The 205000-nt window shown below is 39.3% G+C and overlaps 1 protein-coding gene across 1 annotated transcript; it reads left to right on the top strand.

The window, feature by feature from the left end:
- Nucleotides 1-22080: 22080 nt before the first annotated feature.
- Nucleotides 22081-181855, top strand: RTTN (rotatin; the record flags this gene model as incomplete). Its single annotated transcript, XM_080714663.1, has 49 exons — nt 22081-22111; nt 22437-22624; nt 25540-25717; nt 28318-28407; nt 31278-31368; nt 32965-33079; nt 34678-34828; nt 38456-38621; nt 42169-42350; nt 45334-45449; nt 53137-53307; nt 59228-59440; nt 61100-61212; nt 62437-62563; nt 70859-70984; nt 71473-71589; nt 73033-73172; nt 77123-77294; nt 78691-78790; nt 81174-81262; nt 81635-81752; nt 86496-86592; nt 87300-87365; nt 90401-90589; nt 93053-93292; nt 99204-99348; nt 104274-104428; nt 109238-109457; nt 114176-114304; nt 114744-114854; nt 117737-117895; nt 119243-119314; nt 123471-123657; nt 125001-125092; nt 132913-133006; nt 135947-136139; nt 139181-139271; nt 148858-149011; nt 152038-152175; nt 154823-155040; nt 160419-160524; nt 161306-161403; nt 162582-162659; nt 164474-164600; nt 167196-167389; nt 171163-171430; nt 178953-179056; nt 180472-180541; nt 181773-181855. The coding sequence occupies 49 exons, from the start codon at nt 22081-22083 to the stop codon at nt 181853-181855; spliced, it is 6672 nt and encodes a 2223-aa protein (XP_080570789.1).
- Nucleotides 181856-205000: the final 23145 nt, after the last annotated feature.

Here is a 205000-nt window from a genome sequence, read left to right on the forward strand (position 1 = left end):
AGGAACCCCAGTACCACCAAAAAAAAAAAAAAAAGGGCCGGGCGTGGTGTGGTGGCGCACGCTTGTAATCCCCGCACTTGGGAGGCAGAGACAGGAGGATCGCGCAGGTTCAAAGCCAGCTGCGCTGGCGTAAGAGACCCTGTTTCAAAAATATAAAATAGGTCTGGGAGTGTAGCCCGGAGGTAGAAGGGCTTCCAGGAACCCCAGTACCACAAAAAAAAAAAAAAAAAGCGGGTTTCCGGTATTAAAGCCTGGAGTTGGAGGGGTTTCCAGGAACCCCAGTACCACCACAAAAAAAAAGTGGGGAGAAAAAAGAGAACATCTGTAGATGACCTGCTCATAGTGGCAGAGAAGAAAGCCCGATGTACAACAAGACAGCAAGGCCAGAGGTGGGGCTTCGGAGGTCAGGATAGGAGCCTGCTGGGTGGCTAGGCCAGTGCTGGAGCCAGTGAGGTCAGGATCGGAGCCTGCCAAGGGGTGAGGCCGGTGTCCGGACCAGCGAGGCTGGGATTGGAGCATGTGTGAGGCAAAGCCGGTGCCGGGGCCAACAAGGCCAGGATTGGAGCCTGCCGAGGGGTGAGGCTGGTGTTGGGGCCAGCGAGGCTGGGATTGGAGCCTGCCATGAGGCAAGGCCAGTGCTGGAGCTTCCGAGGCTGGGACCCAAGACTGCTGAGGGGTAAGGCCAGTGCCGGGGTCAGTGAGGCTGGGATCGAAGCCTGCCATGAGGCAAGGCTGGTGCTGTTGCCTCCAAGGCCGGGATCGGAGCCTGCCGAGGGGTGAGGCTGGTGTCAGGACCAACGAGGCCAGGATTGGAGCCTGCTATGAGGCAAAGCTGGTGCTGGGGCCTCCGAGGCTGGAATCAGAGCCTGCCGAGGGGTGAGGCTGGTGCTGGGGCCAGTGAGGCTGAGATCGGAGTCTGCCATGAGGCAAGGCTGTTGCCAAGGCCTCGGAGGCTGGGATCGGAGCCTGCTGAGGGGGAGGCCAGTGCTGGGGTCAGCAAGGCTGGTATCGGTGCCTTCCATTTGGTGAGGTTGTAGCTGGAGCCAGCGAGACCGAGATAGGAGCTAGCCTAAAGACCAGGCCGGTGCTAGGGCCCTGAGGCTGGGCTTGGAGCCTGACACGAGACAAGGCCAGTACTGGAGTCAGCGAGGCTGGGAGCAGAGTCTACTGGGTGGCCAGCCTGGTGCTGGGGCCTTCAAGAGTGGGACTGGAACTTGCAAAGCGGCATACACAAAGAAGTATCACATAAAATTAAAAAAATAAGATGCTCTCCCTAATATGCAAAACTAGGAAGAAATGGGTAATAGAAGGGAATCTAATGGAAGAAGGGGCCCTATGGAGGAGCAATTAAGGTGACCAATCAGAGGGGATGGGGTGGGGGAAGAGGGAATTTCTTTAAAGCACATGATATACGTAAATAAATATATCAATGTTAAACACTAAATCAAGCATGGGATTGAGGGAGGGGGAGGGAGTGGGATGGGGATTGGATAAAAGTTGATTGGATGATGTGTACTTGGATATCCTAACAAGTCTTGTATTCCTTTGTGATGTTTGACTACAATGCATCAATAAAAATATATTAAAAAATAGTCATATGCCGATTTAGATAGCCAGAGAACCTGTCAGTCTCACTCTTCATGGTGCCTAGGGTGTGTGTGTGTGTGTGTGTGTGTGTGTGTGTGTGTGTGTGTGTGAAACTCTTTACCTTTTACTCCCAGCATGAGGAAACGCAGGGATACAGAAAAACAAGGTATCATACACTTGTTCTTAATTTTAGAGGAAGTCTCTCACAATGATCTTGATTTATTTGGGGGTTAAAATACTCAACTTGGATGACATATCTTTTCCAGAACGTATTGCATGTTTATTTTACGAAGCTAAAAAAAGATGTTACTTTGATGTCAAATTTGACATCAAATTTTTGAGACCTAGGCTAGAGGCTTGCCAGCAAATCAGAACTCACCCCTCTACCCAAAAGTCAAATGGAAAAGCAATGGTAAAGGCAGGAAAGGAACTTGAAGTAACACAGCCATACTGGGAAGAAAGAAGGGACTGGCATTTCAGGCCTTCCAGGTTATGCAGAGGAAGGGAGGAGAAGTTCATCAGTCTGGTCAAATGTGGTCTGCAGGATTATGATCTCAGAATTGGTCAAGCAGCAGTATGGTTGGTAGTGATAAGAAAGTTGCCATTGCCTGGAGGGCGGGGGGTGCTGATCACAAAACATTTATCAATTAGACCTGTTCCTGGAATCCACAGTTGACTCAGAGCAAAAGAAACAGATGGAAAATGGAGGCAGAGGTGCTAAGTTTAATCCTCCTTTAGGTAACTTAGTGGTTATTTGCAGGCCAAGTGAAGAGTCAGATTATTTATTTATTTACATGAGTATTGGGGGTTGAACCTGGGTGCGTTCTACCGAGCTATACTCCCAGCTTTGGTTTTTATTTTTATTTTGAAACAGGGTCTCACTAGGTTGATGAGTCTCACTGCTTACTGAGGCCGTCCTGGGACCTGCAATCCTCCTGTCTCAGCCTTCCAAGTACTAGGAGTATAGGCCTGTGCCACCACACCCAGCTCAGAGTCCGTATATTTAGCAAACGCAGATTTTAAGACCTTGTTACAACACCAGTTAATTGCATAATTTTTTTTTGGGGGGGGAGGTACTGGGGATTGAACCCAGGAGCATTCTACCTCTAAGCTACATTCCCAGCCCTACTTTTAGTTTTAATTTTGAAACAGTCGCACTAGGTTGATGAGAATCTCACTACTTGCTGAAGCTGTCCTTGAACCTGTGATCCTCCTGTCTTAGCCTCTCAAGTACTAGGATTACAGGTGTGTGCTACCATGCCTGGCTAATCTTATTCTTTTCTCAATTTCTAGTGCTAAGAAGCTTGTATAGCATTCATCCATTGGATGCTTATTATAAATAATATCTCCATTCTAATTATTAGATTTTTTGCCATACATCTTTTAATTCCATATTAAAGTTATTCATCCTTTATATATTACTGTAGATAATTTCCAGACAGGTCAATTGTACATGACTTTAATATATCAACAGAAATCTGTGCATCCAACATTGCAGGAAATGATTTTTGTTTTCCAATGGCTTAAACAATTCAAATTCTGCCTGCAACACACAGGTCACTGTCATAACAGTCCAACTGTTATGCCTTGTACCTCCTGATTTCTCATTTTATGAACACAAGACAGAAAAAACCCAGGACCTCTTCCATTTGCTATCCGTGCTACCTGAAAGGGACAGGTTTACAGTTGTGTAAAAGAAAACGAGATGTTTCTGGCATGTTCTGCATCTGTAAAAGTCACCTCTCACCCTCAGGAAGTCCTTTGGTTACCAGAGTTTTAGGGCAAAGGCTTTGGCTCTGGACTAGGCTCAGCCCTGTCCTCATATTCCAGTTAAAGAGACAAGCAGCGGCGGATGGCAGGAAAGGAGTTTTAATCAGTGTGGCCACATTGGGAGGGTTCAGTGGCCTCAGATCTGTCTTTGATAGGGACTTTGGGGTTCTATAGAGATGGGGAATAAAGGCAAGGATGCATGTCAGGGAAAGTAAATAATCTTGGCCATACCATGGTCTGGTGGAACATTATCTCAGGACAGGTTGACGTTGGTTCGGGAGCCCATTTGGTTCCCATTTTAGATGATTACTTCTGGGTTGGGGGGAACCTTAGTTCTTGTGGTCTTCTTGGAGGAAGGGTTCAAGAAGAGAACACAGAGGAATATAAGAGGTTTATTTAGGGAAGTGGGACACCGTGTAAAGAAGGCCGTGATACAAGAGTCACATTCCAGAGGAAGGTCAGGGTCACGTTTTGGCGAAAGGTCCTGCTTTTTAGAGTGGAAATTGGCTGCGAATCTTTCGAACAGTGAGCTTTATTCTGCCTGGAAACCTTCCCCCCTCTTGCACACGCGTTTGGAGAGGTCTCTATCTCTCTTCGTCCTGAGTTACATCTTAGTACATCTGTGCTGCTTTCTCAGTGTTGGAAACTTTTCCATAGGTACCCGAGTGAAATCCAGGGGCACTGTTCAAAGGGGCGATGTAACATATACCCTAACTCCCAGAGGCTCTCTTTGGAAGCACCTTTATCTTCCTCCTGCTGCTGGAGGCAGGGCCAGTTTAACTTTCCCTGGAGTCGGTCCCCAGGCTTGCCCTGACCTTTCTATCTGGCAACCTTACCCTGTCACGGGGCAATCACTCCTGCTCAGGGGTCAGTGTCCTCACGGGATGCTCTACGAGGCTTGCTTTGCTTGCGGGGGGGGGGGGGTTCGTTTCAGTTCCACATCCTACCGATATTTATTGGTCGGACCTATTGTCTTTGGGACCCAAGTTACCTGTACGAGACAGTTTCTTTGGAGAACTCAGAAGGAAAACAAGTTAAAGAGACAAACTGGAGTCCAGGAAGGACAGATGAAGTTAGTTAGGTCGGTGATGTTAAGGAGAGACCAGCTCACATGGCTTCCGATCTGGCAAATGCCCTGGCTCCCCGGCTAGCCCTCTGCTGCCAACTCTTGCTGCATGTTGGAGGACTATGCCTCGCCATTTAATTAGTGGATCATTCTAATCTACTAATTTAATGAGCACTTGCCTGGAGCACTGGGCCACTTGGCACAGCATTTGAGACTGAGCGAACGCGTGCACAGCTTCTGGGCACTTACTGAACCGTCATGGCAGCCCGTCTTTGATTTACCTATTCTGTTCCCTGGTATTGGAAAGTTTTCAGCCAAACCTATTGATGTGTGCTCATTGAGACCAGTTGTCTGTAAAGCACCTGCTTTCCTGTAAAAGGATCTTATTACTAAAACATAGCTAGTTCTTGCCAAGAAAAGGGCTTAAATTTCCCTGGCAGCCTTGATGCTTTATCAGACTGCCTGGTTGGTATTTGTATCTGCTGCGCTCAGCCCCAATTTCTTCTTTCTCTTTTGTTCTGGGAAGGTCCTGCTGTGAATCGCTCCCCATTCTCCCTCTGGGAGGCGAGAGATCATGCTGTGCCCAGCCCTGCATCTGGCTCCTGGTTTGATATAAATACGATGGCTCCACTTCCTGCCTCCTTCTCAGGGGAGTCGTTTAGGTCCAAGGACATCCAGCATTTCAGTCTGCACCTGCCCCTCCACCCTTCCCGTCCCCAGCAGCAAGTCCCTTACCCTATCTCCGCTTGTATTCCAGGTGACCTCCTCCCGCCCTTATTAAAGGACTCCCCCCAGAGTCACTAAAGGCAGAACCAGCAGAGCCAGGGGTTGGTCCAATCTGTTTCTTTGTTCTAAGGACAGCTTGTTCCAGCAGCACTTGGAAAAGGGGATACAGCCACAGGGGAAGTCACCTGAAACTCAAAATACCTTAGAGAGAAGAAGCAGGGCCTACTGTAACTCGCTCTGTGATCTGGGCTTACAGCCATCTCTTCACATTTCAGTTTCCCTGGTGAAAATAAAAAAGGAGAGCGGACAAGTTTTGTTTCTTTGTTGTCTGAGAATTGATAGAATGCTTTGGAAACCCGACAAAATCCTTGGACTTTATCCTTAGGATAGTACACATATATACATATATATGAAAATTATAATCAAGTCGGGGTTTGACTGACACTCTGGAGGTCCATGTCGACTGGGCTAAAATAAAAAAATAAACAAGCAGCCCGGCATGGTAGCATATGCCTGTAATCCCAGTACATGGGATTCTGCAACAGGAGGATTGCAGGTTCAAAATCATCTTCAGCAACTTACTGAGTGAGGCTTTCAGCAACCTAGTGAGACCCTGTTTTGAAATAAAAGATAAAGTAGGGCTGAGGGAATAGCTTAGAGGTGGAAGGCCCCTGGACTCCAGCCCTAGTACCAGAAAAATAAACAAATAAATAAACAAACAAGCAAATTAAAACCATGATCAGAATCTCTAAATCCACTTTGAAGACTCACATTCTGGGATTCCAATGTTTCTGTCAAAGCTCTTGGCCTTGGATGGTCCTCAGCACCCAAGTGTCCCTCAAGTCTCATTTCCATGAAGTTGACAAATGTTTGTTTTTCCCATTAGTTAATTGTAAAGGGTTGATCTTTGGGCAAAATTATAAATATGCAACAAGATAATTCAGGACTCTATCATTAGCCCTTTCTTTTGCCTTCGAAATTTATCTTTTTCTTTCAAGTTGTGGTAAAACAGATATAACAAAGTTTGCCATCTCAACCAATTTTAAGTGTACAGTTAAAAAGCATACTATATATGTGCAACAAAATTCTTTCTTTTCTGCCCAAGAGGATGCAGGATTTCCTCTTATTGGGTTCTTGTAGATGCAATTAAAATTCAACAGACTATAGAAAGTTGGGTATAGATTTAAGTCAAGGAAAGATACAAGACAGAAACAACTTCCTCACACAGGGAGCGGGGATCCCCAGAAGAGAGTAACCCTCAAAGTCCTTGGGAGGCCAGCTTCTATTTCTCTGCTCTTTTGTGATTGGTCAGAATTGGGTCTTGGGGGCCTGTGGCTTTCACCCAGTTTCAATCCTTACTTTGAATTATTTTGTGGGCTCTCATCTTTTGGCGCCACAGCGCACCCCACCCTCATTTATACAGGTTGTCCTTAGGATGTGGCTCACAGAAGGGGCTGAAGCTTTGTTTTGGTGTCCAAAGTCTCTGCCTGGTCTTTTTACCCTTATATCTTATTAATCTTTCCAGTTTCTGGTCTTTATCGAGATGGCATTTGTGTGTGTGTGTGTGTGTGTGTGTGTGTGTGTGTGTGTGTGTTACTGGGGATCAAACCCAATGTCATCCTCGCCCTTTTTATTTTATTTATTATTTATTTTTTGAAACGAGGTCTCACGAAGTTGCCGAGGTCCTCCATAAGTTGCTGAGGCTGGCCTCGAACTAGCAATCCTCCCGTTTCAACCACACACCCTGGCACCCAAATACTGGGGTTATAGGCATGTGCCACCATGCCTGGCTTCGATGGCCTCTCTTGACCCTTCCTGTTTCCAGGTCCTCTCCTTGCCTCACATACCAGCCTCCATATCTAGAATTCTTTTCAGTCTGCAAAATTGAACCTCTGTAAATATTAAGAGCATCAGACCATCCCACCTTCCCCAGCTCCTGGACATCACCATTCTACTTTCAGTCTTTGTAAATTTGACTAAGCATCTCACATACATAAGTGGAATCACACAGCTTTTATCTTTTTGTGACTTAGATAAAGGCAATATACAGTAAACCTACAGCCAAAATCATATTGAGTGGGGAAAATCTATAAGAATTCCCTTGAAAATCAAGAACAAGACAAGTATGACCACTATCATCACTTCTTGTCAATAAAGTACTACAGACTATTGCCAGAGCAATAAGGCAAGAGAAGGAAATCAAAGGAGTACATGTAAGAAAAGAAGAACTGAAACTATCTCCATTTATAGATAACATGATTTTATGCTTAAAAGACCCAGTACACAACCAAAAGACTTTTGGAACTGATTAACAAATTCAGCAAATGTCTGTATACAAAATCAATTTAAAAACCTCAGAAGCTACCTATGAGCTACACTCCCAGCTCTATTTTTTTATTCTTTATTTTTGAAACAGGGTCTTACTGAGTTGCAAAGTGCATTACTAAGTTGCTGAGGCTGTCTGCGAAACACGATCCTCCTGTCTCTGCCTCTCAAATGCTGGGATTACAAACGTGCGCCACCACGCCCGGCTCCCCAGCCCTTTTTAAAATAAAATTTATTTATTTATTTATTTATTTTTGTGTGTGGTATTGAGCATTTAACCCTAGGAAATTCTACCTCCAAACTATATCCTCATACTGTTTGTTTGTTTGTTTGTTTGTTTGTTTGTTTGTTTGTTCATTGGTACTGGGGATTGAACCCAGAGGCATTCTACCTTTGAGCTACACCACCAGCCTGATTTTATTACTTGGAAACAGAGTCTTGCTAGGCTAATGATAGTCTCACTACTTGCTCAGGCTGTCCTTGAACTTGTGATTCTCCTGTCTCAGCTTCCCAAGTACTGGGATTACAGGTGTCCACCACCATACTCAGCTTAAAAACAGTTTATTTTTGGAGCAGGGCATTTGCTAAGTTACTGTGCTGGCCTCAAACCTGGAGTCCTCCTGTCTCAGTGTCCCAAAGGAGATTACTAGAATTACAGGTGCATGCAACTGTACTCAGTTTAAGTTTTCTATGTATCGAAAATAGAAATTCTCTCTCTCTCTCTCTCTCTCTCTCTCTCTCTCTCTCTCTCTCTCTCTCTCTCTCTCTCCTCTCTCGTGTACTGGGGATTGAACCTAGAGACTTTCTACTCCAAGCTACACTCTCAGCCCTATTTATTTTGAAACAGGTCTAATTAGGTTAATGAGAATCTCACTACTTGCTGAGGGTATTTTTGAACCAGAAATCTTCCTGTCTCAGCCTCCCAAACACTGGGATTATAAACTTGCACCAGCGTTTCTGGATTATGGCTTTACTTTATAATGTGGAGTATTTTCATCTTCTTTCTTGCTTAGTAGCTGGGATAGAACTTCTAGTGCGCTGTTGAAGAAACTGTCTCCTCTTCAACTGCCATAATTAAAATCCCTGTATAATAAAAGTGTGAAGAAAGGAGAGCTCACTTCCGTGTTGACCTGCCATTTGAAACAGAATGTGAATGTATCTCATTTCAATCCTTCCACTTTAAAATGGCATAAAATATTCACTAACTTTCTATTTTGGTATTGGGAAGATAAGTTAGAATTTAATGATCCTTTTAAAAATTAAATATTATGTGACTTCATAGCACCGAGTTATGGGGCATGATCAGAAAAAAACATAATTGGGGAATAAAACCTCATGCCTCAACCATTTTTATTCCTTGGAGATCAGCACTGTTAATAAATCATGATCTTTGTTCTTCGATAAGGCAGGCTGGGGTCCAGGTGACTTTGCTGGAAGGCATACAGAATGTAGGGCCACCCTGGGGGCAGCGAATAACTTCCACACATCTGTTGGTTCGAGTTGCTTTTGTTTAGGAATCCTGCTTTATTTCTCTTTTTCATGTGTCACTCTCATAAATAAATTAGGATCCCAATTAATGTGAAAAGTAGGTTGTGAAAGATTTTCGCCCTTGGGCCAATAATTTGTTCCCGATGAAGAATGAGAAAAAGAAGATCATCCACTTATTTTATTTATTTATTTATTTTGTTGGAAATACTGCCTGGGTATGGTTGCACAACAAAGGGCGGTGAGCCTGTGCACACCGTCCTCTACATCTCATCACCGAGGCAGCAGGATGTTTCTGGGACCTAGGATCCCTTTGGTGAAGAGAGCTTCTCCCTTGTAGTTATTCTTGCAGGGAGAGTCCTTGGATGTGGTTTGACATTGCATTTGGTGCCTAGAAAGAGGATGTGTCCCCATGCATGACAGGTGCTATAACAGTTATTATTTCTAGTAGCTAGGAGCCATTAGAGAAGGTCTCCAAATAAACACTTGCTCTAAATTATCTTATTTGGCTTGAAAGTAGTCCTAAAAGCAGTAGATACTGATATTAATTTCATTTTTTACTTGGAATTAGGCTGAGGCTTAGAGGGTCGAGAGACATCAGGAGTCTCCCCAACCCTTCGCCAAAGATGTTTCTCCTTTATTTACCGTTAGTAGCGTCTCTTTTCTTTGTGGAAGCCCTATACCTCAGTCCTTGCAGCTCTGGTAGAATTATAAAAATCTGCCTTGCTATTTGGAGAGTGTGAACAGGTCAGCCAGGATCAGGTAACCCGGTAAGAATTTTGACTGCGTTCTTACTTTGGATTTTATATCCAAATGCTGAGAGGGAAGCTTTCTTTTTCTACTAAAATCATTACATAGAAGGATGATCGTCTAGACCTCAATCCTCTCTTCTCCTACACTGAGAAGAAATCCTTCCTATGAGAGAAGAAGAGAGAAGAACAAATGCATTGGGAGAAGGAAAGCCGGGCGACGAGAGAATTGATTTTCTTTTTTGGCTTGTTTTATTTAATTTAATTTTTATTTTATTTTATTTTGCGGGTTTGGGGATGGAACCCAGGGGCATTTGACCTCTGAGCTACACCCCCTGCCAAACAGGATCTCACTAAGTTGCAGAGGGCCTCATTAAGTAGCTGAGGCTGGCTGCGAACCGCGATCCACCGGTCTCAGCCTCCCGAATGCTGGGATGACAAGCGTGCGCCACCACGCCCGGCTTTTTTTTTTTTTTTTGCTTGTTTTAGACTTTGAAGTTTGGTTCATTTCTAGCTTCAGATAATAAACCCTGATTTTTTTTTTTTTTTGCTTACTTTGAGTTAGAATTTTATCATCTACACCAAGAAAGTTAAATAGCTTGCCTACAATTATGCAATTATTATTATTATTATTATTATTATTAAGGAGGTTGCAAAGCTCCTTCTAAATCCATGTGTGTCGGTCTCCAAAACCAGCACTCCATGAAATATTTTAACTTATAGAGCACAGAGCCAGAGATTTAAAGTTGATCAACCTAAGGTAAATATTACACAATGTATACACGTACTGAATATTACATGATACCGCTCTCTAGGTTAGTTTTCTGTGTCTGTGACAAAATACGTGAGAGAAATCAACAGAGGAACGGCTGGTTTTGGCTCACAGGTTCAGAATTCCCATCCAGGGACACACTTGGCCTGGTTGCTTTTCAGGCTTGGGGAAGGCGGGGCATCATGGAAGAAAAGTGTGGTAGAAAAAAGCTGCATACGTCATTATGGCTAATTAGCAAACGAGGACTCAGTTTTATAACAAAGTCCCTGCCTTCCAACCCATCATGCAGATTTGTAAATGGATTAATACATTCATGAAGTCAGAGCCCCATGACCCAACCACCTTCCAAATTCCCACCTCTGAATACTGCTGCATTGAGACCCAGCCTTCAACACATGGAGTCTGGGGGACATTTAAGAGCCAAACATAACACTCGTTAATATGGACAACGTTTTTCTTTATTTTCCTTCCTTCTTTCCTTCCTTCTCTCCTTTCATTCCTTCCACTTTTCATTCTATCTTTGGTACTAGCCATTGACCTCAAGGGCCTTCTATCTCCCAGCTATACCTCAGCCCCTTTTTATATTTTGTTTAGAAATACGATCCTGCTAGGTTTAAATTGCTGAGAGTTTAAGTTGCTGAGGCTGGTCTTGAACTTGCAATCCTCCTGTCTCAGCTTTTCAACTATTAGGATTATAGATATACGCTACCATGCTTAACCTTTAGTTTTTGTGTATTAGTTAAATATAAAAAAGTTATATTTAAAAAATGAAGCAGCTCATGCTTATAATACCAGTACTTGGGAGGCTGAGACAGGAGAATTTAAGGTTCAGGGACAGCCTCAGCAAGTAGTGAGACTGTCAGCAACCTAGTGAGTCACTGCTTCCAAAGAAAAAATAAAGTCTGGTTGAGAGTGTAGCTTGAAGATAGAATGCCCTCGGGCTCAATCTCTAGTTACACAAATAAATAAATAAATAAATAAATAAATAAATAAATAAAGCTGGTCAATCTAACTAGAAAGAAAAGGCATGGAATCTCTATGATCAAAACTGACATTGTTATGCTATATATACCTTCAATACTAAAACTCATGTCTGCAGTGTGCGGAAGAGCAAAAATGCACATCTTTTCTATGAGAAGAGAAAAGACATATCTATTTTTTTCTTAGAATGAATCCTTTTAGATAGTAATGAGTTGTTATAAGAGTAACAGTTTCATGCAACTTTGGGTATAAATATCTTCATCTAACTTAAGGGATCTAATAGGGTAGACCACGTGCTCTGCATGAATGAGTAAGAAGCAAGAATAATATGATGCAAAATTAGTAGGATGGAGTAGAATTTGGTATTACCATCAGTAGACAGTAAAATATGACATGCATTTCTGGGTCCAAGTGTTCTCCATGATGTGCATGACTTGTGACATCCACAGAAGTCAGCAGAAGACAGCCGTGTCCTTCGCCCCTTTCATTACCAACTGAATGAGCATTATTCACTTGTGTGTAAAATTCACATACATGCTATTGTTTGGATTCAGTGGGTCCCCAAAGACTCATGTACTGAGCTGGGTCACTGATGCAGCCAGGTTAGGGGTGGGGCTTTGAGAAGTCTTTGGATCAGAAGGGTTCTGAGCTCATCAATGGATCAGTCCATTGAAGGAGCCACAACTGGTGGCATTAGCATTGTGAGTTAGTGGGATCTGTAGAAGTTGGGACCAAGTTGGAGGAAGTAGGGCACTAGAGGTGCGGATGGGGAGGGTATTTCTTTATCCCCAGCCCCTTTTCTCTGCTTCCCAGCTGCCATGAGTTAAGCAGTTTTCCTCTGCCATGGCCTTCTTCATGTTCTATCCACCCCAAGCCCAGAACAATGGAGCCAACCCACCATGGACTGAAAACTCTGAAACCGTGAGCCAAAATTAACCTTTCTTCTATGAATTTTCTTAGGCATTTGTCACAGCAATGAAAAGCTGACTAACACACCTTCTCCAATGGATCTCCAGTGAAATAGGAAATTCCAAAATAGCCATTTCAGAATGGTTGATAATAACACTAGTTAGAACATGATAAATCTGACCTCATGATATATGATTAAGGCTTTTCTTCGATGCAAGTACATGGAAATAAAATTCTCTATAACTAAATAAGAATGAAAGTAGAGCAACAAAGCTTATCCTTAAGAAGTAGAAAACAAATTACAAAAGAAAATGAAACAACTGGGAATTAACTGATAATAAGTAAAAGCACAGTGAATACACTGTAATATGTGTATGTGTGTGTTTCAAACAGTAGAATTAATAAATTGAAGGTTAATTCTTCGAGGAGAGATTGCTGGATCAATTATTAGTCTATTAAGAAGATGATAGATAATTTATTTGCTTTGAACGTATTAAGTAGGACTTTATTATTTTTGACAGGTTATAAAAGCAACACAGCATAAACTTACCTAATGCAAATACCTAAAATCCAAAAGGCTCCAAAATCTGAAACTTTTTGAGTACCGACATAATGCCACAAGTAGAGAATTCTTCATTTTGCTCCAAATTATTAAAAGTATTGTGTAAATTACCTGTAGGCTTTATGTACAAGATGTATATGAAATATAACTGAATTAGTGCTGAAACTTGGGTCCCATACACAGGATTCCTCATTATGTATAGGCAAATATTCCAAAATATGTAAATTTCAAAAGTCTAAAACACTTCTGGTCCCAAACACTTAAGGAATAATACTCAACCTATATATATTTTATAGTAACAATAAAAATTATTTGTGTTGACCTCTACTGGAACATAAATAAGAAATTTTCATAGTTCACTCCCATGCTTGTTTCAAATTAGTTTACTTATGTATACCCCATAAAAAGATCACCCCTTGCCTACCACCTCCCCAGCATCTCATCAACCAAGAATGATCATCTTGGAAATAGCCTTAAGAGTTATTTCCATCATTTTTCTGTATATGTATGTATATTTTGATCTTGACACATCAAATCCACAACTAAATCCTCCATGCCTGGATAACTATAGAAGCTTCTGGGCTGGTAATTTTCTCCCTAGTCTCCACACTATCCATCAGGAGCTGTGGTACTAGGGTCAGAAATGCTGCCTCTGTTATAGCTTTGGCAGGGCAAGTTCAGGCTAGTGGAGTTCTGGCTAAATATTCTATGGCTCTTTCCTTCCATGTTTCATTTCCCCACTGGTGTCTCCTATTGCTCAAGCCACATGGATAGGGGACCTGGAAGGCAGGCTTTTTCTCATGTAGGTTAGTTGCTGCTGGGCTGAAAGAGCTGGGAAAAGGGACTGGAGGGCTAAATGGAGAATATACTGCAAGATAGTGACCCCTCTGCCTCTTCCTTCCAGAGGTCAAGTGTCCACACTGAATTCTTCACTGCTTGGATCTGACACATGCCCTCTGAATCCCTTTCTTTGCTTTCAGATTTTTTTTTTTGGGGGGGGGGTCTGGTAGCCATTTTCTTACTCTATTAATTTGGTTGGCAAGTTCCTACTTACTCTTCAAGATCCAACTCAGAAATCATCACTCTCTTTTGTCTACACAATAAAAGGCAGCAATATTCTAATAGTGCGGCAAAGAACACAAGGTTAGGGCTTCACTTTGCTACTTACAGCTGATGTGAACTTGGATGGGGAACTTCTCTGACTTTTATGTTTGCTCTTTTGCAAAATGAGAATAAGCGTGCCTGTCTTGACATCCCTTCCCTAAGGAAATTGAAAAAATCAGTGAGATAAAATGCTCTCTAAAATGCAAATCACTTAATAAATTTAATTTTATTGTGACTGTTCTAACCATTGCATACATGTACATACACACACACACACACACACACACACACACACACTCGCGCGTGCGCACACACACAAACACACACATTTTTTCTCCCTCTATCTGTTAATGTCTATTATAGTGCACAGTAAAAAGAAAATCAACCTTGGTGATTTAAACTAATGTATGCCCCAGCCACTGCCACCTCTGGCCCCGGCACAGCCCCAGCCCAAGCCCGAGCCCACCCAGTCCCAACTGGGCAACCCTAGGGTTGGCCACGAGAGAGCGCATTTCAGCCCAGTTTATGACCCAAAACATAACTCCGGGACTACCACGAAAGAAATCCAGTAACTTTGACCTGCGAGAGTCACCGCAACACACACAAAAGGCACCATATTGAGCCACTGGCCCAAAAAGGATTTGGGGGAACTGCAATCCTGGCAGCCCCAAGAACTGTCTAAGAGTCTGAAAGTGACCATAGAACTCTAACATCTTAATCTTCGAGTTCACCCGAGCACCTGAGCGGCACTGTTGGCGCACCAGAGGAGGCACCCACCAAGACACTGGGAGACCTGCAGGGTCCCTGACCCCGTCCTGCCATATCCCAGGAGAATCAGATATGGAAGAGCTGCCAGCCCTTCAGAGCCCCTGACTGGGCTGCCAGGTAACAACATGAGCTCAGATGAGCCATGGGAGCCAGTGAGCACGCAGTGAGTGCCACTAGACACGGTGACAACTGAGAGTGCCAGTGTGCCCACAGGGGAGCACCTTCAACCCCATTGACACAGCAAGGGCGCTTAAGGTGTGATACCTGCAGAGGGCCACAAGGGGTTGCTCCAAGCAAATACAAGACATTGGCATATACACCGTATATTAGTAAAATAGTAGGACTGTTTCCTTTTCTTTTTTCTTTTTTTTTTTTTTTTTTGCTGATTTATGTGTTATTCTGTTGTTTTGTTTTCTGGGTCTTTTTTTTGGTTTTCAGTTTTTTTGGGGGTTTATTCTTTTTCTTCTTCTTTTTTTACTTTTATTTGGGTTTCTTGTTTGTTTGGATCTTTCACTTCATATCACATGGTTGTTAGTTTGTTTTATTTTACCTTATTTTTATCCTGTTTATTCTCTTAACCCTTTTGTTCTCTCCTGGAGGTCCATTTTTGTTTTGTCAATGCTGCTATTTATATTTGATGTATAATAGTCTTTCTACCTTATTTTGTTACTTTATCCATATGTGTGTGCTCCTTCCTCCCACTCCCTCTACAAAAGTCTACAATTTAGACTATCTACAATCTTCCTTCAAACCTTTCCCCTTGTCCCATAACTGTATCTCTTTAACACACAAAGTTTCTCACATCTTCATACTTAAATATTCTAATAAATATAAGAATCCTACTATCTAACCTTCTCCCATTCTCAACCTGATTCAACCCTATTATACTTAAATTCTTCCACAACCTAATTACATCCTCTACCTTACCTGACTCCAGCACCCATCACCCTAGCTACTCCACCATCATCACTTGAAAAAGTACTGCTTACCTGTTGACTCTTCTAAATCCCTACTACTAAGACTGGACTAAACATAATACCCACAAACAATGGGAAGACATCAGAAAAACAGGCCTGATAACTTTGAAAATATGAGAACCAGGAATAGTGGAGAAATGACAGAAATCATGAATATTGACCTACAAGAAATGCAAGAAGGGGAGTTCCGAATCTTGATCTACAATATGAAGAAAGGATTTAAAACAAGTCTAGAGGAGATGAAAGATGAATTAGAAACACTAAGAAAGAATCAGAAAGAGGTCTGGAATGAAATGAAAGAGTCAATAAATGAAATAAAGAGAACAATAGAAAGAATTTCTGGAAGATTAGATGAAATAGAAAATAGAATATCACTGTTAGAAGACAGTACATCCAAAACTGAAAACACGGTCAACAGTATACAGAAATCATTACAGCAACAAAACCTAAACATCCAGCAAATATGGGATAATATGAAGCATCCTAACTTATGGATAATAGGCATTGAAGAAGGGATAGAGGTACAGACCAAGGGCATCCATAATCTCTTCAGAGAAATAATTTCAGAGAATTTTCCACACATGGAAAGAGACTTGGATCTTCATGTTCAGGAGGCATACAGAACACCATTGAGACAGGACCAAAGAAGGACCTCCCCATGCCACATAATAGCAAAAATGAGCAACATAGAGGCCAAGGAAGGAATCTTAAAAGCAGTGAGAACAAAAGGACGGGTGACATATAGAGGCAAAACAATAAGAATCACCCAGACTATTCAACCCAGGTCATGAATGCTAGGAGAGACTGGTACGACATGATTCAGACCCTGGAAGAAAATAACTTCCAACCCAAACTAATCTATCCAGCAAAACTACTATTCAATATCAACGGGAAAACAAAAGTGTTTCAGGATAAACAGAATCTTAAAAAATTAATGAATTCAAAGCCAACACTAGAGAAAATTCTTAAAGAAATAAACCACAAGGAAGAAAAAAGAAGCAGACTTCAGAATCAGAGAAGGGAGTAAGTTAATAAGTGGGCCATTTAAGTAAAGAAGAAAGACCAAACCACCCAAGAGTAGACAGAACACAAAATGGTAGAAAACAAAAATCATATTTCAATAATATCCCTTAATGTCAAAGGACTTAACTCACCAATCAAAAGACATAGACTGGCAATGTGGACTAAAAAACATAATCCAAATATATGATGTCTGCAAGAAACTCACCTTACAGCCAAAGACATTCACAGACTAAAAGTGAAAGGATGGAAAAAGATATACCATGCTATTGGAGACCAAAAAAAGAGCAGGGGTAGCAACCCTTATATCCAACAAAACAGACTTTAAACTAAAACACATCAGAAGAGACAAATCAGGGCACTTCCTTTTATTAAAAGGAACAATACATCAAGAAGATATAATGATAGTAAATATTTATGCCCCAAATGTGGGTGCAATCACATTTGTAAAACAAATCCTTCTGAACACCAGATCTCAAATAGACCCAAATATAATAATTCTGGGAGACTTTAATATGGCCTCACACACCACTGGCTCGATCTTCAAGGCAAAAGATGAGTAAAGACTCTTTAGAACTAAAGAAAACTGTAAACCAAATGGACCTAATAGACATTTACAGAATATTTCAGCCAGGAACTACAGAATACACTTTCTTCTCAGCAGCCCATGGAACCTTCTCCAAAATAGACCACATACTGGGACACAAAGAAAGCACCAGCAAATTCAAAAAATGTAATATAATTCCTTGCATCTTTTCAGACCATAATGGAATAAAAGTAGAAATCAACAACAGGAAACTCAAAAGAAATTATTCAAATAAATGGAGCTGGAATGATACACCATTGAATGATGAATGGATAAGAACAGAAATAAGGGAAGAAATAAAGAAATTTATGGAAATAAATGAAAACAGAGACATAACTTACCAAAATCTATGGGACACCATGAAGGCAGTATTAAGAGGAAAGTTATTGCATTGAATGCCCACATAAGAAGGACAGAGAATCACCAAGTAAAGAACCTAATGACACAATTCAAGGACCTAGAAAGTCTGCAACAGTCTATTCCCAAAGCCAACAGAAGGCAAGAAATCATTAAAATTAGAGCAGAAATAAATGAAATAGAGAACAACAACAACAACAACAACAACAACAACAAAAACAATTCAAAGAATCAACAAAAGAAAAAGCTGGTTCTTTGAAAAGATTAATAGAATTGATAAACCCCTGGCCAATCTAACCAAAAGAGAAGAGAATCAACTCAAATTATTAAAATTAGAAATGAAAAGGGAGACATCACAGATAGTGAAGAAATTCAAAAGATTATCAGAAACTACTTTAAAAATTTATACTCCAATAGACTAGAAAACATGGATGAAATTGATAGATTTCTAACCAAAGTTAACCTACCTACACTCAGCCAAGAGGACATAGCAAGCCTAAACCAACCAATAACAACCAAAGAAATAGAAATGGCAATAAAAATTCTTCCACCAAAGAAAAGCCCCGGCCCAGATGGGTTTCTGGCTGAATTCTGCAAAACCTTCAGTGAACACTTAATACCAATACTTCATAACTTGTTCCAGGAAATTAAAAGAGATGGAACTCTCCCAAATTCCTTCTATTAGGCCAGTATCCCATTATTCCCCAAACCAAATAAAGATACCTCAAGAAAGGAAAACTACAGACCAATATCCTCAATGAACATAGATGCAAAAATTCTAAACAAAATACTAGCCATACTCATTCAAAACCATATCAAGAGAATAATACACCATGACCAAGTTGGTTTCATCCCAGAGAAACAAGGCTGGTTCAAAATATGCAAAACAATACATGTTATTCACCACATAAATAGAACCAAGAACAAAAACCACATCATCATAGCAAGAGATGCTGAAAAAGCATTTGACAAAATCCAACACCCATTCATGTTAAAAACACTGCAGAATATTGGAATAGAAGGAAAGTACTTCAACATCATTAAGGCAATATACTGTAAACCCAAAGCCAACATTATATTGAATGGGGAAAAACTGCAAGAATTTCCTCTAAAATCAGGAACAAGACAAGGATGCCCACTATCAACGCTCCTTTTCAATATAGTCCTTGAGACTCTTGCCATAGCAATAAGAAAAGAGAAGGAAATCAAAGGAATTCACATAGGAAGAGAGGAATTAAAATTATCCTTATTTGCATGACATGATCCTTTATCTGGAAGACCCAAAGAACTCAACCAAAAGACTTCTGGAGCTGATTGACAAATTCAGCAAATTTTCAGGATACAAAATCAACAAAATCAACCTAAAGAAATCAGTGGCTTTTCTTTTCGCCAACAATCAATCCACAATGAAAGAAATAAAGAAAACAATTCCATTCACTATAACCTCAAAATCAATAAAATACCTAGGAATAAACCTAACCAAAGATGTAAAAGACCTTTACAACAAAAACTATAAAACATTAATGAAAGAAATTGAAGAAGACCTTGGAAGATGAAAAGATCTCCCATGCTCATGGATAGGCAGAATAAATATCATCAAAATGGCTATTATGCCAAAAGTGATCCATAGGTTCAATGCAATTCCAATTAAAATACCAGTGACATTCTTCATAGACCTAGAAAAATCAATCATGAACTTTATATGGAGAAAGAAAAGACCCAGAATAGCCAAAGCAATTCTCAGCAATAAGAACCATGTAGCAGCTGGGTGAGGTGGCGTATGCTTGTAATCCCAGCACTTGGGAAGCTGAGACAGGAGGATCACACAGGTTCAAAGCCAGCCTCAGCTACTTAGTGAGGCACTCAGCAACTTAGTGAGACCCTGTTTCCAAATAAAAAAATTTAACATAGGTCTGGGAGTATAGCCCGAAGGTAGAAAGCCTCTGGGATCCACCCCCAGTAACACACACACACACACACACAAAAAAAAAAAAAAAAAAAAAAAAAAAAAAGAACCATGCAGAAGGCATCACAATCCTGGACTTTAAATTATACCATAGAGCAATAGTAGTAAAAACAGCATGGCACTGGCACAATAACAGGTATACTGACCAGTGGATTAGAATAGAAGAAACAGAAACAAATCCATACACCTTTAGTCAATTAATCTTTGACAAAGGGGCCAAACTCATATGCTGGAGAAAAGACAGCCTTTTCAACAAATGGTGCTGGGAGAACTGGCTATCCATTTGTAGAAAGACGGAACTAAATCCTTACCTCTAAGCATGCACAGGAATCAACTCAAGATGGATCAAAGACTTAGAAATTAGACCTGAGACTGTGAAGTTAGTAGAGGAGAGCATAGGCTCAAGACTACAACATATTGGCACAGGTTGTAACTTTCTCAACAAAACCTCCAAAGCTCAGGAAATTAAAGCAAGAATTATAAGTGGGATGGCATCAAACTAAAAAGTTTCTTCTCATCAAAGGAAACCATCAAGAACCTAAAGAGGAAGCCTACAGAATGGGAGAAGATCTTTACCAGCCACCACTCTGATAGGGGGCGAATATCCAGAATATACAAAGAGCTCAAAAGACTCTACACTAGCAAAACAAACAACCCAATCAAGAAATGGGCAATTAAACTGAATAGACACTTCACAAAAGAAGAGATACAAAGGGCCAATAGACACATGAAAAGATGTTCTTCATCACTGGCCATCAGGGAGATGCAAATCAAAACTACACTGAGATTCCATCTAACCCCAGTCAGAGTGGCAAGCATAAAGAAATCAAATAACAACAAATGCTGGAGAGGATGTGGGGAAAGAGGAACTCTTTTACACTGTTGGTGGGAATGCAAACTAGTTCAGCCATTATGGAGATCTGTGTGAAGATTCCTTAGAAAACCTGGAATAGATCCACCATATGATCCAGCTCTACCACTCCTGGGTATTTTTCCAAACGGGTTGAAATCAGATAACTATAGCAACATATGCATACCTATGTCCATAGCAGCACAATTCGTAATAGTCAAAATATGGAACCAACCCAGGTCTCCATCAACAGATGAATGGATTGCAAAATTATGGGAAATACACACAATGGAATTCTATTCAGCTATAAAGAAGAACAAAATCATATAATTTGCAAGAAGATGGAAAGTCCTGGAGATCATTATGTTAAGTGAGATTAGCCAAGCACAGAAGAAGGGACATATGTTTCCTCTAATATGCCCAAACTAGGAAACATAGGGGATACCAGAGGGACTCCAGATATTGGAGGGGAAATCTCAGCAAAGTTTGAATGGAAGGATAGGAGAGAAGGAAGGCTGAACTTGATTAATGAGGGTCTACATCCGAATATGTGTAAAAGTATGACTATGGCATGGTTAACCTGGACAATCATTGGTTGGGGGGGGGAGGGAAAATGGGGGGTGAGGGCACCAAGTACAGTTTAAATGTATACCATTTATTTTCAATTAAAATTTGTATAAAAATAAAATAATGCACACACTCCCCAGCCTTCCCCCTCCCTCTTTCCTTTGTTTTATACTGAAGATTGGACTCAGGGGTGCTCTACATCTGAGCTACACCCCCAGCCCTTTTATTTTCAAACAGGGTCTGGCTAAGTTGCTTAGGATCTAACTGTGTTGCAAAGCCCCCCTTTCTCTCTTCCATTCACTTATTTCCTTCCCCACACCTCCTTTTTTGTGGCTTGGTTTATACTTGGATTTATGTACCCTGAGACACTGCAAGGATTGGCAGGTGCATTTTACAGTTAGAGTCAATAACAGGCGAAGGGGTGGAGGGAGGGAAGAATCTCCCAAGACAAAAGACTACATTCTAAATTGTAATGTTCAAAGAGCAGAGCATTCGGATGGGCAGGATCTTGAGCAAATTCCTGGCAGAGCAAACTGGGAGGGCCAGGTGGGTTGGGCTTCAGCCAGGGCCTGGCTCCCGCCTAGGAGCCCGCGCTAAAGCAGGATCTCCCGGAGGGAGGGCAAAGGGGCGTGTCCGCAACTGAATGCCGGGAGCTCGGCCGAGGGAGGACTACAACTCCCGACGTGCACAGCGGCCAGAGCTGTTTCTATCCCTCTTTGTTTTACTTCGTACGATGGAGACTGCTGTCTAGGGAACTACATAATAGAGGGAGATTGTACACTTGTTTTGGGACCACCGACCACACTTCACGGAATGCCCCTTAAGAGCCTGGTGGCTAGCGCAGGCGTGGCGGAACCCTTAGTCCCATCGGCCGCGTTTCCGGGGGACGGCTTTTGCGGCCGGACCTTGTGGCGCGGCGGTTTAATTCTCCGGCGGCGGCAGGTTCAGGGGAGATGGTTCTGCCCGGGCTCATCAGGAAACTGGGTAACCGTCTGAGTCGCAGCTCGCTCCAGGAGCCCTCTTTTTGGGGCAGGACATGTCACGTTTCCGTGGCCAGATGTCGCCACGACGGATCTCGCTTTGTGCGGGGTTTTGCCAGGGCAACTCCATGGATGCTTCCCCTACTTTGGGTCAACTCCTTAATTGGCGCCCGAAGGCAGCGGGGGTCTGCCCCTGGAGCCGTCCGTTCTTTCCTTCTTCACTCCGTCCCCGTTTCAGAGTCAACGGCCAAGTTTTAGAATAAGTTCCGGGTGGGAGTCTCTTTGGAGTCCAGACATAAAATCTTTCTGTGCCGTAACTTCTTTGACAGGTCATCAGCTGGCGGAGATCCGGGAACGCGCTCTCAAAAGTATTCTCTGCAAGGTCGAGCACAACTTAATCAGCGATGCCGATCTAATTCAGGAGAGGCTGCTTTTTCTTCACTTGCTGGAATGGTTCAACTTCCCGTTTGTTCCAATGAAAGAGGACGTTTTGAGCCTGTTGAACAGATTGGTTAAGGTAAGATCATTCTCAAACAGAAACCAGGTGCACGAGTTTTAGTCGCCTAATTTTCGCATTGAGGTAAAATGTGTGTGTGTGTGTGTGGGGGGGGGGTAAAGTGGATGGAAGAGACACCTATTTTTTATTTGGAAACAGGGTCTCATTAAGTTGTTCAGAGCCTCTTAAGTTACTGAGGCTGGCTTCGAACCTGCGATCCTCCTGTCTCAGCCTCCCAAGTACTAGGATTACAAAAGTGCACTACCACACCCGGATCCTAAAAGAATTATTTATTTATTTATTTATTTGCAGTACTGAGGATGGAGCCTAGGGGCTTTCAACCTCCAAGCCACACCCCCAGCCCCCCCTTTTTTGGTGGTACTGGGGTTCTCTCTTTTTTTAATTTTTAAAATATTTTTTTTTATTGGTGCATTGTAATCATATATCACATTGGAATACAAGACTTGAGAGGACATACAAGCACACATCATCCAATTAGCCCTCATCCAGCCCGCATTCCATTTCCTCCCCCTCCCTCGATCCCATGCTTGTTTGATGATTAACTTTGACACATTTGTTTATGTACCTCCTGCGTTTTAAAGAGGCTCCATCCTCCCCTATTCCATACCCTCTGATTGATCACCTTAGTTGCTTCACTATAGGGCCCTTTCTATAGCTCGACCTCTTCCTGTTGCCCCTTTCCTCCTACTTTTTGCTGATTAGGGGAAGCATCTGATTTTTATTTTCTGCGATATTTCTCTGTGCATGCCGCGTTGCAAGTGCCGATCCCACTCTTGACGACCCCAGTAGTGGCCTGGCTACCCGGTGGACTGATCCAGACCTTGCTGGTTCAAGCAGCGGCCTTGCCTCATGGGAGGCCCCAAATCTGGTCTCACTGGCCCGGACACCAGCCTAACCCTTCAGTTGGCTCCGACCCAGAGGCCCCAGTAGCAGCCTTGCCTAACAGCAGGTTCCGATGCTGACCATTGGCCCCGACACCGGCCTAACCCCTCAGTAGGCTCCGATCCCGGCCACGGAGGCCCCAGCACTGGCCTTGCCTCACGGCAGGCTCCGATGCCGGCCATTGGCCCCAGCACAGGACTAACTTCGGGTTCTCTTTTTGAAACAAGGTCTCACTGAGTTGCAAAGGGCCTCACTAAGTAGCTGAGGTTTTCCGTGTATGGGGATCCCCTTGTCTCAGCCTCCTGAGTGCTGGGATTACAAGCATGCGCCACCATGCCTGGCTCAAAAAGAATTGTTAAAAAACCACAGATGTTGCCGGACTTGGTGGCCCATGCTTGTAATCCTCTCACCTGGGAGGCTGAGACAGGAGGATCGCGCAGGTTTGAAGCCAGCTGCGCTGGCTTAAGAGACCCTGTTTCCAAATAAAATATAAAATAGGTCTGGTAGTGTAGCCCGGAGGTAGAAGGCCCCCGGCTTCCATCCAGAAATAATCCACAAATGTTGAATTTTAATTCTGGGCATGTATTGCACATCTCCCTTTTCTCTTTTTTGTGACATTGAGTCTCACATTGTATCTTACTGTTTTCTGAAGAAGAGCAGAACTACTTCTGAGTTCTGATATGTTTTAATATCTGGAATTGTCTTTGGAAGTTAATATTTGCATTCTGTTTTTTTTATTTCTGATATTGATGTGTAGTTAAAAACTACATGTGTCTGTATTAAAGAGAACACACTTAAGGCTGGGCATAGTGGTGCACACTTGTAATCCCAGTACTTGGGAGGCTGAGACAGGAGAATCACAGGTTTGTGGCCAGCCTCAGCTACTTAGTGAGGCTCTCAGAAACTTATTGAGATCCTGTTTCAAAATAAGGAATAAAAAATACAGCTGGGGATGTAGCTCAGAGGTAGAATGCCCTTGGGTTCAATCCCCATTACCACAGAATAAAATAAAATAAAATAAAAAATAAAAGAGAACGCACTTAGAAATGATGTTACAGACCATGTTCAATAAATAGCAAGTGTGTTAAGTTGCTTTCCCATCTGTGATTTTTACATTCATGTGCCTGTGTCTACCTTAAAGGTATGTAGTTGTGTCAAGTGTCAAAATATAAGACTAGCCTTTCATTCTTTTAAATTGTTACACTTTTGTAGGGGATTCTTGTTATTTTGGCAATCTGATGATTGGTTGGGGTTAGGAGAGGATAATAAGATAAGTGCCAGTGAAGAAAAGTAGCCCTTAAACAATCAGTAAAAGACTAGGCAATGATAATATACATTTCTTATGTTCAGTGTGTTGGCTGGTTGCCCAAGTGTTATCAAGTGTTTAATGTTTGTCTGTAGCCAGGCGTGGTGGCGCACACTTGTAATCCCCGCGCTTGGGAGGCAGAGACAGGAGGATCGCGCTGGTTTGAAGCCAGCCGCGCTGGCTTAAGAGACCCTGTTTACAAATAGAAAAATATAAAAATAGGTCTAGGAGTGTAACCCGGAGGTAGAAGGGTTTCCAGGAACCCTAGTACCACCAAAAATAAATAAATAAATAAGAAAGAAAGAAAGAAAGAAAGAAAGAAAGAAAGAAATGTATCTATAAATTTATTTTCTAGCCAGGCATGGTGGCACACGCTTGTAATCCCAGCATTCGCGAGGCTGAGACTGAGGGATCATGGTTCATGGGCAGCCTCAGCTACTTAGTGAGGCCCTCCGCAACTTAGGGAGACCCTGTTTCAAAATAAAGAATAAAAAATAAGGCAGGAGGTGTAGCTCAGAGGTCAGATGTCCCTGGGTTCCATCCCCACATCTGCAAAAATATATATATATATATTTTCTATTCATGGAAGTTGTTTGCTGAAATGTGCAGCAGTGTAGGATTTTTTTTTAAATAAAAGGAGTATCTGACGTGAAAAATAATTTTATGATAATGTTAAGAGATTTTAATGTTCTTAGTTATTCTCAAGGCTGCTCTCTTCTTATTTCAGTATCCTGCAGCAGTCCAGTGTTTGGTTGACCTTGGTGCAGTAGAGTTCTTATCTAAGCTTCGCCCTAATGTGGAGCCAACTCTACAGGCTGAAATTGACGGCATTCTGGATGGACTTTTTATTCTTCCTTCAGAAGTTCCTGCACTGCATTTTGCCTCTTACCAAACCAATCAAACGGGTAAGTCTTTGGAGTCAATTTAATGGACTCTGTCAAATATATTTGGTAAATTTATAAATATAAGTGGTAAATTTTAAGGACAAGAGGATTAGAATAAATAAAGTTTTCTGTCTTCCCCAAACTTATTTATTTGCTAACTTACATGAATTTGATCCTCTCCTCTACTGTTATTCAAAAGAGTATACATTTGTATTTATTATTGTACTTTGTGAGACCTGTTTGGCAGATTTTTAACAATAACAATGTACTTTTTTTTTTTTTTTTCAGTGCTGGAGAGCGAACACAGGGCCTCGCACATGCTAGGCAAGGGCTCTACCACTGAGCTACAACCTGTGCTCCACAACACATTCATATAGAGCTCTACCTGTTACACGTCAGGCATTATTTGAAGTGCTGTGCATTTGCATTTTTGGACCTTGTTCTTCATATTGGGGTGTAATGAAATGAGCCTTAGCTCATGGTTTTGTTGTGGGGACTAATTAAAATGATATAATGCAAGTATTGTATGGATTGCGATACATATCAAAGAGACGTGAGCTTGCGGCCTGCTTCTGCTGCTAGTTTTGTGACTGTGGCTTTTTCCAAGCTTCAGTTTTTCTCATCTAAAACCTGGAATAATAAGAAAGCGCCTATTTCTCATTGCTGTGAGGGATAGGGCCTAGTGTATAATGAGCACAACAATATTAGCTGCTACTGTGTCTACATATTGTTACTTAATTTTAGTGCCTCACACATGGAAAGCCTTTGAATGGATCTGAAGAGAGAAGTGTTTATGTGATTCATGGGACTGAGTAGTAGAATCATTTAAAATGTTTTTCACTGTGCAGTAAATACCGGTGTTGCATCAGCCATGGGCACTGCTGTTAGCAATAGTACCAGCTGCCCTTTATTGCATTTCATCATGGGCCTGAGTTGATGTAAAACAGACCCTTTAACTGAGATGTTGTTAGTCTTCATTTATAGATGAGAATAGAAATGTAAAGTCACTCGCCCCAAATAGTCCAGTTTGGCAAAGCCAGGATTCTAAGTTTGCTTTTTCTGGCTCCAAACCCTGATTATTGTTTCTATTATTATTATTACTATTATTATTGGTTTTTTTTTTTTGTTTGTGTGTGTGGATTGAACCTAAAGGCATTCTAACTTTGAGCTACACCTCCAGCCTGATTTTATTTTGTATTTGGGAACAGTCTCGCTAGGTTGACGAGTCTCATTCCCTGTTAAGGATCTCAAACCTGTGATTCTCCTGTCGCACTCTGCCTCCCAAGTGGTGGGATTATAGGTGTGCACCACCACGCCTGGCTCAAACCTGATTATTATTTTACATTTTTTGAGCCATCAGAAATAAAGTGGGATCTTAAGTTGTGAGTTTTTGATCTAAGTCTTGCAGATGAGATTTGAGGAGTGGTCTTGGTCGAGATTTTTGTGTTGTATGTCTGTCTTTCTCTCTCTCTTTCCCTCTCTCTGTATATCTATATATATTTTATATGTGCTCTGGGAATTGAACCCAGGGGCATTCTACTCTGAGCTACACCCTCGGTGTAGAGACACAAGGCCAGCTTCAGCAACCTAGTAAGACCCTGTTTCAAAATAAAAAGGGCTGAGGTGTAGCCTGTAGGTAGGATGTCTCTGACTTCAAACCCTAGTATCACCTAGTATCCACCCCCAAACACCAGAAAAAAAAAACTCAACAAGCAAAATACAGTTGAAATGATTTGGAACTGTAAAATTAGAAGAGGAGAATGGGGTAGACCAAGAACGTAGATGGATAGTTCTTGAATACTTTGTAGCAGACTCCATGTGCATCCTGGATGTTTCCATTCTAACCAGTAATTGTAGTTGCCTGACAGTAAAAGAGAGGAAAAAAAACCCTCCCCATCTTAAATTGTCTGGGTGTGTGTGTGTGTGTGTGTGTGTGTGTGTGTGTGTATGAGTATATATATGTATATACTTTCCTCTTTAAGAAAATAGACTATCCAAAGTAAAACCTAGAGTGTTTTGTTTTGTTTTGTTTTGTTTTGTTGGTTTTTGTTGGCAGTGGTTTCCTGTGGATCGGACCCAGGGCTTTCTGCCTTTGAACTATCCCCCAGCCTTTTTACATTTTTTAAATTTTGAGATAGGGTTTTACTCAGTTGCTGAGGCTGGCTTAGAACCTGTAATCCTCCTTTCTTGGCCTCCCAAGTACTGAAATTACAGGTGTGTACCACCATGCTCCGCTTCTTTTTTTCTTTTTAAGGTTTTAAAATGATTTAAAAACTTAAGAGAAAACATTACTATGTATGTATGTATGTATGTATGTATGTATGTATGTATGTATTTGTTGTAGTACTGGGGATGGAACCCAGGGGCATTCTGCCTTCAACCTTCACCCTCAGCCCTATTTTATTATTCTTTATTTTGAAATAGGGTTTCACTAAGTTGTGGAGGGCCTCACTATGTAGCTGAGGTTGGCCTCAAACCTGTGATCCTCTTGTCTCAGCCTCCCAAGTGCTGGCATTACAAGCATGCACCACCACACCCAGCTAAAACATTACTATTTAGACAGTTTCATTTTTAGCAAATAATGACTCAGTGATACAGTAACATATTTATTTTCTTTTTAGAATTGTCACAACAACCTACAATCTTAACAGGATATTTCCCCCAAGACAAAAGTAATTTCCAACAGGCACAGGTGCCTCCACAAGCAGTAGGTATGTATATATAGTGAAATAAATCCTGGTTTGACCTGGTAAATGAAAACTCATTGTACCTTTCTCATTGCTATGAAGACAGTATTTTAGCACCAAACGAAATGTTTCAGTGGCTTCAAATTTGTTTAGGATATAGAGCCTAACTGGTAACATTTTATATTATTCTGACTGTATTTGAGTGACTAGTAGGTAGATGCTATGGGTGTCCCTAATACTTAGTGCCTTTTGAACACATGTTTTATTGTTGCCTCTTTCTGTTGTCAGTCAATGGTACTGTGCATCCAGTTAGTCTGCCCAGAGTCTAGGAGCATTGTCTTTTTCTGTTATTCATCCAACATCCTATTGATTAAAGATGAACAAGTTCTGATTTAAGAGTGGTCTTGTAGTCAGGCGTGGTGGCACACACTGTAATCCCAGTACATGAGAGTCTGAGACAGGAGTCTTGCAGGTTTAAGGCCAGCTTCAGCAACTTTGCGAGGACCTGAGCCCAGGGACGTTCTACCTCTGAGCTATACCCTCAGCCCTATCTTATTTTTATTCTGAAACAGGGTCTTGCTAGGTTGATGAAAGTCTCACTACTTGCTGAGGCTGTCCTTGCACCTGCGATCTGCCTGTTTCAGATTCCCAGAGTGGGATTACAAGTGTGCACCACCATGCTTGGCTATTTTAAACTATAAAGTAAAATAGGAATGAAGGTGTAGCTCATTGGCAGAATGCCTTTGAGTTTAATACCTAGTAAAACACACACACACACACACACACACACACACACACACACACACACACGAGTGGTTTTTTGTTTTGTTTTGTTTGGTACTGGGGTTCTTGGAAGCCCTTTACCTCCGGGCTATACTCCCAGACCTATTTTATACTTTTTGTTTGGAAACAGGGTCTCTTAAGCCAGCGCGGCTGACTTTGAACCTGGGCAATCCTCCTGTCTCTGCTTCCCAAGCAAGGGGATTACAAGCCTGCACCACCACACCTGGCCACATGAGTGGTTTTGCCATCTTATCTCCACATGTTGGCGTCTGGCAGTGCTTGGTGTGGTCTCCGCTCATGTGCCATATTTCACATAGATTTGCTGATGATTCTACCAGTGATTGCTTTTGGTCCGTGTTTACTTTCCTAACATACCATGTTCTAAAATTATATATTTATAGACTTCTGGTTTTCCTCATTTTAAGCTTAATGATATCTGTGAACACTATTTTATCCCCATTGTCTGAAACAATACCAAAAACATCAGGCACTCAGTGCGCACTGGGGAAGGAATGAGCGAATGAATTCTCAGGGAGTCACAGTGAGATGGTGTCATTAGTATCCCCGTTTTAGACATAAAGACACGGAAGCTTGTAAAGACTAAAAGCTTTGCCCTAGGTGTCACAGAAAGTAGTTAAATCATCCTGTACTTAAAATTTAATTGATTGTGTAGCTGAGATGATAAGGATGTCCAAGAGAATATCTGTTGATATCAAGTATTCAAATAAACTCAAGTAGGAAGGCCTATTATTAAAATGCTTTCATGAAAACGTTCATGAAAACTTACAGGTTGCCTAATAGCACAAGAAAGAACAGAACCTGTTAGGCTGTTAAAACACTTTATCTTTCCTTTCTGGAAAAGTCTTGCTGTACTTGCAAGGAGCTTTGTTCCTGAGGTAAGATGGTGTTTCTCTTGGCCAAGAGTGGGGTGACAGTGAGAGACACCTGAAGGGAGGAAGGAGGCCCAGGCTGGCGAGGTTGGGTGGAGGGAGCGGGTAGAAACAGCGAGGCCAGTGAGGAGCAGGGCACTGTTTCTGTGAGTGCCAGTGTGTCTGGATTGATGGATATATCTTGGTGTGTGTAGTATAAGCATCTCTACCTCTCACTAATTCTTTAGACCGTGAATCTTACTTTTATTTTAACAACTTTTAGAAGAAGCAACTGTGCTGTGTTTGGAATTTAATAATACTGTTATCTGCATTTAATGTTCTTTTCAAAGCATTTGGAAGAAAGCATATTTGCCATTTGGAATGGCTTTGTAATTGCTATTTTTCAGTGTTGCCATTTTAACTTGTATAATGTAAGATCTGTTAAAAATAATCTGAATGGGGTGGTTTAAAACTCTGTTGGTTTTTCAGATTTTTTAAATCTTGCTTGGACACAGATATTTGGTCTCCAACTTTCTGTTTTTCAGGTCATTTTCATAAAGGTTTAAACAGCTAATATCAGATAAGAGCTTAGAATGTGACTGTAGTGTATGGTTATTATAGCATTTAAAATGTCTGTAAATAAAGGTTTCCTTCAAATATCAGCTTCTTTTATGTTTGTTTGATTGCTTATTTGTGGTTCTTGGCATTGAACCCAGGGGCATTCTACCTCCAAGCTATACCCCCAGCCTTATTTTATTTTATTTTTTTTGAAGATTTAAAGAAGTTTATTAGAAAGATAGAAATACAGAAAATAGAAATACAGCCCCATGCCAAAGTGGCATGGGGGGGGTGACTAGAAATGAATACACCCTTATTTTATTTTTATTTTGAAACAGGGTCTCACTGAGTTGTGGAGGGCCTCACTAAGTATCTGAGGCTGTCCGTGAACCGTGATCCTCCGGTCTCAGCCTCCCAAATGCTGGGATTATCAGCGTGTGCCACCACCTGGCTCTCTTCTGATCTTCATTTTAAGGTGTTCCATTTAAGTCATGAAAAGAGAGCTCTGTTATTTATCCCGTGAGAGGACAGATCCGTACTTGACCTTGTTTGAGATATTTTAGGCTGCTGTAAGATGTAACCTTTGTTTTGGGACTCATTTTAGAGGCAGAGCCTCACTCTTTCCATACAAACCTGTCATCTCTTTGTTCTTTAACGTCTTACGTTGTGCCGTTCTGTTAACAGTAAACCAGACTGTGAAGTGTTTGAAGTTTTCTACATTTCCGTGGCTACCCTTGACTACGACAGACAGACACGTTCTCTCCTCTAATGAAAGGTACCGTGCCTGACGTGTTGAGGTTGCTTTTGTTTCTTGGTAGCCACGGAGTCTGATAGCTGTTTCTACATATTTTCAACTGAAAAGGAGATTAAGTGGCATCAAATGAGCATATGTGAGTGATCTTCAACATTTCAAAAAGGAAGGTTGACAATTCTCATTTGCCTTTAATCATTCTCCACATCTAGTTTTATTTCTGTGGTGGGAATCTTGAGTAGTCCTTGGGGATGGAAGTTATTTCTTATTGACCAGGTTCTCTGATTGGCCATTGGTTATATTCTTGATTAATTAAAAAATGGGGAAACTGAATATAAACACATTTTCTTAGTAGAATGTATTTCAAAGTATGGGCTCTTTATTGAGAAGGTTGGAGACCATTACTTTAATTCTACATAATGGCTATTAATTTTTTTAAAGTGGTACTATGGATTGAGCCCAGGGACATTCTGCCCCCCGCACCCCTCTTGTTTTAAAATTTAGTCTCACTAAGTCCACAGGGCCTCACTAAGTTGCTGAGACTGGCTGTGAACCTGTAATCTTCCTGACTCATCCTCGTATGTACTGGGATTACAAGTGTGCACCACCACACCTGGTTTATTTTTTGTTACTCCAAAAAAAATAGATGGCAAATATATAAAAGTCTGCAGCATTTTAATGTCTAGATTAATTTGGTGCACTTTCACTGAATGCCACAAAAATAAGTTGTCTTCCTTCTATGGTAATGAATCTGGAAAATAAGAGAAACAGTAAGAGCTGGGGCTGGAGACATGTGGATGCTACTGCGGGACCTTTGAGGGTGGCACTGCAAAGTTAATTCTTTTGGCACAAAATACTCAAGAGGGAGAGTGGACCGAGGAGAGGGTGGGTCATGATCGATCAGCTCTGAATCTGTCTAAAGAAGAAGTGAGCTTCTGGTGCTCACTGTTGCATAGTAGACTAGATGTGGCCCAGAAGCTTGGTTTCTTGAGGTGAAAGTTGAATCATGGCTATGTCTCCATGTAGGCAGAAGTTGGGGAGTGTTCTCTGTATGGGATAAGAGGAGAAGTCTGTCCTGTTGCATTGAGAGTAGAGAAGATCACTAAGGAATTAATTCTAGAATCCATTTCTATACTTTCTAGCATTTTTTCTTCTTCTTTTAATTTTTTTTTTTTTTTTTTTTTAAGTTCTGGGGATTGATCTCGGGAGCACTCTACACGCATCCCAGACCCTATTTTGAGAGCCTCACTAAGTGGCCCAGGCTGGCCTCCAGTTTCCCTCAGCCTCCTAGACCACTGCATTACACACAGGCCTAGTTTGCTTAGGTTTCATTGAGTCCTGTGACTTCACTGGTCTCATTTTGTTGCATCATGGTAGTCTCTGGGAGTAAAATCGTTACCAAGGTGAAGTTCCCGCTCTTGAGGAGGGCGCTGTGGAGAATACAAAGTCAACAGCAATGATGGTATCGCGAAATACAGGCACGCTAAAGAAATACCTCCTCAGAGTTGCTTATTGACGACAGGAGAGAGCGAGGAAGGTTTTCCAGGTGAAGAGCCGCGTTAGTTGCGACCTTAAGGATTATCGATGAACATTTTTTAAAATTACTACCGTATTTTTTAGCTCTTTAAGAAGCAATAACCACACCGTGATATGGAACACTTGTGAACTCTTGAAGGATGTCATCATGCAAGATTTTCCTGCTGAGATTTTCCTTCAAAGGCCAAAAATTGTCCGGGTGAGCACCTTCTATAATTGTTTTGGATTTTGAAACAGTGAACGTTTTGTAGTAGAATTTGCAGACAATGAGTCCTTGGGAAGGGAATTGGTAATAATGTATTAAAAAGGTATGATTATTATGTTTTTGGTACTGAGAATTGAACCTAGAGGTATTCTACCTCTGAGCTCCACCTCCCTGCCCTTTTAACTTTTTAATTTTGAGACAGCGTCTTGCTAAGTTGGTGAGGCTGTCTTTGAACCTGCTATCCTTCTGTCTCTGCCTCCCAAGTACTGGGCCTATAGGCATGCACCACCATGCCCTGCTTATTTTACTATTTAAACCATTCATTCTTGGACTTCTTGGGATAGTTATAGTTTTTCAAAAAGGTAGAGGTCTCATCTGGCACCCACAGTCCAGTTCAGCTCCCTTGCGTTATTATTTATGGATCACCTGAAGGGGAAGAAAATCTTTGGAAATTCAAGTTGAGCAGCAGTGACCTTTAACAGTGAGAATAGTATAACTCTTTTGAGTGTCTAAAATGTTTATGGTATAATGCTAGATGCTGGAGCAGTACATGAGCAGAGAGGAATATTGATGAGTTCTTTCCTTTGGTCCCTCGCTTTTCTAGTATAGAGATTAATTGACTGATGGCTCCGGGTGGGGGACTGTGTCATATTCACAGCATTAGTACCCAGGACTCTCCCTCCACGCTCATGGGGCTGCCATGGAGTTCAGTGAATGGCAGCTATTGATCCGTACTATCACAACTGCTAAATGATCACAGAGAAAGAGTTTTTCATTGACAGGACGTGGAAAAATGATTCAGATGAAAGCCCCTTTTTTGGTGGTACTGGGGATTGAATCCAAGGGCTTTCCACCTATGAGCTACATCCCCAGCCTCTGTTTTATTTTTTATTTTGAAACAGGGTCTCACTAAGCTGAGGGCCTTGCTAAGGTGCTAAGGCTGGCCTTGAATCCGCAGTCTTCTTGTCTCAGCCTCCCAAGTACTAGGATTACAGGTACTCACATCCCCGGCTGGACTTGCTGTGATTTTTCAATTAGCAATATTGTGCCTCGGATAAATGCCATTGGTTATGATACTGCTATTATGAAAAACTGATTTTTTAAAAGCATTGTGTGTAAACTGGGCATTGTGGTGGATTCTTATAATCTCAGCTACTCAGGAGGCAGAAGGATCACAAGTTCTAGGCCAGCCTTGGGTAAAAGATCCTGTCTAATAATAACTTAAAAAATTAAGAAAAAAAAGGGCAAGAGTTGTAGCTCAGTGTTAGGGTGCTTACATAGCGTGTGCAGGGCCCTGGGTTCTGCAAGGTACCGGGAAAAACGCTTCTGTGTAACGTGAAGTCCTGAATGGTGAATATTTCTCATCTGTTTTTTTCTTAGAATTGGTACTAAATGAAAAGATTTTAGAAATAAGAGTTTTACTATTCTGTTTAAATTTTAATACTATATTTTGATCTTTTTGCTAAGTCATCTCTCCCATGTCTGGTTTCTGTGTCCTATAACTTTGCCACTTATTTTATTCCCTTCAATCTTCCTCTTGGCTCCCTCAAGCCCCACGTGCTCTTATCACTCACGGCTCCTCTTCCTTTCAGAGCCTCTTGTCTCTTTTGAAACTGGCCTGCGTAGGGGACGGAAAGCATCGCCTGGCATTGCAGTCAGTGTCCTGCTTGCAGCAGCTGTGCAGATATTTAAGGAACAGACTTAACTTTCACCGAGATCCACACTTTTTCTCAAATAAACAAGGTATTTGTTTTATTCATTCATTAGATGCTGGTGTTATTTACAGGTTATTCTGAGAACTGCCCATCACACTTACTTTAGGGTTCATGTGTATACATTTTCACAGCATGTATTCCCACTCCTAAGTGTAAGCTAATCTTGAATAGAAGCTGAGTGAATAATAGAACCGTCATGAGCTCATACTCTTTTTTTTTTTTTCTCTCCCCGTCATACTAGGGATTGAATCTAGGGGTGTTCTACCTCTCAGCTACACTCCTAGCCGTATTTTACCTTATGTTATTTTATAATTTATTTTATTTGACAGAGTATCACTAAGTCAACAAGGGTGTTGCTGAGTTGCTGAGGCTAGCCTTGAACCTGCAGTTCTTGTCTCTTGTCTCAGCTTCCCCGGTACTGGAATTACAGGCGTGTGCCACCACACTTGGCCTTTTTTTTTTGGAGACATTTGCAAATTGTTTTTTTTTTCCTCTAGACACAGAGTATTGTTGGGTTTTAGGGACAAGGATCCTGAGTATGGCCATTCATGGAGGACTTTGTGCATGGTAGAAAGTTAGGAATTGTGCTAATAAATTTCTTGGTTTAAAAAACACTGACTTGTATTCTGTCAAAACCACTTTTATGCAACTTGTGATGTCCTTAGAGTATAAGGAGCCAGCGATGTCAGACTTTTCAGGTAAAAAGTGCCACCTAATGGCCGAGCAGAGGAGAGCGGCCTTTGTAAAACAGACCGTGGTTTCTGTGTCCTTGCGCAATATGCCTGGAAACTTGAATATTAATTACAGCCATTTGTCATCATGTCTCACAGTTCATATCTGTTTTGCTGGGAGTTTCACTGATCCTATGCCCCTTGAATATTTATGCTTTACGTTGGCTTGATTACAGATTTGGAGTGCGTGGGGTCCCCTCATTAACTTTCCTGAGGTACTGCGCTCTGTACATCACTGATAACAGAGCTTCTGAGTACCCCGCACCTCAGCAGAAAAGGAGTTTTCATATTGACAGAAATAGCTGATGTCTCCGAAGATTTATTCATGCGTTGAATATTTATTTATGACCTACTGTATTCCTGCTGATATCTAGCCTCTGGGAAGGTGTAACACGGATTGAGTAAAGCCCCATTCTTTATGAACTTGTATTTTAGACAATTGTGGAAAGACAGAAAAGTCAGGTTTGTTTCAGATAAGGAGAAGTTTTCTAAGGAAGAAAAAGGAAAAGAACAAAGAGTGATGTGTCAGGACAGGGCCAGGATACAGAACTTTTCTTGGACAGGATGGCAGGGAGGGCCTTTGATGAGGCGACTGAAGGGCGACAGGGACCCTCCACTTGGGGGCTGTAAGGAGAGCACTCAGGGAAGGCCAGGGCCGCAGGCAGCAAGGTCTGCGTGAGTGGAGAGCGGCAGACTGGGGCGGCAAGGAATGGGTGAGATCAGAGACCTACTTGGGGCCAGAGTCCGTGGGGAGATGTAGGTCTTAGTAAAGATTTTATATTTTCTTTGAGTATAATAAGAAGCTCTTAGGGTTACTTTTTGCCTTACCCTAGACAGAACCACTATAATCATTAAGTAATAATTCCCCATTTTCCCTTTCCCTAAGTCCCCTGGTAATCTCTAGTCTACGTTTTCTCTCTGATTTATTTTGCTTACACTGTTTTACCCACATTGTAACTTGTATCAGAATTTTATTTCTTTTATGGCTGAATAATATTTCATTGTACATAATGCCACATTTTATTTATTTATTCTTGTATCTACCTTGTGGTATTATGAATAGTGCTTCAGTAGATATTGGCGTACAAAAATCTGAGTCCTTTTTTTTTTTTTTATTTTTTGGAACTAGCGATTTAACCCAGAGGCATTCTACCTCTGAGACATAGATCTGGCCCTTTTTATTTTGAACCAAGGCCTCACTATGTTGCTGGGGTTCTTGCTAAGCTGGTAAGACTGACCTTGAACCTGTGATCCTCCTGTCTCAGTCTCACCTTACAGGTGAGGCCCACTGAGCCCAGCTTTGAGTTCTTTTGAGTATTTATCCAGAAGTGATATTGCTGGGTCATGTGGTAGTTCTTGTTAGCTTTTTGAAGAACTATCAAATGGCTTTTCATAGCAGCTGCCCAGCTTTGCATTCTACCAGAAAAGCAGGAGGCAGCCAACGTAGAGCTCTTCTTCACTTACACTTGCTATGTTCTTACCATAACCATTTTAGTAGGTGTGAAGTGGTATGTCACCGTGGTTTTGATTTGGGTTTTCCTAAAGACTAATGATTAATGACTAATGATTCCCTAGTGACTTTTCACATGCTTTTTATCCGTTTGCTTATCTTCCTTGGAGAAGTATTTATTAGTCTTTTGCACAATTCTCAACTGGGTTTTCTCTTTACTGCTGAGTTTTAGGAGTTGTTTATATGGTCTGAATCTTAAACCCTTATGACATGTAAGATATGCATGCATATTTTCCCATTGTATGCATTTGTCTTTACACTTTCTTGATAATATCCTTTGATGCATCAGCGTTTTAATTTTGATGAAGTTAAATGTATTTAATTTTGCTTGGTTGGTTGTGTTTCTGACTACATATCTAAGAATCCATTTCCAAATCCAGGGTCAGGAAAAGTTCATTTATTTTCTGTTTAAGATTATAGATTTTATATGTAGATTATTGACATATTTAAATGTCATTTTTGCATATGGTTTGAGGTAGGGATTCTTGGAGGATTTTTTTTTTTTAAAGGTTTATTTAGAAAAGTGGGGAGTATAGCTTCAAAAAGGCTGCGGTAAAGAGGTAAGTTCCCGAGAAAGGGTCTGGAATGGTCTGTTTCCAGAAGTGGAAAAAGGCTCTTGGAGAGTTTTAAGCCGGGATGTGTATGATCAAGACTTCTCCTTTGTGCTCTCTAATGTGAGTGACTACCACTGGCTGGAAGAGTCCATATAACCAGGTCAGTTAGATTAAAAACCTCTAATTGCCAAGGGATTCCTTTCAGAAAAGGTTGATCTTTACTTTTGTTTTTATGCCCATAGAGGCATTTCTACTGTCCTAATTTTGTTAAAATTTTTAAATTTTTTTGTTGGTGCATTGTAGTCATACATCTTAATGGGAAAAAAAGACTTGTGTAGACACACATGCACACATCACCCGGTTAGCCCTTACCCGATCCCCATCCCATTCCCTCCCCAACCCTTCCCAGGCTTGGCTTAGTGATTGACATGTTTGTTTAAGTACATCATGTGCTTTAGAGAGTTTCCCTCTTCCCCCTCCCATCCCCTCAGTTAGGTCACCTTATTTGCTCCTCTATGGGGTCTCCTTCTTCATCTAGAGTTCCTCCTGTTCCCCATTTCTCCCTAGCTTTCGCATATTAGGGAAAGCATCTGCCTTCTTATTTTTTGTGACTAGCTTCACTAAGCATAATGACCTCCAGTTCCATCCACTTCCCTGTAAATGAGGTAGTTGTGTTTTCTTACAGCTGAGTAAAATTCCATTGTGTGCGTACCCCACAGTTTTGCAGTCCACCCTTCTGTTGATGGGCGTTCCGTAGTTTGGCAGTGGTGCACTGTGCAGCTGTGGAAGAGTGACATAACTACACTATCAGAAGTCTGTTTCTACTGAGGGTAATTTTATTTTTAAATTTATTTTCCTAGACACAATTTCCCAAAATTCTTCCTTGTCTTATTGTCATGAAGCAAGAGGTACTCATCATTCTCAGAATCCATCTCCGGGAAGCAGCAGCCCTCGGCCTTCTGTGGTTGGGCGCACAGGCCAGCGACCCAGAGGAGATGGCCAGGACTGGGATGCGGTGTCTTCCAGGTGACTGGTGCTGTGCCTGTGGAAGTTGAGAGAGTTTAGTTAATGCGTGTGCTTTGATTTCACAGGAAGAGGATGATTATTCTTTGTCTTCTTTTTTGAAACTTGTATAGGCTTGTATGAAGCCACTGGCTTTATGTATATATATCTTTATATATATATATCTATCTATAAATATATCTATTTATATATTTATATGTATAAATATATATATATATATTTACTGTGATCCACTGCAACGTAATAAAATACTATATTGTAACTTTGCATGGAATGTACAAACATATGCTCTTGTTGTAATTGTGTGTGTATATGGGTGTGATTGTGTGTGTGTGTGTGTGTGTGTGTGTGTGTGTGTGTGCGCGTGCACGTGCCCACCTAAACAATGTGTTAAATAGCGTGCTCACGAAATGGTACCTGGAATCTATTCTGTGTTTTACACTTTAAACTATATTTTCTATTTCTATTCTATTTCTTCCTTTTTCCTTCAAAAATGAAAGAGCAGGGCGTGGTTGCACATACCTATAATCACACCTACTGGGGGAGCTGGGGCAAGAGGATTGCAAGAAGATTGCAAGTTCTAGGCCAGCATCAGCATCCCAGTGAGATTCTGTCTTAAAATAAAAAAATAAAGGTTGGGGATGAGCTCAGTGGTAGAGTCCTCTGGGTTCAATCCTTGTATTGAAAGGAAAAAAATGGTGGTTCTGCTCTAAGTTGTTTTTTTTATCAGCTATGAGTAGAATCAGATCTAGTTAAAAAGCATGACCTTAAATGACAGACTCATATTTGATATTTTTAAACAGTTTTATAAGTCTGATCATCATTGAATGCATTAGTGTTTACTAAAAGAATGATTGGAAAATGCTTTTATTAAAAAGGAGTCTTAAAAGTTCTGCTATTTATGGTATCTTGCTTGTTTATATAAATAGACTTTTTCTATATCAAATTTTCCTAAAGGGGTAGGCATGTTGTTTGTATGTTGCCTTATGTTAGGCTCCACACATCTTAAAAACATTAGTCTGAGCCGGGCGTGGTGGCGCACGCTTGTAATCCCAGCATTTGGGAGGCTGAGACTGGGGGATCGCGGTTTGAGGACAGCCTCAGCTACTTAGGCCCTTGGCAACTCAGTGAGACCCTGTTTCAAAATAAAGAATAAAAAATACGTCTGGTGTATATACCATCTCCAGAGTATCCTTGTGTCTCTTTGTTTTTAATGAATTTTAAGTACATGATTCAATATTATTGATTCAGATTCATCATATTTAAAGTGACTTGTAAGCTGGGCATGGTGGTGTACACCTGTCATACCAGTGCTTGGGAGGCTGAGATAGGAGGATCACAGGTTTGAGGACAGCATCAGCAAGTAGTGAGGCTCTCATCAACCTATGGAGACCCTGTTTCAAAATAAAAATAAAATAGGGCTGTGTGTATAGATTGGAGGTGGGATATCCTAGAGTTCAATCCCTAGTATGAATAAATAAATAAAGTGATTTATAATATTAAGTATTAATGAAAAAGTGGGAAGGTGAGCAATCTTATACACCATGAATGTATAAATTGGCACACTTTGGAGTGTTGTGAGTACCTGTTAAAGCTAGAAGTGTGTGCTGCTTATGACACACAAAGCCTATTTTTAGTATTTTATTTTTACAGTACTAGGGATTGAATCCAGGGGTATTCTACCCCCCAGCTACACCCCCAGCTCGCTTTTTAATTCTTTACTTTGAAACGGGGTCTGGATAAGTGGTTGGGGGCCTCACTAAGTAGCTGAGGCTGGTCCTGAACCTGTGACCCTCCTGTCTCAGCTTCCCGAGTACTGGAATTACAAGCGTGCCCTGCCACACCCGGCTGTTAGTTTTCTTTTCTAGTCAAATACTTGTACATTTGCAGAAGAAGTCATTTTGTGGATGTTTATCACTTAAACATTGAATAGTACAATGTTAGAATATTTAAAACACCATCAATAGAGGAAATGTCTAAAAATGTGGTATATTTACATTGAAATATTTGTAGCAATTAAGAGGAATTAACTCATTCTGTACATGTTTACCTGGATAGATTTAAAACATATATATTTTTTTCTTTTTTTAATTTTTTATTGGTGCATTGTATTTATACTTGAAAACGTGTATTGTTAAGTGAAACAAGGAACATTAATGTTAGTACAGTGTAATATAATTTATATAAAATATACATACTGGTAAAAAAAAAATACGTCTGGGAGTGCAGCTTGGATGTAGAATGCGCCTGGGTTCCATCCCTAGTACCACAAAAAACAGTAACAAAAAAAAATTAGTCTTTTAGTGTTATTCTAAAAAAAAATGTTCATGAAGACGAACACGTATCTTCTGGTGTGATTGTTTCCTTGTGATAAGCTGCTACTTCTGCACGCTGACAGATCAGGCTTGCTTCTGCATATGGAGTTAGGCCGCATGTTTTACACACGTGGTCTCCCTTGGTCATCTTAATAACATAATTATTATCATAATTTTACTGAAAAACCTGCATTTTGAGGGAGGCAGAAAGCACTCTATTTAGTCGGTAAAGAGCAGAGCTAGCGTCGCATCACAGGGTGGGAGAACCTGTGCTTTTAGTCCTTATTTTGGAGTTTTGTTTTTTATTTTTGGTGATTGAGCCCTTGGGTGCTCTCTCACCGAGCTACCCACCAGCTCTTTACTTTTTATTCTGAAACAGGGTCTCGCTAAGTTATTGAGTGCTGGCCTTGAACGGTCCTTCCATCGACCACACTTGGCTTCATCCTTATTTTGCAGTTGTTTGGCCATTCATGATTTTCCTCTTTCCCCTTACGAATGCACTCCTGCCCCGTTCCTCACTATCATCCATGATGGTAAGTTTGCATTCTCGAGTGAACAACTTCCCCATGGGGTCTTTTATAACTTCAGAGAAGCCTGGGCCACTCCCATATCTTGGGTGCTTAGACTCTTAAAATCGAAGAAATGGAAAACAGGGTATACTATTTGGGGAGTTTAAAATATCCAATAGTACTTACATACCTTCATGATTTAACTTCATTTGTGGATAACATCAAAAGTCAGAAATTTGAGGACCCGTGGAAAAGACTTTTTAATAAAGAAAATGAAGGAACATGAGATTTTCATTTTTTTGGATGCATTTTCAAAATCTTTATGTGATGTTGAATGTACTAAATAAAGTAATCCAGTTCCCATCATGTTTTTCTGGGAACATTCTCTAGTTGGTAACATTGGCTTATATAGAACATTTGGTGAAAATCACAGAAAAATCTAAGAACTATACAAAATATGTAATTTTGGCTTTGCAAGCTGATTACGTAAGAACTTTTCTGTAAATCTACTTGTTTTCTTTTAGAAACGAAGGATCGTGAGTGCTAATGTTGATTGTTACCACAGCAAAGTCGACATGTCTCAAGATCAGCAATTTGAAAAGCAAGGCACAAACGCAGTTTTGGCTTCGTGTACAGTTTTTAATTTTGTGGTGCTGGGGGTTGAACCCAGAGCCGTGCACTTTCCAGGTTGCCATATTTAAGGCCTATGATTTGTTTATTTTATAGTGGAAGTAGCAGTCATGCTCCTGTGAACTCGAGGGTATCCATCCATTCACCTTTGGATATGGGGCACATAGATCTGCCAGAGCTGGAAACGGAAGACACGTTGGAGCTGCGATTCCAGCAGCTCAGCCTTCCCCAGTTCTGTGTCTCCATCCTGGAGTCAGCGGTTCCTCTCTTAAGAACAGGTTAGCTGTTTTGAAATCCTGGTTCTTAAGCAATTTATGTCTGTTTGATATTTTTTTTCCAGAACTTTTCTTTTTTTCTCTCTTCTGTGTTAGGACTTTTAGAACCTATTTTTTACTTATTTGGGGAGATGCAATTTAAGGCTTTAATAAGGTCTCTTTTTGAAAAGCTTTTATTAGTGCATAATTGTTTATCACCGCGAGACTCAAAGCGCTACAGATGTACCTGGCGTGACGCTTAGCTTGCGTCCTTCTCCACCACCACTCCTCTCCCTCCCGGGCGTGGTGGCGAGGGTGGGAGCAGTAGCTCTTGTGTTGCCCTGGCATTGTTTGAGCTGTTCCCTTTTTCATTCCTCCTTTCCCTTTCCCCACTTTACTCGCCCCCATTCTGTTCCACTCTTCTACTGGTAATAAGATCTCATTTTTTAAATAACTGTGGATGGCATGGAGTGCTACCCAGATGTAATATCCCTTTCCATTTATGATTTTTTTTTTTGTGTGTGTGATGCTGGGGATTGAACCCAGGGGCATTCTACCTTTGAGCTGCACTCCCAGCCCCATTTTTTATTTTTTATTCTTTATTTGGAAACAGATTCTTACTAAGTTGCGGAGCTCCTCACTAATCAGCTGAGGCTGGCTGCCCACCCGGATCCTTCTGTCTCAGCCTCCCAAGTACTGGGATTACAAGCTTGTGCCACCACGCCCAGCTCTATTTATGAAATTTTAATTGGCACAGGTTTCCACTCAGTATTGCTGTTTTGTTTTTCTTTTTCTATTTTTTTATCCTAAACCTCATTTTATTTTTTTTCTGTTTGAATATTCTTTTTTAAATTTTATTTATTTATTTTTATTTATTATTATTATTATTATTATTATTTTTGATGGTACGGGGGTTCCTGGAAACCCTTCTACCTCCGGGCTACACTCCCAGACCGATTTTATAGTTTTTATTTGGAAACAGGGTCTCTTAAGCCAGTGCTGCTGGCTCTGAACCTGCGCGATCCTCCTGTCTCCGCCTCCCAAGCGCGGGGATTACAAGCGTGCGTCACCACGCCTGGCCTTTTTTAAAAAAATTTTTTATAAGTGGAACGTATTGAAAGTGGTGTACATTTAGATTGTGCTTCACGCCCTTCCTCCTCCATTTCCCTTCCCCCCTCCCAATAGAGAGTGTCCAGGTTAACCATGTTGTATTTATGCTATTACACGTATTCTTATGTAGCTCCTGCATTGAACAACCTCAGCTTTCTTCCTCTCCTATCCTTCTATTCAAGCTTTGCTGAGATTTCCCCTCCATCATCTGGAGTCCCTCTGGTATTACCACTACTCCCTAGCTTGGGCATATTAGAGAAAACATATGTCCCTTCTCTTTCTGTTTTGTTTTTCTTAGTAGTACTAGGGATTGAACCCAGGGAGGTCTTCCTCTGAGCTACACACTCAACCCTTTTTATTATTTTGTTTTGAAATAGTGTCTCGCTAGTTTGCTGAGAATCTCCCTATGTTGCTAAGGCTGTTCTTGAACCTTGATCCTCCCGACTCAGCTCCCGAGTCCTGGGATTAAAGGCTTGCGCCACCACTTTGGCCTTGCGATCCTCTGTCTCAGCCTCGCAATACTAGCATTAGAGGTGTACACCACTGCTCCTGGGAGAGTTTTTTTTAATGGAGAACCATATACTCTTAATTCTCACCGAGTGAGTAAGTGCTTCCAGGAGTTGTGAATACATACTGATTTATACATTAATAATGGGAAATGAAGGAATATCTGAACTTTGGGATCACGAAGTGTTTTTGTTTATCTGTCTGGTATGCTAGGGAGAACGGTTTTAAACCTAATGCTTTTGCATTTAACCTTTTGTTAATTTGTTGTAAAAAGTCAGATTGATAATTAAAAGGCTATTATCTTGGTACATAGGTTTTTTAAATGTTCCCTTGCCCTTTTGTGGTAAATTATTGCATACTTTGTAAGTTCAGGATCATAAGAGATTTCTAGGAGAACTTGTTCCAGCTGTTTTAATGAAAAAATTAATGCAGATCCTTATGATCTGGTATTTTGTTTTACTTTTATTCACTAGAAATTAATTGTTCGGATGTGGGATAAGAAAGTCTCACTTGGAAATTCACCTCATATATGATTATGGAAAGTGGGATTTCTCTGTTTTTCTGACTTGGTGAAGAAAGGAGGTGTTCTTTCTGTGGGGTGTTTTCTTTTTTTTTTTTTTCTTGCGGGTCTGGGGATGGAACCCAGGGGCATTTGACCTCCGAGCTACACCCCCTGCCCTATATTTTGTTCTTTATTTTGAAACCGGGTCTCACTGAGTTGCAGAAGGCCTCACTAAGTAGCTGAGGCTGTCCGCGAACCGCGATCCTCTGGTCTCAGCCTCCCGAATGCTGGGATGACAAGCGTGCGCCACCGCGCCCGGCTGGTGTGTGTTTTCCTTGGGTTTTTTTTTTTTTTTTTTTAGTTGAGGATGGGTACAGATGAAATTTCTTGAAGTTTCTTCAGCAAATTCCAGTGTGGATATTTATTTCTTTTCTTGCCTCAGCTCAAAATTAGCTTCTCGGGCAACTGCTGGTTGGAAACATAGTACTCTGTGACAGAGCTTAGGCCTGCTAGTACTCAACTGAAGTTACTGGAATGCATTTTCTGAACTTGCTTGGTGCTTTATCATGTGTTATAGCTAACATGGATGTTCTTTGAACTTCAGAAGTTATCTCACAGTATTGTTAATTAAATTATTGTTAGTCTCTTTTTATCTTTCTCACTTATGAACACATTTGGTTCACTATAGTGAAAAATTATTATGATTAGAACAGAAATCTTTAACGGAGGCTGTTGATTGTGACTTCCCTATTAATCTCTGTTAATTTCTAAAAAAATTAGAGAGGGAGAATGAGAGATTTGGGGCCATGACTAACCTAGAGTATTCAACTGATATTTTGAAAATCAAATAACATTTTCCCCTTAACTTTCTTCTATTTATATTACTAGGTAGCAGACAGATCATAATAAGAGTTTTGGAATTGCTTGCAGAGAATGTGATACTTCTTGGTGAAGCCATTTCAGCTGATATCTGGGATGACAGCAGCCTTTTTGCTATAGATATGGTGAGAATCCTTGTTTCTTTGGGATTGGGTAATCGTTTTTATTTAATTTTTGTTCTTTTAATCTGGTTACCTCATTAGTGTGTGTGTGTGTGTGTGTGTGTGTGTGTGTGTGTGTGTGTGTGTGTGTGCAGATTCTTGAGTTTGAATCCAAGGGTGTTATACTTCTGGGCTATACCCCAGCCCTCTTTTATTTTTTACTTTGAAGCAAATTATCCATCCCTGTGTTGCTGATGGCTTCTCTAAGTTGCTGAGACTGGTCTCACTGGAACCTGCAACCCACTTGTCTCAGCCCCAGTTACCAGGATTGCAGGAGTGGATCACCACGCTGGGCTTTACTAGTCTTCAAAAGCTCTTTTTCTTTCTGACACCATGTACACCAAGCTTATTTGTATACAATTCAGACCAGGTCATTTCCCCAGAGGTTCTGCTTATTTTTAAGGGGAAAAGATCTGTCAAGGCCAGTAACAAGCCTGGGATGTTTATAGCTACTGCAATATCATTCTTCTCTACCAGTAAAGAACTGGGAAATATGTAATTTAAAAAGTCATGAGTTCATATGACTGTTTCTCTGATTTTAAATTTGCATTTTGTGTGCTTTTGCTTGTAAAATTATATCCTAGTAATATAAAAATGGTTGCTTAATAGTTTTGACCTTTAGCATACATAAAATTGTTTCACAATAGCAATATTAATATTACTATGAGCAACTGTAATAAAGCTCAAATTTCCCAGCCTTTCTTTTTGACCTAGACTAAGTCTCAGAATTGATAGTCAAAGTGTTGTACCTTAATGCCACTTGAGAGGATTATTTGTTAGAGTGTTGACCTGCTGTTAGGGTTGTTTCATTTTGTTTCTATTTTGGGGAAGTGTTTTCTGTTCATAAAAATATAGTTCAATGATTTCTGCCTGTCACCCTGTATTTAAGACATTTTCCGTATCGATAGCCATTTCAATTTTATTTTCTGATTTAATCTTTTTTTTTTTTTTGGTGGAACTAGGGATTGAACATGGGGATATTCTGCCTTTGTGCTATGCCATCAGCCCTATTTTATTTTTTATTTTTCAACAGGGTCTCACTGGGTTGCAGAGGGCCTTGCTAAGTTGCTGGGGCTGGCCGCAAAACTTGCAGTCCTCCTGTATCAGCTTCCCCAGAACTAGGATTATAGGCATGTGCACCACTTTTGGCTCCTGTGTATACTTTCTGTTTTTATATGTTTCTTTGCAAATATAAGGAAAATAGAAGTTAGGTTACCTACTTCCTATATCTTATACAACAAAATATTAAGTGTATTTGCTTTTGTAACTTAAAAATACATCATGGAGCCAGCACTGTGGCATATGCCTATACTCCCAGGGCTTGGGGGGCTGAGACAGGACGATTGTGGGTTCAAGACTAGCCTCAGCAACTTATTTCAAAATAAAAAAGGCTGGGGTTATATCTTGGAAGTGGGATACCCTTGGGTTCAGTCCTTAGTACCAGAACAACCTCCATCCCCCCAAAACAGACAGACAAGCAAACCATCATGGGTACGTGGAAGAGCAGGTGTGGAGACAACTCTGTATCTGTATGTGGAGAGCCCTTGCTGTTGTGTTTCGCTGTCTGTCTGTTCACAGTCTCCTAGTGACGGACGTACGTGCCATGTTAATTTTGTGTGATACATAATGTGTTTATGTAATTTCACTTTTGTACAAGTGCGTCTCTACAGCAGAGCTGTCTGTGAGATTGCTCTTTTGAAAAGCACAGGCTTCCAGCTGCAGGTGTGGCTGCCTCCCCTATGGCGGTGCCATTCATTCACCTTCCACGGTGTTAGTGTGTGTCCTCGCCCACGGCCCCCGCCATGGAGGGGGAAGTCAGCCTTCAGATTTCGCCATTGTGATAAATGAGATATTCTATGTCAGTAGAGTATTTGCGTTTCTCTGTGAGTAAAGGTGAGTGTGGTTTTGGCAATTTCGAGAGTCCTTGATTCTTTTTCTTCTGTATACTATTCAGGACTTTATCCATTTTCTCTTGAGTCACTGATTTCTTTTTTCTTTTTCTTGGTTTCTAAGAGCACTTTATATATTAGGACATTAACAGTTTAAAACAATTGCACATTGTTGTTCCTATTTATTTTGTGGTAGTGATGTTGATAGGCTTTTTTTTAAAGTGTTCTTTACTAATAATACTTTTTCTCTCTCTGTAACATCTTTATTTGTTCATTTTTATGTACTTATTCCTAAATATTTAATTTTCTTTTTGTGTGGTACTGGGAATTGAACCCAAAGACATTCTACCACTGAGCTACAACAGTTCTGCTAAGTCGCTAAGGGTTTTGCAAAGTTGCTGAGGTTGGCTGCAGACCTGTGGTCTTCCTGCCTTAGCCGCACAACTACTGGGATTACAGTATGTGCTAACTCACCTAGCTTTTTCTTTTTTAATACCATTGTGAGCAATTTTTAAATAATTTTTTTGATTATTCATTTTAATATGTAGAAATATAATTGTATTTTGTATATTGACCTCATTCTTTGGCTGAGGTTATTAATTCTGGTAGTTTTTATTTGTTTTGGTGGATTCCTTAGAACTTTCTAACTATAGAATCATGTTATGTGTGAATAAAAATAGTTTAGAATTATCCATGAGTAAAGACAGCTTTACTTTTTCTACCCAATATGGATGCTCTGTCAATTGGTCTGTTACCTCGTTGCCCTGGTTAGAACCTGTGCACAGTGTGGGTAGGTGTGACGAAAGCCTCGTTCCTAATCTTAGAGGGGAGGTATCTAGTCTTTAACACAAAATATGACATTAGCTCTAATACTTTGAAGATTCCTGTGTAAAGTTGACTTGATGACTGGTTTATTGAGTGTTTTTAACATGAATTAATGTTGGATTTTGTCATAGAGCTTTCTGTGTCTGCTGAGATGTCTAGTTTTTGAATAACAGAAGTTTTTAATTTTGATGGGTTCCAGTTTCTTGGTTTTTCTTTTATGGATTTTACTATGGATGTGGTATGTGTGAGGTGTTTGCCTAACCCGGGCTACAAAGATTATTTCATATGTTTTCTTTTAGAAGTATTTTTTTTAGGTTTTATATCTATTTTATGATTATTTCCGAGTCACTTGTAACTCAAAAGTTATGTAAGGCTGATCTGTAAGTTTCAGGGACTTCAGTGTACGGTTGGATGCAGTGTAAATTCTGGATCACTAAGAATAGCCATTCATGCTGAGATCAGAGGAGGCCTTGTTCTCTGCTGCCCCCCCCCCCCCAGCAGGGATGATAATGTTGGAAAGTATGGCATTATATTTTTATATTTTATGCAATTTTTTTTTCAAGAAAAGTTGGATAGGTATACTGCTCAGCATTCTCACTTCTATGACCCAAAACAACTGACTGCACAACTTAGAGGAAAGAAGATTTATTTGTTCATAGTTCTGGAGGTTTTAGAGGGTCAGTTCTTGTTAGGTTGGGTGTGCAGAGTTCAGGGCATGGCAGCAGAAAGAGGGTCTTCTCTTACATCATGGAGAGAAAGAGAGAGAGAAAGAAAGAGGGAGGGAGGGAGGGAGGGAGGGAGGGAGAGAGAGAGAGAGAGAGAGAGAGAGAGAGAGAGAGAGAGAAGAACATGTGAGCAGAGGGAGGAGGAACCATATATAATCCCAAGCCCGCACACTGAGCCTTAATCAAGCCCCATGTCCAACATGGCTGCCTGCTCTCCACGAGGTACTGAGGGACAGTATCAATCCAAACCAACTAATCCTGCAGTAAGAGTTTGCATGAGTAACCAGTGCATGCACAGTAGCTTCAGGCATGTTGTATTACAACACTGTATTTAAGAAGTCTATGGAACATTATATTTTGTCTTTATGCAACTGGAGCCCATGTTTTTTGACATTTCTATGTATCATAAATCATTTGTCATTTTGTATCTTTTATTTTGAAATTTCTTCTGGGAGCTTTCTTCCTTTGAAAGATGAATATTTTTCTGTTAATGTAAATATTAATAATGTCTGGTCTCTCCTTCCTACACTTCCTTCCTTTCATTTGGCTTATCTCATCAGGGAAGTAAAATAAAAATTGACTAGTCACAAAAATATGTATCTTTTTTTTTTTTTGGTGGTGGTACTGGGGTTCCTGGAAGCCCTTCTACCTCCGGGATACACTCCCACGGGCTACACTCCCAGACCTATTTTTAAACATTTTTATGTGGAAACAAAGTCTCTTAAGCCAGCGAGGCTGGCTCCGAACCAGCGTGATCCTCCTGTCTCCGCCTCCCAAGCGCGGGGATTACAAGCGTGCGCCACCATGCCCGGCGTATCTTTCTTTATAGTTACCAACTTTCTCTTTGCATTATTTTGATCTTGGTTTGTCTGTGTTTAATAAACTTTGTTGCAGGCTATAGTGGTAATAAAGGTAATACAGATGTTTAGTTGATACCAGTACCCATGTGTATTAGTCCATTTTCTTTCATTTAAGGAAATACATAAAATAATTCACATATAAAGAGAAAAAAAGTTATGTGGCCAGTTCCAGTCCAAGATCAGATACACTCTTAGCTTTGGGCCTCTGCTAGCCATACCTCATAGCAGCAGTGGCCAGTGTGGCATAGAAAACTGCCAGGAAGCAAAAATGGGAGAGGAAGAGGCTGGGCTCCCATAGTCCCCTTCACGGGCCTCCCAGCGACCTTCCACTAGGCCCACACACCTCGCAGAAGCACCGCCTGGGGTCCAAGCCTTTGACTCGTGGGCCTGGGGCAACAGTCAGCATCCAAACTACAGTCCCATGTATGAGAAAACCTAAACTCTTAGTGCTTAATACACAGACTCTTAAAAATAGAAAGAAATCACATATTTTATAATAAAGTGTCAGGCATTTTAAGCCCTTCATTTTCTGATAATAGTTCTTAATCTTGGTTTTTCTTGCGCCTTTAAGGTTATCACACTGTTTTGTAGTACTTTAGGAGATTTTCACATATTGAAAGTTTTCTTCAAGTGAGTTTTTCCTTGGAAGTGTGAGGAACACTTTCTCGGTTGCTTCTTGAATTAACTTGAATTTTCTTGGCCACAACGTTTATCTGTAAAGTTAGTCATCCACTTTCAATTTTTGGCCGCTGATCTTTTATGATTCAATGAATTATTTTTACTTTAAAGGTTAAATCTGCTGTACTAGTGCCAATTAGTATGTTAGAAATGCTAAATTAAACATTACCGCTTGAAATTACATTTGATTTCAGTGTTTAAAAAGAAATATATGTCTCCTTGGGGAAATCTTTTTCCTTTGGCTATATATTAAAAGAAGCGAAGAAGTAAAATGTCTTAACGCCCTTGCTTTTGATAATGCTAAGAAGAAACAAGCATTATTTTTTTTTAGTCACTAAGTGAATAAATAATGTGGTTTTTTTTTTTGTTTTTTGTTTTTTATTTTTTGGTGGCACTAGGGGTGGAATCCTGAGGCTTTCTTCCTCCGGGCTACACTCCCAGACCTATTTTCTATTTTATTTGGAAACAGGGTCTCACTAAGTTGCTGAGACCCTCACTAAGTAGCTGAGGCTGGCTTCGAACCCGTGCGATCCTCCTGTCTCAGCCTCCCAAGCGCGGGGATCGCAAGCGTGCGCCACCACGCTCAGCGGCATAATGTGTTTTTTCAACCCAGAAATTACCTACCTGAGGATATATAATCTAATTTCTAGGTTTTCCCAAATAGTTCAGTCATGTCTGGTACTCTGTAACTCAGTTTGGCTAAGCATAGTAAAATAAGCTTTCTCCCTAAAATAGGATATATTTATTTGCTTAAAGCAAATAAGAGAAAAAATGTTTGTTTTCATCAACATTATTATTTTTGTTTAAACTGGAAATCTTTTAATAAGAACTTGTGAAAATTAGGTTGCCCTAGAATCAGCTTGTCCCCGATATGACATCACATCTGTGGTTTTCCTTATCACGTGTGAGTCAGACTCAGGAGAACCTCGGAGCTTTGCCACATCCAGGCGTGTCCGGATTCCCGTTTGTCCTCTCTTCCACTCTGCACTCCTCTGTGTCCCTCCTGTCACCACTGTGATATTGCAAATGTCTTCTCTCCTTCTTTATGACTCATTGCTCCTCAATTCTCAGCGGACCCGCTGCTAGCTGACCTCTGTTCTTAGTGTACCAGGTGCCTCTCCTTTTTATTTATATGTACCACATTTTTAATGGAAAACTGAGGACATGTTTGTCCTTATTGTTCCACTGGACTGTCTTACCGAGTCTGTCCTGTTACCAGCTCATTTTGGGGGGACATGTCAACACGTCCAGGATATATTTTGGCCTACCTTTTTTGTGTGTGTGTGGTACTGGGGCTCCTGGAAGCCCTTCTACTTCTGGGCTACACTCCCAGACCTATTTTATACTTTTTCTAGTTTTGGAAACAGGGTCTCTTAAGCCAGCGCGGCTGGCTTCTAACCTGCGCGATCCTCCTGTCTCCGCCTCCCACGTGCGGGGATTACAAGCGTGCGCCACCACGCCTGGCTATGGCCTATATTTTTATGATGCATAAGTCATGTCTACTTAAGTTTTACTTTCTTCTTAATATATTATATATACCTTTCAATTTAAAAGGAATAGCTTGTATTTAAGTGATAAGTTATTTAAGAATTTATGATGGCAGACAGTTTTCTACTTGAAACAACTTTATCTGAAGAGAGTTTACATAACATTACATTTAATTGCTTTTTTTTTGCGCTACTGGGGATTGAACCTAGAGGCATTCTACCTCCAAGCCACATCCCTAGTCCTATTTTTTAGTTCTTTATTTTGAAACAGGGTCTCACTGAGTTGCGAAGGATCTCACTAAGTAGCTGAGACTGTCCGTGAACCGCGATCCTCCAGTCTCAGCCTCCCGAATGCTGGGATTACAAGCGTGTGCCACCGCACCTGGCTATTTATTTGCTTTTTAATTATGCAACTGCTCTTGTTTCATTTATCCAGTAACTCTGGGATGAATTTGAGGACAGAGGCCATATCTTCTGTACTGATGCACTTTTTCCCATTATGCTTGCCGCGACGTTAGACACAGTAAGAGCCTGAGTCCTTGGAGGACTCCCTGCTTATGCTCCAAAGTGGAGGCCAAGTACTAAAAGCAAGGCACTTCCCATTCGCTCACTGAGTTTTTGCATCTTCCTAATGTTTTTGTTTATTATTAGTCAGGATCCCTCATATTCAACACTTAAAAATTGTTAGTTTTTCTTAAGAATGTAGATAGGATTATCATTCTTTGGTGCTCTCTTATTGTCTTGGCAGGTAATGGTTCTTTTGTTTTTTGCTATTTCATTAATGTTTTACATTTTTATTGGTGTTTTACAATCATACATCAGAATGTAGCTCAGAGTGGTAGAGACATCCATACCCACAGCCCTAGGTGAGCTTCCCCTCGGCCCCCACGCCGCTCCCTCCCTCCCCTGTGCGTGACATGGAGGTTGTCATGAGAACGTTGTGTGTATGCATCCTATCACAACCTATCAGTTGAAGGCTTCCTGAATCAAATCTCCCTTCCACAAACTCCCTCCGTCACCCCACTGGGGTTCTCCCCCTTGGTTGTTTTCATTGACAGGAATACCTTGTAGTCTTGATTTGCTTTGCTATTTAATGGTAATGTTTTAAACTGTTCTCAAAGGCATTTGCACGCTGACCCCTACGACTGGTTGTTGTTCTCGGTTTCATGTTCTTGAAATGTTTCCAGAAAGAGAAACTGCTGCTGGTGTTTGGGTCCCTTGGAGAAACCGTGTGCTTCCACAAAAGCAGCGCTGGCTTGGATCAACCGGAGGCCATGCTGGTCCAGCACAGGACGGCCTTTGTCAGCATCGCCCTCTTTGCAGTTCGCCTGCTGCAGACGCTTCTCCCGGTGGAAAAGGTGAGGCAGCCACGCTGGGAACTTGCGGTTTCCTGATATCGTAAGTGCTCCGCTGTCGCTGTCTCGAGCATTTCGTGGTGCAGACGTGTTCTGCTTTATGAGGCAGCGGTTGGGACGCACACCTGGAATCCCGGTACTTGGGAGGCTGAGGGTGGAGGACTGCAGGTGTGAATCATCCTTAGCAAACTGTGAGACTTTCAGCAACCTAGGGAGACCTTGTTTCTAAACAACAACAGCAAAAAATAATAAAAATTAAGCTGGGCGTGGTGGGCACGCTTGTAATCCCAGCATTTGGGAGGCGGAGACCGGAGGATTGCGGTTCACGGCCAGCCTCAGCTACTTAGTGAGACCCTCTGCAACTCAGTGAGACCCTGTTTCAAAATAAAGAATAAAAAATTGGGCAGGGGGTGTAGCTTGGAGGTCAAATGCCCCTGGGTTCCATCCCCAGACCCGCAAAAAAAAAAAAAAAATTAATTAATTAAAATTAAAAGGGCTAAGGGTGTAACTCAGAGGTAGAATACCCCTGGATTTAGTCCCTAGTAGTGCAGAAAAGAAAAGACAAAGGTGTTCTGCTTTAGACCGTTTTCACAGTAAGAATATATAAAACAGTGATTTTAAATGTAGAAATTGAGAAATGGGTACTATTTTGAACAGGTTTGACAGATCACCTAATAGAAAATTATTTTTAATCTAGCAATTGTTTTTATTGCATATGTTTTGTTTTAATTTTCATGTGTGTTTATTCCTTCCCTTTTCACAGTGAATATTTAATTGAGTGCTCATAGTGGGCTCGCAGTAATAGATACTGAGAATAAAACTGAGCGAGTTAGAACTGGTCCTGTAGAACGTAGGCACTTGTACGCTTGCTCTTCTCTAATCTATACACGTGTATGTTTCGCTTACCTAGTTTCATTTCCTTCATACCGTTGGAATTACACGGGGGGCTGGGATCCTGTGTCCTATACTAATACACTGTTCCCTATTATGCCTACCTCTGTTCAGCACATAGTATGATATATATGTGTGTGTGTGTGTATATATATGAGAGAAACACGCCACATATGCATACGCACACATATATCGTTGATGTACTTGGTGCTTCTTTAATTGATTGGAAGCCATTGAGGGATTGCCGAGCTCATTTCTAGGGAGTGTCAGGTCAGCTGCTTCTCCACAGGTGGGTGGGGCTCTTTACTCATCCACCGCTGTCCATGTTGTTGACACAGTACTGGGACTCGAGCTTGCAGCTGTGCAGGAGGTCGTGTGCTCGGCAGCATTGCTAACGCCATGGTCTCGCTTGCTTCATCAGCTCAGACAGCATCAGCAGTGCTTTGGCTTCTACGCGTTGACCAAGTCAGCCTCTTAGGACGGTCCCATCTCATGTATTCGTCGTATTTTATATTTGTAGTATACTCGGTATTTTATTTTATGTTTCTGATACTGGGGGTCGAACCCAGAGGCATTCTACCTCTGAACTGCACCCCCAGCCCTATTTTATTTTTTGTTTAGAAACAAGGTCTCACTAAGTTTCAGAGGGCCTCACTAAGTTGCTGAGACTGGCCTCAAATCTGTTATCTTCCTGTGTCAGCCTCTCAAGTACTGGAATTAGAAGTGTGCACCACCACATGTGACTGACTATATATTAATAACTCAGGTGATTTTTTTTCACTTGATGGCATGTATTTCTTTTGAAGGCTTCCTTTATCGTCTTTCTCCCCGCAGCTTAATTGATATATATATATATATATTAAATATATATATAAAAATATATATATTTTGTAGTACTGGGGATGGAAACCTTCTACCTACAGGCTACACTCCCAGACCTATTTTTTATTTATTTGGAAACAAGGGTCTCTTAAGCCAGCAAGGCTGGCTTCGAACCTACGCGATCCTCCTGTCTCCACCCCCCCCCCCCAAGCGCTGGGATTACAAGCGTGTGCCACCATGCCCGGCCTTAATTGCTTAATATTTTTATTTTGGAAACTTGCCAAAAGAATTTCAGGAAATATATACTTGATAATATTAAATATCATAATATTTTTCAGATTCATCTATTTATAGTTGATATTTAATAATTTCTCATAATGTCCAAACTATATGCATAGTTTCAATTATATGAACTCACATTTTGATATGTCTTTGGGTTCCTTTGGTTATCTGCTTTTTTGCCCTTGGGAACAATAACAATTTTTTTAAATTTTAAACTTGTATTACAAAAATGAAATCTTCATTTAGAAAAACATTTTAATATACAAAGAAGAATAAAAATCACATCATAATTTCTTTTTTTTCTTTGTGGTACTGGGGATGGAACCCAGGGGCATTCTACCTCTGAGCTACACCCCAGCCCTAATTTTTATTCTTTATTTTGAAGCAAGGTCTCACTGAGTTGCAAAGGGCCTCACTAAGTAGCTGAGGCTGTCCACAAACTGGGATCCTCCTATCTCAGCCTCCCAAACACATGGATTACAAGCATGCACCACCATGTCCAGCTTGTAATTTCAAATTGGCTTTGAGGTCTTTTTTCTTTGAAATAAAATTAAAGGCCTGGAGTAGCTCAGTGGTAGAATGCTTATGTAGTATACCTCAAATCTTGGGTTCAATCCCCAACATTAAAAAAAAAGTCAAATTGTCAGTATCTACAACATTTATAAAAATATTTCTTTAAAAACCAATTATTGGGGTGAATTCATTTGAACCACCTCCCCCCCCCCCCATGCCTGAATGGCATGAGGCTGTAACTATCTTCTGTATTTCTATCTTTTTAATAAAGTTCTTTAAATCTTCAGCAAAAAAACCCACAAAAAATCCAAAAAACCCCAGTTATTATCTAATGAGTTAATGTACATTTTCCATGTATTCAGGCACTTCTAAAAATTTTAGTGGATACTAATATTTTACCATCAAGTTGTTCCAGAATTTGCACAAGCATTCCTAAAAATTAAACATTAGTTTTAAAATAAATAACATGTTGCTAAGTATATGCACATGCATATTTACCCATATTTTGGATTCTTCAGTTCTTAGTAGCATTACTGGATCAGAGATTGAGAATGCCCCGGCCATGGTGAAGCATGTCTGCAATCCCAGGGCTCGGAGAGCTGAGACCAGAGGATCACCGGTTTAGCAATTCAGCTAAAATTGCTAGCTAAACTCAGCAACTTAGACCCTGTTTCACTATAAAAATTTAAAAGGATTGGAGGCATAGCGCGAAGCAGAATGCCCTCGGTTCAGTCCCCAGCATCCCTGCTTCCCCAAGGTGATTTTTATAGGTAGACTTATTTCTTTGAAATCTTATTGGTTGTATTTTAAAATGTGAGGCTATATCTCAGAATTTGAAGGTTTCTGGTAAACTATGTCCATTGAATCTCAAGTGATTCATGTACAAGTGTTTTAGTACACTTATTGCAAAACAAAATGTTTGTCCCCCCCGCAAAATGAAGGTCTAGGAGAAATTATGGCAACTAGAGAATTATTTTCTATGCTTTCTTGCCCTTAGGTTTTAACCATTCACAGTTTCATTCCCTAGAATTGGTAGAACATATAGTCCAATTCTGTTTTCTGGTAGCACTTACATAGAAACTATATTACCAGGTCATACTGGAAAACAAGAATAAAACATACATTTTATTTTATTTTATTTTATTTTATTTTTGTGGTACTGGGGGTGAAACCCAGGAGCTTTACACCTCCAGTCTATACTCTGAGACCCTTTTTTTTTTTTTTAATATGATTTGTTTGGAAACAGGGTCTCACTAAGTCGCTGAGAGCCTCACTCAATAGTTGAGCGTGGCTTCGAACCTGTGCGATCCTCCTGTCTCAGCCTCCGAAGCACTGGGATTGCAAGCGTGCGCCACCACGCCCGGCTAAAACATACATTTTAAATATGGTATTTTGCTTTGTGGCAAATAAATCACTTTTGTTAATTTTAAATTTTATTATTTACTCATTTCTGAAGTTATTTCCTATTTTGAGTGATAACTTTCCAAAGGATAAACATTAAGAGTGGGAGAATCCCAGTTGTATAAGCCCAGAATTACATTTAAAATGTGGGTGTCTTTACATAGAATAATATATAACTGAGAAGTTATTGCTACAACCACTTAATAAGTATTACAGATGATTAATTTATAGGTTGAAGTCTTAATAGAAAACGTATATATCCTACCAAGTGTGTATCACAGTTTATTTATAGACTTTTTAAATTGCATTTGGTTCGTCTGTATGCTTATTTAGTCTGGAATTAATAGAAGTTAGGAATTTATTGTATTTTTATTTGATTTAGTGCTGAGATACTATAAAATTAATTTCTTGTGTTATGTTAGTTTTGAAGTTGGTTAGATATTATTATTATTATTATTATTATTATTTAAAACAAATAAATACCTATAATTTTTGGTATTTAAATAAATTACAACTTGGAATTTCATAAGAACAGTTTTGGTTATTTTAGGAGATTATAGTTAAGATTTTTAAAAATAGATGGTAGTAATACCTTAATTAAGCAAGTACTTTGAAACTGAGATCTAAACAAAAATCTTAGTTTATTGTTCTTGAATTTCTTCAGTTTTATGTAAACATAAGGTTATACTGCCCTCTGCCTGTTGTCAACTCACCAACAATTGAAGTAGAGTTTGAAATTTTTTACCTTTAAAGTATTTTTTTTTCTTTTTGAGTTGCTACTTACTAAATATATAATTGGGCTATTGGAAAAATATGTAATTCATAAGATAAATCATGATCCAGCCTACTTTTAGTAAAGACAGAATTTTCAGTTACAATTGTGAGCATTGTCAATGATCTCTGAACATTGGCTTTACAATTCTTTTAGTGTTTGAATTTTACTGCAGTTCAAAAACATTGAAAATAGTTGTTTTAGTTTTAAATCCATTGATTTAAGTTATAAAATGTTTCTAATCTAATATAGCTGACTTGTGATTAGAACTATTTTAAATATGCTAAATTTTCCCCATAAAAGAAAAAGCCAAAAGTCAGTTTTTGTTCAAATCAATCAGTAGCTACACTTAAATTTCAGTATTATTAGAAAATTTTTGTGTGTGGGTCCCTAGGCATGGAACTTAGTAGGGTCCTGCTTCTGAGCTACACCAGCCCTTTTTATTATTTTTATTCATTTTAATTTTTATTTTGAAACCGGGTCTTGCTAAGTTTTTATATTGGCCCTGTACCTTCGATTCTCCTGTCTCAGTTCCCCAGATACTGGGATTACATGCTTGTGCCATTGTGTTCAGTTTAGTGCTATTCAATTTAATATGTACTTAATATGTATTCCTCTCTTTAAGGGAGAGAGAAATATTCTTGTCCTCAGTATTGAAATGGATTTTTGCGGAAATTTATGTGCAATTACACAGAGATAAAGCCCTCATGCCTTAATTCAGTAGCAGAGGAATGAACAAGGTATTAAGCTGAGGGAGAGTAATTCTGGTTGTTCTTTTGGGGAAGGAAAGAAGAAAGTATTCAATATCCTGGGCTTTTTTTTTTTTTTTTTTTGCAGTACTAGGGATGGAACCCAGGGGCAGTCTACCTCCAGGCTACACCTCCAGCCCTATTTTTTAGTCTTTATTTTGAAACGGGGTCTCACTGAATTGCAAAAGGCCTCACTAAGTACCTGAGGCTGTTCGGGAACTGTGATCCTCCTGTCTCAGCCTCCCCAGTGCTGGGATTACATGTGTCCTGGGTTTTGAGAGAGTTAATATTTGAATTTGAGACATTGTGGACAGAAAAAAAATTGCATTGAGCAACAATGTAGTGTAAGTGGCGTGTTGGAAAATAGGATTTCCTTGGGAAAAATGACTAACAAGGAAGGTGGCCTAGATTAAGATTATAGTCTACCATGTTTTTCTAAAATTTTTTTTTAAAACAAATGAACTAAATCTTACCTTTTTTTTAATTTATCAAGGCAAGCGAGTATTTACCTGAGACGATGTCAGCAGCATTATTTCTTCTCTCTTTGGACATGCCTGTTTCTTTGGAATATCCGAATATTCATGAAGCTGTTGTGGCCTATTTGGAACAACTGAATTCTGAAAACTATAGTATTTATAAACGGACCGCAGAGGCGGTTTATTCAATAGAATGTACCTGTAACTTCTTGGCTGATGTTGAGAAGGAGGTAAGATGTCTTGTCGGTACATCTTTAAATTTTTTTTGTGTGTGGTACTGGAGATTGAACCCAGGGGCATTCTCCCTCCGAGCTACACCCCAGCCCTATTGTATTCCTTATTTTTGAAACAGGGTCTCACGAAGTTTCAGAGGGCCCCGCTAAATAGCTGAAGCTGGCCGCCGACCTTCTATCCTCCTGTCTCAGCCTCTCAAGTACTGGGATTACAAGTGTGCACCACCATGCCCAGCTCAGTACATCTCTTAAATTGTTTTGATGGATGTTTAGAAAATTTAACCTATATATTTCAAATTGGTGGATATAGAACAATTAATTGGATTGCTAGAAATGGGGTACATTATTAATTGTGTGGGTCTATTATATTAAAGATACAGTTTGTATAAAAGTAAAATATAAATTTTTGATTAATGAGTGGTCTATGTTCATATGATCATTGGTTTATGAAAAGCAGTAGTTATTATAAGTGTCTTAACACAATAAGTGAGTACCTTGCATCAAGTGACTTACTGTTTTTTGTTTGTTTGCTTGTTTGTTTTTGTTGGTACTGGGGGTAGAACCCAGAGGCTTTCTACCTCCGGGCTATACTCCCAGACCTATTTTATATATTTTTTTGAAACAGGGTGTCACTAAGTTGCTGAGAGCCTCACTCAGTAGCTGAGGCTGGCTTCGAACCTGTGTGATTCTCCTGTCTCAGCCTCCCAAGCGCAGGGATTACAAGTGTGAGCTACCGTGCCTGGCTGTGATTTACTGTTTTGAACAGAGTGCTACTTCTTATAACCAGAATAATGAGGGCCATCTTACTGTAAACTTGAAGACATATTTTGGCTTTAAACTTTTATAGATACTAACTGAATATTCATACAAAGAACCTTGATTTTTAAATTAATTGCAGTTATGAACTGCATAGTTTGCAAAATAGTGGGATGACTTCGGGTACAACGTTGTAGTGATAATTATATATCTATATTTATCCCTTTAAACTGCAGTTAGGACATTATTTGGCATTTTACCAAAGAAAAGGTTAAGGGTCCTTAGAGATGACATTTATTCCAATGGAGGTTTACCATCTGAGAATACCAAAATGGAACCTGAAGGTGTTTAACAATTAGGGCCAAAATTCTTATTCCTTTTGGACCCTTCTGGGGCCTCTATCTGAACCTCATAATTGTGCTTTATTTGTCCACTATGATTTCTTTCTCTTTAGCTACATTTGAATGAGACTTCTTGATTCCCCTGTGATAGAATTTTAAATTGTGTGTGTCGGTGAAATTATTTCCATAGTATTCTGCCTAGGCATTATGTTTCGAATGTCCTTTATAGTCCTAGGGGAGGTCAGGATGTTAGAAGAGGAGGTGAATAAGATATACTGCCCCTGCCCTTAGTAAGTTATATAAGGCCAAAAACTAGTTAAAAGAACCAGGTAACTCCAAGTTAGATAGTAGAGTCTAATGTGGCGTTTAGCTGGGGGTTTGCCCCGAGTTTTTCTCCTCTGCTGACATTTGTAGGTTTCCTGATGAGAAAGAGGACTTGAGCCACTGTGGCCAATCCCAGGGCTCCTGAATGTTGATTCCTTCAGTCTGCTTAGTTAATTGTTGAAAAATTTTCTGTATTTAAACTTGACATTTATTATCCTATTCTGCTTCTTTTTAGGGAGAGAAGAATCTCTTAGAATTAATGGAGCTGGCAGACCAAGCCTTGCGTGGCTTTTCCTACCATCAGCATTTCCCCCTAGTAAAGGAAATCATCTGCATTTGTTCAAAAATGTAATATTTTCTTTCTTAACATGATTATATTGTTTTAGGATACTGTGCCTGTCTATGTGCATGTGCATGTATAAACTTAGGAAAATGAAGCCAATCTTTACACTTTGTTATTTTTCTTTAGTTAAAATTGCTTCTGTATATGTTTGACCTTTTAATTGTTATCTATAGCTGTGCTAGCATAGTTAGCTGTATTATTCAAGAGTAAACTTAAAAAATATCATGCCTAGGGCTGGGGTGTAGCTCAGTGATAGGGTACTTTCTTTGTGTGTAGGAGGCCTGCGTTTCAGTTCCCAGTACTGCAAAACAAAAACAAGAACAGGTCACAGCTGTATCAAAATGGATAATCCTGGGATTTTTATACATTTGTTTTGGGTTATGAATCCAGACCAGCTATCCAAACATATCTATTTATCGTTAAAGTTTTAGTTGATAGATTAAATTTAGGGCTTCATTTAATAAGTTTAATCGTGTTGTACCTTTTTCTCTCTTTCTTTCTTCTTGGTACTGAGAATTGAGCCCAGGGGCATTGTACCTCTGAGCTACATCCCTAGCCCTTTTTATTTTTCATTTTGAACAGGTTCTTGCAGACTTGCTAAGGGTCTTGCTGTGCTGACCTTGAACCTGCAATCCTCCTGTGTCAGCCTCTTTGAGATTGGGATTATGGGCTTGTGCATCCCCACCCAGATGTACCTTTTTCTTAAATAAATTTTTGGAAAGCATTGATTTATTTATTCTCAAGATATTGGAGCAAATTTCTGCTTAGAAATTATTGTCCTCATTGCCGTTGAAAGAATAAATTCTATAATATGATGAACATTAATTAAGCTTGATTTTTTTTTTTTTTGTGGTACTGGTGTTCCTGGAAACCCTTCTACCTCCGGGCTACACTCCCAGACCTATTTTTTTATACTTTTTTATTTGGAAACAGGGTCTCTTAAGCCAGCACAGCCAGCTTAGAACCTGCGCGATCCTCCTATCTTCGCCTCCTAAGTGCGCGCCACCACGCCCGGCCATGCTTGAGTTTTTAAAAGGCATTTGTTGTTGTTTTGCACTCTCTGAGAGCATTTTCTACCTGCTATGTAGTGCTCAGCTAGTTCTGGCTGGTCTGCTTAGCTAGAGCCCAGTGGGAGGAGTTGGAGTAGCAAGCAGACTTCTCATGGCTTTGCAGTCTGTGGTCTGGTGTCTCACTTGTCCGTTCTATCTTGGATGGTTCACTTTTGCCAGCTGGAAGTCTGCACAGGCCAGTCCGCTGCTGCAAGGAGAGAGTCTGAAGGTGTTACTGCACATGCTGTCTCACCCCCTGCCGCGCGTGAAAGCGGAGACTTACCACTGCTGCCTGGAAGTGGTCAAGGTGCAGTTTTGTCGTCTTCGTTTCGGGAACTAAGAGTGGATTTTCTTATGTCTCTAAAAGTAACTTACTACTTGAGCCTTTGTGTGAGATATAAGAACCATATTCCATAAATTAAAGGGTGATTTCTAGTTAATGCCAGGAAATTTGTATTATTCAGTTGCCTTAAGTCTAGAAACTGAATTATGTCATTGTATTTAAAACTCTCTGAGAATAGCAAATGTTTGTATTTTGCCATTTTTACGTTAATCCACTTTATTTGTGTATTTTGTGGTGCTGGGGACCAGCATGGGGCTTGGGCATGCCGGGCCAGCACGCTGTCCCCGAGCTCTGCCTGCAGCCCTTTTTGATCTGTCTTTATTCACATCAATGAAAATACCAGGGAGGAAGCTTCTTGCCTTTCTCTTCCGTGTCTTACACCACATAACCTAGACACTCTTAGAGTGGGTATGTGTCCTTCTGTCCACATCTTTAAGTATATTTTTACTTTATATGCATATATTTATAAATAATAGTTGTTCATTTTCTATATTTAAAATATGGTTTCATATTGTACATGTTTTTGCCAGTTGTTCCTTTCATTCCATTGGAAGATTTGAGATCCACTTAGTCCATTCATCTTAACTGTTGTTAAGCTAGAATATACTCCCTTTTATTTATTGATATATATTTACACTCTTGTAATCCCAGTACTTGGGAAGCTGAGACAGGAGGATCAGAGGCTCCAGGTCAGCCTCATCAAATGGTGAGACTTTTATCAACCTAGCGAGACCCTGGTTCAAAATAAAAATAAAATAGAGCTGGTGGTGTAGTTCAGGTAGCATGCCCCTGGCTTAAATCCCCTATGCCCAAAAAAAGAAAAAAAAAGAAAGAAAGAAGGAAAGAAAGAAAGAAAAGAAAAGAAGAGGAAAGAAAAGAAAAAGGGAGACTGTGTGTGGATGTTTGGAAATGTCTCGATTTTATCATAGTCTTTCTTGTGTGTGTGTGATATTGAGGATTGAACCCAGGGTCATTCTACTTCCTAGTTATGCCCCCAGCACCGTTTTTATTTTGAGAAAGGGTCTTACAAAGTTGCTGAGAGTTTCGCTACATTGCTGAAGCTGCCCCTGAAACCTGCGATCCTCCTGCCTCAGCCTTCCAAGTACTGGTATTACAGGCAGGTGTCACCACGCCTGACTCCCTGTGCTTTTGAATAACAGTATTGCTGGAATAAACTTAGAGGATTTTCCTTATGTTGCTGGTTTTCCTTAGCACATAGTCAGGTTTTCTTCATTCTCATTCTCTTCATTCTATCATTGTTGAGGAAAATTATAATTTATTTGTATTTTTCTCCTCTAGTTTGTGACCCTTTTATTTTAAAAATCTTGCTTCAAAATGTCTGCCTTCATTTTTGGGTAGTTTTTAGTCATTTTAAGTGTTGCTTCTTCCCTAATTTTGCTATTTTATCTAGATGGAACTCTTATTAGATCTACGTTAGATTTTATTTTAACTTTTGTGTCTTTTAAGACCTCTTCCACATATATATATATATGTGTGTGTGTATGTGTGTGTGTGTGTATACACAATATATAGTATATAAATAAATATAAATATAAATTTAACATATGTAGTATTATACATAGCTGTATATATAACATATACATATATACTTTTATTTGGACAGACCTGCTCAGTCCTGTCATCTCAGTGCGCTGAAGTGTCAGTTATTAATTTTTTTTCTCAGCTGTGACTAATTTACTTAAAAAAAAACTGGCCAAGTGTACATGACCTAGAATTTATCATTGTAACTGTTTTCAAGAATACTGTTCTGTGGCAAAGGCACATCCGCGTTGTGCTGTCAGCACTGTTCCCATTACTAGGACGTTTCCGTCTCCCCAGCCCGAAGCCCTGTCGTTACTAGACAGTATCTGGTTCTCGCCTTCCTCCGGCTCTGGGGGTCGTTCTGTTTAGCCATTGTGGGCGACCCCTGTGGTGGGATCATATGTTATTTATCTTTTAGTAACCAGCGTATTTCATTTACTATCATGTCTGTAAGGTTCTCCCAGTGGTAGCATGTGTCAGAATTTTGTTCCGTTTTGAAGCTTATTAGTGTTCTGTTGTATGTACAGTCCACATTTGCTTTCTCCATCCATTCATTCTTCCATTCATGCTTGTTTCCATCTCTTGTGAACAATGCTGCTACAGATACGGATGCAAGGATATTTCTTTGAAACTCTGCTTTTAGTTCTTTAAATATATACCCAGAAGCAGAATTGCTGGATAACATGTGATTCATTTTTAATTTTTGAGGAAGCATGGGTTTGTGTTCTACCGTGGCTGCACCATTTTTAATGCCTGCAGGAGTGCGCAAGGATTCCAGTCTCTGCATCTTCACCGACTCTTACTTTTTAATGTGATTTTTTTGTCGTAGCCCTCCTATCAGGTGTGAAATGATCATCCATCATGGTAACTTTTAATGTATTCATCAGTTTTGAATATTAACTATTAGTTTTTATTTCTTCACCTTTACTTTTCTTCTGTTATTCTTTTTTACTTGTTTCTCTTCAGTTTTTTCTTCCGTGCTACTGTAAGTCTTACACACACTTTGTAGTCTAGACTCTGTTACGTAGAATGGCTTCGTTGTGGCTGCTGAGCCTCCTGCATGCTGGTGATGTTAGCAGATGCTGTTATTTTTCACTGTCAGGTTGTCTTTGGTGGGTAGTTTTTTCCCCCGGGAGTCTTGTATTCTCAGAATAGTGGTTTTATATTTGCTTCTACTTTGTTTCCTGGGATTTGGCGGGGATGATGGAGCTCGAGAAGTGTCTGTTATGGAGGCATATTTTCATTTGAATAAGTGGAAATGCTCCTCAGAAGGGCTGTTAGCGAGGGAGAGGTTGGAGCCGGAGGGTGGTGAGTGGCCAATTAAAAGAAGCTGACGCCTTTAAAAGTGGAGGCACTGGAAGAGAGCGCGGCTCTGACTGGGAGGAGGTGGGGTTATGCGTGGCAGTAAGCTGAAAGAACCTCCTTTTATTATGTATTTTCTTTGAGATTTAAAGGCAGAAAGTAGAATTTTTAGTGTGTTTATACTGACTGATTATTAATACAGACTCATATGTCAGGCTAGGATTTGTTATTTTATAGTATACACTGAATCCATTAATGATTTTGAAATTTTAAATTCTAATATTTTTTATAATGCGATAGAATATATTTTGTGTAGATAATTTGAACTTAAGTGGAAGGATTTTTTTTTTAAATGTAGCTTGTGTTATCATAATTATAAAATGGTTAAAAATAAAAATATGAGCTGCAATTAAAGTTTTATTTTCTTATTTACTATTTGGAGATTTACATTAGTACTATATGTGTAAAATATGAGGGTAATTTTCTTTTCTCACGAAAATACTCATATGTGTAATACAGTAAGGTGTTTAAAGTGATACATTTTTATAAGTAATTGTAATAATAACTTATGATAATATTTAAGCCAAAGCTCCAACTGATGAGTTTTCTTATTATTAGCCTTATACTGTAATGATATGCTATCTGACTTTAGTAACAAAGGTTTGTATAGGTATTTCACTTAACTAAAAATATTTTACATATCATTCTAGTGTCTTTTGGAACATTTCCTAAGGTTGTATTGGTACAACCCTATATAATTTAAATACAGAAGTGTGACAATATCCTATGGGTTACTTTTTGTGCATTGGCAACTTAGCTTTCTGTAGTAAGACTTACTTGAGGAAGAGATGGGAAAGGGAATAAGAAGAGACTTTATTAAGGGTTGAGTGTATGGTAACTGAGTCTATTATTTGCTTTTGAATTTCACCAACAATATTTGCTGGACACTTACTATATGCTAGGCTTTAGTGATATCATGGTAAAACGTGCAGACATGATTTTGGTGGTCATAGGGCTTGTGATGGTGTCTGTGTGTGTACCACTTGGGAGGCTGAGACAGGAGGATCACAGGGTTGTGGCCAGCCTCAGCAACTTAATGAGGTCCTCAGCACCTAAGCAAGACACTGTTTCAAAATAAAAAATAAAAAGGGTTGGGGAGCTAGTGTAATAGCACGTGTCTATAATTTCAGCTCTTGGGAGGCTGAGACAGGAGGATTGTAGGTTCAAGGCCAGCTTCAGTAGCTTAGCAGGGCTCTCAATGACTTAGTGAGATCCTGTTTTAAAATAAAAATATAAAATAGGGGGCTGGGGTTGTAGAGATTGAATGACCTTGGCCTCACTTCCCAGTATCCCCCTGCCCAACCAATAAATATGTGTGTGTGTGTGTGTGTGTGTGTGTGTGTGTGTGTGTGTGTATATTTGGGATACACACACATTCAGTGTTAAAACAGAAGATAGAGAATAAATAGGATGTGTGGGCTTAAACCTGGATAGGAAGATAGGGAGGGAGAGAATTTCATCTTTTTTTTTTTTTTTTTTTTTTACATTACTGTGGATTGAGCCCAGGGCATTTTATTTTTACATCCAAGTTACATTCTTAGACCTATTTTTTATTCTTTAATTTGAACCAGGGTCTCACCAAGTTGCAGAGGCCTTCACTAAGTAGCTGAGACTGGCTGGCCACAAACCTACGGTCCTCCTGTCTCAGCCTCCCAAGGACTAGAATTGCAAGTGTGTGCCACCACATCCATCTTGGGAGAGAATATCTAAGCAGAGGATACAGCAGGTAAAAAGTGCTTGCTTTTCAAATGAGAATGCAGTAGTATCAAAAATAAGGTCAGTGTAGTTGGTGCATACTAGCAGAATAGAAGGTTGATATCAGACTAAGTTGCAGAGGTAGGTGTGTGTGGGCTGTTCATGCTTCGCCATTTATTGTATGCATCATCATGTTCATGCATCATCATTTATTTATTTTTTTATGGTACTGGGGATAGAGCCCAGGGACATTCTACATCTCATCTACACCCTTATCCCAATTTTATGTTTTATTTTGAAACAGTCTCACTAAGTTGCTGAGGCTGGCCTCGAACCTGTGATTCATTCTCCTTCCTGTCTCAGCCTCTCAAGTACTGGGATGACAGGTATGCACCACTACACCTGGCTTACCAATTGTTACAAAGCTGGGAATTCTTTTTTTTTTTTTTTAAGTACAGCTAGAAGCTATGAATGATTTTAAGCAAGATGATGATTATCTTCCTAAAAAGAGCCCTCTTCTTATTGTGTAAGGTGGACCGTGGGGGGTGGGGGGCTCAGGAGTAGATGCCTGAGGACCTGTCCCATGGCAGCAGCCCTGCTGAGATAGGAGGATGTCCTGGGGATGGAGAGTAGGGAGTGCTCTCAGGGTCTGTTGCGGTTAGAGCCAGTAGCTCTTGATGACGATGGGAGTGGGAAGCTCAGAGTGAACAGGGATCAGTTTTAGTTGAGTCGATAATGTTGTCCCAAATATGGGTCAGAAAGAATTCTCTTATGCTCTAAATTTGACATTTTTTTAAATTTAATTATACTGTTTACATTTTTCCATACATGTGTTTAGACAATTTCCTGTTCAGGCAGAGTTTCTAGACTGATCTGAGTTGTGTCTCGCCTCTCATTTCCAGTGCCCCAGTTCCTGTGTGGGGGAAGGGATGTGGGACACAGCAGTGTGTCCTCTGTCCTTCTGGGGCAGGGGAGGTGGTGTGTGTTTCTCTGTATGCTGTTGCAGGGTTGTGGCTTTCTACTCAATCCTGATCTGTCCCATTTTTACCCTGTCAGCTATACTTCTAATCCCGGAGCTCAGGTCTCCAGTGGCAGGTGAAAGCTTACTTTCTCTTCTCTGCTCTGCAGATGTGTAGACTGGCAGCCATGACTCCCATGGCCCAGACCTGCTTCCGAGTCTGTGTTACAATCTCATTCCTATACCCAAATTGACTCATGACACGGGCATACGATGATCTGATCCAGAGAAAAGTAAACTGAGTCACTGCTGGGTTTTTGGTACTTAAGAAACAAATATACCAAGATCAAGACAAAAAAGAATTAAAAAGATAGAGAGCAAAATGTGGAAAACAAAGTCTAGCTGCAGGAAGTCCTTTCTCTGGTTTAGGAAGTCCAGAGCTGCGGCCCTTCCCCCCTTTCAGTGTCTCCACTGCAGGGTGCTGAGACTTTTACCTGCATCAGCCCAGCTCGGGTTATATGAGCTTATTTTCTGCTCAGATTGCAAATTTGAACAGCTGTGCCTGTTTTTCTTAAGCTTGTCAGGAGAATTTCCCATGGCTGGTTGGATGGGAGCGTCCCCTCCCATCCTGAGCAAGTGCCTGGTGTTCCCACAGTCTGTTCTTCTTAATGCTCAGTCTATTCTAGAAGCCAGTCTTGTGGCTTTCACCTGGTTGATAGTGTTTCCCATAACCTCTTGCCTCAGTCTTCAGTACTGTTGTAACTCAGTCTTAGAGCCGCTGTGATGTTGTGTGTTCTTCTGACTTCCCCCATCTGCCATTTTTTCCAGGGCGTTTGCTCTTTCAGAAGCTTGAAATATGAAGTTGTTTCTTCTGGCATGAAGTTAATAGTTAGAAAAAAAACTCTTTATTTCTCAAATACATATGGATATGTAGATGTGTTGTATAAATTTTTGACCTTTGAATTTTTGACTTTTGATAGTGATAGGAAATAGTCATTTGGTGAAAACGTTATTATAGTTATTCTCTATTCTCATTTTGACCTTCTATAGTGTATTTAAATTCTATTAACATGTATAGTACCTATTTTCCCTCTCACTTTTATTTTTAAAATTTATTTTTTAAATGTGCATAGGCTATTTATCTGTGCTTTGATTTTGGTGCATTATAGTGTCACATCATAATATAAATCATGTTGATGATGACATACATGCACACAGCACTTGGTACCCAACCCCGCTTCCTTCCCCATCCGCCCGTTCCCCATACAGGGTATCGAAGTTGACATTGGTATTCTCACCTATGTACACAAAGGCAATAGTGTTTTTTCCATTAATGAGGATCAGTCTTCCCCCTCTCCTTCCCTTAAACCATCTCCCTGGCTCTACTGAGGTTTTTCCTTCATTGTCTAGAGTTTCTCTGCTATCCCAGTTACTCCCTAGCTTTTGCATATTAGAGAGAAATATGATCCTTCACTTTCTGTGACTAACTGATTTCACTTAACATAATGTTCTCCTGGTCCTTCCATTTTCTTGCCAATGACATAATTTTGTTCCTTTTTGTTGCTGAGTAGAATTTCACCGTGTGTATATCCCATAATTTTGTAATCCATTCATCTATCGATGGCCATTTCAACTGCTCCCATAGTTTGGCGATTATGATTTGTGCTGCTGTGAACACGGGTATGCATATATTCCTGTAGTTCCTTGATTTCAGCCCCCTTGGAGAGATGCCCAGGAGTAGTGTAGCTGGATCAACTGGTGGGTCCATTCCCAGTTTTCTTACAAATCTGCACACTGATCTCCATAGCGGCTGACCTCGTTTGTAATCCCACTAACAGTGTAGAAGAATTCCAGTTTCCCCACATCCTCACCAACATTTATCGTAATTTGACTTCTTGATGATTGCCATTCTGATTGGAGTCAGATGGGATCTCAGTGTAGTTTTGATTTGACTTTCCCTGATGGCTAATAATGTTAAACATTTTTAATGTACTAATTGACCATTTGTATGTCTTCTTTTGTGAATTGTCTATTTAGTCAATTGCCCATTTCTTGATTAGATTTTTTTTAGTGTAAAGTCTTCTAAGTTCTTTGTTATTCTAGGTATTAGTCCTTCATTAGAGAATTAGCTGGCAAAGATCTTGTCCCATTCTGTAGGGTTTCTCTAGACTCTTGATGGTTTCCTTTGATGAGCAGAAACTTTTTAGTGTGATGCCATCCCATTCCCCTCTCACTTTAAATAGCCTCTGACAAAGTATTATTCTCTATCACAATTGAGCAAAGCATTTATGATATTTTTTCTAAGAGATGGCACACAGTATTTATTTGAGTTTCATGTTACTCCTAATAGTTTTGCCTTTTTATCTAAGTTTAGTTTTTCTCAAAACTTAGTAAGTAAAGGGCAAATGTCTTAGGATAAATTCATTATCTTGTTTATATCCTGTATATCTGTCAACTTTTAGGGATTATGATTGTCTTAGCAGTTGATTAATTTATAAAAATTATGTTTGTTGGTAGAAAGCAGTATAATATATATCTCATATAGATTCAAATACTGTTGGGCAGAGAATCTTTTTCTGTCTCAGAAAAAATTTTGATGAATTGAAAACTAAAACTGGAAGTGAAATATAAGCAGGAACAAGAAGACTCTTGGAAAAATCAGTGTCACTAATATTTAAAAACACGTTGTATTAATTTTCTAGGAGTGTCTGGGTGTCCATAATGTCATTAAGCCCGTGTCTTCACTTTGTACTGGAGTTCATTTTCTGCTTCATCCAAAAGTCCTGTATGAAATTTCTGCATTTGGCATTCAGGAACCCAAAAATGAGGTATGATATGTTAAAATTAAATTTGAAAGATTATTTAGCTAAATCAAGGTAGTGTTCTTATAAAACTGAATAATTTAACGAGAAACTAAAAAGTTTCTTTGATACATTGCTTTAGCTGAGATAATATTTATATAAAAGTAAGTGTTGGAATGTGGGAAATGTCAAGAAACTGTAGAAATCAAAATACAGAATGTTGTTGCTCTCGGAGGATTCAGGTCAAACAGTTCATTTGTGGTTTTCGTCTAAGATACAGAGAACTATAGACTAGTTATAGTAAGCAGATTATTTCGTATTTCTGTTCTTATTTTTAGAGGTAGAAAAGTGAAATCATTAAGGGAGAGAAACTGAGAACAGAATGTAAATGATGCTATGGAGATAGCATTTGAAGAGAGAGACGCTAACTTGGCCCTCTCCAGACTGTGTGGCGTGTTGCAGGCGTGTGAGCGCGCGTCTCATTGGCCGGTGACTGTGTCTGTGCTGTCGAGCAGGTGAATGCTGCTGCCAAGGCCATTCTGTTGTATCTGCTCCAGGGACGATTGATGATGACACCACCGACCTGGAACAAGCTTATTGAGTCCCTCTGCCCTGTCATTCCAGTACTGCAGGTACTCTGTGCAGTTCACCTTGTACCACACCATTTATCTTGGGCAGAACATGATTGATTTAAAAGCGTGCCAACGGCAGAGCTGTTATGCTGTGAGAAAAATGAGAAGCCAGGAAGGCACTGTGGATAAGTGGACAGGAAGTGGGTGACTGCCCTGCTTCTGGCAGAAGGTTAAACAGGGATAGCTAATTTGTCCACGTATGCTTTATGCATCGGGTGGGAGTTGAGAAAAGGGAGTTACAGGCACTGAGCAGTGATTGTGGAAAACAGAACTCTACTCTATCTAAAGGCTTTTCCCCAAAGCTAACTGCTTTTTAAGCAGACATTGATCATGTAGTAACTTGCTTCCACCAAGTCTGTTTGCGCATGTGTATGATTAGAGTGACCTTGGTGAACAAGCCCTTAGAAACAGCATTTTTAAGCTGTCTTTCTGAGTGTTGAAAGGCGAAGGAAGCTCAGAGCCATACCTCTCAGCACAGGCACAGTCCTCCCTTACGAGAGCCCTGGACTTGATATTGAACATTTTTTCATGTTTTTATTGGTTGTTTGTATTCTTTTGTGAAGTATCTATTTATTTTAATTGCCTATTTCTTGATTGGGTTTTTTTTTTTTTTTTTTAGTGTTAAGTCTTTAAGTTCTTTGTATATCCTAGATTTCTTTTTTTGTTTTTTTAAGGGACTGGGAATGGAACCCAGGGACATTCTATCTCTGAGCTACACCCCCAGCCCTATTTTTTATTCTTCATTTTGAAACAGGGTCTCATTGAGTTGCAAAGGGCCTCACTAAGTAGTAGCTTAGGCTGTCCTCAATCCTCCTGTCTCAGCCTCCCAAATGCTAGAAATTACAAGCGTGTGCCACCATGCCTAACTATTCTAGATTTTTTTTTTTTTTTTTTTTTTTGGTGGTACTGGGGTTCCTGGAAGCCCTTCTACCTCTGGGCTACACTCCCAGACCTATTTTTATACTTTTTTATTTGAAAACAGGGTCTCTTAAGCCAGCGTGGCTGGCTTCCAACCTGCGCGATCCTCCTGTCTCCGCCTCCCAAGCGTGGGGATTACAAGTGTGCGCCACCACGCCTGGCGCTATTCTAGATATTTTTAAAAATAACTTTTGCCAGGTGTGGTGGCACCTGCTTGCAATCCCCATGCTTGGGAGGCGGAGACAGGAGGATCATGCAGGTTCGAAGCCAGCCTCTCCGGCTTAAGAGACCCTGTTTCCAAATAAAAATATAAAATAGATCTGGGAGTGTAGCCTGCAGGTAGAAGGGTTCCATCCCCAGTACCACAAAAAATAAATAAATAAATAAAAATAAAAATAACTTTTATTTAACTGAATTGAAAGAAATTTATGAGTTACATAATGGGCCATTACAATTGCTATTTTCAAGTCGAAAGTTAACATGTTTAAAAGTGAACAGTAATTTCTCTTTTAAAAAATTTATTAGGGCTATGCTGACCCAGAAGATTCCTTGGGTAACTGCATTCTCCTTCTAAGCAAAGAGAGTTCGGAGGCGGGAGAAGATATTCTACCTTCAACCACCCGGCTAAAATCCATGCTGAGACTTTTGCTTGTGAAAAAGCCATTGTGAGTACAGTGTGATGCTTTGAATCTAAGAGGAAATAAAACACTCTAAGAAAGTATTTTAATTACTAAAATCTAAAGTAGGAAAGAACTACAGAAAGCAAAGAAGATGATTTAGGGGTCACCACTCTAGAAGTCGGTGTTAGTGCTGGACCATGGAGCCATATAGATGAGACAAACTAAAGTCTTAAAGCAACAATCGTTTATTCTGGAGCCGAGAGGATTTTATAGCCTAGAGGGACCCAGGAGGTTATCAGAGGTTACAGACTAGGTGATGGCAACAGACACGTAGCACAGTGGATCACATTCTCAGAAATAGCCACGCCATGGTCTTCCGCAAAAGAATCTGTCTGGTTACAAGTAGTATATGTGTTTCTAGGGCTGTTAGATTAAAACATACTGATGTGGCAGAAAGTAAGAGAGCACAAAGCCAAGGCCATATCTTGGTCCAAGGCACACTGAGTGAGAGACCTTTGTCCTTCTCGGAGCTTTCTCACAGGACTCAATGTGTTTCTTCGTAAGATGTTTCCATTAGCCTGTGTTCTGACAGTGATGCTGCATTATTGATAGAGAAAATTAATGTGAAACCAAGCAGATAGAGGTTCTTCGGGATGCATTCCCAAAGCGTTTCAGCCATCGTGGCTGGCTCTCCCTGCCGGGTCGGTCGGTGGTGAAGTGCTGTCTCTAAGTGCTCTTCAGTAGCACTGCAGGCCAGTTGGAGCGCCGTGGAGCTAGCCTGTCAATCATTATGCATCTCATCTTCATCGTTAGCTTCCTTTTCTAAACATCTGTTCTGTAAATTAAGTTTTCCATAAAAGTACATTGGGTCATTTACCTCTTAGAGCAGAGTTTTGGCATACTTAAAACTCATTTAGTCTGTGCTATGACTTGTGAAGCCAAAAAGGTTGTTTCCTTGTCTGCTATTTTTATTATTATTTTAACTAAATGAAAAGAAGAAGGGTGTTGTTTTCCTTTCCTGTCTGTGAGGACAGCACGAGTCTTCTCTATTGCTCTCTTCAGTTGCAATGGTTAGATTTCCCCTCACTGAACAGAGAAGCAAGTTCAGAGTCAAACGTGATGAAGAGTCAGCTGAAAAGGCTGGAGGAATAAACAGGCAGTCTTTTGACAATGAATAATTAGGACCAAATAGCGGCTAATTTGTAAACAGGTGATCAGACTGAAAAGTAAAAGTAACCTTGCACACTAAGGGATCAGATGGAGTAAAATCAGATGAAGAGTCTCTAAAAATATCTATAGAGTCTCGAGAGTAAAGTTAGGGAAGAAGGAGGCAGATGGAGTTAATGTGCTTCCCAGGAAGAGGCTTCCACACAGGTTTCCAGATCTCAGGGAGCATGTATGTCAGTGTACTAGGGTAATACTCTTCATTTCAACAAACCACCCAGATGGGTGATTTAACACAATGGAGAACAAAGACATTTGTAACAGGCAAGACATCCCCTAGGGCTGAAAGCAAGGCCCAAACTCTCTTTGAGGAAGAAAAGTCTTTGCTACAAACAACTTAAGATAATTTGCATTTTGTATTCATTTTTCTTACTTGATTAATTCTATCCCATCTCATCCAGAAATTCTATGTAGGAAAAAGCCTATTAGCGAGTCATGATATTCTTAGAACTTTGTATTTTATATATAAATATACTCAACAAGTATGTTGAGAGAATTGGATGCCTAGGGAGAACTGGATTTTGGCACTCCATTCTACACCTAAAACTATGCCAAATTTATATGTCAGAGAAGATGAATGAAAATGTGATTCACATTTCCCGTCTCTAGCCATTTTTGCTAGGGGTTGAAACTGTGGCTAAATTTATAATTCCAGATTGTAGTAGCTTGGAACATATCATTAGCTTGGAAGACAGGAACAAATTAAAGCCATCTACTAGGTAGGTGTCTGGTCTGTCTGTCTGTCTTGTCTGTCTGTCTCTTTCATTCTGTCTCTCTCTCTCTCTGACTGGGCCTCATATGCCCCAGGCTTATCTCAAATTTCTGAGCGCAGGCAATCCTGCATCATTCAGCCTCCTGACTTGCTGGAATCACAGGCCGAGGTCACAACTGAAACAACTGAACATCTGGTTTAGATGTCGAGTCTTTCTAAAGTTGTGTGATCTAACTCAACAAATGTGAGGTGAAAGCTTGCCTGATATCTCCTACCATCTTGGAATAAATATTAGTTCTCTAATGCTGATACCTGTTAATAATATTGCAGTAAATATCTGGTTTTTGTTAGATTCAGAAAGTATTTGACTGTCTCTCATTTGCCTACTAGTTATGGTCAGTTGTGGGAGTATCAACACAGACATGATCTCTACCCTTCCAGAATTTGGTCTGAAACTGGGAAGATTGATCTTATTTTTTTATTATAGTTTTTTTCTTTCTTTCTGTTATGCTAGGGATTGAATCCAGGGGTATTTTACCTCTGATCTGCCCCCCACCACACCCTTTTTATTTTTTTGTTTTGAAACAGGGTCTCACTAGGTTGTTGAGAGTCTTGCTGTGTTGTTGAGGTTGGCCAAGAACCTATTATCCTCTTGTCTCAGTCTTCCAAGTACTGGGATTACAGTTATGCATCATTATGCCTGGCTTGATTATAGTTTATTACTAATAGTGATGAAGTGAGATAAATGGTATAATTTAGGGGTCTTCCAGGTGATAGGCTCACATATAGCAGAGCAACCCAAACTAGTCTGTGAGAGAAAGACTATGTTTTACTTGTCTTTTAGGTAGTACATGAAACCTGGCAACTTATACTAGTGCTTAAAAATCTGCCCCTGTTTCTAGGTAGTTGAATCTCTCAGAGGAGTGACAGATAACATGGCCCTCACAATATCATCTACTGCTGGCCTCTGTGCACTTGCTGGTTTTCTGTTTTCTCTTTCACCGTCCAGTGGCATGCAGTATTTCTTTTTTTTTTTTTAAATGTCTCACTTTCTGATTTAATTGACTTTAATCCTAATGCATTCTAGATAACAAATCTTGGTGGGAAGGAAGCAGAGCAAGAAATGAATGTATCACTATTATGACAGTGAGAAAAAAAGAATTTTGGTAGGAATGTTCGTATTTGAGAGGAAAGTGTTTGGCCCTTAATATAAAAACACTTTCGCACACTGCAGTGCTCTTCGTTTTAGTTAGTGACGTACTTGCTCTTCTGGAGGTTCGTTTTAGTTAGTGATGTACTTGCTCTTCTGGAGGTTCATTTTAGTTAGTGATGTACTTGCTCTTCTGGAGGTTCGTTTTAGTTAGTGATGTACTTGCTCTTCTGGAGGTTCGTTTTAGTTAGTGATGTACTTGCTCTTCTGGAGGTCTGGCTTAGTATTTGGGCTCTGATACTTTCGAGCTCGAGCTAGATCACCTGCTCTGAAATCAAGAGTTACCGACTTGATTTGCAAATTGACTGACTTATCAAAATTGAATCTTATTTAGTTTCAGTGAGTCTCATTCGTAAATTTTGATTATTTTTCTTATGTTTGTTTTATAAGTATTCTAAAATGGAATAAATTTAGTTATATTTGAAATATGACATATTTTTAACAGAAAAAGGAAAGTTTCATTTTTGGTAAGAGCAGTATAAATAAGTGTGGCTCATTATTTATATTGTGTTATCTGCCGGGCGTGGTGACGCACGCTTGTAATCCCCACGCTTGGGAGGCGGAGACAGGAGGGTCACACAGGTTCGAAGCCAGCCGCACGCGCTGGTTTAGGAGACCCTGTTTCCAAATAAAAAAGTATAAAAAATAGGTCTGGGAGTAGAAGGGCTTCCAGGAACCCCAGTACCACCAAAAAAAAAAAAAAAAAAAAAAATATATATATATATATATATAGTGTTGTTATATAATAATTCTTGGTATTATGTGCTTTTAATATATATATTAAAATATATAAAATGTATATTATATATATAATTACAGAATGATGATTTAAGTATTTTGTGTTTTTAGGGTCCGTTCACAAGCATTGAAACTTTTAGCTTTGCATCTTACAAGTGAAGAAGGGGCCCATGCGAAGCGCCCTGTGATAGATGCCAGAGTTCTCTCCAGAGTCAATAATTTATTTATTGTGAAAAAACCTATTGATCTCAAGTTGGACGACAGAAGAGAACTCATTATTAAGGTAATTATAACTTTTGAGTTTTACTGTGTGGCTGTTTATTATACTTGTATGCCACATATTTTATGTGGCATTTTTTGGGTTATGCGTGCCCAGGGGAGGGAGAGAAGTGTGATTCACAACTAGTGTGAAATTAGGTTCTGGATCCATCTGGCTTCTGGATAAAATGTGTTTATTGAGTAAACACTTCTTGAATGACTATTATACGTCAAGGATCACAGTAAAAATGCTAAACCTAGAAATACTAAATTTCACTTAGTAGAATGCAAAGTATTTAGAATAGTGTCTTAAATACAAGGTAAAGATAACAAAAAGAAGCTTTGTGATGACTTAAAATTAAGTATCACTGGCATAAAATCTATTTGGAATTTTCATGTTGGAACTGCCTAGAATAGCAAAAAAAAAGAAACATAGGATGCAAAGGCAATTTCTCGTAGATGTTATAATGTTTATTGAGACTTTTTTTGTCAATCTCTTTTCTAAATCCTTTACTTCCCACACATTTTCAGAAGTTAATTATGCTATTTTCTGTCTTGAACCAGGACTGTACTATAGCACAATGGACTGATGTAGAAATTTTGCAAAGAAAGCTATTATCTTAATTGTTTTATTTCTGTGATTTTAATTTCTCATTTCACTTCAACTTTCTTTCATTTCCTATTTAAATTTAGATTAGTTCACCAGTATGCATGGTGGTAGTATTATAGAGCCATGTGTAATGCAATATTCTTTCTTCTTTCTTTCTTCCTATTTAATGGGAAAACACATTGAATTTTCTTCTAACTTGAATGTTAGGGCCATATGTCATCCTTGGCAAAAGGATTGGAGTATCTTCCAGCAGCCACTCACAAGGTCCAGTAGGGGACTCACCACGTACTCAAGGTGTGGATAGTCAGTCACATGTTCCCCTGTGTGTAGTTTGGAGGAAGGTAGGAAGGAAGGGGGCTGTCACTTCACTGGACCTGTCCAGGGTCTCTTAAGAGACAGAGAAGGGAGAGGGCCAGGGCATTTTCCCCCGGTGCCTTCTGGGAGCCAGAGGAAAATCCTCAGTCATAGGTCTGGGTCTGTCAGGTCAGCTGGTATGACTTGTAGAGAAGTTAGGAAACCTAGATGTTTTTTGTGAAGTTTTGCAAGTGTCTAATGGATTAATGGGTTGAGAGTAACTTCCTAGCAAAAATGTACATTAATATGAGAGGCTTATTTGACATCATAGCTCTTTGCTTTAGATTCTAAGCTCTGTTCTGACTTAGGACTTAGCACATATCTGTTGCAAAGTTATAGGTAAATACATCAGTGACTTAAATAAATCGACAATTGAGCTTCTATTCTTTTGGCACGAACTATCAAATTTTATTGGGGAGTTGGAAGCAGGTGAAAAAGGTTTTTTTTTGGTTTATAGTTGGAGACTGTTGAAAAGGTATATGAAATCTTCACTTCAGATGATATTGATCTTGCTTTGAGAAGGTCGGCTGGAGAACAGTTGGCGGTGATTATGCAAGGTAATGTCTTTAATGAAGGCAGTCACTGCACTGCTGAGAATAGAACTTAAAATTCCTGTGTGTGGGAGTGTCAGGGGTTGGCAGACTACAGTTGATGGTTCAGTTTCAGCCTGAGGCCTGTGTTATTCTTTTTTTACAGCCTTCAAGTTATGAATACTTTCTTCATCTCTAGAATTGTTAACAAAAATAAAACCAACACCAGAGACTATGTGACAGACCATATGTAAACAGTAAAGCCTAAAATATTTACTACTTGTTTCTTTACAGAAGAAGTCTTCTGGCCTAGTAGATTATCTTTATTTGACCCATAGAATATCATTGGATAGGATTATCTTCTTCTGAAATATTAATAGAATCCTGACAGTAAAGTTTATAGTCTTTTCTCAATTTACCTAGCATGTGTTGTTTTCAGTTTGTACAACTCTTCAGAGAAATAAATCAGAGAGTACATTTATGGGGAGGTAAAAATAAAAACAATTCACTGTAGCATGTATTTTTAAAGGCTTATTGTTAACTCATAAAATATACTCTTAGCTGTATTTGTATTGTTGTTATTTCCAGCCTTCTATTTTCCTTTAGTTTTTTTTATGCTTTCCTAGGTGTGTGTGTGTGTGTGTGTGTGTGTGTGTGTGTGTGTAGTACTGGGGGTGGAGTCCAGGGCCTTCTATCCAGGGCTATACTCCTAGCCCTGTTTTTTTTTTTTTTTTTTTTTTTTAAGCTGGGTCTCACTAAATTGCTGTGAGCCTCACTAAGTTGCTGAGGCTGACTTGAACCTGCAGCCTTCCTGTCTCAGCCTCCCAAGTCCTGGGCTCACAGGTGTGCGGCACCACGCCCCCTCTAGCCTTCCCTGCCTTTAATGTATGTCCTTTAATATTTGCAAGAAAAGATAACTTTGCACATATACTATAAAAATATTTTTAGAGTGAGCATCCATTATCCTGCCACTAGTAGAGAAAGTACTTTGAAAAGCATATTCATCGTATTTGTAGTTTTTTTAGCTTTAAATTTTTATTGATATATAATTGACTTAAGAAATGGGCTAAAGACCCAAGTAGACATTCCTCAAAGAAGACATACAGACCACCAAGACATCCATGAGGAATGCTCAACATTGTTAACATGGGAATGTGAATCAGAGCGTGGTGAGATGTTACCTCACTCCAGCTAGGATGGCTTTCATAAAAAAAGGAAAAACACTATGGAAAACAATATGAAGGCTGCTCTAGAAATTGAAAAGAGAACTACCTACCCTGTGATAGGGCAGTCCCGCTATTGGTAGATATGCAAAGGAGAAGGCAGCAGACTGAACAGCCTCTGCCTGCCCATGGTGATTGTGGCACTATTCACAGTAACATATTTGGACTAAAGAAAATAAGGCTCTGAAAGTTATAGTCTTGTTTAGAAAAAAGATCAAACCTAGTAAGACATTGTTTTAAATGAAAAATAAAATAAGGCTGGGGGTGTAGCTCAGAGGGTGAATGCCCCTAGGTTCAATCCCCAGTACCAACACACACACACACACACACACACACACACACACACACACACTCAAATAAAACTGAGAAAAGCTCTTTTAAAGAGTATTCCTTTGCTATCATTAATATTTCAAAAACAAAATTTATATATTTGGTATGCACTCTACTGGGAGTAATGGAAATCTTTTTTTTTAAGTAGCAGTTAATAGTTACAGTGATAGCTACCAATTCAGAATCCATGTATATTTGTATTTTTCTCAATGAGAATATAGGAGAAAAAGGTTTTATATACTTACAATGAATCTTTAAATAACTAGAATTTCTGCCTCTAGTAACATCTCTGTCTCTCTCACTCTCTTTAGATATAAGCTCCCATAACACTTTATTACTTTGTTGCAAATATAATATGTGAATATATGTTTATTTAAAGGTCCATATTCTTCAGGAAATATATAAAACACACCAAAATCTTTTATATTTACTATTAATAGTTTGAATATAAGGATCTTTTATTAGTAGAAAAATTTTCATGTTGCAAGCTGTATTTACTTATGAGTTTGTGGAGAGTTCTAAATATTTTGAGTTGAATTTGGAAAAAGGAAATATCAGTAAAACAATATAAGGAAAATACTTTGTCATTCACTGACGAAATGATTCATTTGTACACTTGAAAGTGTAGGACTTTCAGTCTGAACTTGTTCACATAACTATTCTTTTTATAGTTTTATATTTTCATTATAGAAGTGATACCTGTTACTTAAGTGTTTTACATATAAAAAACATAAGAAGGAGAAGTTAGAAGTTTTATCCTCTAATTTCAACCCTACATGGAACTTTTTTAATAGCTTGAAAATTGTGGATACCTGTTCTATATACATGTTTGTTAATTTTTAATATTTTGTTTGTAGATATAAAAATGCATGCTGTGGTGAAAAAATTCTGCTTAATTGACAAGATAATTGAGTATTTAAATGAATGCGTGAGTCAAGATGGCCAGGTACAACTGTTTAGTTTTTTTTATAGGTTGTTATTACTAGTCAGTTCTAAAATTGATTTTAGCTGAAATTAAATGACTATTTGGATTTTAAATCCTAAGTAATACCTAATATCTCATTTATTTAAAAAATCTCTAAAAGAGGGTCTCTATAAAAAGGAAAACTAATCTTAATATTTTCATAAGATATGTAAGGAAGAAGTATGTATACCAAACTTATTTTCAGTGGAAAAGAATTCCTAATACTGCTTTGCATTTGAGTTTCTTGTAACTTTGATGACAAAGCATGAAATTCCAAATAAGATATTCTTATGGTGTGGTTGACCTCGCCTCAGAATTGGTGCCGAGAAGTAACTGTGCTTCCCTCGTGGCCAGGTCCTAGAGTGTCTGATGCAGCCGAGCCTCACGCTGCTGCGGAAGCTTTTATATGCGGACCCAGCCCTGCGCGCCTCCCTCTCCCAGCAGTCTTCTTTCTTGACCCTGCTATTCAGACGTGAGTAGAATGAGCACTGCTGACAAGGAGCCGGGTCCTCAGCTTTAGGCGTTCATTCTTCAGCTTTATGAAACATTTATTCTCCATTTTACCAACAGTGCCGCGTTTCCTAGTGCCCATCACTAGAAATATCTCCTCACAGTGGAGAGCACTTAATACGTTCATGAAATTTCCGTATAGTCCTATTTCTTTGTAATCCTTAGAGCTGAAGAGGAGCTGCAGCCTCGGCTTACTCCGTGTAACAGTGTGTTGACTTTCTAGGCTCGGGCCTAGAAAGAGCTGCAGATGCCTGCTCTCGTTACTTCTCTTTTCTCTCAGCATCTTTTCCTTTTTCTTGTTTTGCTTGTGTTAGTGGATTCGATTTTCTATATCTTCTTGGTTCAATTTAGGTAGGTTGTATGTGTCTAGAAGTTTCTTCCGTGTTTTCCAGTTTATTGGAGTATGTATTTTCAAAATAACTTCTGATTATCCTCTGGATTTCCCCGCTGTCTATGGTAATGTCTCCTTTTTCATTTTTGATTTTAATAATTTGAGTTGCTTTTCTTTCTTTTGGTTAGGTTGGCTAAGAGTTTGTTAATCTTGTTAATCCTTTCAAAGAGCCAATTTTTTTGTTTTGTTGAGTTTTTCTATTTTTTTTTGTGTGTTCTCTACTTCATTAATTTCTGCTTTGATTTTTATTATCTCCTGCTTTCTCCTAACTTTAAAACTAGACTGTTCTAGTTTTTCTAGATCCTTTCAGTGTATCATTAGGTTGTTTATTTGATGACTTTTTGTTTTTCTTATGTAGACAGTAAGTGCAATAAATTTTTCTCTTAAAATCATCTTCACAGCGTCCTTAGATTTTCTGTGCCATATCGCTATTTTTGTTGAATTCTAGGAACTTTTAAATTTTTCCTCTTACTTATTCTGTGATCCAGTTCTCCTTCAAGAGTGTATCATTCAGTCTCATGTAGTTATGTGATTTCTTTTGGTCTTCTTATTATTGATTTCTACTTTCATTCTATTTTGATCCGATAAGATGCAGGGAATTATATTACATTTTTTTAATTTGGTGGTACTTGCTTTGTCACCCAATATACAGTCTGCTTTGGAGTAGGTTTCATGAGTAGCTGTTGTTGGTTAAAATATTCTGTGTATGTCTGCTAGGTTTATTTGGTTTATAGTATTCTTTAGGTCTGAAGAGTCTTTGCCTGGAAGATCCATCTAGTGGTGTGAGTTGTGTGTTCAAGTTTCTCAATATTTTTGTATTTGGGTCTTTTTGAGAATTGATGTTCCAGAGTTTGTTTTATAAAATTGAGGGTACCCACATTTGGGACATAAATGTTTACTATTATTATGTCTTTTTATTGGATTTTTTTCTTTTATTAATAAGAAGTCACCTGAGCTGGGTGTGGTGGCACACGCTTGTAATCCCAGCATTTGGTAGGCTGAGACCGAAGGATTGTGGTTCACGGACAGCCTCAGCTACTTAGTGAGGCCCTCTGCAATTCAGTGAGACCTGGTTTCAAAACAAAGACTAAAAAATAGGATAGGGGGTGTAGCTCGGAGGTTGAATGCCCCTGGGTTCCATCCCCAGATCTGCAAAAAAAAAAAAAAAAAAAAAAAAAAAATCACCTGATTTGTCTCTTCTGATGTATTTTGCTTAAAGTATGGAGTGTTGCTTACCCCTCCTTGTTTTTGGTCTCTAGTTCCATGGTATATCTTTTTTTATTCTTTCACCATTAGTGTATGAATATATTTGGCTGTAAAATGAATTTCTTGCAGGCAACATATAGTTAGATTATGTTCTTCAATCCACATTGCCAGTCTGTCTTTTAATTGGGGAGTTTAAACCCTTGACATTAAATTTTCTTATTGAGACATGATTTTTGTTTCCTGTCATTTTGAGCTCTGTTTAAGTTTCTGCTTGGCTTGGAACATTTTTATTCTTCCATCAATTGATAATGATATATTTTCTGAATACAAGAGTCTTGGTTGGAAGTTATTTTCTTCAAAAGTCTGGAATACATCATACCAGTCCCTCCTGGTATTCATGACTTGGGTTGAAAAGTCTGGAGTGATAATTATGTTTTGTTCCTAAATGTCACCTATTCTTTTGTTCTCATTGCTTTTTAGATTCCTTTCTTGGCCTTTGTGTTACTCATTTTTTATTATTACTTGGTGTGGAGAAGTGCTTTTTTGATTTTTTTTTTTTTTTTTGGTGGTACTTCTACCTCCGGGCTACACACCCAGATCTATTTTATACTTTTTCATTTTTGGAAACAGGGTCTCTTAAGTCAGTGCTGCTGGCTTCGAACTTGTGTGATCTTCCTGTCTCCGCCTCCCAAGCATGGGGATTACAAGCGTGCGCCACCACGCCCGGCCTTCTTGGTGTTTTGAGTATCTCCTCTATGTGGATATCCAAGTGTTTTTCTATGTTTGAGTAATTATCTGAAGAGGGCTCTGATACTCTTGGTTCGTGCTTCTAAACCTTTTCCAATGCCTATTATCCATAAATTAGGTCTTTTCATATTATCTTGTATTTCTTGAATATTCAGGTCATGTTGTATTGTTTTCTCTATATTGTTGACTCTATTTTTAGTTTTGGATGAATGAACTGTCTTGCAAAAGTGATATTCTGTTTTCCATGTGACCTAGCTTGCCAGAGGTGGTTTCTATTGAGATCTTGAATTCATTTATTGACTCCTTCATTTTGCTCACTCACTTTTTGGTTCTTAATTAGGGCCTCAATTTCTCTAACAATATGCTTTCATTTCCTGTATACTTTCTCTGAGGCTTTTAATCATATTGAAAATCAAAATTTAGATTTTTTTTCTGACATTTTCTGCAGGTCAGTATTGGGGATCTCTCGTGTTGAGTTGTGAGAGTTTATTTTTTCCTTACTGTTTTTCATTCTTATGTTTTGTTTTCTTGGCATCTTTTTCCTCTTTGTGTGCGAGTCCTGTGCCTATTTGTTATTCCTTTATAATAAGGTCTATGCTGGGGGTATATATTTGCTTCTACCAATCTGTCTCATATAATAAAACTTTTGGGTTTATTACCCATAGCCGGTTTAACAAGATATTGTTCTTAGTGTAGGCAAACAGGAATATCTGACTGTCTGCTGGCCACCATGCTTTCCAGGACCAAACATTATAGTGTAGAGACTATGATGTTCTATTCGGAGCCTACAGCCTGCTGGTTGGGATTTAATGCCCCATAGCACCACTGGTGCTCTACTGATTACGAACCTGTGAAACTGCAGAGCACTGACTTCCCGTCTCTGTGGCCAGTGGCCTAAGTCTAGCAGGACCAGAGACCACTATGTTCTGAACTTTGGCCTGGCTTGCTGAGCTTTGATGGCTCAGGTACACCACTGCTGCTAGTTCTGATCACATGGAGCACTGTCAGTCACTGGCATACAGGCATGGCAGGCACATGTTCTGGCAGAGAGAGTGTTGAGTTGCCAAGCTTTAGCAGTGATCGTGTGAACCCTTGCTAGGCCCTGGCCTCCCTGCTTCAGGGCTTAAGCTTTGACAAGGAGAGATTGTTACTGGTTTGAGACTGGGGCATGGGTGGCTCACTTATTTATCCCAGGGGACACTGCTACAGCTCTGGGTGTCAGTGATCATATGAGACCTTGTTTGTCTCTGGCCTTGATATCTGTAGTGCCCAAATATGGTCAGCCAGGAGTTTCTAGCTTTCTGAACCTGCAACCTGGTATGCTCATTTATTTCGACCCACTATAATACCATAGTCCTGTGGTGACCGCTGGAGACCCTGCAGAGGTCTCACCTGAAACTGCCGACTTAGGTCCCTCCTGCCCGAATGTCCCTAGGATTTTCTGCTAATTCATGTTTCTGCTCTGCCCTATGATAGCCCTAACCCCCACCTCTACAGGAGTGATTTGCAAACTCACAGACCCCACAGGTGTTCATTGCCACACAAGTCCCTGTGGGTCTTCCTCTGGGACAGCTTGTTAACTCAGTCTTAATGAGTGCCCCTTGGGTCTCTGCAGTCAGACTTCTGGGTAGTTGTGACTTTATCAAGCATGGAAAGAAAAGGGCGACTACTTTTGATGATGGTCTGTAGTCACTGTCTACAAAAGGCTTCGCTGCTTCTTTTCTAGAGTTAGTATCTGGGAGCCATGGTGCCGGCAGCTGGCAGCCATATGCGGACTCACCAAGATGGCGCCATTGCCATTCTGTTCTGAGACAAGGGGCATGGAGCTCCTTTTAGTCCTCAGCTCTCTCTTCTGCCTCCTATTCCACCGTGTTTTCACCGTCCTTGTTCTGTTGAGTTTTGGCTGCTTTTCTTTCCTTTGTGAATCAGCATCCTCTCACTGGTTGAGTTTTGAGTCTTAGAGCACCTGAAACACACTGTCTTTCTCCATTCCACCATCTTTCATCTTTGAGAAAACGTTTTATCTAGAATTAAATGAATCGGCAAAGCCTTCCTAGAGACTAAATCAGCTTGCTTCAGTGATTACCCCAAACCACTGTCTGGAGACTCTGGACCAGCAGTGTCTGCATTCCCTGGAAACTTGCTGGAAATGCAGACTTGTAGGCTCCACCCTAGGCACGCAGAATAGAAACCGTGTCTCACCTACCCTTGAGATGGATCTCACATATTAGACAGCGCTGTCAGTTTTTCTGGGTTAATGCTGCGTTTCCTTGCCATTCTGTTAAGATGTTTTAAATTTGAAATTCCTCCTTTCTGGAAATAAAAATATCTCATAAAGTTATGCTCATTGTTATTTTTCAGTTTCCTTAATATTTTATGAAGATTGTACAGTAGTGACTGAAGTTGGAGCGTTGTTTTGTCTCCTGCTATTTGATGAAGTGTCAAGGATGGATATGTGGTGAGATATAAGGATTTAGAAGGCCTTTTATTCTTATGTGTTTGTCTAAGGTTTCTGACATAGTCTTATATAAACATATGGAAGTTTTTGATTTCAGAGGCTTTTCCTGATAAATATAAATAAATAAACAAACACACACACACACACATATATATACTATATATATATATATATATATATATATATATATAGTATATATATAGTTACTAACTTTTGGTTTAAATAAGCAGTTATTTAAAAGTTGATTGAATCAAAAATTGTCCTGCTTTTGAATTTTGAACATTACTAAGTATAAAATTAAATAATTACTGCAGTGATTTTTGTCTTGAATAGATTTTTAGAATATCCTTAAACGTTTTGTGATTTTCTTTTAACATTTTATGATTTTAAAAATATGAGAAGATATTTAGGATGGTCATATCTAATTAACACTGATCTAGAACAACATTAGTGGGAAAGGCACAGAGTCCCCTCCTAGTAAAACCATCACATCCTGACAATCGAATCATTTATTATATGGAATTTTATAGGAAAATATAATTACTCTTTATAAGCAAAACCAGACAGTAGCACACATGTAACTATACTAAATAATAGACTCAATTGCAATCTTAATTTTATTTTTAATCAGAGAAGGAAAGCAGGTTGTGTTAAATAAACTATGATCTAAGTTGCTTTTTACTGTTTGTTTTGCTTTTTTGAAATAGGTCTGTTAATCCTTCCAGTAAACCTTCGCCATCAGTCTTCAGTTTGCCCCTTTCAATTTTTAGAAGGTAAAGGATTTATTTCTCTGATTTCCTTGAAGGAAAAAATACTGCTACCTAAAGGAAATTGTAAACTGTAATGTGGCACAGTTTCCATTTAGCATTTATTTATTTTTTTAAACAAATGAAAGTTATTTTATTGATGGATTAAAATAACCAATATTGTGAATTTATTTTCATTTACAGTTTAAATCATACAACTTGTAGTGCTTCCATGTTTCCTTCACAGTGGTACTTTGGTGATTTCCATAAGTTTAACTCCCTTCAGCAACATTTTATTTTGATATTGTTTAAATCGACAGAGAAGTTGAAGAGCTAGTGTTTATGCTGGGCTATGGTTTGCTTATACTGGTACATAAAGAGCTGGAACCAACCTAGCCTAGTGGCATTGTGATGAAAAAATATTTTTTTGGGGGGGGAGTGGTACTGGGGTTTCTGGAAGCCCTTCTACCTCCGGGCTACACTCCCAGACCTATTTTATACTTTTTATTTGGAAACAGGGTCTCTTAAGCCAGCGCAGCCAGCTTAGAACCTGCGCGATCCTCTTGCCTCCGTCTCCCAAGTGTGGGAATTATAAGTGTGTGCCACCATGCCTGGCAAAATATTCTTATTTTATACCTAATCTATATTTTTTCTGTTTTCTTTCTTTTTCTTCAGTCTGATTATTTTTCTATTACATATTTTATAGTACTTTTCTGTGGTGACCAATATATTATTAGTCTCGCTGATGAATATTTCTTTCTCTGGTCTATTGGTTTATATCCAGTTATTTATTTATTTATTTATTATTATTATTATTATTATTATTATTTTTTTTTTTTACTGGGGGTATAAGTCAGGGCTTTCTAACCTCCAGGCTATACTCCCAGACCTATTTTATGTTTTATTTAGAAACAGGGTCTCACTAAGATGTTGAGAGCCTTAATAAGTAGCTGAGGCTGGCTTCCTGTCTCAGCCTCCCAAGCACTGGGATTACAAGCGTGCACCACCATGCTTGGCTTCCCAGTTGTTTTTTTTTTAAAGTAATTTTCTATTAGTCAATGTCACATTACTATAATGAAATATCTGAAATCATTAACTTATAAAGGAAAGGATCATTTTGGTTCATGGTTTTGAAGATTCCAGTTCAAGATTGGCGGCCCCATTTGCTTTGGGCCTCTGGTGAGGATATTGTATCATGGCAACTGCGTGTGTTGGAACAAAACCATTTTCATGGGCCAGGGAGCCAAGAGGAAGTGAAGGAAACTAGGATCTCATAATTCCCTGTGAGAGGAAACCCCAGTGACCTAAGGACCTCCCACTAGGCCCCACCTTCTAAAAGTCCACCACCCCCCAGTAGCACCACCATGGGGATCAGACTTTCAGCACATGGACCTTTAAGAAACATTCAGTATTCAAACTAGCACATTTTTTTTTTCTATCCCTGGCAAGCCCAGCAGCCTATAGCAAATGTAAAATTGTATATTATGGTGATGAATTTGACTTGATCAGGGACTGAGCTGAGCTGATTTAGGCTTGGGTTTCATTCTTTGTAAAGGCTGCTCTGTTTTGTGGATTGCTCCTTCTTCTAGAGCACAACCCTTAAGGAATTTAAACAGGTAGGCTGTGCTGTGTACAGTTCCCCAATCCTTGTTCAGTCCTAAACATTAATTTTTTGTATTTTTAGCCTCCCTTTGTATCCATTTCTCCCCTCTACCCTCATCCTAGAGTATTACTATAGTCTTTTCATTTTTTATGCAGATATCATTCCTTATCTTTCCTCTTTTCCCCCTTTGTATTTTAATTGGTGAATTGTAGTTATACACCAGAGTGAGGTTCAAAGTGATAAATACAGCATGCAGCATTCCTTATGTGTTTCCCTTCAGTTCTACCCTGCTTTCCTCTCTCCCCATAGATAGGAGATCTGATGCTGGCAACTATTCAAATAACCCTGTGTTCATACCTGAAGCTCTTCATCTTTTAATGCACAACTTGTTCTCTGTCTCATACAAGTTCTCTTAAATAGTCTCCTGTGTCCATCTGATGGTGGCCCCCTGAATCTTCTAGTATATCTTTGTTTTGCGGCATATGGAGATACTCAAGGTTCTCCTTTGATTTCCTTGTTTCAGGCCATCATTAGCTATTTCTCTAAAAAGTCCTTGTTGCATTTAGTGAAAAATTCCAATTAAAAAGTATTTTTATTTAGCAAATTATGTAGCCTGGATTTGCATATAGAACTATGCTTTAGTCTTTTTATGAAGGGATGCATATTAGCACAATTAAGTATTTATAAGATTATCCAATTGTATTTGCCTACCATTTGGAATATATTTTATTAGTAAAATTATTCCTTAACATTTCTTAAGCATTGCTCTTCTGTTAAATACAGATAAATTAACTTTGATTTAAGAGAGATTGCTATTGAATTTGTTCTTATATCTAAAAATATTTTCAGGTTTTCCTGTTGGATTCTCTTATTGATTAGATAAATGTGTTCTTACAGGAAAATAATTAGTTAAAATTTACTCAGTGAATTCTTTAATCATGGGCAATTTCTGTAGCTTCTTTGAGAAGCTTCATTTTCTTTACTTTTATCGGTACCTGATAGCTTCATATCATAATGTAGTTTATAGCCATAGCGACATACATGCACACTGCACTTGGTGGGAAGCCTCATTTTGGTCCTCTGTAAAGTGAGTCCATGGTGCCTGCCAAGGAAATGTGAATGAATGATTGATCACAAGTGTCCTCTGTCAGACAGTAGGTATCCATGTTCTGAATTCTGTTCAGTCTACTGTCGTCTTGAGACCTGACTTCAATTTGCATCAGTTACCTCTGCAACAACTCTGAAAAACATAGAATATATAAGTCCTCAAGGAAACTTAATGAAACATTCTTGGGAGTTTAGAGGAGGGTGTTCAGTATGGTAATTTTAAAATAAGAATTAAGAGGCACATCATTGCATTACTATGGAATAATACAATTAGTTCTCATTTTTGGCTCATCTTTTTGATTAATGTTTAAAAATTTATAGGTTTTGAATTATTTGTATTTATTTTCTCTAGGTATCACCTACCGGTGTATGTAACTGGCCACCATGTTGTGAGTCCTTACTCAATAGTTTTGCCATTATCTGCTGATTGTTTGACCTTGAAACCTGTGTCAGATATGCTGAGAATCGCTTGGAACCTGTCATGGTATCATGGAACTGATAATCTATTGAAGCAAATTAATTCCGACGCTAAAACTCAAGAGTAAGCTGTTATATTTAGAAAAAAAAAAAACATTCACAGTTAATTGTAACTGGTTAGATTTTGTTTTTTCTTCAGGTCAGATAGCTTTTTTTTTTTATGTGATATTATCATCTGATTCTGATTTTAACTAAAGATTATAATTTTCTTTTTATGTTACAGATTACATGTGTTTGTTTTTAAAGATCTTTCACACATGAACATTAAAATTAAAGAACTTTGTATTTAGTGTTTATTATTTAAAAAAATCTACACATGGGCATTTAAATTAAAAAGCATTATATTTTATGCTGTTTAGAGATTATATAACGTTTGTCTACTTAATAGATGTAAATCACTAGGAATAGTGCTCTAGATTAGAGTAAGACTCAATATATATATGAATAGTTATTATTATAATGATTACTTTTGAATATCTTAATATTCTAATCTGTGTGTCATATATGAACAAAACCTATTTTTAATATTTCTGTAGGGAGGAAAAAGTCAGTATAGACACTTGAAATGTTAATATAAAATTCTAATATTGACAGACATGCATGAGTTTTCTTTTGACTGTAAATCAACCTTAATTGTAAGAAAATGAAGTAAAACAATTTTGGGGAGGGAGTTTATACAACGGACCAGCTCGGTCGGCACTGAAACCACTGGGGCTTAGTTCCTAGAAGATGGGCAAAGGCTTCAGCTGTTTTCTGCAGAGGCTTTTCTGCAGCGATTTTCCCTCTCTTACCAAGTAAAACTCCTTCAAGTCCTAGTTCGGCGCTAAACGTGGGGGTTTATCCCCAAGACTTGGGAGAGAGAAATCTGAAATAATTTGACACGGACAATGGCCTCCAGACAATTGCCTCCTTTCGTGCAATTGACAAAGTTTATTATTTCCCCAAAACCAAAATTTGTACCCTTCCAGTGAGATTCCTAGTAGAAAAATGTAAATACCAAAGAACAATAGTGAAGCATAGAGTGAAGGACATGTAAATTACCAACCATAAACAACAAAAGTAAGGCCTGTGACATCACAGGTCTTTTGTGATTAAGATCATCCCCCTGACCTTGGTGGGTCTTTATGATTAAGATTAGCCCCCTGACCATGCAGGTGGGTCTTAGGGGGCAAATTCCAGAAAAGATAAGAATCACACACAGAGTTTTTTTTTTTAAGAATTTGGCTTTTAGAAACTCCTTTAACCCTTTCCGTTCCTAAGGCTCTGTCCATGTCCTCCTCTATCTAGTAACTTCTTTGAGCTGGATAGGGACGAAATTGGAGGTTTCAGCCTTCATACATGTAGTTGGCATGGGGGAATCTGTGTCGTGTACGTCTATGATGATCCAGAGGATTGTGATGGATGTCTGCCAGATTTTGTCTGCAATACCATCTGATGTCTGAAAGCTTCAAGCCTATGAGACAACACTCACAATACAGTTTAGCAGATAGGGCCGAAAAAGCAACATGAAGTTTTTAAATTTAATTGTCAGATGTACTACTTTAACCTCTACCATCCTCTTTTAATAATCCATCTTCATCACATAGGCATACCACAAACCTTCTGCAACTTTGCTTTTAACCTTCTGTTTTTTATCCTGGTCCTTTCTTTCCCATTTTGGGACAATCTTAGGATAAACTTTACTTCATACAAAATGCTTTCTTATTCTCACAAGATTTCCTTTCTTTATAACCACCAAAACTTTATATCTGCACACTTATTATACCTGTCTTTTATCCTGACATACATATTCCTTAGCCAGGTGGTGCCTCCCTGTCTCCGGGCAGTGCATGTACTAGGTGCAAGGGTCAAGAATCTACCTGGCCCTCGGCTCTATTGTATTGGGCATTATTGACTGCTCATCAACTAGGCTGCTTTGAAGTCACATAAAAAGTTTATCTTTCCTATATCCGGGTCGGATCACAAGGAGAGGAGGTAAACAGAGGCACCGGTTGCCTCTCTTACAGTTTTAGGGCTAATGGCTTCAGCTGACTCCTAAGGCTTTTACTATAGGTTAATGAGTAGAATCAAGGGCAAAGATAGAGAGGAACTCTGCATTGTAATTGCTGCAGCTTGAATGCTTTCACAGCACTTAAGCTTTAACTAGGTTTTATTATAGCTTGGAGCAAGGCAGGAGGAGTCTGAGGGCTCAGACATATATTACCTGAATTTTTATCTTCCATCGACACAGTTTCTCCCATGGTCCTGATTTTTGGGATCCCGTTTTACATCACTGGAGCCATTAGTATAGAATCATTACCAAAAGAACAATAGCTTATAAAAGAACATCTAAGAGCAAGAAGTACTTTGACCAGGGGCAACGCCCCCCTCAGGGCTTCATCTCCTTGAGATTTGATGCCACGTCATGCGTGCAGGGGCACGGCAGACTCCAATCTCAGGACGAATCCATGGCAAGTTTAGAATAGAAATAAATGTGGGATTTTGCTTAAATAGCTTTATGTTGCTCTTTTCTTCTTTCTTTTTGTAGGTTTCTAGATTCATTGAGGTTGTCCACAGAGGACAGCCTTGCTCTGAAGATGACACACACAGCGAGTGGGCTGCAGGACTGCCTGCAGTCCATCGTGCAGGCCTCAGCCCACAGGGATGTTCGGGCTGCTGTCACCAGGATGAGTTTTTATCTTCTGAATGACAGACTGTCTTTACAGGGTGGTATTGGCCCATGCGGGGTTACCTTGAAGTCCTTGGACTGGCACACAGCACTAAACAGGTCAGTTTAAGCTTATCACTTCCAGTTTCAAAGACCTGGGTTGAATTGTATTTGAGTTCATCTCAAAACCTTTGAAAATGTACTCTTAATGTTGCTATCATGAGAGAAGTACTTTCCACAGAAAGAAAAATTCTAGTTTTTTTAAATCTGTAATATATAATAATAATGTGAAAGAAAAAATTTAACGTAGTATATTTTTGAAGGAATTATTAATAAACATAACAATTTTGTTTTTTCTCCTAGCTTAGAAAATTTTATCCCACAAAAGGAAATAATTAGGATAAGATGTGGATGAAAGACATGGCATGTTTATCCCAGTACTTACTATAAATGAGTTGAGATATCACTGCATGATTGATAGGTTTGGTCCACTCACTATAGACTGTTGTGTTTTGTTCTCAAGTAAATTATCATTTTTTAACTTTGAATTTAACAAAATTGATTTCCATGTAGAGGTTTCTTAAGCATTATTGGAGAGAGATTCCAGCTTGTAAATTTAGCACATTTAACTGGTAGCAGATGGCTGCAATGGAAACAAGACCGATACACATCCACTACTAGCAACTTTTCATTTTAGTCTTCATATGTGATTTTAGTGTAAAATGTATAACTTCCTCATTAACCATAAAGTGTACAGCTTTCACAATGCTAGGTTAAATGAGTTTTCAAAATGTGAACCTTGTTTTTATTTACTTTTATAACTGGGATATATAATCAGACCTTTCCAGGAGTGTACTAGAACTCTCTAGGCCTGCCTGGCGAGACCTCTGATGGATACATGATCAGAATGTTTGAAGCCAGGCGTGGTGGCGCACGCTTGTAATCCCTGCGCTTGGGAGGCTGAGACAGGAGGATCGCACAGGTTCGAAGCCAGCCTCAGCTACTTAGTGAGCTACTTAGTGAGCTACTTAGTGAGGCTTTCAGCAACTTAGCGAGACCAGTTTTCAAATAAAATATAAACTAGGTCTGGGAGTATAGCTCGGAGTTAGAAAGCCTCTGGGTTCCACCCCTAGTACCACCAAAAAAAAAAAAAAAAAAAAAAAAAGTTATCATTAAACACAGCTATTCTTTAAAAATTGGGAAATTTTATGAAAAGTAAAGGTATTGAGTTTGGAAGAGTCATCACATTTTAATTGTTTTATATTTTACCATTATCTGCTTGTGAGCTGTTTATATCTACTCTGTGTTTTAGAAGCAGAATGCTACTGTTTATCGCTTCACAACTCCATGTCACTTTGTGGTTTGAAGTTGGCCATAGGGGAGATATTCATAGGATGCAAATTGGAAAACAGCAGATCAGCACCGTGCTCTGGGGCAGTAGTTTAATGTTTACCAGCCCTCTGCTTTGAAACATTCTGAGGATCCTCCAGGCTGTTTTCCAAAGTGATTGCACTAATTTGCAATCCCACCAACAGTATAATAGACTCCCCACTTCTCTACATTTTTTACCAGCATTTGTTGTTTTTTGTGGTGCTGATTCAATCTCTTTGATTGCTATTGGTTGGTTGAAATTTTCTATATCTTCTTGACTCAGTTTAGGAAGGTTATATGTATCTAGAAATTTGTCAATTTCTTTTAGATTTTCCATTTTGTCGGAGTATAGTTTTTCAAGGTAGTTTCTGAAAATATTCTGAATTTCCATGCTGTCAGTGGTAATATCTCCTTTTCCATCTCTTAGTAATTTGGATTGATTCTTTCTTTTGGTTATATTGGCTCTAGTGTTTTATCTATATTTTTTATTTCTTTTGAGAAATCAGCTTTTGGTTTTGTTGATTTTCTGTATCATATAAATGTTGACTATTGTTATTTTCTCTTGCTGTATTGTTCCTTTTACCAGTTTTTTTTTTTTTTTTTTAAAGACCTCTTTGGTCTATTCCAATAAGCTTGGGCTTGAAGTCTAATTTGTTTGATATCATAGTTGCTACTCCTTCTTTGGCATGGATTATCTTGCTTCAGCCCTTCACCTTTATTTGTGACTATCTTTACTTCTAAGGTATTTTTCTTGCAGGTAGCATATTGATGGATTTTGGTTTTTAATCCATTTTGCCACCTTAGGGTTTTTTTTTTTTTTTTTTTTTAATTGGGGAGTTGAGGCCTTTATTTTCAGCACAATTACTGAGAAATGATTTTTAATTCCTAACATTTTGAGTTTTAACTTCTGTTTGAGGTAGTGTTTATTCTTCTTTGCTTAGTTGTTTGTTTGATGGAAACTATTGTTTCTCTAGTTCTGGTGTTTATTACTTATTTCTTCTTTGCAGTTAATCTCTTTGAGTATTTTCTTTAGTGCTGATTTGGAATACATTCTTTCAGCTTCTGGTTGTCATGGAAGATTTTTATTTCTTTAGGGAACTTGAGAGATATATTTTCTGGGTGTACGCTTTTGGTTGCAGGTTGTTTTCTTTCAGAGTTTGGAATATGTTTCTCTTGGCCCTTCTGGCTTTCATGACTTGATTTAAGAAATCTGGAATCGGGCATGGTGGCACATGCTTGTAATCCCAGCATTTGGGAGGTCGAGATAGGAAGGATTGCAGTTTGTGGACAGCCTTAGCTACTACTTAGTGAGGCTTTTTGCAACTCATTGAGACCCTGTCTTTCTTTTTTTTTTTTTGGTGGTACTAGGGGTGGAACCCAGCGGCTTCCTACCTCCGGGCTACACTCCCAGACCTGTTTTATACTTTATTTGGAAACAGGGTCTCACTAAGTTGCTAAGAGCCTCACTAAGTAGCTGAGGCTGGCTTCGAACCTGTGTGATCCTCCTGTCTCCGCCTCCCAAGCGTGGGGATTACAAGCATGTGCCACCATGCCTGGCTTGAGACCCTGTTTCAAAATAAAGAATAAAAAGTAGGGCTGAAGGTGTCACTCAGAGGTAGAATGTCCCCTGGGGTTCCATCTCCAGTACCGCCAAAAAAAAAAAAAAAAAGTCTGGAGTGTCACCTTTAAGATTCTCTCCTTGAGGGGAAACCTCAGTAAAGCTAGAATGGAAGGATAGGAGAGGAAGAAGGCTGAAGTTGATTAATGGAGGATCTGTATCCAAATATGTGTAAAAGTATGAATATAGCATAGTTAACCTGGCCACTCATTGTTGAGAGGTGGGGAAGGGGAAGCAGGGGTGAAGAGAGGGCACCAAGCACAGTCTGAATGTATGCCACTTTCAATATGTACCACATAAAAATAAAAAATAATAAATTGAAAAAAAAAGATTCTCTCCTTGGCCTCTACATTAGTCAGACCGACTGTCTTGTGACGTGATGAATCTTTTCTCTGATCTTGTCTAAAGAGGGTTCTATATGTTTTCTGTACCTGTTTAGCAACCACTTCTTCTATGTTCAAATAATTTTTTGATATTACTTCTTAATGATTGTTGATCCCTTTGGCTTCACTTTCTATTTACTCTCTTATATCTATTATTTTTAGGTTAGCTCTTTTAAAATTGGCCCATATCTCTTCAATGTTCTAAATTATATACTATATGTTCATTTTTGGAGTGGTCATTTTCTAAGAATGAGATTTTATTTTCCACGTGGTCTAGTCTACTGTTTAGTTTGTACTGATGCCTTCACTTCTATGCCTTCACTTCCTTCAAAGCTTCTTTCTGATTCCTGTTAAGAGTATCAGATTCTTTGTTTATTTGTTCCTTTATTTCTTTCAGGCTCTTTCTAAATTCTTTTTAGAAATCCTATATAATTTCTACTCTTAAAATTCTGATTTGAGCCAGGCGTGGTGGCGCACGCTTGTAATCCCTGCACTTGGGAGGTGGAGACAGGAGGATTCCGCAGGTTTGAAGCCAGCCGCGCTGGTTTAAGAGACCCTGTTTCTAAATAATAAAAGTATAAAAATAGGTCTAGGAGTGTAGCCCAGAGGTAGAAGGGTTTCCAGGAACCCCAGTACCACAAAAAAAAAAAAAAAAAAAAAAAAAAAAGATAAAATAAAATTCTGATTTGTCCTTCTGGTGATCTCTGCAATTTTGTGTTGGTGGGTTCTGTTATTGTGGGGTTGTGGGATCTCATTGCTGCCTTGCTATTTCTCCTTTTCATTATTTCAGGTTATTTAAGTTTGTATCTTTGTTGCTTTTGGTAGCTTTTTCTCACTCTGTTCTTGTCAACTGGTATATACAATGTCAAGTTGTATTTTATTCAGTGGTATAGGTTGAGTGAGGAAGAAGGTGCTGAAGTAGTAAAAGCAAGAATAGGGTAAAATAGCAGATGGGATTGGGTAGAATGGGAGCTGAATGTAGTTGGTAATATATAGTAGACATAGATAGTGAATACATAGGAGGATAGGTATTGTTGAGCACTGCTTTGTAACTCTGGAGGATGAAATGGTGAGTTTGGTTGCAACTTCTGAATGTTCTAGCTGGGGTCTGGGAAGTAGGATCTCTGTGGAGCATGGGATGAGGAGTCTACCACTTACAATTTTAATGAGCTGCAGCTGCTTACTTGCTTCAAGGTATTGGCTTTTTTCTTGGGCATCTCTGGAGGCTGGAGTGCCAGCAGTTCTGGTGTGGTTAAGCAACATGATGCTACCCTGGGCCCTTGGCTGCAGCCATCCTCCATGGGGTGCAGTGGGCTACTTTTCTGTCCTCTTTTCTACTTTCTAGTTTTATTTCCACTGCCTTTTAGTCTTTGTTGTTCTGTTCAATTTTATGCTACCTTTTTTTTCTTGTTAAGACACCATTTTCACAGTGATAGAAATCTAATGTCAGCAGAACTGAGAAGTGCCTCTTCCCTCAGTTGTCATCTTCCCAGAAGTCTCTTAAAGAGGGGATTTTTAATAAATAAAACTAAAATAATATTGCAAAAATCATGTAACTATCAAGTATAGCCTAATATAGATAGGCATTAGGTATATGTAGCACTTATGTTCTAACACTCAGCAGTTTTGTGACTATAGAAAAACACTTTGCTTGAGTTTTCTCATTTTAAAATGGAGCTATCACCTTTATGAAGACACAAAGATTGGTGTTCAATAAGTGCTGGATATTACAATTAGTAGTACTATTATTCTATTTTCATGTAGTTTTTTAGGTTTTTCTTAAAAGATAAAGCATTACAGATAAAATTGAATCTTACTATAACTCTGATTGCCTTTATGAAAAACATTTTTCCAAACTACTTCTCTTTTTTGTTACTAATTTTTTTTTGTTTTGTTTAGGTGGTACCTGGGATGAACCCAGGAGGATCCTCTGAACTATATCCATAGCCCTATTTTATTTTTTTTGTTTTGAAACATGGCCTCACTAAGTTTCTGAGCCTGGCCATGAACCTGAGATCCTCCTGTCTCATCCTGACAAGTACTGAGATTACAGGTGTAAGTCATCATTAAAAAAATCATTTGTGTAAAATCTTCTTGCTCTCTTAAACCAGCTTTTTAAGATTCTCAGAAAGTCGGTTTGTATCGTTTTTCTCTGAACTTTCAGGTATTCCTTTCTCGGTCTACCTGCAGAGTTCTTCTTGCCTATTACAAACTCTGATAACATCCTTGCAAGATTTTTTTCTCTCTCACTTGATTACCTTGTTCTTAATTGGTTCCAATTAGTTTGTCATGCTAATTATTCTTATCAGTGAAGGATGGCCCTTCCTTCATGAGTAGGCACTTTTCCTTGGACAGTTGGAGGCAATGTTTATTTTTGTCCACCTTGGCATTTCTTTGCCACTTTTTTGAATTTAGCATTTTTTAATGCTATTGATCACTTTTCTTTTGTCATATTCAGCTGTGTGGGCACATTTTCTCCATTATAGGCTCAGGTTGGTTGAAAGCAGATACCTGGTCCTTAATCTTTGTATTTTCATAGCATCTAGAGCAGCATCTCATAAAATAGCTCACTCCTGAGAAATGGGTTATGTGCATGTGTCCATGATCAACAGTGATAATAAAGAGCTGGAAACCATGATTACTGTCTTCTTGATTATAGGTTTTTACAAGTTCTTCCTGCTTGTAGTGAAGATGAGAAACTGCTAATAGATATCATACATTTTTTAAATAAATTAATAAAGGAACAAAGGAAAAATCCACCAGTAGAACTTCTCAACTGGACTCTAGAATTGCTTCTTCGACATGTAAGTGCTTTTAAATAATTTGGATTTTTGGTTTTGAGGAGTACAGTCTGTATATATCCTGTACTTAGTAAAGTAGTTCTCATCTTATCAGGAGTAGCATTGTTCTGATGGATTGTGCCTCTTGTTTACTAACGTTCTATAGAGTGAATGGGATCTTTAAGCTTGGTGTTTAAAAATAATGTATTCTCTTTGTGACCTTTTAGCTTCAACTATATTTTAAGTGGGGATCTCATATGGAAATGGGGTTTAAATAGGAATGTGGAGAGGTACCCATGACAGAAGGAAGCAGGAGGGGTGTGGTGATAGTGAGACTGGAAAGAGTGAATACAACCGTGCTCAGATTTTAATGAAAGGATGCTGGGATATTTACCCCTGTGGTCTCCACTATTCCCGGATTTTTAGCTCTCACCTAAGAAGCTTACAAGAATCCAGGAAGCTAGCTCATTATCTGTTGTTGGTCTGATTTTCTATACATCTATGCATTTATTTGTAAATACCATGGGAATTAGCAAATATAACCTTTTACACAAATAATCAAGAAAACAATAATCAAGAAAAAATTATACATAAATTAGAAAATAAGTTATAAACTGATTTAGAATATAATAGACCTGACAAGACAAATGTGTTCCAGTAGTACATTTACAAAGCTTGAAGAGATGATTCTTTATAAAAATGCAAAGTGCTACATGTTGAAAATGAGAAATTCTGATCAGTATGAATGTGTGTGTATATTTATATACATATGACCTGTTTAGATGTTTTTTATATTTTCATCTATTAGCAACTGATGAAACTAAAGACTTTTATTTATAATTGTCTACCATCGTCTCCCACAGTGCCTTACAACAAACCGTCAATAAACATTTCTTAACTCAGAGGCATGTGACATTGAGAAAACTATGTAGTTAATTAGAAGAAACACACAGAACCTGACTTTTATAGCTTGTTCAATATAGTACAAAGGAATACCATGAGTATTTTCAAGGTTCTGCATGCGAGTCTGTTTATGGACTAAACACAGATGGAGTGTGTGTGTGTGTGTGTGTGTGTGTGTGTGTGTGTGTGTGTGTGTGTTGTAGGTTTGTAAACAGCTTATTCTGAGTGAGGTAGATATTTTTTATACGAGGACCTTGCGTTCTTTCCTGTGAATTGCCCCTTGTTGTCCTTGTTGGTTCTGCTCCATAACTGGGCTGTTAATTCCTTTTTTTATAATGGAGGAGGAATTCTTAAATGAAGGAGCTTAGCCCTTTGCCTATGATTTGGATTCCAGATGATTTGTGTCGTGATGGTCATTTATGTTCTGCCCATGCTTCCTTGTTTGCACTTAATCATCTTCCGTCTTACCTCGCCTTTCTTCTCCTGGTTTTACTGCAGTTTTGCCCCTTTCATGTTTTGTAGTATTGCCTTTAAGTTCTGACAGGGACCTAGAGTCCAGAGGCGTGTGATTAGCAAGCGGTGCTGCGCTGACCCCGGTTACTGTAGGTCCTCAAGCTTCCACCCAGGCTGCCTGTGCTTTCTAGTCGGCTGCCAGAGTGCTCCTTCACTCAGTGCTCAAGTTCTCCGTGAGCTTGCTCTCACCCATCTTTTCCATAACATTCACTGTAGCCGACAGAGCCCTGCTTGAGCTTGCTTCTGACATGCCAACCTCACTTCTTCCAACCATGCAGCCTTCCAGTTTTTCATACAAGGCGCCAAACTGCAGAGTGCTCTTGGGTGTCTTTTTCTCTTTGGCCAGGATGCTCTTATCCTAAATATCTATCTGCTAATAGCCACACTTAAGTCAGTGTTTGCTTCAGATATTCACCAGAGAGCCTCTTTGACCCTCAGTGTAACGCAGCAGCCCTCTGCACCCCTCTGACACCTGCCACTCTCACCTAGATCTGTTTGCCTTCTGCCCGCCCCCTGCACTTGCACTCCACGAGGTCAGCTTATTTGCTATACTGACTGCCCTATTAGTTGTCAGGTTCTTTATAGTTTCCAAATTATGTATTTTTTTGGAAAGATCTTTTCTATCTCAAGTTTTGAGTAAATATGCCCATGTTTTCTTGTTTAAGGTTTTAATTTTGTTTATATCTTTACTTATTTTGAATTTACTTAGTTACTTATTTTTTGGTGGTACTAGAGGTTGATCTAGAGGCAATCTACCTCTAGGCTATATCCCTAGCCCTATTTTTAAATTTTTCTTTTTTTTTTTTTGCGGGTCTGAGGATGGAACCCAGGGGACTTTGACCTCTGAGCTACAGAATTTTAGGTGATTACACTATAGTTCAAAAACAGTTAAAAGTTATTTTTGGTATTATTAAATTTACTTATTTGGCTTTTTATGATGTCAAGCCTTTGTTTGGAAAGTGTCTACTTTATTTCCTCATTTATTACAGTGTTATAAATAATACTTTTAAGGGTTAGCGAAGTGCACATAGCATCTACCAACCGGAGGTTTTACTCTCTAAGTATCCTGACCAAGATTAAATTAGTAAGTAGTATAAATACCAATGTTTTAGAGTAAAGAAAACCTAAAAGTAAAAAATAATGCCTTTTTAAGTTATTGTTGAAATGGATAAACTAAGTGAGAATTTAAGATGATTAGTAAAATAGAATTGCAGAATTGCTTTGAATGAACAGATATATATAAAATGATACATAAAAGCTATGGCTGTAGAAATTAACAAAGTTAGGCAAGTATGAATTCTGATGTAGGAGAAGAATATAGTAGGAAGTGGAGGGAAAAACCAACTGCCTTCCTGAGGAAAGACTTAGGGACTGCCTCTTGTGCAAACTTTATTTGTGTTCCAGCAGACCACTCATTTATTATAGCCATATTGCAATTCTTGGGCACTTTAGGAAATTATTGGCCCATTATTCTGTATTTTAATGTAATGATACCTTGTTAAGGTAAAAAATAACTGGAGAGTGCTGAAATTGAATGCCATTCTTTCCATTATGAATTCTTAATAGACATTCATAAAAATGGGCTGTAATTATTTCCACTTTGGACGAAGCTACTCAGAGTGATATCCCCGAGCTGCCTCGCCCAGCTGATCGCGCGTGTGCGCTCAGGGTGCATGCAGGGCACTGCACGTCATCTTGGCACAGGCGGCCGAGGGAGTAAAATGGGATGTGATGAGTGGTAACAGTGTGTCCGTGGAGAAAATGAGCCGTCATTATAGAAATTGTTTCCTCTTGGAGGTCAGCAGGGACACAGTGAGAGCTCAAGGAGTTGGTATAAAATCAGGATTGAATGCTAATGTCAAAAGACAAAAACATCAAGTATGATTAAGCACTTGCATCAGTAGGCATCGGCAGAGACATCTATTCTGCCGGCTGTACTCCAGGAATGGTGTTGCTGAGGTTCACTGAATCTTAACGTGAACATGTAAATAAATTGAAGATGCAAAGGGGACAAGGCCAGTAATCTATAAGCAGAAACAAGTTGTTAATAGGATGAGATTCTCTTGAACAATCTGACTTTTAGATATGCGTCTGCTGTATCAGTATATTAATCCATAGCTTCTACTTAGTTTTTATCGATGGACCATAATTAATAATCCCTGATAATTAAACTGTATTTTACCAATGATGTGATTTTTCATCTTGGTACAGAGAGTTTATTCATTTTGTCAGTGTATATGGAAGCTAGAAGGTATGTGAATCAGTATTTTTACTGGTAAAAGGAACAATACAGCAAGAGGAAAATAACAATAGTCAACATTTATATGATACAGAAAATCAACAAAACCAAAAGCTGATTTCTCAAAAAAAATATAGATAAAACATTAGTGCCAATATAGCCAAAAGAGATGGAAAAGGAGATATTACCACTGACAGCATGGAAATCCAGAATATTTTTAGAAACTACCTTGAAAAACTATACTTCAACAAATGGTACTAAGAATACCATATAAAATATATTAATTTTATGATATACTAAACATTCTCCTATTCATGTGTGAAACATAGATTTTTTAGCTAATATTTCATCCTTGGTGTGTGTCACATCATTGTATATATAGCATACAGTAAGAAATAAAATCTAACGGTAACTATTGCTGTTATAAATTCTTTCACATAAAAATTCAAGCCGAGCGTGATGGTACACACTTGTAATCCCAGCATTCGGGAGGCTGAGACCAGAGGATCATAGTTTGTGGACAGCCTCAGCTACTTAGTGAGACCCTGTTTCAAATTAAATAATAAAAAAAATAGGGCAGGGGTTGTAGCTCGGAGGTTGAATGCTCCTGGGTTCCATCCCCAGACCCACAAAAAAAAAACAAAAACAAAAACAAAAAACCTCAATTCAAAACAATTGTCAATAACATTAAATATAACAGAATGGGTTTGTTTGTTTGTTTGTTTGTTTTACAATTCAGTACCAAGGATTGAACCCAAGGACATTTACCTCTGAGCTATACTCCCAGCCCTATTTTTATTCTTTATTTTGAAACAGGATCTCAGTAAGTTATAAAGGACATCACTAAGCAGCTGAGGCTGGCCAAGAACCTGAATCTCCTATCTCAGACTCCCAAGTACTGGGATTACAAGCATGCACTACCATTCCCAGTCAAATGGTTTTATTAATAGTGGATTTAAGAATTTAATGTATAATTAGAATTGTTTATATTTGACTTACAGAAACGAAAGGGTATGTACCAACAGTGTCAGTCTGTTCGTTGGAGTTGTAGGTGCCTTTCTTTTCTTCTTGTGCTTCACTATTTTTCTTTGTTTTCTGTGATACATAAGCTTCTTTTGTTGGCTCGACATACCTTTCGAGTTTAAAACATCTTTGTGAATACTTAAGGCCCAGACCTACTTGTTAAGTAATTAATGCTTGGTTAATCCAGAACACAGCAACAGAAACCTTTAGAGGAAGCTTATGTATAACTCATGATAGAGTAAAAATGTTTTGTATGAATTCCATTTTTTAGAGTCCAAACCCACTCTTAGACCTGCTGGTTCTGACAGAGTCACAGGCTGGAGAAGAGACAGATGACATCCGGACCGCCATTAGGCAGCAGCTTCAGAAGGAACTGACTGCTCTCTTCAACACCTTGCTTCTCAGTTGCACCGCAGCTACAGACAGGTACCCTTCCTATCATGGAGGCCTGGGGACATTTATAGAGAGCCGAGTTTTCCGTGGAATTCCAGAGTTTTACTTCTCACTTCTTTAAAATATAGGGGTAGAAAAGTTAGATACTAATCAGGTTTGCTTGCGTGGTTTTTGTTTCAACTGACTCTCTGGTACTGCCTAATTGTAACTTCTCAGTCTCCTAGAAAACACAGGCACACAGTCACACACGTTCACACACACTGCGTTCATAAAGAAAAATAAAAGCGTCTGTCTTTCCCTTGTTTTCATATCATAGTCAACACAGAAAACATTTGACAGTAGAGGTATGGATTTGGCTTATCAGCAGACCTACAGTACTGCAGCAGCAGACACCAGCTGTGTGCTGTCTAACTCCGCTCACCGTCTTCCTGGAGTTAGCAGCACAATCTCCAGGTTGGGGGCTCAGTACCGACAGAGTCCCATTCACCCCGACTCACGATGCCAATTGCAAGACTCAGGTTGGCTCACTTGCTCTTCTGATTGACCTGACTTCCCACACCCCACTTACTGGGTTTGATTAATTTTTGAGAGTGGCATACAGAAATCTGAGATACAGTTACCTACAGTTTTCTGGGTTATTATAAAGAATATGACTAATACATGCATGAAGAGATGTATAAAGCCAAGTGTGGGAGAACGGGCATGGCCTTCACACTCCTTTCAAGGTCCCTCCACGACTCACCTGTCCACATATGCTACACATAGTCACTGTTCAAATTGTTTCTTCTTTACTCAGCTTTGAGGATTTATTATTTCTGGGATTGTCCATTTCATGTAAATTATCTACTCTTTTGGTGTATAATTATTCTGCATTCTCTGTAGTTCTTTTTATTTCTGTATGTAGGAAGCAATATCTTTACTCTCATTTAGGATTTTAGGGAAACTAAAATCTCAAAATCTTTTTTATTTTAGACTAAAAATTAGTCAGTTTTATTAATGTTTTTCAAAGAGCCACCTTTCAGTTTTATTTTCCTTGTTGTTTTCTATTCTCTGTTTATTTCTGCTCAAAGCTTGATTATATCCTTTCTTCTGTTGTTTTGAATTTAATTTCCTTTTTTATGTCTAGTTCTTTAAGATATAACGTTAGGATATTGATTTTAGATATTTCCTTATTTTGAGGTGCTCGAGATTGCATACAGGGTGTGTACACGCCAGGCAAGTTCTCTACTCCTCAGCTACCTCCCCAGCTTCCCTTTTAGGTCTTTTTGATGTAGGTGTTCACAGACACAATTTCCTTCTGATCACTCCTTTTGTGGCATCCTGTGGATTTTGGTATATTGTGTTTTTTCATTTTTTTCTCCCAAAGTATTTTCTAATTTCCTTAGTGATTTATTCTCTGACACATTGGTTGTGAAAGGCTTTCCTGTTTAGATTATACCCATTATTATTATTATTTTTGGAACTGGGGATTGAACTCAGGGGGCATTCTACTTCTGAGCTTTACCCTCAGTCCTATTTTTTTATTCTTTATTTTGAAATAGGGTCAACTTGGTGTCGTGGCGCACTCTTGTAATCTCTGCACTTGGGAGGCTGAGACAGGAGGATCGCACAGGTTCGAAACCAGCCTCACCTACTTAGTGATGCTCTCAGCAACTTAGCGAGACCCTGTTTCCAAAACATAAAATAAGTCTAGGAGTATAGCTTGGAGGTAGAAAGCCTCTGGGTTCCACCCCTAGTACCACCAAAAAATTAAAAAAAAAAAAAAAAAGAAAGAAAGAAATAGGGTCTCACAATGCTGTTTTAGAGAGCATCAGTAAGTAGCTGAGGCTGGCTGCGAACCTGCAATTCTCCTGTCTCAGCCTCCCAAGTACTGGGATTATAAGCATTTGCCACCATGCCTGGCTGATTATAGATATTTGTGAATTTTACTGTATTTCTTTGCCAATGACATCATAATTTGATTGGATTTTCTCCCAAACCATTACACCTCCAAGGCTTGTCCTTTCAAGCTTTTAGGATAGACTTTTTTGCTCCAGTTCCTACCCAAAAGATCTGCCCTGAAGCCAAATTCTGTGCCTAACAAGAACCCCCTCTGTGAGAAATGATCTTCACGTTCAGTGGCTCCTTCATACAAAATTTGACATTGACTCACAAGTGAAGAGAATTGTGAGGAAGGAAAATGTCTTAGATGATTAAGAGGAAAAGTCATCATAAACAGATTTATAGCTATTGAGTATAATAAGAACTTCAGAGTTGCAATTATAAGGAATAATACAGCTGAGCATGGTGGCACATGCTTGTAATCCCAGTACTTGGGAGGCTGAGACAGATTGATCTTAAGTTTGCAATCAGCCTTAGATACTTTATGAGGCCCTGCACAACTTAGTGAGACCCTGTTTCAAAATAAAGGATAAAAAATAGGGCTGGGTATAGAGCTCTCAGTTATAATGCCCCTGGGTTCCATTGCCAGTACCACACACAAAAAAGTAAACAAAGAATAATACTTTTAAATAAGAGATTAGAGGAAAAGATGAATACAGTAAAGACATAGAGACTACCAAAAACAAAAACAAACGAAAACTCTTTTCTTTCTAACGTTAAGAATTCATTTCGGCCAGGCATGTTGGCACATGTCTGTAATCCCAGTACTTGGGACACTGATACAGAAGGATCTCAGGTTTTAGGACAGCCTTAGCAATGTAGCAAGACTCCCAGCAATCTAACCAGACTCTGTTTCAAAATAAAAAGGGCTGGGTGTGTACCTCAGAGGTAGAATGCCCCTGGATCCAATCCTCAGTAGCACCCAAAAAAAAAAAAAAAAAAAAAAAAAAATTCAGCAGTCTAGACAAAGTAATGTTTTATATTTTGTTATGGTTGGTAGTTGAATTATGTTGTTATTAACCTCATGCAATTATATAAATCTGATTTGTGGATTTTACTGCACACAAATTATACCTCACTAAAGTACTAAATAATTACAATGTGACTCCAAGGATAGTTTGTGTAGTAGAACCAGTGGTTTTCATACTGGAATGTGGATAGAATATTCTGGGAAGCTTGTTCCAGTATTATCAATGCTCAGATATCTCCATGTTGAGTCATTATTTTCATGTTCCAGTATTATCAAGAGTCTACATGTTGAGTAAGCACTGCAGGTGATTCGGTGATTCAGGGTCTCTTACTAAGTTCTTGAAAGACCTTAAAAATAAGTGATTTGGACTATCTGGTCGATGAGTCGTGATGTTAAGGAAAGAAGCTTTGCAACATCTTCATTGACATGTATCAGGCTCAAGCATTTGATTGCGTTAGTTTTAGGAGAGAGGGTACCTGTGCTTACAGGTTGGTGGACCTGTGCCCACAGTTACGGAAAATTAGAATGAGATAGAGTGGTAAGTAAGTAGTAAGTAGAGCGAGGTAGGAAGACAGTGAGAAATCGAGGGAAGGTTAAGGTGTACATTGAAAGAAGCAATAGAATAGGCCGTACAGTAGAAAAGAATATTGAGTAAAAAGATAAAGGTGGGTAAATAGTGTGGAGCAGTGAGAGGAGAAGGATAGTGCGGTGGTTGGTTTCTGATGGCTTTACTTTTGTCTCTGAAGCAACCATTTTCCAAGAGGGGAACTGCCTGGGGTGAGACAGACTCCAAGTCATGGAGCTTGGGGGAAGGTTTGCAAGGACCAAGAGAAGGAACCGGTTAGAGATATGTTAGGGTTTAGCTGAGGTTAGAAGTTAGACATGTGCAATGGGACCTATCCTTCCGAAATAATTAAGGTAAGAGGACCAGAACATGAAAATGATTTGTATGTTAATAAATGTTACATGTTAAACAGTAAGTTTTTTTTTGTACAAGGGATTGAATCCAGAGGCATTCTACCTCTGAGTTACACCCCCAGCCCTATTTTATTTTTTGTTTTGATTCAGGGTCTCTTACTAAGTTGCAGAGGGCCGCGCTAAGTTTCTGAGGCTCACTGCAAACTTGTGATCCTCCTGTCTCAGCCTCCCAAATACTGGGGTTACAGGCATATGTCACCATGCCTGGCTAAAAATATTTCTAATAATATTATATTATTGTATTTTTGACTTGTAACTTTTAGACTTTAGTATAAGTTCTTTGTGTTTTTAAAATACTTTGAAAGCAGCTGTGTGACAGGTATATAATAATTATGATCTTCAAAATCACTTACCTAATGGAATAGGTAATAATATGGTTAATAGTTGTCAGTTTTAGAGCCAAGTGATTTGTAAAATTGAAGAAGTTTCTTATTTTATTCAATGCTTTGTTATATAGGGATGCTATTTTATCTAACAATTACATCTTTGAATTCATGCCTTGCTACTTAATTTTAGGAATTTTGTTTTCTAATAGAAAATGTTCTTTTGCTTTTTCTCTTTCTGACAGTTTTGTTAATTATGTGTCAAACTCATTAAAACTTCTCTTTTTCATGTTCCAGGAAAAAAGCAATGTATTTTAGTCAATTAAAATTAATTTTTTATAAAGTGAACAATTTAAAGTACAGTTTTAATATATGCCATTTAAACTTCAAGAGAGTGTGCATTTAATTTTTTATTTCAACTTTTTATTTTTCTTTTGGGTGACAATACCACTATGTATATGCATATATATTAACATAATTGTTTCTTACATTTTACATCACATACTCTTAGTATTTTTTCTCTGTTTCCCTTGAAAAGCCTTATTTTGAGAAAGAATATTTTCTGCCATTTTGTCTCATTCATACTTTTCTGATATAATTTGCCATTAGAAACATCCTACACTCAATAAGATGGCCTACTGAGCCATTACACTTGCACTGTTGTTGATTTTCCCCTTTTTACACATACAGGAAATGCTTGGAGCTTTTTTACGTTTTCCAAACGCAGCTGGCTCTGAAACTGCTCCAGTGTCTGCGGGTCACAGATGCCCCTCATTTCTACGGCCTGCCCTCCCTGGAGCGGACCTTGCGGGGCATGGCCCGCCTCACTGCACTGCCAGGATGGAGCTCACACTCTCCTCTCATTAAGCCACTCGATATCTGTGTCAAGTATTTGTCAGGTCTTCTGGAGGTATGTAAAAATAATAACCCACCCCAAACAGCTATTTACGCAATTTACTATTTATTGATTGGTTCTGTTATGTGCTAGGCACAAGTGCATTAGATATTACAATATTTAGCCGGGCGTGGTGGCGCACGCTTGTAATCCCTGTGCTTGGGAGGCAGAGACAGGAGGATCGCGCAGGTTCGAAGCCAGCAGCGCGTGCTGGCTTAGGAGACCCTGTATCCAAAAAAAAAAAAAAAAAATTGTAAAAATAGGTCTGGGAGTGTAGCCTGGAGGTAGAAGGGCTTCCAGGAACCCCAGTACCACCAAAAAATAAAAAAAAACAAAAATAAAAAAATACAATATTTAAGGTAGATTATTATACAGCATTTATGTAACTTATAATGGTTAAATGTTTTAATTTTTAACAAGTAAGGTTACTATTACAAATACCATTCGTTTCACGAAAAAGTAAGCTTGCACATTCAAGTTTATGTATAAGAGCAATTTGTTTATTTTTTAACCTTTTTAATTGTCAAATAAAATACACATTCAGAAAATACACAAAACATAAACAAGTAGATGAATTAATTATCACATAGGTAACACCCATGTAATTACCTCCAGACCCAAAGCATAAAATAGCTCGCACTCCAGAATAATTCACGTTCCCTCTGTAGCTCTCCTCAGTCTTCAATGGAATTTACTTTGATTCCTTGGCATTCCACTTCTTGTATTTCTTGGTGCTTTTACCACTGAAGCCTATGTCTGTGTATAAAATGATTTCTGACTTTTAATTTTTGTGTGAATGGAATCATAGTCTGGGCTGGTTTCTTTCCGCATTATGCTTTTGAGATGTATTCATTTTGTGGCCTGCAGGTGGAGTTTAATTTTGCTTTGTACGGCACTCTCTACATTACAGAGTTAAAATGCATTTAGTTTTTCTTTCAGTCAAGGACGATTTTGAATACTGCTGCTATGAACCTTGTCGTTTGGTTAAAATTAGTGCATTATATATACAGTTTAAATTTTATTTTCTAACTCTTGTTGATGTGTGGAAACACTACATTTTTATATATTGACCGTGTAAAGCAGCTTGTGTCTTTAATTTCAAATAAAAGACTCTAATTTTTTACCTACTAGTAGAATTTGCTGTTGAATCAACTCAGACCTAGAGCTTTCTTTGGGGGAAGATTGTACATAATTAAGTTAGTTATTTTTGCATGTGGTACTGGGAATTGAACCCGGGGCATTCTACCTCTGAGCTGCACCCCTAGCCCTATCTTTTCTTCATTTTGTGTAAAAAGGTCTTACTAAGTTGTAGCTGGTGTCATTAAGTAGCTGAGGTTGGCCGGAAACCTGTGATTTTCCCGTGTTGGCCTCCTAAGTTCTGAAATTACAAGTGTGTGCCACCATGCCTGGCTCTGAAATTTTTTTTTCACTAGATTTAGAATTAATTAGACTTTCTAATTTTTATATCACTTGTGTTTTTTTCCAGAATTTAAAATATTTGATTTAAAATTTTAAATGTATTGGTATCACATTTTTGATCAGTTAAATGTTTGTTGTTTCTGTAATCCCTATTATTCCAGCCATTAATCATTAATTTCTCTATTTTTCTCAAGTGATCTCATCTAGGAGCAATATGCTTGATTAGTCTTATCAAGGAGTAAACCTTTGGCTCTATTGCTCTTCTCTGTAATGTTTTCCTTTACTAATTTCTACTTAAATTTATTCTTTCCTTGAATTTATGGTTCTTTTTCTAGTATTTTTAGATGGAGTCTACATAGATTTCTTATTTTTAGCTTTTCTTCAATATTCATTTTTAGCTCGGATTAGCTTCTGAGTATCTCCTTAGATATATTTATCAGATTCTCCTATGCCATGGTTTCATCATCATTTAGTTCAAAACATTTTCAGCATGACGTAACATGAGAAGATGTGGTGGTGTATAGTTCTGTAGGAGAACCCTTGGCCATGGTGCCCTGGCGGTCTTGCATGTATGCACCTGGGCCACGTGACTACGCCTAACCTCAGCTGATCACGTCTTGTTAGACTCTCCTGTGATCCTTCTGGAATACAGAACAGAGGACGCTTATGAAGAAACGCCAGGAGGTTGATTCCCGTTCACTGTATTATTGATTACAAGTCTGCCACGAGCCCCTTTCTGATTGCCTCCTGGGCCTGACGCAGTCTGGGCTTTCTGACACACTCGCCCTGGGGTACGAATTCAGCCTGTACGTTGCTCCTCCATTGCAGGATGGCTTGGGCTTCTCAGCAACAGACCCCCTGCCTTCTGCCTCCCAGTCACTCGGCTCCTTTGTGCTGGGGTTCACTTCGTGCAAAAGACACTGGGAATGGCACCTTTTGCAGCTTTTGTTTTCGCTATTTATGTACTAAAGTGAATCTAAAACAGCTCATTGTTTTCTTGCTGGTCAAATCCATCAGCCATAGTTCATTTTGAAAGCTACAATGATAGCCAGAGATTAGAATCATTAACTATACTAGGACTTCAGGAAAGACGCTTGAGGAGGCAATGTACAGTTATATTTAAAAAGATGAATAAATCAATCCTAGCAATGGGAATTCTAGACCTGGGTTTGTTTGTTTTTTTAAACCAAGCTGTATCTGTAGCTCCATTTTTCTTTTTTTGTGCTGCAGATTCCTAGTTTCCATCGTACAATCTTTGGACTGCCTTTGCAACTGCCAGATTATTCTTCCAAAGCAATTAAAACCTCTTTTTTTCAAGTGTAGGAGACTTTTGACAGTCTCGCATTTTGTGTCTCATCTTTATTTTTATCATTTCCTAAATTTCTGAATTTTCAACTGTGCCTCAATGTTTAGTATACATGTGTGTATATGCATGTATAAATCATTTGCGAGTTGAACAAAACAAAACAAGAAAGGACCTAAAGATAGACTAAAATAAAATGGCTCACATGGAAGGATTTTGTGGTGAATAAAAACACGGAAACCTTGGGTGGATGAATTAACATACTGTCATATGTATTAGTATAGATAATAAACAGGTTAGCTGTTTTGATTTATAAAAAAAATTTCCTTCAAAATGTATTTGGACCTAAAATACTTAGCATTCTTTTATTAAACTTCTGTGAATTATAAGTGATCTTTTGTTTTATTGAACTTTTTCATTTATTTAAGAGTTGACACTGGGCATGGTCGCACACACCTGTAATTCTAGTACTTGGGGACTGAGACAGGAGGACCACAGGTTTCTGGCCATCTTCAGCAACTTAGTGAGATCTATTTAAAAAACAAAAATAAAAAAAATAAAAAAGGGCTAGGAGTGTAGCTCGGAGGTAGAATGCTTCTGGGTTCAATTCCCAGTACCAAAAAAAAAAAAAAAAAAATGTTGACAAATTACAAAAAATTGAAAAAGTTCTTTTTATTGAGTTAATTCACAATATTTACTAAATGCCTATTTGGAGAATAATTCATGATTTATATAAAATATTACAAAAGAGTTTGCCACAAATTTCTTTTTTCTACTTTTATTTGGTATATTGCAATCATAGCATCATACTGGGATATAGAGTAATAGAAACATACATGCATACAACTCTTGGAGTACTTTTCTCCAGGTCCCTCCCCTTACTCATCTCCATACATGTTTTTGAGATTGGAATTGGTAATTTTATGTACATATATAGCATCTGTTCAACTGTGAAACTCTTCATGTTTTTGTCTACTCCCCTCCCTTCCCCATCTACCACTCCATTGGAATCCCTGCTCTTCTACCTGACGTTACCCTCATTTCCAAATTTCTCTCTAGCCTCCACATATAAGAGAAAACATTAAACCTATTCATTTTTGAGACTGGCTAATCTTGCTTAGAATAATATTCTCAAGTTCTATCCATTTAACTGCATATGGCTTGATTCTGTTCTTCTTTTTGGCTGAGTAAAATTCCATTATCTGTATATACATATTTTGTAATCCATTGATCTGTTGATGGACACCTAGGCGGGTTCCATAATTTGTAAATTATGCTGCTATGAACTTGGATGTGTACGTCTCGCTATAATGTTCTGATTTCATTTCCTTTTCCGTGCACTTCAGATTTTTCTAAATAGGAGGAAGGATTTTTCTGATTCAACTCAATTAAGGAATTCTCCTTCAGATGAGAAGTATTTCTTTTGTTGTTAGTGATTGTAATATGTGAGTTCTCTCAGATATATGAGAGAGAAAAAGTTTAAGAACCAGTGATTTGAATAAAAAACATGCACTTATATATGCAATAGAACTCTAAGAACAATAAGAATCCTAACAAGGAAAATATCTGTTTACATTTAAATCATAATTCAAGAAAATTTAACATAACCCTGGTAGTCAGTGAGCTTTGTAGAACTAGCGATTTTGGTATACATTTTTCAACAAGATATTTAAACATTTTTGACGTAGAAAATACTATAATATGTAAAAAATGTTGTAAGCATATTCTGAATCTCACAAATGTCTTGGGAAGATACTGTATATATTTTGTACACATGCCAAAGGAAAAAATGTTTAAGAATATTTAAAAAAGGAATCTTTAAACTGTGTTAAATAAATATAACACAAAATTTACCTTTATGCCTCCCTTTAATATATATGAACTAAGGATACTATAAGTTTTTGTGGTTATTATTCAATCTAGGGAAGTCAGCAGAAAGTTACATATTTATTTTTATGTGCCATTAAGAAGAAATAAGGTTACCATGAAATTGTTCTCCTTTGTTTTCCAGGTCATCACTTCGTTCTATGTGGAGCGTGGAGGAAATGCTATGTCCTTCATGGGCAAAGGTGTTACAAAGAGCACGGTTCTTTGTCTGCTTCACTTATCCCATGAGATGATGGCCCAGGCTCAGAGCTCGGTGAGAGCGTCGTAAGCTGCCTGTCTTTGAACAGCTGCTTGAAAAGGATTGTGTCTAAAACATTTCAAGACTATAAACTCACGATTGAAAAATGTTTCTTTTGACTTTCTTTTGTCTTTCTTTTGAGAAGACAAAGATAATTTTTTTACTTAGATGTGTTACATAAATCCGAGTTTTATTTGAAATTTATTTTGATTGAAATTAACATTCACTTAGAAAGCCACACTTTGGCTAAATCATGGGAAAAACAGCTTCTGTAGAAAAATTCTTATGTTCAGTTTTTTAGGAGACGTTGAGATTTTTATTGGCCTTGTTTTAGCTAACTGATGGATTTAAAACAAGTCTTAAATGCATTTTTTACTTTGTTTAGGTCTTTACAGATCTAGAATTATTTTATACTCCCTAAACTTACCTGGGTTGTTTCCCATTTTCCTTCTAGGAGTGGATGCCACTTTGGTTCCTGCCTTTGGGTAGCCTCAGTGAAGAGCCTTCTCCTGCTCAACAAGGATTGGCTTGGTTGATCCCACTGTGGGTCGATCGGGACCCAGAGGTCAGTGTAAGGAGAACCAGATCCATCATAGTTAGATAGAAGAGTGGCTGAAATAACACATACATGCTTATGTATATGCATGTTATGAATTTTACAGTTATAATAATTTATGCTTTAACTCCTGTCTTGCCTAGATGACTTATGTAATAGAAATTTATTTTCTCATAGGTCTAGAGGCTGGAAGTCCAAGATTAGAGTACGAATATCTCATTTTGGCTTACAAAAGTTACCTGATTACTTTCTCTCAGTGTGTGTATGTGGTCTTTCTTAGTGCATGTGTACAGGGAGAGAGGTTTTATAAGGCCTCCAGTTCTCTTGGATTAGGGCTTTGCCCTAAGGTGACCTTAATTACCTTGTGGAAGCTCTAGCTCCAAATAAGTCATCTTGGGGGTTAAGAATTTAACATAGGCATTTTGGTGGGACACAGTTCATTGTGTCGACCTATGGTCCCCTCAAATTCATGTATTTCTTGCCTGAAAAATATATTCATTCTGTTATCAGTATCTTTAAACCTCTTAACTTATTTCAGCATCAACTCTAATTGTAAAGTCCAGAGTCTCATCTAAAGATCATCTAAATCAGATATAGATGAGCTTTCAGGTATTATTTATCCTCAGGAAAAATTCTTTCCCAGATATGAATGTATGTAGCTACATAAGTTAGTGTATCTAAAATTTCATGTTAGGACAGTTATAGGATCTACATTCTTAGTCCAAAAGAGAAAAACAGAAAGAAGGAATTTAAGTCCAGACCTGACAAGGCAAATCCCATTAGATCATGAGGCACATGCCCTTTGGCTTCATACTGTGTGTTATAGGACCACTGGGTGACAGCCTCATTCTTCCACCCCCCACAGCTTTATGTGTGGCCCCACACTTCATCTCCCTACAAAGATGTCACCCATGTGTTGTGTTCAAGACCAGCACCTCAATCTTTGTAGCACTGAGCGAGGTCATCCTAATCCACTGAAACCAGGCAACCAAGGAGAAACCAGTGTTGTTCTCTGGGTCTGTGGTGAAACTGGCATCCCTGCTGATCTCTGAATCAGCTTTGGGGTCATTTTTCCCTTTCCTTGAAGAATAATAGCACACATTTGCCTTTAGAATCCAAGTCTAATCCCCTCCCATCAAACTGTGCCACTTTCATTGTCCCCGGTAGTTACAATGGCAGTTTCTTAGCTCATATAATCTTATCCCGATTTGTGACTCCTGCTGAAATGGCTAGCTAAATTGCACTTGGGATCTCTTTATATAAAATGTTTTTCAACCACACTTGCCATGTTTTCTTTAGAATAACACTTTTTATTTCTTGCATGGATAGTCTTGGAATTTTCTAAACTCTCCTTAGTCTTGTTTGTTTGTTTGTTTTTGCTTACCTGTTCTTAATTCCTTTTTCAAATGAACTCTTTCCTTTTGGATGTTGTTATAAATCTTTTTTTTTCTTTTTTTATATTGGTGGATTTTAGTCATACATCTTTGGATCATATGGTAAATTTGTTCCCATTCTTCTGAGGATCCTCCATACTGTTTTCCAAAGTGGTTGCACTAATTTGCAATCCCACCAATAATGTTTTAGAGTTCCCACTTCTCCACATCCTCGCCAGCATTTGTTGTTGTTTGTGTTTTGAATGATTGCCATTCTAGTTGGAGTTAGGTGAAATCTCAGGGTAGTTTTGATTTGCATCTCCCTGATTGCCAATGATGTTAAGCATTTTTTCATGCATTTATTGGCCATTTGAATTTCTTCTTTGGTGAAGTGTCTATTTAGTTCACTTGCCCATTTTTTGATTGGATGATTTTTTTTTAGTGTTGAGTTTCTTGAGTTCTCTGTATATTCTAGATATTAGTCCTCTATCTAATGTACCATATAATACAAAATTTTATATTATTAAAACCATGTTTTATTCCAGACGTGGTGGTGCACGCTTGTGATCCCTGTGCTTGTGAGGCAGAGACAGGAGGATCGCATTGGTTCGAAGCCAGCCTTGCTGGCTTAAGAGACCCTATTTCCAAATAAAAAATATAAAAATAAGTCTAAGAGTATAGCCCGGAGGTAGAAAGGTTTCATCCCCAGTACCACTAAACAACAACAACAAAAACATGTTTTAGCCAACTGATTTTGAGCAAAAATGACTAGATTCTATTACAGTAAAAACTGATTTGTAGAAATATTTGATCTGAACTTAGAGGATTCATTTTTTCAGCACTTTAAACTTGAACTTATTCCTGAGTATGACTGTGTTAGTTTTTCTTCATAGCTATAATTTATTTTGGGGCCAGAATTTAGAAATTAAACAGAATATATTAATTGAATTGGTATTATGACAAACATAATCTTATCTGAAACATACACATGTCAGTCAATCTTATCTGAAAGACTTTTATCTTAAAAGTAGTTTTGGGGAAGATACTAAATGCCGTGTGTGTGTGTGTGTGTGTGTGTGTGTAAAATTTAATTACATTGCCTTGAGAAGAAGTTTCAGGAAAGTTAAAATCATTTATTTCGAAGAAACACTAAAAAATAATTAAGCAAGAACAAAATAATAGGTACCATTTTAAAGAAAGGATAATGCTTAGACCCATGCTTTCCCTAGGAAAAGGCTTGTAAACTATAATTTTTATACTTCTTATTTATACCTGTTTTACCTTTGTGTGGCATTTGCTTATGGTGAACTCCTTTTTCTATATTATTGCTCTTCAATAGTGCTATAGAAATTTTATTTCTTGGGACATACAAGACATTCTCTTCCCTAAGGGTCCTTTAGAGTTTAGGTTTGTAAAGCCAAATGTCCTTTTTATAAAAGTGTTGTGTTTTATGTACCCCAAAGGCAAATTCATGTTGAGGCAGAATGCTTGGATTTCATAACCTCTTTGATTCGCCAGGTGAGATTTACTGCCCTCGGATTAGGATCAGCACTGACCACTCTTGAAGCTGGCTGCGTGGCCTTGGCAAACAGCTGTCAGAACATTTCTGGTGGGCTCTGGGGAACGGTGGTGAACATCTTTCTGGACCAGTCAGAATGCAGCATGGTACGCCGGGAGGTATGTCTGTTCTTTTACCAGTGTCTCTTTTTTCTTTAGTAGTTCTGTCTATCTCTAAACCATACCTACTGGTCAGGAGGATGAATGGACAACAGTTCACTATTCTGATGGAAACCTAAATAAAATGACAATTGACAATAAAAGTATTAATTTACAGTAAAAATTGGAGTCCTTTATTCTTATGAGATCAAAACAGAATACAGAAACAGTATATTTTAATGTGAACTCTTTTATTATGCTTTGAAAAGTAGTTCACAGAATAAAAATTACTTTCACTTCAGCATATATGGGTCTCTAATGCAAATAAAACCTTAATAATAATAATAATGATAGTAATAATAATAATAATAATAATAGGCTAAGAAGAAAATTAAACCCTAATTTAATTTGTGTTTTTTTTCATTGCTTCTTCTATCAAAGTGATGATTCATACAGATAGTTTTAAAAACAATAATCAAATATTTCTCAGTGGCCTATGAAAGCGACAGTCGTTCCTTGGTCTGCTTTAGATGGTCCCAGCTTCCAACCTCAAAATACTATTTTTTTTGGTTACCTGCTTTCATGTTTTTAAATGGTAATTAATGCATATGACTTTTCCCTGATTTATTATTATTTTTTTTACTTTGAGTGAAGGTGGTTCAATATTTCACTCTTTTTAAATTCCCCTGCGACTCCTGCTATTCTTTGAGTATGACTATATCATAATCTTTAATCAAATAGACAATCAAGATTTGAGTTTTAGCTCCCTGATGAAGTGCTTACCTAGCACATTGAAGATCTGGGCTTGAGCCCCAGCACCACAAAGAAAAGAAAGAAAAACTACAAAAGAATTTATATTAGTGTGATTATTTCATTTGATCATTTTTAGTTCTTAATGTTATATTGGACAAATGTGATTTATGTTTCTAGGTAGCAACTGTTCATTGCGAAGAATTTGTATGAGAGAGAGAGAAAGTGGGAGAGAAAGAAGAAAAGGTGTGTGTGTGTGTGTGTGTGTGTGTGTGTGTGTGTGTGTGCGCGTGCTATGTTAGGGGATAGTAGAGACCTGAATGTGTATGTCTCAAATGCTACCAGAATAGCTTATATTATACAAATTGTATTTAGTATAAAACTGAGTTCTGAGATTAGGAATATTGTATTTCCTGATGAAATGACATTGTACACTGTTTGGTCATTGTTTAACAGAGTTGTCACCTGATAAGAAATGCAGGTTAGCATTTCTCATAAGGACCTCTCAGCAGGTGCAATTGACCAGAAATACATCTCTGATTATTAAATTACAATCTACTGGTAATTTCAGAGATGACAACAAGATGGCAGTATTGACCTTATTTTTAAATTTTTCAGGCTGCATTTATTCTTCAGAATCTCCTTGTAATTCCCATGCCCACAGAAATGATAAAGGATTATACCTGGCAGGTGGGTGATTTTTAAATAATTATCTACTTGGTAGATGTTTGGGACTAATTAGTGGTAAATTTCCAGCATATGTACACACTTGGCCCTCTGTATCCATGGTTCAGCATTTGTGGATTCAACCAACCAGAGATCAAAAACATCTGAGGGAAAAAACTCCCTCTTTACTAAACAGGAATCGACTTTTTGACTTATTCTCTAAACAATATAACATATAATTACTATTTACATGGCATTCACATTGTACTAGGTATAAGTAGCCTAGAAATTAAAATACATGACAGCTGGGCATGGTGGCACACTCTCGGAATCTCCGTACTTGGGATGCTGAGACTAGAGGGTGGAGCTTCACAGACAGCCCCAGCTACTTCGCGAGGCCCTTTGCAGCTCAGTGAGACGCCGTTTCAAAATAAAGAATAAAAACTAGGGCTGGGGTGTAGCTTGGAGGTAGAACGCCCCTGGGTTCCATCCCCAGTACCGAAAAAAAAAAAAAATGTAACTGGCACCTTGAATATTTTTTTCCCTCACATACTTACCTCACTCTCCCTGGCAATTCAGTGGAAGATCTGGCCGCTCCAGGACTCACCGAGGGCAGGGTTGTCAGGATGCAGACATCTTGAGAGCAACTAGACCGTGCCCGTTTCCTCCCTAGGCCAGAGGAGAAGCCCATCAATTCACAGATGCTGATTCATGCTGATCATCACCATCTGTCCCTTGTACCTTTAGTCACCTGTGCAAAGCCTGAGTCGTGCCATCTTTTGGGCCTGTGTCGGGCTTGGCTCCATCACTCCCATTATGAACAAAGCTCTTTTGATAATACCGTGGCCACTAGGGAGCTTGGGCAGGCAGAGCACAGGGATTTAGCTTAGTGCTTAGTTAAAATAAATCAAGGGAAGATAAGTAATAGTTATAGAACATGTACATATTCCAGTTCATTTGGCTTTCTTTTGAAAAGTTAAAAGCAATTGGGATGCACAAATTGAATTGTTTAGAAGAAATTATTTTTTTCAAGTAATGAATACATGTGGTTACAAAAGCTATAAAACTTATAACGAGCTGGGCGTGGTGGCGCACGCCTGTAATCCCAGCATTTGGGAGGCTGAGACTGGGGGATCATGGTTCGAAGCCAGCCTCAGCTACTACTTAGTGAGGCACTTTGCAACTCAGTGAGACCCTGTTTCAAAATAAAGAATCAAAAATAGGGCTGGGGGTGTAGTTCTGAGGTCGAATGCCTCGGGCTTCATCCCCAAACCCTATAAGTAAATAAATAAATAAATAAATAAATCTTCTAACGAAATGCACTACCCCTCTTCATTCACAGAGACAGATTTACTTCTCTGATTTTAATTCTTCAGGGATTTACCCTGTTCATGCCTTAGCTATGTGGCACCTAGGGTTTACTTCCCTTATGCGGGCTCGGCCAGCAGAGTTGGATTGCTGTTCTTAGACTCCGGTGGCCCGGGCCGAGGCGCATTTCACCCCGTGCACCGCATCTCTTGGCTCCCATTTCGTAGATGAGTAAGATGTGTCTGCGTTCTTGTAATGTTTTCCTTGTCTCTCCTTCTCATGTCTAATGCCAGGCTTTGCCAGTTTTATCTTTTACTTTGGCTTTGTGGATGGGCGTGGTGGCGCACGCTTGTAATCCCAGCATTCAGGAGGCTGAACAGGAAAGATTGCAGTTCAAGGGCAGCCTCAGCCACTTAGCGAGGCCTTTTGCAACTCAGTGAGATCCTGTTTCAAAATAAAGAAGAAAAAATAGGGTTGGGGTGTAGTTTACAGGTAGAATACCCCTGGGTTTGATTATGTTTACATTCTTTCCTGAATTTTACCTATATATTGACTCTAAAAATTGAAAATCATTAATTATAGAGCCTATTATTGATCTGTGAATATTATGTTCCCTTATCTCTTTTTCCAGGGCTAAGTTATCTAGAACTTAGAGGAAAGTTTTCCTGGTATTTTTATATTACATGCACACACACACACACACACACACACACACACACACACATTCACACTCACACATATACACACATTCACACTCAGACAAACATGTATACATATATGTAAGACATGCCCATATGCATATGCATATATTTAAATGTGCACATGTATGTATTCATGGGTATATATACATATGTATATATAAATATATATAAAACTTATTTACATTTTTTCCCTTGGAATTTCATTGCATTGTGACTCCATGTTGTATCTCAGGGTTTTCTACGCTTTTAATCATTAGAACATTTTCTCTTAGTAATCCTTTTCAAAATGGATTCTTGAAATTTAAGTAGCTGAGGCTGGCTTCGAACCCGTGCGATCCTCCTAAGCCTCGCAAGCGCAGGGATTACAAGCGTGTGCCACCACGTCCGGCTAATTCTTGAAATTTAAAAATGTCTTTAGTAAAATGATGTCCTATGCAGGGAAATGGATGGAACTAGAGAATATAAGTGAGCTGGTCCAGTTTCAGAAAGTCAAAGGTCACATGTTTACTCTCATGTGGAAGGAAGAGAGAAAATAAGAACCAAAAGAGACTTCAGATAAACGAGGAGGAAGACTAGTACAGTAGTGGAGGGGATGGGAAGGGAGGAGAAGAGGCGAAGAAGAATTGATGAAGGAACCAGTTCAGATCATGCTAAGAAACCACTGTGACTCTCAGGTGTACGGAAAGCGGGGCTGGAGCGTGAGCTCCAGACGCATGCGCACACCAAGAGCAAGAGCTGTGCGCATGTGTGTGTTTCACTCTGAGCCTGACTGATGTGTAATCAAGGTATATTTTAAAATGTCTTTAAATTGTACTTGATTAATAATTTGGCTAGTTGTATTAGATTGCAAACCATTCCTCCTGGGAATGTTGCTCGTTCAGATTCCCATCTGATACTGTTTTTACAACTGTCCCTTGGTCATCTTTTTCCTTTATCCGTGGCGTTCTAGAGTTTTATGATGATGTGTCTTTTTTTCCATTTCTCTTGCTTGACACTCATTTAAGCTTCTTAATTGGAAGACTTGGATATGCAAGATCCTTTTGGCACCGGCAGATATTTTTTATATTTATTTCTTTTAAAAATTACTTTTCCTTTTTTGGTTTTATGTTTATCATGCCAGAAATCATGTGAATCCCGTTTTAGGCCCCGAGTTGATTTTTCCCTATCTCTTTATTTTGCATACTTCTTGGTCAGTCATTTCTGCACTGTTTTCTAGGATATTGATTCTCTTGTTCATAGCTGAATTACTTTAGGTTTTTTATGTCTGTTATGATTTCTTTTGCTTTCTAAGTCTATTTTTATTGATATTAGGAAGAAAGAGCTAGAAAAATATTTTTTAAAACGTATTAATGAAAAAATAAATATTTGGGTTAATTAGGGGAATATTGATGTGCTTCTTCGTGTCATCCGGCTTACTGATAGGTACAGTAATGTTTTTGAACATAATTACTCTGATCACATTATTTAAGATACTTTACTAATTGTTTTGCTGTTTTATGTAGTTTGAAAGATAATTGTTTTGTGGCTCAAGTATGTGTGTAACTACTTGGTTAAAGCTGATCATTTAATGGAAGCATTTTTTTTCTTACGGTACTAGGGATGGAACCCAGGGGCATTCTACCACCGAGCTACACACCCAGCCTTATTTTTTATTCTTTATTTTGAAACAGGATCTCATTGAGTTGTAAAAAGCCTCACTAAGTAGCAGCTGAGGCTGTCCTTGAACCGAGATCCTCCTGTCTCAGCCTCCCGATAGAAGCATTTTAAATGAAATGGCTCCTCAAGAGATAGAGTAGACCAGCCTGCTGCCTTCCGAGGGGCGCGGCAGCCAAGGCTTGTGTCCTGTGGAGTGCTTTGCTCTGGATCAGGCTGGTAATGGTAGAGGGAGGGAGGCAGGACTGGGGACCTTTTTATTCCATCAGGAGGAGCCGGTGGATCTTTCTGAAGAATGTATTTATTATTTATTTATCTATTTTATGTGGATCATATTGAGGATGGCATACATTCAGATTGTGCGTGGTGCCCTCTCCCCCCTCACTTCCCCTTCACTCCTCCCAACAAGGAGTGTCCAGGTTAGCCGTGCTACATTCTTCCTTGTACACGTGTTCTAATGGAGAATTTTCTTTTATAAAATAGTCTCTTTGTCTTCTCCTGTCCTCCTTTTCCTACAGGGCCCCTGTGTCCACGACGAAGACTCTGGCCTGGCACTCACAGGCAGACCTGCCCTTCAGGCTCTTTTATATCACTGCCACTTTTATGAACATTTGAGCCAGATGGTAAAACATTGCTACCTAGGACAGTACATGTTGGCTTTTAATGTTTCCGCTTCTGGAAATTCAGAAGGCAGTGATTTGAATAGTAAGTAGAATATTGTTCTATTTTTATTTTTACAAAATGTAACTTTTTAAAAGGATGTTAAAACACATGTGTTTATATAAAGCCACTTGGGAAATAATCAAAACTGCACAGGAGAAACATTTATTTCCAGGCCTCCTACCCAGAAAATACCCTTGTCGGGGTAGAGTACATTTTCTTCCAGTTTCCTTTTTCTGTGTAGCTTCTGTTGGTTTTGCATAATTGTGTTTATATCTTATGTGCATATATATTCCCTTCTTCACTAAACAGTGCCCAAGCATTTTCCTGTGTCGTGAATTCTTCCTGGAAGCCATTTTTGACATCCTGTTGTTTCTTAAGTTATTTTATGCTTTTCAGTAAAGCTTTAAAGCTTTTTCTCTATGTCTTAAATTTTGAGGGAATGTTGATTTCTTGACAGTCTACATTAATTTTTTACTTTTATAAATAAGGACTTTTTTCATTAAATTTTCTAATTCATTCGGTTGATGGTTTTAAAGGCTATTTATTTTTGTTGTTATTTATCACAATATCTTGTAGAAATCTTTTTACTTCTTTTTGTAGATTCTTTTGTATTTTCCAAGTCTTAAAAATATAAATAATAGATATCTCTTAAAGTATCAAATTATAAGTGATTTGTGTCATTAATTGTGTAAGTATTTTTTATGATTGTGACATAATTTTGCACTCACAGAAAATATTCAAGAATAATACAAAAATCCAAATGTTAACATTGTATTTAATCCATGTTCAATGTGTGTTTACATGTATATATAGTATAAATAATTTTTTTATGTTCACATATATATCTTTTCTGTGACATTTTAGAGTAAGTTGTAGACATGAAGTCTTTACTCCAAAATAACTTGTGTGATTTATAATTTACTTTTCTGTTTACTTTTTTCCTTGGAAGGCCTTATTTTTTAATTTTTACTTGGCACATTGTAGTTATACATCTTAATGCGGTACAAGATGGTAGAGTTCTCTTTACTTTTTAGAGAGATCAACAGGAGAGTGACATTTGGTGAAGCTGAGTAGTCCAAATAAAGGTCCCTATCCGGGAAGTGGCTCGTGTGCTTGATTTCTCTGGGTCATTGTTTCTTGGGGCATGGCCCTTGAGACAGCTGCCTTCATTGGCATCCTCTGTGAGCTTGTTAGAGATATCCATCTATAGCCCCACCCTGGCTTAGGGTGTTGGAATTTGGGCACTAGGGCTCAGGAAACTGCTCGAACAAGCTCCCCATGGGTTCTTGTGTGTGTTACGAAACCTCTGTCTTTAGCTCCTGGTTGGTTTTCTGTGTTGCAGCACCCACCCGAGTGCCCATGTTAACGGCTGTATTGTCGTGCAGGTCTAGATGATTCATTCAAGTTTTGGAGAGCTCCATCGAGGATGTCCAGCCAAGATCATGATCCAAGTTCTCTCTCCACCTCAGAAACAATGGTACTTACAAAGAATGCATGAGTTCTGCGTTTTAATCTCAGAAGAAGTGTACATTTGCATAGTAAAGCATAAGAACAGATGCAAAGTATAGGTGATGAGCGTTGAGTTTTTGAAGTGTTTTCTGTGCACAGTTTTCTCTGCATTTATCTATCTGTCATACATGATAAATATTTTTTCTTTTCCACATGAGCAGGTCACTTAGAATTACGTAAATCTGTGATCAATAGTAAGTACTATAGGCAGCAGAATTAGAATCCAAGTTGAATTTTCCTGGCTCACTGAATATCCTATCAATTGAGAGTTTTCAACTCCTCTTTCCTGCCTTTTTTGATAGAACCATAAGTATAAAAGTGTCAAAATATTTATCATTATTAATAGAAGAAAAATTCAGTATAATTAATAATGCCTTAGCAATCCTGAATAAGAGAAAGTTTATCCATTCGTATGATTGCAGTGTGGTGCCGATGATTTAAAACACGTTTCTAAATACATGGGTCAGAGAAACTCATCGTGAGTATCTCAGCCACCTGAGATTTGCACGGTGTTGGCTGCCCGTCTTTCTTCTGTCCTTCATGCATAGGTTACTTTGTTCCTAGAGATTGGTACTACCTTTGAGTTTTATGAGCGCATACACAGTTATTTTTCTTAGTTGGGAAACACGTTTAATTTTAGAGTCTTTGGGATCATGACTATGCCGTGGAACCTGTTAGGGAGGCCGTGGCTTGTCCTCCTCTCAGACTAACAATAATTAATAATAAAACATTAGTCAAATTTACCTCCTACCTTTTTTTTTTTTTTTTTTTTTTTTTTTTTTTTTTTTTTTTTGCGGTACTGGGGATGGAACCCAGGGGCATTCTACCTCCGAGCGACACCCACAGCTCTAATATTGATTCTTTATTTTGAAACAGAATGTCACTGAGTTAGGTGTAAAGAACCTCATTGCTAGCTGAGGCTGTCCACGACTCGCGATCCTCCTGTCTCAGCCTCCCACATGCTGGGATTACACGTGTGCGCCACCATGCCCAGCTTGCTATAATTTAAAGAGTCTTTTTGTTCTTTTTTTAGATTCAAAGAAGGGTTTGTGTTTTAATGCTAAATTAGACCTTTAGTGGAAGAAAAGGATAACTACTCTGTTTCCACTAGATGTCATGCTTTTCTTTCCTAGCTAGAGATAGTAGGTATCTTTGTCTCAACTGGAGGAATAGTATGGTTAAATGCCTACATGCGCTGTAATCATTGATTATTTAGTTCACAGAAGGACCACATCAATATGTACTTAAAAGTAAGTGGTCTCATTGTCCTGCTGTTAAAAGGACTACAGAAGAACCTAGAAATCATTTATATTCTTCAGTTGTTTGCTTACTATAGGTACCCAGTACATAGTAATTTCTCTAATTAAGTTATCTCACTATGTTATAAATATTCAATTTGTATTTAGCCTATACAAAAAGACCTAGGTACAAGAGAAAATATCAAATCATACTTTTACACTTTTGTTTCATATCAACATATAAGTCTCGATGTTAGAAGACTAGATTTTTTGAGAATAATTTTGCAAGTATGTTATAGTCACTGTTAAAAACAAAGCACTTTTGTGCTAGTTACCTTTCAGTTACTCTGACAAAATCCCTGAGATAATCACCAGGAAAGGAGGAAAGATTTGTGTGGCTCACTGCTTGCATGGCTTCGTCCGTGGTGCCATGGCCCTGCGGCCTTGGGGCTGGGTCCGCACGGTCCATCACGCCGGGGCGTGTTGTGGCGGAGAGCTATCCAGCTCATGGCAGCCGGGAGCAAACCAGCAAGAGAGAGGGGCAGGGTCCCAGGATCTCCTCAGGGCATTGCCCCAGTGATCGCTTCCCCCTCCTGACAGATCCCCTGCCTCCCAGTTCTGCCAGGTGCTGGGGACCAGGTCTGCAACGTGTGGGCCTTTGAGGGACATGCAAATTCCAAAGTGTGACAGTCTTGATTAATGGAAAGTCTTTAACTAGTGCTTGGATGTTACACAGACTTTAAAAATCTATGCTATTGAAATATTTTATTTATTTATTTATTTTTTTGTGGGTCTGGGGATGGAACCCAGGGGCATTTGATCTCCAAGCTACACCCCCTGCCCTATTTTTTATTCCTTATTTTGAAACAGAGTCTCACTAAGTTGCAAAGGGCCTCACTAAGTAGCTGAGACTGTCCGCGAACCTCGATCCTCCGGTCTCAGCCTCCCGAATACTGGGATTACGACCATGCGCCACCGCGCCCAACTGCCTCCCAGAAGATTTTCAGTCACCTCTTTTCTATTATAAAGAGAAGTTTTGGAATTAAGTTTATTCACAAAATAGTCTAATCAACTCGATTTTATTATTTGTCAGCTTTTCCTTACCCCACCTAAGAGAGGATATATTGTTCCCAAAGAAGAAAGTCTCAAGAGCTCGTTGCTGCCCGTGTTCTTCTAAAGTAAAGCGGCTGTACTCCGATCAGCTAATGCGTTCTCCAGAGTGAGGGACTGTGAAGTTCCAAGATGAAGTATACGTTGAGTGGGTGTCTGTCCTGCTGATCAGCTGGCGTGGCTATTTATAGCATTTTCTAGGACTGAAAACGATGCAATTAGTTCATTAATTGGTTAGTTTTTCCCCTTTGTCTTCTGGTTGGGGTTGCATCGCACACTGACGTGGCTGGTCGCTGTGCATTCCATTCGGTGCTGTTAATGGTACTGCCAGGGACTTTACCACTGTTTGATATTCAGTCGGTTGCCGGGCTTTGTAAGGACTGAGACCTGTATGTCTTTGTTGTTGTTGTTCTGGGGTTGAACCCAGAGGCAGTGACTTCTGAGCTACACCCTCAGCCCTTTTTATTTTTCATTTTGAAGCAGCTTCTCGCTGAGTTGCTGAAGCTGCCCTCCAGCCTGCAGTGCTTCTGTTTGCGCCACACACGTGTGTGTGCCACCGTGCCCGTAGGCCTGTGTGTCGTATAAACGCCAGGTAGAGTGAGCAGAGTCACTGGTACCTTCAGAGCTTGGTGCTTCTGTGTCCTTCAGCGTGATCTTTGACTCAGTGAGGCCATTGTTTTCCCTCCTGAAATCCTGTTATTTCAGAAGCTGTCCAGATGAGAGGTCTTTTTGTCTAGAACACACTAATAACACATCAGCTCAATGACAAAAATTTTATACTCTCTGTTGCTCTCCAGCAGAAGTATGTTTGTATTTTTAAAATCTATTTCATCATTTGTCAGAGTGTGTAGGAAATATGATCTCTTTTTCTTTGTGAAATATTTGTAGAGCACAAATCTGAAGAAAACTGAATTTAGTTTACTTAATTTAAAAATAAATTTTACTTAGTAATCGTTATTATCTTGTAAAAAGTTATTCTTACTATACTTTTCTTTTTTACAAAAAGAAAAATAGGGGAAGGGAGTGAGGTGCCAGCATCCACAACCGGTAGAGCATTTTTGAATCAGAAGTACATGTGGGCCAGGTGTGGTGGCACACACCTTCCATCCTAGTACTTGGGAAACTGAGACGGGAGGATCATAGGCTTGAGGATAGCCTCAGTGAGTAGTGAGACCCTCAGAAACCTAGTGAGACCCTGTTTCAAAATAAAAATAAAATAGGTTTGGATGTGTAGCTCAGAGGTAGAATGTCCCTGAGTGCAATCTGCAGTAACACACGCACGCACACACACACACACACACACACACACACACACACACACACACCTTTGGCTTCAGTTGTTGGCCACGTTGCTGCTCTCCAGAGTGAGAAGTGATTGATAACATAGTAGATGTTGTAGTCAAGGTGCAGGGAGGTTACACCAGACAGATGATGAAACAGAAAGCGGTTTTGTGTAGGAACTGGCAATTAAAATGGGTTTTAAAGGACCAGCACTTTTCCTCTCATATTTATGCACACATTTGCAAGGGGCTAGAAACCATTAAGTATGTCTTAGGGTTCAATACCTACTTACAAGAGCTGGAAATCTAGGTGAGAAAGCACAATTAGAAAATGGCTGAGTACCAAGTTCATTGTTCTGAAAGCATTACACATTGAGACAATGCACGGGGATTTTTTGGAATGAAGCATAGAGGAAGCTAAAGTTTGTTTGCTCAAGTCACAGGTTTAGTCAAGAAAGCGGAGGCATCTTTTGGATTTGAGAAGTAAGATTATTGCTATAAAGATAAAGACATAGATATTTCAGCACAGTGAAATAGCATGAAACTTTACAACTGGTATTAGAGAAATAACGTACTGACACTTGTTTAGGAGTTAATTGCTTAATGGGATGAAGAATAGACCGAGGACAGCAAGGTTGATGTATTCTAGTGCCTGGCTGGCACTGTGGTTTTAATATAGCCTCAGTGAGTGGCGCGCGTCCTTCCAGTGCAGTAACCACAGGCAAACGTGGGAGATCCTGCGTGTGGTCCCGGGGAGACCTAAAGAGGAATTTCTAGTTACCAATTTGCTAACGTAGGCTAGTAGGTCATAATACAATGAGGTTTTTTTTTTTTTTTTCTTTTTGGGTTATTTTTCATTCTGTTCTATGAATATAACACATGTTGTTTTGTAAAGAATTACCCTTTTAAAATGTTCCTAGAAAGAACAAGTGCTATTTCATTTATTTACCTCTGCATTTTCTACTTCGTGTTGTAGTTTGTAATTCTTCCTGCTAAGTCACTGTTGAGCTACAGTTACTGATGTCAAGGGCATCCATTTGAAGAAACAGACCAAAAGATTTTGAAGATTTCAGCAATTTTATTAATCAGGTTGCCATCACTAAACTAAGTAAAACAGGTTTGGATCTTCTTTTGTATCTGTACTAGATATATACTTTATTAAAGCTTGATCATTTTATGTAGTAAGTTTTGATGTGCAGGAAGAGCCAGCCTTCTGACCAACTTCCTCATTTCCCCAACCATAGCTTCTGGCAACCACCCTTGTACTAACTCAGCTGAGATTCAGGACAGTGGCTTTAAGTAACCTTAACCTATTGCTTAGACTCGCCTTGATTGCTTCCCATGACGTCAGTAATGTGATAAGGCTAGAAGTGCATATACTTCAAGAAAACCCAGCTTTGTCCGCATGAGCACGCAGGTGGATGTTCTTGGGGTATGTCAGTGGCAGATGGGAAAGTGAGGGAAGATCTAGATTGTGACATTGCTCGGAAGCCATGTGAGTGAATCCGGGAAGCGATGCTTGTAAGAATTAAACAGACTCACTGTGAGAAGAGGACCACCCCGGGCCTCAAGGGTGGGCTTCCTGCTCAATGTGGGGTAGAGCAGCGAGGAGAATTCTGTGTTCTAAAGAAGGGAGGGATGACTGGGCATGCTCAATTGGCTCCATTCGGGAGAAGACCAGAAGCCTCTTTGTTGCGACTGTTTCTTCACATTGACACAGGAGAAAGAGCACAGCCCCTCCAGCCAGGCCAGCCAGCTCGCTAGAGGTGTCTGAGTCCAACCTCTAACTCAAATAGATTTGTACTGTCACAAATACAATTCTGGACTGAGAATTCTAATTAGAGTCCCAGCAAGCAATTTCCTTAACTCATCCTTATCTCCAAGTGAGGCCCTAGACCAGATCATGTCTTTTCTATCTATAGCTCAGGACGTTCATGGGAACTTGTGTCTTCCAATAACTAAAGTGAGATTGCTGAGACTCTAGTTACGCCTTGAATTTCAAGTGAAAAGTAGCAGATAGCAGTATATATTATCCAACGTAATCAAATAAATATTGCAGATTATCTCCAAACAAGCAAAGATTTGAAGCACAGAACTGTTGTAATTTAACATAATACTTAATTGTTTTTACACATTAAGATAGCAATATATTAATATGTCATTTAAAAATATAGACTAGAAATATAAACCATTCATAATCAACTTTTAAAATCATAATATATTGCCATATAAAGAAATTCTTGTCTTTTCTCAACCATATGAAGTAAGTTATAGCTATTAGGTACTTTAAAAACTCTCTTCTACACTTGTGTGTCCCTTCCTTGGATTATATTGAGAAAAAATAGAACTTTTTTTTTTTCAGTACTGGGGATGGAACCCAGGGGCTTTCTACTCCAAGCTATACCCCCGGCCCTATTTTTTATTCTTTATTTTGAAAAAGGGTCTCACTGAGTTGCAAAGGGTCTTGCTAGGTAGTAGATGAGGCTGCCCGCGAACCACGATCCTTCTGTCTCAGCCCCCCAAATGCTGGGATTATAAGTGTGCACCACCACGCCCAGCAAATTATAGCTTTTTAAGCATTTCCTTTGATCTTGAATCTCAGCTTCCCTTTCTTCTAACAAGCCGGATATTTAGTGGGCCCTTACAAACTTTCTTTTCTCACACTGAATTCTAAAATTACACACCACTTCCCTACCTCTATATTCATTCTCTTATCACAAATTGGGACTTCTTGGGTCTTTTCCACTTGAAAGAATATTCAGTGAGATGGCAAAGGATCCCAGCTTTGTCCACGTAACTTCTATTACTCACCGGAGGAATTTGTGGCAGGAGCCAGGTAGTTAACTCCCGCAAGGTTTGTGATATCAGTCTTGATGTTTGATCGTTTTCTTCCCAGGACTGTTATCTTGATGTGTGTTGACAGGAACATTTGTTTTTTTTTTTACATGTATTTCATGGCCACCTGGGAAAATACAGTTTTAAAATAAATTTTCGGTTATATTTCTGATTATCTGTAACTAATGTTATATAAAGCCAAGGGATGTAGTGGCTATTTATGAGTGATTTATTTAGCCTGAACTTTTCTTCAGATTTACTTTGTAGCTGAGTTTTTGTGCTTGGTTCAGGTCTTTTGACTGCATTTTTCACTTATTTCTTGGTATCTCAACTGTTGTACTTATTTGATGTTCTGAAAGGTTTTTAAGGTCTTAAGTTGAACGGGGGATTTAGAAGCTATGTTAATTTCATTTCTACCAATTTCTTCCAACTTTTATTTTCTTTACCATCAAGAACTGCAAACAAAGCAGCCTTAGTTTTTGCGTTCTTTTGATCATGCTGGGTCGAAGGCACATGTCGAGTGTTCGGGTATACACACAGTCTGAGCCTGCAGTGGTATTGATTGATAAGTCCTGTTGTCAGCTCATGCTGTGTGCATGTTCTGACACGGAGGCTCGCCAGGTATGGGCACGTCACACCCTCTCACAAAGGAGAAATTGATGGAAAGGAAAAGAGTTATCTGACCTCGCCAGACATGGCGTTTTTCACCCAGGAGGTGCCCAACAAATCAGCCTGGGTGCTTTCAATTTTAGGAGGCTGCACAGTCTGCTCATATGAAAACCTCTGGGCAAAACTGTGTTTGCTTTCTGCGGCATTTCTGTATGTTTAACATTTTAAAACAAGTATTCTGAAGCACAGTGTCAGCATATTGACAAGTTTTTACAAAAATCTTTTTGATATGAGCAACGGTAGAGAAGAATCTTGTGATACTTCTGCTAATTCTTATAAACCTTATTAAGATTGCATGTGCCATTTGAACCATTAAAAGCAAATCCTTTTTTATAAGTCAGGAAATACTAAATATCCCGAGAACACAATACATTTTAGCTAGGTAATGTATCTCGGTCTCAGTATTTGGACGATGACGGAAGGAACAGGCATAGTATAAGAAATGTAAAATTCCAAATGGGCTTCTAACTGCTCCTCTGAGTTACTGATTTACAGAAACTCTAGCATTTGCTAGAAAATGTCTGCTGTAGCTCTCCGGATATGGAACACAAGTTCGTGTACTTCTGCTCCACATGCTCTCGCTTGAGGTTGTCTGGGCTCGTGGTGCCTGTGTTACTTCTCCATCGTTTCATCGCCATTTCTGTCCTGATTCCTAGGTGACGACATCAGTGGGGACCACTGACTTCCAGCCCCTTGTGCCGTCAACAGTGCTCCTGCCTGAAGCTTCTCATGACCAGTTTATGGCTCAAGGTATCGGACAAGACAGAATAAATATACCAGAAATGAACAACGTTTTTAATTAGTAAATGCGAATTTGACTATTAGAAAAATAGAAGAAAGAGCAACCAGAAACTAAAGAGCTTAGCCGTGAGAGTTGGAGTATGGAAGTATGAGATGTTAGAGGTCGAAGGGCTGAGGGTGGAGACAGTGACCCTTCTGCTCATGTGCCTTCTTGGGTAGTTTGAATTTTATGACCATGTATGCTTCCATAGATGTAAAGCAAAATAAAGTCAACAACAGGGCAAATGATATTGAATGCAAAGAAATTTATCTACCTGCGTATGAGTAACACCAACATGAGTGAGGAATTAACCCAAGGTCATTCTTGGACATGCTCTTCAAGACTCTTATCCTCAGCCTCAGCTACGCAACTTAGTGAAACCCTGTTTCAAAATAAAGAATAAAGCCAGGCGTGGTGGTGCACGCTTCTAATCCCCATGCTTGGGAGGCGGAGACAGGAGGATCGTGCAGGTTTGAAGCCCGCTGCGCTGGCTTAAGAGACCCTGTTTCCAAAAATAAAAAAGTATAAAATAGGTCTGGGAGTGTAGCCCGGAGGTAGAAGGGCTTCCAGGAACCCCAGTACCACCCCCCCAAAAAAAAGAATAAAAATTTAAAAATAGGGCTGGGGGTGTAGCTTGGAGGTAGAATGCCCCTGGGTTCAACCCCCAGTACCACACACACATAGACACAAGAAAAGACTCTTATCCTCAACCTAATGACTGTAAATAAGCATCGAGCTCTTTTTACTAGTTTTAGTTTTTCTAGTAGTATGAGTTAGCAATTTTGAAACTACTTAATATGTTTCTTAATATGTTTCTGCATAAATAAGTAAATATGCTATGAATAATGAAAGCCAGATTTCATAATTTCATATAAGTGGGTTACAGTGAGGAAGGGGGAAAGGTGTTCAGCATACCCTATAGAATTAGAATACCTTGTTTCAAAATAAAGAATAAAAAATAGGACTAGGAGTGTCACTCGGAGGTAGAATGCCCCTGGGTTCCACCTGGTACTGCCAAAAAATAAAAAAAGAGCGAGAGAATAGGACTAATGCTTTCAGTATGAATTAATATTTTTAACTCTCAGATGCAGGTGTGGGTATGTGCGCAGTTGTACATACACATATGCATACATATAGCATATATACACTATTTCCAATTATAGACGCAATGACATACTAAGAGCTATACACTGTAGAGCCCAAATCTTTTTTTCTGAATTCCATTCTCATCTTCAATGATCAAGGCTTTTGGATAAATACCATATTTCCAGTTTCCAGGCTTGGGCTGGGAAAAGACCAGATGAACTTGGAGCATCTTGCTGTGCCAGGAATTGAGACAATTCTCAGAGGTTAATTGGGTTTGGGGTGAAAGGATCTAGGATCATCCTAAAGAGGCCAACTCCTGGGATAATATGAACACTAAATTAAATTGTAAATAAGAGAAGAGATGATAATACGAAAAGTAAAAGTCCTTGAGTTATACTGACATGATTGAATGAAGGGAAGGGAATGCTTTTCCAAATAGTAGAAAGTCATTATAAAACAAATAATGTAATTAGAAAACCCTCATTTCGCAACAAGTTTAGCATAAAAGGAAAAATAATTGTATACTGGGGAAACTAGTAAATACTTCCTTAATCAAATGGTCAAATTTAATACCTCGGTAAGGTAAATCAGAAATCACTTTTCCCCGATGATGCACTAAAAATCTGTATTGTGAAGAAACCTGCATTCTACAGAGAACTAGCTTGTATTCTGTCACAGAATGACAGGCTCCTGAAGGACCTAAAGCAAGACTGAAGAACACTCTTCTGGTTTAGGAAGTGGAGACATGAAAGCTAAATGCAGATTGTCATCCTAACCTGGGCCCAAGCAGTGCTTTTCTCTTGCTATGCTGAGCATTTATGGAACAGTTAACACGATTCAGAAAAGGTTTATAGATTATATGCACCAATGCATCAATGTTAATTTTCTTGTTTTAATAATGGTACTGTGGGAATAAAAGACAGTGTCTTTGATTTTAGGAAATTAATTTAGGATTAAAAAGGAACTTTTAATCTGCTATTTACAAATAGTTCATAAAGAGGCAGGTTGGCCAGTAGATGATAAAATATGGCAAACTAATATTTAATGAATCTTGGTATAAATTTGTGAGAATTCTTTGTATTCATGTCTTTTTCTCTAAGTCTGAATTTATTCAAAACTTAATGTCTTCTATAAAAAATAAGGAATGAGAGTAAGCAGGGAAAGTGTGGGAGCAGAGTCAGCTCGGAAAGACCCTCAAGCTCACGTCCTCAATTCTAAAATTGGGAATCTTTGTAAACCCCAACTTTTCTCAGAACAAGCTTGCTCACACCTAGAGTTGGCTGGAAACAGCCAGTGCTGATCTGAGTTCTTGTCTCCTCCCTGTTTGCTCTTCTGTGATTGTACATCTGCTGTACTACAGAAACGTTTCTAGAAATGTTGTCTAAAATGACACTGCAGGTGTCGGTGAGCTTGGGGGACTTGTACCTTACTGCTTTTTTAAAATCCAAAAGTATTCTAAATTTTGAAATACTTTTGGCACCTAGAGTTTCAAAAAAATGATTGTAGGTCATCTATTTGTCCCTCAGTGTCAGAATGCTTGGGTCACAAAGCCATGCTCCATCCTTCCTGCCTTGGCTCTTCTGCTTTCTCCCAGGACAGGCACATGGGCTTGTACATCCACACACATGTAGGAAGAAGGTTACGAATGGGAGGAGCTAACTCTCCAAGCTTGGCGTTAGGAGGAGCTGAGCACCTAGGGAATTAACCAACCATCCGTCTTCATCGGGTTTAGGAACTTTCCTCTGATTATAAGAACCTGGGAATATTCTACATGACCACGAGGTAAATTAGATTATAATTTGTTTGCTTATTTTCAGTAATAGGTCAGCAAGAGTCTACTTCATCACGGCTTCCTCCTCATTCATCCCTGTCTGCTCCCCTGGCCAGGCAGTCCGTTTTTGTTACAGCACCTCTCCTTTCAGCAATCTGTGGCCTCTTAAACAACCTCTTGGTGATTGCTCCCAAAGACACTGCAAATGCGCTCCGACGAGCCCATCTCATAGAGCTGCTCTGTAGGTAAGAGATAAGGATCTAACAGACTTGGTAGTAGGGATGAGTGTGCGTGAGCTGTGCTCCTCAAATGATTTTAGTCTTCATGTGTACAAGGAATATATCCTCATTTTTTTCTGGCTTGTACGACTCCAGATTTTTGCTTTTGCCACAGTTGTCTTGACAGTTTTGATTTTAGTCTATTGAAACGCTTGTATTGGCTTGTTATGTTCACTTTTAAGGCTTTTTTTAAAAACAAAACTCGAGGTTGTTCTCAGTCTTATTTGTCCACCCATTCAAGGAATATACTATAATCTTCTTGGTTATTCTTAATTATATGTGAAGAAGTTTTAGGATTCATCTCTGTAGTAGTCATATCTGAATAATGTCTTTTCTTAAATTCATTTAGAGTTATTTTGTTATGGAAAACTAAACTTTATATCAGAAAGTATTTCATCACTAACCAGCTGTAAACATGGAAATCATGATTTGATTCTTTGAATTTTTATATTCACTTACTTAATATTAGTGAGTCTCCAATATAATTATTTCTGAATTCTTACTGTGTAGTAGAAAAGGCCTGGATGTTAAATTCAGGTCCATCTAAGGTTATGGTTCCTCTATGCAATAGTGTTATATCCTTGGAGAGTTATTTTAATCTCTAGAGTATAGATTCCTAAACTTATTTGGCTTACTCCCCCTCCCTTTTGTGGTCCTGGGAGTTGAACCCGGGGGCATTCTAACTCCAAGCTATACCTCCAGCCCTATTTTTTATTCTTTATTATTTGTTTATTTTGAAACAGGGTCTCACTGAGTTGTAAAGGGACTCACTAAGTAGCTGAGGCTGGCTTCGAACCTGCGCAATCCTCTTGTCTCAGCCTCCCAAATGCTGGGATTACAAGCGTGCGCCACCATGCCCAGCCTATTCTTTATTTTTGAAACAGGCTCTCACTAAATTGCACAAGGCCTCCCTAAGTAGCTGACACTGGCTGCGAACCTTCAATCTTCCTGCCTCAACCTCCAAAGGACTACAATTACAAGTGTGTGCCACCCTGCCTGGTTGCCCCCTTAAAAAAAAAATGACCTGATCAGCAGTCTTCTGAAACTCTACCATCTGTGTGTGGTGTGTGTGTGTGTGTGTGTGTGTGTGTGTGTGTGTGTGCGCGCGCGCACGTGCATGTGTGCTTATGCTACCAGGAATTGAACCCAGGGGCATTCTACCCATGAGGTACACCCCACCCTTATTTTTATTTTGAAGCAGAGTCTCTAGGTTTATAAGAATTTCACCTCTTCCTTGATTCTCCTTTCTCAGCCTCCCAAGTACTGGGATTACAGGTGCTCATCCTTAAACAAACAAACAGAAAGATGCAGTGACAAATTTGTGTTATTTCACGTTATCTATAATTCGTTCCAGTACTTCCCAGAGGATAATATAACCCACATTGGGAACCTGTGGTAGAGTATTATTACTAACACGTGTTTAATGGAGTTGTTACGAAGATTAAGTGATGGTGTCCAGAATAATCTTTATATATAATATTCTGCCTTCCAGTATCCCAGCCGAGTGCACCTGCTCCCACTCGCCACACAGCTGTCTGCGTTTCTCTGCTGTCTTCTCTTTCCCTTTGAACGTTCACTGTCTGAAACGTTGTCTTGTCCTCGCCATCCATTGCATCTTCCCCTTCTTCGGGGGACTTAAAGACTAAAAGGAAGAAAGAAGTGTTCTTTGTTTCACGTTACTCCTTTAACATTACAATATGCAATGAACTATACGCCTTTGTTTTTAATATTTATCTGTTACTTCTTTCTCTGTGATGCCTAGTCGTATTGGAAAAGTAACTGCTTGTCAGCTGACTTTTCTTCCCACATGCCTCTGCCTGAAGAATGACCAAAATGGAGCTTTCAGAATGTCCTTGTGTCTCAGGAGCCAGCCGGGACTCCGACCTGGCCTTGAGTCCAAAGAACCATTAAAGGACCTTTCTTTTTTTTTTTTTTTTTAATTTTCAATACTAGGGATTGAACTCAGGAGCTTTCTGCCTCCAAGATACAGTTCCAGCCCTTTTTGTTTTTTATTTTTAAACACAGTATCATGGAGTCAGTGAAGGTCTTGCTAAGTTGTTGAGGCTGGCCTCAAACCTCTGATTCTCCTTCCTCAGCCTTCCAAGTTCTGGGATTAAAGAATCCTTTTTGTAAAAGACTTATTATACTTCCATACCTGTTTTTCATTTCTAACTTAAAGAAATCCCTGTTTGTTTTACTTTGTTTTTACATTCTGAATGCAAACAGATTTACTAGTCTCTGTTTTTGCTATTTTCAATGCAAATAGCTACCAAAATTTTATATATTTTTTGTTTTGAATGGGCTTGTGTTATATTTTATTTTGCCCTTTTTTGTGGTACTGGGGATGGAACACAGGGACATTCTACCTCTGGGTGACACCTCCAGCCTTATTTTTTATTCTTTATTTTGAAACAGGGTTTCACTGAGTTACAAAGAGCCTCACTAAGTAGCTGAGGCTGGCTGTGAACTGTGATCCTCCTGTCTCAGCCTCCCGAATGCTGGGATTATAAGCATGCACCACCACACCCTACTTTAGTTTGCTTTTAATAAAATTTCCTTAGTTCTTTTTTTTTTTTTCAGAATTCTTTGCTTCGCACATTTATCTAACAAGATATTTTCCTGTTTTCTGAAATACTTGGGAAATTGTTATAAACATTGTCTTTATAAAAATATTTTCTTTTGGTTTATATCCAGGATAAATGTGAAACTTTAAATTTTGATTTATCAATAGTTAATAAGCCTGTTAGCTGGGCTTGGTGGCACGTGCTTATAATGCTTATAATCCCAGCATTTGGGAGGCTGAGACAGGAGGATCAGGGTTCATGGACAGCCTCAGCTACGACTTAGTGAGGCCCTTTGCAACTCAGTGAGACTCTGTTTTAAAATAAAGAATAAAAAATAGGGCTGGGGTGTAGCTTGGAGGTAGAATCCCCCCCCCCTTTTTTTAACAACAATAAAAAAGCAGCACATTGACCATATCAATGATTTCCCTTTTGTATTCTTCGCAGCATTGTGGACATCACCCTCCTTGAGACGTGTGTCCAGGAGCTCCTGAGCCCTCTGCCCTCGTCTCCTCCAGTAGAGCACACCCAGGCTCAGGTGGGTGTCTCCTTCTGCCTCTCCCTTCCTGTTCACTGGTTTGTTTGCCTTAAGTGCTAAAAACATAAATTTTCCTGGGGAGAACCGTAGAAGGATGAAAACCTCTCAGGATATGCATGGTATGATGAGGCGATTTGAAATAGGCTTCTTAAAATTTAATATTGGGTATCTTTCGATGGTAGAAAAAGAGCAGTAGGTTTGAAGACCTAGATTCTATTACTGACTCCATTGTTAACCAGCTGTGAATATTTAATCTCGTATCTTGGTATTGAACACCACTGTAGGGAGAGCATTGGTATAGTGCCATGGATTCCCAAGTGGACAATACACTGTCCCAAAGAAAGGGGTGCCCTGGATTGACCTGGGGGGCCGAGGTAGCCTCAGTGAAATTGGGCTGCATTGGATAAAAATATTGAGCTGGTGGAAATGCCCAGGAGGGTACTAAGTAAGAGTTTTGTTTTGTTTCTTTTCTGGGAAGGAAGTGATTGGCCAATAGGTTCAGGAATTTGGCCCATCAACCTTTATGATCTTAGGCTATCTCTCTCTCTCTTATACCAGTTATTTTCTCCTAAATTAAAGTTGTTAAAATACTTGCTGGCTAAATTGTGTGTATTTTTAAAACCCAACCTAAGAAGAATAAATTTATAATTTTTTCTTCACAGATATATATGGTTTTTAAGTTCTTGCATATAGGTAGATTTATATGCAAGATATGCTTAGCAGTTTTTTGTGTAGTTATTACTAATTGAAATTTTATTTTAAAATCAAATTTTAATATGAGCTCCCAGGTTTCTTAATGAACTGTAGGTGAGCTAGACCAGCATCATTTGCATTGAGAGGTGTTCTGGGAGTTCTCTGTAGAGGGAAGAGTCTGCTGCGAAGCTTAGGAGTGCATATCAGCTGCACATCTGCACATCAGCTCTGAGACAGTTCAGTGTTTTCATTGGAATGTATTTCTTAGCATGATGATGGCATAATTCTTCTGTTTATTCATTCAACAAGTCTTACTGAGTACCTTCTGTATACCTGGATCTTCCCTCTGTAGAGAAGACAAAGACATCCCCCACCCCAACCATCACATTGACAGAGCAGATAAGCAAATCCATGTATGTCTGATGGTGATAGCCATCGCAGAAGAAAAACTGGAGCAGGGGACAGGAAGCGGTGTTGGCGTTGGGAGGGGCCTGTTGCACACGTGTACTCTCCGGAAGGCCTTTCAGACAATGGATTGTGACTTGAAGTAAGCGAGGAAGCTGGTCCTTGGACATGGCAAGGCCCCTGAGATCAGCTAGGAGGCCAGAGTGGCGGAGCTGAGCCGAGGGGCTGATGAGGCCAGAGGGGCACACTCAGCCATGGCCGCTGGTGGATGCTACTGTGTCTGAATGTCTAGCCGAGGGCCTGTCTCATGGCAGGTGTCACTCAGAACTTACACAACGAATAAATAATAGCAGTAACAAACAGGTTTAAGAAGTGCTATTAATGCCATTGTGTTATAAAGGAAGCAGCTGAGGTGCAATGAAGTGGGCAGCTGATTAGGGAGCCCTCACCCAGTAGAGGGCAGAACAGGGATTCCAACGCATGCAGGCAGGTGCTGGAGCACAGTCTTGGCCGCTGCACGCGTGCCTTATGTAGGTTGCGTGCCTCTTCCATTGGACTAGTTCACTCACTTTCTAGCCTCTGCTCTACCAAATTCTGTTCTAGATGCTAATGATACTTATGTAAACAAAACACACAAACATCTCTGCATACATGGAGCCTATATTCCTAGGTATGGACAGTAAGCAAGAAATAGAATTGAAAGTATTAGACCAGATGGTGACGCATGGCGTGGAAAAAATACATGAGGATGGGTCAAAAGGTGTGTCCACAGGGGCAGAGTTTCCTTCAATAATTATCCTTTACACTTTCTTCCTCTTCCCCTGCGATCCCCTCCATCACTGCACTGGAGTTTATTCTTCTTTATCTAATTTTTTTTTGTATTTTTATTACTCCCTAGCTTTCACATATGAGAGAAAACTTAGAGCCTCTCACTTTCTGTGAATGGCTGATCTCACTTAACACAGTATTCTTCAGGTCCATTCATTTTCCTGAAATGATTAATTTTTCTGTATTTTTGAATAGAATTCTATTGTGTTTGTATCCCATAATTTTATAATCCATTCATCTGTTGATGAACACCTAGGTTGATTCCATGATTTGGTTACTGTGAATTATGCTGCCATAAACGATATGCATGTATCATTATGATACTCTAATTTCAGTTCCTTTGGAAAGATACCCAGGAGTGGTGTAGCTGGATTCTGGGCTAGATCCATTCCCACTTTTCTGAGGAAACGCCACGCAGATATCCATAGCAGCTGCACTAATTTACAGGCCCTTTAACAGTATTTCTTGATTGCCATCTAACTAGAGTTAAGTGAAATCTCACTTATAGTTTTGATTTACATTTCCCTGATTGCTAATCATGTTGAACATTTTTTCTTATACTTAATGGCCATTGTGTTTCTGCTCTTGAGAAGTATGTGTTAATTCAGTTGCCCATTTTTAATTGGGTTATTTGTTGTTTAAATGTTAGGTTTTCTAAGTTCTTTGTATATTCTATTTTTTTATTGGAGCACATATCATAATGTGGATCATGTTGACAATGGCATCTATTCACACAGTACTTGGTGCCCCCCACTCCACTTCCCCTTTTTCCTCCCTCCCGATACTGAGTGTCCAGTTTAACAATGTCGTATTCACATGTATACACATATTCAAATGTTGCTTTTCCATTAATTAACCTCAGCCTTCTTCCTCCCCTCCCCTTCATTCTGGCTTTGCTGCGGTTTCCCCTCCATTATCTGGAGTCCCTCTGGTATCTCTAATGCTCCCTAGCTTGAGCACATTAGAGAAAACATATGTTCATTCTCTTTCTGTGCTTGGCTGATCTCACTTAACATAATGTTCTCCAGGTCTTTCCATCTTCTTATGAATGGCATGATTTCATTCTTCTTTATTGCTGAGTAGAATTCCGTTGTGTGTATTTCCCATAATTTTGCAATCCATTTATCTGTTGATGGAGAACTAGGTTGTTTCCATATTTTGGTTATTACGAATTGTGCTGCTGTGAAAATGGGTGTGTATATTTTGTACTAGTTCTCAGATTTCAACCCCTTTGGAAAGATACCTAGGAGTGGTATAGCCGAATCATATGGTGGATCCTTTTTTTTTTTTTTTTTTTTTTTTTTTTTTTTGCGGGTCTGGGGATGGAACCTAGGGACATTCAACCTCCGAGCTATACCCCCTGCCCTATTTTTTATTCCTTATTTTGAAACCGGATCTCACTGAGTTGCAGAGGGCCTCATGAACTGCAATCCTCCAGTCTCAGCCTCCCGAATGCTGGGATTATAAGCATGTGCCACCACATCCGGCTCCATTTCCATTTTTCTAAGGACTATCCACAGTGATCTCCATACCAGCTGAACTAGTTTGCACTCCCAATAGCAGTGTAAAAAAGTTTCTATTTTCCCACATCTTCACCAGCATTTGCTATTATTTGACTTCTTTATGCTTGCCACTCTGACTGGTGTTAGATGGAATCTCAGTATAGTTTTGATTTGCATCTCCCTGATGGCCAGTGATGTTGAACATATTTTCATGTATCTATTGGTCATTTGTATCTCTTCTTTTGTGAAGTGTCTATTCAGTTCATTTGCCCATTTCTTAATTGGATTGTTTATTTTGCTAGAGTAGAGTCTTTTGAGCTTTTTGTATATTCTGGATATTAGCCCTCTATCAGAGTGGTAGTTGGTAAAGATCTTCCCATTCTGTAGGCTTTCTCTTTAGATTCTTGATGGTTTTCTTTGATGAGCAAATCTGTTTAGTTTAATGTCATTCTACTTGTTAATTCTTGTTATAATTTCCTGTGCTTTGGAGGTCTTGTTGAGGAAGTTACTGCCTGTGCTTATATGTTATAGTGTTGAGCCTATGCCCTCCTCTAATAGCTTCACAGTCTCTGGTCTGATTTCCAGGACTTTGATCCATCTTGAGTTGATTCCTGTGTATGGTGAGAGAAAAGGCATTAGTTCCATCTTTCTACAAATGGATAGCCAGTTCTCCCAGCACCACTTTTTGAAAAGGCTGTCTTTTCTCCAGGGTATGAATTTGGCCCCTTTTTCAAAGATCATTTGACTAAAGTGTGTGGGTTTGTTTCTGTGTCTTCTGTTCTTTTCCATTGGTCTGTGTGCCTGTTATTGTGCCAATGCTGTGCTGTTTTAACTACTGTTGCTCTGTAGTAAAATTTGAATTCAGGGATTGTGATGCCTCCTGCATAGTTCTTATTGCTGAGAATTTCTTTGGTGATTCTGGGTCGTTTCTTTCTTCATATGTAATTTATGACTGATTTTTCTAGGTCTAAGAAGAGTGTTGTTGGTATTTAATAGGAATTGCATTGAATCTGTAGATCACTTTTGGCAGAATGGCCATTTTGATGATATTTATCTGACTATCCATGAGCAAAGAGATCTTTCCATCTTCCAAAGTCTTCTTCAATCTTTCTTTGTTTTAAATTTATTTATTTATTTATTTATTTATTTATTTATTTATTTATTCATTTTTTGTGGGTCTGAGGATGAAACCCAGGGGCATTTGACTTCCAAGCTGCACCCCCTGCCCTATTTTTTATTCTTTATTTTGGAACCAGTTCTCACCGAGTTGGTCTCTGTTAGCATGACATATCTTTTTCCATCCTTTCTCTTTTAGTCTATGAATATCTTTGGCTGTAAGGTGAGTTTCTTGCAAGCAGCAAATAATTGGATTATGATTTTTAGTCCACATTGCCAGTCTGTGTCTTTTAATTGGTAAGTTAAGTCCTTTGATATTCAGTGTTATTATTGAGATATGATTTTTGTTTCCTGTCATTTTGTGTTCTATATTCTGTTTGATATAATGTTATTTCTTCTTTGTTTAATTACCCGACTGATGGAATTTATCTCTTCTTTGATGCTGAAATTTGCTTTTATTTCTTCTTTATGATTTATTTTTTAAGTATTTTCTCTAGTGCTGGCATAGTATTCATGAATTTTTTTTGAGGTTCTGCTTATCTTGAAACAATTTTATTTCTCTATCAATTTTGAATAATAACCTTGTTGGATAAAGCAGTTTGGTTGAAAGTTGTTTTATTCTAGTATCTGGATTACATCATACTAGTCTCTGGGCATTCATGACTTGCATTGTAAAGTCTAGAGTGATTTTTATTGTTTTGCCCCTGAATGTCACCTGTTGTTTTGCTCTCACTGCTTTTGAGACTCTTTTCTTAGCTTTATGCTGGTCACTGATTATTACGTTGTGTGGGAAGGTCCTTCTTTGATCTAGTCCTAAGTGGGAAGGTCCTTCTTTGATCTAGTCCTAAGAGTGTTCTTTATGTCTCCTGCATATGGATGTCCAAGTCTCTTTCCATTTTCGGGAAATTCTCTGAAATTATTTCTCAGAAGAGATTATGGATATCCTTGGTCTGTGCCTCTATCCTTTCTTCAATGCCTTTTATCCATAAGTTAGGATGTTTCATATTGTCCTGTGGTTGTTGGATGTTTTGGTTCTGTTGTTCTGATGTCTTCTGTATACTGTCGACTGTGCTTTCAGTTTTGAATGAACTGTCTTTTAACAGTATATTGTTTTCCATTTCAACTCATCTTCCAGAATTTATTTCTGTTGCTGTCTTCATTTCATTTATTGACTCTTTCATTTTATTCCAGGCCTCTTTCTGATTCTTAACGCCTCAAATTCCTCTTTTATTTCCTATACACTTACTATGAGGGCTTTTATAATATTGAAAAGCAGGATTTGGAATTCTCTCTCCTTCTTGCATTTCTTGTAGGTCAGTATTCGTGATTTCCCTTATTTCCCCCCTATTCCTTGTTCTCATATATTCAGATTTCTCAGGTTTATCCTTCTGTTGTCTTGGCACCTCCTTTCTTTTTCTGTGTGAGTCTGTGGATAACCTGTCTGATCCAGTCTTAGCAGTGGGGATTTAGGAGTGTCAGAAGGTTCATGCAAGGATAAGTAGTGTTTTTTTCAATGTTGAGTGTTAGGTGAGGGGGGAAGAGCTGGGGTGATGGGTACAAGAATAAGGTAAAGTAGATATGATTAAGTTGAGTACGAATTTAAGTATAATAAGGTAATGTCTGGCTGAGAATGAGAGACAGTGATATAGTAAGATTCGTGTTGTTGGTATAGCATGTTTAGGTATGGAGATATGGAATAGCTTGTATATAAAACAAGGAGATACGGTAAGGGAAAAAAGTTTTGAGAGAGAGTAGATAGGATAAAGGGAGGAAGTTTGTCAAAGGAATGGGGGAGGAAGCAAATAAACATGCATAATATAACAAAACAATCAACAGAAACTAATAATTTTTTTTTTTTTTTGGTGGTACTGGGGTTCCTGGAAGCCCTTCTACCTCTGGGCTACACTCCCAGACCTATTTTCTGTATTTTTGAAACAGGGTCTCTTAAACCAGCGCGGCTGGCCTCGATCCTCCTGCCTCTGCCTCCCAAGCGCAGGAATTACAAGCGTGCGCCACCACGTCCAGCGCTAATAATTTTAAGAGTAAATCAAAGCTGAAAAACCAATAGCAACAAAAAATTAGTGACAGTGAGAAAGTGAGAAAGGAAAAACCAGCAGTACTGCTAATTTACACATGCAGGGCCGGATAGGAATGTCTGCTCACTGTAGAGGATTCTGGAGTATGTTCCAATATCAACTTTTGGGCCGACTTAAGAGTGACCAAGGCCCTGCCTCACCTCTGAGCACCTTGAGCCCGGGTATCAGGGCGGCAGGTGTCACTGTAAACGAGTTCCATGTAGGTGCAGGGTTCTGCATTTTCCCGCCCTGTGCTCTGTTCCTTTTAGCCTTGGGCTCTGCACCTTCTGGTCCTGGGCTCTGTGCTTTGCAACCCTGGGCCTGTGCCTTCCTACCCGCACTGGTAGAGGGTGTCCAGCAATCTCGGAATGGCTCCTTGTGACCCTGTGTGGGCACTGCACCCTGGGCACTATGGGCCTTTCCTGTGTCTCTGTAGGTTCTAACCCGATCACCTCAGGGGTGGGCCGCCAGATCTTAGCCTGCCAAGGTCCCTGCAGCTGCTCTGGCTAGTCACCTGCTGGGAAGCACAGTTGCCTTACTGTCCTGAGGCCCGGGTCTCTGAGGGCAAGGCGTGCCTTTGTGGGTGCTGGCTTCTGGTGAGTGCACCGGCTTTGGGATCTTTTTCTCCATCCCTGAAGCAGGGTGCTGGTTACGTAAGATGCTGGTGGTCTGCCTCCGCTTTCTGCACCTCAAGCCCTTGGTTTTCTTGCCGGAATTTCTTGGGGCTGCGGAGCCGGCAGTCGCGATTTGGGCTGGTGGCCCGAGATGGCACAGGCTGCCACACCAGGTCAGTCATGCGCTCAGGTTCTTTGCTGTGGGTCTTGAGTTCTGAGTATTAAATTTTTTTCCTCCATGGTTGCCATTTTTGTTTTTGTTTGTAAATAGCTTCGCTGCTTTGTTTTTTTTTTTTTTTGTCAAGGAGCTGTCTTCTCAGTATGTGATTTTTGTTTGTTACAGCTACTGAGATGCGCTGTGTCCCACAGTCACCATTTTCTTTCTCTTCGGGCTTTGTATATTCTATATATTAGTCCTCTTCCAGAGGAATAGCCGACAAACATCTTTAATTTTGTAGACACTCTCTTCTGATTCTTGGTGGTTTTCTTTGCTGAACAGAATGGAATTTTACTCAGTTTACAAAAAGAGCAAAGTGATGTCATTTGCAGGAAAATGGATGGAACTAGTGAATATTATTCTGAGATCAGCCTGTCTTAGAATATGAAGGGTTGTATGTTTTTCTCTCATACTAGAATCTAGGGAGAAATAGGGAAAGAAAAGAGACTTTACATAAATTAAGAATGATTCCAGAAATTAGCTGAAGGGGATGAAGTGAGGTTGGTGTGTGGGGGGGAGGAGACTTGGTGAAGGAAACAGTTCAGATAATGCTATGTACATACATAATATCATCAGTGCCAGTCTCAGTGGCATCGATGGGGAGGGCGAGCAGGTGGTGGGATCTGGAGGGAAACACCCCAAGTGCTGTGTGCTTGGACGTTCCCGTCACTCTGACCCTCAGCATGACGCACAATTACAATGTACCAATAAAAGTAATTGACAAAAGAGAAAGACCTCACAGAGGTGATATCAGAACAGAGACCCGATGAAGGAGGCAACAAGCCGTGCTGTATGGGAAAGAGTGTGTGGGCAGAGCTCTGAGTGGAGCTGAAAGCACAGGGATGTTGAAATGTGTGGCTGGCAGGCTTTTGTGCGGTTGTTTTGAAGAGTGTCATACACAGAAAGTTACTTATGAACTACTAGATCAGTATTTTACTTAATCTTAAATATGATAATCGACTAAGGATTCATTAACAATTCAGCTGTTTATCGAGCAGCTCTTTTGGCTCTCATCTTCACTGTGCATTTATGGTCGTACTTCCTACATCCAGAGGTCAGACTTGGTATAACTTTAGCAGTGTAGAATCTGAAGGGATCAAAAAGACTTCACAGCAATAAGCAAATTAAATTTTACAAACTGTTCTGGAGTTTGTGAAGTATACAGCCAAGTGCCCTTTTATGTAAAAATAAGTTAACAAACTAGATAAAGGGAGGACATTCTCATCAGGAGAAAGAGGAATGGGAAATGATTGTGTGATCCTCTGAGACAGACTGTACTATACAGTCATGTGCCCCTCCCCAAGTGCAGAACTGTTCCTGAATAAGGTGATAGCAAAGTGTGTGCCTTTTGGGGGGCAGAATACAAAGAGAGAAGCGGATTTTAGCACATCCCTATAATGTTCAGTTATATAGCATATCTCAGTGCCTGAGGATAGTCGATGAGCGGAACATCACAGCTTATTCTGGATATTAACAAATATCCAGAGGATTATTTGTTAAACAAGTACTTTTGCCGGGTAAAGTTATGTTGATAATACTTGAGGTTTCATTCTTTTCTCATACATAAGAATAGAGTTTTTATGCTAAAGAATAGAGTCAAGGGCAAAAATAGAACACATTTGCATTTTATTTGTAGCAATAACTGGGCTATTAGGCTAGCATCTTTTCTGTTTGTATACTTTGAGTATTTTTGTAATCTTTTTTTCTTTACAAAATACTGTGCCTTATGACTTTGGGATCTTACTTGTGCTTCTTCTAGAATATTAGTTCCACAACATAACTGCTTTTAAGATAGAATGATTTTCTCTAAGTGGAATCCAAAGTTTAATTTTGAAATACTGCTTTGTTTGGTGGTATGATAGTTGATAGTGCTAATGTTTCCATTAATGTCATACTTACGAGAGAAATAATGCCTTGCTCACTATCTGTTAATTTCAGAGCTGCAAAAGTTATGATTAATATTTTATTACCATTTTGTTAATTTCTTATAAAGAAGCAATTTATCAGAAGAATTTATAGAAAATATGTAATATAAAAACATAGTATATAATTTATAGAAATAGCAGACTACCGTTCCAGTGAGATGGGCTTGCCATGTGATAGGTTTTGATATATTTTATTTTCTTCTACACGCAGGCTTCCTTTCTCCTGGAGTACTTGTCCTCTCTGTCCAGGCTTCTGCAGTCCTGTTTATTGGTTGATCCGAACCTTGTGACACAGGATGAGGTTCTGCAACCTCTTACTGATAATGTCATGGGGGTGCTCACCCTTTGCATCAAAGATGTGTTAGGTAAGGTTTATTTATGTATTTGTTTAAATTAAGGTTGGGAGCAAATAATATGGAGGCTAAAAAAAAGTCTTACTCTGCTTCCGATATTCTCTTCAAGGTTACTTTTGGGGTTGTGTTTTGATAGGATTTTGGAAGGCTTTCATGATGTGTTTTATAGTTTGGATGGTTTTAAGTGATTTCAGGAGACCACTTAAGAAGTATATTGTACAATAAAGGATCTTCCCTGTGCTGCTTTTGAAAGGAAGGCACAACTCTCTATGTCATGTTAGAGGCACAGTGAGGTCTGAGTGTTAATTATTCTTGAAAACTGGGTGAGGCAAAATGAACTACTAAGACATTCATAATAACAGGAATAAGCCAATTTAGCATATAATATAAAAAATTCCTAAAGGCTTAAATTATTAGAAAATATTCTGTTATGAAAATTAAGCACTGCTTAGTAGTAGAAGAAATTAAAACAATGTAAGATTTTTTACCAAAATAAAATAAATTGTTTGATGAAGGAATTGATCGTTTGATAATTTTTTTGCCTCTCAGTTTATTCTTACTTTTTTTTTGTGTGTGTGGTACTGGGGATGGAACCCAGGGGCACTCTACCTCTGAGCTACACCCCCAGCCCTATATTTTACTCTTTATTTTAAAGCAGGGTCTCACTGAGTTGCAAAGGGCCTCACTAAGTAGCTGAGGCTGTCTTCGAACCACGATCCTCCTGTCTCAGCCTCCGGAATGCTGGGATTACAAATGTGAGCCACCACGCCCGGCTTCAGTTCATTCTTATTTAATCTTTTGAATTGCATGACTTGGCTTGGTTTTAGATCTGGGAAATGAAGAGTGGTATGGTCCCCAGCAAAGCCAGTCGTCAGCATGTCTTGCGTTTAAAGATGATCCCAGGGCTTGAGGAGCAGTGTCTCCGTCCCTGCAAATTCCACAAGTGGCAGTGATAGCACAGCTAAGCTTATTAGGTTAGACTGTAAATCCCAAGGTGTTACCAACCCGCTCCCCTAGGACAGACGCTGATTCTTAAGAGAAGGGGTGGGGCCAAAAAGTCAGAGTTATTAAAATGGCCAGTGGGCCTCCGAAGCGCACGTCTGCATGATCAAGTGTTGTTACTTAATATTTAGCTTCCTGTGTTGGGTTTTCCTGGGCGTGCCTCTGAGAAAGATTGGCATTGTGTTCATGGCAGATGCCCAGTGTACATGCAACATGAGTGCCACAAGACTGTGGTGAACAGATGGCTGCGAGGGGAGGACTTTTGATCAGTTTTGTTTCTTTACCTCTGCCAAGCAGTGGTTTGAGTATTTCGGCTGCTGTTGGCTGCCTCATAGATACTTATTACTGATCCTCTTACTTTTTGCATGTGACTGGGTCTTTGAAAATTAAATAAAAGTAGTATATATCACATACCGAAATTAATTAATTATATCACATACTGAAAGGAAAAAAAATGACAGTGTCTTGATGTACATCTAGCAGCTAGTTAAGTTAAAAGTTATTTTCATATATAGCAAAAGTTAAATGTTGATTAAAATTGTTTTTTGAAATATTTTTTATCAGTGCATTGTAGTCATGCATCTTAATGAGGTACACAATGGTGGAGGCATACATGCGCACATCACTCGTTTAGCCCTCCTCCAATTCCCACCCCATTCCCTCCCCCTCCCTTTTTCTCATGTTTGGCTTAGTGATTCACTTTGGTATGTTTATGAATGTACATCACGTACATTAGTTTTTAGTTTTTTTCTGAAAAACTAACAGTTTTGAATGATTTTATAAAAATGATACTGCTATTATAATACTGAATTATATTATTTATATAGTTTGATATATTATAATGCATTAAAGTAAATAAATTAATTTCTTTTTTGTGGTATTGAGAATAGAACCCAGAGGCATTCTATCTCCGAGCCACACCTCCAGCCCTATTTTTTATTCTTTATTTCAAAACAGGGTTTCACTGAGTTGCAAAGGGCCTCACTAAGTAGCTGAGGCTGTCTGCAAACAAGAATCTTCCTGTCTCAGCCTCCCAAATGCCGGGATTACATTTAAAATTATTCAGCAAGTTCAGTAATAAGATGAATGTTAGTAGCTTTTTATATTTTAAATTTATTTTTCAGTTTAAGTATTTTCCCACTCTTAAGTCTGTATCCAATAAAAAGAGTAATTTTATACCTAATTTTTGCATATATACATAGTACATAAACAGATATACAGTATATCTGTGTAATAAAAATTTTGTAGAAATTGTAATAAGAAACATGTCTAAAAAGACTCCTTCAAAAGTCAATAATGACAAAACAATTAAGACTTCCCAAGACTGCTATAATCTAAATTACAAAAGAAAATGCTATTTCAAAGTATTTTATGGGTGCTAAAGAACTCCTAGCTGGAAGCTCTCAGTTGTAGTTAAGTGTGACAGATACTGCTGCTGGGGTGGTCAAAGATATTCCTAAGACAGGCACCCTGTGCAGTGTCCATTTACCAGGTACAGAGATGGGGAAATGTATTAATGAATGAATCCAGAAGATTAATTGGCTATCATTAGGTAAACTGCAGAATCTGCATTTGTGTCATAGTTTTCTTTGTGGGATAACACTCTTCTTCATTCTTTGAAGAAATTCTTCTTTCTTCTGCCTTGACTTTGGCACATTATATTTCTCTTTTTACTCTTGCACAGAACTACTAGAGGAAATGAACAGATGGGATAAAACTTGCTTTTACAGAGGTAGCAGACAGCGATAGTTTTAATAATGTGCCTGATATGTGGTTTACATTCAGTTTGTCACACTTTCTGCTTGACGTGTAGTGTGCTTTATTAAGGGAAGGATTGGTGAGTGTGTCTTTTTCTGTAGGAAAGTGAAGGGGAGACATCCTTAAGGAGAAAAAGAGAGAAGACAATTGAAAAGAAGTGTTTAGATAACACTGAATTATATTTGTTTTCATTTAAGTGTAATAAAGTGCGATGAGTTTTGTATTTTGGATGCTCTCTTGCTTCTGCGTAACTGGAAATGTTTTGATTTATTTTGTAGACATCGAGTTAACGCCAGCCTTTTATAACACGTGGACACACCTGTTTGATCTGCTGACCATGCTGCTGAGGAAAGCCAGTGCCGTCTCTCTCCCTTCCATCACGGCCGCGCTGGCCAAGCACTGGGCATCAGCAGTGGGTAAAAACACACTCCCAGGCTTCAGGGTCTTTCTGCTAGTAAAATTTAGAAGATCCTTATTCATAATTAGAAAACGAAATTGTCTAAAATTAAGTAATTATGGGATAGCATACGAAAGACATACCAGAACAATTGCTTTGAGGTATTTGCAGTCTTCTTAGTATCTCTCCAAAAATATACTTACAAAAACTGAAACACATCGCACGACTCCATATAAGATTATAAAACAATGGCACACACTTGTGATCCCAGTATTGGGGAGGCCGAGACAGGAAGTCTACACAGGGGTGTAGCTCAGAGGTACAATACCCTGGGTTCAATCCCTAGTACCAAAAAAAAAAAAAAAAAAAAAAATCGCTCAAGCTTTGTTTTTGTTGGTTTAGAAACCAGTCTCTTTTCTGACATGCATGCACTGTGTACAGGTAAATTTGCATATGTAGCATCTTGTCTAAATGAAAACATGGAGGTTATAATAAAAATCTCATCTGTTTTCACGACATCAAGATTTTTTTTTACATCACAGAAATGCCAAGAGTACATTATTTTTATTTTTTCTGTGTAAGAGTTACCCACTAAAATGTACTTTTAAATAACTAGTCTTTAATTTTTTTCCAGTCATCTCTTCTAAATATAGTATAGAAAGAAAACTTTTGTTCATGTAAATGTTTGTAATTAACATTTATATTACACTTTTTTTGCCTTGTGGTACTGAAGATGGAACCTAGAGGCATTCTACCTCCAAGTTATACCCTCAACCCGATTTTATTTTTTATTTAGAAACATGGTCTCACTAAGTCGCAGAGGGTCTTGCTAAGTTGATGAGGCTAGCTTTGAACTTGTGTTCCTCCTGCTTAGCCTCCCGGGTGTGCACCACCACACCTGGCTTGTGTTACCCTTTTTAATAACTATTTAAATATATCCAAGAGTGAGTACTGTGTTTCCAGGTTATCCACTAATTCATTTTATTGATTTTTAAACATTTATTTCATCATATGGTCATTCCTTAAGCATGTGACATGGAGTGGTAATTTTGAAATAAGAATTATAAGGGAATATGTGTTCAATTAGAAACAGAATTATCTGTTTTCTAGGTATAGGAACTCTTAGTCTAACATAATCGGTAAATTATCTGTGTGGTAGATTTTTATTTTGTTAAAAGAGATGGAAATGGAAAGAGATTGGGATTCTTCTTCTACACCCACTTGGATGTATCCACTTTAGAGAATTTTAGTTTACCACCCACGTCACCAACAATGTAAAGCAAAATGCTTCTTACTTTAGGCACCAGAGCCAGCTAGTTCAGTCTGTCCCACTACCCATTTTACTAAATAAAGTTTTATTGGAACACAGGCACACTCATTCATTTATGTATGGCCTATGACTCTGTTCTGGCTTCAGTAGTTGAGATGAACAGTTGCAACAAAGGCAGTGAAAGTGGGAAGCATGAAATATTTACCATCTGTCTCTTTACCTAAGAAGGTTGCTGACCCTTGACTTAAGTCTGTTTACTCAACTACCCTGTTGATAAGATGAAAACGTGAAATTCAAACCTTCCTACGAAATACAGTTTCATAAAATAATGGTACCAATCAAAAACAATTTACTACATAGGCAGGCTTGATAATAGTAATGCTAATAAAAACATAACTAATAATGATCTTCAATATTCCTTGCCATGGTGTTATTTTTTAAATCAGTTTTCTTCCCATGTGCCTACATACATTTAATATCTTATGGTTACTCTGGAATATATGTTACCTATAGCAATCTGTTCTTAAACTTGACTAATAGTAGGACAATATTAAGTGAACATTTTTATAAAACTCTTCTGCTAGCTCCATTTTTATATTACTCAAATTTGTATAAGCTTAAATCTACATAGAAATTTTTACAGTTATGTAAGCATAAATTAAAAATAATATAAAGATGAAACAAAATTATCAGCTCAATACTAAATCAGTAATCACAACAAGAAACTAATAATGCTTGATTGGGTGTTGATTTTGAATTTGGCTTGCTCTTTCTTTCCACCCTCTACTGTATTTACAAGTAAGGTCATAACCACTCATGTACTTTGTGAAGTACTGTGAAACCTGCATTTGTACATGCTGCCAACACTGTGTACTGAGTCTTCCTTGATTTTTTTAAAACAGAAAAATAGGTTTAATCTTATAAGGTGGTACTTTACATGACCAAGAGTATAGTAAGACTTACTTTATTTTTAACTTAGTACTGAAGTGGAAATTAAAATGTTAAAAAATTTAAGACTTGTATATGCCAGGAGAGCTCAAAGGAAATACTGATCTACATGTAGTCCTCTTATTTTAAGCCATGGTAAATATCACGTATATGTGTGTTCATAAGCATACACACACACACACGCACACACACATAGATGTATATGTTTACTCTCTCATAGAATGAACAACCCATACAATGAAAATTGAGTAGACTTCTGGACTCCATGCATTGTCTCGTAACTGTTTAATTTTATATACCATACTTATAATACTTGAACTATTGATGGCTTTTTGTCATTATCAGTAGGAAAGCTATAGCCTGATTTCTCAGATGCGTCTGATTGGCTTCCTCTTTAGTTCTGAAGCTGCTCTTGGGCATTGACATGTGTAGCGCTTCTCCCTCCTAGATGGGATCTGCAGATGCATAGGCTGGTCCATCCAGTGTCCTCCCCTGTGCACTGCCAGCCTGCACTTCCTGTCTGTTCTGCTGACTGAGGACGCAAAGCAGCGTCTCCAGGATAAAGACAAAACACGCTTATACCACGGCCCAACAATGGCATCACTTCTTGATAAAACCCAGGACAATCAGAAATCTCCAGAACAACTCAATGAAGTAATTCTTCAGGTATGTGATTTCCTGATTTTCCTAAATACCATTTGGTGTTTAAATGAATTTAGTTTCAATCTTGCTAAAAAGTTGTTAAAAGTTTTTTTTCCAGTCATTTGAATTAAAGTAATTAATCCTGATTATGACCATTTAAACAAAATAGAAGTATTATTTCCTTTTTTTCTTACAAATAGGACATTACTAAGTTTTTAATATTACAAATCCTCCTTTTTTCAAGTCATATAGTTTTATGATTTATTTTGTCTTCTCTCCAAAAAGTAGAAAAGCAGTAGAATGTGCCCTGAGCAGTGCTGTCTCCAGGTCACCTGGCCGCAGTTTGCTCTGAATGCTGGTCTGCGCCGCGCCTTTGCTGTGTAGAATTTGGCTCCCTTAAGGCCTGTGAGAGTAATGGTCATGAAGACATTTCTGGAACGTTCGTACATTTTGATCCCCAGCTTTGGCCCTGCTGGGCTTCTCCTGTGGAGGGCGGCCCGGGCTCCCGCCCACAGGACCCCGCGCCTTTCCGGCAGAGTGAAGCGGCCTGAGGCGCAGCCTCCCGCTTTCCTAGGTGCCTCCAGCAGCAGGCCTCTGGGAGGAGAGTCCTCCCCCTCCGGCCTCTGCCTCACTCTCATCCGTGCAGCTTTAGTTGAAAGCAAACGCTCTGTAGGCCCTGTGCTTCTTCCCAGTCAGAGCCACAGGCTTGATTCTCCCGTGATTGACTGAGCTGCGTTTACATCTCAAAGGAAAATGTAAGCAAGAAAACTCAAATTCATACCTTTTGAAACTTTCCCACCCCTCAGTCCAGTCTGATTGTTAGTTTTCTGGCTTTTTTTTTCCCCTGCAGAAAGGGCCTTGCTTTTGTAAGCATGCTTTCCTCTCGGGGGAATTGAAATGGCTTCCCTCAGAGGAGGGCACTGTGAGAACAGCATGGCCTCTTCCTCCCCTGCATGGGCCAAAATGGCAGACAGCACTGGGAAACTTGGCTTCTTGCAGCTGCCTGGCTCCTGCAGCCTACTCTGTGGGCATGGTGAAAGGTCAAGACTCCAACCAGGCCAGGCCAGGGATGGCTCCACCCCAACTCTGTCCCATTGTCAGAGGTGCCGTGTTTCAAGGAGGCCATGATTAGACTCGGATAATGTGTATCTTTGTAGGGTGATGAGCCAGCTTACAGTAGGGTATGTAGGAAACACTCCATGCCAGAGGAACTTTGCCCATATTCTTCTCTAATATTTTGTAATATTATTTATCATAAAAATTGTTTATGATCTTTTGATGTTACTTTCTTGTCCAAAGAAAATGATGTTCTACAGCCACAGAATATCTTGACTTTCCCTATGACTAGCCAATTTCCCTCTCCATTTCTTCTATATTATAAAAGATACAAAGCAGCCGGGCGTGGTGGCGCACGCTTGTAATCCCCGCTTGGGAGGCGGAGGCAGGAGGATTGCGCAGGTTCAAAGCCAGCCACGCTGGCCTTAAGAGACCCTGTTTCCAAATAAAAATATAAAATAGGTCTGGGAGTGTAGCCCTGAGGTAGAAGGGTATGCAGGTAATCACAGCATTTGGGAGGCTGAGACAGGAGGGTCATAGTTCAAGGACAGGTAATCACAGCATTTGGGAGGCTGAGACAGGAGGGTCATAGTTCAAGGACAGCCTCATCTATTTAGGCTTTCTGCAACTCAGTGAGACCCTGTTTCAAAGTAAAGAATTTAAAAAGTAGGGCTGAGGGTGTAGCTCAGAGGTAGAATGCCCTTGGGTTCCATCTCCAGTACCAACAAAAAATAAATAAATAAAAGATACAAAGCATACTATGTGAATATGGATATATTAACTAATTACTTAAGTCATGTTTCCTAATAAAGCATATTCTTGTTCTGGTAAATAGTAAACATGGATAGTTAGCATTTGTTAGTTGGAAGGGCACAGGCAAGGTTAAAACAGTTGAAGAGAGGTATGGTTCACTTTTGGGAAAATGTGTACCTATTGTAATGCAGGCAATAACTCGTGGTCCTGTTAAGATACAGACAGTGGTTTTCTTTGCCATATAGAAAGAGAATATGTGAACTAAAATATTATTATAGCCAGATGTGGTGGCCCATGCCTGTAATCTCAGTCCTTGGGAGGCCAAGACCGAGCACAGATTTGCAACTAGCCTTAGAAACTTTGTGTGTGTGTGTGTGTGTGTGTGTGTGTGTGTGTGTTACTGTATTATTAGAATATACATATATGTGTGTGTATGTGTGTGTGTGTGTGTGTGTGTGTGTATTGTTAGAATACACTGAACAGCAACACATTCTCATATATGCTCTATGTATCTGTGTGTCAAACCATGTTCTATAGGCTATGGTTGGACAAGTGCTGGGATACCAAAGTAAACTATAGTATTTAAATTTTCAGAAAAAATTGTACAGTATTCTAAAATTGATGTCCTTCAAAGGTATATTTAAATTTTCTGTAAAACCATGCTCAAAAAGTATTAGATATGTGACCTTAAGCAAATCACTTAACCTCTTATGACTGGGTTCTTCAAAGGCAAAATGAGATTTTGTTACATTAATGCTAAGTTTCAGCTTCCTTTTAAATTCTCCATCCTCCTAATAAATCATTATATTCAAAGTTCAATTAGAATTTCTTGGCAGTATATATTATAGATGACTGCTTTATAGCATAGTACCACAGGGGATACATATTAAAATTATACACACCCATCATAAATATATATGATTTTTTACATAAAATCATTTAAAGGTAGTTTAAGAATTTGAATATTCTGTCAACTTATTTGTTATCCTTGGTCCATAAAGTATTGAATTCATTTTACTTAATAAAATTTAACTTTTCTTGCTTTATAGATTCTCAGTAGGCTTCCTTTACAAATGCACATACATGATTAGATTAATTAAAATCTCTGTATGTAATGGGTTTTGTCTGAAATTTTTTTCTTTGTACTGGAGAGTGAACCCAGAAGCTTGACCTAGAATACCATAGATCATTTAATTTATAGAAGGTATTAATCTGACAAGACCATAAAATTTAAGTAAATTTCATCTATTCCTCATATTTCTTCCCAACTTAGAATTCAGGATACCTGAGCCTCATCTGACTGCTTTCTGGTTTCATCAAAGTGCTTTCTAGTTCTAGACTTTTGATCCATGTACGCACATGCGTGTTGCCCCGTTTTTATTCATGCTGATGGGATCTCAAGGGGAATTAAAAAGACATAACACGTTGTTTCATATAACTGTTTCGTTAGAAATCTTACCTGTTTTTGTCCCCTAAATTGCTTCATACAGTGGGTAGTTAGCATTTAAAAATGGAATCAATTTGATTTTTCTCAAATCCCTAATACATGCAATTAGAATAGCTATCTTAGAGCAGTTTTCCTATTAATGGTGAAGATTACCTTTACAGACAAATTAAGATTTTCACAGGTAGCTGTAACAGTCATGCACTACGTGTATTCATCATCCTGTGCTATTTCCCTATTTTTTATTCCCCTTCATCTTCATGTTTATACTTGACACCATCTTTACCAAGTGTCTCTAGGACTGGACATTTAAAGTCTAAACCATTGGCCAAATAGGGCCCTGCCTGGTTGGAGGCAGTGGCCTAAGAAATGCTAAATGGACTCCTTGGCCTGGTAGTAAAGCTGGGAGACTCTACGGTGTAGGCTTCTCCTCCAGCTTTGTGCTTACAAACATCGGCCAGTCAAGAACTAGAGGTAGAGCTGCATCTAGGAAATTAAGCTGTACTGTAATTTATGTAAAATTATATAATCATAAGCTTAGTTGTAGTAATGATACTGTAAAGCCAGATCATTTTGAAAATTACTTACTGATAGGAGGAAAAGTATAAATTTGATTATAAAATTATAAAATTATTTGATTATAAAATTATAAATTATAAATCTATAAAGCAAGAAAAGTTAAATTTTATAAACCAAATGAGAATTTATTGAGTCTTAAACTAGAATTTATGAACCCCTTGAAATGATTAGTGGACAGTCCAGTAATGTGGGGGGAACAATAGCAAGTCAGATGTCCATGGTGACCACAGGGTAGGAGGCGGTGCGTTCAGCTAGGAAATGTAACTGCAGATGATGCCAGGACTTCCTGGACTTATTTCTAGTAAACCAACTGCAGGAAGGCACGGCCAAGACAAGAGAGAAAGTCTGAATTTGAATTTGGCATTAGTTGATAACAAGAAATTGCTGTTAATTTTGTTAGGATCAGGATGTGGTGGCACACACCTGTAATCCTAGTACTTTAGGAGACTGAGACAGGAGGATCACTGTTTTGAGGTCAGTATGCACTCACTGAGCAAGACCCTGTTTCAAAATAAAACAGGGCCAGAGTGTAGCCCAGTGGTAAAACCCCCTGTGTACAATCCCCAGCACCAAAAAAAGATTGTTAGGCACCAGAATCATTTTGTAGTTACATAGATTGTATGATACTAATATCTACTTTATAATCTTAAGCCAAACATTTTTGAATGAGAAAGAATATAGGGGCTTGTTATTCTGCTTTTTTAAAAAACATTTTATACATGTTAAAATTTTTGGTAATGAAAAATTTTCTAACTTATAAATTCAAGTGTGGATAGAAAACATACGAAAATATTCATATTTTCACAACAGTAAGTGACTTTCTATCTTATAGGAGTAAATAGTTTTAAGACTGTTTGAAACTACATTATATAAACTGAAAGTGGTAGAGCACACTTGTAATCCCAGTGTTTAGAGGACTGAGCTAGGAGGATCACAGGCTCAGGGCCAGTGCATGGCAATCTAGTAAAACCCTGTTTCAAAGCAGAAAATAGGGCCAGAATGTAGCTCAAAGGTGAAATGTATCTGGATTCAATATCTATTACCAAAAGAAGGGAGGGAGGAGGGCGGAGGGGACGATACATCATGTAACAAGTACCCGTTACCATAAGAGTGAAAGGTGGTCAGAACCAAGTCATTCAAGATACAGGACATGTCCAGTGGAAATGGAGGGAGGGGAAAGTGTCCCCAGAAGGAGAAAGGAGGAATTTGATGGCAATTTAATGGGAGTAGTTTTCCAAGGACCTGTTTTCTAAGTTACATATATACATATCTGGTGAGCTTGAGCAAGTATGTGGATTTTCTGTACATTAATACTAAAATAAAGGGTTTTTTTTCTGTAGATTATGAGTCTTTGGGAATGATGGTAGATCTTTTCCACATTATGAGTTGCTTACATAGGCTTATCCACATAGAGCATTCTCAAAAACTAATGATTTACCAGATTCCAGTGAATTTGACACAGCAGGTGAAAGCTAGCAATACCTTTTAGGTAGAACATGTCTTTTACTCGCAGCAGTTCTGCTCTAGATTAAGTTTTCCCTAAAGGCAGTTTGATCTGTGTTCTCTGCAGTGCTATGAAGGGAAACCCCCCAAAGATGCCCTGAGGAGAGTTGCCGCAAACGCCTTGATGTCCCTTCTGGCCGTCAGCAGAAGAGCACAGGAACACGCTTTGAAAGGTGACTCGTGCGGCCCAGCAGCCGCTGTGCAGCCCCTGCCGATTGTTACAGTCAGCTGCTTGTTCATTTTAATTGTTTTGGACTGAAATGATAGAGTTTATGGTATAATCTGTATCAGGAAAACAAAAACAATAAATACACACAGAAGTAAACACATTTCTTTTAGATATTTTTTTCAAATAGAAACATAGTAAGCATTCATTATCTTTAAAATAAAAATACTCATGTAATTATTTTGTTTAACATGTAGTGATTTTACTCTAGAGAATCTATGTAAATATTAGAAAAGCTAATAAAAGTGACACAGTCATTACTTGATTTCATGGTAAGAAAATATTAGCATCCTCCAGGTATATTCTGCCTACCTAAAAAATCCCCAAATAAGCCCAAAACCCATAGTTTGGGTGGGCATCAGATGCTCCTATAGTTTTCATATAAATTTCCTCTCTAAAAGTGTTGAAATTTCCCATCTGGATATCAAGGAACACAGAATAACAGCAACAGAACATTCACTAATCCCAGTTGTTATTTACTCCCAAGAAAATTATGCAAGCTTCAAAATACAAGTTAGATTTGTGGGCTGCCTAACTAAGAACCGAAGACAAGTGGGCTTCAGCATTTTAGTTCTTTTGCATTTTTCTTTCTGCTTTATTTTTCTTCTCTCTCCGAAAACACTAAAACAAATTGGGTCCAAAATATGACTTTGAGAATCTGATTACATGTGATTTTAATTTATTTGGAAATGAATATCCTTTTGACTCTTGTAAAATTTGTCTTTCAGCTGATCTCATAGACAACTGCATGGATCAGATAAAGCATATCAGTGCACAGCTGAACTTAGATTCTCTGAGGCCTGGGAAAGCCGCGCTGAAAAAAAAGGTAACTCCTAATTCTGAACTCTGGGATCCAGGAATGAAGCTCATGGTGACTGTCTCCCCTGTGTCCTTGTGCCTACGGGTGAGCACACGGTTGAAATGAGCATCTCCTTTAGAAGAAAGGCGGAGTCAGATAAACTACTGACATTTCTGCATTAGGAGGTTGTTGGCTTTTTCCCCCCTTAATTCTAACTTGAAGGTCTTTAGATGAGATAAATATATATGATGTACTTTTGTTATTATAAGTATTTGGAGATATTTACATGTACATACTATATCAGGTAAGTTCTTATACTACAAAAATAGTCTCTCAAAGTAAGCATAAGTCCTCTAGGAAGTGAGATCTATAGCAACTATAGTTTATTACATGTTGTGCACTATCCAGACCTCTCAGTTATTATTTTGTAGACGACACTCGTGACGGTCACCCGCCTGGCATGGAAGCTAGAATGTGGCACCACGTTTGCGGATTTCAGAGCTCCGCTGTTAATCTCTATTTCCTTCCATGATTTCTGAGTGGGTCTTCTAGCATTGGATGTTTAACTTATGTTTAATTTGCATGTTGATGTAAACACAAAATAATGTAGTTATTGGATAATAACTACGGTTAATGATAGTTGTGATCAATAAGAGATCCCCCTCAGACTTATTTACAAGATAAATGTGTCTGAGTATAAAATGCACGAATATTCCTGTGTGTGTGAGTGAGATCATTCTAGCAACACTCTATGAAATAACCAGTAAGAAAATCGGCAGCCTTACTTTAGAATTTAATTGGCACAGGGTCCTCATGATGTTCGCCAGCTTCTTCCCTCTTCTCTGTCTTCTTCACTAGCCCAAAGCCCTTCCTTAATCATTGGCAAAGTCAGCCGACACCTGAGATGATTGAAAGCCGGTCAGAGGCCGCTTCACTTTATTGAGATGGAGCATGGAGGCTGTTTTATACCCGAGTTCCTCCATGCTTGATAGAACAGAAATAGCTTTTTCGTGGTGGATGCGCTTCTTGAGATACGGTCATCTCTCAGAGATCGTTAGCGTGTCCATTCCCTCAGAGTTACGGTGCCAGGCGTGGGGAGAGTGCGGCTGCATCGCGTTGAGACCCACGGTGGGGAGGAGAGAGCTACCACACAACAAAGTGCACTGCGCCGCTGCATTTACGTTTTCAACTTGTTGTTTCAACAGGAGGATGGTTTTATTAAAGAGCTAAGCATTGCCATGCAGCTCCTGAGAAACTGCCTCTATGAGAACACAGAATGTAAAGTAAGTCAAGCCCCTGTTTGCCATCGTCATAGCACCACTGGCATCACACAGTCAAACCTCCTGTGGACTAATAGGAAGAAACGTGGGAGGCTCTTTGAGTTTTATAAAGATACGCAGTTGACGGGTCCTTAAACTCAGAGTTAATGCTCAGAAATGGATGCACCTACGCTCACTGTTATTCTTCAACACTGATTGCATTTCTTGGATTATAAAAACATGCTATCAGTGGAAAACAAATATGTTGAACATGTATTCCTTAAGCTGTTCTAAATAAGACATGACTAGCAATTTGCATTTCTAAACGATCCGATGGGACTGAAGTGCTGATAAGCTTATAGAGAGCAGCAAACGTGGGAAGAGCTTTGGGGAGACCGCCGATGACGCAAGGCTCAGGAGCGCGCTGAGCACGGGGAGCCACTGCACCCCGTTCTGCTGGGCGCTGCATGCATGTAGGGTGTCTGTTTACGAGCATGTGCACACATGTACACGACATACAAATTCCTGTCTAATCCATTATGTCCCTTCATCCTGTATATATAAGACACCTACAAAAACTTAAACTCAGCAATGTTATATGAGTCCTATTCATTTTTATAGGTGTTCTTTATATGCGATGATCTGACATAATGGGCTAAAAAGATGTTCCTGCATTTATCGCAGGCAGCTATATTTTATCTATAATGTTGTCCCAGAGGTAACTGATTTGCGAATTAAAGGCTCTGAGTTACTTAAGAATTTATTCATCTGTAGTCCCAGTACTTGGGAGACAGAGGTGGGAAGTCACAGGTTTAAGGCCAGCCCATGGTCAATAGTTTGGCAAGATCCTATTTCAAAATAAAACGGTGGGGCTCAGTCCTCAGTGTCCTCCAAAGATAAGAAGGAAGAATAAAAGAAGAAAGAAATGTATTCATATAGTATATTATTATTATTATTTTAATTTTTTGATGGTACTGGGGTTCCTGGAAACCCTTCTACCTATGGGTTAAACTCCCAGACCTATTTTTATACTTTTTTATTTGGAAACAGGGTCTCTTAAGCCAGTGCTGCTGGCTTCAAACCTGTGCGATCCTCCCGGTGTAATGTATTATTTAGACTGAATTTTACTATATTCGGATTACTTTAAAATAGTAATTTACGCCGGGCGTGGTGGCGCATGCTTGTAATCCCAGCATTCAGGAAGCTGAGAATCGCAGTTTGCGGACACCCTCAGCTACTTAGTGAGGCCCTGTGCAACTCAGTGAGTTTCAAAATGAAGAATAAAAAAAATAGGGCAGAGGATGTGGCTCAGAGGTCAAATGTCCCTGGGTTACATCCCCAGACCCACAAAAAAAAAAAAAAAATAGTAATTTACTTGTGGTTTGTATATACACAATAGATGAGAGAAAAAGGCAGGGCAGGGAAGGGACCAGAGTTGATCAGAATGCTCACTTCACCAGAAGTTTTCGTTCTTGACTATATCAAAGCCTTCATGAGAGCTGTTCATTGAGGGAGACACCACTTTGCTGCATAATTGACGTGTTACAGAAGCCGTTTTCTGTTTCTTTGATTACATATCCTAGGCGCCCTGGTGCTGAGGGGACTTCCTGGACCTGCTCAGGCTCGTGGTCAGGGCAGCCACACGTGCATCAAGTGGGCCTGGGCGGGAATCTGTCCTCAGGATCCTGACCCTTCCTCCCGCCAGTCAGGACAGGCACACACTGGACTTTTCTGTTGATGATGATTTTTTCTGTATTTGAATTGGCGTTGTGCCTTCATAGACTGCAAGTGTTAGGCCGGTCATAGACCAGCAGCCGCCTTGCCCTCTCCCTCTCCAGGAAGCAGCTCTCGGAGCTCATATCGTTCCTGTGCTGTACTCTCTCTGGCCCTGGCTTTTGCTGGACGACGCCTTGATGCAGATTGCCTTGCAGCTGCTGTGTGTCTATACTGCAAACTTCCCAAATGGTAAGTAAAATCCAATACTGCCTTTCAATAATAAACTAAAGTACTAGTTTATATAGTGCTAAAATGAACTGAAAAAAACATTTTGAAGTGCTTCTTCTATAGATTGAGGATATGTTAGTCAAAATCAAGGTTTATTTCTCGTAGGTATTATAAGAGCAGACAGGCGTTTGAGGAATATGTTGACATGGGAGAGTCCTTAGACAGTTCAGGGAATGCATGATCATATGGCAGTGGGGAACTGGATTTAAGTAAAATTGGAAGAGTGTAAGTTCCCGTGTGAGTCTTTGGAGGCCAGCGGAAGGTTATTGCCAACTCGAGGGCAGGAGAATGGCGTAGGTGAAAGTTGGCTCAGGGGTTGAGCATGTGGTTCAGTGTCGAGCCCTCGCCTAGCATGTGTGAGGCCCCGGACGGCTCCATGGCTCTGAGTTAACCTCTGCAGTAAGGAGAAGTGGTGCAGGCAAAGTGCAGGGTAGAGAACAGCCTGAGGACTTGGGGAGCGCCAGAGCGGGAAGGAAAGGGACAGCTGGGAGAGGGGCGCTGGTTTAGGCAGAGTGTGGGAGATTGGATCAGAAAGAGGAGACATTCCTATCTGAAAACTTCTGATTTCTTCATGATTTAGGAGAGTGAGCAAAGAGAAGGAGGAGATGGTTCTGAGAAGAGAGGTGTGAGGTCGCCATTGTAGGGGCGGGAAGGCAAATGCGCAGGGAAGTGTGGTCAGAAGTGTAAGGTTTGGCTGATCAGCAAGTGTGTGTTTTCTTCTGGCAACACTTAGCTCAGCAACAGGGATCTCCAGTTATCAAAGGATGTGCGAGAAGGGACTGGCGTGCAGGATGGCACGAGCCCTCCTGGCCACCACCACATGCTGATGGCGGTTTCAGTAGCCACGGGTTTTCTCCAGCAGCACAGATGCAAACAGACCTTCGGCCTCTTGGACATTCATCTGTCCCTGCATTTGCTGCCGGCCCAGGCCTGTCCTTGTCTTCATTCTGCAGCTGACAGCTTCCTCTGTCCCTTCCTTCTGCTTGCACAGTCTCCTCTCCATCTATCTTCCATTTCAACATCTCCCAAGCGAGATTCTGTGACTTCCCACAGTTTGCATAGCATCCTTCTTGACGTTTCCTGTCACCCTATAACTTAGGGATTGGGGAAATAATAAAGAATAAAGTTACTTGCTAACTGTTTAGCAAAAGAAATATATACTTTAATACACATCTTTTGAAACTATAATTTGTGTTGTTTTTATACTTAAAATTGATGTAAATACTAGAAATGGTTAAGTTACTACTAACTTAAGACGAGAACTTAAAGGAGATATTTTTCTATCTGGTTTGTTTCTGAGTAAAACTGCGTCATTTAATGACAGTTTTGTGTAACAGTTAATGAAAACACTGGCATTTCAATACAACTATAAAGTTATGAATACAGGAAAGGTCACTATATTTTTGTTTTTATTCATCTTTTATGAATTTATAGAATGTGTTTGATTCTGATGCAACTATATGCATGCTGGCCTTCTTGCATGAACTTTCAAAAGTTAATTCTACCTTAGTTTTATGTTACAATAGTTTTCTTTTCTGAGTATAGTACTGGGGATTGAACTCAGGGGCATTCTACCTCTGAGCTACACCACCAACCCTATTTTATTTTTTATTTATTTACTGATTTATTTTTTGTGGTACCATGAATGGAACCCAGGAGTTCCATCTACATGCCCAGCTCAATTTTTATTCTTTATTTTGAAATAAGGTCTCACTAAGTTAGAAAGGGCCTCACCAAGTAGCTGAGGCTGTCCCTGAACCACATTCCTCCTGTTTCAGTCTTCCAAATGCTGTGTGTGTGTGTGTGTGTGTATATATATATATATATATATATTTTTTTTTTTTTGGTGGTGGTGGTACTGGTGGAGACTGAGGCTGGCTTCAAACTTGTGCCATCTTCCCGTCTCAGCCTCCCAAGCGCTGGGATTATAATTGCGTGCCATCATGCCCGGCTTAAAATGTATTTCGAATGCTCCCATGATCCTTTTCCTCTCTCGGTGAATTTCACGTAGCTGCTTAGCTTGCTGAAAGCGCACTTGGCTCTGGAAAGCCAGTCACAGCACCACGGGTGTTTGCTGCTGGCGAGCTGTGCGACTTTGAACAACCCACCGGCCTTCCTGAGCGCCTTTGTCTTCAGCTGTCTACTATGGAAAACAGCACTTGTCCTGACCCTGCTCCTGGATATGATGTTCTTCATTTTCCTCCTCTGTCAAATGAAGGCATTAGACCAAGTTACCTGTGTTGCTAAAGTTCTCTTCTTCCAGCTTTTATTTAGATGTTTTCTCTAGGAACTATTAAGAAACCTATTATACTTGTTTTATTTCTAAAAAATGAAATGTGGTATTTTAGAATGACTCTTGAGATAATTCAGCCCTCAGTGAGGACAGTCAGTCTGTTAGGTTGAACCTAGTCATCAGCATTAGCCATCGGTGATGATTTGCAGTTCACAGGTTAATGGCCACGTCGTTTTAATAGACAGATATGCCTTACCACTTAGTGTTTTTAAAAACTAAACAGGGGAACCGGGAAGACATTGTGATAGGCTGTTGTTTTGAAGGTTGCAGTTCTCTTTGTTGGTCAAGTTACCCTGCTCAAGCTGCGCCCAGAGGAGCCCCCAACAGCTCTCTGATGCTGTGTATCCTCAAGTTGGCTTCTCAGATGCCTCTCGAGAACACCGCCATTCAGCAGATGGTTTTTATGTTTCTTTCAAACCTGGCTTTGTCTCACGACTGTAAGGGAGTAATACAAAAGGTAAGTACTTACTTTCTCCTGCATATCATAGAAGAAATGCTCAGTAATATTATCCTTCTGATCAAAAGTTTAGAACTCAATTTCTAGGGTAAATTTATTATGGTTTCAAGTCATTTTATTCCAAAGGGCTATAAAAGGATCGATAAGTTCACACATTCAAAGCCACTTGATAGGTGATGCGTGAAGAGCAACAGAAGCTGGACCACGAGCTTCCCGTTTCATCTTAGTTTATCCTTCTCAGCTTTTGTATTTTGTTTTGTTTCTCAAAAAATGGCAATTTAGAACGACAGCTGTGTTATATTTATTGGAGATCATAAAAGTAATATATTTGGTCTTTAAACAGACCAAATCGAGCAGTGACAATTTCACTTCAATTTACATTGACAAAATGCTTTAGAAGATCACAGGCCCCTTCCCCCAAGTTGGACGTTAACTTCTTTATGACATAACAAGAAATGTTATGAGTCTCTGGGACTCCCGTTCCAAAACTTGACTTGTTATCATTGATTTTAACTTAGGGTACTTTAAAAGGGAGAGAATGACTCAAGAAATTCTAATACACGTGTGCAATTAGAGTCTGCATTTAGCTGTATATAAATAAAATTTCTAATTGAGAAAACCTCTTAAAACATGCATGTTATTAGGTTATCCATTACTTACTGGTAACAGTAGTTCAAGTCTGTTTCTTCTGCTTGAAGACCAAGGTACAGTACAGAGGTCAGCAGTGAGTGTTCACAAGAACTGAGCCTCCTCTTCTCCTACTGTCCCACCTGATCAGCCCACGCCCCAAGACACTAGAAGTACAGTTGCTAAATAGATAGAAATGTCTGTCTTACCAAGGAAATGGGATGGTTAATGCTACCATGAAAAAGTGTTTTCAGTGGTATGCTGGAGCCAGCTCCTCGTGGATGGGACTGTTAAGTTCTAAGAAACTTTGCAAGCCGGTTGGCATTGTATTATCTTGAAGTCAGCCATGTTGGGATTATTCACACCAGGTAATTTGGCAAATACCTCAAGTCAGGGATCCTTCTTCCTCTCACTGGAGCCAATTGTTTAGTTACCAGCATAGGACTGCAGAATTTCTTCATATTGATGGTCATACATATGTCATTCCTGTGTGTGACATGTATGTTGTGTTTGTGTGCATATGCGTATTTTTCATTTATATACATCACTTCCAAAGCAGACGTCGTCTTGAGCTGGGTGTGTGTGACCACTGTCCTTGAAAGTGAGGGAGCATCACGTGGGTGAGAGCACTGCCCGGGAGCCAGTGCCCACCGCTCCTGGAGGAAGTAGGAGCCCCAGAAGGAATGTCAGTGCCAGGTCTCCAGTCTGGTGTGTTACTTGAGCAGAGACTTATTCTCTTTAAGCTTCAGGTCTTTTCATTTTTATTTTTATTTTTATTAATTAATTAATTAATTTATTTATTTATTTTGCCATTCTGGGGATGGAACCCAGGGATATTCTACCTCTGAGCCACACCCCCAGCCTTATTTTTATAAAGTCTTTATTTTGAAACAGGGTCTCACTGAGTTGCAGAGGGCCTCACTAAGTAGCTGAGGCTGGCCATGAACCGCGATCCTCCTGTTTCAGCCTCCCCAGTGCTGGGATCACAAGCGTGTTCCACCATGTCCAGCTCTTTTTTCATTTTTCTAATAAGTAGATTAAATAAAATGATTTCTAAGATACCGTCAACTCTCAATCCGTGACTCTGGTTCTATATTTAAGAGTAGGTTGATACAATTGGATCATACTCTTTTCAGGGCAGATCAGTCATGTCATTTTCCTCCACTCTAATCAGAAAAGGCCGAGAAGACTTCTGCTCCACGGAGTAATACAGGGTCTGCACACTTGGAGCAGGTTACCTCTCCAGTGCTCGCCAGTGAGCCTTAGAAAGCACAGCCAGTGCTGTTGTACACTCGGGTTCCAAAACGCCACTTCTTTCACCCATGACATATTTCTACTAATTCTAACTGGTACATGGAAGTGTTTAAAACATCTTCAAGCCAGGCGTGGTGACTTTACATGGTGGCTTGTAATCCCAGCATTTGGGAGGCTGAGACAGGAGGATCTGGGTTTGTGGACAGCCTCAGCTACTTAGCTACTTAGTGAGGCTCTTTGCAACTCAGTGAGACCCTGTTTCAAAATAAAGAATAAAAAATAAGGTTGAGGGTGTAGCTCGGAGGTAGAATGCCTCAGGGTTCCATCTCCAGCACACACACACACACACACACACACACACACACACACACACACAAGCTTCAGACCTAGCAAAAATAAGAAACTCTGGCCAAAAGGCAAGTTATGAATCTAAAAGAAGCATCGGTTTGGGCTAAGAAATAAGAAGTAAGTGTGGGTGATGGCAAATGCAGTTCAAAGTGGGCATACAGTTTTATAGTTTCTTTGTTGCTTAGGTCATATTGCTAGCATTTTATAGCCCATTTTATTCTTATACCTGGGCTACTTTTATGTAAAAGTATTAAAATTAATTTTATAAATGAAAGCCAACATCTTGATTTGGGTCTAGGAGAACCTAAGAGATAAGCTACAGTAAGATTATGAAACAAGGAAGGAAGGATGGAGGCCAGGTGGGGGAGAGAGGGGGGAGGGGGAGAGGGAGAGAGAGAGGGAGAGGTAGAAAGAAAGGAAGAGAGAGGGAGAGAGAGGGGGGAGAGAGAGGGAGACAGAGAGAGGGGGAGAGAGAGGGGGAGAGAGAGGGGGAGAGGGAGAAAGAAAGGGAGAGAGAGAGGGAGAGAGAGGGGGGAGAGAGGGGGGAGAGAGAGGGAGACAGAGAGAGGGGGAGAGAGAGGGGGAGAGGGAGAAAGAAAGAGAGAGAGAGAGGGAGAGAGAGGGGGGAGAGAGAGAGGGAGACAGAGGGGGAGAGAGAGACAGAGGAAGAAAAAGAGATAGAAAGAGACAGAGAGAGAGGGAGAGAGGGAGAGAAAGAGAAGGAAGAAAAAGAGAGACAGAAAGAGACAGAAAGAGACAGACAGACAGACAGACAGACAGAGAGATTGACGTGCTCTTCTAAAATGTCCAACTGATTATGGTTTCCATACTGTCATCATTGGTTTCTATACTTTTATATTTTGTCTGCATATAGATTACTATAGACAGTTATTTATTACCTTTCATATGATTAACATTTTGGTAGAGTTTGTGGAAGGAACTTTATTTGGAAGTTGATATGATTTACAGTTCGGGTAATACAACTTTCTCATCTGTAAGTGTAATAGAGTGACACATAGTCACTAGAAATTATTTCTTTATGGCTGGATACAATGAATATAAAATATATCCATAGATATTTTTAAAAGAATTACTTGTAGCTGTAATGATACAAAATACCAGAGTTGTTAGCTAGTGTCCAAGATTGATTTGAAAACGGCTATTTTCTTCCCCATAGGATATCTTTTAATGAGTGGCAAAATTTGCCAGAAGGCATACAAAAAGAGGGAATTCAAGAGGCCGCAAATACTCCCCAAACTGAATGAGCAATCCTAAATAATTGAGTTGACTGTAGTTTACTTCATCTATCAACAGGGAAAAACTTAGCAGGAATTAAAGTTTGAACACCCTATTGTTCTCCTTACCTTTTCCACTTATATCTAGAAATAATATAGATGAAGTATGTAGAAACTATTGCAAGAAAGGAGAAATTAAAGTTGGAGAAAAAGATAAAAATGCTGTTTAATTGGTCACCAAGGGACTGGGAAAATAATGAAAAAGACCCAAGAAGAAAATGATATAATATTCTTTCTGTTTACCCACAGAGTAACTTCTTACAGAACTTCCTGTCTCTAACATTGCCGAAAGGAGAAAATAAACATCTCAGTAACCTGACCATTCTTTGGCTGAAGTTACTCCTGAATATGTCTTTTGGAGAAGATGGACAACAGATGATCCTGAGGCTTGACGGCTGCTTAGACCTGCTTACGGAGATGAGCAGGTACAAGCACAGGTCCGGCCCGTGCATACCTCTTCTTATTTTTCACAATATTTGCTTCAGCCCTGCTAATAAGCCCAAGATCCTGGCTAATGGTAAGTACTCACATTCTGTACTGTGCACATGCATTTTGGTACGTGTCCACTCATGGACCATTCCATTCAGATAAAAACACAGAATGAGTCTATATATAATTTGCCATTTATAATTATGCACCCCTTGCATTTAAGGCATTCTTAGAGGCAGGGCTGAGAGAATGAATCAGGCAAGGCTCCAGCCGCTCAGGAGCCTCCTGGAGGCTCTTGATGCTAACGAATCGTGTCATCCCGATGGGCAAATTGGACAAAGGGAGGAGGCAGCCAGCGAGGAGAAACAGGAGGGGCCTTCTTCAGCCTCACCTTCTCCTTCTGGTCTCTGCCCTTGCTCTAACTCCCCCTCCTCTGTCTCTGTCAGTGAAGACCTTACAGATGTTCGTTACAGTTGTGGTCTCACCCCTTCTTCCCGCTTCCTGTTCTCCCACACTCTTACTCCCTTCCTTGTGTGATTTCCCTCCGTAGCGTCGTCGCTGTCGCGTACACTGTGTTTAAAGCGTGTCTGTCCATCCCTAGGCCTCCCCAATAGAACGTGAGCTCTTGGGCATCCATGGGTCTTTGCTGCTTTGCTCATCTGTGGCTCCTAGAACTGAGCCCCTTCCCAGGGAGCACCCGAGGTCTTGATGTCTGGAGACATCCACGGAGGAGAGGCGGGAGAGTTCAGGCCCCGGGACTTCAGTGCCTGAGAACTGGAGCAGACACAGATGAGAGTTGGAGAGGCGTCAGAAAGATTTTGATACAAAAAAAGAATTGGAAAGATCTGTTTCTGCAAAGTATGCGACCTCTGTAGACAGTGTGTGGCTCTCATGTGGACAGAGTGTTATACGGACCCACCGTGTTGTGGCGAAGAAGAAAAATAAAAGATATGGGCCATAAATGCCATACCTGCCAGGCCCTGAGTGCCGGCACCACAGGGCAGCGTCTCTGCGTTTAGCGTCCCCATCTGTGAGAGAATCCCACCTTTCTTTGTCTTTTTTTTTTTTTTTTTTTTTTTTTTTGGTGGTACTGGGGATGGAACCCAGGGGCCTTCTACCTCCGGGCTACACTCCCAGACCTATTTTATATTGTATTTGGAAACAGGGTCTCTTAAGCCAGTTAAGGCTGGCTTCGAATCGGTGTGATCCTCCTGTCTCAGCCTCCCAAGCTCAGGGATTACAAGTGTGCGCCACCACGCCCAGCTCTTTCTTTGTCTTTTTTAAAAATTTTTTATTGGTACATTAAAGTCATCCATCTTAATGGAGTCCAAGATGGTAGAGGCATACATGCACACATAACATGCCTACCACCATTTCTAGTAGACGACAGGTATTTACGATACATTAATTCTCTGTTCCTTTAATGCTTTTTACTAAATCTTTTCTCAGTCTTTTTTTTCATGAAACAATTATCCAAGTGAACAGAAATGATTCTTCTGTGTATAAAGTTGATTCTATTTTTCTGATAATTACTGAATTTCATCTCTAGATATACAAATACGAAGAGAAGAAGCTTTGAGGTTCAGCCAGCTTTTTATCAACTGAATCACCTTTGGATTTAGCCTCTGCATCCTCGCCGCTCCTCCGCTGACCCTGTTGTCTGTCGCGGGGGGAGAGACGTCATGGTTTTACTTTGACCCTCCTCCACTGAGTCCGATTCAATCCCCACATTTTAACATGAAGGCAGTAAGCCCTGCCCGCAAACAGTGAGGTGGCTTAGGAAACATCTGTCGCCATTCCTCATCCACGGCCGCTGCTCAGTAGTAGCTCTTATCATTTATTCACCTTTCTCAGAATTTCTTTTTACTGCACTTTTTCTACTTACTGAAATTTTATTATTGAGAGAATTGGGAAAAGGAAAGCCTTATAGGGAACTAGAGGAAAAGTCTGCATTTTGCACTTGTAAATCTCTCTGGCTTATTTTTAGCATTTCCGTGTAGTCAGCAATGCTTTCTCTCCTTCATTAGCTTAGAGCAGATGGACACACTTTTGGTGAGAAGGAGCTTCCCCAGCTCCCACAGACTTGAGATCAGTGGGCTTTCAAGGCAGCGATGAGATGGGAGACAGCAGCTGTGCAGCTTCTCTCTATGTGGAACTAAGTGAATGTCCCAGGCTTTGCCCCGCCCCCACGGAGATCCAGAGGAGAGTCCGCCGGCTTAAAGATGGGCCAGCAACCTGCGTGCCTCTGATCGGTGCTACCCGACATCTGGTCTGGATGCTAGGAGTGGAGTGTGCATTGGGGCTTGAGCTTGATGCTAAAAATAGAGCCACAGCACTCCTTGCTTCCGGTGAATTCAGGCTGTCTCCTTTGAAAGCAATAAGAACATACTGGATAAGCCATATTAAAATTCACCTTGAGCCGGGCATGGTGGCGCACGCTTGGGAGGCAGAGACAGGAGGATTGCGCAGGTTCGAAGCCAGCTGTGCACGCTGGTTTAGGAGACCCTGTTTCCAAATAAAAATGTAAAAATAGGTCTGGGAAATTACCCCGGAGGTAGAAGGGCTTCCAGGAACCCCAGTACCACCAAAAAAAAAAAAAAAAAAATTTCACCTTAAAATAATCAAAGGTTATAAGATAGTGGGGACTTTCTAGCCACTCTTGATGGAAAGCTGCGAGCAGCAAGGAGTACATTGAAAGCTCTCTTGCTCAAGGCCATTTGCCTGACTTGTTCTGGAGTGTCAGTAATGAGAGGCTAGAAATTAAAATTCTTTATCTCTTATCTTTATAATTTGTGTTGATTCTCTTTTTTATTTTGTTTAAGTTGACTCATGCTTTTTCTATCTTGTTAGTATTTCAAGAAACCAGCTTTTGGTGTTATTGATTTTCTGTATTGGTTTTTTATTCTATACTTGATTGATTTCTGCTCCGATTTTTAATAATTTTCTGTCTTCTACTGGCTTTGACGTTAGACTGTTCTTATTTTTCAAGAGCTCTGAGGTGTGTCATTAGGTTATTTATTTGGTAATTTTCTGTTCTTCTTATGTGGACACTCAGTGCTATGAATTTTCCTCTTAATACTGCCTTCAAGGTGCCCCAGAGGTTTCGATATGTTGTATCTCTATATTTTCATTTGTTTCTAGGAATTTCTTGATTTCACATCTTACATCTTCTATGACCCATTCTTCATTCAGCAGTGTATCCCTCCCAGGAGGGGACTGTCCTGTATGAAGCTGGAGCTCCACAGAACCATTCTCTTAGCGGAAGGGTGAATGAAAATTAAATCACCTCCCTACCCTCATCAGGTGACTGAAGAGAAGAAAGCGTGTGAGAACGAGCACTGGGGACTGGCCTTCTGGGCCCGCTCCAGGGAACTCCTGGTCTGGGGCCGAGCACGTGGCCTCAGGAGATCTAGGAGTGACAGGCAGAGCCGCTGGTGCTTGCCAGAAGCGAAGAGAAACCCTTTCTGGTGGAGGAAGGCAAGTCCACAGTAGACTGCAGGGAACTTCCTCAAACGATTTGGTACCTTAGGAAACTTGGCAGCATGAAAACCAGCAGAATGAAAAAATATCAACTCCTCTGCTCAGACTGCAGATATTAGCATTATGAAACATAGACTTTAAAAATAACTTCCAAGGTTTTAAAAATAATCTTCCATATTTTTACACAGAGACCAATATTTGCCTTAAAATCAGGGTGGGTTGCTTTTTTAAAAATATCTGTTGGTGCATTGTAATCTCACCATGTAGTTTACAGTGAGAAGGGCGTGCACACAGAACCTGGTGGAAAATGTGAAAGAAACAAAAAGTCAGTTATGATCTTATGATCCCCCCAAAAGAAAACTTTAATTACTCCATATTTAGCTAAGTAAGTGACAATTTTGGAAACATTTTCAGGGATTGAAAACTGAAAGATTTGAAGCAAAAACCAAATAGGACTTCTAGACCTTTACTGGGCAGTATGATAATCTAGCACCCACAGGTAGCTGTTCATATTTAAGTTAATTAACCTATACAATTGCTTCCTGCCTGTAATCCCAGTACGTGGGAGGCTGATGCAAGAGAATCACAGGTTCAAGGCCAGTGCTTCATAACTTAAACTGCTTCAGAATAAAAGGGCTGAGAGTACAGCTCACATGTAGAGTACCCACCCCTGCGTTCAATCTCCAGCACCACACACACACACACACACACACACACACACACACACGTGAATTAAAAATAATTACTCATTGTATCAGTTATACTAGATACCTATGGTCAGTAACTATCCTAGCCAGCACTGATTATTACAAAGTTGTATTGCACAGCATTATTTTAATAGCCCAATTTTAAAATCTATTCATGTCTTGTTATTAATAATATGCAAGTTTGGTGTGCCAGAAGACATAACTTAGGCATTGTAAAATTGGATTAATATTGTCCAGCATGTAGCATCAGAGAGCTGAAATGAAGATAAAGGATTAAAAGAATGAAAGGCAGGCGGCATAGCGATGGCGTTGAGACTGTCTGACTGCGTTTAATGAAGTCCGAGGGGAGGGGAAAGGAGATGGAAGAGGAGGTGCTTAAGGAGTAACGGCTGCACAGTATTTAAAACTGTTCCAAGACACTAATATGTGGACCCAAGAGACCCAGTAATTCCAAGCAGATAAATATAAATCATGCATTTTTAGACATATAATGATTCTGTAGAAAACAGAGGAAAAAGATAAAAAAGATACTCTCTTTGATAAAAGTGACAGAAAATTTTATTCAAGAAGAAATAGCAAACCAAACAATGTAATAACTATGAGAAACATTGTCATCAGTGTCTAACCTTAACAGAAAACCCAAGGTTCCGATTTACAAAAATTGAAGCAGAAAATAATTCCAAATATACAAGACTCTTCCAGAGAGTAGAAGAAAGGGGAGTTAGTTTATTTCGTCAGGCTCCATCAACCTTGTTAAAACCTGACAAAGACAAGGAGTGTTCTGGAAATATTTAGCTGCTAACTCTTAGAGTGCGGAATGAATGGAAATTTGCATTGTGTAAATAAAGATTTCTTTATTGTGCACGTAAAGGTTTATAAATCTTACTGGCATAGGGGACCTATAGCAGAGATGATATCCCCCAAACTGATATTCTTTCCTATGAATTCTCTGTGGCCAGTTGATCCTCACAGAATACCATCACTGATTTTTTTCCTGAATTTTTGTATACATGGCCAATTTATAGCTACCTTTCCGTCCTGATTTGACAAATAAAATTATATCATAATCTGTTCTTTTCTCAACAAATGTAGTATCCTGTAATCTGATAGTAGTATACTATTAAAACTGTTTCTCATCCCATGCAGAATATATTCATAAAACTGAAACTTTTTTCAGCTCTACCACTAATTCAAATGTTATTTATAGCATTGGTTGATTTACATGGTATAAATATCTCACTATTGCTGATTTCAGATTACCAACATGACATTCTTATTTTATAATAAGTCCATTTAGAAGAAAAAAGTTACTAAGTACATAAAACTCATTTTTTATGATTATTTGTTTTACTATTATGTAATCTCTTGAGTATATATATATATATATATATATATTTTTTTTTTTTTTTTTTTTTTTTTGCGGGTCCTGGGATGGAGCCAAGGGGCATTCGACCTCCAAGCTACACCCTCTGCCCTATTTTGTACTTTTATTTTGAAACAGGGTCTCACTAAGTTGTGGAGGGCCTCTTTGAATAGCTGGGGCTATCTGCGAACCACAATCCTTCTATCTCGGCCTCCTGAGTGCTGGAATTACAAGCATGCACCACGACACTGAGCTTATTTATATGTTTAAATGGGACTTCATACTAATTTTATTGAGCTTAAAAATGTTCTATCTTTTTTATGCATGTTATATTTCACAGTAATTTATAATTTTTTAAAAAGTTGATCTACTCATATTTTCAGCAAGGCCACCACATTAATTGATCTGTATAAGTACTTTATTAACAATTTTGAGAGAAATTGACTGGTGGAAAGAGTATGGTATCAACTTAGATCATAGGAGTTACGTATTCTGAATGTTTGATACAGTTTTTTTGTTTGTTTGTTTTGGTGGTACTGGGGTTCCTGGAAGCCCTTCTACCTCTGGGCTACACTCCCAGACCTATTTTATATTTTTATTTGGAAACAGGGTCTCTTAAGCCAGCGTGGCTGGCTTCTAACCTGCGCGATCCTCCTGTATCTACCTCCCAAGCGGGGATTACAAGCGTGCGCCACCACGCCCGGCTGATATAATATTTTAAAATAACAATTGACAACACAAAGGAAATCACCCTCATATTTGATGGCTCTGCTACTTGTTAGCAGGTGCCACCTGTGACTTCATATGAAAAGTTCCATTTGATAACTGCCTGTCTGGACTAGTTATGGACAGGCTGCTACACAGAGAGCCAGAGGGAACCAGCTCATGCGGAGGCGTAGGCAGCGGCGTGGCAGGGAAACTGTCGCCCACATCCACCGCCCACGTCTTTCCACTGTACAACTTGAGTTCACTTTATAAGAGAAGCTTTTTTTCCTCTGTAAAAAAATTTAAAATTGCTTAAAATTTTTTAAAAAAACTAGAATCACTTGAACTTTTTGTTTTATTTATGGCATCTTTCACCCTGCTAGTGTTTACTACTGAGCACCTGTAATCCACTAGCGCTGTGGCTAGAGTCCGCACAGGTGAGCGGACACCAACACTGTCCCTGTGCAGGGTTAGAGTCACTCGCTGTCCCTGTGCAGGGTTAGAGTCACTGGGTACGCGCTGGCGGGCGTGGGCCGGTGGGTAATGCGCGTGTACACGCAGAGAGCGCCCAGCAACAAGCATTCCACCTTAAGAACGGCACTTATTTGCAAAATCACACAATTTAGAGGGAACAGAATGTGATACAATTTAGTAATACATCAAAATAAGTAATAAACTAAGCTCAAATATAGTTCTGAAATACCCTGACAATTACCTTAGAAGTAGATTTCTCATAATCTTCACCTCAAATGGGTAGACTGGTAGAGCTAATTGGTAAGTCTTTATTTCTTCTCTGGCAAGCTTTCTAGAAAGGGCACGACTTGTGTGTTGGTATGCCATTAAGTTAGTTTTTTCTCTGGCACACACACACACACACACACACACACACACTTTCTCTAAAGTCTTCAAGTCTTTTTCTGAAAGGATGAACAATTATAATGCTCAATTTCTTGATGATTATTTTCTAATTGCCCATGCTATAATATGCTTGTACAATGGTCTTTATGATTCCTTAAGACAGCAGATCTATTTTCCTGCATATTAAAATGTGAACTATAATTGAATAACTCATTAACATAACTTATTATGTACTTATTTTTGTACTATTGTTTTTAAATGAATGCGCCTTTGTTGAACTTGGGCCAAATAATTTAGGCAGCCTTGATGTCTGTGGCCATTCTGTGCCTGTCGTGAGAAAATCACTGGAGGATGTCTTTCCACATATCACCAGTTTCTATAGTTCAGTGATACCAACTTTTTATGTTTTATGGGCAAGGGGGTATCTGTCCAACCCAAGATAAGAATGCAATTTAATGTGTGGGACAAAACTTTTTTTGTAATGTGTTTAATTTTAGAAAAAGTCGTTACTGCGCTGGCTGCTTGTCTGGAAAGTGAGAATCCAGACGCTCAGAGGATCGGCGCAGCTGCACTTTGGGCCCTGGTTTACAATTATCAAAAGGTCAGTTTTAAAACCATCGCTCTGCCTAGGGGAGACAGACGCGTAGGCCTCTTAGAATGCATCCACGGACATGAGAGGAGTACCAGCCAAAGAGAAAGGCAGGAGAGCAAAGCCCACACCGTCTTTGTTCATCCACACAACTGGTAAATCATCAGTTGAAACCTTTTTCATTTGATCATCCAACTGTCTCAGTTCAGAAGAATATCTGTGTTTTAAGTGAGTCCCTGATAATTTAAATTCATTGGCCATTTTGTTGTAATTTTAGTATGGAGCTTTTTTTTCTAAAAGATGTGTCAAGGAAAAATGCTTTTTTTGGGTGGGGGGCAGTACCGGAAATTGAACCTAGAGACATTCTACCTCCAAGCAATACCCCCAGCCCTATATTTTATTCTTTATTTTGAAGCAGGGTCTCACTAAGTTGCAGAAGGCCTCACTAAGTAACTGAGGCTGCCTGTGAACTTGCAAGCCTCCTATCTCAGCCTCCCAAATACTGGGATTACAAGTGTGCACCACCACGCCTGGCTGAAAAATGCATTTTGACAAATCTGCATGACTAGGCCTGTCCAGTTATACAGTTTCCTTCTTTCTCATATCATCATTGAGTTTTAAAATTAACTAATTTCTTATATAAGACCACAATACAAGGCTTGCCCAGAGAGAATGGCAGCTGAGTGGGTACTTGTGTCTGCGCTTTCTCTGGCATTATCCTGAGAGCAGTCTCCTTGAGTATCTAGTGGCAAAATAGTGGCCAGGCGGTGTTCTCTCTACTGGCCACCGTGTCTGTGCCACGGGCCAGAGGCACACGAGGTCAGAGGCCGCTGTGCTCATTCACACCTGGGTGGCCCCAGGGCTGGGCACAGATTTGGCACTGTGTCCGCACTTGTTGACCAACTAACTGATAGGTAATCTTCAAAATGCTTTATCTGAAATAATATACTTGTGGGACTATGAAATACTGAAAGTAAGGGTGACTACTTCATATATTTATTTATCTTTATATATTTATTTATTTATTTGGAAACAGAGTCTCTTAAGCCAGCGCGGCTGGCTTCGAACCTGCGCGATCCTCCTGTCTCCGCCTCCCAAGCGCGGGGATTACAAGCGTGCGCCACCATGCCCGACGCGACTAGTTTAAAATAGCAAATTGAGACTAGGGGAGAAAGACCGAAACAGAAGGGAAGGGAATCATGGGACACGGAGCACAGGGCAAGTTAGGGAGGAGGAAGGTGTGGGCGAGGCCTCAGGAGGACTGGCACCAGGGATGCCTAACGTGTCGTTTTAGGTTACAGCTTTGTACTTTGTAATACCTGCTTAACACTGCCGTAATCAGTGGGAAGAATTAGTATTGTGTCCTCCTGATTCTCGATACGTGAGAATAAATATAATTTTAATGGATTATTCTATATTTTTTCTAGGCAAAAACAACTTTGAAAAATCCATCAATAAAAAGAAAAGTAGATGAAGCATATTGCTCAGCAAAGAAAAGTAAGTGTTGTAATTAAAGAGATCACAATGAAACCTGGAAGCTCGAGTGAAATTTCTGCTTACTGAAATATTTGGTCGGGCAGGCCATACAAAGCAACAGTTTTCTATACTATTTTATCATGTTTTAAAGAGCTTTATTTGTCAAAGCATTATAAAATGTGTCAATATTTGTTCCATATTTTTATTGTAGCTGTGTGTGTGTGTGTGTGTGTGTGTGTGTGTGTGGTACTAGGGATTGAACCCAAGGGCATTCTACCTCTGAGCTGTACCCCAAGCCCTTTTTACTTTTCGCTTTGAAGTAAGGTCTTAATGAGGTTACCACAAATTGGCCTCAAACTTACAATCCTCCTGTCTCGGTCTCCCAAGAACTGAGATTGCAGGTGTGTACCACCCTGCCCAGATGTGAAGCATTTTTTAAAATAATAAGATATTTGAATAGATGAAGTTTTGAGATATAATAGTTTCTTAAAATGTGTCTGTGATCTCTCTCCAGTCACTTATTTCTTGTCCTAAATCTTCTTTCCCAATGGCTGTCTCCGTGCTGGAGTCTGTTCGTAGGTGATAAGAACTGGGCCTAATTAGAACTGACCTTGAACAGGAAACTGACTTAACACTGGGGAGTTGAATTGCCGTCTTCCAAGAATAGGTCCCGGCGCCCCTGCGTCCACGTCCCTTGTGACCTGCGTGATAGGAGAGGTTTCCTTTACAGAGCACACTACTCGTTTTAAGTGACACCAGTTTTCAATGAGCGTTATCCTCTAGACACTTTTTAATTTCCAAACAACTGAACTGTGTCTTTCCTGTACTGGCAATAGGTCTGTGGGTTATTAATCTGTTCTTAGAGTCTGATCCTTTTTTAAATAGGGTGAGAGATTAGGGTTTGTTTCTAGCTGTGACCATGAATTTCTGGAGGAAACGAGTAATTGGTTTATGTTAAAGTTTGGGCATTGGGAGGGGCAGTTATATTTGAGAGGTGATGACGTTCATTTGGAATTACAGTTAATGCTAGCCATTATGGAAGTATATTTTAATACTCTTTAAGCCATTAATAAAAATAAATTTTATAACTTCTTGATTTAAATGTAAATATCCTGACAACTTTGTACATCTAAACCTTGCATAGTTTGTGTATAAATTTGAATCCTATGTTTGCGTAGGAGTGCCCACTCTTTACATATAGTGCCGAGCTTAATAAACTAGTACTATTTCTATGCCCTTATTCTTCTCTCAGCTTTCTCACACTCGGAAGACAACCCTCTGAATGCCTACTACTTGAAATGTCTCGAGAGCCTCTCGCAGCTGCTCGGCTCCTGAGTGCCCAGGTGTCCTTCCTGCCGCTGACGGCCACTGACGCAGGCTCCAGGTAGCCCCAGCTGCTGGTCTGCAGCAAGGCCACCTGGAGACGCGCTCACCCCGCAGAGCGCTGCGCCCTTGCTCCCCACCACAAGAGCCAGCAGCATCACGGGAAGCAGAGAACTGGTGACATGGCAACTCTGTCCTTTTGTGGCAGCTTCCTCCACGTAATGACAGCCGCCAAGAGGTGGTGGCGGACACAGAGGGAGTTGTGGCAACTAGACGTTTTTACCCTTTTCTATGCAGTTTGCTTTGTACAAATCCTATTTAACAGTTATTTAATAAAAATATTTTTAGATACTGATAATTGACTCATCATTGTTGCTTGCAGACATTTCATCAGTCTCATGAATATTAATTTTAGTAATTAAAAGGGGGCATTGTATTTTTTTAACTGACCTGAAATTTGGCTGCTGTCAATAAAAAGACAAATTTTATATTGTGTAGAACATAGATACTGGTGAAACATGTATAACTGTGTATAATGTTGTTGCTTTCTTGTGCTGTTTTAGTGATACTAATCCTTTCTAAATTATATAAAAATCAGTTATATTTAAATTTTTTACCTGGTAATTGGCAAATCCATCACCTCAAACATTTATCTTTTCTTTTTGGTGGAACATTCGAAGTTCTCTCAACTAGGTGTTTTGAAATATACATGTCCTTATTGTCACCCATCACTTCTCCACTGTGCTAGAGACCCTTAAGCATTACTCTGCACAGGCTAATCTCTCCTCACGCGCAGTTCTGAACTCAGCCCTTGAGCAAAAATCAGCTCAGCTACGGTCTGAGTGTCTCTACTTGGAAATCCAAAATTATCCAAAATTCCCGTCTTTTTGGATGTCACCTGAAATCCAAAATGCTCTGAAATCTGAAACCTTTGAAGCAGAAGCACTCAAAAACCTTTAATTTTCAGATTAGGAATTTTAAACTATTAAAAGTCTATGCAAATATTCAGAAATCCAAAAACCGTCAAAATCAGAAACGCCTCTGTTCCAGGCAGTTAGGATAATAGATACTCAAGCTATACTAACCATTTTTAGCACTTTCCCTCCACACTTTTGAAAGTAAGAAGAGAAAATTGTGCTTAAGAAAAATTACTGTTGAAAATTGTGTTTCTATGCATACATAAATACAGATGTACACACTCATTAGGAAAAAGTTTTCTATCCAGGTTATAATTAAGAGAAATTTGTACTTTTTTGCTGCTATTATCAATTTGCTACCATCAATGAGGTAAGGCGTGTAATACTATATAATTTAGAAGTATAAGGATAGAATGTATATTAAATACTGAAAGCAAAGCAGGTAAGTCTGTAGTGTCTGGGAACTATCGCTTAAAGATCTGAAAAATAAATGTAAGAATCCCAGAAGTCTCTGAGTAGCCCAGGTTAGTTTGAAACAACAGACATTCCAGTTGTTCTGGAAAACTCACCAATTCTGAGAGCAAGAATCGTAGGAATAATTTCTCCCTTCTGATTTCTTGTATTTTGTACCATTTTCTTGTGTTTGTTTTTTTTTAAATAAACTTTCACTGGTGAGTTGAGATGGATTTTTGTTATAACTCCAATTTAAAGAGTTTGTTCCGTGTCTGGGGTGCTATTCTCAGAACTTTTAGTCTTTTTCCTCCAAATACTACTATTGTCCCTGTGTTAGAGGTGAATATATGAAGACTCAGAGCAGTAATTGCTTATTGCTGGTGCTGAAGAATAAGCTTGACTTTCCTCCCTTCCTTTCCTTCTTTCTTCCCTCCCTCCCTCCCTCATTTTGGTGTGTGTGTGTGTGTGTGTGTGTGTGTGTGTGTGTGTGTGTGTTACTGGGGATTGAATACAGGCAATTCTACCCCTGCGATACACCTGCAGCCTTATTTTATCTTTTATTTTGAAGCAGGGTCTCATTGAGTTACTGAGGTCCTCGCCAAGCTGTTGAAGCTGACCTCAAACCTGCAGATCTTCCTCTCAGCCTTCCAAGTACTGGTATTATAGTCATGTGCTACCATGCTGGGCTTCTGATTTTTTTTAACTGCCAAGCTACACTACCTTTTTATTTGTATTCACTACTGAAATATCTTTGTGTCTGGATCTTATAGATAACCACCATTTTTCTATAAAATTGTGTTCTCAGAGGAGTGATCATTTCCTTTATGATTCATGGGTTGATTTTTTTTTTCCCCCACAAGTCAGCCTGCTGTGCCTTATCATGTCTTTGGAACCAAGAAGAATTGCAATTATTTTTACAAGGGGTTCATGGTAGTGCCACAGGGAGATTTGTAACCCATTAGTCAGAACCACTCAGGGAAGTTGCCTGCTGATGCCCAGTAGGACCATGGACCATGGGAGAGGAGAAGGGTAAGGGCATCAGGAAAACCTGCACTTGTGTCTATTGTGCCCAGGAACGTCAGCCTTGGGCATAAAGACGCACATATCCTAGTGGCAGCTCTGTCCCAGGGCATCCCTTGAGATTGCATACTGTCAGCCAACAGGAAAGATTTCAAGGCAGAAGTCTCACTGCCCAGCTTCTAAGAGGACCCAGCAACATCAGAACTCTTCCATACCATCCTTATCTACTTAGTGATGAAGTTGGGATTCTAATGAGGGCATCGTGAATGTTAATGGAACATCTCTTCATATGGGACCCATATTGTCCCAGGATCCAGAAAACAAATAGAGGACTCCTTGGTATCTCATGGTGCCCAGTTTTTCCATTTCTTAGCACTACATGCAGTGTTAGGCTACAACACTGGCACCACGATTTCTGGATTTCACATCAGCAGGTTGGACAAGGAGGCAGTTTTGAAAATCAGAAACCTAGGAGAATAGAGTTAGTAGACCATGGAGCCTTTTCCCACTCTAAAAAAAAAAAAAAAAAAAAAACACTTTAAAAATGAATAGCTGCATGAAATGGTCTGAGACATGGAATTATGTCTATTTAACCTAAGGTTACCAACTCTTTCTTTGTAGTGTTAAGTAAACACATCAGCTATGGTAATTTTCCATCATTTGTCTGTGATTGCACCCTGACCCCCAGTTCTGGAGGTTGCTAGAATCCCAGATCTGCTTGACCTATGGTGTTCCTTAGATTTGATAGAATGGTGGGCAGGAGTAATAACTGGCATTCTTTCTTTGCAACCTATGGGACCCTGGAACAGGTTTGTGTGTTTGTTCAGCTCTTACTGGGGTGAAGGCTGGTCACCCTGTAAAGTCAGTGAGAGGGCTGAGTGCTTATCATAGTACATGTTAAATGTGCTTAATTGACCCTTATATGTTATCAATGATTATTTATAAAATTCTCCCAAAATCATGTCTCTTTTAAATTATCTGTGTTTTTGCAAGCCTCCTTTTAGGCAGGAGGATGTGTTGGGAAGTGACTTGGGCTGTCAAAGCTAAGTGTCCAACATTCTCAGAGGATTGTCTGCTCCTAGGAGAGGCGCGTGTGCGCAGTGCTGGCATGAATGGTCCTACAGTCACTCCACAAGTCATTGAGTGCGTCTTGCAAGACCCTGCTTATAAGTGTTAAACACGCCCGGTGATTTTGTACATCTTATTCTGCTTATTGGGTTTTGATGTATGTCATTTGGTGAAATATCACTTCTTTTGATTTGTGAAAATGAAAAATTCAAAAACTTATATAACTTTAGCCAGCCAAAAGAAAAATTTTGAAAATTGCCCCAGTCTGGGAGAAACCTTTATCTTCCTTCTACCTGTTATTGACATACTGTGATCCAAAGAGTAGAGGGAATGAGTCAAAATGCTACTGATTCTGTGAATTAGGGAAACTTAGTTTGTTAGAACTTAGTGTTTATTCTTCCTGAAAGTTAGACGTTATTCCTCCTAGGAAATCTCACATACGACTCAAGTAATAAATCATGTGGGACTGAGACTGTGCTGAGCCTTGAGGCTCAGGATGTACAAAAGACTCTGCCAAGACCCCAGGAATTCTGAGATTTGGCAGCCACATACACAAGCGGCTCAGTGTGATCCCGTTTTAAATGTTCCCAGCGTTTATCGTTGCATTTCGTTTGCTCCTTCTGCGTCTGAAAATCTGTCTCAAAAGAAAAGAAAAATTCTGTTCTTTTAGCACAGTGCTTCAGAAAACATCCTCATGGCAATACTCAATAAATTTATCTTTAATTTTGTATGAAAGCCAAGAGAAAATAGTGTAAACGCCAAGTGAATCTTTGTGCATTTCTTATTTTTTGATAGTGTCTTTACCTATTTTTTTCTCTGCCAATGGCCATGCCTTTGGAGTATCCGTGTCTTATTTGAACTATCTGGGAAGTGATGTTCAGCATTATGGTGGCAGATTGCTTGCAGTTCTGTGTGAACCACAAGAGCATTTCATTAAATTATTTATTAGAACATCCTTTCTTTGCTTTACCACAGAAAGAAACAAATTGTAAAATGGAAACTTACCACTTTTTAATTAGTCTCTGGTTATATAAAGATTGGGTTGTGAAGAACCACCTAATGGGTACAATACCTGGTTTGAAGTCACCTTCTCTATCTGTTAGGAAAAGCCAGGATTACATGGAATTCTGTAAGAGCACGTTTCTTTTTCTTTTCTTTTTTTTTTTTTTCTGTTTTGTTGTTGTTTTCTGCATCCCGTAAACTCAACAGTGGTCAATCCATGGCTCGCAGTGTCCTCGGACTCAAGAGTCTGTCTTCTGCCTTCTCCTCTCTGCGTACTTCCTTTGGTAAGTCCCTCGTAACCATCAAGAAGGAGGGCTGGTAGGAAAGGGCTTCCCCAGCTCACCTTACCTTCTAGAGTAGCCTCCCCAAAGACCACCTCACAACCAGCACTCACACGTGCTTGGACACAGCATTGCACATGGTCACTTACATCTGCAGGCCAGGCTGGGAATTGTAGTCTCTTGCCTGGGCACACTGCCAAGTCTAGTAACAGATCTCTGCTGGTCAAAAAGGAGAGGTAGTGTTTGGTTAGGCAGCCCCAGATTCTGCCATGTGGATCTGTGCTCTGACTTTATTGAAGAGAAAAACATGGAAAAACGGAGGAGGAGGAGGAGGAGGAGGAGGAGGAGGAGGAGGAAAGAAGAAGAGGGAAGAAGAAGAAGAGGGAAGAAGAAGAAGAAGAAGAAGAAGAAGAAGAAGAAGAAGAAGAAGAAGAAGAAGAAGAAGAAGAAGACGACAATGACGACGAAAATGATGGCTTAGAGGCTTACTGAATTTATCCAATTTGCATTTGCATTTCATGATGACTTCTAGTTGCATCCATAGTTACACATATTAATATCGGAGAACAAACCAAGATAACTTTACAGTGTAAAGATGTGTAAAGATGGCTTTTGCCCAGTACCTTCTATAGGGTTCAATCCTGTGAAATGTAGGCATTAGTCATCAGGATTCACTTGTCTGTCATGAAGAAATGTGGCTGAGAAGACAAAGCAGTCAGTCTGAGGATACTCCCAACATTCTCAAAGATAGTGTTTTAAAGCTGGTTAATTTAGTCTGAGCATGATGGCATACCCTTATAATCCCAGTACTTGGGAGACTGAAACAGAAGGATGGCAGATTTGAGGCTAACCCCAACATTTTAGTGATGTCTGCTTCAAAATAAAAAATAAGATAGGGCTCAGAGGTAGAATGTCCCTGGGTTCAGTCTCCAGTACCAAAAATAAATAAAATTGGTTAATTGAAAAATAAATAAAATTGCTTAAAAATATGTGTCTCCAACATTTTATTTCAAATATGTAATTGAATATTTATTCTCTAGTCTTTTGATTAAGGGTTGAGGCCTTTTTTAATGTAGTTAATTTATTGGTGTTAATACTTCTGTCACAAATTACACTTAATGCATTTGCATAATTTCCAGTTTCCATTTCTGGAAGTGGAGCAAAAACTAATGCACTTTATTAAGCTATCCAAACTAAGTTCTTCCAGATTTTTTAATACTATTTTTCACTAGGAATTCTTTCAGTTCCCCTCCCCTTCCCCCTACCCACACAAGACCCAATAGTAATCTTTAGGTGATCCGTAGTTACCAATTATTTTCAAAGCATTCAACTTAGTTCTTATAGGAATATGTATCATTTTTCTTCTCATTTTGATCATTAGTATTTTACCAAGTTTTGGAATTTCAAAAAGTCTTAAGTGGTATAAATGGTAAGCTTAATTGAAGCCAGATAAGGCCTATGCTGGAAGACGGCCCGCCTACCCACTGCCCTGCTTTCCTGTGCTCATGTGCTCTGCATTGACCAGTATTTCAGTGGAAGAGAACTGTTTGATCTTAGCAAATCCACCGTATGGTAGTTGATTAAGAGAGGCCACATTACTATATAACTTTTTGAGATTTCTTCAAACTGAACTTTCCTTTGGTTGACTTTTGTGATTACTCCTTGTCTGGCTCCCTTATTAGAACAAATTTACACAATTCTCTCCAATTGATTTTCAAAAAGGTGCCAAGCACATACATTGGAGAAAAGACAGACTTTTCAACAAATGGTGTTGGGGAAATTGGCTATTCATTTGTAGAAAAATGCAATTAAATCCTTACCTCTCATCCTTCACAAGACTCAAGATGGATCAAAGACCTGGAAATTAGACCAGAGACTTTCAAGCTACTAGAGGAAGGCCTAGATCCAACACTCCAACACATAGGTACAGGTAGAAACTTTCCCAGAAAAAACCCCGAAGCTCAGAAAATTAAAGCAAGAATTAATAAATGAGATGGCATTAAACTAAAAAGCTTCTGTTCATCAAAAGAAACCATCAAGAATCTGAAGAGAAAACCTACAGAATGAGAAAAGATCTTTGCCAGCTATCGCTCCGATAGAAGACTAACATCTAAAATATACAAAGGACTTATTAGACTTTACACTAAAAAAACTAATAACCAAATCAAGAAATGAGCAACTGAACTAAATAGACACTTCGTAAAAGAAGAGACACAACTGACCAATAAATACGTGAAAAATTGTTCAACATCACTAGCCATCAGGGTGATGCAAATCAAAACTACACTGAGATTCCATCTAACCCTAATCAGAATGTCAGTCATAGAGAAGTCCCAAAACAATAAATGCTGTCAAGGATGTGGGGATACTGGAACTCTTCTACACTGTCGGTGGTATTGCAAATCAGTGCAGCTGCTATGGAGATTTTTCAGAACTAGCACAATACACATTCTTGATTATAGATGGTCAAAAAGGCAAAAATTCAAAGAGGATACAGAAAACCTAAATTACAATTGATAACTTTGAAATAATGGATACATACAGAGGTTTGCTGCCAAAGGTTATAGAAAATACACTTTTTTCAGTTCATATGGAGCACTTAAAATTGGTCAAGTATGCAAAACAAAATCCTCAATAATTTCAAAGAAAAGTTGGTGGCACACCTATAATCCCAGTACTTGTGAGACTGCAAGACAGGAGAATTTAAGTTTGAAGACAGCCTCAACAACACAGTGAGACTCAGCAATCTTGTTTCAAAATAAGAATAAATTAATTAAAAAAGACTGGGATTATAGCTTGGAGGTATAATGCCCCTGGGTTCAATCCCCAGTGCAAAAATAAATAAATAAATGAAAAGAAAAAAAAAGGAAAGGTATATGTAGAACAAGAACTCTTATGAGTGTAATTAATTTGTAATTAAACTAAAATTTAATAATAAATATAAGTAAAGGATCTGCACATGTTTAGAAATTGAGAAACAGACTTTTAAATAACCCCAAAAGCTCAAGCAAAAACCACAGTAGAAATTTACTGAATGGTAATGAGAATGGTATTCTTTTAAGAACTGTGGGGCATGAAAGAAATGAAAGTTCTCTTTATCTTCCTGAGAAATATTTATTTTTAAATCTTTATGAGAAGAAAACTTCACAATCATTGATGGAAATGTCTATTTTAAGAAGTTTAAAATATCACAACCAGAATAAACCTAAATTAAGTTAAAGAGAAATAATGAAGGAACAAGAGCAGAAGTCAATAAAGTAAGATCAAAGGTTCAGAAAATCAATAGCAAAAATTAAAATGGCTCTTAGAATAAATAGCAGACAAATTTTGACTAAAAATGGTCAGCTGAAAAGGCAAAAGTTGAATAAAGAATATAACCCATTGTAACAACAATTCTATACCAACAAATTTGAAAGTATAAACAAAATGAAAATAATTATTTAAAATATAATTTACTAGAAATGACCTCAAAAATAAATTTCAGTAGTCCAATGGCTACTAAACAAATTGAAATCACAATTATAATCTTCCACAATGAAACTGCAAGATGAATAGTTTTATAGGTAAGTTCTAATAAACATTTAAAAATAGACTGCCTCAATTTTACTCAATATTTTTGTGATGGTTGTGAGAGAGAATAATACCAATTCATTCTATAAGGCCAATGTAACCACTACACTAAACCAAACTAAGACAATATGGTAATAAAAAAATAGTATAGGTCCTCTTGTTTCGTGAAGGAAAGGACAAAAATTCTAAAAAAACAGTGCTTTGAAAACAATAAAAAAATACTTATCTCTGTAGGCATGAAAAAGTATTTGATAGTATTACTGTTAACAATAAAATTAAGTGAATCCTTAACTAATAAAAATATGTATGAGCAACTTAAAGCATCATGACTCTAAGCCTAGAAAGAGCAGAAATTCATCAAGAGTATACTATATAAATAATTTCTATAAAATTAATGAGTAGAAAGTAATCCAATAAAAAGTAATCCATAATTATAAGCAGGCATTTCAAAGAAAAGAAAGAGTATAGAGTATATGGCTGATAAACATATAAAAAGACTCTTATGGCTAGGATCTGGGATGTCCCCCTAAAGCTCATGTGTTGAAGTCTGGTTTCCAATGCCACAAGGGACAGAGGTGAGCTGTGCCTGGAGGAGGTGGGTCTCTGGGGAAGTAACCTTCAGTGTATCTATCCCTGGGTCCTGACTGCATCTCCTCTGCTTCCAGCTACTATGAGATGAGCGGCTTTCCTCTGCTGTGTCCTGCTGTGATGACGCTTCTGCCATGGAGCCAGCTGACCAAGAAGGGAACCTCTGAAACTGTGAGTCGAAATTCCCTCCTTTAAGTAGTTCTTGTCAGTTATTTTGGTCCCAGCAATGAAAATCTAAGACAAAGGTGTTTCATACCATTTCATTTAGGAAAGTACAAACCAATACTGCATTGAGTTACTTTTTTATTTATTCTATTGGCCAAAATAAAATACTTAATGTTAATAGAGAGGACATGAACCCACAGAGGCTTTAAAAAGCAATATTTCTGGACGTGGTAGCGCACACCTGTGTAATCTCAGTACTTGGGAGGCTAAGGAAGGAAGATTGCAGGTTTGAGACCAGCTTCAGCAACTTAGTGAGATTCTCAGTAACCTAGAGAGACCCTGTTTCAAATAAAAAATGAAAAAGGTCTTGGGTATAGCTCGGTGGTAGAATGCTCCTGGGTTCAATCTTCAGTACCTCCCATACACATATAGAAATAAATAAATGTATGCATGTATGAGTGTGTATATATGTATATACATGTATACGTACATAAGTAGTGAGATTCATACTAATATATTCATATATCCATTTAACATTATTCAGTCTGTTTCCTTCCCCATACCTCCGTTTTCTCTCTCCCCTACTCATTCTCTAACCCCATTCTCTTCCAGTACCCTACTCGTCTCTCTCCTAGTTTTCATCGGGTCCATCTTTCCTTTGTACTCTTTCTGGCATCTACACATGAGAAAAGACACGCGTGATTTTTCTGAGCCTGACTTAACAATTTGATGTTTCTTCTTAGAGTTGAAAGTTAGCTTATATAGTATACCTAGCAGTTTTACCCCCAGATATATAGCCCCTAAATAATCTTGAATAGTAACATTAAGAAACATTTAGGTAGTGTTAATAGAAATACTTTTGCAACATAACAATCTGGAAATATCACAAATACCTGTCATTGGGAAGACCAGTTTCATTTACTCAGTGGGTTAATATGCCGCAATCAAACTGAGAAACAACAATATCCAATGGTATTCGTGCATTTCAGTACATTTTTGTGTTAAAATTTACTGGGGGATATATATCCTTCAAAACTTGTAACTGTGCAATATCATTAACTTTAAGTATAAAGATATCATTAACTATAAGTATAAAATATAAAGTACAAAAGATATCTAAAGCTAATTAAATGTATATAAGGGAAATTTTTTAATGATTAAATGTCAATTCTTCATTTCTCCCCCCATCCACGGTTAGAAATCACCATTCTACTCTGCTTTTATGCACATGACTGCTTCAGATGCCTCATGTAAGCAGAGTCATCAGGCCTCTTATAGCTGGCCCGTTTGACCTGGTGCGGTGCCCTTCAGAATCACCCACGTTGTCATATATTGCAAAACTGCCCTCCCTTTTAGGGTTCCTAAACCCGTGCACAGTTGTTCCAAACTTTCCTTATTACCAGCACTTGATGTTTTTTGATAATGGCCATGGTAACAAGTATGACATGATGTTATGTTTTTATTTACATTTCCTTGATGATTTGTGCTATTGCGTAGCTATTCCCATTGGTCATGTGTATATTTTTATGAAGAAATGTCTACTCGAGGTCTTTGCCCCCTTTTACACTGTATTTTGTTTTTTGCTCTTGTGTCATAGATTTTCTTATATTGTCTGGATATTAACTGACTAGTGTATATTTTTTTCAATTATTTTCTCCCATTTATTAGGTGACATTTTGCTTCCGTTGTCCCCCCCCCCTTTTTTTTTGCGGTATTGGGGATGGAACCCAGGGGCATTCTACCTCTGAGCTACACCCCCAGCCCTATTTTTATTCTTTATTTTGAGTCTCACTGAGTTGAAAAGAGCCTCACTAAGTAGCTGAGGCTGGCCACAAACCACAATCCTCCAGTCTCAGCCTCCCAAATGCTGGGATTACAAGCGTGCACCACCACGCCTGGACAGTTGTTTCCTTTGCCATTAAGAAGCGACTGTCTTGATGTAAACTCACTTGTCTACGTTTGCTTTTGTTTGTGTACACATATACTGTGTGTGTATACGTGTGTCTTATATAGTCTTAATATTATTCTAGTTGGTTTTTTTTTTTTTTTGGTGATACTGGAGTTCCTAGAAACCCTTCTACCTCCGGGCTACACTCCCAGACCTATTTTATACTTTTATTTGGAAACAGGGTCTCTTAAGCCAGCGAGCCTGACTTCAAACCTGCATGATCTTCCTGTCTCCGCCTCCCAAGCGTGGGGATTATAAGCATGCGCCACCACGCCTGGCTTATTTTAGTATTTTTAAATGGCTAAATTGGTATTATTTAGTGTGTAGATCTTACTTAGCATACATTATCGACTCTGTCTATAGGCAAGAAATATTAATATGCCAGTTATAGAATTATTGTTAAGCTTAAAACATTTCCGGCAAGGTCTGATGTTTCACGTTTCTTTCCATGCAATTGAGGACTAGTTGCCAATTCTGAGAATTCAAACCCACCACAAGGACTGTCTTCTGAACTGTCAAGAAAGTGGGGTTTAAAGTTTGGCCTGTGTTCCTTTTGATTTGGTTTTGCTATCAGAATTCTTCAGCCCTTCTTCCTCTATGTACTTTCCCCTTTGTCACCCTGATGCACCTAACTTCAGTTTTTTACATCCAATGGGAAGACCCCAGATCTATCTGTAGACATCTGTCTCGCTCCCCTGCCACTCCTCCCTACTAGCCATCTGCCCCTCTCGTGTCTGGTGTGTCTTTTGGATCTGCATAGCTCCCTCCCCATGAGGAATTCAAGTTTCCTCCACAGACCTCATGCTAATTCCCAGGATCACCCAGATGATCCTGACATTTTATCTTGTCCTGGGAGCTGCAGTTTGCTCAGGGGGCACTGGGCAATCACAGAATCACAGTTCCCAATGGTCAGACACGGCAGGACACACGTAGACAGCAAAGGGCCTCCAGATGAAGGCGGGACAATGTTTTGGGTCTTCTTATCCATAGATTTGTTTTATAAGAAGTTACAGGAATGAAGTCATATTGAAGCAATAAATGATTGAGCAGGAAAAAGAACAAAATGTGCTCCTAGCACTTCATACTTATCTCCTCTTCTAAAATGTTTCCAAATCTTAAATGGACAACAATTTTACCCTCCATCAATATGTCAAAATTGTAGCCTAAACAGTATGTCTCGAAATATCTAGCTCTAGGGACACTCTCAGTAATAATCCCTGTCTTTCTACCTGCACATCCTCTTTAAGGGCCTGAGAGTTTTAATCCAGCCTTCTTCTGTGGGTCACTAAAATAACAAGAGCCTCAGTGCCCAGTTATGTAATCAGATATGTCATGCTACTCATACCCTTGGAGTGCTCCAAAAATACCCTTGGGTTCAAGAGACGCCACTCTTGAACCCACATAAAAAAAAAAGTGGTTTACTTTATCTATTGATGATGCAGAAAAGAAGGAATTTATATCTTATCAAATGCCACACTTCCTCAGGCCAGATCTAACTTGATTGATATACTTTACAAGGATAAAACAGACATTCCCCCTAGACTCCAGCCTACATTGCCTTCGGACACTTTACAGAGAGCACGGTACTAGAGGCGTTTCCAGAGGATTCCACCGTCTTTTTAATCTGCAGGAGATCATACAGTTACAGCTGTGGTACTCAACTCCAAGCCAAGTTAGAGTACTTTCAGGAAGAATCAAGACCATGATACTTTATAGTAAGGGCACCATGACCAAACAATGTTATTTATTTATTCTTTTTTGAGAAGAGGTGGGTGGCACCTGGCTAAAAGAATGGTCAGACAGAGGCCAGGTGTGGCAGCAAATGCCTGAGATCTCAGTAACTGGGAGACTGAGACAGAAAGGTTAGAAATTGGAAGCCGGCCTCAGCAACTTAGCAAGGCCCTGTTTAAAAAATAAAAAGGAGGGCCGGGCGTGGTGGCGCACACTTGTAATCCCCGCGCTTGGGAGGCAGAGACAGGAGGATTGCACAGGTTCGAAGCCAGCCGCATGCGCTGGCTTAGGAGACCCTGTTTCCAAATTTAAAAAATGTAAAAATAGGTCTGGGAGTATAGCCTGGAAGTAGAAGGGCTTCCAGTACCACCAAAAATAAATAAATAAATAAATAAATAAATAAATAAATAAATATGAAAATAAAATAAAAATAAAAAATAAAAAGGAATTTGTTGTAGTTCAGAGGTAGAAGGTCCCTAGGTTCCATCCCCAGTACAAGAAAGAAAGAAAGGAAAGAAAGAAAGAAAAAAGAGAGAGAGAAAGAAAGAAAGAAAGGAGAGAGGAAGAGAGAGAAAGGAAGGAAGGAAGAAGGATGGAAAGAATGGTTAGCATTAATAGTCATAATGATGTCAACATTGATGATCAGTGTTTTTAAAAACAAGACTAAGAGATATTGGGAGGATAAGAAGAAGCAGAAGTGAATCTGAATGTGTGTTAAAAAATAAAAACACCTTCACCACTGCTGTTGTTAATCAAGTGGGTTGTGAACAAAGTATATTCCCCAAGAGTGTCAGACTGGGGTCACATTGGTTTGGAAGAAAATGATTTTGTTTCAGAACAATCAAGCAGTTATCATTATGCTTTAATGTTTTTTTCATATATGCAAAAGAGATAATATGCTGAAGAAAGGCATGCAAAAATGGATAAGTAGGCAAACCTAGAAGTGACAGAACAGGTTAATTATTTAGGAATTCTGCGTAGGAGACAGCCACAAGATTTGAGAACAGCTGTTTTAGGGAGCAGTGGGGCAGGGCAGCAGGTGTGAAGTTTTTGAAATAACATTCTGGACATATAATTCTAAGAGGTCCCAGAAGTGTGTTCTGGCACAATTGTCTGTAAAAAAAAGTGTTTTAGCACTCATGTAAACAATATACTTTGTCTCCTATGGGTGGGTGAGAGGAGGCTTTTATATTTTTCATTGGTGCACTGTAAAAATACGTCATAATGAGATTCAGAGTGACAAAAGCATACATGTGCACCGCACACGGTGTGTTTCCATGTTTCTGGGTCCCATCCCGCCCCCTTCCCCTCCCCATACTTAATATTAAAATTGAGATTGATAACTTTGCATATGAACACACTTGGGCTTTGGGGTGCTTGGCTACTGCAAAGGCATCTACGCACTGCTGCAAGCGGTAGAGAAGCATGGTGAGCAGTAGCCCTGTGGCCCCATGGCACCAATTTCACTTGTGTTAGATGTTGGGGACCAGAGGTGGTGGTGCGCCCCTGTAATTACAGTACTTGGGAGACTGAGACAGGAGGATGCTGAGACAGGAGGATACAGCCAGCCTCAGCAATTTACTCAGGCCCCGAGCAACTTAATGAGACCATGTTTCAAAAAAAAAAAAAATTAAAAGGGCACAGGGGATATATAGTTCAGAGGTAGATTGCCTCTGGGTTCAACCCCTAGTACCACAAAGAAAAAGGTGTGGGGAGGAAGTAAAGGAAGAGGAGGAGGAGGAAGTCGTTAGATGCAGTTCAAGGAAATGGGGGCTTGTTCTGGACTGGACACTGGGTGAGGGGAGGTGGGGACCAGTGTGATGCTACAGATGCAGCCGGAACAGAACAGCTGCGGCTCAGGGTGCCGGGAGGCCAGAGGCTTGGTGAGCACAGTGGTTTGCGCAGGGTCTTTGTCCCTGTTTGTGCCCACAGAAGCTTACAGGCTGGCCCCGTGTCCTCTCCATCCCGGGTTGCAGTCAGCAATTTCTGCAAGGAGCCCTGGCTTCTTTATTATCCAGAACAAGTCGTGGGCCATAGGGTTTTTCCCTGCTGTTGGGCTACTGCTGTTTCTAGATCCTTTTAGTGGACAGAGCTAAGAAACACAGTCTCAAAATTCACATATTTACACTGGTAATTTCAGTTTTAGCTTAGTAACTGAATTCTTTCTCTCAGTTTCTATTTTGTATTTGTATTTCTCTTTGCCATAGTGAGAGCCGCGGTTCCCTATAATACTGGATTAAATGGACCTGCTCATTTCCTCTATCCTGTAATTTGAACAAAATAGTTTCAGAGTCACTAGATAGAACTACTGCCAACAAGCTGCTATTGCTTTGTAACAAATAGAGTTTATGATGGTTTCTTTTTTCTTGTAATTATTTTGGTGTTTAGAATATAGCCCAATACGAATTTACAGTCAAAGAACTGTGCTCAAAAGTAGCTTGAATTATTTTTTTCCTGGGCAGTTTTATATTTGGTGTGTATTGAATTTAATTTTTTGCTTTTATTCAATTTTAGGTTAATTTTTCCCATCCTCTTTCAGTTTTTTTATTTTTTCATATAAAGAGGTCAACATAGTAAAGTCTTATTCCTATCCACACTCCCAATCTGCTTTCTACCAACCCTCACATACAAATTAGGTTATTAGTTTGTGATTCATCCTCTATTCCTTTTTGCAAAAATAAACACATACAAATATTATATATGCATTTATAGTTTTCCCTTGGTATGGGAATTAAACCCAGTGGCATTCTGCATTTGAGGTATACCTCAACCCTGTTAATTTTTTTAAAATTTGAATCAGGGTCCTGCTAAGTTGCTGAGCGTCGCACTGCATTGCTGAGGCTAGCCTGGAACCTATGATCTTCCTGTCTCAGTCTCCCAAGTACTAGAATTACAAGTGTGTGTCACCAAGCCTGGCTCTGAGTTCTATGTTTAATTCCATTGATTTATCCTTCTGTTCTTCTGACAATACCACAGTATCCTGGTTAATTTTTTAGTTAACTTCATTATTGGGAAATATTTCTTCTCACTTAATTCTTTATTAAGATTATTTTAGCACCTCCAGAGCCTGTGCCTTTCTATATATATTCTCGAATAAGTTTATCTGTGTCTATGCAAAAGGTTACTGAATTTTGATAGATATTGCATTAAGACTATAGGTAAATTTGGAGAGAGTTGATAGCTGTTGTGGTTGGATCTGGAGTATCCCCAAAAGGCCCCTGTGCTGATGGCTTTGTCCCCAGTGCAGCAGTATCCAGAAGTAGAAATGTAGAGGAGTGAATGGCTCACTAACGAATTAACCCATTGATGGATTCACAGCTGACTAGACTATCGAGAGTTAGTAGAAACTATAGAAGGTGGGACCAAGTTGAAGGGAGCGTGTCCTTGGGACTCTATGCCATCCATAGTGCATGTCTGTCTGTCTGTCTCTCTCTTTCTCTCCTTTGTAGTTGCCATGAGATGAGCATCTTTGCTTTGCCCGGTTCTTACGGTCATGATGTTGTCTCACCACAAATCGCAGACCCAAAAACAACAGAGTCGAATGATGGACTGAAACCTCTGAAACTAACCCAAAGTAAATCTTTTTTTTCTTTTAAACTGTTTTTCTCAGCGTGGTGGCGCACGCTTGTAATCCCCGCGCTTGGGAGGCGGAGACAGGAGGATCGCGCAGGTTTGAAGCCAGCCGCGCTGGCGTAAGAGACCCTGTTTCAAAAATATAAAATAGGTCTGGGAGTGTAGCCCGGAGGTAGAAGGGCTTCCAGGAACCCCAGTACCACCAAGAAAAAAAAACCTGTTTTTCTCAGGTATTTTGTCATAGCAATGAAAATATGATTAATACAATATTTTTAGTATTTGAGTCTTCTAATCCACGAGGAGCCATGTCTCTTAATTTACTCAGGTCTTTGATTTTTGTTGTTCAAAAATTTCTAATTTTCAGCATAAATATCATACATGTGTTTTATTAAAGGTACATAAGAATTTTATTTTACTTGGAGTGATTGTAAAAATAATTTTATATTATAAATGTTGGTTCCCTAATATTCATTGGCTTATATAAAAATGTGATTGGTTGGGGGTAGTTGATTTCATATACTGTGAATTACATATATGTTCTGATCTCACTTATTAGCTTTAATTTTTTTTGTAAATTTCTTGAAATTTTCTACATAGGAAGTCATGTAATTTACAAATAGTAATAGTTTTCTTTCTTCCAAGTTGTTTGCTTTTTATTCCTTTTACTTGCCTTATTGCAGTGACTGGAATATCCAGTTCTATGATGCATTGCAGAGGTCAGACTGCACCTCCTTGCCTGGTCCCCTTTAAGCCAAGGTGTTTAAATTCGAATCTATAATAATTATATAACATTTTCTGAAGTGTGCCCTGTGGTGGATGCTAATAAACGATATACAAGAAACATAACTTCATGGTCAAGTTAATTTGAGGACAGTAGGTTAAACTAAGTTTCATGGTTTCTTTACTGTGTTGATTTCTGCATCTCCAAATTGCGTAGAGTTTCCCAATCTTGTTTATCCACAAAATTACACAATTTTTTTGAGAATGTCTATGGCACTAGAAGGATGTACTTTGGGAAACACTTCCAAGGGAAACCATTTGTTTTGCCAATTAACATTCCTGACCCAGGGGGTATATGGGAGAAAAGGATAAATAGTGTGGTAGTGCTTGTCCATGTAACATTAGTAATTCCCAAACAGTTGTGAAGTTTATTTCATGAATCAGAGAAAAAAACTGACTCCAAAAGGTGGACAATAGGGTGGTATTAAAACTGAGAACTCTGCAGCCAAGTATTTGGGCTCAAATTCTGACTTGCTACATAGAAGTAGGAGAAATTACATGAGAACAATTCCCACTTTTTTTTCTGCAGTATCGGGGATGAACCCAGGGGCATTCTACCTCAAAGCTACACCTCTAGTCCTATTTTATTTTATTCTTTTTTTTTTTTTTTGAGACAAGGTTTCATTAAGTTGCAGAGGACATCACTAAATAGCTGAGGCTGTTGGCAAACCTGCAATCCTCCTGTCTCAGCCTCCCAAGTACTGGGATTACAAGCATGTACCACCATGCCCAATGCAATTCCCACTCTTTAAGATTTCAAAGGAACCAGGCGTAGTGCCACATACCTATAATCCAGTAATTAGGGAGGACTGCAGGTTCGAGGATAGCCCAAAGAACTTAGTGAGGTTTTTCACAACTTAGTGAGATCTTGTGTCATAATAAAAAATAAAATATGGTTGAGATGTACTCAGAGGTTGAATGCCCCTGGGTTCAATCCCCAATACTACACACAAAATTTTTTTTAAAAAATACTACACACAAAAAAATTTTTTAAAAATACTACACACACAAATTAAAAAAAAATACTACACACACACAAAAATTTTTTTTAAGTGAATGGCATGTGGAAAGAATTAGATAAGTATTAGGCCATAGCAATTATCTAGTAGTCATTTCCTGGGGTGTTGCCAATCAGAAGATGAAGTGAGATGATTAGTAGGTTTGGGGAAAGAGGACCTGTGGGCCACTGTCAAATGAGCTAGGAGAAGGTAAGTCTCTGGTCCCACAGTGGATGTTTGGAGGGCCAGGATGGTGAGAGTTGAAACGGGAAGGAAGAGATTGTTTTATATCTTTATAGGCACTCTTCAGTGTTTGGTGACTGAGTATGGGGTTTAAACAGGACAACTTAGATGCCATCAAGGTTGAACTTCTGGCTCAGTTCATGCTCACTGCTCTAATTCAAAGCAGCTGACATAGAGGAAGGAAGATTTATTTGTTCACAGCATTTTTGGAGATTCAGCCCATGTGAAGCCAGGGCTTGTGCATCTCAAAGCATGGCACCAGGAAGCAGAAAGAGGGAGAGAGAAGGCTCTGCTCTCACACTGTGGAGTCCAGAAACACACACACACACACACACACACACACACACACACACACACACACACAAAGAGAAATAGTTCTTATGTCATGAAGGCCAAAAGCATGAGATAGCAAGCAAGCAAGAAAGGGATTCAAAGACAAAAGGCAGCTCTCAAAGCCACATGCCCAGGAACCCACCTTCTCCAGCCATACTGGGATTGCCTAGTTACCACCCAGTGAATCCATTCCAATGGGTTCATTCACTGATGAGATTGCAACCCTCATGACTTAACCATTTCAATCCAGAGCTCTTCAGGGGGCGTTCTCTCTCTCTCCATAACAGCCGCAGACTAGGGACGAGGGTTTGGAAGCTTCTATGAATGAAGTGTGCCCTGGATGCCAGTGAGGAAGTCGAGGGACTTCAACATTCCAGTTAAAATGATGTTGATCTTTTAGTTTAGGGCTCTAGTAAGAGTGAAGAAAATGAAGAATTTTAGTCTGCTTATGGGGAAGCCTGAAACTTGATCGATGCCTCTAAAGGACCGATCTGAGGACGTAGCTGTGCTACCAGGAACATTAAACTTGAGGACATCTCAGCTTTTTATCGAGGGCACTGAAGTGTTGGAACAGCTCCTCTGAGAGGAAATTAAGACAGAGGGAGGCATGCTGGTGTTCAGAGGGAAGAAAAGAACAATACGAGAAGGAGGGATTGGAAAGGTCCCTAGAGAAATCAGCATGCATAAATTAAAGAACGAGAGAAGGGTAATGTGATTGCATTCGCAAACAAGATTGAAGAAAATGGGAAACCTGGTAAAAATGACTTAAATAAGCCAGAGGTATAAAATTTAACACAGTATGAATATACAACCATGGACTTTACCTGGCGTTAGAATTTCGCCCAAGTTTATTTTCATCTCATTTCTCATTTTCTTGTAGTCTCCCTTTGGGAACCCACAGGCCCTGGAAGTACTATTATCACAAAGAAATAGGTCTCGAAAGATGTGCGCAAGAAATATTTTAATGGAATAGTATCTTTGGTTAATAACATATTAGCTGTTATTTACATTAGCTAAATTTTTCTCTGATCTATGATTTTTATGTTTCTCTCCCTCCAGGTTGTCTTTTCTAGCAGTTCTCAGGATAACAATCTACAACACTGAGCACCAGGGATGAATGAATTTTCCCAGAAGATTCTGTTTTTTTTTTTGTTGTTGTTGTCCCCCCCCCCCCCCTGGGCCAAGCCCTAGAGCTTTGAATAAGCCAAAGTTGATGCTTTCAGAGAAAAGGAACTAATTTGTAATTTTGTATTTGGTTGGTGTGACAAACAGAATAATGCCTCCCTTCCCAAAGAAATCCACATCCTAATCCCTGGACACCGAGTCTGAGAGTTTTCATGGCAAAAGGAACCTGGCATGTGTAGTTAAGATCATCCTGAATTACCTGAATGGGCCCAGTGTCATTGTAAAATTCCTTTAAAGTGAAGGGGAGGCAGGGATGAGACTCAGAAGGAGATGTGAGTAAAGAAGAAAGTTCAGTGACTGGCCTCTGCTAACCTGGAAGATGGATCGAGCCCCCCCACACACACACACACAGTGATTTGGCTGTTTCTAGAAGCTGGGAGAAGACAGGAGACAGATTCTTGCCTGGAGCCTATGGAAAGGACCATAGCTCTGCTGAAATTTGGATTTTAGCTCAAGAAGATCCCATTGTATTAGTCAAAGTTCATGAGAGTAACAGAACTACAGGACACATAAAACAGGTGAAAGGAGATTTATCAGTGAGCTCACAGTCTGAAGCAGTGTGGTCCCAAGTGGCTGCCTGAATGCAGCGAGTCAGAGGAACTGGCCGCTGGTCGAGCAGCCCAAGAGCTGGAGTCTCAGAATCAGCAAAGGATAATGAAGTGCCAGTCCCAGATGGAAAGGTGAGGAATCTCTCCAGAGAAATGATGTGAAAGTCCAGTGTGAAGAGCTGGAGGCCAATATCTCAGAAGAACATGCAGCTGCTTTGCTCAGGAAGAACCGTGCATGCCTTCACACCACATTCCCCTTCATTTTATCAGGTCTTGAGCCTTTCGGAACAGTCCTTCTACATTCTGGGCAGGACTTCTGCTGTTATATAAGCTGATCATCTCACCAACGCACCCAACATCACATAATCTTAGGTGTTTCATAGTCCAGTCAAGTTGACAACCAGGCTAACCATCACACCCATGATGGACTTCTCACTTGACATTTTTGTACTGGAAATTGAACTGAGAGACATTCTACTCTGAGCTATACCCTCAGCCCCTTCCTCCTCTTTCTCCTCCTCCTCCTTTTCCTTTTTAAAATTTTTATTTATTTTATTAATTTTTATTGGTGCATTGCAGTCATACATCTTAATGTAGTACAAGATGGTAAAGGCATACATGCACACATCATTCAATTAGCTCTTACTCAAGTCCTGCCCCATTCCCTCCCCCTCCCTTCTTCTTATGTTTGAAAACAAAGTCTCGATAAGTTGCTGAGGCTAATCTTGAACCTGTGGTCCTCTGATCCTCCTGTCTCAGCCTCCCAAGTACTGGGATTACAGGTGTGGATCATCGAATCTGGCCCATACTAGTTTTAAATGACTAAAATTGTGATTATTTAAAAATAGCATGTAAAGAACAAAGACAGCAGCCAAAAAATCTAAATTATGACCTGACAGAGAAGAAGAAGAAGAAGAAGAAGAAGAAGAAGAAGAAGAAGAAGAAGAAGAAGAAGAAGAAGAAGAAGAAGAAGAAGAAGAAGAAAAAGAAGAAGAAAGAGAGAGAGAGAGAGAGAGAGAGAGAGAGAGAGAGAGAGAGAGAGAGAGAGAGATATCTCAGGAACAGAAACAGAAGATATTAGAGCAGCAGAACTGCCCAGATAGCTAACCCAAAGAATTGTGAACAATAATAAACTAGTGTTTCAGTTGCTAATTTTTTAGGACTAGTTTATAATGCATCAAAAAGAACTGATAAACAGGTAAGTCCCAGTTATGACCAATAAGGCATGAGGAAATCTGCTTATAAAGGTGTTTCTCACTGGTAAAGGAGACACAAAAGAAGACCTTTTCCCGAGGATGCTGTGACCCATATCCTGGGGGGTGGGTGCTGTGGCCTGGAGCCCTCATGCAGTGTCTACAGTAGCCCAGGCTTCCCTTTTACGAGGTTGGTTGACATTCCTCTCACTAGCAGTAGTGAACAAAGTTTATTAGCTCCGAGGTATCAGTCAGGAAAATGTAAATAAATCTAAGCCTTTATGCAGGATGGAGTTTAAGACAAGATTATGCAGTTGCAAATCTGAAGTCCTCATGGCACCTACTCCTGAGTTCAGGTTGACATGGGATGTTTCGAGAGGTTGGAAGTTCTGCCTCTGCAGCGACTCATTGCTCCCTCTATAGTTACCTCTGGCACATACTCAAGGCATTGCCAGGAAGATCCCAGAAAAGAGGCTTCTGAAAGCCTCCTACATGCAAAGCCCTCACATCTGCCCACCGGAGCCAAAGAAAAACAAGAAGAATGAATTTACCCAACTTAAGTTGTGAGATACCAGCCTGATGGAATTTATGTCCTAGTTCTCTTCTGATTTACAGATCTCCTACAAGGGCTGTGTGTGTGTGTGTGTGTGTGTGTGTGTGTGTGTATGTGTGTATGTGTGTGTGTGTGTGTGTTTATTGGTGCATCATATTATAATGTAACTCATGTTGACAATGCATACACGCACACCTCTTGGAGCCCTCCCGATTTCCCTCCCTCCCAATACAGAGTACCCAGATTGATGTTGGTATATATTCACACATATACACATCATCTATTATAGTATTTCTACTAATGAACCTAAGTCTTCCTCCACCCCTACCCGTATATCTCTTCCATGGCCCCCCTGAGGTTTTTTCTCATCATCTGGAGTCTCTTTTGTATCTCAATTAGCCAATCAGAGACTCCAAGGGCTTTTCACAGGCAGAATTTAACTTAGAATCTTGATGGCAGTGATTATGGAACTTACATAATGCAACACCCAGGGCTCCAGTTTCTAAAATATACAGGGGAACAGAGAAGGAGGCAATGGTGTTTGTGGCTGGGAGACAAGCTGGCTTACCTGGCCAACCACCACCTTCTCTCCCTCCCCAAGATGGAGGAAGTTGAGGGTCCAGCAGGAGAAAGCCTTCAGCTCTCCCTTTGAGCCCACTCTTGTATTTTTAAGGGTCTTGTTAAGCATTTGGGAAACTCTTCCTCCTTTTCATTCTAAGAGCAAATTCACAAAGTAAGAGTTAAGAATCAATTGTTTACTGAACACCTGTTATACACCGAGCACAATCTTGGCCTTTGGAATACAGCTATGGTGACTCAGTTTCCAGGATTTCCTGGGTCTGTCCTGCTGTGAGCACTGTGTCTTGGGAAAATACTTGATTCTGGGGAAATCTACACAGTTGGTCACATTTGATAGAGCATTGAAGATGGCAGTCTGTGCCCAAGGAGTTTGTTTGCAAGTGGGAGGATCCAGGGAAGACACAAAGCAATAAAAATAAGACAAAGGCA

This window comes from Muscardinus avellanarius (genome assembly GCF_963383645.1).
Source record: "Muscardinus avellanarius genome assembly, chromosome: 17".
NCBI classification, from domain to species: domain Eukaryota; kingdom Metazoa; phylum Chordata; class Mammalia; order Rodentia; family Gliridae; genus Muscardinus; species Muscardinus avellanarius.